The following is a 243,793-nucleotide window of genomic DNA, read 5'->3' as shown; positions in this document are numbered from 1 at the left end:
AAGCCCGTGTGGGCTGTGTCATCCAATTATATCACTCTAAGATCTTTGTGATAGATTAATTTTCACTCCCAGTTGATGAAATTGTTGTCTTTTTTTCCTCTTATGTCTTCACAGGCTTTTTAGCAGAAAGTTGAAAAATGCTGCATTTGGGCCTGCTAGCCAGATTGCTTGCTAAATCAAAACTTCTAGATGTAACTTTCAAAAGTCTGTTTTGTTCTTTTTTTGGTCTATTCAGAGAAGCCCATTTTATGGATTGTAGAACAGGGCTAAGTGGAGGTGATTATTATGGAGAATGAGGAGCTGCATTCAGTCTTTAAAAAGCCCTGATTTGAATGGAAAGCTCAGAAACCCTAAGCTTTTACATTTCCGTACTTACTGGAGTCCTGGTGTCAATTTTTCTTTCCTTCGGATGACAGACATGTAATTTCTAGTTTATTGTGCCTTTACAATGCAATGCCTGATGCTTCGTTAACAAACAAAACAACACATTGCATCTCGTGTCAGTTAATGACATCTTCTCTCCCAGTGTATGGCTTTCTTGAATACTCAGAAATTGTCTTAAAATTTGAGGAGTTTTCTTTTGAAATATTGCTGTCACTCTAACTCCCTATCACCCTTTTAGTCTTCATCTTTGGAAGAAAAATTTGCACTTGTTGCCACATTCTCACCTGCTCCCCGCCCCACAGGCCCCCAGCAATTTCCCCAACCTCTCCCCAGTCACTTCTTTGCTTACTGGATTCTGGGCCACCATCAGTCCACGGCAACTCATCTTGAAGGCCACCACTGAATTGCTAACAGCCAAATTCAGCCTCCAAACTTTTTCTTACCTGATTTCACCTCCTGCTTCATTTTTTTTTTCATTTTTTTAATAGGAAAAATGAATGCGAACAACTTTGAATTTTCTCAATCTGAAATCACCCATTCTTACTCCCTTCCCTGTTGAGTGAGCCTATCTGTTGTTCAAGTTCCGTTCTTGAGACCCTTTCATTTCCTCTAGAATCTTCCTCCATCAATAGCTTCTATAGTATATTCAGATTTCCCCTTTCTAGTGGCCACTTCCAAATTAGCCTATTAATGTGTTTGAGTATGTCTCATCTAACACACACAAACACACACACACACACTTTGTCCCTTGATCCTGCATCCTCCTTCAACTCTTAGATTATCTTTCCTTGAATAGCCAAATTGGTTAGCAAAACAGTTTCCACTTGCTATCTCCAAATTCTCACCTATCATTTTCTCTCAAAAGCTTCAAACAACTTTTTGTGGCATCTAATGGGATGTTTGTATAGTTTTCTTTTCTTATCTGATCAATGAATGTCACGAATTATTTAAACAAAATGTTCATCAATCCTTGGAGTGTTTTTTTTTGTTTGTTTTAATTCAACCTGGTAACATTTTATTTGGCAGTTTGCATGTCACAAAGATTTATCCCTGTTTTTTTCTAAGAGTTTTATAGGTTTAGCTCTTACATTTAGGTTTTTGGTTTTCAATTTATTCTTAAGTTAAACTTAGGAATTTATATTTAGAATCTAGACAGTGGTTCTGAAAGTACTGCTCCCACACCAGCAGCATCAGTACCTCCATAAACTTGTTAGAAACGTAACTTTTCATAGGAATGTTTTCACACTGTTGGTGGGAATGTAAATTAGTTCAACCATTGTTGAAGACAGTGTGATGATTCCTCAAAGACCTAGAACCGGAAATAACATTTGACCCAACAATCCCATTACTGGGTGTATACCCAAAGGAATATAAATCATTCTATTATAAAGATACATGCATACGTATATTCATTGCAGCACTATTCACAATAGCAGACAGGGAATCAACCTAAATGTCCAACAAATATAGAGACTGGATAAAGAAAATGTGGTACATATACTCTATGGAATACTATGCATTCATAAAAAGGAATGAGATCATGTCTTTTGCAGAAACATAGATGGAGCTGGAAACCATTATCTTCAGCAAACTAATGCATGAATAGGAAATCAAACACTGCATTTCCTCTCTTACAAGTGGGAGCTGAACAATGAGAACACATGGACACATGGAGGGAACAACACACACTGGGGCCTTTGGGGTGAGGGAGGTGAGGGAAGGGAGAGCATTGGGATGAAGAGCTAATGCAAGCGGGGCTTAATACCTAGGTGATGGGTTGATAGGTGCAGCAAACCACCATGGCACACGCCTACCTATATAACAAACCTGCATGTCCTGTGCATGTATCCTGGAACTTAAATTAAATTAAATTAAATTTTAAAAAAAGAAATGCAACTTCTCAGGTTGTAACCCCAGAGCATTGAGTCAGAAACTCTGGGAATGGAGAACAGTGATAGTGGCAGGAGGCAGCCAAATGCCTGAAGCCAAACCTGAAACCAAGCTACAAGTCAAATTCACAGACTGAATTGAGAACCTGTCTTCCCATTTGGTGCACTTTCCTCTGAATGCTCCCTACCCTTCACCTATTTTACATACTTAACCTTCCCTAATTGGTTTTTTACACTGTCATGCCCACCTTTGAGTGGTGCCTTTGTTTTAAAATTTTTCACGTACTCACAAACCAATCAGCACACACTCCCCATTCTGAGCCCATAAAAGCCCTGGACCCAGACACACTGAGAGAGAAACCACCTGATTTCAGGTAAGGGACCACCCTCATGTTCACCCTCTGCTGAGAACTGTTTCATTGCTCAGTAAAATTCTTCTCCACCCTCCTCACTCTTCAATTGCCAGCGTGACCTCATTCTTCTTGGATGCAGTACAAGAACTTGGGACCTGGCGAATGCGGGTACACAGAAGGCTGTAACAACTGTAGCCCTCTGCCCTCACCAGTGGAGGGCAACTGCCCCACATGACAGAAAGCAGTGGTGGGGATGAACCAACCCTGGAGCCATGAACCAGAGCAGGTTAAGGGGCTGACAGAGCTGTTAACATGCTGTTGTTCATCATGCTGCAGATGATGGGACTAAAAGAGCTAATTATCATGCTGTAACACCCCCTCTGAGGCTTCAGGGTCAAGGGCACCCCTGCCTGGGTGCCACTGTATTCCCCTTGTCTGGACACCAGAGTCCACTATGGGAGTGGCTTGTGACATGCCTGGTCCAGCCACAAGCACCACACAGAGCCCACTTCTGTGCCAGCACTTGGAAAGGCCAGCTGAACCCTGGACTCTCTTGCTCACACACCACCTCTCACCATGGGCTGAGTGTGCAGTTGCAGCCACTGTGGAATCTGCGCCAGAGTGCAGGTTGGACTCTGCCAAGCATGCTGAGTGGATGGCGCATCTCCTGCAGTGAGCCAGGGCCTGAGTAAGGCCCAGACAGGGGCATTGCCAGCTGGAGGTCTCCAGCTGAGAAAGAGACTGAGAAAAATCCTACATCAACACTAATTTGTGTTTTAACGAAACTTCCAGGAGGTTCTGATACACAGTCAAATTTGAGAAACATTTTACTAGAAATGCATGCTTTTCATCCAAAAACATCCATCACCTCCAAAGGTTTCTTCCTGCCCTCTTTATTTATTTATTATTGTGCTAAGAACACTTAATACAAAATTTAGCATTTTAGCAAAATTTTGCAATATAGTATTGTATACAAAATTATGCAAAAGTATCTATTATCTTTTGTGATAAGAACACAACATAAAATTTACTTTCTTAGCAAAAGTATGCAATACAGTATTGTTAATTGCAGACATTACACTTTTTCAAGTAGATCTCTAGGACCTATTCACCTTATACAAGGGACATCTTGTACCCTTGGACTACTGCCTCCTAATTTACCCCTCACCCCAGCCCCTGGGGACCACCACTTTACTCTCTGCTTCTATGAGTTTGACCATTTTAGATTCATCATATCAGTGATATCATGTAGTATTTGTTCTTCTGTGTCTGGCTAATTTCACTTAGCATAATGTCCTCCAGGTTCACTGTGTTGTCATAAATAACAGGATTTCCTTCTTTTTAAGGCTGAATTATATTCCACTGTCTCAGTCTGTTTGAACTGTTATAACAAAATACTGTGTGGCTTATAAACAATGGGAATTTATTTCATTCAGTTCTGGAGTCAGGAAAGTTCAAGATCAAGGTGCCAGCAAATCTGATGCCTGGTAAGTGTCATTTTTTCACTGTAACCTCAGGAGAAGAAGGGCGATGAATTTCTCTGGGGTCTCTTTTATAGGGGCACTAATCCTACTAATCCAACTTATGAGGAGTCTGCCCTCATGATCTGATGACCTACCAAAGTTCCCACCTTCTAATATTTGATGGTTAGGATTTCAACCTATGAATTTTGAGGCACACAAACATTCAGACCATAGTGCCATAGACCAAAAGCACATATATTTATACACCAAATTTTCTTTATCCATTCATCTGTTGATGGACATTTAGACTGCTTCCATATCTTGGCTATTGTGAATAATGTGGGAATAAACAAGGGAATGCAGATGTCTTTTTAAAATCCTGACTTCAGTTCCTTTGGATGTATACCCAGAAGTGAAATTGCACGATTATATGGTAGTTCTATTTTTAATTTTTTGTAATTTTTTGAGGAACCTCCGTAGTGTTTTCCTTAGTGGCTACAACAATTTCCATTTCTACCAACAGTGTCCAAAGATTCCCTTTCCTCCATATCCTTACCAACACTTACTTTTTTTATATATATACATCTGTGTGTGTGTGTGTGTATGTGTGTGTATCTATAGTATCCATTCTAACAGGTGTAAGGTGAAATCTCATTGTGGAAAAATCATATTCAAATAGATGTTAAATAGACATTCATATGCAGTTTACCCTTGAACCCATCCATATACAATTTACCCAGTTTACACGTTTGAACTGTGCAAGTCCACTTATACAGAGATTTTCTTCCACCCCTGCTACCCTTGAGCAAGACCAACACCTCTTCTTTCTCCTCCTCAGCCTACTCAATGTAAAGATGATGAGAATAAAGATCTTTATGATGATCCATTTCCCCTTAATGAATAGTAAATATATGTTCTTTTCCTTATGATTTTCTTAATAGCATTTTATTTTCTCTAGCTTACTTTATTGCAACAATAAAATATATAGTACATATAACATACAAAATATGTGCTAATTGACTATGTTATTCATAAGGCTTACAGTCAACAGTAGGCTATCAGTAGTTTAGTTTTAGGGGAGTCAAAAGTTTTGTGTGAATTTGAGACTGCATGGGGGTAAGGCATTGCTAATCCCAGCATTGTTCAAGAGGCAGCTGTAATTTAATATTAGTTCTGGACAGAAATTTTTTAGAAATAGGATGATAATTTTGTTTGTTTAATGTGAGAAACATGCACACACTATCATAAAATTCCAGGGGATTCCCATTAAAGAGAAGTAGAGAAGAAGGATAACCACTGTGACAACTATGGTTTAACAGTGTTCTGGCCGGGCGCGGTGGCTCAAGCCTGTAATCCCAGCACTTTGGGAGGCCGAGGCGGGTGGATCACAAGGTCAGGAGATCGAGACCACAGTGAAACCCCGTCTCTACTAAAAATACAAAAAAAATTAGCCGGGCGCGGTGGCGGGCGCCTGTAGTCCTAGCTACTCAGGAGGCTGAGGCAGGAGAATGGCGTGAATCCAGGAGGCGGAGCTTGCAGTGAGCTGAGATCGCACCACTGCACTCCAGCCTGGGCAACAGCGTGAGACTCCGTCTCAAAAAAAAAAAAAAACAAAAAAAAACAAAAAACAGTGTTCTGAAAGTTTTAGGAAAAACAAGCCATGGAAATGAATTAAGTTGGATAACTATTGGAAATGACACAACAAAGGTATGATTTCCTTGTGATCTTTGCCTAGAAAACCAAAGGAAATGAACTAAGAAAAATTTACTAAGATAATGAGTTAAAAATGGCATATACAACATTAAAGATTTTGTATATATTCAACAATGCAGAACATATAATTGTAAAAAGAGCCTACTGACAAAAATAATTGAAATATGCAGGATTAAACTTAATTTGAAATATTCAGAACCAACTGAAATAAAGCTCCAGAAGTAACAAAAATAGACAATTTAATAAAAATAGATACCATGCTTCTGGATACAGAATACTCAATATAATAAAAGTTGTCTACAAATAAACGTGTACATTTGATAGAATTAGTAATGGGAAGGTGTACAATACTGAGATGCTAAAGTTCATGTGGGTAAATAGGCAATAATAGTTTATAAATTTTTTAAAACAAAACTGGAACAGGGATCTATAATACTAGATATTAACGCATATACATTTTCAATAATTAAGAGTGGAGGCTTTGACTTGCAATTCTGATGGGGTAGCTTGCTATAGAACAATGCTCCTGCCAAGAAAACAAGAAAAACCAGATAAAACACAAAAACCATCTGTTTGAAGGCATTGATGAGCTGCCAAGAAAAAAGAAGATAATGGAGTGATATCTTTAAGTGCTGAAAGAAAATAACTAGAATCCTATAGTGTTAAGCAAATAACGCTGTGGAGTGGAAGAACTGAATAAAGCAAATAATGTCCATACAGAGACCATTTCCCCCTTGCAAGCTTCCCTCACTAGAATTATGATCCCAAAGGCCTTTGGATTCAACTTTTATTTAGGTCTCATCCTTAGGGTGGAGTAAAAGGGAGACAGACAGCAGAAGGCTTTAGTGTTGCTTCTGTGCCTTACCCCTAGAAACCAAATTTCCTTTCCCCTGCTCCTAGTTTTTGTTCTTTTTCTTTTTAACCCCAGTTGGGATACAGGGAAGACTACAGTTCCCAGGGTTGTGGCCATGCTCTATGCAGAAACATCTCTAGAGAATCAGGGTAATTCTGCTGTCTTGTAGAGCTACTTCCTTAATTCTTGTCTCTGTTTTTGTATATCCCCCTGGGATAAGTAACATTGGGACTTCAGTAGCTCAGTCTTTGGAATCACCTGCTAAGTATTCTTAAATGGATCAGAGGGTGTGACTTATCTTTACCCAACTTTTGACGTAAGAATTCACTCAGTATTCCACTTTCCATCTTAAATGGGGTTCAGTGATTCTGATTAGCCAAGGCGACAGATTATGCATCAAAAGATGCTATCGCCCTAATTGTACAGTGCCAAGCATACGCTATGCCTCACATGGCTGCTTCTTTCAAAAATGGCCTCTCCATCTCTTCCCAGGCAAACCTCCTCACTCCTCACTAAAGATGAATCAAGAGCAATCTTTTCCCTCCTCTCTTCATTCCACCTGCATGGGAGGCTACTTCTTCTGGACAGTCAGAAGTTTTTTTTTTTATCATTATACTTTTGTTCCCAAAGAGATTAATTTGTCTTGCTATTTCAAAGCTCTCTCTTAATTACTTTCTTTTTAAGAAAACTATATTTAAAGAAGATATTTTTGGCTTGAAACAATAATGCCTCTTTAAGCTGCTTAGACATGTGCATTTACTCTTTGAATCAACAATCTCAATTCTAAGAATCTATCCCAAATAGGCACTTGCAAAAGTATAAAAACATGCATGCACATGGCTATTCTTTAAAGCATTTTTTTAGATAGGAAAAGAATGGAAATGACACAAATGTCTATCAATAGGTGACTGCTTGACTATTGAGAAGGAATTTAATGTAGGGAAATTGCTACAAAGGAATTAGAAGAGATAAAGAGCAAGTGAGTTGGTAGGGAAACCCAGAGATAACAACATCAAGCAGCCCTACCATCTCTAGGGCCAGAATGACAAAAGGAAAAGCTGGTATTAGCAGCTAGGGCTTTCCAGTGAGACTGGAACCTTATAGGAGATGTGGCCAGAGACACAGCCCAAAGCAGAGGAGAGAGAAACCTGCTTCTTTCCTCTGTGCCTCTGTGCCTCTGTCTCCTACACTGTCTAACTCTACCTACCAAGGAAGGCTGGTTTGCAGAGGTCAGATCAAGAAAAGCTGGGGAAGGCAGAGGATGCAAATGAGACACTCAGATTCAGTTTCTACTAACTGCTTTTTTCCCCCCTCACTTGGATATGAGTCCCATTTCTTTGTGTATCCCAAAACGTTGTTTATTGAAAATTAGAGCCGGGCGCTGTGGCTCACGTCTGTAATCTCACCACTTTGGGAGGCCAAGGCCGGCGGATCACCTGAGGTCAGGAGTTCGAGACAAGCCATGACCAACACGGAGAAACCTCATCTCTACTAAAAATACAAAATTACCCAGGCGTGGTGGCACATGCCTATAATCCCAGCTACTCAGGAGGCTGAGGCAGGAGAATCTCATTGCAGCCTGGGCAACAAGAGCAAAACTCTGTCTCAAAAAAAAAAAAAAAAAAGAAAGAAAGAAAGAAAGAAAAAGAAAAAGAAAGAAAGAGAATTTAGACACTTTGATAATACAGCAACTCTGGGTCATGGTTTTCTTTCCTGACATTTGTTTTTGTTGTTTTGTTTGTTGAGTAGCTTGCCTGGGCCAAATCTGTGAAACTGGTTTTCCCAATGGCTGCTTATGTCTCTGTTCCTTTTTTTTTTTTTAAGTTATTGTTGTTTTTATGTTGGACTTATGAGGGGTCTTTCTTCTTTCTGTGTAGCATAGTGGTCAGCCAATGATTGGGCAGATGCTATGCTCAAAACACTTGAGCCAATAAGGTTTCTGTTCTCTGTTGATGGATTTCTATGCAGGAAGAGTACAAACTTCAGGCTGTTTTCAATTTTCCTCCAGATTTTTCTTCCCACCAGGCTCTTTTGCACATCTTCTCTGTGTGTGCAACCTCAGTGTTGGCCAGTAGTTTGTAGAGGGGCTTGGACCATCTTGGTCTCTGTCGTGGATATGTATAGCCTTAGCTGATACTATGCTTGTCCCAACAAAAACCTCAGATTAGAAAAATCACTGGTCGATTCCACTGACTCTTTGCCAAGCCTGTCACTTTTACTGACATTGCTGCATGGGCATGGCCCACCTCTCCAAATCAAGTGTTCCCAGTATGACCATGGTAGCAAACTTCTAGTTGTCACAGCCTGTTCCGCTCTCACAAAACATCCATGTCAGCCAGGCTGGCAGGAGCTTTCGAGTTGTCCCAGTACAAAATGCCCTAAGCTCCCACTAATATTCACAATGCCACAGGTTTTCAAGCATAAAAGCTTCTCCAATTGGCTCTGCCTTTGGCAGATTCCAAGAGCATAGACATAGTTGTTTTTGTCATTTTTGCTTAGCTTGGCAGTTGCTTTTGGGGAGAGGATTTGCTAACCTTCTTACTAAGCCACACCCTGAAGTTCTGCTTCATTCATCTAATAAATATCTATTTCATACATTCTTGTAAAAGGTATTTTTCTGGGCATTGAGATTCCTTAATAAATAATACAGACCTAGTTCCTGTTCTTATGGAGCTTATGCTTTTACAAGGGAGATGACAAGTGACCATATAATCATTATTTAATTACAAACGTAGTGAGTGCTACAATGGCAAAGCGCTTAGACTTCTGTTTTTGTTTCATGTCTTATTGAATCAGCCATAATTTCTAGAAAATCATTACCATAACTTTGTAATAGCAGTGATGCATGTAATTTTCATGTTTCTGATTTTGATAGACAGGCTTCTAATGTGTAACCACTAAGATAAATGTTTTTTGAGATCATGTTGAAGAATTACATATTTATTCCTAGTTTTCTAGTATGTTTTCCCCTCAAAAAAATTATGTTGAGATCCTTTTGTGATTTGTAAACTTGATGATTAGGATTTTATGCTTTAGGCGTGAGATGTGCCTCCCTCATATCTTGTTATGACATTTGTACATTACCCATCTGATTCGAGAAAAATAAAGAAGAAAAAAATTATGTTGAAAGTTATCAGATGCTTTTTCAGCATCTTTTAAGATTTTTATAAAAGTTTTCTTATTAGGCTCGTTTGTTTCACATTTCATGTATTGAGATATTCTAATAACAAAGTACTTTGCAGGATTACAGTAAAATAAACTAGATGGAGATGGTGATCATTTAAATTTACCTGAATTTCATTGGCTTGTACTTTGTTTAGTATTTTATTGAAAGTGAGCTGGGCCACTATTTTGGTCCTATCATTTTCCAGTTTTTAATGATTTTTAATATTTTTCTGTGATCTGCAATTGTTCATGTAAATGTGTGACAATTTAAACAAAAAGAAGGGAAAGAAATTTGGTAATTTATAATATTATATTAGTTATAGGGCAGGAATACTACCTAGGCCCCAGACCCACAAAACCAAAATGTTTTACTAATGTATCTTGAAGAACTTTTTAAAAGATTATCCGGTTTATAATCTTAAGTTCTTTAGCCTTAAAAATATATAAACCTATGTCATAAGAAGTTAATCTGACTGGCTTTTATTTAGTACTTTGAATTTAGTTCTAAATCATAACAATGACAACTCCTCAGGATAAGAAAGATGGAGAAGTCCCACTAGGAAGAGAACTGTGAATTCCATGGCACCAGTAAGTATCTGTTTATTGTATACCTGTCCGATTGAATTAAAATTATTTACTTACATGTAGATAATCCCCACTGGCCAGTAGCATCTTATGGTGATGACTTAATCAGTCATCTGCCCCTACATCCTGGTGCAGCTCCCAGCACATGCAGTTACTTCAAATCTTTATTGTAGGAAGGAATGTATGGGGCTATAGAGGACACCCCAAAATCTAAATGCCAATTCTTATTCTTCCAATGTCCCAATAAAATACCTAAAGAAGAGACATTATACAGGCATAGAAATGATTTAAAGATTAGGTTGAAGGAGGAAAACATGCAAATGTCAGGGACTTTCACTGATGGATGGACAGTTGTTACAATGTACACAGTGCTTCTGCAATGATCTCTTACCAAGAGGAAAGGCAGCCTGCTTTCCTAGAGATGCCATCCGATTCACAGAGACCTGTACAAAATGTGTTTTCCTGAGGGTCCACCTCTAGTTACACGAGCTCAGGAAAGTCACATAATTTTTCTGGATCTCTGTTTTTCCAGCCGTAACATACAGGGGTGATAAGTCTGTTTGAGAGTCTCTTCTGTACCTCATATCTTTTGATTCCAAGATGAATGAAAAATAAGCACTGGTTTTCTGAAAGATTTATTATAAAACATAAAATCACATTCTACCTTTTTATAATAATAAAAGTGAGTTGGAGATTGTCAATCCACCTGCCATCCCCATGAGCAGAAATTTCTCCTAAAGGAAACAGAAACACAATACAGTCCCAAAATATCAAGACTTTATATCTGTCAGAAGGAGAAATGATTATTTGCTCTTGGTAATATGGGACAGTTATTCTAGCCAAATAAGTTAAACAGGTTTGTCTTCCCAATATCTGAGACCTGGAGCTTGCTTTCTTATTTCTGCTCTGAGAGTGTTTGATTTGGTTAATGTTTAGCAGAAGGAAAAAGAAGAGAGAGAGAGCGTGTGTGCATGTTTGAAAATTGCAGTCACTTTTCTTCTAAAGCCACAGGCTATGATGTCAGGAAGTAAATGATAGAAGATGTCAGCTCTCCTATCTATCACCTCAGCTTTGCAGTTTCTCTGGGGGCTTCATGTGCTCTTACAGCTTCTTAAACAGGAAGTAGACCTGGCAAAAAATTGAAGTGCATTTTACACTTGATATACCACAGACTCAGCCAGAACAGTTCTAAACAGAAGACTTCACAGAAATCCTGACACTTTGTTTTTTGCCAAAGAACAGAGTCTTTTTCAGATAATGCTGATTTAAGGATCATGGACATTTTCCTTAATTTCTCCTTGCCAAGTCTGTTGGGAAGGAGGAAATTGGTGCCTTTGAACAGATTATCCCCCCACACAATAGCACTTGGTAAGTGGCAGTAAGCAGCACAGGTGAGTGCTGTTAGAAGGTGGGGTGGGAAAGAGGAAGAAGGCAGAGGAGGAGCCAATTAGAGTTAAATAGAAAGACCAGAGCAACCCAAGAGTGCCTGAGAGGACTGGGTGTTGAGAAGACCTGCAGGAAGGCAATGGTGAGTTAAGAATGTTATAATGAGAACTCCTTTTGTCTACTCCATATCTTTGTTTACTATAGACAGCTGGGGTTTTGTACAAACTGTGTGTTCTCATGAGAATCTAGAGCTGACTGCTCTGAGCATTTCTTGGTACATACTGTGGGATTTTGACTAATGCTGGCAAAGATCTTTAATTTATTCCAAGGACTGGAGTATACAGGAATTTGTTTTTTATTACATAGATCAATCATTAGAAACAGCTTAGATGATATTATTCATGCAGTTAACCTGAAATGAGTATGATAATAGTTGCAGGAAACAACCATTACCCTCATAAACTTGGAGATTAAATTAAATCATTTTTGTTAAACTCATTTATTGAAAAAAAAGTATCGATTCTCCCAGTAATAATGTGATTCTGTGAATTGAATTTTATGTTATTTAGGAACTTCAGAGTAAAATTTTTCCAAGGCTTGTTTCTCTTGGATGAAGGGCTGTAAAATCTCATTTTGGATGTAGAATATTATGACCGCATAAATTACTCAGGGTTTATAATGTGAAGTTTGTAAGAAAAGCAAATAGTTTTTGTTTGTTTGTTGTTTGTTTTTTGCTTTTAAAAATTCCGGGAGTATGTGGCTCCCTGAAGAGATGCTTCTTTTCAACCTCAAATCAACTTTGTTTCTTGGCTCTTTCATAAACTTTCCTTCCTGTGCTACAAGTATTTCCAAGGGAGATTGTGTCATATGTTTTCAGATTCTGCCAAGAAAAAATGTTCCGTTGCTCACAGTTGCATTTATATCATTTGGTTATTGTCTATGATAGAACACAGCTAAGGAAAGAGGTCAATACTGACTTCTTATTAATACTGTATACTTATTAATACTTATTAATACTGTTGACTATGTAGTTGAATTGGCCTTATAAACAGATAAGTTAAGCAACTAAATTTGCAATGAAAATGTCTACATCTGTTCACTAATTTCTGAAATTCTTAAATGGGTAATGTCTCTCATAAGTATAAATTGTTTTAATCTAAGTCGCCTCATATGTCAAATCTAACACAACAACTTGCATATAGATAGTTTATTCCGGAAAACGATCACAAAGAATGAAAGTAAAGAATAGGGAAGAGAGGAAAAATAATCCAAGGGTGTGTTATTAAAAGTTTTTACTGCTGTAGGCAGCTGAAACTCAAGCCACATGGGAACATCTGAGGACCCAATGATAATTCACCTGAGAGTTATTCACTCAAGGGATGCAAGGGGAGAATATTTATCAAGCAAATTTTGTTCCCCATTGGTGAATACTTCATGGGATATTAACTCCATCTTACTTCCAGGTTTGCTCGGAGACCAGAATAGCTGAACAAGTTTTGGCAGGTATTAGGGAGGCAGTGGTGGAGAAGTGCTAAGACACAGAAATCAAGAGATGCATGGTGGAGCTGAACAGAGGTGCTGTCAGGCTACATTCTCAGGCATTGGTAGCCACACCATGGGTTAGAGTGAAAAAAGAGCCTAGAGAATATGAAGCAGAGCCCAAGAAGTCCAGAGATAAAGCTTAAAAGATAAACATTTATATTCCATTTAGTATAAGAAGGTCTCATTAGAGCATATCTGTGGAGGGTTAGTGATACAGAGGATGGTGAGTATCTGAGGGAGGAGACATGCTAAGCCATGCACATAAGGAAGATCATACTGGAGGTTGGTAGAGGGTTTAAAATGACCAGCTTGGCCTAGTTTAGATTTTCAACTAAGGCTAAGACTGCCTGAAATTCACTGAAGAGTCTGTAGAATTATAGTGAATTTAGGGTCATCTACTTAACTTCCCATCTTATACCCTCTGTCAGCAGGCATTGACCTTTGCCTAAAGTTCTCTCATGTCAAAGCACTCACGGTCTTCTGAGTTAATAGCTTGAGACATTCCTAACTACTAGATATTGTGACAAAAACTTATCTTTCTGAGATTCCTGCTTATGAGTTTTGGATCCTTGGGGCCATGCAGAACTATTAAGATCTGAAGAGTTATCATGGCTTCCTGAATCTTTAATCATTAGGCTAAACATCTCTAATTTCTATAGACACTTATTCCTCAGTTAATAGTATTTATAGGTCTTGCTCCTCTGAAATCTTCCATATTGAGGTGTCCCAAATAAAGTGCTAGACAATGCATTGTAAACTGATGAAGACTGGAGGGATATCATTTCCTTCCTCAGGCTAGGTGACACAGTTATAGTAATATAGGCTGAAACTGACAGAGCTTTCTCAGAAGCTGCTACGCACTGCTATGTGTAACTGAATTCACTGCTGACCAAAGCCCCTGACTCTTTTTCATATGAGCTACAGCTAAACCATATTTTAATCTGTCTTTGTACTTTTATTAGTTGGTTTGATTTTTTGGAGGGGTGGAGCAAGGAAAGAATCTTACATAAATCTTTATTGAAATTAATCTTGTTAGATCAGTCAATTGTTTTGACCTGATAAGACCTTTCATAGCCATAATTTGACATTCAACATGTTTGTTATTGTTTTTAGCTTCTTATCACTGGCAAGGTAAAGGAAAAAAAGATTTATTAAGACAGGAGTTGCATTACCGCAAGTAGAAATGTCTGTCTGGTAATGGCCATTCAGCCGGTTATTAAACCTACCAAATGTACTAGCATACAAGCCAGGGAGAACTGGAAACATTGTAGGTCTTTATCTTTGAACAGGAGAAGCCAGTTGATATGGTTAGGCTTTGTGTCCCCACTCAGATCTCTTCTTGAATTATAATCATCATAACCCGCATAATCCCCATGTGTCAAGGAAGAGACCAGGTGGAGTTAATTGGATCATGGGGATGATTTATCCCATGCTGTTCTTGTGACAGTGAGTGAGTTCTCCCGAGGTCTGATGGTTTTATAAGCATTGAGTGTTCCTCCTGCATTCATTCTCCTTCCTGCTGCCTTGTGAAGAAGATGCCTTGCTTCCCCTTTGCCTTCTGCCATGATTGTAAGTTTCCTGCAGACTTCCCAGTCATGCTCAACTGTGAGTCAATTAAACCTTTTTCCTTTATAAATTACCCAGTCTCATGCAGTTCTTTAAAGCAGTGGGAAAACAGACTAATACACCAGTAATCCTCAGAAAATGCATCCCAGCAAGTAAGATAAGACGCTAGCCCAATTCTAGCATTCGTCAGTGTCTAAGGAAGAGTCCAATTGGTGGTGGCAAAGTGAAGACAGCACTTTTGTATTTCTGAGAAGAAGCGTTGTATAGTGGCGGGTATAGTTGAGGTCATTAACTAGAAGTTATTTTGGTGGGAATCATCAGGAAAATCTAACAGAGTTCACTGCTTGGAGAAAAGACTGTTAGGAATAAAGCAAGAAAATTGCCCTCCTTTTCCCTCCCCCACCATAAAGGATGGGATGGAAAGTACAATTTTCAAATTGTCACAGGTTTCTAAGGAATATTTTTGTATGACCCCTGAGTTTTGCCTTTAAAGAGTGGACAACAACAAAATGTTTCCAAATTCCATTTGTCTTTTAGCGTCCTTCTGCCAGGCTACTCCACTTTGCTTACTTTGGGGCAGGGCCAGTGGAGTCAGGACTGAGCAGGAACTAGCACTTAAGTACACACAAAATACATCAATATGGGCATGAATTTTTGTCATTATTCTCACCCAACAAAAACAGCTCCCCAATTCCCTCTTTGAGTTTCCAAAACGTGTAATAAGTACCACTTTTAGTTCTAAATCTACATTCTATTTCCTCACTAGAACCAGAGCTCTGCCATGCACCCCGGTTCATTTTCCTGGGGCCATGATACCTTGCCTGTCTCTTTTTCAATAATCTACCCTTGGGACACAATATAGACAGAAAAATGGCCTCCTAATGATGTTCACATCCTAAGCTCTAGAATCTATTACATTATACAGTAAAGGGGAATTAATATTACAAATGGAATTAAGGTTAGTATTCAGCCGCCTTCAAGATAAAGAGATTATCCTGGATTATCAAGAGAAGCCTTGTGTAATTATAAGCGTCCTTGAAAGTGGAGGAGATAGGCAGAAGAAATCACAGAAAGAGATGTGATGATGAACGGAAAGTCAGAGTAAGGTGTTATGAGAAGGACTCGATAGACCATTGCCGGGCTTTGAAGATGAAGGAAAGGGTTAGGGGCTGCGGAATTCAGGTAGCCTCTAGACACAGGAAAAAACAAGGAAACAGATTCTTCCATAGAGATTACAGAAGATAATGCATTTTTACCTGACACCTTGATTCTAGCCCAGTGAAACCAATGTCAGAGATCTAACTTTCAGATAATAAGAGAATAAGTTTGTGTGGTGTAAGCAGATAAATTTGTGGCAATTTGATTCAGCAACAATAAGGAACTAATACAAAACTATATAATGTTTCTTTCTCTTTCAAATAATTATTGGGATCTTGATTAAACCTGAAACCATGGCTCTTCAAATGATGACCACTCTTAGTTAAAATAAAAAAATTAAATTAACAAAATTATATATATTTATCTTAGCATTATGTTTTAAAATATATACATTGTAGAATAGCTAAGTCATCCTAATTAATATATGCATTACATTGCATAACTTATTTTTTGCCGTGAGAACACAAAATGTATTCTTAGCAATTTTCAAGAATAATATACATTGTCATTAACTATAGTCACCATGTTGGACAATAGATCCTTTGAGCTTATTTCTTTTTTTTTTTTTTTTTTTTTTTTTTGAGACGGAGTCTCGCTCTGTCGCCCAGGCTGGAGTGCAGTGGCCGGATCTCAGCTCACTGCAAGCTCCGCCTCCCGGGTTTACGCCATTCTCCTGCCTCAGCCTCCCAAGTAGCTGGGACTACAGGCGCCCGCCACCTCGCCCGGCTAGTTTTTTTTGTATTTTTTAGTAGAGACAGGGTTTCACTGTGTTAGCCAGGATGGTCTCGATCTCCTGACCTCGTGATCCACCCGTCTCGGCCTCCCAAAGTGCTGGGATTACAGGCTTGAGCCACCGCGCCCGGCCGAGCTTATTTCTATCTAACTGAAATTTTCGATCCTTTCACCAACAACTCCCTAAATCGCTTCCCACTCACTTCTTAGTAACCACCATTCTACTTTCTGTTTCTATGAGTTTAACTTTTTTAGATTCTACATATAAGTAAGATCATACAGTATTTATCTTTCTGTGCCTGGCTTCTTTCACTTAGCATAAGAACCTCTGGGTTCATCTATGTTGTTGCAAATGACAGAATCTCCTTCTTGTTTAAGGCTGAAGAGCATTCCATTATATACATATACAATGTTTTCTTTATCCATTCATCAGTTGATGGACACTTAAGTTGATTGTATATCTTAGACACTGAATAGTGCTGCAATGAACATGAGAGTGCAGATATCTCTTCAATATACTGATTTCATGTACTTTGGATATATACCCAGTAGTAGGATTTAAAGTAATTATTTATAGGTAAGGAATTTACTACTGTCATTTTGCTGCTTTCTGATTGTTTTATAGATCCTTCTTCCTTTCTTCCTGTCTTGCTGTTTTTCTTTTTTATTAGATGATTTTCTCTAGTGTTATGCTTTGATTTCATACTTTTTATCTGTTGTGAATCTACTATAGGTTTTTGCTTTGTGGTTACCATGAGGCTTGTAGTTATAACAGGCTATTTTTAACTGATAACTACTTTTGATTGTATTTTAAAAACTCAACCTTTTAATTTCACTTCCCCCCATCTTATGTTTTCAAAGTCATAATTTATAGTTTTTTATATTGTGCATCCCCTAACAAATTATTGTTGTTATTAATAGTTTTGTTTTTAACCTTTATACTAAAGAAACAAGTGACTTACACACCATAGTTTCAGTATTAGAGTTTTCTAAATTTGATTATGTACTTACTTTTGACAGTGAGTTTTATACTTTCATATGTTTTCATATTATTAATTGGTGCCTCTTTCTTTCAGCTTAGAGGAGTCCCTTTAAGATTTCTTATAAGACTTCTGGTGATGATGACTCTCTCAGTTCTTCTTAGTCATTTCTCCTTCATTCCTGAAGGACAGATTTGTTGGGTACAATATTCTCAGTCTGCAGTGTTTTTCCTTTAGCACTTTGACTATATGAAGCTACTCTTTCCTTGCCTGTCAAATTTCTGCTGTGAAGTCTGCTATCAGCCTTATTAAAGCTCTGCTTATATGTGATATGCTTATATTCTCTTGTTGCTCTCAGGAGCCTATCTTTGTCTTTGAATTTTCAGTTTGGTTATGTGTCTTAGGATTGTCCTGTTTGGATTGAATTTCATTTGAGGCTTTTGACTTTCCTGTTCTTGGATATATATATTTGCCCCAATTTGGAAAGTTTTCTGCTATTATTTCTTTAAGTAAACTTTCTATCTTTTTGTCCCTTTCTTCTCCTTCTTAAACTCCTATATCTCAAACATTTGCCCTTTTGATGCTATCCCACAAATCCCATAAGATTTCTTCATTCCCTTTCATTCTTTTTTTTTCTCTGATTGTATATTTTCAAATAACCTGTCTTTAACTTCACAGATTTTTTTTCTTCTGCTTTATGAATTCTGTTGTTAATGCTTTCTGTTACATTTAAAAATTTTTTATTTATTGTATTTTTCAGCTCCATAATTTGTTTGTTGTTTTTTGAAAATAATTTCAATCTCTCTGTTACATTTATAATTTTGGTCATTTATTGTCTTCCTGATTTAATTAAATTGTTTCTCTCTATTTTCTTGAGGCTCACTGAACCTCCTTAACACAATTATTTTAAATTCCTTATCAGGCATTTTTTGTGTCTCCATTTTTTTGTGGTCAGGTCCTGGAAATTATAGTGTTCTTTTGGTGATGTTATATCTCATTGATTTTTCATGTTTCTTGTTGCCTTACACTGATATCTGCACATTTGAAAAAGTAGAGACTTATTCTAATATTTGCAGACTGGTTTTGTCTGGGAAAGCTCTTCACCAGTCAGCCCATGGAGAGATTTTGGGCAGGGACAGGCTATCTGGGGTGGTCTGTGGGAAGGCTTGCTGCTGGAGTCTTTGGGGGAGTTTGATCAGCAGGTGGATGCCTGGCACCTAAGTTCACAGGGGCTTACCAGGTGCTGCGGTGGGCCTTGAGCCTAAGTCTGCAGTGGCCAGTCTGGTACTAGGATGGGCCTGATAGCTGTGTTCACTGGGACAGGCCTGGAGCCTGAGTCCACTGGGATGGGCCTAGAACCTGAGTCCATGGGCACTAGCCTGGGACTGGGGAAGATCTGGGGCCTGAGCAAATGAAGATGGGTCTGCGTTCTGGGTCTTCAGGTGTGGACCTGGACCCTGGGTCTGCTGGAACATGAGGCAATAAGGGCCAATATGGAGGATGCAGCTGCAGGGACCAACCTCAACAGACCTGTAGTCTGTGTCTATATGTGGCAACCTGATGCCTGAGGCCATAGATGTGCCTCTGTTGCTAGAAAAATAAATAAAAATAAATTTACAACTGAACATAGTGCAGTTAAAGAAAACCCAAAGGTAAAGAGAACACCTCAAAAGTAGTCAGAGAAAAAAGGACAGAGTTTCCCAAAAAAGCAAGGTTTAGACTAACAATTGACTTTTCAACAACAGCAACAGAGGACATAAAACAGTTATGTGATATTTTCAACTTGCTGGAAGAAAAGAACTGCCAATCCAGGCGGTAAAAATATTCTTATGATATTCTTATTCTCAAAAAATTCTTAAAAAATCAAGAAAATTAGGAACATTTCCAGGCAAATAAAAATAGATTTCACTATTAGCAGACCCATGCTAAAGAAAATTCTAAAATATATTCTTAAGACAAGAGGAAAATGATCAGATAGAAAGATTCAGGAGAAAAATAAAAAGCAATAACATTGACTATAAGTTCCATAATGGCAGAGCTGGGCTCCATCCTGTCCACTGCTGACCTTAGCCATTTAAAGGATGAATGAGATAATAAAGTAAGTTTGAAATAAAGATGAGATTTCCAGTCATGAGAGCTGCTTACAGATGGAATAAGCTGTCCCCAAAAATGAGATATAGAAGCAGAAACAAACCAACTGATGCATTCCAGGCCTTGACTTTAATCCAGGAACTTCTGGATATTTAACTTAACTATCATTGACTGAGCTCCAGTGAGCCAAATATTTTTGCATGCATTATCTCGCTAAATGCTAATATCTACACCATGAAGTAGACAAAATTATCTTTATTTTACAAATAATGAACTAAAGCTCAAAGTGGCCACAATCAGGGAAAGAGGTGTACAATTGGAAAAAGAGGTGCAATTAGGGTTCTATAAAGCTCAAACTAAAGCTCAGAGAGGGTATAGTTGGGGAAAGAGGTGAAATTAGGGTTCTATAAAGTTTGTATACAAGGAGTGTTAAGCCTATGGCAAGGTCAATACCTGTCATACCCCTTGTATGTCTCGGCATCAAGTGACAACCCCACAAACTTACGCATACTATGGGTTGTTATAGGCTTTCATCTATGAGTTCTTATAAATTACCATAGCTCTGCTGAACCATCCTATGAATCAAATTCACTGTTCCTGTTGTGAGTGAGACCTGTCACCTACTTCCTAAGATGTCAACCTCATTTATCATGAGAACCCCCTTTGTAAATGTCTTCATAAAACATACATCTGAGTCTTATTAAACTATTAGGAACTTCTTGTTAAATATGTTTACTTCTACTCCCTTCCCAGCTCCTATAAAACTGACAACAAAGGAATGAAAAAGTACAACTCAATGTTTTCAAAAAAAGAAGAAGTCAATCACAGTAGATTGTAAAGATCTATAATATTTAGAAGATGAATTGAGAATAGATGAGTCTTAAATTACTAAAGAGATTAAAGAAAACTGAAACTCAGATGCCCGGTATTGGTGGCAGTGCAAAGGGAAGAAGTATTGGTTTTTAGGGATGACACAGGGAAGCAAAAAAAAAAAAAAAAAAAAAAAAACTCAAGGGGAGTTTATTGAAGAAGACTAAAGTTATCAGTATGAGTCAGCACTGAAAATAGAAAAATTTGCCAAAAGTCTGTAAAACAAACAACCACCCCTCATCCTCACAATACACCCATAAGACCATTCCTCCCACACTGGGATAAAAAAACTAGAGAAGTTATAACTCTTTGCAGAAATGGAAATCTCAGATTTAGCTAAGAGTTGGAGTGCCATGCCAGAAACATAAGAGCTAAATGAAGTCAGAATACTAAGTGACGAGGTCCCTTTCAGCCCCCAGAAGTCTGAAATCCAAGCTTCTACCTCCGCTGCCATCCCCTCTCTCCATGACAGACAAGATATCGGAAGATTCCTCTCTATGAAACTGACTAGTGTAATAAGACCTAAGCATATTAATATTCAGGGTGTCTTCCAAAGAAACAGCCCAATCCCCACCACTCTTTGCTGAATCTCACACATCAACAAGCTTCTCTCACGTACAGTAAACGCCCAATCAGCTTTGTAATACTTTACTCTCAAAATTGAATGGAGAGCCAATGATTGCCAAACTATTGAGAAAATCCTTAACTTATTTTTTCTTTTTCTCTCTTTTTATTAAAAAATGCCATCATGAGAGCAACATTTTTGCTATGAGTCATACCTTATCTTGTAAAAACCCATCTATGCCATTGGAGTAAATTTATTGTTGTTCTGGTGTAAGGTCTTAGTCCTTAGTTCTTTAGAAAGTGTTTCTATTTCTTTCTATGAGACCAGTCTTCCTCTTCCTGCTCTTGTCTAATTTCCTCAATGACAGATTTTTTCACTTTGACATTTATTGAGCCTTAGAACTACTTTATGGGGTATGACAGCCCCAATTCCCATTGTGCGTTGTTTATTTTTAGTTTAGTTATTTCATTGGGTGTTTTATTGGGTTGATATTTTTCTCATTTTATTCTATTATGTCTCTTTAGAACGCTATAGATGTGTATATTGAGAATAACAAATATTTTAAAGCTTAAAAACAATCAAACCTCTCACCTATTTTTATAGTCGGCTGTATTTTGTTGAACTTATTTTATTGGTGCTGTAGTCATCACAATATGTCTTGTCAACTGGCACATTCCATTAAATTTCATGTCATTAGTTTATTTTGGGATGCAGTACAGTAGCTGAGATAGTGTGCTTTGATAAATAAGAAGTTTAATTTTAGAAAGTTCAGTAAGACCTATAAATTTTTTACCTGGTCTATGCTTCATGGGAAAATAAACTTCAGAAACATTCTCATTTACTTTCTATTTCTTTTTTGTTACACATATGTAGAATGTTCATCTACAGAGAGCTCTTTCTTATGTGCATTTAAATGTGGTTATAAATTTTTGTTTATTAATTTAATAAAAGAAAGAAAAATAGCGATGTGCAGAAGGAGACGGAGCATGGCACAGAGCACTACAAATAGGAAAGATTTTTCTGTGCCCAGAGATAAGGAGCAAAGAGCCATCATACACTGAGAGCATGTTTCCCTGAGAATAATGAACCGTATAACTACTCTCATGTGATTTTCAAAACATAAATCTTCAGGATGAAAGGGCAGTTGGTGATGAATTATTGAAACAGAAAATAGTTGAAGGGAAAGGGCAGCAACATCAATGTTGTGCACATTTATGCAAATTCAACTTCTAAAATATGAAAGGGTTTTCTCTGTACTATGACAGTGACTGAAATTAATAGGTGAGAAGCAGGGAGATTTTGTATGTCTGCTTAACTCTGCCTATGGAGTCCTTTTGAAAGGATGCCTACAACACAAAAGACTGAGCCATCTTTCACAGGCTCCACACTATTATGAGTTTAGGCTGACAGCCCAGATAGCAAGAGTCAAAAGGCAGATGTGTTTTGTGAAGACTTGAGTGGAATAAAAGAAAATAATGCCAGGCTCAGAAGAGAAACTTCATATGGATGGAAATGGGTAAAAAATACTCAGAAAATATGATTCTAGTGAGCAGTGGGAAACTTTAGTAACCTTGAAAAAGCTCAGAACTCTCCTGTAGTATGTAGAATGCCTTTAGAACCCTAGGTGAGTCAGAAAAGACCCCAAAAAGCTAGATCATATTAACAGAGAAAATGTACTATGGTAAAGATAAGAGCCTCCACAGAAAGGTCAATGAAAGATTTTAAGTTCATCTCAAAGTATTTCATTTTGGCCTGGATTTACATTGATGTAAAATCTCAGAGACTCATTCCAGCTTTTTGGGGGCCAAGATGATTATCTCCTCCTGCAGATCTCCCAATATAGTCAACTTTTCCATGAGGTGAAGTGTGATATAAGACTTTGTAAGAGCCAGAAGCACACAGTAAGAGATATGGCAATTGACAAGGATATCCTAGAACACTTAAAAAATTTTGAAAATACAAAAGGGAAATCTACATGCAGATAAGCATTCTAGTTTTTATTCTGCCTTCAGATGATGCCAAAATCCTTGGAAATACATGGAAATGGGTGAGTGAAACTAATATTTTTCTGCTTGCTTACAGTTTATTACTTCTCATTTTAGTATTAATCACCTATGATTACACCACATGTTAACAATAACATGTGGAAAACGAAGGCAGATAGCCAAAGAAAAGCTGTTTGAACCCAGAGGGAGATTTTCAGGAAGGAAAAGATAGTTCAGCAGTTAGAGCTTATAAGATGTGTGTGCTCAAGAGAAAGAGCCATGACCCAGATAAGAAAAATAAAGAGTATGCCTTAGACTGGGGAAAAAAAGAGAAAGAGCTTACATCTCAAATGAGAGAGAGAAAAAAAAGAGACAGAGAGAAGGAGGAGATTTATGATGGATGGAAGCTCTTTAGCTGTCTAGTACAGTAAAATTTTGTCATCAAATGTGACAATAGGAAGCTCCTAACAAATTGATATTTGATGGCTTAATGATATTTCTACCCAACCTGAGTGGGTCACATCGCCTCTCTCTGGCTTGAAATTATTTAATCTATCCTGGAATATTTTGCAATTTCTTCTTCCTCCAGCTGCACTGCTTAGTCAGTGATAGGCAATCATTTTGCATAGATCTTAATAATAGAACATCATAATAGAGAGTCACCTACTCATGCATACCATTCTTTCTTAGGCCCTATAAAGCATTTGGTTGTTGCTTTGTAAGAAAATATGGAAATGCAGTTATCCTTACAACAATGAGTATGTGCATTACTAATGTAAAATCCATGCCCTGAGATACTATTTTCTTACTTTTCTATGTACTTAATCACATTTTGTTTCAATCATTAATCAGTGTATTCAATTTGGGTACATTGCACATGTCAATTAAATTTAATGCATAGAGCATCAACAATAAGCATAATTCTTTTGAAGTGGTAACAGCATGAACAGCTATAAGGACGCTCCCACATGCACAGGCAGTAACAACTATATCACAATACTGATAACAATTGCATGATTCCATTGATTATAAGATATAGTCTTACTTTAAAGATGTTAGTATGTGAATAAAAGTTTCAGAACCGTTGCAGTATGGTAATGTGATATATAAGAGAGAGTGACAAACCCCATTTTGTTGTATCTTCATGTGTTCACACAGTCATGAGGAATTTGGGAAATTTACTCCACTGAGTTGAAGGAATTTTTGCCTGGGACCCTGATAGGCATGATTCAGAGAAATGTGTTGCAATTCTCAGGATAAACCAGTAGAGGGAGGAATTCTCCACAGTCAGAAGCACACTCAAGCAAGAAGCAACATAACCTAATTTAGACCAAGGGGTAGATGTTATAGGGTCTAGCTTTGGGAGTGTAAAGTATGTCTATGGAGGCAGAGGTCACAGTGAGCCAAGATCATGCCACTGCACTCCAGTCTGGGCAACAAGAGTGAAACTCTGTCTCAAAAAATAAAAAAAAATTTTTTAAAGATGGGGTCACACTGGAGTAGAGTGGCTCGCTAACTCAATATAACTAGTATCCTTAAAACAAGAATGCCATATGAAGAGAACAGACATGCATACAAAGAGAATACCATGCAAACATGAAGGCAGAGGTTGGGGTGATGCATCTACAACCAAAGTACGCCAAAGATCATCAGCAAATCACCAAAAGCTAGAATAGAGGCACAGAACAGATTCTCCCTCACAACGTTCAGAATGAACCAACCTTACTTACATGTTAAAATCATACTTCTAGCCTCCAGAATGGTAAGACAATACATTTCTGTTGTTTTAAGCCACCCAGTTTGTGGTGGCAGTCCTAGGAAACTAATACACTCAGTAAGATACAAAAAAGCAGGTTCAGAAACAAAAAAAAAAGCAAAATGAAATATAAATGAACAAAGTTTAAAAGATTACAGAAGAAATTTTCCTTTCTCCAATGTCAAAAATCAGTTGGTTCTAAATATGTGGAATTATTTCTGGATTCTCTATTCTGTCTCATTGGTCTATGTGTCTATTTTTGTGCCAGTACAATGCTGCTTTTGTTACTATAGGTTTGTAGATATTTTGAGGACAGGTAGTGTAATTCCTCCAGATTTGTTCTTCCCTCCCACCTCAGGATTGCTTTTGTTATTCGAGATCTTTGGTGGTTTCATACAAATTTTAGAATTGTTCTTTCTATTTTGTGAAGAATGTCACTAATATTTTGATAGAGATTTTATTGCTCAAAGTAGTTAACTTTGAGCACTATGGTAATTTTCACGATATTAATTCTTTCAATCCATAAAAATATGTTGTTCTACTTTTTTGTGTCCACTTTAATTTTTTATTAGATTTGTAATTTTCATTGTACAGATCTTTGACATCCACGTTTATATTTATTCCTAAGTTTATATTTTTGTGTGACTACTGTAAATGATATGAGTTTCTTAATTTATTTTTTCTTATTTTTTTGCTTTTATGATTATTTTTAATTGACACAATAATTTTACATATTTATGGGATATAGTGTGATATTTTGATACATGTATACAAGGTGTAATTATTGAATCAGAGTAATTAGCATACCTATCACCTCAACCATTTATGGATGAGAACATTCAAAATCTGCTGGAGAGGATACGGAAGAAAGGGAACCTGTGTGCTGTTTGTGGAAATGAAATAGTATAGCCATTATGGAAACCAGTATGGAGGTGCCTCAAAAAACTAAAAGTAGTACTACCATAGGATCCAGCAATCCCACGACAGGGTGTATGTTCAAAGCGAAGGAAATCAGTATGTCAAAGGGATAGCTGCATCCCCATGTTTATTTCAACACTTTTCAAAATAGCCAAGGTATGAAATAAACCTAAGTGTTTATCAACAGATTAACAAATGAAGAAAATGTGGCATATATATGCAATGTATTACTATTCAGCCTTAAAAAAGAATGAAATCCTATGGCAATATGGATGAGCCTGGAGGACATGATATTAAATAAGTCTGGCAAAGAAAGATAAATACCACATGTTCCCACTCATTTGTGGAAGTGAAATAAGTTGATCTCATGGAAGTAGAGAATATAATAGTGTTAACTAGAGACTAAGAAGGGTAGTGGGGAGGAAGAGATAGCCAAAGGCTGGTTAACAGATATAAAATTACAGCTAGGTAGGAGGAATTCTTTCTGGTGTTCTTTAGCACTGTAGGGTAGCTATGGTTAATAATAATTTATTCTGTATTTTCAAATAGCTAGAAGAGCAGATTTTGAACGTTCCCAATACAAAGAAATGATAAATTTTAAGGTGATTTATAGACTAATTACCCTGATTTGGTCTCTATCCATTGTATGTATGTATCGAAATATCACACTGCACCTCCATAGCGTGTAAAACTATTATGTGTTAATTTTAAAATGATTACAGAGAGAAGTAGAGGAATTAGGAAAAAATAATAGCAATAGATTGGAAATAAGAATGAAGCTCTTATGAGATTAAACTTATGCATAGTTAGTGTTCTTAAAAAGAGAACAAAACAAATGTAACAAAAAATAATTTGAAAGGTATAATTCAAGAAAGTTTCCCAAAGATACAAGAGAACTTGACAGGGTAAGTCTTAGATTGAGAAGACAAAAAAGTGTATACAGAGATTTTCAGAACAATTAATATTAGGACACGTCCTACAAAGTTTTGGGATCTCATAGATAATGAAAAAAAAAAGCTATTGTACATCCATTCAAACCTATCAACTTAAATGAGAAAAAATAATCTGTGTGGTTTCAGATTTCTCTAAGAACCATTTGATGTTAAAAGACACCACTGTCTATGAAATCTTCACATTTAGGTGAAAAAAAGTGTTGCCCGAGAATTTTGTATCCAGTTGAACTGTAGTTCAAATATAAAGGAAAAAATAGTTCCCATAAAAATTTATTGAAGAAATGACCAAATGAATTTTAGCCAACAGATAGATGAATGAAGAAATCAGCAAACAGATTGACAGTGAGCATAAAGTCAATTTAATTATAAGGCTGAGATTAAAACAACTCTACAAGTTATGGTTGTAAGTGTAAATATGAAATACAATAATTTAGAAATTATAAAACTAACAACCTGGAAGGTTGTATTAGTCCATTTTCAAGCTGTTGATGAACACATATCTGAGACTGCGTAATTTTTTAAAGGAGGTTTAATGGACTCCGAGTTCCACGTGGCTGGGGAAGCCTCAAAATCATAGCGGAAGGTTTTACATGACTACAGGCAAGAGAGAATGAGAGAGCCAAGTAAAAAGGGAAACCTCTTATAAAACCATCCAATCTCCTGAGGCTTATTCACTAACACGAGAACAGTATGGGGGAAACTGCCCCCATTATTCAATATCTCCCATTGGGTTCCTCCTACAACACGTGGGAATTATGGGAGCTACAATTCAAGATGAGATGTGGGTGGGGACACAGCCAGACCATATCAAAGGGTAAGAAGGAAAAAATTTACAAGGTAATGTAAGCATAGACATTAAATTAGCTTTTAAAACCAGATATTTATAAACCAATTAGTAGAGCATTAAATACATTTAGAATTAAAAATAAACACTAGATAAGTTAAGAATAATAATATTACATAATCAAAAAAACCCAAGCAACAGAGGAAAGGAAAGGGTAATAAGGGAGTGCAATATGATAATTTTATCAATAAAATGGATCTTTTTTCAAATGAGAGAGTTAAAATAGATGAAGATATATTTAAAATAATCTCTAAAGTATCAAGAACCAAATATATTAAAAATTTCCAGGAGGAATGCACATAGAAAACACTGGCCACAGAATGGAAGATATAAAATGAAAGATTAGGAGATCAACTTCCAGCATTACAGCGTAAGGAGCATAAGACAGGGTGAAGAAAAGCTGACATTCTGCTCCTTAGGATAATAGCCCTCCCACAGGCAGCTGAAAGAATACTGTGTCCTTGGCTATACCAGTATGAAGTGGAGTTTCCAACTTGCTGATAGGAATTATATTGAATCTGTAGATCACTTTGGGTGGTATGGACATTTTAAGAATACTAATTCTTCTCCATAAACATAGGATATCTTTCCATTTATTTGTATCTTCTTCAATTTATTTCATCAATGCCTTACAGTTTTCAGCATACAGATATTTCTCCTCCTTGGTTAAATTTATTTCTAAGTATTTTACTTTTTTGATACCTATTGTAAATATGATCATTTTCTTTATTTTTTTCAGATAATTCACTTTTAGTATATAGAAACAACACTAATTTCTATTTAATTTTTATTTCAACAGTTTTGGGGGTATAGGTGGTTTTTTAATATATAGATAAATTCTTTAGTGCTGCTTTCTGAAATTTTGGAGCCCTCATCACCTGAGCAGTGTACAGTGTACCCCATATGTAGTCTTTTATTCCTCACCTCCTCCAAATCTCCCCACTGAGTCCCCAAAGTCCATTATATCAATCTTATAACTTTGCATCCCCATAGCTTAGCTATCACTTATAACTTACAAGTGAGAACACAGGATATTTGGTTTTCTATTCCTGAGCTACTTCACCTAGAATAATAGACTCCAGCTTCATCCAAGTTACTGTCAAAGACATTATTTCATTCTTTTTTATGGCTGAGTAGTATTCCATGGCGTTACATATACCACATTTTCTTCATTCACCTGTTGGTTGATGGGCACTGAGGTTGGTTCCATATCTTTGCAATTGCAAATTGTGCTGCTATAAATATACGTGTGCATGTGTCTTTTTCATTTAATTACTTATTTTCCTTTAGGTAGACATCCAGTAGTGGGATTGCTGCATCCAATGGTAGTTCTATTTTTAATTCTTTAAAGAATTTCCATACTTTTTTTTCTATGGTGGTTGTGCTAGTTTACATTCCCACCAGTAGTGTAAAAACATTCCCTTTTCACCACATCCACACCAACATCTATTAATTTTTGACTTTTGAATTCTGGCCATTCTTGCAGGAGTAAGGTGGTGTCTCATTGTGGTTTTAATTTGCATGTCCCGGATAATTAATGATGTTGAGCATTTTTTTCATATGTTTGTCAGCCATTTGTATATCTTCTTTTGAGAATTGTCTGTTTATGTCATTTGCCCACTTTTTGATGGGAGTATTTGTTTTTTCTTGCTGATTTGTTTGAGTTTCTTGTAGATTCTGTATGTAAGTCTTTTGTTGGATGCATAGTTTGCAAATATTTTCTCCCATCTTGTGGGTGGTCTGTTTACTCTGCTGATTATTTCTTTTGCCATGCAGAAGCTTTTTGGTTTAATTAGGTCCCATTAATTTATTTTAGTTTTGTTGTGTATTAGTCTGTTCTCACACTGCTAATAAAGACATACCCAAGAATGGGTAATTTATGGAGAAAAAACAGTTTAATGGACTCACAGTTCCACATGGCTGGGGAGGCCTCACAATCATGGTGAAAGATAAAGAACAACAGGACTTCTTACATGGCAGCAGGTGAGACAGAACTTGTGCAAAGGAACTCCTCTTTATAAATCCATCAGATCTCATGAGACTTATTCAGTATCATTAGAATATCAGGGGAAAGACCCACCCCTATAATCCAATCACCTCCCATCGGGTTCCTCCCACCTGGGAATTTGGGGAGCTACAATTCAAGATGAAATTTGAGTGGGGTCACAGCTAAACCGTATCAGTTGTGTTTGCCTTTGGGTTCTAAGTCATGAATTCTTTACCTAAACCAATGTTTAGAATAACTTTTCTGATGTTATCTTCTAGAATTTTTATGGTTTTAGGTCTTCGATTTAAGTCTTTGATCCATCTTGAGTTGATTTTTGTATAAGGTGAGAAATGAGGATCCAGTTTCTCTTCTACATGTGGCTTGCCACTTTTCCCAGCACCATTATTGAAAAAGGATGTTCTTTCTCTAATTTATGTTTTTGTATGCTTTGTGAAAGATCAGTTGGCTCTGAGTATTTGGCTTTATTTCTGGGTTCTCTGTTCTCTTCCATTGGTCTATGTGCCTATTTGTATACTAGTGCTATGCTTTTTCGGTAACTATTGCCTTGTAGTATAATTTGAAGTTGGGTAATGTGATGCCTCCATATGTGTTTTGTTGTTGTTTTGTTTTTTGGTTTTTGCTTAATGTTGCTTTGGCTATGTGGACTTGTTTTGTTCCATATGAATTTTAGGATTGTTTTTCATAGTTCTGTGAAGAATGATGATGGTATTTTGAATTGCATGGAATCTGTAGCGTTGGGCACTATGGTAATTGTCACAATATTGATTCTGTCCATCCATGAACATGGCATGTGTTTCCATTTGTTTGTGGCATCTATTATTTCTTTCAGCAGTGTTTTGTAGTTTTCCTTGCATAGATCTTTCACCTCCTTAAGTAGACTTCTAAGTATGTTATTATTTTTTACAGTTGCTGTAAAGGAATTGAGTTATTGATTTGATGCTCAGCGTGGCCACTGTTGTTGTATAGTACTGCTACTGGTTTGTGTACCTTGATGTTGTATCCTGAGACTTTACTGAATTCATTTATCAGATCTGGGAGCTTCTTGGATGAGTCTTTAGTGATTTCTAGATATACAATCATATCATCAGCCAAACAGTGACAGTTGGACTCCTTCTTTACCGATTTGGATGCCCTTTATTTCTTTCTCTTGTCTGATTGCTCTGGCCAGGACTTGCAGTACTATGTTGAATAGAAGTGGTGAAAGTGAGCATCCTTGTCTTGTTCCAGTTCTTGGGGGAATGCTTTCAACTTATTGTCGTTCAGTATGGTGGTGGTGGTGGGTTCATCATATATGGCTTTTATTACTTCGAGGTATGTCCCTTATATGCCTATTTGGTAAAGGTTTTTATTATAAAGGGATGCTGGATTTTATCAAATGCTTTTTGTGCATCTGTTGAGATGATCATATGTTTTTTTTAAAAAATTATGTTTATGTGTTGTATAAATTTATTGACTTGTGTATGTTAAAGCATCCCTGGTATAAAATCCACTTGATCATGACATATTCTTTTTGATATGCCATTGGATTCAGTTAGCTAGTATTTTGCTCGAGGTTTTTGCATCTATGTTCATCAGGGATATTTGTCTGTATTTTTCCTTTTTTTGTTATGTTCTTTCCTGGGTTTGGTATCAGGGTGATACTGAATTCATAGGATGATTTAGAGGAGGTGTGATGGTTAATACTGAGTGTCAACTTGATTGGATTGAAGGGTGCAAAGTATTGTTCCTGGGTGTGTCTGTGAGGGTGTTGCCAAAGGAGATTAACATTTGATCAGGTGACTGGGAAAGACAGACTCACCCTTAATCTGGGTGGGCACAATCTAATTAGCTGCCAGTGCAGCCAGAATAGAAAGCAGGCAGAAGAATGTTAAAAGACTAGACTGGCTTAGCCTCCCAGCATATATCTTTCTCCCATGCTGGATGCTTCCTCCTCTTGAACATCAGACTTCAGGTTCTTCAGTTTTGGGACTGTGGACAGCCTATTGTGGGACCTTGTGATCATGTGAGTTAATACTTCTTAATAAGCTCCCATATATATCTGATTAGTTTTGTGCCTCTAGAGAACCCTGACTAATACAGGTTTTGGTACCAGGAGTGGTTCTAGAGGAACAAGATATTAAGGATAGAGTTCTTTCATTGGTTTGGGGGTTTCTGGAGTTGGTTGCTTAATATGATTAGACCTAAAAATGCTAAGGACTCTACTTCTAATAGTACAGAGGACACTGATAGTCCTTGGCATGAAGTGTTTAGAGAGTTATGCAAAATAAATGCATTTGACACTCCTGATTCACAGCTGGTGACAGGCAAGGAGTTTAATGACTCTATACATAATCTTTTGACTATATGTAGAGAAGCAAGGAACATAATGAAGTTGGCTGGTTACTCCTAAGTTCACTAGACAAAATGATGAAAGAAAATTATGAACTCGGGGATTTTAACTCCCAGTTTCAAAAGCAGATACTGAGCCTCAAATCTACTAAGATTTCCCTGAGCGAGAGTCTTATCTCCTGTAAAGAAAGCAGAAATTGTGGAAAATCAGACATAAGTTCTTCTCACATGAGTGGCTGACCTGCAATCAAAGTTGCATGCACAGCCTTGTTCAGTTGTCTACTGTTGAAGTGAGGGTATTGATGGGAAAGGAATAGGACCCTGCAACTGGGAATGGGGATGTGTGGGAGGACCCTGATGAAGCTGAGGGCACTGAACTTGTAAACTCTGATGAACCTTTTTTGCCAGAAGAAACAGCTTCCCCATCCCCAATAGTGGCAACATCTGCTCCCAACCTATGCTGCTATCAGCCTTTCTACCTTTGTCTGAGGAGATAAACCCTGCCCTCCTGAGGTAACAGTGATGCCCTCCCCTGAGGTAGTTGCCAGGCAAGATAATGTTGGTTCTCCTCAGGGGCCATCCCCAACACCCTTGTTTGTTTCTAGACCTGTAACTAGACTAAAGTCCCAGCAGGCCCCTAGAGGTGAGGTTCAGAGTGTGACTCATGAGGAGGTGCGCTACACTCAAAAAGAACTGCTTAAGTGTTTTAATTTGTTTAAGCAGAAATCTAGAGAACAGGCATTGGAATGGATATTATGGGTGTAAGATAATGGTGGAAGGAACATAGAGTTGGATAAGGCTGAATTTTTTGATTTGGGCCCACTAAATATTGATTCTGCATTTAATATTGCAGTCCAAGGAGTTAAAAAATTTTCTAATCATTTATTTGCTTGCTTAGCTGAAATATGGATTAAAAGATGGAACTTCCTGTCGAGACATTCCATTTTTTTTTTTTTTTTTGAGACGGAGTCTCGCTCTGTCGCCCAGGCTGGAGTGGTGCAGTGGTGCGATCTCAGCTCACTGCAAGCTCTGCCTCCCGAGTTCACACCATTCTTCTGCCTCAGCCTCCAGAGTAGCTGGGACTACAGGTGCATGCCACCATACCCCGCTAATTTTTTTTTGTATTTTTAATAGAGACGGGTTTTCACCATGTTAGCTAGGATGGTCTTGATCTCCTGACCTTGTGATCTGCCCGTCTTGGCCTCCCAAAGTGCTGGGATTACAGGCATGAGCCACCACTCCTGGCCTCTTTTTTTGTTTGTTTGTTTGTTTGTTTTTTAAGCACCCTTTTGGGAAGAAGGGAAATTCTTCCTTTGCCATTTTTGAGTTCTTGTCCCACACCTCAGGTCCTCCAGGCATTACTACTTTATGTCCAGAGGGCAAATAAATGTTTCCCTCTTGAATCGAAGGGCTGCTGTTTTCACAAGCATGCGAAGACTTTCTGTGAGTATTGCTTTTACTTTCTCCCACTTCCTCCTGTAGACTCCAATTCTCTTAATCACTTACACACCCTTATCATGCATCACAACCATCAAGGTCATATCCCAAGGGAGTGGAGAGGGAAGTGCAGCCCCCTTTTGGCAGTTATCTTTAAAAAAAAAAACTGCCTTCTCAGCTACTTAAAAGAACATGGGAAATGAAAATCTAAGAAAAGAGATAATCATCTTATTACCAAATGCTGTGAGTGAGAGTCACTATAAGGCCAGGGAGATAAGGCTCTAATCCGGTCCAAGGCTGCACATGCAAGAGACTCACAGGAAAGAAACAAAGGGGTGGTCTCAGGCTAATGGATTACCATTGGAACACAGATGAAAGGTTAGGTGGGGTAACCAGGAAGACCAGTTATTTAGGAACCCCGAGGATGAAGAGGGAACCAAATCTTCCCTCCAGATCTCCTCCATTGTCAAGTAATTATGACGAGATGGGACCAAGGGTACACAGTAAAGCCAGTTCATCCAGAACTCAAGGATGATGGGGGATGCCCCATTCAGGATAATAAAAAAAAGGGGGGGGAGGGATACCTTCTTTTTTCTTTTTCCTTTTTTTCTTCCTCTGTTTTTTCTTCACAGATTGGTAATTTCATCTCCATCCCACAAAACATGCCCCTCAAATCCATCCTCCAAAACTACAGTTTAATTCCCCCAAACCTTAAAACAAAAAACTAGATTTCCTTTGTAATATTGTTCGGCTTAAAAATGAACTGGGAGGAAATTACAAAAGCCAGCCTTGGAACCCAGTGTCTTTGTGCAGGAGGTTCTCAGATTAGCCTCCTCAGTCTTTTATAACTGACAGCAGAATAAGGAGGACAAGGCTAAGCCTGCTGGGTAATTGGGGAGAATGGCATCCTCTCCCTCCAAAAGAAAATATTCACACTTCTTTATTTTGCTTAAGACACCAATTATCATTCTCCCACCAGTCCCTGGTAATGTCTAAATAACCCACACCTCTTTGGGGCAAGACTATATGTTCCAAGATCAGTGCTCACTTAATATTTACCTGACCTCTGAATTCATCTTTCTAATAGCCCTATTTCTACAAGGAAAGCTACCTAAATTCTTAGCCAATAACTCCAATACTACCTGGACAATACTACCTCAGGGGTTTAGAAGTAACCCAAACTTATTTGGGCAAGCCCTAGCAAAAATCTAACTGAGCAATCTCTTGAAGGGGGATAACTTCTACAGTATGTAGATAACCTCCTTATCTGCTCCCCCTTCACAGGACATGCACAGAAACATGCAGTTAAATCCTTAACTTTTTAACAGAAGGAAGATGACTTTCATCTAATTCAAAGCTTATAAAAGTAAAGAGGAATTTTTGGTAAAGAAAGTTATAAAGAAAAGAAATTCCATTTGAAAAGCAGCGCAAGACAAGGATGCCCTCTCTCACCACTCCTATTCAACATAGTACTGGAAGTACCAGCCAGGGAAATCAGGCAAGAGAAAGAAATAAAGGGTATTCAAATAGGAAGAGAGGAAGTCAAGTTGTCTCTATTTGCAGATGACATGATTTTATATTTAGAAAACCCCATTGTCTCAATCCAAAAACTCCTTAAGCTGATAAGCAACTTCAGCAAAGTCTCAGGTTACAAAATTAAAGTTCAAAAATCACAAGTATTCCTATACACCAACAACAAGCAGAGACCCAAATCATGAGTCTCATCAAACTACCATTGACATTCTTCAAAGAATTTTTAAAAACTACTTTAAATTCCATATGGAACCAAAACAGAGCCCATATAGCCAAGAAAATCCTAAGCAAACATAACAAAGCTGGAGGCATCTCTCTTCCTGACATCACACTATGCTACAAGGCTACAATAACAAAAGCAGCATGGTACTGGTACCAAAACAGAAATATAAACCAATGGAATAGAAAAGAGGCCTTAGAAATAACACAACACATCTACAACCATCTGATCTTCAACAAACCTGACAAAAACAAGCAATGGGGAAAGGATTCCACATTTAATAAACGATGTTGGGAAAACTGGGTAGCCATATGCAGAAAACTGAAATTGGATCCTTTCCTTACACCCTATACAAAAATTAACTCAAAATGGATTAAACACTTAAATGTAAAACCTAAAACCATAAAAACCCTAGAAGAATATCTAGGCAATACCATTCAGGACATAGGCACAGGCAGATTTCATAACAAAAACACCAAAAGCAATTGCAACAAAAGCTACAATTGACAAAAGGGATCTAATTAAACTAAAGAGCTTCTGCACAGCAAAAGAAACTATCATCAAAGTGAAGAGGCAACCTACAGAATGGGGCAAAGTTTTGCAATCTATCCATATGACAAAGGTCTGATATCCAGAATCTACAAGGAACTTACATTTACAAAAAACAAAACAAAACAAAACAAACCCTAAAAAGTGACCAAAGGATAAGAATAGACACTTCTCAAAAGAAGACATTTATGCAGCCAACAAACAGATGAAAAAAATCTCGACATCACTGATCATTAGAGAAATACAAATCAAAACCACAATGAGATACCATCTCACACCAGTCAGAACGGTGATTATTAAAAAGTTAAGAAACAGTAGATGCTGGTGAGTCTGTGGAGAAATAGGAATGCTTTTACACTGTTGGTGGGAATGTAAATTAGTTCAACCATTGTGGAAGACAGTGTAGTGATTCCTCAAGGATCTAGAACCAGAAATATCATTTGATCCAGCAATCCTATTATTAGTTATACACCCAAAGGAATATAAATCATTGTACTACAAAGACACATGCACACGTATGTTTATTGCAGCACTATTTACAATAGCAAAGACATGAAACCAACCCAAATGACCATCAATGACAGACTGGATAAAGAAAATGTGGTACATGCAGCCATAAAAAGGAGTGAGATCCTGTCCTTTGCAGGGACATGGATGAAGCTGGAAGCCATCATCTTCAGCAAACTAACACAGGAACAGAAAACCAAACACCGCGTGTTCTCACTCATAAGTGGGAGTTGAACAATGAGAACACATGGACACAGGGAGGAGAATAACATACACCGTGGCCTGTTGGGGGTAGGGTCAAGGGGAGGGAGAGCATTAAGACAAATACCTAAGGCATGTGGGGCTTAAAACCTAGATGATGGGTTGATGGGTTGATAGATGCAGCAAACCATCATGACACATGTATACCTGTGTAACAAAACTGCATGTTCTGTGCATGTATCCCAGAACTTAAAGTAAAATAAAAATTAAAAATTAAAAAAAAGAAAAAATCTTGTATAGTAAATTCTTGTCCTAAAGTAAAATGTCTGGTTGTTTAAAAAGAGGAATCTTTAGGACAAGTCAGAACATTCAAGCATGTCATAGAGGGTCTGTGTAATTTTTGAGAAAAGACTAATGAAGAGAATTTATGAAAAAAAAAAAAAAGTAGTACAATTTAAAAGCTATTAGGTCTACTAAATGCTTTATAAAATGCCACTATGACACTTGACCTTACAAGTTGCCTGATTTACAGCTAGTTAAGGCCTTGGGACATAGAGTTATCCATGTCCCCTAGCTATACTGGAAAGAGTCAGACTTTATGTGCACTTCTGTCTGGTGTCCTGGGCTCCACATCTAGTACATAATTAAAATCATGTACTAACCATGTTTTTCACCAAAAGTCAAAGTTGCTAAGAGTTAACAGTGTAACCTGTATTTAAGACTACTGGAAAGACAGTTTTACATCTTTTTCCTAATGTGTATTATGTTAGCTGTGGGCTTATAATATATGGCCTTTATTGTATGGAAGTACATTCTTTCTATTCCTAATTTGTTGAGAATTTTTATAGTAAAAGGATGTTGAATTTTGTCAAAACCTTTTTCTGTATCAATTGAGCTGATCATATGGCTTTTGTCATTCATTTTGTTAATGTGGTGTATGATATTTATTAACTTGCTATGTTGAACCATCCTTGAATCCTAGGTATAAATCCCATTTGACCATGGTGTATAATCTTAATGTGCTATCGAATTCAGTTTGCTACTATTTGAGCTGTGAGAGTAGGAGATGGAGCAGTCCTGGTTCAAATACCAAAGACTTTCACTGTTATTATTAAATTTTAGTAAATTTTTTGGAATATATATTTCTTCATTTGTTCTATATAACATAGGGCCATTTCCAGAGACTTCAAATGGTTGTTTTAAAACAATCATATTCACCAGTTTTGCTAGTTTTTCAGTTTGCAGAGCTCCTCAGGCTGTGCTGCAGAACACAAAGAAGTTTAAACTTAAGGGGGCTCTCAAAAACAGTGGAGATTGTAGTCAACAAAACTGGAAGAATATTGGGGTAAGAAGTCAGTAGAATATTATCAGATATAGGCTAAATTGCAGGCAAGAAAGTTTATAGGACAGAATCAGAAAAAACAGACAGCTGGGAGTAACTTTTCTGGGCTTAGAACGTATCTCAAATATTGACCTCAGAAACTATCCCTTCAAAGGATCTTGAGTTTGATTGGATTATTCTACAGAGCAATTTATGCCCCAGGGCATTGTTGAAAACAATAGAGCAAGGCTGGGCGCGGTGGCTCAAGCCTTTAATCCCAGCAGTTTGGGAGGCTGAGACGGGTGGATCATGAGGTCAGCAGATCGAGACCGTCCTGGCTAACACGGTGAAACCCGTCTCTACTAAAAAAAAATACAAAAAACTAGCCAGGCGAGGTGGTGGGCGCCTGTAGTCCCAGCTACTCGGGAGGCTGAGGCAGGTGAATGGCCTAAACCTGGGAGGCGGAGCTTGCAGTGAGCTGAGATCCGGCCACTGCACTCCAGCCTGGGTGACAGAGCGAGACTCCGTCTCAAAAAAAAAAAAAAAAAGAAAAGAAAACAATAGAGCAATCAGCCAGCTAGTTGTACAGTTATAGCTGGGTATGGTCAGGAAAAAAGATTGTCAAAGAGAGCCCTGCTAAATCCCATTGTCATCCCGAGATGACTAGGCTACCCAGGACTTTGTCTCCCAGGAGTAAACTCAGCAAATTAACACTGAAGAAGGGAAACAGATCTCACTAAATAATCCAGCCAGTCATCAAACAAATAAGCAAAGAACTTTAACAAGTGCTAGAAAGGAGAAACAAGCACCCAGAGTTGCTACAAGATATTATCTAAAATGTCCAATTTCCAAAAAGAAAATTTTAAAGATGTGAAAAGAAACAGGAGAGTATGATCCACACATTAGGAAAAAATAGGCAACAGAAACTGCCTGGGAGAGAGGCAAATGTTAGATTTAAGAGACAAAAACTTCAAAGTAGCCATCATAAATATGTTCAAAGAACTAAAGAAAACCATAATTAAAGAAGTAAAGAAAGATCTGATGATAATGTCGAATCAAGTGAGAAAATTAATGAAGATATAGAAATTAGTTTTCAAAAACCATCAAATGAAAATTCTGTACTTAAAGCATACAATACCTAAAGTCAAAATTCACTAGTAGAAACTTTGGCAACTCATTGTATAACATCATAATAACTCTAATACCCTGACCAAACCAAGACTTTAAGATAAATCTACAGACCAATACCTGTTATTTACATGGACCCCCCAATCCTCAGCAAAATTCTAGCAAATCTAATGCAGCAAATATAAAAGAATTATTTAACATCATGAGGTAGAATTTATCCAGGTGTGCAAGCTTAGTTTAACATCTGAAAATCAATTAATGTAATGCACCATTAAGTGCCCAATAGAGCACAAACAAAGACTACAATTTCAATAGATGCAGAAAAAACATTTGATAAAATTCAGCATTCTCTCATGGTAAAAAACACTCAAGAATAAGAGGAAACTTCTTCATCTTGATAAAGAGTATCTCCAAAAAATCCACAGGTAAATCGTGTTTAAGGGTGGAAGACTGAATTCTTTCTTCCTTAAAATCAGAAAATCTATAGAGGCAGACAGTAGATTAGTTAGCAGTAGATTTCTTAGGGCTGGGGGGCATGGAAGGATAGGGAAGTGTCCTAAAGGGTACATGTTTTCTTTTTGAGGTAATAACAAATGTTCTAAAATTGACTGTGGCAATGGTTGTACATATCTGGAATATACTAAAAACTATGGAATTGTTTACTTAAAATGGGCAAATTATATCATGTGAGAATTACAGCTCAATAAAACTGTTACCAAAAAAGAAAGACAAGACCAGACCTACCTTTTACGGCAATGCATGTAAAGAGAAATGCTCTATTACAGAAAAAGAGCTCTGAAAGTCACAATGCAAAATCTTGCTCTGTATAGAGAACTGTTTTATATAATGAACCTATCTAAACAAAGCTGAGAGTTAAGGGATATTGAGGGTCTACTAGATAATTGCAAACAAAAAGAGAACATGTTCACAGTATTAATATTAGACAGTCTTAAATTTAGTAGAAAAGCAATAAATGAAACAATGAGAATCACCATATAATAATAAAAGGTAAAATCCATGATAAAGATCCAGTAGCTATGAATACCTATGTAAAAATAGTTATATCAAAATTCATAAATAAAAAAATATTGCGCAACTGGAGCAAGATGGCCGAATAGGAACAGCTCCAGCCTCCAGCTCCCAGCACAAGTGACACAGAAGACAGGTGATTTCTGCATTTTCAACTGAGGTACTGGGTTCATCTCACTGGGGAATGCTGGACAATCAGTGCTGGTCAGCTGGTGCAGCCCGACCAGTGAGAGCTGAAGCAGGGCGAGGCATTGCCTCACCTGGGAAGCACAAGGGGGAAGGAAATCCCTTTTCCTAGCCAAGAGACACTGAGACAAACAACACCTGGAAAATCGCATAACTCCCACCCTAATACTACACTTTACCAAGGGTCTTAGCAAACGGCACACAGGGAGATTATATCCCACACCTGGCCAGGAGGGTCCCACGCCCGTGGAGCCTCCCTCATTGCTAGCACAGCAGTCTGAGATCTAACTGCAAGGCAGCAGCAAGGCTGGGGGAGGGGCGCCCACCATTGCTGAGGTTTAAGTAGGTAAACACAGCCTCCAGGAAGCTCGAACTGGGTGGAGCCCACAGCAGCTCAAGGAGGCCTGCCTGTCTCTGTAGACTCCACCTCTGGGGACAGGGCACAGCTAAACAAAAAGCAGCAGAAACCTCTGCAGATGTTAATGACCCTGTCTGACAGCTTTGAAGAGAGTAGTGGATCTCCCAGCATGGAGGTTGAGATCTGATAACAGACAGACTGCCTGCTCAAGTGGGTCCCTGACCCCTGAGTAGCCTAACTGGGAGACATCCCCTACCAGGTACAGACCGACACCTCACACCTCACATGGCCGGGTACACCCCTGAGACGAAGCTTCCAGAGCAAGAATCAGACAGCAGCACTCGCTGTTCAGCAATATTCTATCTTCTGCAGCCTCTGCTGCTGATACCCAGGCAAACAGGGTCTGGAGCGGACCTCAAGCAACCTCCAACAGACCTGCAGCTGAGGGTCCTGACTGTTAGAAGGAAAACTAACAAACAGAAAGGACACGCACACCAAAACCCCATCAGTACGTCACCATCATCAAAGACCAGAGGCAGATAAAACCAAAGATGGGGAAAAAGAGTGCAGAAAAGCTGGAAATGCAAAAAATCAGAGTGCATCTCCCCCTCCAAAGGAACGCAGCTCATTGCCAGCAACGGATCAAAGCTGGATGGGGAACGACTTTGACGAGTTGAGAGAAGAAGGCTTCAGTTGATCAAATTTCTCAGAGCTAAAGAAGGAACTACGTACCCAGCACAAAGAAACTAAAAATCTTGAAAAAAGAATAGAAGAATGGATAACTAGAATAATCAATGCAGAGAAGGCCATAAATGAACTGACAGAGATAAAAACCATGACACGAGAGATATGTGACAAATGCACAAGCTTCAGTAACTGACTTGATCAACTGGAAGAAAGTATCAATGATTGAAGATCAAATGAATGAAATGAAGTGAGAAGAGAAGTCAAGAGAAAAAAAAGGAAAAAGAAATGAACAAAGCCTCCAAGAAATATGGGATTATGTGAAAAGACCAAATCTACATCTCATTGGTGTGCCTGAAAGTGAGGGGGAAAATGGAACCAAGTTGGAAAACACTCTTCAGGATATCATCCAGGAGAACTGCCCCAACCTAGTAAGGCAGGCCAACATTCAAATTCAGGAAATACAAAGAATGCCACAGAGATACTCCTCGAGAAGAGCAACTCCAAGACACATAATTGTCAGATTCACCAAAGTTGAAATTAAGGAAAAAATGTTAAGGGCAGCCAGAGAGAAAGGTCAGGTTATCCACAAAGGGAAGCCCATCAGACTAAGAGCAGATCTCTCGGCAGAAACTCTCCAAGCCAGAAGAGAGTGGGGGCCAATATTCAACATTCTTAAAGAAAAGAATTTTAAACCCAGAATTTCATATCCAGCCAAACTAAGTTTCATCAGTGAAGGAGAAATAAAATCCTTTACAGATAAGCAAATGCTTAGAGATTTTGTCACCACCAGGCCTGCCCTACAAGAGACCCTGAAGGAAGCACTAAACATGGAAAGGAACAACTGGTACCAGCCATTGCAAAAACATGCCAAAATGTAAAGAACATCTATGCTAGGAAGAAACTGTATCAACTAATGAGCAAAATAACCAGCTAATATCACAATGACAGGATCAAGTTCACACATAACAATATTAACCTTAAATGTAAATGGACTAAATGATCCAATTAAAAGACACAGACTGGCAAATTGGATAAAGAGTCAAGACTCATCAGTTTGCTGTATTCAGGAAACCCATCTCACATGCAGAGACACACATTGGCTCAAAATAAAGGGATGGAGGAAGATCTACCAAGCAAACGGAGAACAAAAAAAGGCAGGGGTTGCAATACTAGTCTCTGATAAAACAGACTTTAAACCATCAAAGATCAAAAGAGACAAAGAAGGCCATTACATAACGGTAAAGGGACCAATTCAACAGGAAGACCTAACTATCCTAAATATATATGCACCCAATACAGGAGCACCCAGATTAATAAAGCAAGTCCTTAGAGACTTACAAAGAGACTTAGACTCCCATACAATAATAATGGGAGACTTTAACACCCCACTGTCAACATTAGACAGATCAATGAGACAGAAAGTTAAGAAGGATATCCAGGAATTAAAATCAACTCTGCACCAAGCAGACCTAATAGACATCTACAGAACTCTGCACCCCAAATCAACAGAATATACATTATTCTCAGCACCACATCACACTTATTCCAAAATTGACCACATAGTTGGACTAAGAAAATCAATCAAAACCGCTCAACTACATGGAAACTGAACAACCTGCTCCTAAATGAATACTGGGTACATAACGAAATGAAGGCAGAAATAGAGATCTTCTTTGAAACCAATGAGAACAAAGATACAACATACCAGAATCTCTGGGACACATTTAAAGCAGTGTGTAGAGGGAAATTTATAGCACTAAATGTCCACAAGAGAAAGCTGGAAAGATCTAAAAATGACACCCTAACATCACAATTAAAAGAATTAGAGAAGCAAGAGCAAACACATTCAAAAGCTAGCAGAAGGCAAGAAATAACTAAGATCAGAGCAGAACTAAAGGAGATAGAGACACAAAAAACCCTCCAAAAAATCAATGAATCCAGGAGCTGTTTTTTTTGAAAAGATCAACAAAATTGATAGACTGCTAGCAAGACTAATAAAGAAGAAAAGAGAGAAGAATCAAATAGATGCAATAAAAAATGATAAAGGGGATATCACTACTACCCCACAGAAATACAAACTACCATCAGAGAATACTATAAACACCTCTACGCAAATAAACTAGAAAACCTAGAAGAAATGGATAATTTCCTGGACACTTACACTCTTCCAAGACTAAACTAGGAGGAAGTTGAATCCCTGAATAGACCAATAGCAGCCTCTGAAATTGAGGCAATAATTAATAGCCTACCAACCAAAAAAAGTCCAGGGCCAGACGGATTCACAGCCGAATTCTACCAGAGGTACAAGGAGGAGCTGGTACCATTCCTTCTGAAACTATTCCAATCAATAGAAAAAGAGGGAATCTTCCCTAACTCATTTTACGAGGCCAACATCATCCTGATACCAAAGCCTGGCAGAGACACAACAAAAAAAGAGAATTTTAGACCAATATCCCTGATGAACATCGATGCAAAAATCCTCAATAAAATACCGGCAAATCAAATCTGGCAGCACATCAAAAAGCTTATCCACCATGATCAGGTGGGCTTCATCCCTGGGATGCAAGGCTGGTTCAACATATGCAAATCAATAAACATAATCCAGCATATAAACAGAACCAAAGACAAAAACCACATGATTATCCCAATAGATGCAGAAAAGGCCTTTGACAAAATTCAACAGCCCTTCATGCTAAAATCTCTTAATAAACTAGGTATTGATGGAAGGTATCTCAAAATAATAAGAGCTATTTATGACAAACCCACAACCAATATCATTCTGAATGGGCAAAAACTGGAAGCATTCCCTTTGAAAACTGGCACAAGACAGGGATGCCCTCTCTCATCACTCCTATTCAACATAGTGTTGGAAGTTCTGGCTAGGGCAATCAGGCAAGAGAAAGAAATAAAGGGTATTCAGTTAGGAAAAGAAGAAATCAAGTTGTCCCTGTTTGCAGATGACATGATTGTATATTTAGAAAACCCCATTGTCTCAGCCCAAAATCTCCTTAAGCTGATAAGTAAGCAACTTCAGCAAAGTCTCAGGATACAAAATTAATGTGCAAAAATCACAAGCATTCTTATACACCAGTAACAGACAGAGAGTGAAATCATGAATGAACTTCCATTCACAATTGCTTCAAAGAGAAAAACATACCTAGGAATCCAACTTACAATGGATGTAAAGGACCTCTTCAAGGAGAACTACAAACCACTGCTCAGTGAAATAGAAGAGGACACAAACAAATGGCAGAACATACCATGCTCATGGATAGGAAGAATCAATATCGTGAGAATGGCCATACTGCCCAAGATAATTTATGGATTCAATGCCATTCCCATCAAGCTACCAATGACTTTCTTCACAGAATTGGAAAAAAACGCTTTAAAGTTCATATGGAACCATAAAAGAGCCCGCATTGCCAAAACAATCCTAAGCCAAAAGAACAAAGCTGGTGGTATCACGCTACCTGACTTCAAACTATACTACAAGGCTTCAGTAACCAAAACAGCATGGCACTGGTACCAAAACAGAGATATAGACCAATGGAACAGAACTGAGCCCTAAAAAATAATACCACACATCTACAGCCATCTGATCTTTGACAAACCTGACAAACACAAGAAATGGGGAAAGGATTCCCTATTTAATAAATGGTGCTGGGAAAATTGGCTAGCCATAAGTAGAAAGCTGAAACTGGATCCTTTCCTTACTCCTTATACAAATTTTAATTCAAGATGGATTAGAAACTTAAATGTTAGACCTAAAACCATAAAAACCCTAGAAGAAAACCTAGGGAATACCATTCAGGACATAGGCATGGGCAAGATCTTCATGTCTAAAACACCAAAAGCAATGGCAACAAAAGCCAAAATTGAAAAACAGGATCTAATTAAACTAAAGAGCTTCTGCACAGCAAAAGAAACTACCGTCAGAGTGAACAGGCAACCTACAGAATGGGAGAACATTTTTGCAATTTACTCATCTGACAAAGGGCTAATATCCAGAACCTACAAAGAACTCAAACACATTTACAAGAAAAAAACAACCCCACCAAAAAGTGGGCAAAGGATATGAACAGACATTTCTCAAAAGAAGACATGCATACAGCCAACAGACACATGAAAAAATGCTCATCATCACTGGCCATCAGAGAAATGCAAATCAAAACCACAATGAGATACCATCTCACACCAGTTAGAATGGCAATCATTGAAAAGTCAGGAAACAACAGGTGCTAGAGAGGATGTGGAGAAATAGGAACACTTTTACACTGTTGGTGGGATTGCAAAGTAGTTCAACCATTATGGAAAACAGTATGGCGATTCCTCAAGGATCTAGAACTAGAAGTACCATATGACCCAGCATCCCATTACTGGGTATATACCCAAAGGATTATAAATCATGCTGCTATAAAGACACGTGCACACGTATGTTCATTGCAGCACCATTCACAATAGCAAAGACTTGGAATCAACCCAAATGTCCATCAGTGACAGACTGGATTAAGAAAATGTTGCACATATATACCATGGAATACTATGCAGCCATAAAAAAGGATGAATTCGTGTCCTTTGTAGAGACATGGATGCAGCTGGAAACCATCATTCTGAGCAAGCTATCGCAAGAACAGAAAACCAAACACCGCATGTTCTCACTCATAGGTGAGAATTGAACATTGAGGTCACTTGGACTCTGGAAGGGGAACATCACACACCGGGGCCTATTATGGGGAGTGGGGAGGGGGGAAAGATGGCATTGGGAGTTATTCCTGATGTAAATGACGAGTTGATGTGTGCTGATGAGCTGATGGGTGCAGCACACCAACATGGCACAAGTATACATATGTAACAAACCTGCACATTGTGCACGTGTGCCCTAGAACTTAAAGTATAATAATAAAAAAAAAAGAAATACGACTCTCAAAAATAAAAATAAAAATAAAAATATTAAATATGCATTAGAGGTAGGAGACTTTAATTTGCCATCTTCGGCCCCCCCAAAAAAAGAAACATACATATGAATATAGATAATCTGATTAAATTTTATGCTTGGACACAGAATATTACTATCTTCAATGTCAATAGAATACCCACAAATGGACCCCAAAACAGACGTCTATAATTTCCAAAGAAGTAAAAATTTATTTCTTTTTGATGCAATATATTTCAATACTAGATAATAATAGCAAAAAAGAAACAGAAGAGAACAACATTATGCTACTTGGAAACTTGAAAAAAGCCTCACAAGGAATCCTTGGGTCAAAGATTAAGTCAAAATTAAAATGGAGAAATAAATATGAATTAACAATAAAATACCACATATCAAAACCTATGGGATATAACTAAAGCTGTTCTCAGTAAATTTCATGACTTAAACATTCATATTACTAGTCAAGAGAGTATAAAAATAAATGGCAAGGCATCCAAATCAAGAAGTTAGAAAAATAAAGCTAAAATAATTAATAACTATAATGCAGAGTTACAGATTTAATAAGTTTGATGAGGAGCAATAAGCAGGTATATTCATAAGAAATAAAATGGGACTAAGAGAAGTAAAGAAAAGAATTTAAAGAAAAGAATTTATTCTTTTCTTGAGATTTTCTTGAGATTATTTAATGTAACATTAATCAGATGAACCTGAAATTCCTATAAAGTAGGTAATTTTTGAAAACAAGTGTAAAAATTGACCCTGAAAAAAATTACAAAATTAAATAGACAAATTAATGCAGAGAACTCAGAGGTGTAATTGGATTCTTTTCTAGTATATTATTAGATAATACAATCAAACCAAAAAAGGGCACAAAAAATACAAATTATTAAAGGATTTTCATGTAAAAATACAAAGGAAAATCTTTGCAAATGGAATCCTGTAGCACATTTAAAGCACAATATGCTGTGGCTCAGTGGGCTTCATGAATAATTCAGGGATAGTTTACTTTGTGGCAATAAAGGAACATATTAAATTAATAGATTACAGGATAAAGGTAAAATAATTAGCTTTATAGATATTTGTCTCAGTTTAGGCTGCTGTAAAATTACTATAAACTGGGTGGCTTTTAAGCAATAGAAATTTACTTTCTCACCGTTCTGGAGGCTAGAAGTCCTAGATAAAAATACTATCATAGTCAGTTTCTGAGCTCTTATCCTGGCTTGTAGATGGCTACCTTCTCACTGTGTCCTCATATGGGGAAAAGGAAGCAAGTGAGTTCTCTGGTGTTTCTTTTTATAAAGCCATAGTCCCATCATGAGGACCCCACCCTCATGTCCTCATCTAAACCTTATTACCACCAAAAGGCCCGTGAATTTCCAAATACTATCCGAATTTCCAAATACCATCACGTTGTAGGTTAGTGCTTCAACAAATGAATTTTAGGGAGAAATAATTCAGTCCATAGCAATGTTCAAAATACATTTCATAAATTTAGTATATACTTTTTATTAAATAGGAATAGATAAATATCTCCTTAAGACAATTAAATGAATTTATCTCAAAACAAAAGTCAGCATCACATTTAATGAGGAAACTAAGATAATTCCAACTGTAGATCAGAATAGAAATAGAATTTTCAATATCAATCACCACTATTCTTTTTTCAAACCAACTAAGAAGAAAGAAAATTTACATACCTTATACGTAGTGCTTATATTTTAAGTTCACAATTTGCTAAAGTTTGACAAATGTGTACACCTGTGTAACCACAATGTCCCCAAAGTTTTGATTACCTCAGAAAGATTCTTTCTGCTTTTTTAATTGATCATAAATTCTACTTAATTTTATGATTCTTCCCTAGTATTTTACATAGTTTTGGAGATTTACCCTAAACAATTAGAAAATAAATAATAAGTATAAAATTTAGAAAGGAAGAGATAAAATAATCATTATTTATAGCTAATATAATTGTAAATCTGGAAATCAACTGAAAACCAATGAAGAATATTAAGATGGTTGGGTAAAAAAAATAATATTCCAAAGTCAGTAATGACGCAGGAATTTTCTTGATCACTTTGTCAGCCGGGACCTCCAGCCGGTGACACACCCTCGCCCCCCACCCCCTTGCTCAGCCCCAGGCCTGCCACTGGAGGCACCCCACCCACTCAGCCCGTCTGAGTTGAGTTTGGCTTTCACACCAGCTCAGCCCGCGGCTGGGCCGGATGCACCGCAGCCCACTGTATTATAGCTTGTAAACACGTTCAGCGGTTCCCAAGCTCTTGAACTGCATCCAAGAAAAGTGAGGATATGCTCACAGTTGAAGGCTGAGGATGGGCGGAGAAGAATTTTATTGAGCAATGGAACAGCTCTCAGTGGGGAAGGATGAAGAGGGGTTATGCGGGGCGAGGGGTGGTCCCCCATCCCCTCATTTGGGTAGTTTTTTCCTTTTTCCGTGTTGCTGGGTCTGGGGCTTTTTATGGACTCAGAATTGGGAGTGCATGCTGATTGGTTTGTGAGTATGCAAAAAAGGTTAAAGAAAAGACACCATTCAAAGGTGGGCATCACAGTGTAGAAAACCAATTAGGAAAGGGTAGGCATATGTCAAATAGGTGAAGCGTGCGGATCAGTCAGAGGGAAGTGCACCAAACAGGAAAACAGGTTCTCAATCTGGTGCAAGGATTTACCTTGTAGCTTGGCTTTCAGGCCAATTTTCCTTGCCACCAATCTCCAGTCTTTTTCCTTTAATATCTCTGAAAAAATCTAGCTTTCAGGCTTTCAGGCTTTAAGCTGTCTTTGGCTTGGAGGTGGAACTTCACCAGGGACCCGCCCCTTTCTGCCTAAGCATTTGACTGCCTTCCGTCACCGTCAATAGCCTTCCTATATTCAAATAACAACTAACTGAGAAACCTTGCAACATATATTTCCTAAACTTTTAGAGGACCTATAAAATGAGTGATTCTTAAGTTTCCCTAGTTCTACTTTGGATTTTAATTTTCTGTTCTGTATTATTTGCTTTCCGGCTTCCAAAATGTTGCATCTTGTCCATTCTGCCTATCTTTGTGGATTTATGCCCTTCTAAAATTGTTTACTCTAATTTCATTTGTGATATAGGAGGAAATGGAAGTAGGTGTTTGTGTTCAATTTATCATCTTTACTTGGAAGTTTCCTAGGAAAGATTTCTAAGGGGATATGACTCTACTTATTTGTTAATTATCTGAAAAAAGTAAACTACCTCCCTAACTTAGGGGCTTGCAACAATAACCATTTATTTAGCTCATGAGTCTGTAGGTCAGCAGTTTAGGCTAGGCTCAGGTGAGTGGTTTTTATGGTTTTGATTGTGCTCCCTTATGTGGTTATCCTAGGATCACCTACATTGATCGGATTCTGGGATTTGGCTGGTTGTTGACTGAGGCATGCTTATACATGTAGCAGTGGCAGAGTTCCAGAAAAGTTCATGGAAGCACATAGACCTTCTAAGGCTTAGACTGGCAATGAACACAACACCACTTGCACTGCATTCTGTTGGCCAAAGCAAGTCATAGGCCCAGTTCGATTCAAAAGGTGGGGAAATAGACTCCACCTCTTAATCAGAGGATCTGCAACATTATAGTCTCATTATAAGGGGTGTGGATTCAGGGAAGGATAAGTAATTAGAAGCAATTTTGCAATTAGTCTATCATAGCGGGCATGCAATATCAGCCTTTCAATTTCCCTCTTTCACCTGGTTAGAATGAGGATGTGCCTGAAAAGGTAGCAATTATATTATGACCATAAAGACAAAGCCCCATGATAAGGATAGAGGAACACTGTGTTAGGCTGGAACTCTCTTTCTTTAGACTTTTTGTCGCATGCGATCAATAAATCCCTATGTATTTAAGGCATTGTAGTAGATTTTACTGTTGTTTGCCATTAATTGCAAGCAACAAATATTTCTTCAGTCCATGGGGCAAAATATATTTCCTATTGTCCTCATGCTTCTCTGACCATTTCTTCCCTGACTTCTATGACTATGTCTACCTTTTAAATGTGTTTTTCACAAGGTTTTGTCCTCAGCCCACAGATATGTATATATTCACAAGGGTTTTGTCCTCAGCCCACACGTGTGTATATATATGTATATAATCACCAGGATCACCTGGAATGGTTGCAATGCACAACCTGCATGGCCACATGTGGCAGCCATACTCCCTACATGCTTCCTTTTGTTATTTAATCTACTATGATGAGTTGAATTACCACCAAATAATTCACTATTCTTACATCAACAGGCAAGTCTAGTTATCTATCCTGCATTCAGGTGCATGTCTTAAGATAACTGTTGGACGTTTACACCTGGATGCACCATATATATGCAGTCTCAACATATTTCAAAAGATCTTATCATCTTTTCTTCTAAATGGTGGCCGCCTCTCTTTCCCTAGTGGACTATTGGTATTAATAATATCAACTGAATTAGAATACATCATTATTACCAATAGCCTACTGAGGAAACAGAATTTCTCTGACTCTCTCGCCTTCAAATACCTAGTCTTGGTAATTTTACCCCTAAAAGTTCTCCTAAATTTGTCTCCTCAGTTCTGTCTAGATGAGCATTACTCTGTTTAGACCTTTACCATTTCCCATGTGAAATACCAAAAGAACTTGCTAATAACACTTGCTGCTTCCATTTATATCTCAGTCAAACCCATTCTCCACACAGCTGCCAGTGTGATCTATTTAAAATGCAAATGAGACCATGTCATCCCCCTGCTGAAAACCATTTAGTGGCATTCCATCATCTATGTGATAAAGTTCAAGCTCCTTAATATAACACATAAGATCCTACATTATCTGTCTCCTGCAGACTCTTCCAGCTTAAGCTTTAGTGATTCTCTACTTTGAAATTCATGTTCTATCCACACCCAAATATTTGCCATTATTCTCTTCTAGCATCCTTTTCTGCCCTATATCTCCTGTTTTCTTTGTAATGCCTTTTTAGACACAGCTCAGGCATTACCTTCTCCAGGACATTTCCCTAAGCCCTTGTTTATCAGGCAGCATTTTAGCTGCAATCAACAAAAATCAAATGTGGCTTATGTAAGAAGAAAATTTATTTAATGAATGTTTGGTTTCTTATGGAGTTTCCAGGATTCTGAGAAAATCAGATTCAGGTCTACACAGTCAGGACCAATAGGTGAAAAGCACAGAACTGGTCCATTAGGACATTGCTGCATAGTAAGGGACCAGAGGTTGGAGATGCCAAACTTTCTCACTACATTTTGTATCACTTACCACTTCCCCCAATGGTATTAACACAGTTACTGGATTTGCCTTCAAGTCTAGGACCTCTAGCAGTGTTTATAACTTCTCTAAGTTTGTAACAATCCCTACCTTAATATTTCATAAGCTATGGATCAGAGTGTTAAGATAACCATTACTAACATACTCATAAAAATGTGAAATTATGAAGCAAAGGAAAAGGAAAAATTCTTTTATTTTTGAGTTTTAAAATCAGCTGATGTGTAACTTACATGTAATCAAATGAACACATTTTAAGATAATACTTTAATGAGGTTTGACTAATAAGTACCTCAATCGGGAAACCATAGAACATATCCATTATCCCAGGAAGTTCCCCAAGACTCCTTTATTTATGGTCAACTCCCATGCCCTCCCTCAGGCAATCATTGATCTGATATTTATCTGATTAATCTTGCCTGTTCTAGAACTTCCCATAAATGGTATCAGTTATTGTATACTCTTTTCGTGCTTGACTTCTTTGAATCAGCAGGTTTTCTAGATTCATTCTTGCTTTTGTCTGTTTCACTAGTTCATACATATTGCTGATTAGCATTCCTTTATATGAATATGCCTAATTTGTTTATCCATCCACTTGCTAATGAGTATTTAGATTTTTTTTTACTATTATGAATAAAACTTCTTTTTAATTACCTAAGAGTGGAACACTAGGTTATATGGTAAATGTATATGCAACTTTATAAGAAATTTTCAGATTATTTTTCAAAGCTGTTGGACTATATGGCACTCCTACCAACAATGTATGAGAGTTCCAGTTGCCCCAAATCCTCATCAACACTTGGTATTGGTAACTTGTTTTTAACTCTAACCATTTTAGTCAGTACACAGTAGTATCTCCTTGTATTTTAAGTTTATATTGCTTAACTAAATATATAGAACATCTTTTCATTCATTTATTGGTCATTTTAAAAATGACTCTTTTTGTAAAACATCTTTTCACATCTTTGACCATTTTAAAAATTTAATTTTATAGAACTTCTAAGAGTAAATACATATTCTTCCTAGCCTCTGCAGTATAGCATTACTCACCCCCTTTTTTTTAACCTTTTTGCCTAATGACATGAAAAACTCAGAACAGTCTGAAGGAATATTGGTTTACCAGGTTAGGTTTCCTTCCTTGGGTAGTAAGACTTCTAGAGCCCAAAGTCATAGGGAGAGAAAAGAGAAAAGCTTTGTAAGCAGCTCATTAGGTATAATAATGACACATGCAGCTTCACTGCATTTCCTCTTCTTAGCTCCTGGAACCACATTTCCTGACTTTAGGAGAACAAATACCATATAGGACAGCATATCATTCTCACTAAGTGTGTTCTTCCAATGACATTCCAAGTCTTCAATAGACTGTTCCATCATTTGCTAAAGCCAACTAATTTTAGGACATGAAATACATGCTATAACAGTGAATACATGGGCATCAGTTTCTTTCTTACTGTAAAATAAATTTTCTCGTTAGAAATCATGTTGTGTTGAGTCTCACAATGGTGAATAAGATGATTAGTAAATTCACACATGGTGTCGCTAGCAGAATGTTGGCAGGCGGAAAAAAGAAAAGCTTTGTAAGTGGCTCAACAATAAATGTTTATTCCAGAGGGGGATATCATTTTCCACCCCATGATTGAAAGAGTCCAATGCAATCAACTTACTGCCGGCTAGCGGACTGATACCCCCAGCCATGGCAGCCTATTAAAGACAAAGCATTGGTCATTGCTGCTGACACAATAAGGACCCAGCTATGGCGATGGCTGCCTGGGTCAGTCTTGGTGAAGTAAAGTGCTTATGCTGAGCCCAGGCTTAACCCTCATGCCTATCACCATGGGTGCTTTGTTATTGAGCATACTGAACAAGGACTTGGGAAAACTGGAGAAGGAGGCTGACTGGCATCTTCAAGTCAGTGATTTCATACACCTGACTATTGACAATTTCCACCAAAGTTGGGACCTTTTGTTGTGTATTCAATGTTTAACCCAATATGGGCCAATTTTGAAAGTTTTATTCCTATAACTCATACCCAAATTTCCTTGCCGCCAATCTCCAATCTTTTTCTTTTAATATCTCTGAAAAATCTAGCCAAGCCATTAGTCACTTCCCGTGAATCACTATAAATGGATACTTCAGGCCATCTTTCTCTTCATGAATTAAATTCTACCTCCTGGGAGGTAGAATCCTGGGAGGACTATCCTGAGTGAATCTATATTACAACAACATATCACTCAGAGCATTTGCAAATGAGGCTTAAAGTTTCTTCTCTCTTAAGGAATCATAAGACATTCTCTGGAAGACTCGATTTGGGTGAAGAAGAGATTGCAGTGTGGTAGCAGCAGGCACACTAGGGATGTAATTCATCTACTTATGGAAACTAATTGGGTCTTCAGGATTTTCTTGATCCCCTTTCTGTCTATAACACTTCAACTTGTTTGTGGGGTATTGTTGGACATGAACAATCTTATAACTTGATGAATCACATAAAATCCTGTACATTATGGGCAGCTCAGATTGTTTGATCACCAAGTGTTTCATAGTTATGCATTCCGTCTCTACCAGGGCTCAGTAGCAATCACGGTGTTTAATTCTGGAAAGGAATATAGTTATATAGAGAGAAGGCATACCCTAATTCAAGAGGAAACTCTGCTTTGATTTTTCAATTCTGGCTTGCCACAGACTTTATTTAACACACGAATCTTCTACAGAATATCTGCTAGGTCTTAAGCACCAAATATCCACCTGGATCAGTTGGAGACCCACTTCTTCCTCTGACCCTGAGTCAAAGTTTTCAAGTTGATTCCCTTGATAAGTAGGTTGGGACAGCACATACAACTATGTTGTTACTGTAAACACCCAGAGACTTGGTCACTTCCAAGATGGCCAAATTGGAACAGCTCTAGTCTGCAGTTCCCAGTGAGATTGATGCAGAAGATGGCGATTTCTGCACTTCCAACTGAGGTACCTGGTTCATCTCATTGGGACTGGTTGGACAGTGGGTGGAGCCCACAGAGGGTGGGCTGAAGCAGGGCAGGGTGTCACCTCACCTGGGAAGCACAAGGGGTTGGGGTATTTCCCTTTCCTAGCCAACAGAAGGTGTGACAGACTGTATCTGGAGAAACAGTACACTCCTGACCAAATACTATGCTATTCCCACAGTCTTAGCATCTGGCAGACCAGGAGGTACCCTCCGTTGCCTGGCTTGGCGAGTCTCATGCCCATGGAGCCTTGCTCACTGCTAGTGCAGCAGTCTGAGATCAACCTGTGATGCTGCAGCTGGATGTGGGGGAGGGGCGTCCACCATTGATGAGGCTCGAGTAGCTCACAGTGTAAATAAAGAGGACTGGAAGCAGAAACTGGGTGGAACCAACCACAGCTCAGCAAAGCCTACTGCTTCTATAGATTCTACCTCTGGGGTCAGGGCATAATATAAAAAAAGGCAGCAGACAACTTCTGCAGACTTAAACGTCCCTGTCTGACAGCTCTGAAGAGAGCAGTGGTTTTCTCAGCACAGTGTTCAAGCTCCAAGAACAGATAGACTGCCTCCTCAAGTGGGTCCCTGACCCCCACGTAGCCCGACTGGGAAAAACTTCCCAGTAGGGGCCCCTTTGGGATGAAGCTTCCAGAGGAAGGATCAGGTAGCAATATTTGCTGTTCTGCACCCTCTGGTGGTGATACCCAGGCAAACAGGGCCTGGAGTTGACCTCCAGCAAATTCCAACAGACATGCAGTTGAGGGATCTGACTGTTTAGAAAGAAAACTAACAAACAGAAAGGAATAGCATCAACATCAACAAAAAGGACATCCACACCAAAACCCCATCTGTAGGTCACCAACATCAAAGACAAAAGGTAGATAAAACCACAAAGATGGGGAGAAACCAAAGTAGAAAAGCTGAAAATTCCAAAACAAAATAGAGTGCCTTTTCTCCTCCAAAGGATTGCAGCTCCTTGCCAGCAAGGGAACAAAACTGGATGGAGAATGAGTTTGACGAGTTGACGAGGCTTCAGAAGGTCAGTAACAACAAACTTCTCCAAGCTAAAGGAATATGTTCTAACCCATTGCAAGGAAGCTAAAAACCTTGAAAGAAAGGTTAGACAAATGGCTAACTAGAAGAAACAGTGCAGAGGAGACCTTAAATGACCTGATGGAGCTGAAAACCATGGCAGAAGAACTTTGTGATGCATGCACAAGCTTCAATAGTCAATTGGATCAAGTGGAAGAAAGGATATCAATGATTGAAGATCAAATTAATGAAATAAAGTGAGAAGACAAGATTAGAGAAAAAAGAGGAAAAAGAAACAAATAAAGCCTCCAAGAAATATGGGACTATGTGAAACGGCCAAATATACGTTTGATTGGTGTACCAGAAAGTGATGGAGAAAATTGAACCAAGTTAGAAAACACTCTTCAGGATATTATCCAGGAGAATTTCCCTAACCTAGAAAGACAGGTCAACATTCAAATTCAGGAAATACAGAGAACACCACAAAGATATTCCTTGAGAAGAGCAACCCCAAGGCACATATTTGTCAGATTCACCAAGGTTGAAATGAAGGAAAAAAATGTTAAAGGAAGCCAGAGAGAAAGGTCGGGTTACCCACAAAGGGAAGTCCATCAGACTAACAGTGGATCTCTCTGCAGAAACCCTACAAGCCAGAATAGAATGCAGGCCAATATTCAACATTCTTAAAGAAAAGAATTTTCAGCCCAGAATTTTATATCCAACCAAATTAAGCTTTGTGAGTGAAGGAGAAATAAAATCCTTTACAAACAAGCAAATGCTGAGAGATTTTGTCACCACCAGGCCTGCCTTACTAGAGGTCCTGAAGGAAGCATTAAACATGAAAAGGAACAACTGGTAGCAGTGACTGCAAAAACATGCCAAATGGTAAAGACCATCAGTGCTATGAAGAAACTGCATCAATTAATGGGCAAAATAACCAGCTCACATCATAATGACAGGATCAGATTCACACATAACAATATTAACATTAAATGTAAATGGACTAAATGCTCCAATTAAAAGATACAGACTGGCAAATTGGATAAAGAGTCAAGACCCATCAGTGTGCTGTATTCAGGAGACCCATCTCATGTACAAAGACACACATAGGCTCAAAATAAAGGGATGGAGGAAGATCTACCAAGCAAATGGAAAGCAAAAAACAAACAAACAAAAAAATCAGATGTTGCAGTCTAGTCTCTGATAAAACAGACTTTAAACTAACAAAGATCAAAAGAGACAAAGAAGGTCACTACATAATGGTAAAGGGATCAATTCGACAAGAAGAGCTAACTATCCTAAATATATATGCACCCAATACAAGAGCACCCAGATTTATAAAGCAAGTCCTTAGAGACCTACAATGAGACTTAGACTCCCACACAATAATAATGGGAGACTTTAACACCCCACTGTCAATATTAGACAGTTCAATGAATCAGTAGGTTAACAAGGATATCCAGGGCTTGAACTCAGTTCTGGACCAAGTGGACCTGATAGTCATCTACAGAACTCTCCACCCCAAATTAACAGAATATACATTCTTCTCAGCACCACATCACACTTATTCTAAAATTGACCACATAATTGGTAGTGAAACACTCCTCAGCAAATCTGAAAGAACAGAAATCACAACAGTCTGTCTCTCAGACCACAGTGCAATCAAATTAGAACTCAGGAATAATACAGTCACTCAAAACTACACAACTACCTGGAAACTGAACAACCTGCTCTTGAATGACTACTGGGTAAATAACGAAATGAAGGCAGAAATAAAGATGTTCCTTGAAACCAATGAGAACAAAGATACAACATACCAGAATCTCTGGAACACATTTAAAGCAGTGTGTAGAGGGAAATTTACAGCACTAAATGCCCACAAGAGAAAGCAGGAAAGATCTAAAATTGACACCTTGACATCACAATTAAAAGAACTAGAGAAGCAAGGGCAAACAAATTCAAAAGCTAGCAGAAGACAGGAAACAACTAAGATCAGAGCAGAACTGAAGGAGATAGAGACACAAAAAAAAAACCCTTCAAAAAATCAATGAATCCAGAAGCTGGTTTTTTGAAAAGATCAACAAAATATATAGACTGCTAGCAAGACTAATAAAGAAGAAAAGATGAAACGATCAAATAGATGCAATAAAAAATGATAAAGGGGATATCACCACCTATTCCACAGAAATACAAACTACCATCAGAGAATACTATAAACACCTCTATGCAAATAAACTAGAAAATCTAGAAGAAATGGATAAATTCTTGGACCCTCGCAAGACTAAACCAGGAAGAAGTTGAATCTCTGAATAGGCCAATAAAGGGCTCTGAAATTGACACAATAATTAACAGTCTACCAACCAGAAAAAGTCCAGGACCAGACGGATTCACAACTGAATTCTACCAGAGGTACAAAGAGCAGCTGATACCATTCCTTCTGAAACTATTTCAATCAATAGAAAAAGGGAATCCTCCCTAACTCATTTTATGAGGCTAGCATCATCCTGATACCAAAGCCTGGTAGAGACACAACAAAAAAAGATAATTTTAGGCCAATATTCCTGATGAACATCAATGCAAAAATCCTCAATATAATACTGGCAAACCAAATCCAGTAGCACATTAAAAAGCTTATCTACCACGATCAAGTTGGTTCATCCTTGTGATGCAAGACTAGTTCAATATACACAAATCAATAAATGTAATCCATCACATAAACAGAACCAATGACAAAAACCACATGATTATCTCAATAGACACAGAAAAGGCCTTCGATAAAATTCAACAGCCCTTCATGCTAAAAACACTCAATGAACTAGGTATTGATAAAACGTATCTCAAAATAATAAGTTATTTATGAAAAACCCACAGCCAATATCATACTGAATGGGCAAAAGCTGAAAGCATTCCCTTTGAAAACCGGCACAAGACAAGGATGCCCTCTCTCACCACTCCTATTCAACATAGTGTTGGAAGTTCTGGCTAGGACAATCAGGCAAGAGAAAGAAAGACAGGGTATTCAATTAGGAAAAGAGGAAGTCAAATTGTCTCTGTTTGCAGATGATATGATTGCATATTTAGAAAACCCCATTGTCTCAGCCCAAAATCTCCTTAAGCTGATAAGCAACTCAGCAAAGTCTCAAGATACAAAATCAACAGGCAAAAAGCACAATCATTCCTACACACCAATAACAGACAAACAGAGAACCAAATCATGAGTGAACTCCCATTTACAATTACTACAAAGAGAATAAAATACCTAGGAATCCAACCTACAAAGGATGTGAAGGACCTCTTCAAGGAGAACTAGAAACCACTTCTTAGTGAAATAAAAGAGGACACAAACAAATGGAAGAACACTCCAAACTCATGGAAAGGAAGAATCAGTATTGTGAAAATGGCATACTGCCCAAAGTAATTTATAGATTCAATGCTATCCCCATCAAGCTACCACTGACTTTCTTCACAGAATTGGAAAAAACTAAAGTTCATGTGGAACCAAAAGAGAGTCTGCATAGCCAAGACAATCCTAAGCAAAAAGCAATAAGAAAAAGCTGGAGGCATCATGCTACCTGACTTCAAACTATACTACAAGACTACAGTAACCAAAACAGCATGGTACTGGTACCAAAACAGAAATATAGACCATGGAACAGAACAAAGGCCTCAGAAATAACACCACACATCTACAACCACTTGATCTTTGACAAACCTGACAAAAACATGCAATGGGGAAAGGATTCCCTTTTTAATAAATGGTGTTGGGAAAATTGGCTAGCCATAAGTAGAAAGCTGAAACTGGATTCCTTTTTTACACCTTATACAAAAGTCAGTCAAGATGGATTAAAGACTTAACACCATAAAAACCCTGGAAGAAAACCTAGGCAATACCATTCAGGACATAGGCATGGGCAAAGACTTCATGACTAAAACACCAAAAGCAATGGCAACAAAAGCTAAAATAGACAAGTGTGATCTAATTAAACTAAAGAGCTTCTGGACAGCAAAATAAATTATCATCAGAGTAAACAGGCAACCTACAGAATAGGAGAAAATTTTTGCAATCTATCCATCTGACAAAGGGCTAATATCCAGAATCTACAAAAAAACTCAAACAAATTTACAAGAAAAAAACAACCCCATCAAAACGTGGGCAAAGGTTATAACAGACACTTCTCAAAAGAAGACATTTATGCAGCCAACTGACATAGGCAAAAATGCTCATCATCACTGGTCATCAGAGAAATGCAAATCAAAACTTCAATGAGATAACATCTCACACCAGTTAGAATGGCAATCATTAAAAAGTCAGGAAACAACAGATGCTGGAGAGGATGTGGAGAAATACGAACGCTTTTACACTGTTGGTGAGAGTGTAAATTAGTTCAACCATTGTGGAAGACAGTGTGGTGATTCCTCAAGGATCTAGAACTAGAAATACCATTTGACCCAGCGATCCCATTACTGGGCTTATATCCAAAGGAATATAAATCATTCTACAATAAAGACACATGCACACATATGTTTATTGTGGCACTATTCACAATAGCAAAGACTTGGAACCAACCCAAATGTTCATCAATGATAGACTGGATTAAGAAAACATGGCACATATACACCATGGAATACTATGCAGCCATAAAAAGAATGAGTTCATGTGCTTTGCAGGGACATGGATGAAGCTGGAAACCATCATTCTAAGCAAACTATCACAAGGACAGAAAACCAAAACCGCATGTTCTCATTCATAGTTGGGAGTTGAACAATGAGAACACATGGACACAGGGCAGGGCACATCACACACCTGGGCTGGTTGGGAGGTGGGGAACTGGGGGAGGGAGAGCGTTAGGAGAAATGCTTAATGTAAATGATAAGTTGATGGGTGCAGCAAACCAACATGGCACATGTATGCCTATGTAACAAACCTTCACGTTGTGCACATGTACCCTAGTACTTAAAGTATAATAATAATAATAATAATAATAAACCCAGAGACTTACCAACAACATGCCTTTAAATCTGGGATTTGATGGGGACAGGGAGAAAAGGCATAGGAAGCTGTATTTCAATTTGGAGACAATGTTTCACAATGTCCTAGACCACTGAGTCCTGCAAACTTCCCTCTGGTGACTCAAGTCTGTATTTTTATGGAAAATACCTTCTATCTTCGAATACAAATTTATCCCATATGCTTACCTAGAGCACTATTATATCTTGCTGTACTTCCTACAAATATGATATAATTATGGTAGGATCCAGCTGACTTTCTGTGGTAATGTTGAGATGAAGAAGATGTACCATACAAAATAAACATCACCAAGGCATATAATTATCAGGTTGTCCAAGGTCAATGCTAAAGAAAAAAAACCATAAAGGCAGCTAGAGAAAAAGGTCAGATCAGGTACAAAGGGAACCCTATCAGACTAACAGCAGGCTTCTCAGCAGAAATCTTATAAACCAAGCGAGATTAGGGCCCTATTTTCAGGATTTTTTGTTTGTTTGTTCGTTTGTTTTTCCCCTTATCGCAGTTTATTCTAAACGTGATGGTAGGACTATCATAGGTGAAAATTACAATATTTTCCATTGAACTTTGGTATTTGATGCATTAAATAAATACAGCTTTTTAAATTTTGCTATCTTTTGAGAATTTAAAGGAATTACTTATTGAGGTCTACGAAAGAAGAGGAAAAATAGTTGGATATGATCTTTTTTTAGTTTGTAGGAATGCTGAATTCTAAAAATCTTCCTTGTCTTCAATGTTCACTAAATAACACCCTTAGTCCAATTAAGAAATTTCATCTGTAGAAATTTCTTACTTTGTCTACTCTGATATTCCCTGTCTGTCAACTTGTTGGGTGGAATTTTGAAGCTGTCTGTCCTATGAGGAGATATTTGTTATTACAGTCTAACACTGTTTAAGGTTTTGCAACAGGTCCACATACCTCCAAGGCCTCAGATAGCTAAGCTTAGTTTATACCTCATAGTACTCTGACACTCATAATACCCTGGCTGAAAACTCCTCTCCATCTCTACGTCCAACACACCTGGCTAGCTGGAGAGATGGTTAACAGGCAAAATTTTCACCTGTAGTCCTGGCAAAAGAGACTTCTAAGCCTTCAGTGTTATTGTCTTCTTAGAGCAGAGAGGAGAAAAAAAATCCATGTTCCCTCTCATAAATCCAGGGAGGAGAGTAACATCATTCAGAAAATAGAATTTGCCTGAGGGTTGCCTTTGTTTGCACAGCTGATGAAATCAACCACCCAGCCTCTTTAACTGATCTGAGCTCACACTGGTACTACTTCTGCCCAGGAATTAATTGCTGGTTTTTCATTATTATTGAAATGTTCTGAAGTCATTGTGCTGCTAGGTCCTGCAAACTGTAAGCACCAATAATGCCCTGTAATGGCAGAAGGTTTGTTCAGAGCCATGACCTCCTTCCTCTCTAAGCAGTCATCCTAGAGTGTCAGATCCTGGTGTTCCAGTATAGGACATACCCCCCATTTTCAGCATTCTTAAAGAAAAGAAATTCCAAACAAGAATTTCATATACCACCAAACTAAGCTTCAGAAATGAGGGAGAAACAAAATCTTTTCCAGATAAGTTTACCACTAGACCAACATTACTAGCTATCCTTAAGGGAGTTCTAAATATAGAAATGAAAGAACAACACCTGCCACCAAAAAAACACACTTAAGTGCACAGGCCACAGATCCTATAAAGCAACCATGCAATAGAAACCATAAAGCTAACAACAAAGAGCTTCATGACAGAATCAAAACCTCATATATCAATAGTAACCTGAAATGTGAATTATCTAAATGTTCCACATGAAAGGCACAGAGTGGCAAAGTGGCTTAAAAAAACAGGTCCATTCATCTACTATCTTCAAGAGACTCATCTCATATGTAACACCCATAGGCTGAAAGTAAACGGTTAGAAAAAGACCTATCATACAAATGTAACAAACAAAAAAGCAGGGATCACTATTCTTATATCAGATAACATAGACCTTAAACCAATAACAGTAACAAACAACAAAGAAGGGCATTACATAATGATAAAGGGTTCAATTCAACAACAGCACTTAACTATCTTAAATATATACACACTCCACACTGGAGCCCAGATTCATAAACAAGTACTTCTGGATCTATGAAAAGACTTAGCCACACAATAATAGCAGAGGACTTCAATACCTCAGTGACAGCATTAGGCAGATCATCAAGGCAGAAAACAAATAAATTTTGGGCTTAAATGTGATATTTGACTAATTGGACCTAATAGACATCTCTACAGAATATTCCACCCATCAATTACAGGGTGTACATTCTTCTCATCTGCACATGGAACATATGCCACGATTGACCACATGCTTAGTCATAAAGCAAGCCTCAATAAATTTTAAACAAATCAAATTTACACCAAGTGGAATAAATATAGAAATCAATACCAAAAGCATCTCTGAAAACATTGAAATTAAATAGTTGATCCTGAATGACATTTTGGTAAGCAGTAAAATTAAGGCAGAAAAAAAATCTTTGAAATAAATGAAAACAGAGACACAACATACCAAAATTTCTGGGATGCAGCAGAAGTGGTATTAAGAGGATACTTTATAGTACTGAACTATCTCAAAAAGTTAGAAAGAGTTCAAATTAATGATGTAACATTACACTTACGGAATCTAGAAAAAGAAGAACAAACCAACCCTAAAGCTAATAGAAGTAAAGCAATAACTAAAATCAGAGCAGAACTCAATGAAATAGAGACCCAAAAGGATAAACAAGATTGATAAACCACTAGCTAGATTAAAAAAGGAAAAAAGAGAGAAGAACTAAATAAACACAATCAGAAATTATGAAGGTGACATTACAACCAATCTCACAGAAATACAAAAGTTTCTAAGACAATATTATGAATACCTCTATGCACAAAAATTAGAAAATGTAGAGAAAATAGATAAATTCCTGGAAACACACTATCTCCAAATATTGAATTAGGAAGAAATTGAAACTCTGAACAGATCAAAATAAAGGTGTGAAATTGAATCAGTTATGAAAAACAAAACAAACAAACAAACAAAAAACAACTACCCACCAAAAATAAAACCTTGGACCAGATGGATTTCACAGCTGGATTTTACCAGATATACAAAGAAGAGTTGATACCACTCCTACTAGAACTATGTCAAAAAAATCAGGGAGAAAGGGCTTCCCCAATATTCATTCTATGAAGCCAGCAATACTCCAATACAAAAACCTGGTGAAAATACCGTAAGAAAAGAAAACTACAGTCCAATATCTCTGATGAGCATAAATGTAAAAATCCTCAACAAAATACTGGCAAACTGAACCTAGCAGCACATCAAAAAGTTAATAAATCATAATCAAGTAAGCTTCATTCCTGGGATGAAAGCTTGGTTCAACAAATGAAAATTGATAAGCTCATCACATAAACAGAATTAAAAACAAAAGCCATATCATCATCTCAATAGATGTGGAAAAAACTTTTAACAAATCCAACATCACTTCATGACAAAAACCCTCAAGAAACTAGGCATCGAAGGAAAATACTTCAAAATAATCAGAGGCATCTATGACATACCCATAGCCAATGTCATACTGAAGGGCAAAAAACTGGAAGCATTCCTCTTGAGAGCTGGAACAAAACAAGGATGCCCACTCTCACCACTCCTTCAACATAGTACTGGAAGTCCTAGGTGGAGCAATCAGGCAAAAGAAATAAGAGGCATTCAAACAGAAAAAGAAGAAGTCAAACTGTATCTCTTTGTGGATGGCATGATTTTATACCTACAAAACCCTAAAAACGCCACCAAAGCCTCCTGCAACTCATAAACAACTTCAGTACAATTTCAGGATACAAAATCAATGTACAAAATCAGTAGCATTTCTATGCACCAATGATGTTCAAACTGAGAGCTAAATCAAGAATGCAATCCCATTCACAATAACTGCAAAAAAAAATCTAGGAATGCATCTCACCAAGGAGGTGAAACATTTCTAAAAGAAAAACTATAAAACACTGCTGAAAGAAATTATAGATGATGCAAACCAATGGAAAAACATTCTATCTTCATGGATTGGATGAACCAATATCTTTGAAATGGCCATAATGCTTAAAGCAATCTTCAGATTTAATGCTACTCCTATCCAGTTACCAACATCATGCTTTCACAGAATTAGAAAAAATTATTTTAAAATTCATATAGAACTGAAAAAGAGCCCAAATATCTCAAGTGATTCTAAGCAAAATGAATAAAGCTAGAGTCTTTACATAACCCAATTTCAAGCTACACTATAAGGCTACAGTAACCAAAACAGCATGGTACTAGTACAAAAACAGACACATAGACCAATGGAACAGAATAGATAGGACAGGAGGAAAGGGCTCCACATTCAATAAATGGTGCTGAGATAGCTGGCTAACCATATGTAGAAGAATGAAACTGAATCCCTACCTTTCACCACAGACAAAAATTAACTCGAAATTAACTTAAAGATTTAAGTGTAAGACCTCAAACTAAAAGAATCCTAGAAGAAAACCTAAGAAACACCATTCTGGATATCAGCCTTGGGAAAGAATTTACGACTAAGTTCTCAAAAGCAACTGCGACAAAACAAAAATTGACAATTGGGACCTGATTCATCTAAAGAGCTTCTGTACGGCAAAAGAAACTATCAACAGAGTAAACAGACAACCTAAGGAATGGGAGGAAGTATTCATAAAGTGTACATCTGACAAAGGTCTAACATCCAGAATCTATAAGAAACTTAAACAATTAAACAAGCAAGAAACAAATAACGGCATCAAAAATGGGCGACAGGCACTTCTTAAAAGAAAACCTGCAAGCGACCAACAAACAAAAAATGATCAGCATCACTAATCATAGGAGAAATGCAAATAAAAACCACAATGAGATACCATCTCACATTGTTTGAATGACCATGTTTTAAAAGTAAAAATATAACAGAGCCTGGTGATGCTGCAGTGAAAAGGAAATGCCTATACACTGTTTGTATGAATGTAAATTAGTTCAGCCACTGCGGAAAGTAGATTGGAGATTTCGCAAAGAAATTAAAACAGAATTACCATTTGACCCAGAAATTTCATTATTGAGTATATTTCCAAAAAAAAATTGTTCTAACAAAAACACATGCACTTATATGATTATTGCAGAACTATTCACAATAGCAAGGATATGGAATCAACCTATGTGCCCCTCAACAGTGGATTGGGAAAAGAAAATGTGGTACATATACACCGTGGAATACTACACAACCATAAAAAGAACAAAATCATGTCCTTCGCAGCAACATGGAGGCAGCTAGAGGCCTTATCCTAAGCAAATTAACACAGGAACAGAAAACCAAATACCACATGTTCTTACTTAAAAGTGGGAGCTAAACGGTGGGTACTCATGGACATAAAAATGGCAACAATAGACACTGGGGACTACTAGAAGGTGGAGAGAAGGGGCCAAGGGTTGAAAAACTATTGGGTACTATGCTCAGTACCTGGGTGATAGAATCCATTGTACCCCAGAAACATCAGCATCACACAGTATATCCAGGTAACAAACCTTCACACGTACCCCTTGAATCTGAAATAAAATTTCAAATTATAATAACCAGACAAACAAAAAACAAACAAATAAATAAAGCATACCCAAAATGACAAAAAAAGGTATCTGTGGACTAAATAGAGGTATAGATCTGAAGAATTAATGTAGCTCTCAAACTAGGTAGAGAATATATTCCTGTCCCTTCCAGATTAAAGCAATGTGCTTCCGGGTGTGCTCTCCTTTTTGAGAAACAGCAATAAGTGCTCTATATCTGTGATTCTTAAATTTTAAACATACGTTAGACTCATCCAGAGAGCTCATTAAAGCACAGGCTACTAGACAACAGCCCCAGAGTGTCTGACTCAGTATGTTCGGGTTAAATGGAGATGTGATGGGAATCACTACCCTTAAATATTTCAGACCATTGACAGTAGCATTAATTCCTTTGTTCCCCCAGGGATGTAGTATTACTTTCTGTTTATAATTTTGCCGTGGATCAAGGAGCTGATATGGTACTTTTGCCAATTACTGAGTAAACTTCTTCCTGAGTAAATACTCAAGAACTGGACAAATAGATTCACACTATAATATAAATCCTGGACAAACCTTAAACATTTATCACTTATATAACTATTGAAGCAGAGTGGCATCTGGGTTCCCAGGAATCAAGCAATTAGTTCAAAATCAGAGTTCAGAAAGTCTTAAAATGCCTATGTATTTTTTTCCAACATACAGATACCCCGGTACACTGCACAGGGTATTTTTTTTCTAATGTACATATACCCTGGTACCTTTAGGAAAGGACAGAGAAGAAATGATGCAAACTTGGGCCATAGGTCCCTTAAGGGAAGGAGAGAGGCAGTGTCATAAAACTTGTGTTATTAGCTCAAGTATACTAGACTTCCATTTGGACAAAGAACTCTGGATGTCTGAATTAACAGAGGTCTGAGATTTTAATGAATGTATTTCATTTTTACCTTGGCTTAAGTCAGACTTCTGTCGGTCAGCTCTAGAGGGGTTTTTTTGTAAAAAAAAAAAAAAATATATATATATATATATATAATTATTATTATGCAGGTACCTTAGACTGATCATCTAGTTTAGTCCTAATGGCTTTGTAATTAATTAAGCACTACCCGAGATCTGTGTTGATTGGATTATTTGGTTAGCAACCCCAGCCCTGGGGTCTATTATAATAACCATTTCAGTCTTGTCTTGATTGGGTAAGTGCTACTACTTGGCCTCTTACTACTCAGGATCCCACCATCTCCATTGAAATTATACAGCCTGTTTCAATGTTGGCATCCTACCCACATCGTTATCAACAGGAAACAGCTATTAAAGTTCTTTTTGAAAATGCTGGTGCTCCCTTCACCAACGCATTTCTTTAGGCAACTGTGAAGTGAGCATTTTCTGAGACTCTTGTTTGGAAGATTGAGGGGGTGGTTCTAGTTAAGGGATAAATCTCACTTATCCTACATGCCTGTCTTTATAAGTTATTGGATTTCTTTCTTTACATTTCAACCTTATCAGCTCATTAGTGTCAGGTGGGGAGTTAAAAATCCTATTGTACAAGGTGTACCTCTATCCAAGACTAGAAGTGGGATCCAAGCATAAGTGTTTTTCAAAATTCCCCAGATAATTCCACATTGCAATTACAAAACTGATGTATAGAATCTCAACTTCATTTTATGTAGGATGTAGGTCATATTGAGTCTGGATTTCAGCATTCAAATGAGCAAACAATTTATACCTATTCCAACTGCTCAAGCAAGTACATTAAATTCAGACTATATGGTAAGTGTACCCTTACTGATAAAATCCACCTAATCTGAAATTAAATGTCATTCTTTCTGTTCTAATACCCTTATAATTATTGTCACCTATGCATATTTCCCAGGTTCTTTTCATTGAAGTATAATAGACATAGAGAGTAAAATGCAAAATTTTAAGGGTACAGCACCATGAATTTTGCAAAGTGAACACATTATTATAAGCATTATATTAACCAGAACATTAATACCACATAGAAACTTCTCTGTGGCCCCTCATAATTGTTACACCTTCTACAAAATTAACCACTGTTTTTTAACTGTCATTGCTATAGTATAGGTTTTCCTGCTTTTGAACTTTAAATGATAGAAATCATACAGTATACATTCTTTCATATCTGGCTTCTTTCGATTAACAGCATGTCTGTGAGATTTTTCCACATTGTTGCATAAAGTAGTAATTGGTTTTTTCATGCTGAATAGTACTTCATTTTTTAAAAATTCACATTTTCTTTACTAATTTTATTTGTATGCCATTTGAGTTGTTTCCAGTTTTTGAATATTAGAATGTTGCTATTGTGAATATTCAACAGAAATGCATACATATAATGGCATTACATTTAATGGCAAAAACCACAATTATTTTTGCACCAACCTAATATGTATCTTTTGGTACACACATATGTATGTGCACTATACATATGCATTTCTGTTGTATTATCAGCCTTTAATTTTACTCATTCTGGTGGATGCATTACAACATCTCATTGTGGCTTTACTTTTTATTTATCTGATGATAATTGTACTTTTCATTTGTTTAAATAATATTTAGATGTTCACTTTTATAAAGTTTCCGTTTAAGTATTTTGCTTGATTCTCTATGGAATTGCCTGGTTTTTTTCTTATTTATGATTATGAGTTTGTATTTTTTGAAATATATTTTGTCAAATATGTGTACAGGAAATACCTTTTCCCACTCTATTACTTGCTTTATTCACTCTTTTAATTGTGTCTTTCACTGAATAGAGATTCTTAATGTTAGCAAAGTTCAAAATATCAATTTTTTAAGTTAATATCGTTTTATTTTTCTTCTTTAAGAAATTTTTGTCAATCCCAATTTTATAAAGATCTCTGCCAATGTTATCTTTTAGCAGTTTTATTTTTTGGCTTCCTCATTTAGGCATGAAATTTATTTTTGTGCAGAGCAACATTTAAATTATTTTTACATAAATAGGCAATTGACCCAGCAGAATTTATTGAAAGGACTATTATTTTCCCACTCTGCTACAGTGGCTTTTTTGTCACAGAGTGAGTAAATATGTATATGTGGATCTCTTTCTGTTCTCTCTGTTCCATTCTGTTAGTCTCTTTTTTTTTATTTTTGCACCAATATTACATGGTCTCAATTACTACATGTTTATACAGTAGTAAGTTTTGATATCAGGTAATATGTCATCCAACTTTGTTGTTGGATATTCTTAGCTGTTCGTGATAGTCTGATTCCCATTTAAATTTTCAAAACAGTTTATCAATTTCAGCAACAACAGAAGACCTGCTGGGACTTTCATTGGAATTTCATTAACTGCTTGGATCAATATAGAAACAATAGTTATTTTTAAAATATTGAGTGTTACTATCCAAGTATATGCTGTATATTTTTACTTACTGAAGTCACTTAAAATTTGAGAATGTTTTCTATTTTTCTGTGGAGAAGCTATGCATATTTCTATTAAAAATTTTCTTAGACAGTTATATTTATACAAAATTTTTTATTTTCTAACTTTTTGTTACAAGTGTTTAGAAATGCAATTGATTTTATACATTGACCTTTTTCTCAATGATGTCGCTAAATTTACTTATTAATAGTTTATAAATTATTTTATATGTTATGTGTACATAATCTTGTTATATATAAAACCTATCACTCTTTATTTCTTTATTTTTAAACTCCTTGACTTTTATTTCTTGCCTTATTGCACCATGCAATGCAATAAATTATCAAATAGGAGTAATAATAGTACACATCTTTGCCTCATTTATGATCTAGGGAAGAATGCTTTTAATATTTTGTCTTTAACTTAAGTATGAAGCATAAAACTATAAAAACCCTGGAAAACAACCTAGGCAATACCATTTAGGACACAGGCACAGGCAAAGATTTTATAACAAAGATGCCAAAGGTAATTGCAACAGAAGCAAAAATTGACAGATCTAATTAAACTAAAGAGCTTCTTCACAGCAAAAGAAACGATCAAGGGAGGAAATAGACAACCTACAGAATGGGAGAAAAATTTTGCAAACTATGCATCCAACAAAGGTCTAATATCCAGCATCTGTAAACAAATTTACAAGAAAAAAACAAGTAACCTCATAAAAAAATGAGCAAAGGACATGAACAGGCACTTTTCAAGAGAAGACATACATGAGGCCAACAATCATATGAAAAAAAGCTCAACATTATTGATCATTAGAGAAATGCAAATAAAAATGACAATGAGATATCATCTAACACCAGTCAGAATGACTATTATTAATAAGTTAAAAAATAACAGAGGCCAGGCATGATGGCTCATGCCTGTAATCCCTGCACTTTGGGAGGCCAAGGTGGGTGGATTGCAAGTTCAAGAGATTGAGACCATCCTGGCCAACATGGTGAAACTCTGTCACTACTAAAAATACAAAAATTAGCTCGGTGTGGTGGCACGCACCTGTAGTCCCACCTATTCAGGAGGCTAAGGCAGGAGAATTGCTTGAACCCAGGAGGTGGAGGTTGCAGTGAGCTGAGATTGCACCACTGCACTCCAGCCTGGTGACAGAGGGAGACTCTCTCAAATAAAATGAAATAAAATAACAGATGATGGCAACGCTGTGGAGAAAAAGGAATGCTTATACACTGTTGGTAGGAATGTAAATTAGTTCAGCCATTGTGGAAGACAGTGTGGTGATTCCTCAAAGACCTAAAGACAGAAATACCATTAGACCCAGCAATCCCATTACTGGGTATATACCGAAAAGAATGTAAATTATTCTATTGTAAAGACACATGCATGTATATGTGCATTCAGCACTATTCACAATAGCAAAGACATAGGATCAACCTAAATGCCCTTCAATAATAGACTGGATAAAGAAAATGTGGTACATATACACCAGGGAATACTATGCAGTCATATAAAAATGAATGAGATTGGCCAGGCGCGGTGGCTCAAGCCTGTAATCCCAGCACTTTGGGAGGCTGAGGCGGGTGGATCACGAGGTCAGGAGATCGAGACCATCCTGGCTAACATGGTGAAACCCCGTCTCTACTAAAAATACAAAAAACTAGCCGGGCGTGGTGGCGGGCGCCTGTAGTGCCAGCTTCTCGGAGGCTGAGGCGGGAGAATGGCGTGAACCCGGGAGGTGGAGCTTGCAGTGAGCCGAGATCGGGCCACTGCACTCCAGCCTGGACCACACAGCGAGACTCCATCTCAAAAAATAAATAAATAAATAAAAATAAATAAAAAAAATAAAAATAAAAATGAATGAGATCATGTCTTTATAGGAACATGGATGGAGCTGGTGGCCATTATCTTTGGTAAACTAATACAGGAATAGAAAACCAAATATCTCATGTTCTCACTTACAAGTGGGAGCCAAATGATGAGAACACAGAGACACAGAAGGGAACACACACTGGGGCCTTTTTGGAGGGCGGAGGGTGGAAAGAGGGAGAGTATCAAGAAAATCAACTAATGAGTATGAGGCTTCATACCTGGGTGATGAAATAATCTATACAACAAACCTCCATGACACAGTTTACCTATGTAACAAACCTACACATGCACCCTTGAACTGAAAATAAAAGTGAAAAAAAATGTATTTCATCTTTAGGTATTATTTTGAGTTAAATTGCGTCCACCCAAAAGATATATTGAAGTCCTAAACTCCAGTAACTGAATATCACCTTCTTTGGAAATAGAGTCTTTGTAGATATAATCAAGTTAAGATCAGGTCATGCTAGACTAGGAAAAGCCCTAATCTAGTGACTGGTATTCTTATAAGAAAAGGGAAATTTGGGCACAAAGACACAGATATACTCAGGAAGAATGTCATGTGACAACTAAGGCACAGATTGTCGTTATGTATTTTCAGCTTGTTTTATCAGTTACTGAGATAGATGTGTTAAAAAGTATTGACATGTTTGTGAATTTGCCTATTTCTCATTCCATTTCTATCAAATTTGCTTTATGTTTTTTGAAGCTATGATATTAGGTACATACACATTTTATATTGCTACATGTTCTTCTTACTTTTGGAATTGCTTTTTGCCTTAAAGGTTATCTGATTTTAGTACAGCTACATTACTTTTTGTTCTGGTTTATGTTTTCATGTTATATCCTTATTTCACCATTTTACTTCACCCTCTTTGTGACCTTTTATTGTTTCTTGTAAGCAGTACAAAGTTGGATAGAAGATGCACAGCAAATCCTGGAACCTCTTGCCATGCCAGATAGCAAGGTAGCTGTAAAGAAAACTCTTGAAACAATGCCAAAAATAAAAATGTTGGGAGCCAACTTGAAGGGGATCCCATTAGCCACAGCTGGTACACCTTATGCATCAATAAGGATAATAACTCCAATGGATTGACAAATATCAAATAGGTTTAAATGCATGAATTCATAATAATACTAACAACCACAAGCCCTTACTGACCTATGTTAGAGAAAACAAAGAAGCCAATCAATTACTTGAAAACAAAAAAAAAAAAAAATGAAGGAGAATAAGGTCAAACATTTATTCTGACTTTTCTCTATAAATCATACCTTAGGTAACTAAAGCATTAATAAGGAGATAATATTTCTTTGTAGAAGTCTTTCAAATAATAAATGAAGATAGAATGATACAACTAGATGATATCAACCTTTCTCAACCTTTAATGAATTAATAGGTCTAGAAAAATATTATCATTGGTCACTAACACTAGTACTATTAACATTGACTACTAAAAGATAAACCAAATATTAAGTTTCTTCTGATGGAGGCATACAATGCCACTTACTAAGCATTCTTGAGGGAAAATATCAGTCCGAATCTGATCAAATCTCCATTGTTAACTACCAATTTATAGGAAATACAGAGGAAAAGGAACATATTAAACAATACCTAGGTCTTCTGTGAGGGGTAGCACAAGAAGTTGCAATTATTGATATAAATTTGGTTAAAACAGGAAGAATCACTTTGAACTGGGTTTCAATTGTGAATGGATAGTCTATCCCAAAAAGAAAAAGAGCTAGAAAGTCAACCAGTTATTTAAAAAAAAAAAAAAAAAGTGGCCAGTTATTAAAAAAAAACAACAACAAAAAGGAAACAAACAAAAAAATCCAAAACCCTGCAGTAGAGAATAGACAAATGCTGGCTCATCATCAAGAATGTCCATTATTCAACTGTGATGGTTAATTTTAGGTGTCACATTGACTAAATTAAGGAATACCTAGAGAAATGGTAAAGCTTTACTTCTGGGTGAGTCTGTGAGGGTGTTTCCAGAGGAGACTGGCATGTGAGTCAATGGATTGAGTAGGGAAGATCCACCCTCTATGTGGGCAAGGACCATCTAATCAGCTAGGAGCCCAGATTAAACGAAAAAGGAGAGAAAGGATTTCTCTCTTTCTTTCTTTCTCTCTCTCTCTCTCTCTCTCTCTCTCTCTCTCTCTCTCTCTCTCTCCTGGAGCTGGCAAGCTCTCCTCCTCCTGCCCTCGGACATCAGAACTTCAGGTTCTCCAGTTTTGTTACTCCAGGACTTACCCCAGTGGACTCCTGGGTTCTAAGGCCTTTGGCCTCAGATTGACAATTATACCATCAATTTACGTGGTTCTCAGACTTTCTAACTTGAACTGAACCACACTATGGCCATCCCAGGATCTCCAGCTTATAAATGGCATATCATGGGACTGACCATTCATAATCATATGAGCCAATTTCCTTAATAAATTCCATATCTATCTATCTATCTATTATCTATCTATTCATCATCCTATTGGTTTTGTCTCTCTGGAGAACCCTGACTAATGAATCAACTAATATTTATTGAATCAGCTCAATAAATATTTGTCTTATTGGATTAGAATCCCACAGCTAAAAACAAGACTGGGGCTCCAGGTGGGAGTTACTAATAGACAGTGAAGGAATTTGAAGAGTTTCCGGCCTCTTCACGATGAATATCTCTTTGAAGCCTTGATGTCATTGATTGGGGCATAGAGGTAAGGAGACATGAGTTAAGTGCAGGGACACAGTATTGACACCAGCAAGAGGAGTGTGCACAGAAGCTGAACAAGTTGGTTTCTCCCCCACCAGGAGTCCTAGTTAACTAAGAGATGAGCCTTAGAAGCTGCTTGGTCAGGCTTGGAAAAATTCCTGGCAATAGTGATTTAAATGCTTCATTATCCCTGGATAAAGACACCTGTGGCTCCTTAACAGCAGTACTATCAAGGGTGACTATGGTTTATTGAGAATTTAGTGTGTCAGGCTCAGCATCCATCCTTCATTTACTTTATTGGTTTTATATTCTCATAAAAACTTTGAGGTAGATACAGTAGGTGTATCTCCAATATTTTATGGATGAATAAAAAGAAGCCCACAGAGGTGGAGGAACTTATCTCTGTTCTATAGTTAGTAAGTGTGGAGCAGGACTAAACACAGACATGTCCAAATTGAAACCTCAGGTTCCCCACCATCATGCTAAATTGCCTTCCTAAACTCAGAGACAAATGTGATTCAGGACAAGAAAGTTTGTGTGGGGGAGAGAGTTGAGGAGAAAATCATGGAATCAGAGACTCATGGGCATTCTATGAGAACAAATATTAGAACATTATACACTTGTACGTTTTGCAAAGTACCACCCAAACAATGAAATGGGCCCATGAGAGAAAACAGCACCACAAGCATAAACTTTACCTGTCAAGCTGTAGTTAGGTTTGCCTCCATCTCATGTAAAAATTCCAGTATGTAAAATCCTGCCTCATTACCATCCTGCCTGATCCTTGTTTTAACAGAAGTCAGTCTGATTCCCTTTGTTCTGCTTGTCTTTGCTGTAACTGTTACATTAGAAGGATCCCCCGTGGCCTTCCCTATGGTGTTCATTTAATCAGCCCCAGCCAGTTCTGTCTTCTACCTCAGTGGAACTGCATCTCATTCTGTGCACATTCAATCCATGAGCCTGGACAACTCCAGGGGAGGCTTTGGTAGTTGGTTTTGAGATAGGATACTTTTAATTTGTCTTAATTAGATATCAGAGAAAAATCTACGAAATTATCAAAATGCTTCTTAAAACAATACCTTGTGGGCTTTGGGGTTGTAAGTTTTTTTTTTCTTACAGGTATTTCAATAGTATCTTTATAGTCACAACTGTGAGAAATGTTGACTCCAGGATTCATTCTGGAAAGATCTGTAAGATGAAAAGCCTACATCTGTCTGCTCTACTTTTGATATGATGCATTTAAAATAAAATATCACTCTCTAGAACAATGTATGATCATGAAAATGAGCTAGTACTAAGGGACTTGTATTATAAATCTTTTCTTGAGAAGGAATTATGTCAAGCTGCTCCATTTTTCACATAAAGGAAGAAAACCGTAATAATTTGGCATCCTTACAGCAAGGTATGTTTGTGCCTGAGTTGGATTAATTAGGAACAAGGGATAAAGGGCAATATGCCTTATAGGAAGAACAACTCAGAGATGTAGCCCATGGTCCAGAATATTTCCAAGCACTGTCTAGCTGCTCTAGGACTGCCCTCAATGTGGCAGGAGGATCCCAGCCCATAAATTTAAAAACACACACACACACACACAAACACTGTTCTGCAACTAGCTGTGGTATGCTCCATATTGTCTCCTCTTTTAATTTTCTAGTCTAATTATCGAGTTTTCCAGTTTGAAGATCTTATTCATTGGCCATCTAGTTGTTGAACCTGGCTCATATAGTGAAACATGGGTTGGTCCCACATGCAGCAATGGTACCACTTATCAAAGTTCAGCCTACAATCAAGCAACTACAAGAATATTTATTGGCTTCCATAAGGATGAAATCCTGTGCACTTCTGAGTCAGTGTGTGGCTAAATTCTTTATTTTTATTTTTATTTTTATTTTTGAGATGGAGTCTCGCTCCATTGCCCAGGCCAGAGTGCAGTGGTGCGATCTCAGCTCACTGCAAGCTCCATCTCCTGCCTCCCGGGTTCATGCCATTCTCCTGCCTCAGACTCCTGAGTAGCTGGGACTACAGGCGCCTGCCACCATGCCTAGCTAATTTTTTGTATTTTTAGTAGAGACAGGGTTTCACCGTGTTAACCAGGATGTTCTTGATCTCCTGACCTCGTGATCCACCCGTCTCGGCCTCCCAAAGTGCTGGGATTACAGGCGTGAGCCACTGCACCTGGCCAGTGTGTGGCCAAATTCCACCTCCTTGCCCAAGATTCATCCTAATTTAATACTTCCCTCTGCATGAAGTTTGATGGGGACTGGCAGGTCTTATCTAGAAAGTCCAACTCTCCAGCTGAGTGCACGCCATGATGTATACATTGAGACACTGAGCAAACTTGTCAACTGAGCATGGTACAACTGTCGACATGCCACAAACTCACCTGATCCAAAGAGACATCACTGATAGCAACTCATGTCTGGGCCATTTTGCACAAGCTCATGCATGCTTTCTCTTGTTTGAGTAGCTTCTCCACATAGAGTCCTTCTGAAAAACTGAGTTTTGTGGATACAAATTCAGAGTAGTGAACTGCTCTAATTATTCCATTGGTAGACTTATTCAAGAAGGAATAACATTTTAATGAGACTTTAGTAATGGACAAAGCTTTCAGAAAGCTGAAGCAGCTTTTTACATCTGTAATGATATTGACCTGTCATAATGTTTAAAGGCTGTTTATGGTAGAGAAAAATATCTCTAGCGTTGTATGGAGATTTTTTTTCCCCCCTGAATTGTTGGGCCTTCCTACCCTGCATCTTTTTCTACCATGTTGGGATTGGGCGCTCCTACCTTGAATCTTTTTCTAGCATAAACTAATTCAGAGGCTTCAAACCTAAATGTTGTTATACTTGATTTGATTCAGGTTCTGAATCAAAGCCTCTGGGATGCTGTCAGGTTCTGAATTCAGGTTCTGAATTAAGGTTAATTCAGGTTCTGAATTAAGCCTCTGGGATGCTGTCAGTGGTAGATACAGGAGCAGTTTTGTTTAAATAATGGGTCTCCAAGAGTGCCTCCCATGGGAAGACAGGGCTATTACACTATGTCCTGTCAAGAAAGTTGGAGTTCCATGGGGTCCTGGAGCCTACTCCACTTACGAAGTCTTCAACCTTAAGAGGAGTCTGTGTTTGTGAGAGTTGATTTACTTGTCCCGGAGCCCACCCACCTTTCTTCACTCACCTCAGGCATTCTTAACTGGGAAGCTTAAAAAAATTACCAGTGCCCCTCGAGATTCTGATTTAATTGGTCTACCATAGGCCCTGGCACAGCTCTTTATAAAAATCTCCCAGGTGATTGTTTTCTATCAATATATAATTTATGTACAACAAAATTTAAACTTTTTAGTGTACAATTTTGTGACTTTTAATGAAGATATATTCATGTAACTATCACCAAAATCAAGATGAAAATTACTTGCATCACTTCAAAAAATTCCCCCATGCTATTTTGTAGTCAGTGCTTCCCACCATTCTCAGCTTCTATTAACCAGTAAACTGTTGTCTGTCCCTCGAGTTTTACCTTTTCTGGAATGTCTTATAAATGAACTATGTGACCTTTGGCTTTTTTTTTTTTCACTAGCATAACGCATTTGAGATTCATTTGTGTTACTGTATATATCAGTAGTTTGTTCCCGATATAAGTTTGAATGTTTGTCTTCTCCAAATCCATGTTGAAACGTGATCCCCAATATTGGAGGCAGAGCCTACTAGGAGGTGTTTGGGTCATAGAAACAGATCCCTCATGAATGTCTTGGTGCCCTCCCTACAATAATGAGTGAGTTCTTGCTCTACTAATTACCACAACATCTGATTGTTAAAAAGTCTGACACCTCCCTCTCTCCTCTCTCTCTTGTTCCCTCTCTCACCAGGTGACATGCCTCTTTCTATTATGAGTACACGTTTCCTGAGGCCTCACTAGAAGCCAAGCAGATGTTGGTGCCATACATCTTGTAGAGTTTGCAGAATTGTGAGCCAAATAAACCTCTTTTCTCCATAAGTTACCCAGTCTCAGGTATTCCATTATAGCAATGCAAAGCAGACTAACACAATTTCTTTTTATTGTTGAGTTTTATTGTCTATTGTATGGATGTACCACGGTTTGTTTATTTGTTCCACAACTGAGGGATATTTTTTTTCTCCCAGTTTCCAGCAATTACAGATAAAGCCTCTATAAACATTCATATATAGATTTTCGTGTGAACATTCCCAGATATTTTTATGTTCACCAAGACTGAGAATGAATACTCTTATCAAATGCTCACTTCAGCTTTGAAATCTTCTTTAATTACAGTCCTTCCAAGTTTCACATCCCAGATGATCAACTTTTTTCTTTGCTTCTCTTTTCTCTATGTCCTCCTTCTTTCTATTTAGATGCTTATTTTGATGGTACTTAAGTAAAACAACCAATCAGTTTGATTCCAGTATCACTAGTAAGCAGTCTAGTTAGTTTGAATTTGGAATTCTATTCCATTGTAGAAGGAAGGAGTCCCTTTCTCTTTCTCCACTTACCTTACAGTTCTTCAGAAAATAGAATTATGAATCTAATTGTGTGAGTTTCTAAGATGCTATCTGGGTTGCACCTCTCTCTTCTCCTTTATCAAACCGTATGTTAGAAGTAATGTCAAAATGACTTAGGAATCTAGGGCTCATCAGATCAAACTATGCAATGTCAGATCCCAGTCATGTTTTCTTGGCAAGGGAGCTCCTGGAAAGCTCATGGTAATTTCAGAGTATCCCAGATAAATCTCCCAAGACTGGGAATGATCTTAAAGTTCAGGTTATTGCTGGACTCTGAGATGTCTAGGGATGGGATTCTCAGATGACAGATGGAAGACAGAAATAGAGAGAGAGAGATAATTCATATGAATGGGAATGTATATATATTTGCAGGCTTCTCCCTGGCTCTCTTTCCTCCCAAACTGACTACTAAACACATCCCACAAACATACAAAGGTTGATTATCTCTGTAAATCTGAATCTTTTTCCAACTGATCTTACCTATCCTTCCATGTGACTAATCACTATCCAATCAGCATCTGGTAGACCATCATTAAACAGACATCTGGTTGACCTTGCTCATTATAGTGACTGTGTCTAAAATCCTGAATTCAGAGGTAGTTATTATACCAACTGGCCTGCTAGGCCTGGGAAAGACCATTCTTCAAGACTGCCCACCATTAGAAGGGCAATGACATGAAATAATAGTCCTACATCCAATGTGCCACTCATCTCATTATAATTATCATCATTATTATTATTTAATGAATGAAAGCAAAAGAACAATAACATAAATGACTTTAATCCTTGTTGGAAAACAAACAAAAGGATAGAAAGTGAGAAATTTAATGAGCCAGCCACTTACCCATGTTATAGAAAACAGTGTAAACCACCAGTTTGATAGGAAATCTGGTGTGCTAAGTCCTGCGTGCTACCATCCTGCTCACTGATTTTAACTTAAATATTGTTGGCCAACCTCATGAGCCAGAAACTGAACCTGGGACTTTTGTCTGGCTTGCTAGCCAACCTATATTGGAGTAACCAAGTCAGTGCACACGATATGAAGTCAAACGCCTTGGATTTGAATCCCAGATCCAACTTAGTAGGCATATACTCCTCTCCATATTAGTTAACTTTTCAACCTCAGTTTATAAAATAAGTGAAAAAGTCACTTGTCATTATACAGTTGAGAAATATATCTCAACTCTTTGAATATATATCCCAACTGTGGAGTGGATAAGTACTTATTTTATTGTGGGAAATACTTGAAAAAGAGAAGCGGGGAACAAGTGTTATGGTTGCAGCAAACCAGTGGACAGAGTCTTTGGCGTTGGTCCCATTATGGAACAGAAAACTCATGATCAGACTTAGGTGGTGTGCAGCTCAGTTCAGATGGAGAAAGTAGAGGTAACAAAAGCACCACAGACAGATTCTGTGACTTCAAGCGGCAACATCACTTATAGCTATGTATCAAACTTGTATATGGCACCACTTTAAGAGCTCTTGATTTTGATGGTCTTAAGGTTACTGCTGATTTGATTTGAGCCAGTGCCTCGTGCCAACAAATATAGGTCCCTGTTGACCCCAGACCTAGGAATCATTGCATCAGTGTGTTCCAAGTACTCATGAATTTCCATTAACAAAAGCAGCATCCTCTTTCAAAACCCAAGAGTCAAGACATGGAGCCTATCAATATTCCCAGTGGAAATAATCTTTCCATTTATCAACCTAAACTCCAGGATCGGGAATGTAGCTTTGACAGTTCTTTCAACAAAGCAGAAAGGAAGGATAAAAGATGACTGAGAACAGGATTAGAAAGATACAATGTAGTTGGTGCCCTCATAACATGCTTCTGAATATTGAAGCTGACAAGTAGATTTTGAGTCTTTTATTAAAGACATTAGTGAGGAAACATTCCCCATCTTACAATCTGTTCTGTTTTCAAGTTCCAGAAAAAAATAGCACAATATTTTCTCTAGTGTTTCTAGCTCCCTATATATCTAAAGATAAATTCAAACTATTTTTGAGTAGGATGAAAGGTTCTGTTGGAGAGCATCTCCAAACATACATATTTCTCTCTCTCTCTTTTTTTTTTTTTTTTGTTTAAATGTCACTTCCTCCATCTGACTCTTAGTTTGGAAGAAATGCCCCTCCTATATTCTACCATAATTTACTCCATTAAACTATTTTAGGCATTTACACTTATCGCACTGTATTAGGGTTGCCTATTTACTTGTCAGGCAGGCCATGACTCTTGCAGTGATTCACTTGGTGCCTGCTCAAGGCTTCACACATAGTAGGTATTCAAAAAATATATGTTGAATAAAAGATTACTAATATTTTAAATTATTCATGCAAAAACTTTTCAGGTTAGGAACTGAAGCTGTGTTTGTTTTGCCGATGAGCTGAGAAAACAGTTCTTGGCAGAAAACCATGAAATGGCCTTATACCCGAGCTAGTGCCACACGCAAGACAGGAAGGTCTGGTATGAGATTGCTACAGCAATGGGGTGAGAGATGATGAGGTCTGTGAACCACAAGTCAGTGAGGGTAGAAAAGAAGAAATAGATTGAGATATTTAAAAGGTAGAATTGAAAGGATGTGGTGATGCTGTAGTATCATTACCGGATTTAGTTTACTGCTCATTCTGGAACCAGCATTCATTGAATGCAGTGTTCTATTCACATTCATTTTCCCTGGGCCAACTAAACACAGCGTCTTGACACATAATAAAACTCAATGAATGTTGAAATGAATAAATTAATGAATAAAGAAACATTCTATTAAGTTCACCAATCCAATTTTTATCCCGCAGATAGGTCTTAAATCTGTCTCTTCTCACACCATCTCCCGTTCAGTAATTCAGTTGAGACCCTCATCATCTTCCTCTTGGAATTTGACAATGGTCTCCCAAGTGGTGGAAGCTTTATGGTGCTTTTAAGACATCTCCCTTCACCTCTGGAAACAGCATGATACCGTGGTAAGAGACAGACTTGGATTTAAATCCTGCATCAAAAATTCACTGACCGTGTGACCTCAAATGGTTTAATCTCTCTGGACCTCAGTGTCCTCCTGGGTAAAATGGACATATCAGTAATTGCCTCCACAGAGTTGTTCTAAGGATTTAATGAGATTATGCATATAAATAATTGGCATATTGCCTGTGAAATAGATATTCAGTAGGTGTGGATATGCCCTTCTCCTCCAGGATGAAAACCATCACATGTATAGATGGGTCAATAAAACTTTTCTGTGTCCTTTGAAGAACAGACGTGTGCCTGATTCACCATCCTCCTGCATTTGTGTGAGACGTGTCTCTACCTGCTGCAGGCCCCTGGCCTGGCTTTCACCTGAATAAATGAATGTAAAGTTTAGGCTCTGAATCTTAGACTACTTGGGCTGCTATAACAAAACACCTAGTACCAAAAAGTAGGTAGTTTACAAACAACAGAAATTTATTTCTAAGTGTTCCAGAGGCTAGGAAGTCCAAGATCAATAAACTAACAGATTTGGTGTCTGCTGAGGGCCCATTCTCTGGTTCATAGATGGTGCCTTCTCACTGTGTCTGCATGGCAGAAGGGCAAACAACTCTCTTGGCTCATTTTATAAGTACACTAATACCATTCATGAAGCTCAGTTCTCATGACCTAATGACCTCCCTAATGATCCCACTTTCTAATACTATCACCTTGGCAGATAGGATTTTAACATATGCATTTTATGGGGACATAAACATTCAAACCACAGCATCAGAGCTTTCAGTCTAGTGCAAGACACACAGAAGTAAGTAGAAATTTGCAATATCATGTACTAATGCTATTATGGGGGAAATATAGGAAACTATGGAAGCAGGCAAAAGGGCAAGACCAAAGGGAGCATCCCTGAGCATTGTGATCAGATGGGAGGGGTAAGATGTCACCATTTGAAGAAGCAGGCGGGAGGAAGAGAGGAGAAAAGGGAACTCCATGTGCCAAAGTGCAGAGCTGAGAGAAATGATGTGTGCAAGGAGATGGAAGGACTTCATAGTAGGTGGAGACTACAGAGCACTCCTTCAATGGAACATTGAAAGAAACAGATTCTTGTCAGTTGCTTTAAGCATGGAGCTGAAAGCCCATCTATGAAGATCTTTATGCTATGCCTATACTCTCCTGTGACGATGGGTAAAGTTTTGTGTGGAGTTATGGGCAGACTGCAGAGATCACCGGCTCATCCTTCTTGGCTGCCTCATGTCTGTGAAAGAAAAAAAGACCATTCAAAAACTTAGAAATCTTACATATACAATTCATTCTAAACTGTGTTGGCAAGACTCTGCATCAACAGTGAACATGGCTTGGCCTTGTGAACAGGTCAGAGGGTCAGAGGGTCAGAGGGTGCCAAGCTCTCATTGGTGATCTATCCGCTAGAAGGCCTGCCCCTCTGTGTGCTCAGTGCATGGTCACGTTCCTGCCTATAGCGGCTTAGGTTAGTACAATAGACCTCCATTTTAAAAAAAATTAAACTGAGACACAACACTTGCATATTAGCCACATTTTTGTTTTTCTTATTTTACTTATTACCTGTTATCTGTAACTAAACCAAAACAGCATAACCACTCCACATATAACATGTATCAGTTGATATAAATTAAGGTTGTATTATTCATTTAATTACAGCTGTCTTAATGGTAAGTAAATGGTGGAAAGTGTAAGTGTATTTGTGGTTTCCCTCTAAGTAATGTATATCACCTCATTAGTTCAACATGAATTCATCTACCATAAATTGAGTGCTTACTCTGTATAAAATGCTCTGCCAAACACAGGAGTGAATGTTCCATGGCATTTGACCTCAAAGAATATACAGTCTGGAGGGAGAGATGAACACATGCATAACTAGCCAATTTCCAAGTCATTCTGTGGTCACACCAACCTGCTTGTGGTTGGATTCCCAAATTACACCTCTGGGCCTTTCTGTCTCTCTTCTGTCACCTCAGAACCATCTCTGTGCCCTGCTTCCAGGCCTGCCCTAACATTTCTGCAGCCCAAGGCAAGAGCATAAATGGAAGCACACCTATCAAACATGCATACATTTAAAAGTTATAAATCAAGCCAACAAACTGTAATGTAAAATGCATTCTATCTTCCTGTGTGACAAATATATCTTCATAATGACCTGAAGGCCAAGCTCAGATTTAGAATTTTCAGGCTCCTTGGGTTTTTCCATGCTGGAACTTACTGGTGTAGAATATGCCAGTCCACCCCACTTCTCTCTGCTCCCTGGCTTTCTCCAATTCAACAAAGGCTTTTGGGTATAGATATATGGACCACTTAATCTAAGCCCCACCCACACCTCCCAACATCACCCCCAGCTTGGGCCTAGAGGACACACACTATCAGCACATTCTGGCCTTTAAGAGCATGGACTTGTGGAAAAGGCCAGTGCAGGCCTGGAAGGGAGTCTGGAGATGTTTGGGTAGGGAACTCTGGGGCACTGGGTGGTTGGAACCGGGTCTAGAAAGTGGAAACATAAGGTGGTGCAGAGCTAGAGAAAGGCCACAGCAGGATCCTGAAAGCATGGCGTACTCTTCTTGGTCCATCTAAGGACAGTACTGCCAACCCCATTCTTTACTTGTGTGGTGAACTTGGGCTTATTCCTCAAGATCTAATGCAAATATTTCCTCCTGGCTAAATTCCTATTTTTGTAACATCACAGTCACTATACCTTACACATCCCTTTTGACTGAGGGTTCTGGAAAGCAGGGACTATTTCTTTTTTTTTCATCACATTTTTGCCTCCAGCACCTACACAGGGGTTAACATTGGGAGAGCTCAATAAACTTCTCTTGAATGAATGCATGAATGTAATCCCAAATAGTGATGTGGAATTGTAATGAAAGATGTCAAATGACCAGGAGGCTCCAGGAGGTCTTCCAAAAGGAGGTGTTATTGGAGCTGAGCTTAGAATGAATGAATAAGATTCTGGGAAAAAAATTCAAGGAAGGAAGTTAAAAACAGAAGGAAAGACATTTTCCATATACACATATACAACTCAAAATAAAGTGTGTAGACCAAGCATTTAATTCAGATATCTACCTAATATACATGGAGGATATAATCATTTATAGCTTGGCTTAAGGTTTTTATTCTGTTTTGCTTAAGTATGTTTTCAAAATCTATGCATTGCAAAAGTAGTTCTGGCTCTTTTAAGATCAAGGATGTTCTGCCAGACTGATGAGGCGGGGAAAACTGCTGGAAGCCTGCTAAATTGTTAGAAAGGAGATTAATGTTATGTAAATGTAAGTAATTAATCAGCAAGCACCTAGAAGCCAAATACCTGATGTGAAGAGACATTCTTTGAGAGGGGAAAATTGCTCTCCTCTGATTAAAAATGGACTATCAGACAGCATTCAGATTCATCTTTTGCTTCTAACTTTTCCCAAGCTGTCTGAAGTTGAATGTAATCTTCCCCCGCTCCTCAACATAAAGAAACAAAAGAGGAGCTGCAAGACTTGAGCAGAGAACTAGTTGAAGCGATGGCTAAAGAAAGAGGATAGAGAACAGCAATACCAACTGAGCTCTCCAGGGAGCTCAGGGTTTTGAACTGATGTCAGGCAATCATGTTACAACTGAAAGTACAGGACATTCAAAATTACAAAAACAATGATTTTGCAAACATCTCTTACCTGTTGCCTGCCTCAGTATTCAGCCTCTGGTCTTCTGAAACAAACCTTCCTATGTGATGGGCACCAGTCCAGGTGGCGGAGGAGAGCTGCCCCCATCTTCACCCTCATTAAAGAGGTGTGAACATGCCCAGGCCTGGAATCTTAGAGCAGCTCATCCTCCCCGCCTCAGGAATTGAGTCAGAAATGGGCTGAATTGAGTCTTCCTAGTGGCTTTACTTGGGAAATATACTATTTCTTGGAATTGTTAGCTGGTTAAGTCCCATATGCTTGTAGCTACTATTGACATCTTTCCCGACATGAGCAGAGGGCCTTAAGAACTCTAACACAGAAGAAAGCAGATTCAAAAGATGGAGCAAGAACAATAGATCCTGAAAACATTGTTTGTGATCCTATTGTGTTTGCCTGGGACCTGTCAACCCACATATTCCACCCTAAGTCCCCTCTATTTACTCAAACAAATTTGCATTTCTGTTGCCTGCAATAGCAATTGTTCCAATTAATAGAACACAGAGATTTCCAGTGGTTACTCAGATTCCTAAAGTAGATGATTATTTCTTGTCCTGAAAACGATATTTTCTATAGACTGCCTTTACGTGTTTAATAAAATTTATCCAAACCTATTATGTTCCTGTAACCATACAGGTCTTAGATAATAAAAAGATGAATAAAACTTAATTTATGTCTTAATAGAGAACACAATTAGTCAAAAAAAAAATCAGTCTAGGAGGATAAAGACTCTTAAAAATAAAATTTAGGTTGGATATATTCCATTAATAAATATCTAGGCCTTAATTTTAATCACATAAATTTTAAAGTATTTCAAGTGACTGTGGTTATTATTCAAAGCCAGAAGACACACAGGCTTTGTATGAAAAGTTTTTTGCTAGCTTAAATGTATCTGTTTCTTTTGTGACACATAAAATGACTGAATATATTTTAAGCTTACAATAAAAATACAAACTATTTATAAAATAAAAACATAGAACATTACATATAAAAATATATGAAAATGCAGCCAGAGCAGTTACCAAAGATAAATTTTTTTGCTGTAAATACTGTCATTATTAAAGAAAACAATTACTATGGATTAATTAAGAAATTAGAAAATAAGTATAAAGACACAAGAAAAATGTAAATAATAAGATCAGAAGCTAATATACCTAAAAATAGAGGGAAAGGCCGGGCACGGTGGCTCACGCCTGTAATCCCAGCACTTTGGGAGGCCGAGGCGGGTGGATCACGAGGTCAGGAGATCGAGACCATCCTGGCTAACACAGTGAAACATCAGCTCTACTAAAAATACAAAAAATTAGCTGGGCATGGTGGCAGGCGCCTGTGGTCGCAGCTACTCGGGAGGCTGAGGCAGGAGAATGGCGTGAACCCGGGAGGCGGAGCTTGCAGTGAGCCAAAATCACGCCACTGCACTCCAGCCTGGGTGACAGCGAGATTCTGTCTCAAAAAAAAAAAAAAAAAAAATAGAGGGAAATAGCAGAACTGAGATATTCAGGACAAATTCTCTGCATATAAGCAATAGAATATACAAATATGACAGGTCTAATCAAAAAGAAAAGTGAAAACACGAAAATCAAAATTAGAAGAGATTCAAAAATTATAAAAGAAGATTATGCATAACTTCACTCAATTTGAATATCTCAATGAAACTCATGAATCTCTGGGACAAAATAATTACTTCAAACTGAATCAAGGATAAGTAGAAACTGAAACATACCTAATATGGTTTCTGGCAGAGGGCAGGCATTCAACAACTGGAATGCATGAACAGAGAGGAATTGGAACAGGTGTCAAAGTACAACTTGTAAATGATTTTTCACGAGAAGTCAATTCAGACTTTCAAGGGCTTAACATCTACCACACTATTCGAATTGTTTCAGAGTTCAGAAAATGACAGTAAGGTGTACAATCTATTTTATGAAACCAGCATTATCTAGAACAAAACCATAGACAGCAAAAAAAGAAAATTACAAACAAATCTTACCTATGAATATATATTAAAGCATATGAATATATTTTCATCTGTTTGTGATGATCTCTCACAGAAGTGGATAATTGGATTTCCACAAATCTAGAGGCTCTGTTTGAATTGTCTGATTTTAAACTAAGACTTTTGGGTATAAAGAGCATTTGTTCTGGGTGTTCCAAGAATGCATCTCAAAGACATGAGCAGTGATTTTCTACATAAGCCAAGATGGGTGGGGGTGCATATGTGAATGTCAGGAGAAAAATCCTGTGGAGAGTACAATGACAGGCAGAGAGGAGCAAGATGCACACACACAGGAAAACAGACAACATAATGGTGATGTCAAGAAATACTCCAAGTCAGAACTCATGGGGGAATCTTTCCAAACTGCAGACCCTAATTATGTTCAAACTGCTTCTCACATGGTCATTTCTATGTGAAATTATTTATTCATATAGAAGAATTTATTTACCATGGTTAACATTTCTCCTTAGCAATGATGGCAGTATAAAAAAGTAGACTGATTACTAAGAGAACAATTCAAATATAAAAATTATAATACTTAGAAATAAGCATAGTTAGAATTGTGTAGAACCTTTGTGAGTAAAATTTAAAACAAAAACAAAGAAACAAAAAGACTTTGAATTAAAAGTCCAACATTTAACTGAATGAAAAAGATTTAATTTTTTAAAATTTACAATTTTCACCAAATTATATCTATTATACTTTTTAGTCAAAATTCTAAAGGGAGATTTTAGGAATTTGACATATATACTCAGACTTTCCTGAATGAATAAAAGGGCAAGAATGTCCAATAATATTTTGGAAAAGAAGACTAATAAAATTATTTGTCTTACAAGATAATAAAAATTATTTTGAAAATAATTATTTTTATTTTATGTATTTAAAAAACATTTAATTTACCAATAATCTGTGTGCACTCACTATAGAGAAGATCACTCAAACTTATTTTGGTTGAAAAGAATAACAAATTATGCATTTTTATATTTATATCAATATGATTGCTCTAAGTGGTGTATGTTCCTTGATTTATTAAAAAAAAGAAAAAAAAAAAGGCCAATCAATAAGTCTTGAAAATGTGTCTAAATTTTCACATCTTATATTGTATAACAGCTACACAGTCATTGTTTGTTTATTTATTTATTTATTTATTTTTATTTTTATTGTTTCTGAGACGGAGTCTCGCTCTGTCGCCCAGGCTGGAGTGCAGTGGCGCAATCTCGGCTTACTGCAAGCTCCGCCTTCTGGGTTCACGCCATTCTCCTGCCTCAGCTTCCTAAGTACCTGGGACTACAGGCGCCCGCCACCTTGCCCGGCTAATTTTTTTTTATTTCTTTAGTGGAGACGGGGTTTCACCGTGTTAGCCAGGATGGTCTGGATCTCCTGACCTCGTGATCCACCCGCCTCGGCCTCCCAAAGTGCTGGGATTACAGGCGTAAGCCCCCGCGTCTGGCTCACAGTCATTGTTCTAAGATATTTTTTAAACCATAGAACAACAAACACCATGTATAAAAAATGTGGTTTTTTTCCCAGAAACAAAGTGCAAACCGAAACCATAGCCATGATTTTATTTTCTTTCTTAGTCACCAAATTACCCAATTTGCCCCAGTAATTTAAGGAAGTATTGGCAGCTCCCTCATGGCTGGTAAGAACTTGAAGAGGGGACAGATTTATCAGATAAATGTAAATTGTCAGATACTCTTTCCACATGACCTCAAAATTAGTTTTGCCTGCTGGTAAGGGTTGCGCTTTTTGTTCAACTGCATTGAAGAGTCCATTTAGAAAACTTCAAAACTCTTTATTTCTGCCCGAGGATGCTGCCCTACTGACTGCCCCTCTGGAGATGATGCAAAAAATCTCCACTTCTTTTTAAGTATGGGGAATGATTTACCCAAGCAAAGCAATAAAGCGTGTTCAGAAGTAACTAAACTCAGCATGCCCTGTAGTTACTGCTTGGTTCTGCTATTTCAAACCTATAATTAGATACGTTGTTAGGTTTTGCTAAGCTTTAATGACCTCCATTCTGTTTATGACAAATGCTGGAGAGCCACCCCCTGGGGGAATCCTATGGGGCAAATGCTGATGACTTGATGAGGGCTCACTTTATTTATTTAGTCTTGAGACACAATTTTCTCATTTTCAGATTGTTAAACATTCCAGCATGTCAGCATAACGTATGTGCATCATGCATGGTATGTGTGTGGTGGATAGTGTGGGTGGAGTATGTATTGGCAGCATGGGGAGTCATCAAAATTAATCACTAAATGTGTAAGGACTGGATTGGAAGTCATAGCCCTCTGGGTAATGCTCTCCGTGGCTGTACTTTTGATTCTCAAGAGGTGGTTAATGAAAAGTTGGGCAAAGTTGTATTTAGTTATGGTTATTCAGTAAGTAGATAAGCATTTATCATGTAAGTAATACAAAATGACCGTTCAAAACCTATTTGGGAAGATAACACGACATAAACAAAACAGATAAGGATGAAGCAGGCAATGGAGAGCTCTTCAGGAAAGACTCCCCTGATCTTTCCAGGCAGAATCAAGCCCTTATCCAAGCCCCATTACTATACTCAGTGCATTGCAATAATTATTTGTTTACCCATTTGCCTCATTCACATATAAGGTAAGTTCTCTGGGGACAGAAACTATTCTTATTGTTATTCCATTCTTAGTGCCTTACACAGTCCTGACATGAGACAGGGGCTCAGAAAATGGGACTGACCATGTGAATTAATGAACATAGTACAAGGTCACCTCTATACTGGAGGAAAGATCCCAATGGTTGTTGGTAGAGAGAGTCAGTAAAGGAGGCCTTCAAGGGTGGCCTGAGATGCATAAGGAAGACTTTATACCCACTCTAGATGCAACCACACTGACTAAAGGATTGGTATAAACACAGGACACTTTCAGTTGCATGGGGTTATTAGAGGGTATCAGAAAAGGTCTCCTTGTCTTCCCCAAAAGAGGATTTCATTAATTGGCCTTAAACTCTTCTGGAGTAAGATAACTCTGTTGAAACTGAAACACCTTTGAGAGACTAAAGGCATCAACATCTTATAAATCATCACTATATCAGATGATATAGTTTCTGGAACATTTTTTCTGCTTAAATGGAGGACGGAGGACTAGGAATGACACATGGTATTCTGTATGAGGAAGTAGGTCTGGGCAGGATCCTCAGCACAACCAGAAGTGGCCTAAGAACATCACCTGGAAGTAGATTTCTAGAAGTAGCAGAAGGCAGCAAGTGAGCAGAACCCCCAGCACAAGCTCAATACTTTGCCATTTTGTTTTGAGCTAATCCTTTTTACTGAATATACGGATGCAGGAAAGTAGATTGCCTTTTGCATTATCCCTACTTTCTGTGTTTCCCTGTGTGAATGGAAAAGTGAACTGGAAGTTACAGCAGAGGAGGGCAGAACCTGGAATTTTTTTATCTAACTTGAATAAGAAGTGTTCGGAGAATAAAGGATGATTTGCAGCTCCTGATAGCTACAGGGAATAATAGGTCTTAACTGTATAACAAAGAGAAAGAATCAAAGCACAAATTTGGAATTTTATTGTCAAATTTCTGAAAAACATTTATTTAAATATGAAATTTTATTACCATTAATGGTTCTACTTAAGGCAGAAAAATTAGTCTATGGACAAGGTTGCAAGCCTCCATAGGTTATGAGTGTAAGTGGCTGCTAGAGGAGAGGAGAACTCAGGGGAAATCATGACACAAAAGTAGAAGGCACAGAGAATGGGGTCCAAAGCTTTCAAGCCCAGTAGAATCTGGATGGAAGAGGGTGAATAAAAGAAGGGAAGAATCATGAGAAAAGTTAACACAGACTGCAGTGAGACTTTTCACGAGGTGCCACAGGAGGGCTAATAATTTGGCACCCTTCAAACTGATATGTTTTCATTAGCTTTCCCTGATGTAAAATAACCCACTCTGACTGAACTGAGTAGCCATTGATAATATATTAGCAAATTATATTTAAGTTTATATATACATATGTCTAATTTCATTGTGCAGTCAAATAACCATTTTTTCTCAGTTATGACTGTTAAGGAAACCAATGACAGTGCTTGTCAAAACATCATAGAGTGGAGAGCAAATTACAAGTTTCAGCACCTTTCTTCAAAAGTCTGTCTTTGTGATGTGATAACCATTGAAGAAGCGAAGCAGATAGGAAACTCTTCTTTTGGATAAGAAAAGCATATTTCTGTGAGATTTTGAAATGCAAAATACACATGATAGAATATTCTCCAGCTTCCCTCAAGGCTTGCTTTCCCAACCCGTCTTTTCTTGTTTGCTTCTCCTGTGTTGATTACAGCTCCTTGTTGATTATTCATTTCTGGTTCTCCTTCTGATTAAGCGCTCCACGTTTGGTGATTCTTCTCATTCCAATTGTTCCTTAGCGTCTTCAGCCCATCTCAATTTTTTTTATTCTGATGAATTTGGTCTCCCCTTTACAGCTTATTACCATTCTTCTCTTACAGTTTCTAAAGGTTCTTACACACCGTCTTTCCATTTTCAGGGCCATTAAATGTTAAGCCTTTATTTGGTAAATCAATGCTCATACTCATAAACGATTCTAAAGATTGCCTTATTGTATTCTTCATCGGCTCATCATTTTCAGTGCTTAATAATGAACAGGCATGGGTTTGCCCGTGAGTGCTGAGGCCTTGAATGATTATTGGCTGGAGTGATCACATGAAACCACACTCAAAATTTGTGGAAGCATACCAAAGCACTTTTTACATATAAACATTTATTCAGTTCTTAGTGAAGAAGAAAACAACCTAATTTACTACTAATAAAAGTGTTATACTCCATGTTTTATGTTACAATTAAGGAATGTATTACATGTCGTTTTTCAGACCAGACAGTTTCTGAGTAAAGCATATTAAACCAGTTAAAATTATGGCTAATTCAGCTTATTGCCTTTTTCAGGCAATCAGCTTTTTGTTATGCATCACTTAGTTTCAGAATTGTAGCTCGCCTGACCTCTGGCTTCACTGGTCTTGGAGGTAGCGTTTGTCCTTGGGATGCACCATGAAACTTACACAACTGCATTACAGAAATGGCCAACAAATAGAGATGGTGCTGGTGAGGAGCATGCTCCCAAAAATTTCCATGAGGGTTGGTGGAAAGAGGTTCCAATTTATATTTCACTACTGAGAAGACTGAATTAATTGACACCATTATTCAGATCTGCATCAGTAATATTTTTTAAAAAGATATTACCTGCCAAAGTATTGCTTAAGTGAATCAACCCATTCACCTAAAATATAAATTTTAATCAAGTACCCCACTAAAAACATTAATCTCAAGCCACCTACCTCTACCTTTCCAAGCCCACTTTTGCTTGACTCTGATTCTGAAAAGACTAAAAATTTCAGTAATTCCAACATCTTTTGTAAAAAGATTTTATTAAAGTATTTTAAAATTTATCTACTTTTCCTTTCTGACTCCCAGATCAGCAACTCTTCGATCCTGACCCAAATGTGAGTCAGTTGATTCCAAATAAGGCTGAAAACTCTTGGAAAAGTAAAAATGCAAACATTTTTTTTTCTTTAGCCCAGACAGGAATTAGAAACTGCTGCCTGCATCCATTTTAAACTAAATTTAAGAAATAAACAACTTAGCCACCCCAGTGATTGTTGACAATGGACCAGTTACATCCTACTCCCACATTTTCCCTGCTTAGGCTGCCTAACCACTAGGTTTTGTGAATTAAAGAGGAAAAGAAATAAGAGAGATTGAGTTCATCATTGAAAAGGAAGCTATGGGCAGATCTGTTTGGTATCTTTACTTTCTAAAGATAGCAAAGTTAAGTTCCACTACGGAAATGATGAACTGCGGATGGAGATGAAGGTTGGGTAGAGTTAATGTGGTCCTGCTCCTGATGCGTGCTTGGTTGGAGAGCATTGTGGTACCCTTAGCATGAACTGGATCCTGTGCTAACACCTCATTTGCAGGCAGTGCTATAATGCCAAGGTTGCAAACCTGGCGGTTTGAGGCCTGTGTCTAGCCCATCAGACTTATTTGTTTGACCTTCACAGTCTTAAATAAAAATTAAGCCAACATTTAAAGATGAGACACTTACATTTTAAATCTCCTATTTCTGCCTTTTTTTAAAAAAAAAGCAAAAAAAGAAAAAGAAAAGGCAACAAACTCCAATTTCCCAGAGCTGAGTAGCTGCTGTCCAGCCTCCAGTTGGGCCCAGTCTCACCATTTACAGCTCTTCCTTTGATATTGAGTTTCCTTTGCCATTTAGCATCATGTTTTTTTGCTGCTGCTTTTCTCCGTAATCATTAAAAAATTATACCTCAAAAGTCAGAAAATGAAAGGCAGATTGAGAACTTTTTCCCCCAAGATAAATGAGAGAACATGTTTTCTTGTGGAAGTGAAAAATATATCCATTTGCTTAATAAACAAACAAGTTAGGTCTGTGTCAAAAGAAGACAGCTTAAGGTTCCCAGCTATGCTACCCATTTATGTTACCCTCATGGCTCATGTGGGTGTTGGAGTTTGTAACCCCTGAATTATTACATTCTCTACATCAGTGATTCTCAACTAACGGGTACAGAGGAATATCACAGTCAACCAGGTGGCTTCTTCAAACTACACGTCCTTCCACATGGATGATTCTGGGATGCCTGCCCCTCTGGAGGCCCTATCTGATTACAATTGTTGTCTAGGAAATTCTGATGTAATTATCTAGTAGAGAACTCCTCATTCATATTCAACTCCTTATTCATATTCTGGTCTTTAGATGAGATTTATTGAAAAGCATCTTGATGTCTTTATTTCAATTCTTCTCCCCTGTTTCCTCCTAAAGTAAGATCGCTGACAACCCTGGCATTCAGGTATCATACTGACCACCCACAGGGTATGTGTATAAATGGTGGGAAGCTGGCAAGAAGCCCCCTCTGATTGTGAAGTTCTCGTTTCAAATGGTGTGTGGTAATCAGAGTTGGAGTAAAAACTGCCTGACACCTTTGAAACTGCAGTAGGATGGTTAGCAAAAACTCAGGATATCTATAAACGGGTGGCCAGCCAATTTGAAAACCTGGAGAGTTTATTAAAATATTGGTGTCCAGGCCTCATTACATTGTTTTTAATTAATAATTCTGGAATAGATGTTGAGAGACTGAATATACAAATGGAAAATGGCCAGAGCTACATAAAAATAGAATTCTGACCCGCAACCTCTATAGCAACCAATCCAGGAAAACAAACCATAACCTCTGTAGCAATCAGCCCAAAATGGCCAGGATTTAGTTAGCTTCCCTAATGTATGTCTTCCTTCCAACTTAGGACCAACTGGAGAAAGCCAAATATGTACCCCTAACCAATCGCATGGGATGCTCTGCTTTTAGTCAGATCATCTATGGCATGCCCCTGCCAACACCCTCCAATCAGGGCACACTGGAACCCTTCCCTTTTTCTCACTATAAAGCTTTTACACTTCCCCACCTGACTTTGTGTTACTGCCAAATGCAAGTGATAGTGGCTGGCTTCTTTGCTGTAATGAGCTCTGAATAAATAGCTTTCGCTTGTTCCTATTTGGGTAGTCTTCACTTATTTTCAAAGGTTCCAGGAATCAGTACATTTAGCAGCCTCCCCAGACAATGCCATTGCACAACAACATTGAAGAGTCACTGCTATAGACCACTCCTGTGTTTCCCAGATTTTTCAAGAATCACTGTATGCGTGCATATGTGTGTGGGGAGTAAGTACAGATTCTCGTGTCTCACCCCAAGCTCCAATTGAAATAGAATTTCTGGGAAGTGGCCTAGGGGTTTTTTCCTTCAACTTTTTAAGTTCAGGGGTACATGTGCAGGATGTGCAGGTTTGTTACATAGGTAAATGTGTGCCACCGTGGTTTGCTGCACAGATCAACCCGTCACCTAGATATTAAGCCCAGCATAGGATATTTAAAAAATAATAATAATAAGCCTCTTCCTCCAGGTTGTTCTCATTATTAAGGATATTTGGGAGACTCTGGTCCATGGTGCTCTCCATAGGCTTGTGTCAGGTCACAATATAAAGCACCTAGAATGTTTGTTTTAAATAGAGACTTCTAAGTTCTACCCTAATGTTGTAAGTCCAGGCTCTCCTAGTGATTCCAGTAGGTCGCATGTTCTGGGAGGCCATACTCTACTTACATGATTCGCAAATGGTAACGTTCATGCATATCCCCTGGGAATCTTTTAAGAAGGCAGATTTTGATTCAGAAAGTCTAGGTAGGGCTGAGATTCTGCATTTCTAACAAGCTCCCACATGCCACTTCTGCTGCTGGTCTGCTAACTAGGCTTGGAATAGTTAGCATTGGCTGCGTAGTAGAACCACATGAGGAAACAGCCTCAGGTGTGAGACCCAGTGGTCCCCCTCAGCCAAGATTTGGAAGCCTAGTTCATCTACACACTGCTCAGCCACGTGACTGGAACAGTGTTTTCACAGGAATGGCAGCACAAGCGATCTGAACAGAGCTCTGGTGAAATCAGCACTGACCTGTGTCTGACATCATATACTCTTCAGCATGGCTTTGTGGTTCTTACAGTTTCCTGTGGGCGTGAAAATGCTCGGAAGTCCACTAAATGAGCTTTGCAGTGGTTGTTCCATAGGATTCCTGTTGAACTGCTTTGCCTTCAGCCGTGGGGAGATTTTGCTGAGGGGTAGGTGTAATGGTGGCCCTGAATATTCCAGCTGCCCAGCAGCTGGGAAATAGTTAGCTGAGCAAGATTCATCTTCAATGACAAAGGGGATTTCCACAAGGTAAATTTTTCTAACCTCAGACATGAGTGTGATTGGATGCTCCCAACTTAAAAAAGAAAAAAAAAAAAAAAAGGTGCACAAAAAAAAACCTGGCGGTCAGATTGGTTTATGTTTAATCTTTTGTCCCTAGGCTTTCACGACCAATTACAGGAGTAAGGTACACGACAGTGATGTTGCTGATGAGAAGGCAAATCTGGATGGGTTATAATCACAATCCACCCTTCACCAGATGGCTTCCTCTGTTGCCAGGCATTTGATGAGCCATTTCATGAAGGCTGTTGTGGGGTTAATGCCTGAAAGCCTGTGGATTTGAATGGACCAGTGTGAAAGTGCTTAATAGATCCTTGGATGCTTGGCTCATTTTTACTTAGATGATAAATAAGCTGGTACATAATACAATCTAAGAGAGCTTTTCCAGAATAAAACTACCTCACACCTGAGGATAATGTAGCTTTCAAATGACCATGCATGACACCAGAAAGGAGCAAATTTGTGATAATAGGCCTGGAACCATTTTACCATGAGTCCAGGGACACATGTTTTTAAAAATTATCTTTCCAAAATGTGTTACATCATAATAGATCAACTGCAAGGTCTCATAGCTGATAAACACCACAGTCTGCCTGTGCTCTGTAATTATCTAGAGCAAAACATTCTGTTTAGTGAATGGCCTTTGTTTTCTTTTCTATTTTCTTTTTATTTTCTTTTATGTTTTCGGAGACAGAGCCTTACTCTGTCATCCAGGCTGGAGCACAGGAGCACAATCTCAGCTCACTACAATCTCCCTCTCCCGGGTTCAAGAGCTTCTCATACCTCAACCTCCCAAGTAGCTGACACACTCCACAATGCCCGGCTAATATTTTTTTTTCTTTTATGCATTTTAGTAGAAACGGAGTTTCGCCATGTTGCCTAGGCTGGTCTCAAATTCCTGAGCTCAGGTAATCTGCCTGCCTGAGCCTCACAAAGTGTTAGGATTATAGGCGCGAGGCACCGTGCCTGGTGGCCTTTGTCTTCAACCACATTGAAATAAGGTATAAATAAAAGGTATCTCTAAGAACTCTTCAGATATCTGAAGCCTGGATCATGTTAGAAGAGGCCAGGATGAGCTGGAGGCTGTCTGTAATTATCATGATGTGCTACCTAATTCTCAGGCAGAGGTTGGGAGGTTGGCAGGGAGAAGGTGGCGGAATGTACACGTGGAAAAAAAAATCTTTATCATCCACAAACCAGTGCGTGTTTGGTTTCTGAGAAACAAATATTGATATCCAGAGGCTGGTCTAGTGGTCATGAATCATTGGACATATATTTGTAAAAAATATACCAGGTACCTTTAACAACAAACTTGATGTGTGTTCAGTGCTTTTCTGAACAGAGAGTTCCCAAAATAAACTAAGTAGCAGATTACCTTATATCGATGTTTAGCAGATGGTGAGTGATACAGAAACTGCAGACCAACCAAAAGAAAACAAATTTATAATAAAGTATTGCACCAGAAGATGGTAGTAGACTAATATTGCTTTCTTTATCTCATCTAACCACTGTATTTTAATACCCAAGACTATATAGAACAAGAAAGAAAAACTAGCAAAAGTACTGAATTCAGAGATACAAGAAACCTGCACGACACAGTCTGGAGAATTTTTAATGACTGCCTCGTCATTAGATTGAGAAACACATTGAACTGCAGATAGCCTGCCTTACCTCATCCCCACCACCTGCTCCAGCAGACACACCCCGAGAGTGTGTCACTTGCCACACAAAGGGGACTTTCTTCTGAGCAGTCAGGGACCTGTCACTCCCCTCACCTACCACACAGCAGCATCTCTATTTCCATTCAGGCACAACTTTAAAAAAAAAGACCCAGATGAGAGATCTGGCTGTGGTACACTGCGTTCTGGAATATGTTCCATGAAGGTTCATGTGCCACATCCATACAACAAGTAGCTGATACACCTCCATCATCAGAGAACTTGTGAGGCAGAAAGCGGGGAAGGCCCATCTGAGTCCAGCAGAGCTCCTCTGGGGGACATCAGGTCAGGCCCCAGTATCTGGGCCAGGTGCATACTCATCAAAATTGCCTCTCAGTCCAGGTTGGAAGAGGGAAGCCACAGCACCCCGTGTGGCTAGAAACAGGGGAACGATATCACCTACAATTCTCGAGATGATAAATCTCAGGATAGCTCTTCCATAAAGCATTAGTTAACTAAAAAAATATATAAAATAAGCAAACATGGGTTCTAAGAAAAAAAATTCAGGTAAGAAAATGATTTGAAGGCTCAGAAAGAGCACATCTTTGAAAGTTACTTGCTATATAGGAAATAGAATTTTAAAATAAAATGCATCTGGTTGACTCTTCATTGACAAAGCGGAAGCTCCCAGGGATGAGAGGTCGAACACTAAATTACACCTCTTTATACCACGTCAACTTGAACACTGTGGGAACCCAGAGGCCCCTGCTGGGTCCCTGTGAGTCAGATCTGTCTACCTGGGAGGCTGATGCAGTGACATGAAGATCTGGCAACTGGAGTGGACAGAGCCTTCAGGGAAATCAGCACTGACAGCAGTGGGAAGCCAGGGTGAGGAAAAGCAAAATAAAAGAGGTGGGGGTGGTCACACTGGAAGCAATTTCTCTTTTTTGCTTTCTTTCTTTTTTCTGTTTTTGAGACAGAATCTTGCTCTGCAGCCCAGGCCAGGCTGGAGTGCAGTGGCGCGATCTCGGCTCACTGCAAGCTCTGCCTCCCAGCTTCATGCCATTCTCCTGCCTCAGTCTCCTGAATAGTTAGGACTACAAGCGCCCGCCACCACGCCCAGCTAATGTTTTGTATTTTTAGTAGAGACGGGGTTTCACCGTGTTAACCAGGATGGTCTTGATCTCCTGATCTCGTGATCCACCCACCTCGGCCTCCCAAAGTGCTGGGATTATAGGCGTGAGCCACTACGCCCGGCTACAATTTCCTTGCTTGTCACCTCATGCTTGTCATGCTTTTGACACATTTTTATTGACCTTGGACTGCATAGAACATTAAACTTCCTAAATTTATTTGTGTATGGTTTCCTATGCATGGATTCTTTATGCTACTACTTTGGAATATAGTGTGGCATTTCCTCAGACCTTCTCGTGTTTTGCTCAAGCATGGGTTTAAGAGCAAATAAACACATACACTCATTTCTGCTGTTGTGGGTGAGACAATAGTGTCACCACGTATTTATTATGCTTTAAGCATTGTCCTAGGCTTTTTAAATTAAGATACACATGTAATTCTTATAACAACCCACAAGATGGGTGTGATAATCCTTCCTTTGTGGACTGGGCAGCTGGGTCCCAGGAGGGTAATGTAACTTGCTCAAGGCCACACGGGGAAGGCAGGATTTGAACTCAGGTCCACTTGCCCTGTCTGCCATAGCCATACTCTCAAAACAGCATACTCACAGAAGTCACTACTTGTGACTTCCAAGTCACAAGTGGGGAAAGGTAAGGGTAGTTCAGAGACTGGAAAGAGGCTTAAGTCTGTAGCTCTTTTAATATTTATAAAGTATTGGGCCTACAGGTGTACTGGTTAAATATCACTTCTGGCCTGCTGGAAGACCTTGCAAGAAAGAAACAAGCCCTCGTCCAACTTCCTTATCTTATGGTTAAATTAGTCTCGTAGGTAGAATGGCAGTCTTTAGTTATTTCCCTTAATAGCTCCCTTCCCTTATTCCCTTGGGTCAGTTTGCAGCATCTAGTTGACTCTGGACTCTGAAAGTCACTCTTTTGGTCACACATTCCATTGGCTGAAGATTGTCAGTCAATTACTAACCAATTGTCATCATTAACCTGTTAGTGAAAAGAGGAAGAACCTGTTTTCAACCAGGCAAAGGGAGGAAGAACCTTAGATAATATTAAAGAAAACATTTCACCCCTACTTTTCAGTCTCTGCTACAAAAAAAGACTTTACAAAAATTATTACCCAAACCACTGATAAGTCACCTCAGCCACAAAATGTGCTTTCAAATGATTTTCTAAGCAAATCAAATCCACCTTCAAAGGGCAAAAATCTGGCATAATTTAAATATTCAATAGAATGCAATGTAGGTTTTGGGAAGCAATTCAAAGTCAGACAGTCCAAAACCAAGTCTGAGCAATGATGGTGAGGTTGGAATAAATGCAAAATCATTCAAAGTGACCACTTTCAAATACAACATTCTTTTGAATACAAAAATTCTGGTATGTTTGTTAAAAACTTAGTGTAATTTTCTTATTGTTCCATTGCCTGAAAACTATCAGTATGTTTCCAATAAATATTGTCTTATGCCTAAATTAGACAGAAGTTGGCTTATGTTACTAAAAGTCAGAGACTACTAATTAATTTAAAAAATTGGAGACTGAAGTGTTCAAATAACAGATTTTAAAAGATGACCTTAAATACAAAACTTGGCTGGCTCAAGATATGGAGGCGTAGACTGTGGTCTATTCTGGCTCAGATACATTTATGCACTACAGGAAAGAAAAAAAAAAACCCCAGCTAAACTGTTGCCTGTTTATTGGCATTCAGATGATATGCCTACATGGAACTGCAGGGGATTTGGCAGAAAATTTCTGATTCTTAATGGATATTGACTACTTGTGGCTTTCAGCAGGAGTGATATTCAAAATACCTTCAACAACTCATACAGCTCTCAATCCACCAATCAGAATGGATGTGGGATGAGCAGCTGGGCCCTGAGGCCCTGACTGGCTCACACCAGCCCCTTAATTGCTAATTGTGATGTCCTCAGGAGGTCCTGGGGAAGGGCCAGGGCAGTGGGGAAGGGTAGAGGGTAGTTTAGATACTGGAAAGAAGCTTAAGGCTATAGGTTTTTTAATATTTATAAACAGTTTTGGGCCTACAGGCGTACTAGTTACATATCACTTCTGGCCTGCAGGAAAACCTTGCAAGAAAGAAACAAGCCCTTGTCCAACTTAACCCATGTAATAGAAGCAGAAAGAAAGCAGAATGCAGCTGATCTTTCTCCTGTGACCAGCAATCCAGGACCTGTGAGGGTAGGAGTTAAATTCTGCTTGTGAGTAAAAGCAAGGCGATAGTGGGAACAGAGCATCTGTAAGACAGGGGGATGGGAGTGTCCTCAGAAGTGGGCGAAGCCTGACCAGTCCCCTGTCCCCCTTCCCACACATGAGGCTGTTGCTGTGTCTTTATTTTCTGATACTTTCTGTAAGAGTGGGAGCTTGGTTCTGCCTCCCACCAGGGCTCACTGCTTCATCCTGCACCATGGCAGTGCCAGGCTGAGGTCTGGTCCAGTGGACAGAGCCCCCAGACCTGTTGCTAAGAGATGAAAACTGCAAAGGAATGAGTAAGATCTGGAGTTAAGGATCATGATTTTAAAAATTTATTGCTTTGGTTACTAGCTGTAAGTTTTCCCAGGAATTGAATAGACTGGCAGTTTAGTAGGTTTTAAGGAAGTTAAAGTGACAAAGAAAACCCAGCTTAGAAAGAAGCAGCCTATAATACTCCACTCCTGAAACAATTCCCAGGCTCCAAAATCATGTCAACAGGAAGGGCATTGCTAAAGCAGCTCCCTGATGAGGAAATATCCTTACATGTTTCTCAGTCATGGTCTTGGAGGTCAACAAGTAGGGAAAGTTCTCCCAGCAGGAGAATCAGGGCAGCCAGACCAGCCAACCAAGCGCAGATGCAGAGGATCTGCAATAGACCGGGACAGAACATCTCATATGTTTTCATGTTCCCCCTTTACAGATGAGAGTTCCTGTTGTGGTTTTCCTGTTTTCCCTTCACTATTGGTTATTCACTGTGCTGGGGATGGTTAGATTGACCAATTAGCCATAAATTGACAGACTATAAGAAGCTATATCTGTACATGCTCATCAGCCAGCATCCGGGTCTCAGGCTAGATGAGGCTACCCCTTTTAGGGGTGGTGGGGCATGCATATATGATTTCACATGGGGTATCTGTGTTACACTAGGAATTCTAGAATTGTGGGTATGGAAATAAAGACAGTGAGTGTAAGCCCCGGCAGCCATGAAGTGGAATGTAAGAGATTATGGTAGCTGCACTTATCTGCCTAAGAAACATTCCTTCCGCCTTCTAGTAAGAGCTTCACCTCTCACCAGGCCTGGCCAATCATGAGCCTCCATTGCCCAGGGAAGTGATTTCTTCTGGCATGGGCATGTGACTCATGCAGACTCTGGGAGAAATACACTTTCCCAGCTGATTGTGGCTTGGTGACCACACTAGTGACCATGGTTTCCACCCTGTGGAGAAGAGACGAGAACTGGACAAGGACAATACTAGTGGTACCGAATCCCCAATTTCAAATCCCAAGGTCCGAATTCCTAGTTTCCGCAATTTTTTCAACATTTTTGTAAGCTACCTCTGCATCGTTCTTTACACACACACACACGCACACACACTCTATATATACTTACATAGAATTCTATGTGTAATTCTATGTATAGTTCATATATATGAATATGTAAGTACAGTTGACCTTTGAACAATACAGGGGTTGGGGCACCAACTTTCTGCACAGTCAAGAATTTATATATAACTTTTGACTCCCCCAAAAGTTAATAGCCTACTGTTGATTAAAATCTTTATCAATAACATAAACAGTCAATTAACACATATATTTTATATTTTATGTATTACATACTGTATTCTTACAGTAAAGTAAGCTAGAAAAAAATAAAATGTTAATAATAAAAACCATAAGGAAGGGAAAATTTATTTCCTATTTATTAACTGAAAGTGGTTCATCAGCATAAAGGTCTTCATCCTTGCTGTCTTTACTTGAGTAGGCTGAGGAAGAGGAGGGAGAAGGTTTGGTCCTGCTGTCTGAGGGTTGGCAGAGGTAGAAGAACATTCATGAATAAGTGGACCTGCACAGTTCAAACCCATGTTGTTCAAGGGTCACTAGACACATATATTATACATATAATTCTGTGTGTGTGTGTGTAAAATACAGTGGTTCTTCCTTATTTGTGGTTTTGCTTTTCATGGTTTTAGTTACTCATGGTCAGATAAAGTTTGAAAATATTAAATGGAAAATTCCAGAAATAAACAATTCATGAGGTTTAAATTGTGTACCATTCTGAATAGCACCATAAAACCTCTCGCCACGGTGCTTTGTCTGGCCCCAGACATTAATCACCCCTGTGTCCACTGTATCTACCCTGTATACACCACCTGCCTATTAGTCACCTGATATCTATTTTGATTATCACATGGAAAAAACAGTGTATGTAGAGTTTGGTACTAAACATGATTTCAGGCAATCAATAGGAGTCCTAGGTGTTTCCCCACAGATAAGGGGGGACCACTATATAGGAAATTAGTTTCCTTCACTTGAAACCAAAAACGTACTATGTAATATAGCCTAGAAGCTATAACTAGTTATAGAATGATCAAAATGATTCATAAAAACGTACAGTTCCCCTATAACGAGTTATTTAAATCAATATAGCACTGCATTTAAAAAAGTTTACATAGGATGTCATGAGAGACTAAAAGTTGTTATAATGCATGTAACATTATCATATGTAAAAAGTAGGCAATTTTTTTTTTGAGACAGAGTCTCACTCCATCACCCAGGCTGGAGTGCAATGGCATGATCTTGGCTCACTGTAACCTTCAACTCCTGGGCTCAAGTGATTCTCTTGCCTCAGGCTCCCAAGTACCTGAGATTACAGGTGCGCAGCACCACACCCAACTAACTTTTGTATTTTTTGTAGAGATGGGGTTTCGTCATGTTGGCCAGGTTGGTCTCGAACTCCTGACCTCAAGGCATCTACCCGCCTTAGCCTCCCAAAGTGCTGGGATTACAGACATGAGCCACCACATCTGGCCAAAAGTAGGCAAATATTTTAAAACTTATTTATCAATATATTCAATGTACTTTCACATCTCATTTAGTTTTCACCAAAAAAAGGAATATAACACAAATCAGCTGGTGATGGTAATAGCAATGATGTTAAGCACCATGCATACATTGTCGCTGAAAGATGACTCGGCATTGTAATGACTTGTTTCCCAGTTTACAAATAAGGGAACAGAGGTTCAGAGAGGTTCAATGACTTTACCAAGTCTTCAGTTACTGAATGGCAGGGCCAGGCCTGAAGACTGCATTTGATGTTTCCTAAATGTGTGTGCATTACCCTCGACCACACTATTTCCTCTTTAAACACTGGTATCCCTTTTTACAAATAAGAAGCAAAGGCAATTAGCTGATGATGTATTTTGCCCAGAATTTTAGAGAAACAGGGAGATGTGGAAAGAGGTGAAAAGGGGCTAAGATGGAATGCAGAGCAGTAGGAAAGATTACATGTTGTCTAGGATAACATCAGCTGTATAGTGGTCCAGCTTTTCAGTTTACCACGTCCTTCTGTGTTGTCTCAACACCAAGGCATCTGAGAAAAGACGGCAAACAGCAAAGAGGATTCACTCTAGAGTTAAGGGAAAGTAAACCTAAAGAATAAACACAGCAAGCACTATATTATACTATCTTTGAAGTAGTTTCTCGGGACCCAAATGGCAGGACAAGGTGGCACAACCATTGTGACCTAGGTCAATCAAGGGCAGCTGTCTCTTGTCATTAGTGGGAACACTGCATTGATTAGTGCCACTAAATGCTCAAGGGACTGGAGGACCCCCTGTGTGGCCTGCGGGCTGCTATTGATTATATGCTGGTGATGTTCTGGGCTGCAGAGCAAGGAAAGGCTGCAGGGAAGCTGAGGGAGGAGGGCAACGTCCCCTTTCATTGACAGCAGGCACAGTAGCCTGATAACCAGAGATGCAGGCTGCAAGCTGCAAATTTTTCTTTGCTGTTTTCTTTACTCACACTGGCTCTGCTCCCTGTTGCTGCTCAAAGCGAATCTGGGAAGTAATATATTCATGTATTTACCACCTGATCCCACCCCAAGGCCTGCAAAGTCAGAGTCCTCAACATAAGGAGACCTCCCCCTTTCTTCTGGATTACATCCAGAGTGTTATTAAGGCTTTTGGCATGTCTCCTAAATCTTGCTTTTCCAAACAAGAACAAGACGCACTTGGGCTAATTATTTTTACCTAATGAAAAGTGTCTGCTTGAACTAGGCTGACTTCCCCCAGGGGTTCAGGTCTTTCTAGGAAATAAAGGAAAATCTTGACATTTTTCTCTTTTCAGCGGCTGGAGCCATATTTATTTTGTGGTTGACACAAAGGGATTCTTGCTTGAGGACACATTTCTAGCTCCAACCTTGTTATTAGCCATACCCTTTGGAGAATGTGTAGCACATAACTGGGAAGGGAGTGGAAATACTAATTCAATAAGCTGAGCTCATAAAACATGGCCAAGTCAGAAATAAGAAGGAACATGAAGTGTCAGGCTCCTGACAGGGTTAGGAAGAGCAACTAGCAAGCCAGAGGGAAATCGCATTTCAGGCTGGACTGTCCACCTCATGTCTCTTGGCATCCTCTGGGTATCAAGGCTGCATCCTAAAAAAGTAGTGGCTTTAATAAGAACGGGTGAACCGATTTGGTTAAAAAAAAATTCAGTGGCCTCAACTTCCAGCTCAAAATGGCATTTGGGCAGCAGTTCCTCTATGGCTCCTTCAAACTTTGCCATAAATAATGCAATAAGGAACTGTAAAGAAATACACAACACCGGCTGGTCGTGATGGCTCACGCCTGTAATCCCAGCACTTTGGGAGTCTGAGGCAGGTGGATCACGAGGTCAGCAGATCGAGACCATCCTGGCTAACACGATGAAACCCCATTTCTACTAAAAGTACCAAAAATTATCTGGGCATGGTGGCAGGCGCCTGTAGTCCCTGCTACTCGGGAGGCTGAGGCAGGAGAATGGCGTGAACCCAGGAGGCAGAGCTTGCAGTGACCCGAGATTGCAGCACTGCTCTCCAGCCTGGGTGACAGAGCGAGATTCTGTCAAAAAAAAAAAAAAAAAGAAAAAAAAAGAAATACACACCACCAAAGTAACAGGCAGACTAATGCCAGAATGTTAGTGGAAGTTTTGCAGATTATAAGGGAAATGCCACTGAATTAATGTTTAAAACAAAGCAAAAACAGTAAAGACTTCACTTAGTTATACAGACACACCCTGAAAATAGAAAAGCAGACTCTTTGTCCTATGTTCACTCTCTGTCCCCAGTCCCTGTAACCCATAGGTGTGGATTTTGAGGTAGCCTGAGCACTTTTGCCCTCTTGTCCCTCCCACCCTTTATTCTTCCACCATCATGATAAACTTTCATAGTCTGCAATTTCCAGAACATAAACAGAAATAGGAGGTGGGGCTGGGCTGGCTCAGATAATTCTGAGACGTACGGCCCATTTTTCAAGAACCTGTGACCCTCTGGCTCATCTGTGTTCTTGATGTAGCCCCATAGGTCTAGGGCCAGCAACCCAAGGAGTATGACTTGAAGAAGACGCCACTTTGGTCCAGAAAGGACTGCTATAATGATATCAGATCACTCTTTTATTGAAATTTTTAAATGTGTTAATGTAGGGGATGTGGCTTGTGTATTTTCTTTTGTGCGTGTGTTATAGTTTTCAGGTTTCAGTAGCAGAAATTATCCTATCTTAATATAATGAAGTAAGTAGATTTTATCTTAGTATATTTTCAGGACATTTTATATATGGTATGGGAATTGCCTGTTCCTTAAAGGATTGAATGGATTTTAAAAATTACAATTATTTGGCTCAGAGCATTTTTTGGGCATAATTCTCAAACTTAAAAAATTTTTTCTGTCATTACTACTCACTACAATTCAAGTTCTACTATTTCTTAGCCAGTTATCATTTATATTTTAAATAACCCGACTCATCAAGATTTTAAAGTTTATGATTATAGAATTGATACACAATATGTCCTGCCTGCCTGAATTGTTTGGGAACGGCTCTTGGATTAACATGTTCCTCAGCAGTGGACACACACCTCCAATAAATATCCACTTGGTCTAAGTTGACGTATAGAATCCTCTGGATCAAGACTTTATCCTTAAAAATATCTGATGTCTTGAAATCCATTGGGCATAAATCCAGAAGCAAGTTCCTGTCACTTTCAGTTCAGCAGGCAGGCAGAAAATTCTTTTCTTTTTATTGAAAGTTAATTTTCTATGGTTTCCATTTCCTCATCATTCCTGGGTATTGGTTTTTCTGACGCTGCTTTGCCTGGACATTAACATGTAAAGTGACCTCTCATTTTACAATTCAAAGCCCCTGCAAACATCGAGTATAAGGTATGAGGGAACCAGTAAGGAAGTGGTGGAGGCCGTGCCCTCTGATGATGCAAACTCTTACCTGGTTATCTGCCTGCTTGCGTCCTCTTCCTGCTGTATAACAGGGTCCTCTGTTTTGTGGGAGATAAGAACTCAATATGGAATGTTATTGGCCATTGGAGGTAGCAAAAACTGCTGCACCTCTTGTTAAGGAGTTAGTCAACCTATAAAGGCTGTGGGTCTGCACAGGGATTACAAATGAGAAACAGCTAAAACTAAGGTGTCCAACCTAGATAGGCAGATAAAGGAGTAGGCTGGGCAAAACAGGAGTTGTTTCTATGGAGACCGCTCTGAACAGTGCACTCGCTGTGGTGGGAGCGTGCTTTGAAAATATGTCAGGCTGAAGTCAGAATAGAAATCACTCAGCACCAGCTCCACTCCAGTTCCCAATCAGCACTTTGAGGAATGATGAGTCCCCTAAGAAAATGATAGGAAATCCTTCAATGCAAAGAATTCCAACAGCTTCCTTCAGCCCCCAGCTGGTGATGGGAAGTTGTCACGTAAATGGAGGAACTGTCTCCATTTATAGAAAAACTCTCTCCATTTATGTGGCACCACTCCTCAACTCCAGCCACTCCTCAATTCCTTTGTTGCTTCTTCCCCATCTCCCGGCTTCCAAATATCCCAGTATCCCTAGCCTGCTTCTTCCCCATCTCCCCGGCTTCCAAATATCCCAGTATCCCTAGCCTCGTGTCTCATATCTCTTTTTTCTATATATTCTCACTCATTAGGTGATCTCATCCAGGCCCAGAGCTTCAAAGACATTTATACATCAATGATTCCCCAATTTTTCTCTCTCTCCTCATCCTCCCCTCTGAACTCAGCTCTTTTATACCCAACTACTTACTTGAAATCTTTACTTTGATATCTAATATCTATCTCAAAATTAATATGTGCAAAATTGAATATGTGCAAAAATAATTCTTCATTTCCTTGCCCAAAGTGTGTTCTTTCTCCAATCTTCCCTATGTCAGGAAATGACAACTCTTTTAAGAATTGCTTAACACAAAAAGCTGTCTTAGTTCACTTGGTGATTCTTTTGTCTGGTATTATTTGCATATTTTTCAATTGCCTCTTACACGACAACTTTTAGAATATATATTTTTAATAGATAGGAAAGATAATAAGTCTTTCCTCTGTCTCAGTTGATAAACCATATGTCTTCACACAGAGATACACTCTCTGTTGGTAGTATCAGTACAGATATTGTTTCTCCTTCTCTACCCGTGTATTTCCAGTACTTCTGAGCACCATGGTACATATTTATATTACCATATGACCTTTGACTCTTCGTCCTCCTCTTATTACTCTAAACAATTTAGCATAGTTTAAAGGAGTAGTATTATTCCTGGAGGCTCTTCCTACACAGGGTTGGTGATACAAGAAGCATCTGCAAGCTACATAAATGTATCGCAACATATTCAACTGGGATGCATCCTCAACACAGGTTTTTTTAATACAGATCCCAAGCACTTTATGCCACTCCAGTGCCATCCGACATGAAGGGAAGATGGATGGAGGGGCAGGTGGAGAAGAAAGAAACAGTTGTCTTCACTGATTGCACCTGAGATTTGCTCTTTGTGAGCACACAGCTGGGCCCATCCCCGGGCTTTGTGAGATGCCCTGAACATAAGCCTCATTAGCTTCTCAGTCAATTCCCTCTGCTGAGCAGTGCTGATTGTGTGAAGCTGCTCCCAAGCACATCTACCCCAGCGTCCAATGACATTGCCACTCTACCATTCAGGAGCAATGTTGGGTGAGGCTTGCATCTCCTGGGTTACGCTCTGAAAAATGGACCACAAAGACACATCCTCTGTTCTCATGATGGTTCTAAAAACATGTCTTAGGTTCCCATCACATATGCAGCCCCTGAAACTTGATGCAGGAGCACTGAGAACTTTCTTGGGGATCTAGGAGGTATCCAGGTTCTCATTAATTCCCCATTAGCTTTCCCTTCCTGCTGACAGTTTTTGGACTCTTACTTCATTTAAATAAGAAAAACTTTATGACATCATACTTTTTTTTCAAACTCTTTATTTTATGGTATAAACTCTATACCATTGGTTCTCCAGTCTTTATCCTTGTTCCTTCTGAGCCAAGCCATTTTTTTAGAATTCAAAATCAAAATTATTTATCTCCCATGCACCCAGCTCTTGTAAATCAGTAGTATACTGGCCTTTAAGACTGTTCTCTCAAACAAAGATTTGCAAGTCTGTTTAACAACCCCAAAGTCAAGAAAATGACCATTAGTTGTCTTTGTGTTGGCTTCCTCTGGGTATCATTTGAAAATAATGTTATCCTTGATGCTTGAAAAGGGAGGTAAGGTGGAGTACAGAGCAGAGAAAAACAAACTATTAATATTTCAACATATATTTCTGGTTTAGGAAGTATTGATTTTTGCTTCCAGGCACCAGAAAGATTAACCGGAATACCTGGTCAAATGAGAGGGCTCTGGTAGCAGTCAGGGTCCCCTTGACTATAAATAGAAAGGAATTTAGTATAGGAAATTATGCACTTCCAAGTTTCTGGAAGAGTTAGAGAAGCAGGGTCTAGGGTGGTCTCCAGAAATGACTTTTTGAAGAAAACTGACTAAAAGCATAGGGACTTTTTCCATAATTAGAATGTTGGCAGATGAGGAAGCTAGTGTACCCCTGTTGGCTCCAGGATCACACATCACTCCATGTCTAACTGGGGGTCAAGAAGGCACCACCGGGGGAGCTGGTTCCAGAGCCATCACATGCTGACTAGAACCACATCCACAAAAAAGATGCCTCGCATTTTGCCACTTCCCTCCTTGCAGAACTTGATTCTACATTCAGGTCTCACATGAGTGCCTCTGGTGATCTTGGTGCAAGGAAGTCTGGGATATATAGTTTTCAGCTTTCCATACTCTGTAATAGAGAAAGGCACACCAGGAGGAGGTTGTAAGAGATGTTCATTCCTTGATCTACCATTTAGCTGCCGGAACTGTGGACATTAGTCAACCTTCTGGGAGCAAAGTTTCTACTCAATCCAGCTCCTGTTCCAGCAAGATACCCCAGGCCACATGTAAGAGGAACAGCCACCATGGGCTTAGTGTCTGTGAATTTATATCCTGAGCTGCCTACCTTAACCACCAAATCCCACTGCTTCTGCCATCCACACCCTTGCCTCATCCCTTCTGTCTGGCATGTAGTTCATCCAACCCTGGCCCTTCTCCCAGGTGAGCATATGTCTTCTGTGGCTTGATGGAATTTCTGCAGATGGCCTACACAGCCCTAGGACTGTCCCTTCCCATGAGGGGTCCTGAAAGTATGTGTCTTCTTCCACTTCCATCCAATTTTTCTCACTTTCTAGGGTGTGACTTATTTACAGTCAAACCCCAATGCTGGGAACAATTTAGTTTTTCCATTCTTCAACGGCAAGCTTGAAAAAAGTCTGATTTTGGTGCACCTTCACAAAATGCTGCTATCCTACAAGGATCCTAATATCAATATGTATCGTGAAGATACAACAGGACAGATGTGGGTCACATTGGTGGTTCACACTGCAAGAATCATTTTTCTCAACAAAAAGTGCATCTTGGCTACAAAATATTGTGTGGGGTCATGACCCCGTTAATTTCTTTAAATGAAATTTCAATTCAGGTAATTATATTATGCTAAATGATGTCAGACCAGTATTAAATAAGCCTGTGGAAATAATCATCCTTCAATCACGGAGAAATTGAAAGCTGCATTTTATTCACGACTGAGCACAAATAACATGTCTAGACTTCATTGTTTAGTAAAAAATGATGCATAAATTAACTCTTCCCCTTAGTTCTATTCAGACATGCCATTTTAATTCCTCTTAATATACTCATTCATAGATTTAGTACCAACCTGTATAAAAGACACTAGTCTTCATCTAGTAATAATTTTAGCAAAGATCCCTTTGAATCTACATGTATAGGTCATATTTTCCTTCCTTTCGATGCAACACTAAATTAAACTCAGTATGTTGCTCAGACATGTGTTGGGAGAAATAGACAAAGGTTATACTGATACATGTGATTGCCTGGTCTTTTCTAGGGCATGATCCTGTATTATCACCCTCCACCACCTGGCCTCAGCAATCAGTGAGAGGGCTGTGTTCCTATGAGCAGTTTCACATCCTCTTCCTGCCTTTCACACTGGCCATACAGGGAACCCCTGTGCCTGTCCCCAGATACTGCAGGCTGCTGCCTCCTGCACACCTACTATTGGCCAGATCGCTCTGCCCCCTGGTCCCTGATGCCTGACTGTGTCCTTGGGTGAGATGCACCCGAGAAACTGTAGCAGTGCCGCTTGGAACGAGGACATCCCAGTTAGCTATGGATCAGGACTCTTGCTCATTTTCACCACCTTTGGCCAGAGCACAGTCAAATGTCCAGTTCTCTACTGTGTTTCTCTCCCTTGGCTGGAACAAGGACATAAGCCTCTGCAGGCCCTGGGATGCCCCACTTTGCCTCACTGAAAATGGGAACCTCTCTTGGGGATGTGCAGAGCTCTGAGAGGTCGCTATCCCAATTCAACCAGAATTTCATGAATTGTGCTTTCCAATTTCATTTAGAGAAACAGTTGCTATGATTAAAATACAGGTATACTTCCTCAGAGATACTGTAGATTTAGTTCCAGACCACTGATGTAATGGTCACAGTAAAGTGAGTCACATAAATGTTTTTGTTTTCTGGTACATACAAAAGTTATGCTTACACTAAACTCTAGTCTCTTAAATGTGCAATAGCATTATATCTAAGAAAAATGTATGCAGCATAAATTTTTTATTGCTAAAGATAGAGCAAAGAGGATACTAAAAGAATCTGTCTTCCACCTCAGGGGTGAAGGGGGCAACTAGACATTCATCTGCTTATTTATTTTGGAGCCTCTAAGCCCCCTCTGAATTCCCTCTGGCCCACCCCCCCACCACACACAACAGCAACAACAACAACAACACACACAGCCTGTGGAATGGCAGAGAACACACAGAAGGACACACACACCCCCAAGCTTATGGGAACAGATAATTTTGAGACTTCATGTACCACCAACCTGAGAGCAGAGTTCTTGGGCAGTGGGAGCTGCTGCCTCTGCAACCTGAGGACAGAAAACTTCTATCCTGCTATTTGAAAGCAGTCCATTCCCTGCTTCCAGCAACCTCTGCTGATGTTTACAGATGGCTTCACCATTGCTCATCTCCCTCTTGGGACACTAGTTTCATTTTTTTGTGAAAAATTGAGTTTAGTTTCCCTTTGTGAAGAAATCGCTCCACCCTTCTTAAATCTGTCTGGAGTCTTATGTCCAGACAGCTTATCTCTTCAGCCCAGAAGAGTAACACATGTCTTCTAAAAACTGTATTATGGAATCTTCTAGACACTCGAGGAGGTACCTACCATCTATCTGACTTAATATGTATAATGCTATGCATGCATTTGAAGACCCATGTGTTCCTCCTGATTATTTATTCTTCCAGAGGGAAACCACTATTCTGATTTTGTTGACACATATTTCTTAATTTTTCTTATTCACCTTCTTCTACTTACTTTCAAATAATCTCAATTAAATTTTGGATGTTTTTCCTGGTCCTCCTTTACCCCAGTGGTATCTTGGTCCCTCCATTACATAATGCCAGATAATGGAGGAATGTGTATGGTCTTGATTTACAACTGAATACCTGGCTTCTAAGCCTCTCATCTGATCCTGAGACCTGGCCAGCCTTCATGATGGAGGACTTTCAGATGTCTAGCCAGCCCACACCAATTCACTGCACGTCTACTGCTGGTTATGAGCCTCTGTGGGCCTCGGGGCTCCTCACCTTGTTTCACTGAAAATGGGAACCTCTCTTGGGAATGTACGAAGCTCTAGGAGTTTACTATTCCAATTCATCCAGAATTTCATAAATCGTGCTTTCTAGTTTCATCTGGAGAAACAGTTGCTTTGATTAAAAATACAGATATACTTCCTCAGAAATACTGTAGATTTGGTTCCAGACCACTGCCATAATGCAAGTATCACAGTAACTTGAGTAGCATACATGTTTTTGTTTCCTGGTACATGTAAAAGTTACGTTTACACTAAATTCTAGCCTCTTAAATGTGCAATAGCATTATATCTAAGAAAAATGTATGTATCATAATTAAATTAAATTTTTTATTGCTAAAAAATGCTAACAATCATCTGAATCTTCAGTGAGTCATACTCTTTTTGCTAATGGAGGGTCTTGCTTGATATTGATGGCTGCTGACTAATCAGGGTGGTGGTTTCTGAAGTTTGGGGTGGCTGTAGCCATTTTCTAAAAGAAGACAACAATGAAATTTGTTGTATCAATGGACTCTTCCTTTTGCAAAAGATTTATCTGTAACATGTGATGCTGTTTGATAGCATTTTGCCCACACTAGAACTCCTTTCAAAATTGGAGTAAATTCTCTTAGACTGTGCCAATGCTTTATCAACTTAGGGTTTATGTACTATTCTAAATCCTTTGTTGTCATTTCACCAATGTGCACAGCATCTTCCCCAGTAATAGATTCCATCTCAAGAAACCACTTTCTTTGGTCATCCATAAGGAGCAACTCCTTTCCATTCAAGTTTTATCATGAGATTGCAGCAATTCAGTTGCATCTTCAGTCCCCACTTCTAATTCTAGTTCTCTATTTATTCCATATCTGCGGTGACTTCCTCCACTGAAGTCTTGAACTTCTCCAAGTCATCCATGAGGGTTGAAATTAACTTCTTCCAAACTCCTATTAATGTTAACATTTTGACCTCCTCTTATGAACAGATATTTTAAATGGCATCAAGAATTATAAATTCCCAGCTGAGTGCATGGCTCACGCCTGTAATCCCAGCACTTTTGGAGGCTGAGGAGGATGGATCACTTGAGGTCAGGAGTTCAAGACCAGCCTGGACAACATGTGAAACCCCATCTCTACTAAAAATACAAAAATTTGCTGGGTGAGGTTGTTCATGCCTGTAGTCCCAGCTACTCGGGAGACTGAGGCAGGAGAATCGCTTGAACCCAGGAGAGGGAGGTTGCAGTGAACCACTGCACTCCAGCCTGGGTGACAGAGCAAGAGACTCTGTCTCAAAAAAAAAAAAATTATAATTTTTTTCCAGAAGGGTTTCCATTTCCTTTGCCTAGATCCATCGGAGGGATCATTATCTATGGCATCTACAGCCTTACAAAATGTATTTCTTAAATAATAGATTTGAAAGTCTAAATCATTCCTTGATCCATGGGCCGTGAAATGGATATTGTGTTAGGCATGAAAACATTAATTCCCTTGTATATCTCAGGGTTCTTAAGTTACCAGATGCACTGTCAGTGAGCAGTAATATTCCAAAAGGATTTTTTTTCTGAGCAATAGATCTCAATAGTGGGCTCAATATATTTAGTAACCCATGCCATAAACAAACATGCTGTCATACAGGCTTTGTTTCTTCATTTATAGCAGACAGGAGTAGTAGCTTTGGCATAATTCTTAAACACCCCAGAATTTTCCAAATGGCAAATGAGGATTGGCTTCAACTTAAAGTCTCCAACTGCATTAGCCCCTAACAAAAGAGTCAGCCTGTTCTTTGAAGCTTTGAAACTAGGCATTGACTTTTCCTCCCTAGCTATGAAAGCCTTAGATGGCATCTTCTAATAGAAGGTTGTTTTGTCTACATTGAAAATCTGTTGTTAATGTGACCATCTTCATCAATGTCTCAGCTAGGTCTTCTGGATAACTTGCTGCAGCTTTTCTACATCAGCACTTGCTGCTTCACTGTGCACTTTTATGTTCTGGAGGTAGCTTCTTTCGCTAAACCTCAGAAACCAACCTCAGCTAGCCACCAACTTTTCTTTTGCAGCTTTGTCACCTCTCTCAGTCTTCACTGAGAGAGAGTTAGAACCTTCACTGGAGAGAGTTAGAACCTTGCTCTGTATTAGGTTTTGGATGAAGAGAATTTTGTTGCTGGTTTGACCTTCTATTCAGACCACTAAAACCTTCTTCATATCAGCAACAAGGCTGTTTTGCATTCTTATCACTTGTGTATTCATTGGAAAAGCTCTTTTAATTTCCTTCAAGAACTTTTCCTTTGCATTTATAACTTGGCTGACTGGTCCAAGAGGCCTAGCTATTGGCCTATCTTTACTCTTGACCAGCCTTTCTTGTTGGGCTTAGTCATTTCCAGCTTTTGATTTAAAGTGGGAGATGTGTAACTCTTGCTTTCATTTGAACACTTAGAGGCCATTGTAGAATTATTAATTGGCCTTTATTGTCTTATATGGGTGCAGTCCATGGCACTCCAAAACAAATGCAATGGTTATATCAAAGATCACTGGTCTCATCATCACAGATATAATAATAATGAAAACATTTGAAATATTATGGGAATTACTAAAATGTTACACATGTGAGCACATGCTATTGGAAAAATGGTGCTGATAGACTTGCTCAACACAGGGTTGCCACAAACCTTCAATTTGTAGAAAATGCAATACCTACGAAGCTCAAAAAAATTAAAGCACAATAAAATGAGGTATGCCTGTATGCCAAAGGCACTGATTTATTTGAGGAGTCCCCCATTTTGGGACTTGTATATGTTTCAGCTGCCACCTTTGTGCATACATCTTTCTCCATAGTAAAAATTCTCAGGTATAAAATTTCAAGATTAAAGATACTCACATTTCAAAGATTTTGGATACATACTACCAAATTTCCCTCTGGAAAAACTGCGCCTATTTACACTATCAATGTTTGAGGACACACATAGATCATCTGTTTTAGGTTATATGCTTTGCCATGTATCTAGTAACTCCAACCTATTGGTCACATTATTAAAGTTCTCTAACATTAAGTTTTATCTACTTAGTTTACCAGATTGATTGATGGTATGTCAAAATATCTTACTATTGTCTTTCTGCTTGCACGTATATTACTAACAGCATAGGCTATTTGCACAGAAAGTATAATGACTGTTATATCTTCAGGTTATCAATATTAAATTACCCTATATATTCTATGTAATGTATTTTGGCTTGAATTTTTTATATACAGGTGTTCAGTAAATGTTGCCGAAGTAATGAATGTCACTGCCTAGCGGAGTTCTTGACATGAGGTACATTTGAAATAAATCTTGCCTTCCTTTCAGAATCCCTTGTGGTTATGAGACTGGGCTGTCTCCTTTCATAATTGGCTCTTTGAAAACTGCCCTCATTTCAAACGTGATTTTCTAATTCTCATATGAGTGATTCCTCTTCCCTTGTATTCTTTTATCCTATTTATTATTAGTCTCTTTTATCTGACCAAAAGGTGAGACAAGACTAACCTCCATCCTGCTTTGCCAGCCTGGAATCTGAGGCTTTGGTGGCTGCTTAGAAATCAGAAATAAAGGCCCTGTAGCGGCGGGTCTTCTAATGCATTGTGCATGAGAACGATGTGGGGAGCTTGTTAAAGTTGAGTCCTGGGCCTTCCGATTACATAATGTGATTCAATAGGTTGAGAGTTAGGCCCTTGAATCTGTATTTTTATTTTTATTTATTTATTTATTTTTTTGAGACAGCGTTTCGCACTTGTTGCCCAGGCTGGAGTGCAATGGCATGATCTCGGCTCACCGCAACCTCTGCCTGCCGGATTCAAGTAGTTCTCCTGCCTCAGCCTCCCGAGTAGCTGGGATTACAGTCATGCGCCACCTTGCCCAGCTAATTTTTGTATGTTTAGTAGAGACGGGGTTTCTCCATGTTGGTCAGGTTGGTCTTGAACTCCCAACCTCAGGTGATCCTCCCGCCTCGGCCTCCCAAAGTACCGGGACTACAGGCATGAGCCACCGTGCCCAGCCTTGAAGCTGTATTTTTTAAATACCTCCTGAAATGCTTCATTTGATGCAAGTGAGCTTCAGATGAGACTTTCAGAAGCACTGTCCTTGGGACCTTCCTAACTTCTCACACTATTTGGGCATTTCGGTGCTGCTAGAACTCAGTAGTTCAGTGCTGGGTGGATTCCCCCTTCATTGATATGCCAGAAGGCTTATATGTGTTAATTTACAAAAGCTACTTTAATCTACAAAACAAAAATTAATTTCTGAGTCACTAATCAGGAGTCGTAGAATGTGCCCTTAGACACCAACAGCTCTAGAGACTCGCTCTTCCCCATCAGTAAGCCCGAGCCAAGGATGTTCCCCTTCGTTGTGTCTAGATAGAGTATTGGTTTTAAAGGCCAAATAGGAACCCAGGGAATTTGATTCTGCAGCAGGAATTTCTAAACTGCAAGATACTAATAATGAACCCATAAGTTTGAACTTTTCTAGTTGCTCTAATGCCATGTGCCACCTTAGAGAGAAATGGCCAGTTCAATATTCAAAATTGGTTGGGTGAGGGAGAGATGAAGAAGAAGCAAAGAAACAAATCAAAGAAGATCTCTCCCATTTACTATGCCCAGTACTTGGATGGGGGGAGTTGGGGGGAGGTGGAGTGACTTGCACACCTGGAGAGAAAAGGAGAGAGAGAACCAGAATGCAAAGCAGCTGACGCCAAATGGCAAGTCTTGTGGATATTCTCTGATCCTCACTCCAGGTCTCTTCTATACCACATGGTGAACCCTTAATTAGTGTAACTGAGACACACATCTTACTTTTGCAGAGAGCATGCATCACAGTTACTCACAGACGTGAGTTGAGAAACACTGCACAGTGCTTACACGTTTTCGAATTGGTCTTCCACGTTGAAAAGTTGCAATATCACATACAAATTCAGGTTGCTGGCTTCCCCTAAAAAATGGGAAGATCTACCAAACTAGATCCTGTTTCCAACTTGAGATCTCAGTAGGAGCTGAGGATCACCTGCCCTCAGAGAGGCTTCTTAGGTTGCTATGATCTCTACCACTCCATCTGTCCATTTGAGTTCCCAACCAGTACTTCAGGCCCCTGAAGCTTTTGGTCTTGCATGTAATATTTAAAAGCTGCCCCCTGTGTCAGCTGACCTTTCCTTCACTTCTCATTTAAGGAAAGGTAATTTCTCACTCTCATGGAGAGGGCTCTGTCTTCCACCCACTGTCCCTCTGGAAAAAGTTAAGGGGACAGAGAGTGTTCACAGGTAGGCCTTGGTCACCTAGCAGAGACACCCATTGATCCCCTCCTCTACAGCCCCAGTGGATGACAGTTACATCTTATCCAATAATAATCCACAGCTAGGGTGACCTCCAGCTAGGGTGACCAACTCATCCTAGTTTGCCCAAGATGGATTTGGGCACTGAAAATCTCATATCCTGGAAACTCTCTTTCCACCCAGGCCCAAGCAAGAGCGAAATGGGACCGTTGGTCAGCCTGTCTTCATCCGGATAAAGGGGCTCTGGCATTGGACACTGTGGGCATCTGGCTCTGGAGCAGACTTTTGGGCTCAGAAAGTTCAAAGGGTCATGAAGAGAAGTTATAGGCAGCCTGCAGTAGGAACTCATATATGCTGGCAGACAGGGGAGCAATTTAAGATGTAACTTGTCTTTCTGTTGGGCTGGGAAAATTAAACAAATTAGACCACTTCTTGCCCTGCTCTGTATATCTAATACAGCTGAACAAGGATTTAATGATTGAGAGTGGCCAACCATCTAACCCGGCCTAGGACTATTGGCTCCTGCCTCCTATCTGACCGGGCACTCATGAAAGCTGTCATCTGTCTACCTGGCCTCCTGGGTCCAAAGGAGGTTGTCTTTTCCTATAATCGTAAGGGTGATAAATAGAGATTTTTAATTAGTTTAAATTATCTAGGCTGAAGATCCCTTTCATAACACTTATGTCCAAACTTTGACACAAACATTTGCCTTTCAAATGATTTCAGGGGCTATTTATGAAAGTGAGGATTGGCCTGTACCAGCTTCTGTAATGCAGAGGCATAGTTAGGCATATTATGGATCAATAACTTTACCCATCTATGAGTTTCATTTTATACTTTTTGTTACATTTGTTGTCAGTCTTAAAATTAATCTGTGCTTTTTATGTGAAGTACTTCTAAAATCCAGACAAGTATAAAGAGTAAAACAATATATTATTTCCCACATAAACCCATTTTTATTGACTTTATAGACGTAATTTGTATCTTCTTTTTTCATTTAATGTAATTTCATAAGCAAGGATAATATTAAGAAATATTTAACAACTAGGAGGACATAAGCACAGACCCAATGGGGATGAGGTCCATGCCAGGCTGGCTGTGGAGTAGAGGGAGTCCTGGAGTCCCAGGCTCTAAGACACCTGCACCCTTTAGATTGTGGGGTTGTAGGTAGGTTTGAGAGGCAGGGGAGGTTCCAGACAGCGAGAAGAGCAGAGGTGCACTCAGGTCCACAGGCTATTAACCATGACCAAGACTTTTAAAAATCTTTGTCAGCATGAAATATACATAGATATAGATACATTATAGGTATAGATATGTATGTGTGTGTAATATATACACATAGTTTTAAATTAAAAATCAAATGCTGCTAAGTTGCTACTAGAAGCTATTACTCTCAATTTTTTTCTTCCAATATTTTCCTCCATATTATTCACATACACACACATATACATATATATACACACATATCACCTGCAATAACAGGAAGTTCATAAATACATAAATACACATATGAACACATATGTACATATATATGCACACATATGTGTGTGTTTAGGTGTTATTTATTGACTTTTATTGCAGGCAGAGTTTTTTGTTAGTTTTTTCCACTCCCTCATCCTCCTGATATGATTACATGACAGTTTTGGTTCAATCTGTACTCAGTGGTTTTATCATTTTGACTATGCAAATATTGCTCACTGCCAAATGAAATTGAAAGCTGTGATTACATTTGCTTTCTTAGAGAGGCAGTTCAGAGCCTAACAGGCTGCTTGAATCCCATTCTGGCACCTCAGGCCAGTCTTTCTATTTTTTCCCTCCTGAATAATGGGGATATCAATAGTACCAACTTGCTAAGGTGATATTTACAATTAAATGAGATAATATGTGTAAAAGGGCTTAGAACATTAAGTCATACGATGGAAGTAGTCAATAAAATATAAAAAAATAGCAACGGTTATTACTACCTTTTTCTTTATCTTGGAGTTAATGTTGCCTCATTGAAATTTTTTCTTCATTTCTTTTAATCTCTTAGTCTTCTGACACTCTTCAACAATTACATAAAACACCTCTTACCACAATGTTCTTCACGTTCAAATCTATTAGGTAGCCGATCACAGTTGGGAAATTTATAAGGAGTAGTGGTGATTATGATAAATGGGAAGAGATATCCATCAAGAGTTTCTCTGTCTGCCCAATGTTATTAAGACAGGCTTCCCTTTTGCCTACTGCACAGCTGACCTGTGGCAGCTACCTTGCCATCATTCTTGGATTTTGCTTGCCTCCCTCCTGTTAGAGACCTTTGCTTCCTGAACTCTATGCTTTTCTCTTACTATAAATCCTAGCTTTAGTACAAAACAGCCTCTCATAGTTTCTTGAGAGGATTTCAATGAAGATAAATGTAGGTATATTTTTTGAAATTTTGCTGGCCAAAAAATGCCATTACTCTACTCTTCTGTATGATTGATAGTTTGGCTGGATACAGAACTCTAGATCGAAGATTCTTTTCTCTCAGATTTTCCAAGGCATTTTTGTCTTCTAGAATCTAGTGTTGTTGTTGTTGAGAAAAATCTGCTGCCTTCTTGTTCCAGGCAAAGGGGCTCTCTGGAAATATTTACGATCTTTATCTCCAGAGTGTTCTGAAATGTCATGATTATGTTGGTGTGGGTCTCTTCCCCACATACCCCTCCCATTCATTATGATGGCCATGAGGGCCCAGAAATCTGGAAACAAATATCTTTTAGTTCTGGAAAATGCCCTTGCATTTTTCACTCCTTGGTGATTTCCTTTCCCACTAATTTACTTATTCTTCCTTTTGGAAATCTATTAATTGAATGTTAGCCTTCCCAAACAGATTCCAGGATTTCCATATATTTCTCTCCTTTTTCTTCTACTTTGAAGGGATATCCACAGTTTTATCTTTCAATATTTTACTGAATGTTTTCTCAGCTGTCCTATTTTGATTTCCAAAATGATAGTCTCACTCATTAGCAGCATGAAATTTCACTTTATAAACAGATTTACTTCATATTTCACTTTATAAACATAATTTACTTAAATCATCTCTTTATATTACACATGTAGATTGCTTACAGATCATGAGGCAATAAACATGCCTATGTCATGTCTCTGATTCAATACAATTTTCCAAAACTACACTTACTGAAACAAAAATGAGAATATTTTGAAGTTCTTAATATATAGCATATTACCAAAATGCTTTCCCAAAATTTGCATACATCTGTATCACCATGCAGACAGTAGTATTATCATTTATTTTAATATTTGATAATATGATAGATGAAATTTCATCATTGATGTTTTTTTTGATTTATTTCATTGCTATAGAGATTAAACTGTTTCTTGGATTCATTATGTGTTTTTGTTCTTTCAGGACCTATTTATTGCATTTTGGTATTTTAATAGATTTGTTTGAAGTGTTAAATATTAGGCATGTTAATATTTTGTTGGAAACATTTGATTCAAATGTCTCAAAGGTTTATGCATTTTGTTTTGATATTATTTTATAATATTCACTAAATCTTATTTTTTCATCATCAAATTTATCAATATTTTTCTCTTCTATGTAAACATAATAATCAAAACCAAAGAAGGAAAACAAGGAAGAAAAATTGCCACAAAGACATAATAAAGATTTAAAAAGTAATATTCTTACTGTATAGAGAGTATATTCAAATCAATGGGAAAATTCTACACCCCCATTGGAAAACTTGTGCATAAGAAAACTTACAGAAAAGACAAGTAGTTAATAAGCATCTGAAGTACATGTTCAACCTCATTAGTCATCTAAGGAGAGTAAATTAAAATGTAACACTAATTTTTGCCCATGAAATTAGAAAAGATTAAAAAAAATAATGTTGGCTAAGAGTGAGGTGAGGTTGGAATTCTCAAGCTAATAGGTGTGTAAATGGGTTTAATATTTCTGAAATTAATTTTATAACTTACATCTAAAATCTTAAAAAATCCCATAGCTTTTTGCATAGTAATTACACTTTCCTAACTCTGTTCCAAGTAAATAATAAGATGAGAGCACAGTGAGCACAAAGATACCACAGAATCATTTAGGACCAAATAAATTAAAACATCATAAATTTCCAGTGCCAGAGGAATGGTTTAAAAATCCATGGCACATATGATATAATATTGTTCCATCATTAATATGATATTCACAGAGAACTTTAAGTGTTATGGAAATACTTATAATGTTTAGTAAAAAGGAACATAAAGCTATGTCAGAGGAAGATCTCAACCATCTAATATGTAAATAGAGTTATAGGATTAGTCGTGTGTGTGTGTGTGTGTGTGTAAGGAGACACATATTTAGAGAAAGGGGGAGAAATAATGACTACTACAAAGTTATTGAATTAAGGGTGATTTTTATTTCTTTTTGTACTTCTACTTTTCTAAAATGTGCATATAAAATGCCTTTAGAAAAGATTAAATGTATGGCTTCCTATTTTTCCTAACAAGTCTAGTAAAAGAGAACTTACTATGTCAAAATAATTCATTTTTCTTAGAAAGCTGTTAAGGATTTTGTTAGTTTTTAAATATTAAAATTAGATTTTCCCAAAGCTCCTAATCATTATAACATCTTCTCCTTTGATCCATCCAGAATACATCTTATATCTCTTCTACATAGCAGTTATTAGCTATTACTCCTTTCTAGAATCTCATCCTTTTATGAGCAATTTTTTCCTACTGTAGCTCCTGGGCCTATAAAGACACCTGACACAAACTAATCATACAGCAAATATTTGTTGAATGAATTAAACCTAACCTAGGTCTTCCATATCTTAGATGTGTTTTTCAGTCTCTCTCTCTTGGTTAAACTTTATTTCCATTTGTCGATGTTCTTAAGTTGTGACTTCAAAGAGATTAAATGTGGTCTGACTGGTATATATATATATATCTCTCTCTCCTGGATAATATATCATGCATACCACCTGGGATTGCATTAATTTATTTGGCAGCCATATCACACTGCAGGCTAATATTGGCCTCTCTGAATGCTAAAACTGCTATGTCTTTTATGGCTGTGTCTGTCCACTCATGACTCTCCACACTTGCATTTGTTCAGTTGTTTGTGGGGCTTTTTTGGACCATGTACAAGACCTTACATAAATCCTCATTAAATTAAACTTTTTAGATATAAATGCAAATGGTTTGGGGTCATGATTTTGTCTTTTATGTATTCATGTCTCTTTGCAGCTTCATATCATACACAAATTTAATGAGCAAGCCCTCTATGTCCTCATCTAAGCTACGGGCAGGTTTCTATAGTTGTAAGAAAGGTATTTCTAAGCTGCAGTTGAGTTATTTGTCATTTGGAGCAAATTTTCTCAATAAATTACAAATCTCTATATTGTCTATGCTATACTTTTCCATTTTATCCACTACAATATCACAGGAAATCATGGCATAACTCTTGCTGTGGCTGACATGTACAATTACTGCATAGCTATGAAGAGTGCAACCCAGTTTATCCCTATAGTCAGTCTCTCCCTCTTCAGGAATTAAATATACTTGGAAAATCACATTCTAATTCCATTTTAAGGAAGATAACTATTTTCCTAGTTTCTCCACAATCTGCCCAGTAGCCCCAGTCTTCAGTCCTGATCTTCAGTGGAGGGGGCACTCTGCATTATTATCTCCTTTGGGCATCTCATGCCAAATCAGCTCTCAAAATAGGTTCTCTAGGGCTTTTTCTACAAGCTTGAGTTTTTTCTTTTTCTTCACACCCCAATTTTAATTTAGTAGTAAGCCCCTTCAGATCACCCTCAAAATACATTACAAATATGACCATTGAATACCACTACACTGTTATGACTTTGGTGTAAACCATCTCTTCCCCCCATCTGAAGAAACACAGTAGCCTCATAGACAGTCTCCTAGATGCTCTTTTACCACTCCACCCCAAGTTCATCAGCCACACTGTGGCAATGAGATAAAATTTTATTTTCTGCATAAAATAAAAACCTAAAGTCCTTACCATGTCCTGCAAAGCCCCACATGATTTTTCCCTATTAATAAAAAATTACCTTCCTACCCTCCTCCCTCTTGTCCCATGTCCAGTTAGAGAGATCTTCTCTCTGCTCTTCAACTCTACTAAGCATCTTCTCCTTCTCAGGACCTTTGCACTTGTGTTTCTTTCTGCTTAGAGCACTCCGACTATGGAGGCAGGCATTGCTGGATGGTTTGTAGTTAGGCCTTCACTTTATTTGTTCCATTTTAGTAATTGTCTCTTTCAAACTGTACTTACTACAATGTTATCTGATATGTACTCTCAGTACCAAACATAGTATCTGGAAGATTGTCTTATCCAGCACATGCTGATTCCTGATGTTACAGAATAATTGTGTTCCTCTCAAATGTATAGGTTGAAGCCTAACTCCCAAAGTAGCTGTGTTTGGAGAAAGGGCCCTTGAGATAATTCGTGTTAAATGAGATCATGTAGGTGGGGCTTTAATCCAATGGGAATGGTGTCCCTTTAAAAAAAAAAAAAAAAAAAAAGGGAAGAGAGGTCAAAGAAAAGACCATATGAGGACATAGCAAGAAAGCAGCTATTTGCAAGCCAAGGGGAGAGACCTCAGGAGAAACCAAAACTGACACCTTGATCTTGAACTTCCAGCCTCTAGAACTGTGAGAAATAAATTTCTCTCATTTAAGTTACCCAGTCTGTGCTATTTTGTTATGAAAGCCCTAGAAGACTAATACACCTGGCTAATATTTTTATTTTTATTTTAGGGTTCTTAGGGTCTAAATGTTTGCATACACTCAGAATAAACAAATATTATAAAAATTATTCATCGTTAAAAGGCACGTTTATAAATATTAAGAATATATGTACCCACAGGAAAAAAAACACCGAAACAGTCCTTATTCCTGCATTTCTCTGTGATTTTTTCACTTTTCTAAAGCTTTCAGCAGGTTGTAGATAGAAGGTTCCATCCACTAATTTGTCAGCTGTTGAAGAGTACCTTCTGTCTTAGTCCATTTTCTGTTGCTATAATAGAATACCACAGATGGGATAGCTTATAAAGAAAAGAAATGTATTTAGTGTAGAGCTATGGAGGCTGGGGAGTCCAAAAGCATAGCACTGGCATCTGATGAGGGCCTTCTTGCTGTGTCATAACATGGCACAGGGCATCATATGACAAGAGGGCAAGAACAAGAAAGTCAGAGCCCACTTTTGAAACAAAGCTACTTTCTCAACAAGGAACTCACTTCTGTGATAGTGACATTAATTTATTCACGAGGGAAGAGCCCTCATTAATTTGTTAAACTATTCATAAGGTAGAGGGCTTATGTTTCCAACACAAGAACTTTTAGGAGACACATTCAAGCCACAGCACTTTTCTACAAGTCAGACACCTAGGGATGCTTCTCCTGCTTCTCTGCACCAACTTGCTGCAAACCTGTGGTCATCTCTCCACCAGCTGCCTCCCTCTGTTTTTCTTGCTTGCTTTATCCTTCCTTTTCACTTTTTCTCTATCCCTAAGCTGGCTGAGTGTGGTAGGCTGAATAATGGTCTCCCAAAGATGTCTATACTCAAATCCCCAAAATCTATGAAATGTTTTCTTACCTTTAAAAGAAAAGAAGGCCAGATGCAGTGGCTTATGCCTGTAATCCCAGCACTTTGGGAGGCTGAGGTGGATGGATCACCTGAGGTCAGGAGTTCCAGACCAGCCTGGCCAGCAGGGGGAAACCCTGTCACTACTAAAAATACAAAAATTAGCCAGGTGTGGTGGTGCACACCTGTAGTCCCAGCTATTCGGGAGGCTGAGGCATGAGAATCGCTTGAACCTGGGAGATGGAGGCTGTAGTGAGTGGAGATCACACCACTGCACTCCAGCCTTGGGGATAGAGAGAGACTCTGTCTCAAGAAAAAAAAAAAAAAAAGGAAAAAGAAAAGAAAAGAGCTTTGTAGGTGTGATTAAATCAAATATCTTGAGATGAAGAGATTATTCTGGATTATCTGAGTGGGTTCAATGTAACAACCAGGGTCCTCATAAAAGGGAGGAAGGAAGATAAAAGACAGAAGGCAATGTGATAAACAGAAACAGAGACAGAAGATGCTATGCTGCTGCTTTGATGATGGAGGAAGAGGCCAACAGCCAAGAAATGTATGTGGTTTCTAGAAAAACCAAGTAAACAGATTCTCCTCTAGACCCACCAGAAGGATCCCAGTCCTGCCAACCCACTTTAAACTCTGACCTTCTGTACCATAAGATAATAAATTTGTGTTGTTTCAAGCCACTGTATTTGTGACAGTTTGTTACAGCAGCAGTAAGAAGCTAATGCACTAGCTCTCTGGGAAGCAGAAGAGAGTGTCTTAATTTGTTCTGTACCCTGCAGTTTGTGAAACAACATGCATACAAATAAGCTTTCTATTTTAATAGGAGTTTTACTGCTAGTAATTAGAGAGAAATCAACCACATATAAAATGTTTAATAACCCAGCAGGTATAGAAATTGACTCTATTGGCATTTCTGTTGACAATGCTTAGCATGAAGAAATAATGCTAGAGTGACAATTACTAGAAATTACAGAAGGCCAAAAGAGCACTGACACTAGTGCTATGTGTTCAGGTGACATAGGTGATAATCTATTAACTCTCTGCTCAATTCATTTCTAGAGTCTCTGATGAGAAGAAAGAAAGAAAGACTTTTGAAAAACTGCCAAATGTCAGACCTAAGATCTATGCCAAAGGCAAACTCTAAAATATGTTAATTCTTATGTAGTAAAAAGACTTCCTGAAATAAAAAAGTATACTTATTAATTTAATAACACAACATCTGAAATTTGCTTCAAAACTCTCCATAGGAAAGGAGAGGACTAGAGGAGTATGGGTAAGTCATTCAAAACTTATTCTACTATTTTTTACCCTTTTGTGTATGTTTGAAATATTCTTTCCTGTTTTAGCACTACAGGGCAAAGAGCCAGAAAATGCCCATCAAGTAAACAAGCACACACAGTGTTTGCCACAAATTGCTTCTGGGATTGGCTATTAATCCAACTATCAAAATGCAATATTTTCTTCTGTTCTGTGTGCTTTTACATGTCATCTTATTTAGTAGCACTTGATTACCATGTAGATGAAGAAATTGATGTTCTAAGTGAGTTATTGTGTCTAAGATCACAAAGGAAGTAACCAATGAGGCTGGGACATAGACCTGAGACTTGTAACACCAGGTCCTCACCCGTTTTCATTACAGAGCCACTGTTCTAACAAGCTACCATTAGGTGAAGGAATCCCCAAATCTGATTCTTCTGGGATCTAAATAATGTATATTTCACACCCAGAATGTGACTTGTTTGTGATGATCTCTTCAAAAATTATATGTGGAGCCCTGGGCTTCATATCATCATACTGAAAAGATCCTGTGGATAGAAGGCCAGTGGAGAAGCTGTCCTAATATTTCAAAGGCCGAGGGCAAGAGTACAAATGGAGGAACATATATTTTGTTTAAATATGTAAAAGTTATAAACCAATCATTGAATAAAATGTTACTTCTAATCTTGACAAATGTATCTTCATAAAGATAAAATCAAAAAATATGTATAAAGTTATGATTTTAATTTAAATGAATCAAATATCAAAAGTGATTACATTTAGTTATTGCTGCATCTGGGTGCCTGTGAATAGTCTGGCAATGTTTGGATAAACAACAATATTAAGACATACCATAATTTAAAATTTACTATGTATGTATTTCATTACATTCATTTTTTTTGTCTCCATTCTGGAAAAATCCTGTTCTATTAATAGCAATGATTTGAGAATGTAAAGCTGAGACATATATTTGAACTCTAAAAATCTGTGTAAATTTTAGTTAAAAATCTTAATTAAAGTAAATGTAAAAAATTAATTAAAACTATATTATGTGCTCTCAGATTAAATTTTCTCCTAAAATATAAGAAATACAACTACAACTGATGAATATCAACTTTTATTTTACTTTTTGAAATTAATTTTATCAAACTTTTTTACATGAAAGAATTCACAATTATCATATACCATATCCATCTAATTGTCAAAGTAAAAATTTGTGTTATGCACTACAAAAGTTATGTATAGACCTACATATATAAAAATTTAAGTGATGTGAATTATTTGATATTATAAAATATTCCTCAGCTGCCATTTGCATTTGTTGGGATTTCATACTAATATATGAGAAACTCTGAAAACATGAAATCAAACAGAAGCAAAAATGTAGACACTCAGCATTATAGAGAAATGATAGTTCGTTGCACAAGAAATCATTGTATGCATGCTATCTGAGAGCAGAGATTTGATAAGTCAATTAATTTATCTTTTCTCTTAACTAGCCACTTTCACTGCTCCAGTTCTCTTGACTTCAAAGCCATTTGTGTCCAATATCAACAGCAGCATAACCCATAAACCTTACAGTATTATTGAAACAGTTACTTTGTACTTTGAGCACATAGAACAAGAAATGTACTGAAGCATTTCCTTGGGGCCTGAGTGGTGTTACCACAAGAGCAAATGTTGAGTTATGGGTAACAATGAACAAGCACTGACTAGTTGCCAAAAGTATTACATGTTATTTACCACATTCATTGGTGTTTGTGATATGTACAGCCTCAGTTTGAGCAGGAGTCCCTATTTTTCAGGAGTTAAGGTAGCACTGAACAGGCAGCCTGACTTATATACCAAGGCAAAGTCCAGATTCTAGCACATTCTTGTGATAAAGTCAATTTGCATCTTTCTGTAAACACTTTGATCTATTTAAATGTTATTTCAATGTTTTGATATAAAAGATAAGCAATTAAGACTTTATAATTACTCCTTTAGTGAAACAATTTGAAAACATTGTACATTATCACAGAGTTCATAAAGTCAGATTTCATGCTTACAAATAACATGTTGATTAGGCAGAAAGAAGATCCTGGAAAAAGAGAAAAGGAGACAATAGTTTGAGTGAGAAGTGGCAGAGTTCATACTACTGTTCTCAGGTCCAGTCCTAGTCTCAGCCTCTGCATCCCCACTTCTCCTTATAGCTACTGGATATTGATTCCTGCCTTGCTGGCTCTGTTCATATCAGTTCCCAAAATCTATCCTGACCTCAAAGAGAGGAAATAAACTGCTCCAACCTCTTGTTTGGATGCATGAACTAGGCTTTGTGCCCAAAGCACGTTCTTGCCTCAGGGTCTTTTCACTGGCTGTTATCTCTGCCTGCAAAACTCTTTCCCAAGATATTCACAATGTTTCCTTATCATTAAACTCTTTGCTCAAATGTCACCTTCTAAGTGAAGCCTACCCTGACTATCCCATTTAAAATTTCCATACTCCTTCCACACTTACAATTGTTTGTTTTTTCCATACTAATTATTACTTGCTAATATAACATAATTTATTTATTTATCATAATTTTTCTCTTTCTTTCCACTGGAATATGAGAAACATAAGAGCAATAAGATTTGTCTTATTTTTTATTGATGTATCTCCAGCACCTAAAATTGCCTAACAGAATAGGTGCATGATAAACATTTGTTTAATGAATAATTGAATCCCCAAGTTGTTGGTCTATTGTAAAGAATCAATTATTAGAGCAACTACTCTTGTTAAGGTGATTTGTAGGCCTAATCTTAGAGGCTACAACCCTATTCTTGCCATCTCCATCATAAAAATCAGATCCTGAAGCCAATGTGCCTGCTCAAGCCCTACTATAGGTTTGAGATGGCAGTGGGCCTACTGTAAACAGCTGGTACTGCATTTTTTGTCTTTTGACTTCCACAATTCTGAGGCCTCTTTTTCCCAGCTTGACATTGTTTCTTTGAAGGCTTGGTCCCAGTGTCTTTTAGTTAGGATCCCAAGAAGCCTATACATTGCCTCTTCTACTTCTCCTAATATCTTAACCTAGTCAAAGCTTGTCTACATTGATCATTGTGATCTCCTTTCCATAAGCAAGCATCTGATTACTGGAGAGGAAGGTCTTAATAGACATTTACATTAACTAGACCTATCTTGACCAGCCCAGTCTTTTATGTTGTAGGCCACTGTATTATATTCTGATTTTACCTGGCTGTTTTAATGGTTTATCCAGTCACCTACAGGTTGACCCATTGTTCTCCTGAAAGCAAAAAAAGTCACCTGTTAAGCATATTTGAAATTCTTGTTCATGTATTGGTGAGTGGCACAGACAGACTTTTGCCTATGCCTAAGAGCAGAAGTTCCAAGTACTCCCACTATACATGAATATGTCTCTAGTAAGGCCGGGCCTTGCTTGGTTACTTTTACTTGGGGCTTTTAGGAACCTCTTTGTTCCACTTCACTCAAGGGCACTTGTGCCCAGCAAAGAAGCTCTGCTCAACCTATGTACCTGCTTTATTCCTTCTAGCTCTGCCCCCAAGGTAGACCATGACTCATCCTCTCCTAACTGGTTTTAAGGTAGATTTCCAGGATGACCTTACTTTGGTACAGAGGAGTGGATTGATGTATTATTCTGTCCTCACATTGCTAGAATGAACTACCTGAGACAGGGTAATTTATAAAGAAAATAGATTTAATTGGCTCACAATTCTACAGGCTGTACAGAAAGCATAACTGGGGAGGCCTCAGGAAATTTGCAATCATGGCAGAAGATGAAGAAGAAGCAGGCACATCTTACATGGCTGGAACAGGAGGAAGAGAGAGAGAAGGGGAAAGTTATGTACAATTTTAAACAACCAGATCTCATGAGAACCACTCACTATCATGAGAACAGCAGGGGGAATGTCCACTTCCATGATTCAATCACCTCCTACCAGGCCATTCCTCCAACACTGAGAATTACAATTTGGCATGAGATTTAGGTGGGAACACAGAGCCCAAACATATCATTCCACCCATGGCCCCTCTCAATTCTCAAGTTCTTCTCACATTCCAAAACACAATTGTGTCTTCCCAACCATCCCTCAAAGTCTTAACTCATTCCAGCACTAACTCAAAAGTTCAAGTCCAAAGGCTCATCTGAGACAAGGCAAGTCCCTTCCACCTATGAGCCTGTAAAAAACAAGTTGATCACTTCCAAGATACAATCAAGGTACAGGCGTTGAGTAAATGCTCCCATTCCAAAAGGGAGAAATTGGCCAAAGCAAAGGGTCCACAGGCTTCATGCAAGTCCAAAATCCAGCAGGTCAATCATTAAATCTCAGAGTTCCAAAACAATCTCCTTTGACTTCATGTCTCACATCCAGGCAACACTGATGCAAGGGGTGGACTCGCAAGGCCTTGGGTAGCTCTGCCCCTGTGACTGCAGTGTACAGCCCCCACAGCTGCTTTCATAGACTCGTGTTGAGTGTCTGTAGCTTTTCCAGGTGCACAGTGCAAGCTGTCAGTAGCTCTACCACCTGTATTCTGGAGAACAGTGGTCCTCTCCTCACTCACAGTTCCACTGGGCAGTGTTCCAGTGGGGACTCTGTGTGGAGACTTCAAACCCACATCTCTCCTCTGTACTGCCCTAGTAGAGGTTCTCCACGAGGGCTCCACCCCTGCAGCAGACTTCTGCCTGGACATCCATGTGTTTTTGTACATCCTCTGAAATCTAGGCAGAGGCTACTAAGCCTCATCTCTTGCCCTCTGTGTACCCACAGGCTTAAAATCATATGGAAACCACCAAGGCTCACAGCTTGCACCCTCTGGAGCAGTGACCTGAAACACATCTGGGACCCTTTTAGCCATGGCTGCAGCTAGAGTGGCTGGAACAAAAGGAGTGGTGTCCTGAGGTTGTACAGGACAGCGGGACCCTGGGCCCAGCCCAGGGAGCTATTTTTCCCTCCTAGGTCTCCAGGCTTGTGATGGGAGGGGCTGGCTAGAAGGTCTCTAAAATGCCTTTGAGACATTTTCCCCATTGTCTTGGCTGTTAACATTCAGCTCCTCTTTACTTATGTAAATTTCTGTAGCTGGCTTGAATTTGGGGTTTTCTTTTCTACCACATAGTCAGGCTGCAAGTTTTCCAAACTTTTATACTTTACTTCTCTATTAAATAGAAGTTCCATTTTAAAATCATCTCTTTGTTCATGCATAGCATATGAACATATGCTGTTAGAAGTAGCCAGGCCACTTCTTGAACACTTTGCTGCTTAACAATTTCTTTCACCAGATACCCTAAATCATCTCTCTCAACTTCAAAGTTCCATGGATTCCTAAAGCAGGGACACAATACTGCCAGTCTCTTTGCTAAAGCATAGCAACAGTGACCTTTACTTCAGTTCTCCATAAGTTCCTCATCTCCATCTGAGACCACATCAGCCTGGACTTCACTGTCGCTATCATTATCAGCATTTTGGTCACAATCAGTCAACAAGTCTGCAGGAAGTTCCAAACTTTCTCTCATCTTCCTACCTTCTTCTGAGCTCTCCAAAGAGTTTCAACGTCTGCCCATTACCAAATTCTGAAGCTGCTTCCACATTTTCAGGTATTTTTATAGCAATGTCCCACTACAGGTACCAATTTTCTGTTCTAGCATTGCTATAAAGAATACCTGAGGCTGGGTAAGTTATAAAGAAAAGAAGTTTAATTGGCTCACAGTTCCATAGGCTGTACAGGAAGCAAGGCTGGGGAGGCCTCAGGAAACTTACAATCATGGTAGAAGGTGAAGGGGAAGCAGGCATGTCTTACATGGCTGAAGTAGGGGGGAGGGAGAGAGAGAAGGAGGAAGTGCTACACACTTTCAAACAACCAGATCTTGTGAGAGCTCATTCACTATCATGAGAATAGCAAGGAGGGAGTCTACCCTCATGGTCAACCACCTCCCACCAGGCCCCTCCACCAATATCATGAATTACAATTTGACATGAAATTTGAGTGGAGACATAGAGCCAAACAATATGAATTGAGCATTGACTCTGGAGTTATATGGACCTGGGTTTGACTCCCATCTCTGCTGCTTGTAGGCTTATACTTCTCTGAGACTGTTTTCTCATTTTTGAAGATGGAATAATAGTAAAGCATTATTATGAAACTTAAATGAGACAATATATGAAGGGTCTAGAATAAATCTCTGCTTATGGTGAAATTTTTTTTTTTTTTTTTTTTTTGAGACAGAGTCTCACTCTGTCACCCAGACTGGAGTGCAGTGGCACAATCTCGGCTCACTACCTACAAGTTCTGCCTCCCAGGTTCACACCATTCTCCTGCCTCAGCCTCCCGAGTAGCTGGGACTACAGGTGCCCGCCATCATGCCAGGCTAATTTTTTATATTTTTAGTAGAGACGGGGTTTCACTGTGTTAGCCAGGATGGTCTCAATCTCCTGACATCGTGATTCACCCACCTTGACCTCCCAAACTGCTGAGATTACAGGCGTGAGCCACCATGCCTGGCCAGTGAAATCTTAATAGTTGTTTTCTTTAGCATAAATATTAAAAGCGTTATTTTAAAAGTTGGCTGCAATTTGAGCTAGTTGGCAGCGGTTCTCAAATATGAATATACCTAAGATCCCCAACAGGACACAATACAACTTATATTGTATGACTACCAAGAATGTATAGCCTGAATCTCATTCTAAGAAAACAATCAGACAAACCCAAATGGAGGGACATTCTACAAAACGAATGGCCAATGCTCTTCAAAAAAATCAAGTTATTAAAAAGGAAAAGTACTGTTTCAAATTAAAGGAGACTAAGGAGACATAACAACTAAATGCAATGCATAATTCTGATTGTATCTTGAATTTTTTAAAAATGTGTACAAAGGCCTTATTGGAACAGCAGGCAAAATATAAATATAAGCTCTATATTAAATAATACTGTTATATCAATATTATATTTCCTGAGTTTAACAGTTGTATTGTGGTTAAGAGATAGCCTTATTTTATATATGCTGAAATGCCTAGGATGAAATGTCCTGATGTCTGCAATTTACTCCCACATGATTCCAAAAGTGTGTCTCTCTGTGTGTGTGTGTGTGTGTGTGTGTGTGTGTGTGAGAGAGAGAGAGAGAGAGAGAGAATAAAAGAGACAAAGCTAATGTGACAAGATGTTAACGATTGGTAAATTGGTAAATCTGGAAGAGTTGTGGATGTTTGTTGTTTGTTCTTGCACCTTTTGTATAAGCTTTGATTACTTTCAGTTTTATCAGTTTGTGTAAAATTTATTCTCTATTATCTTGAGTAAAGCTGTTTCTTACAATAGCCTTGAGTTAGTGGCACTTAGGTATATGAATAAAAAAGGGATTGGTTCCACCCTTGAAGTTATGAGAGAAGGAGAGAGGATAGCGGCTGTTGCAGGTGAGATAGTGAATAAATGCCAATGATTCAGTAAGAGCAGCAGGAATTTGGAAGAAAAGCTGACCATGAGTTCACAAACACTCTTGGAATGGGATTTAAGTTGTTTTATTTGAATATTAAAAGGAGGATGAGTGCAGAAGGCTAGATAACTTGGGCACATCTGGGTTACACAGTGTCTTCATTATCTGCCTGTCTTTTATTCCATCAGTGCACTACATTTCTATGTTTATTCCCATTTAGTCCTCTGGATTACATCTCTCTTTAGATTTACCTATCTAGAAATGGACTGGAACTACTATGTCCCTTTCCAAGCCTAGAATTTTATTGTCCACCCTTAAGAGATTGCTCATTTGTTCTAATATTTCCATAATGAGTAAGAAACCTGGCCCTAGTCTCTATAATGACACTTTGTGTGGGTGATTAGAGCAGATTTCTATCTATTAGCTATAGCTTATAATATGACTGAGATATGAGTCATAGCATAGGTTTTGCCAGGAAAGTAGCGATTGTTTTCAATTCTTTATTGTTTCTGATAAGAAGCCAACCAAGATCTGCATCCATTTTCCACTGTGTGTAATACATCATTGTTTCTCTGGTTGCTTTCAAAATTTCTTTTTTATCTTTCCATTTTATCCGTATGACTGTGATATGTCTTCATGTGATTTTCTTTGCATTTATATTTATTGGGGTTTGTGGGAGTATTTTGGATCTTTAATTGATTTCCTTCATAAGTTTCATTCAGTATTTCTTCAAGTATTTTTTCTGCTCAATTTTTTATCTCTTCTGTTTCCAGGACTCCAATTGCATATACATTAAGCTGCTTGATAAATGGTTTGACAGTTCTCTGAGAGACTGTTCATTTTAATTCCATCATTTTTTCTCTATTCTTCAGATTAGATCATTTCTATTGATCTATTTTCAAATTCACTGATTCTTTTGCTATTTTCAATCTATAGTTGTCAATAAATTTTTATTTCAATAATTTTATTTTTTCAGTTCTAGAATTCAAATTTGTTCTTTAATATACTTTTTTTTGCTATGGATATTCTCCATTTGCTTATTAATTTTACATATATTTTCCTTTAAGTCCTTGACCATATTTATAACAGCTGCATTAAAGTCCTTGTCTGCTAATTACAGCATTTAGACAATGTTGGGTCTGGTTTGTATTTTTCTCCTCATCCTTGTCTTCCTTCTTCTTGAGTATCACCATCATTTTCATGTTTCTACATGTCTCATTTTTTAATTGAAAACTGTACATTATGAATATATAGAGTAGATGTTAAGAGCTATGAGGTGTCAAGGTGATCAATTAAGAAAACAGCCAAACCAAAAGCAACAATCAAGCCTTTATTCACTTACTGTGTTAATCTAAGCAAGAGGCCAAAAAGAGAAGAGTAGTGCCAGTTCTCTCAATGCTCCATTTTTCCTCATGGAGTGGCACCAAGTAAGGGTCAGATGGATCACTGCAGCTGGGAAACAAAAGGTTCCTGCCATTTTCTGGACTCAGGGAATGGAATGAGAGAAACAGGAAAAAGATAAGCATGAAAAAGACTGAGTCAGAGTGGTGAAAATTGCCCTCAAGGGTAAGGAGATCTTGGCAGAGGTGCCTGCATGGTATCTAAGATGAACTCTACCCAACCCTACCCATAAGGAGGCTGCTGAACAGAGGTGGCTTGGCTGGAAATGTAGATATGCACGAGAGCATGGCTAACTCGGGTTGGCGGAGAGGGTGCTAGAGTCCTCTACTTCAGAGTCTTCAGTCTCTGAAGGAGTCTCAACTTCCTTCAGAGACTGCAATGTACTAACTGTGCACCAAGTCTGGCATGGGGCAGGGGAAGGCAACTTTTCCCCCTTGCCAGGCTGCCAGGTAAAGCTTTGTAATTGCTTATGGTTATACAATTTTTACCTGAAGCCACCTCCTCCATAGAGACTTTAGATTCTGTTATTTCTTTGGAGCATGATTTTTTTTTTTTTCTAGCAGAGAGTTAACTTAAGTAGAATCAAACTCCAAATGGGCTCTCTTTCCATTGGCAGCAGCTGGAATCTCCACTCGGTTTTTTTTCAGTTTTCAGCTGCTGCTTTTTGATCAGGCTGTCTTAGGTCCCACCCTTATAGTATAGTTTGACAACTAGCCAAAGCTTTGTGCATATTTTAAATGCATATCTTGGGGCTCAATCCCTCTGAAGAACCCTTCCTCCCAGGATTTCCACTATGCAGTAGCTTTAATGGTAGCCCCCTGCACCCACCAAGATATGTTTCTGCATCTTAATCCCTGCAACCTATGAATGTTACCTTCAAAATGAATAAATGAAATGAATGGGGCAAAAATGTGATTAAGAATCTTGAGAGCAGGAATGTATCCTGGATTATCTGGGTGTGCCCTAAATGCAATCACATGTATTCCAATAAGAGAGAGACAAAGGGAGTGTTGGGACAGAGAAACAGAAAAGAAGACATACAGAAGAGTAGGAGGCGATGTGATTTTGGAAGCAGGGAGTGTAGTGATATACATTTGCAAGCCAAAGAATGCCTAGAGTCACCAGAAACTTAAAAAGGCAAGGAATGGATTTTCCCTAGAGCCTCCAGAGGGAGCATGACTCTGCTGACTCCCTGATTTCAGGCTGCTGGCAGCCAGAACTGTGAGAGAATAAATTTCTGCTGTTGCAATCCACCTAGTTTATGGCCACTTGTTACAGCAGCCATAGGAAACCAACACACTTTCAAACATTCTGGTTGCTCTGATACTGTGACCTTTGCCCTCTGACACCTCAGGACAGGAAATTTGTGGATTTCTGTGCTCAGAGTAGTGGGTGAATTGGGGAAAGTACTCAGGCAAAAAGCCTCAAACTATAAATCCGAGTCCTCTGTAATTATGCCCTTAGATTCAGGTTGTTTCAACACAGCTCCTGGGTGAAGGGCTAGGATTGCAAATTGTAAATACATTTGCTAATCTCACTTTTTACCAGAGTCTGGAAATAACATTTCAGTTTACTGGCCATGAGGCAGTGCTCCTAGCATAACGCATGGTAATGCCTATGGTACCTGAATGAACTTTAAGAAGTATGCTGCAATGCAAAATGATCAGTTCATACTGCCTAATACTTTGCTTTTCCTGTTATAAAATTAGGAAAGCAAATTAGTGCTGCTCCATCATGAACCATGGCTCACTCTTTCTTCCTAGGAGCCCATATGGAGGAGCCCATCAAGGTTATCTGTGAATTTCTCCACATGTGGCGGCAAGGGGGATCACTGTGCTGGAATCTGATTTAATCTGATTATCAGCTACCTCAAACAAATATAATACAAATATAATACGTTAAATGCTTAACGTTCTTTTTAAAAAAAAAACTTTTCACACCTTCAGAACAAATTCCAAACTGTATGGCATACAACATTTTTCGCTGGTAGTTTCCAACCTAAGATTTCATGTTTTTACTATGCCTCAAACATGCCAGGCTCTTTTATGCCTTTCTTCTTAGCCACATGCCTCAGGATAGTTATTAAGGCTATTCACAAATATTCTGCTTCCTACCCTCTGGGAACATGAAAGAATGACTCTCCCATCCACTTGAAGTTAGGCATGGCCATGTGCCTTGTGTTCCCCAGCAGAAGTTGAGTAGAGGTGTTATGTGTCACTTTTGGGGCCAGTATGTTTTGATATATTTAATTTTGTCTCTGGCATGGTAACAAGCAACTTTGAAGCTTGGTTCCTGAATCACAATAATACACAGTGTGCCTGCAAACCCAGAAAGGACACACAGTATAAAGAAATAAACCTTTACCATTTTAAGCTGTTAATGTTTGTTGGCTGTTTATTACAGAAACAACTGTAATGTCTTGTTATTCTTAGTGTTACAAGAAAGAGAAATATGTTACAGGAAAGGGGTCCCTATCCAGACCCCTAGAGAGGGTTCTTGGATCTCGCACAAGAAAGAATTCAGGGCGAGTCCACAGTGCAAAGTGAAAGCAAGTTCATTAAGAAAGCAAAGGAATGAAAGAATGGCTACTCCATAAACAGCATACCCGAGGGCTGCTGGTTGCCTATTTTTATGGTTATTTCTTGATAATATGCTAAATAGGGGGTGGATTATTCATGCCTCCCTTTTTTAGACCATATAGGGTAACTTCCTGACATCACCATGGCATTTGTAAACTGTCATGGCACTGGTGGAAGTGTAGCAGTGACGATGACCAGAGGTCACTCTCCTGGCCATCTTGGTTTTGGTAGGATTTAGTCAGCTTCTTTACAGCAACGTGTTTTATCAGCAACATCTTTATGACCTGTATCTTGTGCCGACCTCCTATCTCATCCTGTGACTTAGAATGCCTTAACTGTCTGGGAATGCAGCCCAGTAGGTTTCAGCCTCATTTTGCCCAGCTCCTATTCAAGATGGAGTTGTTCTGGTTCACATGCCTCTGATACTTGTATGTCTATAAAAGTTCTACTTTTCCAGCATTCAATGACTGGGTAAAATGGCCCCTCTGGGAAACCTTCTCTAACTCCACTATGCAAGCAGGCACTTCCTTTTCTGTACACCTTGGTTGTTTTTTCTTTTCAAGACCAATATACCTCTACAGTTGATGGTTTTAGGCCAAACCAAGTGTGCCAAAGGAAAGTGAAAATAACTGTTGCTTTTTTTCTGCTTACTCCAGGATGAAAAAATGGTCTCCGCATTTATTTCCACTTCACAGAACAGAGTCCCAATTCTGGTAGTCATAACTTTGTGGGCAATTTATCCTTCCCTATAGGAAACCCAGGTTTTAGTAAGATGCTAAGGGGTGAGTGAAATCTTGATTTGAACTTAGAAAACTGTAGTAGTTTAGCTGTTTTCTATCACAATGCTAAGTTGACTAAAAGTTGACATAAAATAAGTCTTCACAACGGTAAGGAGTAACAGTGATAGAAGATCTTGCTCATCATATAATGAGGCCAATTCAGTGTGCACCAGGGTCTGTGCTCCAGGAATTTAGTCACCATGTGTGGAACTACAACAAGTACTATGAAAAAGAGAGCAATTCTGCCTTTGCCCACTGCATTCGATGATCTCCTTGCCAGTTATGGATTGGCAAATGGAAAGCAAGTATCATCAGGAAGGGAGAAATAGAGACACAAAAAGATGAAGTTTCACGGCCAACGTCCCACGGGAAGTTAATGATCAAACAATGGCATCATTATTTATTTATAGATATGATGTGATTTTTAGGGCCAGTCAGAGGCTTTCTCTGTCCACAGTTGCCTTTGTGGTGCCTAAAATCCTACCACCAAGGAGTAATTTTCTTTGGATTGTAAAGTCTGTCTGACTTCTAGGGTTCTCCATGGTCATGTAACTATCATGGGAGGAGGTAACAACTTCCTCCATGAGATAACATGACAATTGTGAAAACAAGGCTCTGTCAAAAAGGAACAAGGCTAGGCATCTGTTGAGAGGGTAGGGATATGAATCATGTCCACTGATTTCTACTTCAATGTTTAACTTCTAGAATATTTAGCTTTGAGAGCCAGATCTAGGAAGAGAAAGGGCAAGAGGTGGCCTACAGAGGGAAGGAGAAGCAGCTAGATATGTAAAATAGCTGATCTGAAATTATCCACTAATTTAAATTAAGGTACATAAATTTCTCCAGAGGCTGCTGGGATGCTTTTTCTTGGTGGAATGAGCTAAATGAAACTGTTCTGTAATTCATCACTGAAGTTACTGCCTATTACTTTCATTTCTCACAGGTGCCCAGCCATAAGCAGATTATGCTGCTTGCTATCCACAGGGATGGAGTGTGCTTGTTTCATTCCTATTTAAATGCAGAGTTGAATCCAAGCCTATTGGTGACATGATTGCCAAGATCCCCACTGGAAGATTTAATTCTTCCATACATTGGAAGATGTCCAAGTTGTCCTGGCTGTGCTGAGCATAGATGGATGGAAATGGCATGACCAATTAAGGACACCATCAATCAGTCAATTAATAAGCAGTAATTGAACAAATATAGGACACTTGGTTAAGCATTATGGAGGACATAAACATGCTAAGAATTAGTCCCTACCCTGAAATTATTTAGGGAACACTGAAATGCCACTTTCTTTTCTTTCTTTCTTTCTTTCTTTCTTTCTTTCTTTCTTTCTTTCTTTCTTTCTTTCTTTTTTCTTTCTTTCTCTCTTTCGCTCTTTCATTCTTTCTTTCGACAGAGTCTTGCACCGTCGCCTGGGCTGGAGTGCAGTGGCACAATCTTGGCTCACTGCAACCTCCGCCTCCCAGGTTCGAGTGATTCTCCTGCCTCAGCCTCCCGAGTAGCTGGAATTACAGGTGCCCATCATGACTCCTGGCTAATTTTTTGTATTTTTAGTAGAGATAGGGTTTCACTATGTTGGCCAGACTGGTCTCAAATGCCTGACCTCGTGATCCACCCACCTCGGCCTCCCAAAGTGGTGGGATTACAGACATGAGCCACATGCCTGCTGAAAGGCCACTTTCAACCCTGTTGACTTCCTTCACTCAGCCAAGAGTAGCCAGCACCTGTAGGTTCATTCTGAGTCCATCACAGGCATGTAGGTGATCCTTCCCCTTAGATGGCTCTAGGAATCATCTTCTGTGGCCAAGCTCATAAAGCTGTCTCTCATGACAGCTGCATGACACTACTGCTGCTGGTAATCTGTACATCCAACTGGCCCTCTGCCCTAGTTTTTAGGCCTTTGTTTTGTCTTTTGTCCTTGTTCCTATTATTACTGGCCCTCAGCCCTGAACCCCAGCCCAGTCAGTGAAAATCCTGATGCCCTCAGTCCCTTTGCCCTCCCACTAAAGAAGGGTTTCTCAAACTTGGCACACCTGATGTTTGGGACCAGATAATTCTTTGTTGTGGGGTTGTCCTGTGCTGTTACAGGAAGTCAGGGACCCCGAATGGAGGGACCAGCTGAAGCCATGGCAGAAGAACATAAATTGTGAAGATTTCACAGACATTTATTACTTCCCCAAATTAATACTTTCATAATTTCTTATGCCTGTCTTTACTGCAATCTCTGAACATAAATTGTGAAGATTTCATGGACATTTATCACTTCCCCAATCAATACTCTTGTGATTTCCTATGCCTGTCTTTACCTTAATCTCTTATTCCCATCACCTTCATAAGATGAGGATGTATGTCACCTCAGAACCCTGTGACGATTGTGTTAACTGCATGAGTTGTTTGTAAATCATGTGTGTTTAAACAATATGAAATCTGGGCACCTTGAAAAAAGAGCAGGATAACAGTGATGTTCAGGGAACAATGGTGATAACCATTAGGTCTGAGTGCCTGACAGCTGGGTGGAACAGAGCCATATTTCTCTTGTTACAAAAGCAAATATGAGAAATATTGCTGAATTCTTTTCCTCAGCAAGGAACAGCCCTGAGAAAGAGAATGCATTCCCAGGGGTAGGTCTGTAAAATGGTCACTGTAGGAATGTCTGTCTTATACAGTTGCAGATAAGGGATGAAATAAGCCCTGGTCTCCCGTAGTGCTCCCAGGCCTATTAGGATGAGGGTATTTCTGCCTAGTAAATTTTAGTCAGACCAGTTGTCTGCTCTCAAACTCTGTCTCCTGATAAGATGTTATCAATGACAATGCGTGCTCAGTGGGACATGAAACTTCATTAGCAATTTTAATTTCACCCTGGTCCTAGAATCTCACTCTGCCCCCATTTGCCTTGTGATATTTTATTGCCTTATGAAGCATGTGATCTCTGTGACCCACACCCTATTCATATACTCCCTCCCCTCTAAAAATCACTAATAAAAACTTGCTGGTTTTGCAGCTCAGGGGGCATCACGGAACCTGTCAACATGTGATGTCTCCCCCAGACACCCAGCTTTAAAATTTCTCTCTTTTATACTCTTTCCCTTTATTTCTCAGACCAACTGACACTGAGGGAAATAGAAAAGAACCTACATTGAAATATCAGGGGCTGGTTTCCCCCAATATCTGGCTCACCAATGTGTTTTTTTCTTTTTCCCAAGTGCATGTGGAAACCTAATTCCCTTGGTAGGTGTGGAGAAACGTCATTGGTTTGGTCCACAGAAACACTTGTTCAACTCCCTGATGAGTGGTGAGTAGTCTATGTATGGTCCGGGCCAACTATGGGTCATGTGGAGTCTAAACATCATGCTTATCTCTGCTATATTAAACTCCTGTTAAAACAGGGCAGTGTCTGAGTAACCATGGAAAATATGGTCACTCTATTCAGGGCGGTGGAAAAACACTGTCCTTGGTTTCTTGAAAAAGGAATCTTAGATGTAGAACTATGGGATCATGTTGGTGCAACATTCGGGAACTGGTCTCCACAGGGAATTATGTTTCCATCACTGTTTGGGGTGATTGGGCCTTGGTACATGCCATCCTAATGCCATGCCAATCCCGTGACCCTCTACGGTTCCCACAGTTTTCTGAATCTGATGACCCTCCACCTCTTCCTCAACCTTCCTGTCCCACACGGCCTTCATTATCTGATCAGCCTCTCCCTTCAGCTACTCCTCCCTAACCTGATGATGTTGATAATTCAATGTCTAACTCTGGTGACTTTGGATTATGGTCACCCCCAATGATCTTTTCTTTTCATGAAGAGTCAGTACTTGTAGCTCCCACGGCCCTGACTCAGACAGCCTGGGACCATATATATGCTAATTCTTCTGTCTTCAAACTTCCAGAGTCATCTAATGGCCCTGGGACCAAACTACAATTTACCTATAATTCTTCAGGCCCTCCCCCATCCACTTCAGCCCCTCACCCTCCTGTCATTTCAGTTCCTCAACCTGTCACTTTGCCATCCACTCAGCCTGCTTCTCTGTACCCTTCTTCACACATGGAAGCTAGTAATCACCAGTATACTTCTGCTCCTTCTGCTACCCCAATCCCCTTTTCTCACACTCTCATTCTGGTCCAACCACCTCAACCTCAGTTTCCCTTATCTACGCATGCTTTTCCTGTCACTTCTGTGCCGACTCCATCTCAGGTGCCTACTCTTGAAACTTCAATGCAACGCTTATTACACCAAAACAAAGAAACAAGTGGATTAGATGCATGGGCTTATCTGGTTGCACTAGAACCTCCTAATGCTCAAGGTGTACAAATGCATCGCTATGCACCACTCAATTTTACTTTTTAAAATAATTCAAGGATGCTTGTACTCAGTATGGTCCTACTTCTCCTTATGTTAAAATGGTATTACAAACTTTTTGTAGTGAGGTCATTTTGCTTCCTTTAGACTGGAACATTTTGGCAAAAGCTGTTCTAACCCCATCTCAGAATTTACAATTCCATACCTGGTGGTCAGAAGAGGCCTGTTTGCAGGCTCAGCTAAATCAGACTAATGGCATTCTAATTACTCAGGCTCAGCTCACGGGCTCCAGTAGTTTCTATGATGCTTATGCCCAATTAAACTTTGATGCTCTTACCACAGAGCAAGTAACAAAGGTGTGTATGAGAACTTGGAATAAATTACGCACCCCAGGTCAAGCTCCTGTTTCTTTTACCATGGTTAAACAAGGTCACAATGAATTATACCCAGATTTTTTAGCTAAATTAGAAGATGCTGTTCAAAAATCTGTCTCTGATGAGCGCGCTCAAGGTATTCTCCTTCGTATGTTAGCTTTTGAAAATGCGAACCATGAGTGTAAAATGGCTGTGCATTCTATCCAGCGACAAAATTTACCTGATCACAAGGAGTTGCCAGGATATATTAAAGCCTGTAAAGGCATTGGATCAGACACCTACAGAGCTATTCTGTGGGCACGGGCCATGAAGGACACCAACCAAACTGGTCCCACTAATTCTTTTCTTGGAGCCTGCTATAATTGTGGTCAACTTGGTCATACTCGAAAAAACTGCACTGTTAAAACCTTAAAAGCGGCCAAGCCAACTCAACAAACATGGCCAAATGCTGCTCCTACTGTTTGCCCACATTGTTGCAAAGGTAAACATTAGGCAACTAATTGCTGCTCTAAGTATGATATAGATGGAAACGCCCTGCCACAAAACCAGGGAAACGCAGAGCGGGGCCAGTCCCAGGCCCCGATATCAAATGGGACCCTTCAGACTCAGACTAATATTGTGTTTCCACTTCAGGCAGTCCCGACACAGCCCCCAGCACAAACAAATTTACCTACAGCCAACACAAATGGGTACCAGCCTCTCCTTCCTTCTGTCTCAGTACAATGCTTGTCCACCTCCACGGTAGGGGGCGGAGCAGTCAATCTCTATAGAACTATTCCTCTAAACTTACTACCTAACTCTTTGCCTTTAATTGTCCCCACGTAGGTCACTGGCCCTTTACCTCAAGGTTCGGTGGGCTTGGTGTTAGGTAGGGGATCCACCTCTGCTAAAGGTATCATCATTCATACTGATCTCATTAATTCTGATTCCATTGATGAAGTTAAATTAATCATGTCTGCCAAGGTTCCTGTCTCCATTCTGGCCAGTGAGTCAATTGCTCAATTGCTTTTACTACCTAATATCGTTTTAAACAAAGGAGACAAGACACGTGGCCCTGGGATGGGCTCAGGCAGTGAAAAGGTCGCTTATTGGATTAATGTAATTTCTAAACAACGGCCCACCTGCACCATACACATTCAAGGAAAAAAGTTTGAGGGCCTAGTAGATACTGGGGCTGATGTTTCTATTATTTCCTCTAGTTTATGGCCTTCCTCCTGGCTTAAACATCCCACTAACATGGGACTAGTAGGTGTTGGAAAAGCCGAGGAAGTTTATGAGAGCACATTCATCTTGCCTTGCACCGGCCCTGATGGTCAAAACGGTACAATTCAGCCCTATATCATGCCAATTCCCATTAATCTTTGGGATGGAGATTTACTGGCACAATAGGGGGCTGAAATTAATATTCCACATAACTCTTATAGTGCTCCCAGTCAGCATATGATGGAAAACATGGGGTTTGTTCCTGGACTCAGTCTCCATCCAAAACATGAAGGGATTACTAAACCCCTCCCAATTACTGTAAAAGAAGACAGGGCTGGTTTAAGTTATCCTTTTTAATGGCAGCCACTGCCACGCCTCCTGTTCCTATCCCTTTATAATGGAAATCTGACATACTCATTTGGATTCAGCAGTGGCGGCTTTCTAAAGAAAAACTGGAGGCTTTAACCCACTTGGTTTCTGAACAGTTACAACTTGGAAATGTGGAACCTTCTCTTTCCCCCGGGAATTCTCCTGTGTTTCTAGTAAAAAAGAAATCAGGCAAGTGGTGGATGGTAACCAATATAAGGGCTGTTAACGCTGTAATTAAACCTATGGGGGCCGTCCAATCTGGCAGGCCTGCCCCTGCTTTAATACCTAAAAACTGGCCTCTCACAGTTATTGATCTTAAAGATTATTTTTTCATATTGCTTTACATAAATCAGATTGTGAAAAATTTGCTTTTACTGTACCATCTATCAATAATCAGGAGCCTGCAGCTCATTATCAATGGAAAGTACTTCCTCAGGGAATGCTAAATAGCCCTACAATCTGCCAGCTTTATGTTGGGCTAGTGTTTTCACCAGTTAGAGCCCAATTTCCCCAGGCCTATGTTCTTCATTATATTGATGATATTTTAATCACTGCCCCCACTGATAAAGAATTAATTGACTGTTATCAAATGTTGAGCCACGGTGTTACAGAGGCTGGATCACACATCGCTCAGAATAAAATTCAAGAGACCACTCCTGTTCAATATTTAGGAATGGTGGTCAATAAACAATGTATTCAACCTCAAAAAGTTCAAATTAGGAAAGATTCTTTGAAAACTTTAAATGACTTCCAAAAACTTTTGGGTAACATTAATTATTTAAGACCTACTTTAGGTATTCCAGACCTATGCACTGTCTAACTTGTTTTCCATGCTGCAGGGAGACTCCAATCTCCGCAGTCCCAGTCCCAGGACTTTGACACCTGAGGCTTCACTAGAACTGGAATTCATAGAGAAAAGAATCCAGACCACCCAGTTATCTAGAGTACAGCCATTTCAGCCTTTTCAGCTTCTGGTTTTCACTTCATTTCACTCCCCTACTGGCCTAGTGGTTCAACATAATGGAGTGGTGTTTTCTTCCTCATTCTGTGTCAAAAACTTTGTTTATCTAGATCAAATGGCCACTCTAATTGGACAGGCGTGGTGTAGAATACTTAAAATTTCCGTATTTGATCCAAATTTAATTTCAGTTCCTTTAAATTGGCTCAAACTTCAAGCTGCCTTTCAACATTCCATACTATGGCAAATTCACTTGGCTGATTTCGTTGGCGTTATTAAAAATCATTATCCAAAGAACAAATTGTTTGATTTTATAAAAGTGACGTCTTGGGTGGTCCCTCAATTAACCAAAGATCAGCCCATTCCTGAGGCCATTACAGTGTTCACTGATGGCTCCAGTAATGGCAATGCTGGTTATGTAGGTCCTACAGACAAGCTTATTTCTACCCCTTATACCTCTGCTGAAAAGGCAGAGTTAATTGCTGTTAATACTGCCTTACAGGATTTCCCCAAACTTTTAAATATTGTCTCTGATTCTGCTTATGTTGCACATGCCACTAAAAATATAGAAACCACTATTATCAAACATATTGACAACTCTGAATTGGCTTCTTTATTTTCAAGGTTACAACAAGTGGTTCGCCAATGTAGACACCCTTTCTATATTGCGCATATTAGATCTCATACCACTCTACCAGGACCCATGTCTACTGGTAACCATAAAGTCGACTGTTTGGTCTCTTTTGCAGCCCAAGAAACTCAGGAGTTCCATGATCCCACTCATGTCAATGCTGCTGGATTAAAAGATAAATTTGCTCTTACCTGGAAACAGGCTAAGCTTATTGTTCACAGCTACCCTTAGTGTCAGGTCTTTGTATTTCCAAATCAGGAACCTGGTGTTAATCCCAGAAGCCTAACTCCTAATGCTTTGTGGCAAATGGATGTGACTCATGTTAGCTCCTTTGGCAGACTTTCATATGTGCATGTCTCTGTAGATACCTTCTCAGGTTTTATCTGGGCTACTTGCCAAACAGGGGAAGGCACAGCCCATGTTAAAAAAAATCTGTATTCCTGCTTTGCAGTTATGGGGCTTCCATATCAAATAAAGACAGACAATGCCCCTGGATATGTTAGTAAAATTTTTGATTTATTTATGCAACAGTGGGGAATTTCCCATATTACTGGAATCCCTTACAATCCTTGGGGACAGGCTATGGTGGAACAGGCCAATCGCACTTTAAAAACCCGATTGTCCAAAGAGTCTGAACAACAAAAACATAATTTAACTACCCCCACTCCCAATTACATTTGGCACTGTTTAAATGTTTTAAATGTTCCTAAAGATAATAATCTAACTGCAGCCGAACACCATCATACAGGCAAAAAATTCTCCCTAAACGAAGGCAAGCCAGTGTTATGGAAAAACTCCCAAACCAATACCTGGGAACCTGGCACAATTATAACATTGGGAAGAGGATATGCTTGTGTTTCACCAGGAGATCATCAATCCCCTGTCTGGGTACCCACCAGGAGACTCAAGCTTTGGGTGAACAATGACAATGAAAACCACAGGGAAAAGCCGTCCGTGTCAGAGACCATCCTCAGATGTGGTGAGATCTGTGCCAACTCCTTAGAAGCTGGCACACCAAATCACAATGGGTCTGATTCAGTTCTCCCTGATGGCAATGGAGACCCATCTAACTAATTCCACTTCTGATTACCTTTCTTTTTCTCCTTACAAACCTAAAAATCTCACCATTTCTATTAGCCTGAAGATAACATCCCTCTGTTCTTCTCTTCCTCCTTCAGCACTGAATCTTGCTTACACTAGGTTTTATTTAATGATTCTCCTCCTTATACTTTCTGTCTCACCAGTTTCCTCTCACACTGATTTACCTGCTACACAAAATTATTCTTATTGGGCTTATATGCCTTTTCCTCCACTTACTCGACCTCTCACCTGGATGGATACTTCTGTGGAAATCTACACTAACGATAGTGTGTGGATGCCTGGAGCTACAGATGACCATTGCCCTGCTCAACCAGGAGAAAAAGGCACTGCATTTAATGTTACCATGAGTTATGAATACCCTCCTCTGTGCCTTGGACATGCACCTGGTTATATCCATCTAGAAACTCAAGTCTGGGCTGCTTATCTTCTGGAGAGATCAGCTACAAAGGAACTGGGACATTTGGTCTCCGGCCTCTCCTTTTCTCCTTTAAAACAAATGAAAGGGGGAGTAATAGGAGATACCCCATATTTTCAATATAAACCTGCAGGAAAACCATGCCCTAAAAATTTTGAGGGCACATCTAAAACTTTAATTTGGGAAGATTGTGTTAACTCACATGCAGTAATACTAAAAAATGACTCATATGGTTTAGTAATAGACTGGGCACCAAAGGGCTATTTAAAAAACAATTGCTCCTGTAGTGGAAGGGAATGCCTGGAGGCTACTTATATTATTTCTTATTGGGAGAATGAGAATCATCATTCTACTTTGCATAGGAGGTTCAGCTCATTCTTTCCCTTAAAATGGGAAGATAAAGGCATTACCCCCCCAAGACCTTGTATGATACTCCCCATTCTGAGCCCAGAACACCCAGAACTTTGGAAATTGGCTATTGCCATGTCTGTACTGTGAGTATGGGAAGTGGAAACTATTCTGTCTGTTGTCCCCGATACCGTCCCTCTCCCTCGGTATCAACATAAATCCAGATATTCTGCTTTGCTTACCTCCAACCTGATTATTCCCATGCAGAGTTGTGTTAAGCCTCCTTACATGCTGTTAGTGGGAAATATCAAAATTTGGATGAACAATCAAACCGTCCAATGCATTAATTGTCATTTATACACTTGTATTAACTCCCATTTTGACTCCAGGAAAAGTGTAATGTTGGTTCTAGCTCAAGAAGGAATCTGGATTCTGGTAACTTTGCCCAGATCTTTGGAATCCTCCCCCTCAATACATTTAATTAAAGAAGTGTTACAGCGAATTCTAAAAAGATCTAAGAGATTTGTTTTCACTTTAATCACTGTGATCATGGGTCTAATTACAGTCACTGCAATGGTCACCACTGCCGGAATGGCGTTACATCAATCTATTCAAATGGTTCATTTTGTTAATGATTGGCAAGCCAATTCTACCCAAATGTGGAATTCTCAACAAGGCATTGATCAAAAATTGGCTAATCTAAATTAATAATTTAAGACAGTCTGATATTTGGCTTGGAGATCAGGTAGTAAGTCTTGAACATCACATGCAAATGCAGTGCGGTTGGAATACTTCGGATTTCTGTATCACCCCGTATTCCTATAATGAGACTGATCATTCGGGAAGTGGTCAAAGGACACCTTCTGGGTAAGGAAGATAATTTATCATTGGACATAACTAAATTAAAGAAACAAATTTTTGAAGTCTCTCAAGCTCATTTATCCATTGTGCCTGGAGCTGAGGCATTAGATCAGGTGGCAGAAAATCTTTCTGTACTAAACCCCACAACTTGGATTATGTCTATTGTGGGCTCCACTGTAGTAAATTTTGGAATTATGTTTCTCTGTTTAATTGGCTTGTCTTTAGTGTGCCGGACCAGTAAGAGAATCCTGTGTCAAAATCGAGAGAACAAACAAGCCTTCATCACCATGGCACATTTATATAAAAAGAAAAGGAGAGATGTTGCAGGAAGTCAGGGACCCTGAATGGAGGGACTGGCTGAAGCAGTGGCAGAAGGACATAAATTGTGAAGATTTCATGGACATTTATTAGTTCCCCAAATTAATACTTTCATAATTTCTTACACCTGTCTTTACTGCAATCTCTGAACATAAATTGTGATGATTTCATGGACATTTATCACTTCCCCAATCAATACTCTTGTGATTCCCTATGCCTGTCTTTACTTTAATCTCTTAATCCTGTCATCTTCATAAGCTGAGAAGGATGTATGTTGCCTCAGGACCCTGTGATGATTGCATTAAGTGCACAAATTGTTCATAAAGCATGTGTGTTTAAACAATATGAAATATGGGCACCTTGAAAAAAGAACAGGATAACAGCAATGTTCAGGGAACAATGGAGATAACCATTAGGTCTGAGTGCCTGAGAGCTGGGCAGAACAGAGCCATATTTCTCTTCTTACAAGAGTGAATAGGAGAAATATCATTGAATTCTTTTTCTTAGCAAGGAACAGCCCTGAGAAAGAGAATGCATTCCCAGGGATAGGTCTCTAAAATGGCTGCTGTGGGAGTGTCTGTCTTATACAGTTGCAGATAAGGGTTGAAATAAGCCCCGGTCTCCCTTAGCGCTCCCAGGCCTATAAAGATGAGGAAATTCCTGCCTAATAAATTTTAGTCAGACCGGTTGTCTGCTCTCAAACTCTGTCTCCTGATAAGATGTTATCAATGAAAATGCATGCCGAGTGGGACATGAAACTTCATTAGCAATTTTAATTTCACCCTGGTCCTATGATCTCACTCTGCCCCCATTTGCCTTGTGATATTTTATTGCCTTGTGAAGCATATGATCTCTGTGACCCACACCCTATTTGTACACCCCCTCCTCTTTAAAAATCACTAATAAAAACTTGCTGGTTTTGTGGCTCAAGGGGCATCACAGAACCTGCCAACATGTGATGTCTGCCCCAGATGCCCAGCTTTAAAATTTCTCTCTTTTGTACTCTTTCCCTTTATTTCTCAGACCAGCCGACACTTAGGGAAATAGAAAAGAACCCACATTGAAATACCGAGGGCTGGTTTTCCCTGATACTGTGCATTTGGGATGTTTGGCAGCATCCCTAGCCTCTACTCACTAGACACCATTAGCAGTCCCCAGTCCCACACTTATGACAATTAAAAGTGTCTTTAGACATTACCAAATGTCCTTTAGAGGTCAGAATTACCCCCAGTTGAGAAATCTTGCTCTAAATGTTCTTCTACATCTCTCCATTGACTCAGAAAGATGTCCTTGGGCTGTGAGTCTATGACTGCAATCATGAACTTCTGATTTCTTACTTTTCTTTCTCCTTCCACTGGTGTCATAAGCCCTCTGAAGGCATGGTGCTTGTCTTCCCTATCTCAGTTCTAGGTCAACACTTGACAGAGGAAAGACACTTGAGGTTTATTTTTAAATGCCTGACAGCCCGATTACCTCCATCCTGGAATCAAGGGAGAGATTGGGAGATTTAATTCTTCAGTACACTGAAACATGTTCAAGTTGCGCTGACTGCATTGAGCGTAGATGGGTGTGATTGGCATGACCATTTAGCCCTGGGGATAGATGCTGGCTAGAATCAGGCTCAGGTTGGCAGCACACTTCACTGTTGACAATTTGGAGAGTTAGCTGTCAGGCCACACCTATTACACAAGTTGATCTGTCCATTCCACCCCATTCCATCACCACCCCACAGAACAGGTTTGCCCACCCTCATCAGTTCTTACTAAGAACCCTTGAGATAGAGCCATGCTTTTCATAGCAAACGTGAAATCACAGGAAGGCTCATAACATTATCAAGCAGCACACAATAAATTCAGACTGAAAAGATGCCTGCTACTGACTAGGATAATGGTGGAGCATTTGAAACATGAATTAGGCTTTAAAGAAAGGGGTAATTTGAAGAAGTGGAAGTGGGAGGGTAAGGGAATGGTTAATTCCAAATGTTTAACGTAGGGAAAATAATATAAGCACTGCAGAGTTGAGGAAAAAACACGGTACACTTTAGAGGGCAAATGTTATAAGGAAACAACCCAGGGAGGAAGGAACTAATGAAGAGACTAAGGTAGGAAAATACATGGGGCATTTTTCCCTACTAGTGTGACAATCTGCCTATCTGGATTGACTACTATGTAAAAAAATAACTGTCCCTTAGAAGAAGAATCTCCTCTGGCAGAGAGAACCTGGAAAGAGAATATACTTGATCAGGTAATTACTCATTCAGCCAAATACATTGACAAACTAATCCTAAGGTAATAGGGAGAAATAGACAAGGGTATCTATGAAGTTCTTGACAAAAGATTAATAAGGGGGCATAGCAGGTTGGGCACAGTCCAATGTCAAGAGTGTAGGTTAAGGGTCTGACAGCCACATAATGGCTTTGTGATCTTAAGTTCCTTAAGCCTCAGCTTTAAAATGGGGAAAATAGTAACCTTGCACGTGTGGGGTGAGGGTTGTATGAGATTATGTATGATCCTGTATACAGTACACCCTTACCAAATGGAAACTATTTTTTTAATCTGCCAAATATTAAAGCATCATTGAAAGTTACAATGGACATCACAATATACTTCTGGCATATAGATGAAGAGACAGATAATAGGACATAGATGAAAACCTATGAATAAGAAATAGTACTAATATATGTAACTGACCTGAACTAAGTGTGTAAACAGAATGCCACTGTATTTTTCACCATCCTCTGGTAAAATGACTCTTTTTAATCTTCCTTCTGTGGCACTGGATGGAACCTCAGGCAAATTCCAGAACTTTTCCATTAGTTCAAAATTCTAAAACTTCAATACCATATACCCAAACTTCAGTCTTTTACCCAATCCAAAACTTCCCCCCTTCCTAAGCTCTGCTGTGAATCATGTTTTGAGACCAGCAATAGGGAAAGGGACTGTGATAATTCCTTCATTATTTCTCCCTTCCTTGATCTTCTACCCATCTTCCCCACTGACTCTGCCTTTGGCTTCTCCAGGGTTGCAGATTCCCAACTGCAGAACTCCAACTGCAGCTCCCTGTTATGGACAGTATGTCCTCATTGGCCACCAATGACTCCTCTGTCAAGCCCTGGCTTCCAGTGGCTCTTGCTCCAGGATAACCCAGAGTCCTCACCTGTCTGTCCCACAGGAAACACACACTCTTATCCACTAGAAGTCAGGCTCAGTCTCTATGCTGTCAGAACAGACCTCTTTGGACTCTTTGAAAAGCTCTCATCTCCCCTGTGGTTGGGGAATGTCCCAGCACTCTGACTCCCTCTGGACCTCTTGGGAAATCCTTAGCTTGTTCTTACATAGCCTGGAGGCAATAGGAGGTATAAAGACAGATTAGTTTCGGGTCATTCTCTGTGCAAGTCCTGCAGAGATAGTCAAGTAACTTGCTTTTGAATGAGGGGATACTCAATACCTATTTTCCCCGGGTTTGAGATCTTAATTAAAAGTCCACAAAAGAAAACATCCTTTTTACATCTTTTAACATCCTTTAACATGTGTACTTAATACATGTGTTTTTTACATCCTTTAACATGTGTACTTAGTAATGAATGTTTAGGCACAAATAATATGATGTAGTAACATATTGATAGATTTTCTGTTGTTAGTCACTGTACAAAGAGCAACACAGCATATATATATATATGCATATATATGCAATATTACATATGCACTATACGAAGAGCAACACAGCATATATATATATGCATATATATATGCAATATTATTCAGCCACAAAAAGAAATGAAGTTCTGATACTTACTAAAATATAGTTGAAACTTGAAGACATCAGGCTGAGTGAAAAAAGCCAGTCACAAAAAGACAAATACTGTATAATTCTACTTCTATGAAGTCCCTAAAGCAGTCAAATCTAAAGAGACAAAAAGTGAAATTGTGGTTGCCAGGGTGGGGCCAAAGGATAATGGGGAGTTATTGTTCAATGGGTATAGAGTTTCCGTTGCAGATAGTGAAAAGATCTGGAGATGGATAGTGGTAATTGTTGCACAACAATGTGAATGTACTTAATGTCACTGAAATGTGCTCTTTAAAATCGTTAAAATGATCAATTTTCTGTTATGTATATTTTATGACAATTTTAAAAACCAAAGAGAAAAAGTAGATGGAAGGATGACCAGAAAATGGACAACTTTGTGTGAGTGCCTGAGGACAAAAATAGCCTAAAGCAGCAGGCTGCTTGTCTCGCCAAACTCTAGAAAGACTCGGGCCCAATTACTGGGGTGAAGCTTGGGACTGAGAGCAGAAGAAATCAACTAAAATCAAGATCTTTGTGCCCACCCCACTGACAGGGTTTCCCATATTCTGGGTTTTCCTGATGACTTTTCCAGATGGAGTGACAACCCCACAGGTTTGCCTAGGATTAGGGGCTTTCTGAGACATAGGACTTTCAGGGCTAAACTGGAAGTAATGTTCATGCTAAGTTTAACATGCACCTCTGTCCTCTGTATTTCTTTTAAGTTGAGAGTGGGAAATGAAGGCTGATCAGATTCAGATTTTTTTTTTGTGGCAAAGCTACTTCTTAGATGGTGTCGGATTCTCTCATCAGAAGGTACATGGTGTTTCATTGAGTCTTTTTTGAATGGTGTTAGCAGCCACTGATGCTCAATACCTAGATTCATTTATTTTGCAAAACTGCTATATTGTAACTCTATTATTTTGTCTTTATTTATTAGGTAAACTACTTTTACAGGTAAACATCCCCATAAATTATTTGATTCCTTTTTATTTACTGCTTTTAAAAATAATGAATTGGTTCCCCAGTGTTCTCTCATGTTGATCAATTAGATTTCTTTGATATGCTTATGAGCTCATGATTTAAAAAATATCTAATGTGTCTCAATTCATTGCATTTATTTTCCTTTTTATGCTCAATTGTCCCATCTTTGGCTATAAGGGCCTTTTAAAGTGGGCTCCTGAGTCCTTTTGACATGATGCCATTAGTCATTTATAGTTTTTCTTGCTGTCTGTAGGACAATTTGTTCTGGGCCGGGAATCAGTCATTTCTCTAAATAACTCTGGCTGCTTTTAATGGGAAATGGTATTATAAGACTATCGTTTGGCTGCTAGGGATACTTACTGCTACTAGATCGGTCATCATTTCTCTACTTTTTCAGTAGACAAGGCTAAGATTTATTTTTTTAAAAGAGATAAAATACATGACAAATTTAAAATGATGCTTCAATTTAAATTCAGACTACAACTTTTATTTAATCTCTTCTATTGTGCCCTTTCTCCCATGATGAAAATTCTGATTTCAACAACACTGAGGATGACAGAATTTGAATTTCATGTAATTATTGATTTGTTTTATGTAGTAATACATACTCTACAACTTAGAATAACAATATCAATTTCTACAAACAATATGATTACTGAAAACTATTTAAATATATTTAGGAATAGCTTTTGTCTTTGGAGTATACCCCACTACAGTTGTATAGTCAAAGTATTGCATTTTAAAATTACTTGGAATAGTTTCCTAGTTTTTTAACACTTTATTCTTAAATATGAATGGACAGCTTAGGATCACTAGTTATTGCTCTAAAGCCTTCAAAATAAAATTTAAAAATCCACCAAAAAAACTGACATCAAAAAGGATAGCCATATTTTTTAAAAGCAATAGAAGAGTTTGAAGATACAATTGAGAAAATATTTCAGAAAGTGAGCAAAAACAAAAACAAAAACATGAGGAGAGATAGGTTAGGGGATCAATCCAGAAGACTCAATTAGTAGGAACTCCAGAGTGATCAGAGAGAATAAAGAAGAAAAATTATCAGACAACCTTCCAGAACTGAAGAATATATTTCTAGGTTGAAAGAGCTTGTCAAAATGCCCAGAAGAATCAATGAATGAATGATTGAAAAAAACTAATTAAGATACAAGATAGTAAAATGTTATTGCTTCAGAGATAAGGAGAAGATGCTAAAAAACTCAGAGGAGGCTGGACATGGTGGCTTAAGCCTGTAATCCCGGCACTTTGGGAGGCCAAGGCAGGCAGATCACCTAAGGTTGGGAGTTCGAGACCAGCCTGACCAACATGGAGAAATCCCATCTCTACTAAAAACACAAAATTAGCTGGGGGTAATTAGATGGCGCATGCCTGTAATTCTCCACTTTGGAGGCTGAGGCAGGAGAATCGCTTGAACCTGGGAGGTGGAGGTTACGGTGAGCCAAGATTATGCCATTGCACTCCAGCCCGGGCAACAAGAGCAAAACTCTGCCTAAAAAAAAAAAAAAAAAAAAAAAAAAAAAAAAAAAAAAAAAACACCTTAGAGGAAAAATAGGTGCATAATTACAATTTGCAATCAGAATCATATCAGACTATTCAAGAGTCACACTGGAAGCTACACGACTATGGAATGATGCCTTCCAAATCCAGAGGAAAACTTATTTCCAGCTATCATTCTACACTATTCAAATTACAAACAGGTATAAGAGTAGAATAAAGAATAGCATTAGCCCTGACTCAACTGTTCATCCATCATATACTCTTTCTTAGAATGATATGGAAGATATATTTTAGCAAAATAAAGGATAAATGAAGAGTAAGACAGGAATCCAGAAAACAGCAAATCCAACACAGGGAAGAGGAAAAGGAAGGTTCCAAATCAATCAACCAAATTAGGGCAATAGAAGCAAGGGCTCAAGGAAGGAGGTACCAGGGGAAAACATATTTAACTGTAGATTTTCAGATGTATTTAAGCACTTGGATAATAATATTGACAGATATTTGTCATATCTGTTAAACAGATTTACTTGAGGATTTGGAATGTAGTTTCATAAGCAAATTTAAAATAAGGCAAGTATTAACTCTAGAAAAAAATTAAATGTTGTACTACAAAGGAGCCATAACTATGGCATACTTTTTGGCTCAGCAGCAAATATATGTGTATCATAGTGTAAATACTGACTTTCCTTTGAATAACCTTTTAACTTAGGAATAATTTTAGATTTATAGAACAGTTGTCAATATAGTACAGAGAGTTCCTATATACCCTTCACCCAGATTCCCTGCATTTTAATATCTTCCATAACAATGTGACATTTGTCAATACAGTAGTACTATGTGACACTAGAGACCATTTTAGTTTTACCAGTTTTTCTATTCCAGGATCCGATGCATGAGTCCACATTGCATTTAGAAACACTGACTTGTAGTTTAACCAAAAATTGCACTTTAACCACATTAGGGGGATTAAGAAGAAAATGAGGGGGCTGTCTAAAAGAGGCAAAATCTTTGTCTTCATAATAGGATACCATGGCAGATCTCATCTAAAACTCAAAAGTCAGAAAATGGTCAGGTATTACTTCCATTTTTAATTTACTTCCATTTAATTTTACTTCCATTTAATTTACTTCCATTTAATTACTTCCATTTTCAATTTAAAAATGGAAGTAATATAGAAGAAACAGCTAAAAAATTGAAAGTAGTTGCTTCTGACACCTGAGAATAGGTCCTGAGGAGGGCTTGAGAGAAAGAGACTGCTATTATTTTATCACAAATCTTTTAGCACCCTGTCACTTTTAACTATATGGAGGTATTATTTTTATAAAAGTAAAAGTAAATTCAAATATATAATAAGCAAAATAAAACTAATATTCTTGCTGATTAGATTCTAATAGATCAAAAGGCAAAGGTTATGAACAAACCATTTTCATGAGAAAATAACGTAGTTAATAAAATATTTGAAAACAAATTCAATCTCTCTAATAGTCAAACAAAGGTAAACTTTAAAATAGCAGGTTAACATTTTGCCAATGAAGTTACAAAAGTATAACAAAATAATATTCAATATTGACTTTTTCGTGATAAGGCAAGCACTCACATAGAGATATTGACATTGGAGATGTGTACTATGGTAGTACTTTTTGTAAAATACTGGATAAAAATATGTGCCAAGAATCTAAAAACTTTTTATGCTCTTTGACCTAGTTAAAATTACTTTTTAATTCTTACCTTTGTGAATATGTGTTAAGGAAATAACCCAAAATATACAGGAATCTTTATTTGTAAAAACTTTATCATTAAAAAAGTGATATGTAAGAAGTTCGTCTACTGACATTACAATGTGCTAATATTATGATATTAAGATTTAGAAAAATAATACAAGTTTGTGTATATAGAGTGATATCAACTATGTGAAAGAAATACTGTAGATAAAACATTCAAGGAAATTCATCAATATTGAAGTTAATGGTTATTATCACAAAGTGGTGAGATTGTAGGTGATTTTGATTTTATCCTTGTTTACACATACTGAACTGTCTATATTGTTTTATATTAAGACTGTATTGCACTTACTACCCAGAAAAACTTTAAGTGTTATTTAAAGAATGTGAGGTATGTGCAATAGACACAAGGCATGAACTGCCATTTTGAAAATGTGTCTTTGACTCCACCTTTGCTCTGGTGTCCCTGTCCCCATCCTGTTCCCTTTGTAGCACTCTGTCTCTAGCCTCTGGTGCATTGATTTCAAATGTTTCTTTAATTTTTTAAATTCACCAGTTATTCAATACCTACTTGGTCTAATCCTTACAAGGTGTCATGTACTAGGCAACTTGATGAAAAGCAGAAGCAAACATGATCTCCTCAATCAAGCAGCTTTGAGTCTCATGGGAGACACAGACACAGACACAAAATAATTATAGCACAAGGTAATAAATACTATTAAGCTGAACCACATGAAATTGCCACTTTTTTACGTCAAAAAGAGTCAACCACTGGCAATTTCTTATAGTTATAAATGCTGTGAATGGAGAGAGGTCGGTCAAGTGGCTTTGTACCTTCCAGTGGTATTATCTTTGTAGTAGGGAGTTTCTTGTAGTAGAATATCAAGCACTGAGATAGTTGCTAGGTGACATGGAATGATAAGATGCTAGTGAGAAAATCCTTTGATTTTCCTGAGCTGTTATTTGTGAGGGACAAACGACTGAATTAGGTTGCTGAAAATTATAGTGAGCTTTCTTAGAGCCAGTTGAGAGTTGTCTGCAGGGAGATAATGGAAACCAGGAGAGTGGGTGTGCTTGGAAAGGGAAATGCCAAGAAAAAGAAGTGAATGCATTATGTAGTGGGTGAAGAGAACCAGACAGAGGAAGCTAGAAAGAGAAACAAAAGAGTACAGGTTCTGCAGAATCAAAGGAGAAAAGAGCTCCAAGGATGCAGCATGCCGGAGTATTACAGAATGGATAGAGATGTGGACAATTAACAAAGGCTATTGGATCTGTCCATAGGAGAGCATCGGTGACCTGAGAAGGGCATGTTTTTTAGGGTGGTCAGAGCAGAAACCGGACTGTGAAGGGTAGGAATAAGGCAGTGTGCACAGTGGTTTTAACAGCCCTGGGCCCTGGGGTCAGATGGCCCAGGTTTACTTTCTGGTTCCACAGCTAAGAAGCTACGTGACTTTAGGCATGTTACCATCTCCATGCTTCCCTATCCTCAGGTACAATATTAGTAAAATAAAAATAGCCCCTTCTGTGATAGATTGCTCTAATGGATGCCGTTCTTCACGATTTCTCATATCCACATCCTTTGTAATGTAACCTTGCAGTACTCTCCCACTCTGACTCTGGGCTCAGCCTGTTGACTTTTTTTGACCAATAGAATGAGGTAGAAGTGACACCAAGCCAGTTTTGACCACGAGAGACCTTCTATGCTTCTTTTTGCTTGCTTTCCCCTCTGCCATCACCTGCAGAATATACTCAGACGAGCCTGCTGAAAGAAGAGAGGCAAGTTAGGGTAAAGCTGAGTCTTTCTAATAGTCCCACCTGGGGCCTGCCTTGATCAGCTGACACCCAATATATGAGTGAGCCAGTCACAATCAGCAGAGCCACCCAGCTAACTCCAGATACATGAGCAATAAATGTCTATTATTGAATGCACTGAGACTTTGCTGTTGCTTATCAGGCAGCAATACTGTGAAAACAGACAACCAAAATACAGGTTGGTTGCAGGATTAAGTGAGATAGCATATGCAGACTACTTTGAACAGTGCCTAACACATAGTAACTGCTTAAACACGTGTAACTCATTATATCATTTTCAGAGATATGATTGTTTTCCTGGGGCCACCCAGGGACAGCTGAAATACAAAGGTAGCCTATGTAGGCTAATCATTTGATGTTTCTCCAAATTGATATTTTTTCTTTCTCATTGTTTATTTAGTGAGGGAGGAAGAAAACTGGATTCCTTTGAATAATTTTTGGAGCCAAAACTGATTTACTTAGTAAGCCATTTTTACGAGCTGAAAAAGCGCTGATGTTCTAGAAAATAGAATAGCAAATTATCTGCCACATTTCTGAATTATACTTCTTCTTTAGTGTTCTTTTGGGGTTTCCAAACAAGAAAACTTCTGGGGCAGGACATTAAAGAACCTCTCGTTTCCAGTAAATGACACTATTCTATGCATTATTCAGTTTTGGAATTTCAGCTGAATGAGACTTCTGACTCTTAGCTGACTGACTACATGTTGAATCATAAAAATACTTGACAGAAGTAGGTTGCACTCACCAGGAAGTTTTCCTTCTTCTTCTCTTTATTATTATTCCCACATGAAATCAAGGTCTGGCTCTGTAGAACCAACTTTTTTTTTTGTTTCAGTTCATTGCACTGGAGGTTTAGTGTTCCTTAGATAAAGCAAAGCTCGTGGACACCTTTACAACTAGCCCACTGCTTGCTTGGCTTTTGGGCTGTGAAGAAGCTGCATAATCAGATGAGCCTTTTTTAAATGCATTTGCAGATGCTGGCATAAAGAATCAGGTGAGACAATTTGGCATCTGATGTAAGCATCTTGCTTTATAGTTGTAAAAGATTACCAGGTCTAGAATAGAAAGTAAAAAATATGCTCTGTCAAACCAAAAGTTTAGAACTCTCTAAATCCAGCCCCAGGTTTTTGTCCCTGCCTTTCCTTCCATTATTTACTGAAGCAAACCACAACAGGCTATTAACTATTCCCTGAAAAATAAACGTTAACCACAAGCAGCACACCACAGTTCAGGAGTTTATGCCCCAAACAGGTTCATCTGATTATCCGACAGGCTTCCCTCCCTCAACTGTCCTCAAAATGCTGAGAGCCCTATTGCCAAGGAGACTTCTGAATCTTAGCTATCAACTGCATGCTGAGTCATAAAAATACTTGACAGAAATAGAATGCACTCACCAGGAGGTTTTCCTCCTCCTCCTGCTCCTCTTCCTTCTACCTCTCCTCTTCTTCCTCCTACTCCACCTTCTCGCATGAAATCAAGGTCTGGCTCTGCAAAATGAACGTATATTTTTTCAGTTTACTGAAACGGAGGTTTAGTATTCCTTAGGTTAAGTAAGAGTCCTGGATATTTTTACAATTAACCCACTTCTTGTTTGGCTTTTGGGCCAAGCAAATCATTTGTACTTGTCCAAGCGTAATGAGTAGCATCTCATCAGTAAGTCTCTCATCCTATTTCACTGGGTTCAAATTCCAGCTCTACCATGTACTAGCTGTGTGACCTTGGGAAAATTGCTTAACCTGTCTGTGTGTCTGTTTTCTCATCAATAAAATGAAGATGATATTGCATAGTACTTTATTGTTTTGAGAAAATTCAAATCAGTAATTCATGTAATGTAGTGGTCCAGTTTCTGCTAATAGTGCCATTTTTTATTCAACAAATAATTATTGAACATATTATGTACCAGACACTGTTGTAGAAATTTAACAAAACAAATGAAGAATGACATAGGTCTTACATTCTAGCAAGGGATACAGACAAGCAACCATAAATCAGCTGAATGGGTAAATTTCAGAGTATGTTCCACAATGATAAGTGATATGAAACAAAAGGAAAATGCAGGGTGAGAGGGATGGCGAAGTGAATGAAGTGTGGGGGAAATTGCGGTATTGAATAGAAAAGAAAAATCTTATTAAGGTGGAATTGGAGCAAAAACTCAAAGGAGGTGAGGGAGTGAGTTGAGCAGGTAACCAGTGGAAGAGCATTTCGAGCTTGAGCCAAGCCCAAGTGTGAGAGACCAGAGGATTAGAAGGAGCCAGGAAAGAGTGGCAGAAGATGAAGTCAAGGTGATAATAGGTTTCAATCACTTGGGGCCCTGAAAACCACTGTAAGAGCTTTAGTTTTCACTCTGAATGACATGTAGAAAGACTGCAGGACTTTGGGCAAAGGAGTGGCATGATCTAACTTACATTTTAAGGGACTCCGTCTGGCTCTCTGTTGAAAATAGTTCGTAGGGAAGAAAAGCAAAATCAAGGAGACCTGTTGCTACTGTTGCACCTTAGGTGGTGGATGATAGAGGCTCAGGTTGGAGTTTGGGGGTGGGAGTAGGGAGAATAAAAGGAGGATAGCCTTGGAGATGGTGAGAAGGGTTCAAATTTGAGATGTGCTTTAAGGCAAACCTAATTAAATGCTCTGAGAAATTGGATATGGAATGCAAAAGAAAGAGTCAAGGCATTAAGCCTGAGCAACTGAAAATATAGAGTTGTCATCTACTAGAACAAGGAAGGTTGTGGACAGGAAAAAGCAACAGTTCAGTCTTGTTACTTAAGAAACCTTAGCTACTTTTCTTATTATCACGTTCGGCCTCATACTGTTATAAATGCATGTACCTGTCTTATCTCTATCCCCAGATGGCAAACTACTTGAGACGAGAAACCATAACATGTTCTTTTAAATGGACCATAGTTCTATCACAGTTTAGTTGATACGGCTGTACTCCATATTTGCCACACATACTAGTTACTTTCCTGGTACTTGCCAAGTAAACAAAACAACTATTGTTCATCCTTCAAAATCTTATCTGAAGAAAAAAAAAAGGAAAAAGGACAAATAGGAAAATCAATGGAAGGAAAAATTCAGGGTGACATCAGCAAGATGGCCAAACAGAAAATTCCCCCATATCACTCCCCCGACAAAAATACAACTGGAAACTGTTCAAAGACAAACATACCACACTGAATTTATCCAAACTCAGGGGAGAAGTGGAGGAACCCCCTGGGCCCACAGAACTGACAGAAACTGCAACAAATAGGAGAAATGGTCATTTCAGACTGCGCCACCCCTACCCCAAGCCAGCATAATGCCACCCACAGAGAATTTCCTTGGACCCAGTTTCTGAGGTGAGAGTAGGGAGTTGTAGATAGACATTCAATCTCCTCACTAATCTGGAATCTTCACAGGAAGCCTACTCCATTCTGATACCTCAGAAACCACTGGGAGAGCTAAGAGAGAACCAAAATACTTGGGACAAATTGAGGACAAAGAGTGGGGTGCTGACTGCAGCAACTGGCATGCAGATCTTGGTAATTACTCTGCACATCCATCAGTGGGGACACCACACTGAAGAGGCTGGCGATCACCTAGTGCTGCAGGAGGCACAATCCATGGGAAGGCCCAGCTGCCTGGTCAGATTTTCTACAAAGCTCAGGTGTTTGCAAGAAGCCTTCCTTTGACCTGAAAAAACTAAAAGGTGGGGATTAAGTTCCAGTGTGTGCTTAAGTCTTCCCCAGAGTGGGAAACAATGGCAGGGCAGTGATTTAGTTCTGGGGCAGCCTTTAAGTTTTGGTGCCCTCTGTAAGTTTTCCCCAGATTGGGAAACAACAGGGCAATGAGTTAGTTTCAATGTAGCATTTTAGTGCTGGGGCTCACTATACATTATCCCCAGAATCAGAAGCAACAACAGACCAACATTGAAATTCTGATGCTAAGTAGTAAAGCTCTAGCATCACCAAAGAACATCTACAAAAACTAGAAGAGGTGGCTGCTTCCTCAAATATGCAGGCATCAATGTAAAGATACAAGAATTGTAAAAGCTTGGGGAAATATGACAACACACACACACACACACACACACACACACACAAACCCACAAAACACTAGCAATGGACCCAAAAGAATTACAGATCTATGAAATGTCTGATGGGGAATTCAGGATAATTCTCTTAAAGATGTTCTGGAAAACACAAAAAATATGGATGGAAAACCAAATGAAACACTGAACTGAAAAACTCATTAGAAAGTTTCAACAGCAGACTTGATCAGAGGAAAGATTTTGAAAACCACCTGGTCAGAATATATGAAATTACCCAATCAGAGGAGCAAAAAGAAAAAAAAATTAAAAAGTGAAGAAGGCTTATGAGAATTATCTCCACATAACAGGAATTCCTGAAGGAGATGAGAGAGAAAATGTCATATTAGAAAGCATATTTAAAGAAATAATGGCTGAGAATTTCCTAAACCTGGAGAAAGACAACAGCATCCAGGTATAGGAAGCTTAGATATCACCAATCAAATTCAATTCAATGAAGTAGTTCCTGAAGGCATATCATAATCAAATTAGCAAAAATCAAAGACAAAGAAATAATACTTAAAGCTGCAAGAAAAAGAAACATATCACATTCAACAGAGCCTGAATACAACTTTCAGTAATAGTAGGTGACTTCAACACCCCACTTTCAACAACAAACAAATCATCCAGAAAGAAAATCAACAAACATTGAAGTTCAACTCTACACTCTAGACCCAAATGGACCTAACAGAAATTTACATACACTACATCCAACATATACAAAATACACATTTTTCTCAACAGCACATGGAACATTCTCCAGGATACATCATACGGCAAGTCACAAAACAATCTTAGCAAATTTTTAAAAATTGAAATGATATCAAGTATCTTTTCTGACCATAATGAAATAAAATCAGAAATCAAAAACAGAAAGGATGTTGGGAACTGTACAAATTCATGAAAACTAAACAACATGCTTCTGAACAGCGAATGTATCAATGAAGAAATTTAAAAGAAAATATGAAATTCCTGAGACAAATAAAAATGGACACGTAACATACCAAAACCTGTGGGATACAGGAAACGCAGTTCTAAATGGAATCCATATGGCAATAAATGCATGCCTCAGAAAAGTAGAAAGACTTTAAGTAAACACCCTAATGATATTCTTACTTTTCTAGAAAAGTAAGAACAAACCAAACCTCAAATTAGTATAGGAAAAGAAATAATAAAGATCAGAGCATAAATAAATAAAATTCAGACTAAAGAAAAACAATGTAAAAGATCAACAAAACAAAAATTTGGGTTTTTTAAAAATAAAGTTGATAAATTTTTATTTAGACTGAGATAAAAAGAAGACAGAAATAAAAGCAGAGACAAAAAAGAAGACATTATAACTGACACCACAGACACACAAAGCATAATTAGAGACTATTATAAACAACTATACACCAACAAATTGAAAAATATAACAGAAATGGATAAATGACTGGACACACACAACTTACCAAGACTGAACCATGAAGAAATAGAATAGCTTAACAGACCACATAGCAAGTAATAAGACTGAAGCAGTAATAAAAAGTTTCCCATCAGAGAAAAGCTTAAGATCTTATGGTTTCACTGCTGAATTTTATCGAATGTTTAAACAACTAATACCAATTTTACTGAAAGTCTTTTAACATTTGAAGAGGAGAGAATCATTTCATATTCATTCTATAAGGCCAGCATTACCCTGATATCAAAACCAGAGAATGACATAAGAAAAAAGAAAACTACAGGTCAATATGACTGATGAACATAGATGTAAAATCATCAACAAAACATTACCAAACCTAATTCAGCAACACACTGAAACAATTATTAATCATGATCAGATGGGATTAGTCCCAGGGATGAAAGGATAGTTCAACACATGCAAATCAATAAATATGATACATCACACTAACAGAATCAAGAACAAAAACCACATGATCATTTCAATAGATGCTGAAAAAGCCTTTGATAAAATCCAATATCCCTTCATGATAAAAAGCTCTCAACAAACTGGGTATAGAAGGAGCTTACTGCCAACAAAAAAATATATGACCAAACCCACAGCTAACATTATACTCAATGGGGTAAAAATGAAAGTGTTTTCTCTAAGATCTGGAACAGAACAACAATGTCCACTTTTACCACTTTCATTCAACATAGTACTGAAAGTCCTAGCCAGCGCAGTTAGGCTAAGTAAGGAATAAAGGGCATCCAAATGGGAAAGAAGTCAAATTATCCTTGTTGGAAGACAGCATGATCCTATATTTAGAAAAGTCTAAGGAGGCCTGGCACAGTGGCTCACGCCTGTAATCCCAGCACTTTGGGAGGCCGAGGCAGGCGGATCAGTTGAGGCTAGAAGTTTGAGACCAGCCTGGCTAACATGGCAAAATTCTATCTCTACTAAAAATTAAAAAAAAAAAAAGCCGGGCATGGTGGCACATGCCTGTAGTTGCAGCTACTGGGGAGGCTGTGGCAGGAGAATTGCTTGAACCCAGGAGGCGGAGGTTGCAGTGAGCTGAGATTGCACCACTGCTCTCCAGCCTGGGTGACAGAGTGAGATTCTGGTTCAAAACTAAAAAATAAAATAAGAGTCTAAGGACCCCACCAGAAAAAAATTATTAGAATCAATAAATGAATTCAGTAATGTTTCAGGTAACAAAATCACCATACAAAACTCAGTAGCATTTCCATAAACCAACAGCAAACAACCAGTATAAGAATAAAGAAAACAACCCCATTTACAATAGCTACAAGAAAAAACCTAGGAATAAATTTAACCAAAGAAATTAAAGAATCCTACGATGAAACCTATATAACACTGATGACAATTGAAAAAGACACAAACAAATTAAAAGATATCCCATGCTCAAGGATAGGAGGAATTAATTTAGTCAGATGTCCATACTACCCAATGCATTACCTATCAAAACACTAATGACATTCTTCACAGAAATAGAAAAGCAATTCTAAATTCATATGAATCACAAAAGATCCCAAATAGCCAAAACAATCTTCAGCAAAAAGAACAAAGATGTAGGCATCACAATACCTGGCTTCAAAACATACTGCTAAGCTATATTAACCAGAGCATCAAGGTATTGGTATAAAAACAGACACAAAGACCAATGGAATAGGATAGAAAACACATAAATAAATCCACACATTTACAGCCAATTTATTTTCAACAAAGGCATCAAGAACATATACTGGGGAAAGTTCAGTCTCTTCAATAAATGATGCTTGGAAAACTGGATATCCATATGCAGAAGAATGAAATTAGACCCCTATCTCTCACCATATACAAAAATTAAATCAAAATGGATTAAAGACTGAAATTTAAGACTCAAAACTATGAAACTACTAGAAAAAAAATTTGGAACAATACTTCGGGACATGGTCTGGGCAAATATTTCAGGCGTAAGACCTCAAAAACATAGGTAACCAAAGCGAAGATAGACAAATGAGATTACAGCAAGCTAACAAGCTTATGCAAAGCAAAGGAAACAATAAACAGAGTAAAGAAACAACATAAAAGATGTGAGAAAATATTTGAAAACTATCCATGTGACAAGGGATTAACAACCAGAATACACAAGAAACTCAAATAACTCAATGCCAAAGCCAAAATAATCTCATTAAAAATGAGCTAAAGATCTGAATAGACATTTCTCAAAAGAAGACATACAAATGGCCAACAAGTGTATGTAAAAATGCTTACCATCACTATTTATCAGGGATATGCAAAAGAAAATCACAATAAGATATTAACTCATCCCAGTTAAAATGGCTATTATCAAAAAGACAAAAAATAACAGAAGGTGGTGAGGATGTAGAGAAAGGGGAATGCTAGTACACTGTTTCTGGAAATGTAAATTAGTACAGCCACTATGAAAAGCAGCCTGGAGGCTGTGATGGTTAACACTGAGTGTCAACTTGATTGGACTGAAGGATGCAAAGTATTGTTCCTGGCTGTGCCTTTGAGGGTTTACCAAAGGAGATTAATATTTAAGTCAGTGGACTGAGAAATACAGATCCACATCTGGGTGGGCATGATGTAATCAGCTATCAGCGTCCAAACAAAAGCAGGCAGAAGCATGTGGAAAGACTAGACTGACTTAGTCTTCCACCCTACATCTTTCTCCCATGCTGGATGCTTCCTGCCCTCAAACATTGGACTCCAAGTTCTTCAGTTCTGGGACTCTTGGACATTTGACCACAGACTGAACGCTGCACAGTTGGCTTCCCTACTTTTGAGGTTTTGGGACTTGGACAGGCTTCCTTGCTCCTCAGCTTGCAGGTGGCCTACTGTGGGGCCATACGTGTGATCACGTGAGTCAATACTCCTTAATAAACTCCCCTTTTATATATACATCTATCCTATTAGTTCTGTTCCTCTAGAGAACCCTGACTAATACAGAGGCTCTTGAACAAACTAAAAATAGATCTGTCACATGATCCAATAATCCCTCTATTGGGAATATATCCAAAAGAAAGAAAATCAGTACATTGAAGAGACATTTGTATTTCCAAGTCTTTTGCAGTACTATTCATAATAGCAAAGATATGGAATGAATCTAAGTGACTACCAATAGATGAATGGATAAAGAAAAGTGATACACACACACACACACACACACACACACACACACACACACACACACAAAATGGAATATTATTCAGCCATGAAAAATAATGAAATTCTGTCATTTGCAGCAACATGAATGAAATTAGAGGACACTATGTTAAGTGAAATAAGCCAGGCTCAGAAAGGCAAATATTGCATGATTTATGTTCTGACTCATACGGGGGAGCTAAAAAGTAGATCTCATGGATGTAGAGTAGAACCAGAGCCTGGGAAGAGTAGAGGGAAGCGAGGAATGATGAGAATTTGATTAATGGGTACAAAATGGAATAAGTTCTAGTGTTTGAAAGCACTATAGTTAATGATAATTTACTGCATATTTTACAATACTTAGAAAAGAAGATGTAAAATGTTTCCAGTGCAAAGAAATGATAAATGCTTTAGGTGATTACCATTAATTATTCTGATTTAATCATATTATATGCAGGTATTAATTATCACATGTACCCCATAAATATGTACAATTATTAAGTATCATTTAAGAAAAGGATGGATGGCCTGAATGGTATAGAGGACATTCCTTCACAGATACATAAACTTTATCCCTATGTTAAAAAGGGCATCTATACATGCTAGATCCCTGATTTGTAGCACATATTTCTAAAATACTTCTATTAACAGTGTTTTGAAATGATGTCTTTGGCCAATATGGGGAAATTTTATAAGAAACAGACCTTTAAAAATCAGTGCTGTGTTTCCTATATGGATGTAGCTGAAGGTCTAGTTCAGTACATGGTAGTCTTTTTTTAGTTAGACACATTTTCCTCCTGACACTATTTTCCCTCCCTAATACAGCTCAATATCTGTTTTTTAAAAAAATGTAACTCAAGACTGTTGTCTGTATCATGAGTTGGCAAACCTTTTCTGTAAAGAATCAGAGAGTATTTTAGGCTCTGCAGGACAGTGCATTCTGTCACATCTAATCAGCCCTGCCATTGTAATGAAAAAGTAACCACAGAAAGTACACAAGCAAATAGGCCTGACTGTGTGCCAATAAAACTTTATTTGTGGGAGCAGAGCAAGATGGCCAAGTAGTAGGCTTTACCGAATTTCCTCCCTGAAGCAGCATGGAATTTAATAACTATTTACATAATCCAAGCGTGGTGGCTCACATCTGCAATCCCAGCACTTAGGGAGGCCAAGGCAGGAGAACTGCTTGAGCCCAGAAGCTTGACATGAGCCTGGGCAATGTGGCGAGATACCATCTCTACAAAAAATCAAAAAATTAGCTAGGTGAGTGATGTGCACCTGTAGTCCCAGCTCCCAGCTACTCAGGAGGCCAAGGTAGGAGAATCTATTGAACCTGAGAGGTTGAGCCTGCACTGAGCTATAATTGAACAATAGCACTCCAGACTGAGCAACAGAGCAAGACCCTGTCTAAAAAACAAACAAACAAAAAACTATCTACACAAAACAAGCACCTTCATAAGAACTCAAAATTAGGTGAGCACTCACAGTACCTGGTTTTAATTTCATATCACTGAAAGAAGCATTGAAGATGGTAGGAAAGAGAGTCTTGAATCACTGATGCCACCCCTCCCTCAACCCCCAGCAGTGGCCACATGGAGTGGAGAGAAAATCTGTGTGCTTGGGAAAAGGAGGGTGAGACATTGTACTGAACTCAGTGCTGTCCTGTCACAGCAGAAAGCAAAACCAGGATGAACTTAATTGATGCCCACCTACCGATAAAATATTTAAACCAGCCCTAGCGAGAGGGGGGAACCCATCCAAGTGGTCAGAACCTGAGATCTGGCGAGCCTCACCACTGTGTGATAAAGAGCTCTGGGGTTCTAAATAAACGTAAAAGGCAGTCAAAGACACAAGAACTGCAGCTCCTAGGCAAGTCCTACTGCTGAATTATGCTCAGAGTCAGTGAACTTGGGGGGCACACAACCTACTAAGACACTAGCTGGGCATCTAAGGAAGTGCTTGTACCACCACTCCCCAAACCCCAGGCTGCACAGCTCATGCCTCCAAAAAAGACTCCTTCCAACTGCTTGAGGAAAGGAGAGAAAACAGAAAAGAGGACTTTGTCTTGCAGCTTGGATATCAGCTCAGCCACAAAATAGGGCACCAGTCAGAGTCATGAGATCTCCTTCCCTGCCCTAGCTCCTGGGATGACATTTCTAGACATTTCCCATCCTAGGCCAGAAGGAAATCCACTGCCTTAAAGGGAAGGAATCAATTCTGGCAGGACTCATCAGCTGCTGACTAAAAAGCCTTGGACCCTGAATAACTAGTAGTGATAACCAGGTAGTATGCCATGGGCATTTGGTGAGACTCTGAGACTTGCTGGCTTCAGGTGAGACTCAGCACATCCCTAGCTATGGGGAGAGACTCCTACTGCTTGAGAAAAGCAGAGGGAAAAGTAAAGCAGACTTAGTCTTGCACCTTAGGTACAGGCTCAGCCACAGGGGGATAGAGCCCCAAGTGGGCCCTTGGGGTCCCCAATTCCAGGACTTGTCTCTTGGATGGCATTTCTGGACCTGCCCTGAACCAGAGGGGAGCCTACTGTCCTAGCAGATGAGTCCCAGGCAAGGCAGCATTCACCACAAGCTGCCTGAAGAGCCCTTGGGCCTTAAGTAAACATCAGCAGTAGACTGGCAGTATTTCTCATGGGCCTGTGGTGGTGATGGCCACCAGATTTGACTCCTCTTCCTATAGAAAGGGGAGGAAGAGTGGGAAAGACTGCCTCACACGTGGTTTCAGTTCCAGCTCAGCTGCAGTACAACAGAACACCACACAGACTTAAAGTGTTTGACTCCAGACTCTGTCCCCTGGATGGCATCTCAGGACCTATCTACAGTCTGGGGGAACTTGTCATCCTGAAGGGAAGGACACAAGCCTGGCTGGCTTTGCCACCTGCCAATTATAGAGCCCCAGGGCTTGAGCAAACATAGGTGGTAGCCAGGTAGTGGTAACAGCAGGCATTAGATGAGACCCAGTGCTGTCCTGGTTTCTGACCAGTGCAGTCATAGTGGTGGTGGCCACAAGGGTGCTTGTGTCACAACACTCCCAGCTCCAGGTGGCTCACAACAGAGAGAGAGAGAGAGAGAGAGAGTTTATTTGTTTGGGAGAAAGTAAAAGAAGAGAACAAGAGTCTCTGCCTGGTAATCCAGATAATTTTTCTGGATCTTACCTAAGACCATCAAGGTGGTACCTCTATGAGTCTGCCAGAAACAGAGTGTCACTGGCTTAGAGTGCCCCCTAATATAGATACAGCTTAGATCACAACACCCAAGTCCTTTGGAATACCTGGAAAGCCTTCCTAAGAAGGACAGGTACAAATAAGCCCAGATTGTGAAGACTATAATAAATACATAACTTTTCAATGGCCAGACACACACAAACATCCACAAGCATCAACACCATCCAAGAAAACATGACCTCACCAAATAAACTAAGTAAAACACCAGGACAAATCCTGGAGAAACAGAGGTATATGACCTTTCAGACAGAGAATTCAAAATGGCTGTTTTGAGGAAACTCAGAGAAATTCAAGATAACACGGAGAAGGAATTTAGATACATTTAACAAAGAAATTGAAAAAATTATAAAGGAGCAAGCAGAAATTCTGGAGTTGAAAAACACAATTGGCATACTGAAGAATGCATCAGAGCCTTTTAATAGCAGAATTGATCAAGCAGAAGAAAGAATTGGTGAGCTTGAATACTGGCTATTTGAAAATACACAGTCAGAGGAGACAAAAAAAAAAAAAAGAATGAAAAACAATGAAGCATACCTACAGAATTTAAAGAATAGCCTCAATAGGGCAAATCTAAGGGTTATTGGCGTTAAAGAGGAGGTAGAGAAAGAGATAGGGTAGAAAGTTTATTCAAAGGGATAATAACAGAGAACGCCCCAATCTAGAGAAAAACATAAATATCCAACTACAAGAAGGTTATAAAACACCAAGAAGATTTAACCCAAAGAAGACTATCTCAAGGTATTTAAATATCGAACTCCAAAAAGGTCAAGGATATAGGAAGCTTCCTAAAAGCAGCAAAAGAAAAGAAACAAATAACATTCAACGGCGCTCCAATACGTCAGGTAGAAGACTTTTCAGTGGAAAACTTGTAGGCCAGTAGGAAGTAGCATGACATACTTAAAGTACTGAAAACAATACTAAAATGTATATGGAACCAGAAAGAAACCAAAAAAGCCAAAGCTATTCTAAGTAAAAAGAACAAAACTGAAGGAATTATATTACCTGACTTTAAATTATACTATAGAATTATAGTAACCCAAACAACAGGGTGCAGGAATAAAAACAGACATATAAAAAGTGGGACAGAATTAATATCCCAGAGATAAATCTACACATCTACAATAAAAGTATTTTTGTCAAAGGTGACAAGAACTGACATTGGGGAAAGGGCTGTCTCTTCAATAAATGGTGCTGGGAAAACTGGGTGTCCATATGCAAAAGAATGAAACTAGACTATAGCTGCATTCAATCTTGCCATATGCAGAAATCAAATCAAAATGGATTGAAGACTTAATCAAAGACCTCAAACTGTGAAACCACTAAAAGAAAGCAATGGGAAAACTCCCAAGGACATTAATCTGGGAAAATATTTTTTGAGCACAGGAAACCAAAGCAAAAAATGGACAAATGGGATCATATCAAGTTAAAAAACTTCTGCACAGCAAACGAACCAATCAACAATGTGAAGAGACAACCCACAGAATGGGAGAAAATATTTGCAAAAGAGATTAATAACCAGAATATATAAGTAGCTCAAACAACTCTATTGGAAAAAAATCTAATAATCTGATCAAAAGATGGGCAAAAGTTCTAAATAGACCTTTCTCAAGAAAAACATACAAATGGCAGACAGGCATATGAAAAGGTGCTCATCATCACTGATCATCAGAGATATGCAAATCAGAACTACAATGAGATATTATCACACACTAGTTAAAATGGCTTTTATCCAAAAGTAAGACAGGTGATGGTGAGGATGTGGAGAAAGGAGAATCCTTGTATACTGTTGGTGGGAATGTAAATTAGTACAACTACTATGGAGAACAGTTTGAGGTTCCTCAAAAAACTAAAAATTGAGCTACCATGTGATCCAGAAATCCCACTCCGAGGTATATACCCAAAAGGAAAAAAAAAATCAGTTTACCAAAAAGATATCTGCACTTCCATGTTTATTCCAGTACTATTCACAATAGCCAAGGTTTGAAAGTAATCTAAGTGTCCATCAGCAGATAAATTAATAAAGGAAGTGGGATCACATGATCCCATAAAGAAAATTTTGAAATATAGTAATATATACAATGGATTACTATTCAGCTATGAAAAAAACTAAATGAGATCCTGTCATTTGCAACAACATGAATAAAACTAGAGGTCATATGTTAAGTGAAATAAGCCAGGCACAAAAAGGCAAACTTTGTATGTTCTCACTTATTTGTGGGAGCTAAAAATTAAAGCAATTGAACTCATGAAGATAGAAAGTAGAAGGATGGTTACCAGAGGCTGGGAAGGGTAGTAGAGCATGAGGGAGAAGTGGAGGTGGTTAAGGGGTACAAAAAAAATGAATAAGACAGTTTTTGCTAGCACAACAGGGTGATCATAGTCAAAAATAATTGTATCTTTCAAAATAACTAAAAGAGTATAATTTGATTGTTTGTAACACAAAGGATAAATGCTTGAGGTGATGAATACCCTATTTGCCCTGATGTAATTATTATGCATTGCATGTCTGTATCAAAATATCTCATGTAACCCACAAATGTGTATACCTACTATGTACCCCCCCCAAAAAAGTTAAAAGTATTTTTAAAAAATTTATTTGCAAAAACAGGTGGCAGGCCAGATTTGGCACACAGACAATAGTTTGCTGAGCCTTGGTCAATATCATTATCTCCAGTTCATCCTGAATTCTCTCAAACTTGTGGACCTCTCAACTGCCTCTTACGGAAATTACCAATGACCTCTGTGTTGCTAATTCCAGTGGTCAATTCTCAGCCCCTATTTTAACTTGACCAACAGTAGCATTTGACACAGTTGATCACTCTCTCCTCCTTGAAATTCTTCCTTCTCTTGGCCTACAGAACACCATGCTTAGCTTGATGTCCTTCGACATCACGGACTCCTCTTTATCTTTTTTCTTGGTTCCTCATCTTCTCCTTGATTCTTAACATTGTAGAGCCCCAGGGCTCAGGCCACTTCTCTTTTATATTTATACTCCTTCCTTGGTGATCTCATTGAGTTTCATGATATTAAATACAATTTATAAACTGGTGAATCTCAAATTTTTGTTTCCAGCCCAAACCTCTCTTCCATCTCCAGAATCTTATTTCTAATGGCTTCTAGAACACCTCCAGTTGGAGTCTAACAAACAAACTCAAACTCAAATTGTTCAGAACTAAATTTCTGCTCTTTGTCCACAAACCTGATTCCCCTTCAGTCTTCTTCATCTCAATTAACCTTGAAGTCTTCCTTGTCTCCTCTCTTTCACTCACACCCTACATCCAATCCACTAACAAATTCTACTGACTTCACCTCCAAACCTATATTGACAAACTATGTTCCCATTTTCCCCACTGCTACTTTCCTGTCTGTGCCCTGTCATCTCTCACCTACGTGATTGATGTAGCCTCCTACCTAATTTCCCTGATTCCTTGCTCCTTCCCACAGTCAATTTTCAACACAGCAACTGGAGTGATCATTTTGAAATTCAAGCCAAGTCATAGCACTCCTCTGTCAAAACCCTATTTCACTCAAAGTAGATGTCACAGTCTGTACAATTCCCAACACTATCTCCTGTGCTGTATTTCAAGGCCCTCTGCCCTCTCTGATCATCCCTTTTACTGTTTTTCTCTGGACTTTCTCTGTTCAGTGTGCCCTAGACACACCAATCCTCCCTGACCCCCACCAATGTAGGGCCTGTGTCCCTGCTATTTCTTCCACCTAAAACATTCTTGCCCCCCGATACTCATAAGGTTCTCTCACCCTTCAAGTCTTTGCTCAAGTGTCATTTTCTTATTGATATCTGTCCTCACCATTCTATTTAGAATTGTAGCCTCCTCACTCCCCAGAAGCTCTCATTCTCCTTACCCTACTTTATTCTGTCTACAACACCTATCTCCCTCTAATGTATCTCTCCCTGGCATGTCAGGTCCACATGGGCAGAGGTTCCATATGTTTTCTCCACTGTTGTATCTTTAGCACCTACTACAGTGCCTGTCCAAAGTAAGCACTCACTAAATATTTGAATGCTCATAGAATTAGGAATAATCATGCTCCTAAGTAAATAGTTTATTTTAGGGACAATGTGAGTTTTGTAGCTGACCATATTTTCCTCTTCACTTCAGCTACTAGGAATCTTAGAATCAAATGTATGGAACATATATAGAAACTCACCTGCACTTTATGGCTGTTGTAAAGAACTTCAGTTCTGGAGCTGGCAGTCCATTGAGTCCCAGTTACACCAATTTACTAGATGTGTGATTCGAGTCAGGTTGCTTAACCTTTTTGTGCTTCAGTATTTTTTTCTTGTAAAATGACTGTAGTAGTAATAACATACTTGAAAAGGTTATTGTGAGAACAAGTGAAGACAGTAGATGTCAAGTGCTTAGAACAGGGCTCAGCATATTAAAAGAGCCCCATAATGGCTTACTGGTAACATTAGAATTACCAACCATCTCGGTGTGCCTGGGACTAAGGCGTTTCCCCAGAAATAAAACTTTCAGAGCTAAAACCAGACAAGTCCCAGGTACATCATTTTATTTTTCTACAGTGACATTTCCCTTTGCCTCTTTTTATCTCTTATTTTTATTTATTTTATCTTGCTCTACAAATTTTTGAAAGGTGCTTTATATTTTTTGAAACAAAGTACAGACTGAATAAATCACACATGTGCCCACACACAATGTGCACATTATTTACCTTAATAAAAATTAATAATTCATATGCTTCATAAAGGGAAAACAGATGACTGAATGAAGGCATAGTCATTTCTTCCCTAACAGAGTTTAGATTCACTTTTTCAATACTGTATGCAAAGCAAAGGTAGAAAAAGATGAGACAGAGATGACAAAGCCTTTAGCACTCCACCTTAAGTAAGTTTAGTATTATACCAAACCACAAGATTATGTAAATAAAAAGACTAACATTGTTAAGTGCCACACAAATGTTAGTTGATGTTATTATAACAATCTGGTCTTATGATACCCTGAGGCTTCTTGAATAACAGAGAGGTGCTAATGGAATCAGGCTGTATATTTTCAGAAATACAATATAAACTCTGTGACTGCAATTCTCCACAAGTTCTTCTTCTTATTAGCTACTTCTATGATTGCCAATGTTGGCATTTTCCCCCTTCTATAACCTTTGTGAATATCTGAAATATAAAACATTTCAAGACTTTTTAAACAACAAGTTATTAAAACCAGAATTGCAGTGTAAGGAGCTCTACAGACTCTCTCCCCTGCAAATCATAACTGGTGAAAATGATTCTTAAATTGTTTAAGTCTCTGGAAATTGTCCTAAGAGAATATGACAAATGGAGAAACATTTTTTTAAAAAATGAATATCTTAGTAAGAAGAGTGAGAGTCTGTGGCATTTGAGCCATGACCTGCTCCCTTCTCTGTCCTCCAGCTCAGCATAATGAAAGCTCTACTATGGGTGGATGAACCTAACATCACAGGACTATCTTTTCCACAACTCCTAGTGTAGGGCTACAGTATTATTCCAAGAGGACCAGGCCATCAGCATTTCTCATCCCCACCCCTATCCTCAAACCCACTCCCAGAGTCCCTGTTGCAGAAGCTGAATTCCAGGCCAGGGTAGCTGAGAGATATGGGGCTCCCTTCTTTAGCATCGAACCCATTCATACGGTAGAAGCTCTACCATGCAGCAGGATGAGCGTACTGAATCCAATTGCTCACACTGCAACTTGCTCATAGGGTGAAAATTTTATGCTAGGAGAGGCAAACCAAGAACAGAGGCTAATGCAACCACCTAGTGTCCCACTTATAAAGCAGGGGTGTTACTCCAAAAGAAATGAGTCACTGTCCCCACCCCCAGCTCTGGAATAATGGTGCAGATGTTTTGTCCAAGGATAGGGCCAGGTCCCAAGCTTCAAGCTCCCCTCAAGGGAACTGAATTTATTTGGAACAGAGTGTGGAATTTCAAGCCCACAGTTGCTGTTAAAAGCAATGACAGCAACATACTCAACAGTAGGGCAGCTATACATTTAATACAGAGAACCAAGGAAAGCAATAGCTAGAGTTGAAACAAGCCTCACAGATTTGTCTTCAATAACTACTGTTCCAAAGAGGCCTAAATTTAGATGGGAATGTTGTGACATTTGTACTCCATAGCATTACTGAAAACAATAGAGGAATCAGCCAGCAGTTAGTGGAGGCTATCAGCACGTGTGATAGCAATAGACAGGCAGCTTAACCAAGAAATCAGGAAAAGAAACTGTCGAAGAGAACCATGTTAAACCAATTGTTACTCCAGGGAGCCTGTGTGCTTATCCAACCCTGAACTTTCTGAGAAATGACATCAAAGGCTACATACAAAGAAAAGAAATAGACTGAAATAGCTCAGCTAGATCACTGAACAAAGAAACCAGCAAACAACACCACCAAGCCACTGTGTGTGTTGAAGAGGGAGAGGCAGGGGTAAATCAGTATTCAGAATTGCTACAATGCATTATCTAAATTTTCATTTTTAACAAAAAATTATGAAAAATGCAAAGAAACAAGGAAGTCTGACACCTACACAGGAGAAAATAGGCAGAAGAAACTGCCTATAAGAAGGCCCAGATGTTGGAATTATAAGACAGGCTTCCAAGGAGATATTATAAATATATTAAATGCACTAAAGGAAATCATACTTAAAGAAGTAAAAGAAGGAAGATGAAGATATCTCATCAAATAGAGAATATCAACAAGTAGATATAAATTATTTTAAAAGATAGAAATTTTTTAATTAAAATGTACAATAACCAAAGCAAAAAATTCATGAGAGGGCTCAACAGAGGATTTGAGTTGGCAGAAGAAAGAATGAGCAAATTTTAAGATACATTAGTGGAGATAATTCAATTAGAAGAACAAAAAGAATGAAAGAACATTGAATGGAGTCTCAGAGAAATGTGGGACATTATTAAGCACCTGAACACAGGCATAAGAAATCAAGACAATGTGGTACTGGCATAAGGACAAATAGATTAATGGAATAGAATTGAGAGTCCAGAAATAAAGCCACATATATGTATATGGGCAATTGATCTTCAACAAGTGTACAAAAAATTGTGATGGGGAAAGTATATTCTTTAAAATAAATGTGCTGTGACAACTGGATATCCACATACAAAAGAATGAATTTGGACCCCTACCTCACACCATATAGAAATGTTAATTCAAAATGGATCAAAGACCAAAATGCAATAACTAGATCTAGAAAACTCTTAGGACAAAACTTAGGTGTAAACCTTTATGAAGTTTGATCAGTCAATTGTTTCTCAGCTATCATACCTAAAGCACAAGAAGCCAAATATAAAATTAGACTCTATCAAAATTAAAAACTGTTGTACTCTCTTAAGCACTTTTTAGGATGCTCTCAAGAAAGAGAAAATATAACACACAGAATGGGAGAAAATATTTGCAAATCATGTATCTAACAAGAGTCTATCCAGAATATATATAAAATCTATTCAAAATATATAATGAACTCTTACAACTCAATCAAAAGACAAGTAAAACCAAAAAAGGCTAAAGGGAATGGTTTATATAAACTTTTCTTCAAAGACACACAAAAAGCCAATAAAAACATACGTTCAAAATTACTAGTCATTAGGGAAATCAAAATCACAGTGAGTTGCCACTTCACACCCACTGTGATGGCAATAATAAAAAAGACAGAAAATAACAAATATTTGTGAAGATGTGGAGAAATTGGAACACCCATACATCACTGGCAGAAATGTAAAATGGTGCAACTGCTTTGGAAAAAAGTTTGGTAGTTTCTCAAAAAGTTAAACACAGAGTTGCCACATGACCTGGCACTTCCACTGCTAGATATATACCCAAGAGAAACGAAAACATATGCCCACACAAAAGCCTGTACACAAATGTTCATAGCATCATTATTCACAAGAGTAAAAAAAATAGAAACAACCCAAATGTCCGTCAGCTAATAAATGCATAAACAAAATGTGGTATACCTATACAATGAGCTGTTACTCAGCTATAAAAGAATGAAGAATTTACAAGCTACAACATGGATGAACCTTGAAAACATTATGGCATGTTTAAAAAGCCAGTCACGAAATGCAACATATTATATGATTATATTCCTAAGAAATTATAAGACTAAGCAAATTAATAGAAAGAAGGCAAATTAATGGTGCCTAGGGGCTGGAGAAAAGGGGAAATGAGAGTGACTTCTAAAGGGTAAAATATTTCTTTTGGGGGTATTGAAAATATTTTGAAATTGATTGTAGTGATGGTTACCCAAATGAGTAAATGTTATGGTATGTGAGTTACATATCAATAAGGCTGTTTAAAAAGTTAATGGGGCTGGGCACGGTGGATCACACCTGTAATTCCAGCACTTTGGAAGGCCGAGGCAGGCAGATCACCTGAGGTCAGGAGTTCGAGACCAGCCTGACCAACATGGTGAAACCCCATCTCTACTAAAAATACAAAAATTATCTGGGCATGGTGGTGCATGCCTGTAATTCCAGCTACTTGGAAGGCTGAGGCAGGAGAATTGCTTGAACCCAGGAGGTGGAGGTTGCAGTGAGCCAAGATCACGTCATTGCGCTCTAGCCTGGGCAACAAGAGTGAAACTCCATCTCAAAAAAAAAAAAAGTTATTGAAAAATTATTTCAAATAAGAATGTATAACAAAGTTTCACATATTCACTAAGTATTTATTAAGCATCTGTTACATGCCTGACACTGTTCAAGGCACAGTGAATATAGTAGTAAACCCAATAGACTTAGATCACTGCCCAAAGGGAGCTGGCCTTCTAGCCAAAAAGACAGACACTACACATACAAAGAGGATACATTTTTAAAATATTTTTGAAGATTTAGCAATGAATAAAGTCTCTGCTCTCATGGAGTTTGACATCCTGTGTTTTCATCTTTAAATCTCTGGTCCCTAGACATTGTTATGTAAATGGGCTGAATGAAAATACACATATAATTTACACATACTGAAAATTCCCATGCTACCCAAATCATCCAAATTTGAGACTACTTATTCAAAGTACTCCTCTCACATATATAGTAACTGTCTCCAGCTATTCCTGCTGCTATAACAAAATATTTTAGACTAAGTAATTTATAGATGATAGAAATTTATTTCTCACAGTTCTGGAGACTGTGAAGTCCAAGATCAAGGTGCTGGCAGATTTGGCATATGGTGAGGGGTGCTCTCTGCTTCCAAGATGGCACCTCTTGCTGCATCCTCACATAACGGAAGGGACAAATGCCATGTCCTCACATGGCAGAAGGAGCAGAAGGGCAAAAGGGATATAATCATCTCCTCAAGCCCTTTTAGAAGGACACTAATCCTGTACATGAGGGTGGACCCTTATAGTATAACGCCCTCCCAAAACCTCCTCTTCTTAATATCATTATATTAGGGTTTGACTTCCAATATATGAATTTTGGAGGGGCACATACATTGAATCCACAGTAGTGAATAAAGACAACAGAGAGATTTTCTCATCTAGTAGTAGGCTTTTCTGTATCTCTCACATATTCTGGGATCTCAGAACTCAGAGTCACTCAGTACCTTGGACTTCCTGGAAATTTGCTACACATCCATCTCTCTAGATGAAAGTGAAAGTATGCCAGTCCTTTCTCTCTGGATTGTCATAATTTAATCTGAAGCCTAGACATAATTCTCTGGCTTCAGGTGTTTCATTAATGGATGTTTCATAATTGTATATAACCAATTTCCTATTGTGGAACATTTAATTCTCCCCAGATTTTGGGCTAATTTAAATATTGTGAGGAGACTTCTTAGCATAATATCTTCATTTACCTTTGCATATCAAGGATAGGACCTTTCAGGTGGATTTCCCAGAACTGATGATTTGCCCAAAGGTCAGTTTCAGTCAACAACAGTGTAAATTAGAGAATTATTAGAAGTTTTGAAACTACATTTTTTCTGAGTTATACTATTCCTATGTCATACAGGGTCCTAAAAGAAAACAGAGGGCAAGCTCAAACTAGGTAAACTGAGAAGTGTTAAAAGTTGGGGGTGGTTTATTTACTAAAAGTAAGCAGAGTGTAAGGAAAACTGTCAGAAGAGGAAGATAGTAACCTAAGGCTAATAAAAATGAGAAGCTAGTATTGACCCCCTCCCTAAGGGGGCAAAGGGAGGAGGCAATCATTAGATTTTTTTTCATTCAATAAATACTGATTAAATATATGCTATGTGTCATGGGGAGTGCAGATACCAAAAGTGAGATGTTTAGGTAACAGGTATTTCACTGCTGTTACCACCATTTGTGATCAGAGCAGTGCTAAAGACACATATATTATCTCCTTTAATATTAAACTGCCTTTGAGGAAGGTAATAATAACATTTTACAGATAAAGAAATTGAGGTTCAGAGTGGTTAAGTAACTTGCCTGAGTTTATAGAGCTTATATTAGGCAGAGCTAAAATGTAAGCCCAGGTGTGCCTGACTCTAAAGCTTTTAGCCTCTGTGTGTTTCTTCGATATAAACCACTGCTAAGAAAGCAAGAATGTATGTAGAGATCTCTACCTTTGCAAAATAAACCTGGCCTTTGAAAAGGAAGACCTTTTTGAAATCTTTGTAGTGAAAACAGATTAGTTGTACCTATTTATCGGTGTGAAATTGGTTTTTGATCCTCTGCTGTAAGCACAAACACACTCAGAGCTGCAGCTGAGTTTTTCTGATTTCTCAACTTTTTATTTATTTAAAGAAAATTGAGCTGACACAAGCAAATACAGCCATCTCTGCACTTGTCTTTTGTTTTGGAAATGCACAGAAGAAGGCCCCCTGTGACAATTAATTTTATGTGTCAACTTGAATGGGTCACAGGATGCCCAGATATCTGGTTAAATATTATTTCTGGTTGTGTCTGTGAGGGGTCTAGAAGAGATTATCATTTGAATTGGTGGACTGAGTAAAGCCAATGGCTCTCCCCAGTGTGACTGTGCAGCATCCCATCCATGGAAGGCCTGAAGAGAAAATAGAAAAGACAGAAGGTTGGATTTACTCTCCCTAGAATATCTTGTTGTGTATATACATATACTTGCTCTTCCTAGCATATATCTTCATATAATTTTTTATATATAATTGGTTGTTTTTCAGCCCTACTGATTTCCTGTGTGATTCAGCTACCCATCAAATTCTAGCAAGTTCCTTGGCTACTAAGGATCCCATAAAAATCACACAAGTCCATAATAGTAAAATACCACTGTGGAAAAGAAAGGAGACTTGGCCCATTTCATCTTCAGTTTTCACCTTAATTCAAATATCAAATAAAACAGTGTCTCTGGACAATGATTCTCCTCAGATATCAGCAAATTTTAAAGAACTGTTACTGCAAACATTTGCATAATTTCTTTCAGAAGACAGATAGGAAGATTGATGTGGCAAGATGGTATCTGAGTAAACAGAAACATTTCAATAGTGTGCTTTCTTTAGAGAGAAGGCTTTATGGTTTAAAAAAATGGTGTGAAATCTAATTTGCAACTTATAGCATTCCTTTATGACAGGTTTGACTCTATTCAGCAAAGAAAAAAAGTGGAAACAGAAGATAAACAAATTACCCAAAATTATACAGTTTGATATTGCAAGAACTGACATAGAGCCCACTGCTTCTGATTCCCTAGAAAAATCATCTTTCTATTACACTGCAAACCCCAAAAGCAGACAGGGACCCATCTTGTCTCTTACTTGGAACAGATAAATCTGTTAATAGAAAAGCCTTATGCCACATGAACTTATCAGGTGCTGCTACTCTCCCTTTATCATAGATAACAGATTTAATTACAGATAGATGACCAAGAAGACTGAGCAATGGGTTGAAGAATTTGCCAATAGAAAATTTAAAAGTTTGAAGAATTAGAATGTAAAATCTATGTTGTTAGAAATTGCCCTTTTTGAATGATGTTTTTGTAGACAAAGTTTTAAAAAATGTTCTAATATCTCCCCAATGTCTTATATGCCTATTATTAACATGGAGATTTCCCTCAAAGAACCTTGAAGCATCTATTCTTCTGAACCAATCCAGACTCTAGGTCTTTCTAGGTCTGCTATCCATCTGAACTTCTGAAATGTTCTTTCACTGTGTCTCTCTGTTAAAGTTCTTTGCTTCCTGGATACCATGTCTTCCTTTCTTCATTTACTCCCTTCTTTTGCTTAAGTACTCCTCTATTAGCTTTTAAGACAGGACACTTGGGAATATATTTTTCAATCTTTCAAATATCTGAAATTGGTTTAATTTTTCACACTAGATTGATAATATGGTAGGTATAGAATCCTACCCTGAAAGTAATTTTAACTGAGAATTGGAAAAGCATTTAATTTATTCTGGTAATATTCAAAATTGTTGTTAACATTTTTCACTGGGGACCTTTGAAATTGCAATGGTGTCTTTTCTGGAGAGCCTGTTTTTTTTTTTTTTTTTTTTTTTTTTTTACTAGAAAATTATTTCTTATCTTCTGATTGTGGGTGGGAGTTGGTATACCCCTGGCTTCTGTCATTCTGGAAGCAGTGCTAGGGAAGGGGGCCAAGGTCTGTTAGTAAAGGAAGCACGTGCCTATTATCACCCAACTCTGTTTTCACCACCGTGTCTCATTTAAGCTCTCTAATGTGCCCAGAGTCCTTGAGGTACTACTGTTCACTTTCCCCAGAAAATAAACTTCCAAAACCACAATGACCTATCACCTTACATACATTAGAATGGCTATTATTTAAAAAATCAGAAAGGAACAAGTGTTAGCAAGGATGTGGAAGAATTAGCTCTTGTGCACTGTTGGTGTGAATGTGGAACAGTGCAGCTCTCATGGAAAAGAATATGGAGGTTTCCCAAAAATTAAATATAGAACTACCATATGATCTAGTCATGAAATTTCAGAGTATTTATTCAAAAAATACGGAAACATGATCTTAAGGAGATTTTTGCAAACATGTTTATTGCAGCATTATTTACGATAGCCAAGAGGAAGAAGCAACCTAATGGTTAATGAGCAGATGAATGGATAAAGAAAATGTGGCATATGCATACAATAAAATATTATTCAGCCTTAGAAAAGAAGAAAATTCTGCCACATGTTATGACATGGATGAACCTTGAAGACATTATTATAAATAAAATAACACAGTCACAAGAAGACAAATATACAATTCCACTTTTATGAGATGTCGAAAGTTGTCAGACTGTTAGAATGTGTAATGGTGGTTGGGAGGGGCTGGAGGATGGGAGAAAAGAAGGGTTGTTCAGTAAATACAGAGTTTCAGTTTTGTGAGATGAAAACGTTTTAGATGTCTGTTGCACAACAATGTGCATACAGTTGACACTTCTTTGCTATACACTTAAAAAAGGTTAAGATGGTAAATTGTATCTTATGTGTTTTGAACACAATAAAAAGAGATACTTTAAATAAATAAATATATGTATTTGTATACACACATACAAGTTAACATAAAGCAATAATGAAAACATGAAACCCTTAGTGGAAAATGGATAAATAACATTAAGTTAAAAAGTAACTCCTAAATTATTTTACTTATGGGTAAATAAAATCAAATTAAAACCATTTTTTTAGAAAACAAAACCCTAGAGAAACCTTAGGTTTCTCTTTTCACCAGTCTCCACATGTGCAATCATTGTAGGTGAGTATATATACATATATATATGTATATATATACACACACATATAGATCATTTTACTGTGCTTCACTTTATTATACTCTACAGATAATGCAAATTTTTACAAATCGAAGGTTTGTGGTAACCCTACATCAAGCTACTCTATCAGCACCATTTTCTTTTTCTTTTTTTTTTTTCTTTTTTTTTTTTTTTTTTTTTGAGATGGAGTTTCGCTCTGTTGCCCAGGGTGGAGTGCAGTGGTATGATCTCGTCTCACTGCAACCTCCGCCTCCCAAGTTCAAGAGATTCTCCTGCTTCAGCCTCCTGAGTAGCTGGAACATAGGTGCAGGCTACCCCGCCTGGCTAACTTTTATATTTTTAGTACAGACGGGGTTTCACCATGTTATTCAGGCTGGTCTCAAACTCTTGACCTTACAGCACCATTTTTTAAACAGCATGTGTTCACTTTTTATCTCTGTGTCATATTTTGGAAATTTGTACAATATTTCAAACTTTTCTTATTACTACATATATTATGATGATATGTGCTCAGTGATTTCTGTTATTACTATTGTAATTGTTCTGGGGAACCATGAACCATGCTAATGTAAGACAGCAAACAATAAATGTTGTGTGTGTTCTGGCTGCTCTACTGACTGTTTTCCTCATTTCCCTCCCTCTTTTTGGGCCTTCCTATTCCCAAAGACACAACAATTTGAAATTAGGCCAATTAATAACCCTACAGTGATCTCTAAGTGTTAAGTGAAAAGGAGAGCCACATATCTCTCAAATTAAATGAAAAGCTAGAACTCATTAAGCTTAGTCAGGAAGGCATGTGGAAAGCTGAGATAAGCCAAAAGCTAGGCTTCTTCTACTAAACAACTAAGTTGTGGAAGCAAAGGAAAAGTTCCTGAAGGAAATTAAAAGCACTACTCCAGTGAACACATGAAAGATAAGAAAGTGTAACAGCTTTATTGCTGATATGGAAAAGTTGTATTGGTCTGGACAGAACCCCACTGGTCACATTCCCTTAAGCCAAAGCCTAATTCAGAACAAGATCCTCTCTCTTCAATTCTGTGAAGGCTGAGAGAGGTGAGGAAGCTGCAGAAGAAAAGTTGGTAGCTAGTAGAGGTTGTTTACAAGGTTTAAGAAAAGAAGCCATCTCCATAATATAAAGGTGCAAGGTGAAGCAGCAAGTGCTGATGTAGAACCTGCACCATGTTATCCAGAAAGAGCTCTAGCTTAGATAATTGGTGAAGGTGGCTAAACAACAGATTTTCAATGTACATGAAGTAGCCTTCTATTGGAAGAAGATGGCATCTAGGACTTCCATAGCTAGAGAGAAGTCAACACCAGCTTCAAAGCTTCAAAGTGAAGACTTACTCTCTTATTTGGTACAAATGCAGCTGGTGACTTTAAGTCAAAGCCAATGCTCATTTACCATTTGGAAAATTCTAGGGCCCTTAAAAATTATGCTAAGTCTATTCTGCCTAGCTCTATTAATAAAACAACAAAGCCTGGATGACAGCACATTCATTACAGCACAGTTTACTGAATACTTTGAGCCCACTGTTGAGATCTACTGCTAAAAAAAAAAAGAGTATTTTAAAAATATTACTGCTCATTGACAATGTGTCTGGTCATTCAAGGGCTCAGACAGAGATGTACAAGGGGATTAACATTGTTTTCATGCCTGCTAACATAACATCCATTCTGCAGCCCATGGAGCAAGAAGTTGTTTTGACTTTTAAGTCCTGTTATTTAAGAAATACATTTTGTAGGCTATAGCTGCTATTGATAGTGATTCCTCTGATGGATCTGATCAAAGCAAATTGAAAATCTTTTGGAAATGATTCACCATTCAAGATGCCATTGAGAACATTCATGATTTATAGGAGGTCAAAATTACAATATTAACAGGAATTTGGAAGAAACTGATTCTAATTCTCATGGATGATGATGGGGAGGTTCAAGACTTCAGTGGAAGAAGTAACTGCGGATGTGATGGAAATAGCAAGAGAACTACAATTAGAAGATGTGACTGAATTGCTGCAATCTTATGATCAAAGTTTAACAGATAAAAAGTTGCTTCTTATGAATGAGCACAGACAGTGGTTTCTTGAGATGAAATTTACTCCTGGTAAGATGCTTTAAACATCGTTGAAGTGACAACGAAATATTTAGAATATTATATAACTTAGTTGACAAAGCACAGGTAGGATTTAGAGGATCGACTCCAATTGTGAAAGAAGTTCTAGTGTGGGTACAATGCTATCAAACAACATTGCATAGTACAGAAAAATCTTTCATGAAGTCAGTTTATGTGGAAACCTTCATTTTTTGCCCTCGTTGTTGTTTTACTTTAAGAAATTGCCACAGCCACCCTAACTTTCAGTGACCACCACCCTGATCGGTCAGCAAAGCAACTGTCAACATCCAGGCAAGACCTTTCACCAGCAAAAAATTATGATTCACAGGCCAGGCACGGTGGCTCATGCCTATAATCTCAGCACTTTGGGAGGCCAAGCTGGGCGAATCACCTGAGATCAGGAGTTCGAGACCAGCTTGGCCAACATGGTGAAACCTCTTTTCTACTAAAAGTACAAAAATTAGCCAGGCATCGTGGCATGAGCCTGTAATCCCAGGTACACAGGAGGCTGAGGCAGGAGAATCACTTGAACCCAGGAGATAGAGGCTGCAGTGAGCCAAGATTATGCCATCGCACTCCAGGCTGGGCGACAGTGAGACTCTGTCTCAAAAGAAAATAAATAAAAAATAGATTATGACTCACTAAAGACTCAGATGATTGTTGGCATTTTTAGCAATATTTTTAATTAAGATATGTATATTATTTCTTTAGACATAATGCTATTGGACACTTAATAGACAACAATGCTTTTATAAGTATTACATACTTTTTACATGCATACATAATTATTTAATACAATAATTACTTTTTACAAGTATGTAAAAAGTATGTAATACTTTACATGTGCTGGGAAAGCAAAAAATTCATATGACTTGCTTTATTATGATATTCTCTTTATTGAGGTGGTCAGAACTGAACCTGCAACAACTGTGAGGTATGCAAATATATAATTTCACCATATATGTATATATGTGTGTATATTACATGCATAATCAAAATATCTCCTTCCAGAATTTCTCACATACATTTCATTTTCTTTATTAGTTATATTATATATAATATCCATTTCTTCTTTTAATTTTCCAAATAGACAATCTGTATATTTGTACAATAACAGCAAAGAAAGTAAAGCTGAGTGCTAAGTAATAGTGTTGACGCCCGTATTTTCATGGTCATTTATGTAAAGCAGTCTAACTGTACTGCATTATGTTTTGTGTGTGTGTGAGTGTGTGTGTGTGTCAGATATTTACATAAGCCTTTTCCACCCCGGGTTTATACATATATACTATATATACATATAATGTGTACATATATAATATATAGTTTTAATTATGATATATGCACAAGTAGCAATAGGACTCTTACATTGCATAGATCATAAAAATTGTAAAATGCACGAAAGTGTTAAATATTTAGTAAATACTTCTTTCTTAATATAAAATAAATAAAATTGCCTGAGTATCAACAAAAACAATGATTAGAAAATCAACTCAATCTTTCCAACATAAAATGGATCAATTTCAGACAACTTTATTGCTTGTAAGTGTGGTGTTAATTTCCCACTTGTCTTAGGTAAACAAAATAACGGTAAATTTAAAAAATAAGTTCCCTCTGAATATGTCATAAAAGGCTTTCATCTTAGTGATAACTGGATTTCTCACAGTAATTTTTATTTTAATCTCATTAAAAAGAAACTCTTTCTCTACTAACACTTTTTGAAAACAGTGGTTTGGTAAGATGACATGTTTCTGCTAAGCTATGGCAAAAGATCAGCAACACTCTCACTCAGGACTAAGCATCTAGGATTCAAAACCTAGTGGGAAGATACTGGACTGAGAATCACCAAACTCAGTTTCAGTGCTCCCTCCACTAATAATCTGTTTCTTTTCGTTCCATTGGCTGCTCAGGCCTCAGATTTTTTCACAATAGCAAAGGTCACATGCCACATTTCCAGCAATAAAAAAGCAAAGGTTCTAAGAATCACTGGGTCAAGAAACATCACTTTCACTTTAGTTTATTTTGGTGATAAAGAAATGATTTGTCTTAGTCATTTACCACGGAGCTTTAGTTATCCAGGAAATAAATTCAGAAGTCAACTGTACCCCTACCTTTGTCCCTTATCCCTCCCAACCACAACCACAACATCTTATAAACAAATTTCAGAATGTTCATGCTTATGCACTGTAGGAAATGTTTTATCAGTGATAAACAGTCTTCTCGCTTTTGTTCTGCTTAGTAGTTTAGGATTACAGGGCTTTAGCCTGAAATCATTTGAGAATAAAAATCTGGATTTTTTGAAACATTTAGCCTCATGAGTCTTATCACTAGTTGTAAATATTAAAATATCATGTCCTCAGTGGACATGGCCAGGGCAGAAGATGCTTCTATGGGGAAAATGACATTGCTAATTCAAAAATATTATCAGGGAGAAATTACAGTGGGAAAGTTGAGAGATTTAAACATTAATCATCAGTTCATGATCATGCATTTGTGTCTAAGTCAGCTCCCCATTGTGCTCTCTCTTACTACCCCCGAGTCTTCTTTCAGAGCAGCTATAATGATTCATAATTACGAATTTATTAATGGGATCATTTGTTTAATGTCTGCCTTTCTAACTAGCTTCCTTGAAGCAGGTATCATGCCTGTTTGACTCACCATTTGTTTCTATTGCCTAGAAGAATGCCAGGAACATAGTAGGTACTCAGTAAATATTTGTCGAATAAATAAATGAAGATTCTGCAAACAGGGAGAACTGAAAATAATTTATTTTCTTCCTAAGTTCCAATTCTAAGCTATTTTCTTGTCTTGAGCCAAAGGGCTGCTCAAATCAACAAGTACTGAGTATAAGAATTTAGACACTTTTGGGAATCTCAGCAAAGAGAACTGTGTGTGTCTTTCTCCTCAAGAGCATCACAGCCTGGAGATGAGAATCAGAAAGCAGAAGATCTTGGAACAACACTTGGTACTCAGAGACCTGGAATAGGGAGAGAGATTTGACCTTGTCCTCACATGAGCATACTGGTCACACAACTCATAAAAGACTAAGAAGGATCTGCATGAACTGAGTCTTCTTGCCTCAGAGGCCTCAAGAATACATAGAGACCAGGGAGCAGGGAAGCTTCCTCGGCAGAGAACTGACAGTCATTCTGCTTCTACAGAGCACACCTTCCAGAAGCTACAGAGTTCTTGTGGCATAGGGTATTCTAGTGGTTATCCCTGAGTCCTGGGGAGCCAACCCACCTAATGGGGCAGAGGAGCCAAAGAGAGGAAAAACGGGGGAGGAAAAAAAAAAGATATATCCGGTGTAGTTTTCACACTCAACCATGACAATACAACCACACCATAAAGCAGGGGTGGCAAACTTTTTCCATGAAGGATCTAATAATCGTATTTTAGCTTTTGAGGGCCATACAGTCTCTATGGCAGCTACTCAATTCTGCCGTTTTAGTGTGAAAGCAGCGATATAAAATATGAAAAATGGGCTTGCTCTAATACATTTTACAAAAAATGCAGTGGGTCATATTTTGCCAGTAGATCATGGTTTGCTGACCCTTGTCCTAGTGTAAGACCAATTCTAGTCCTGCCCTAGTGACTTCTAAAATCAAGCTTTGACAAGATCCACATAAAAAGTAGGTTTTGAAGACTGAGTCTCAGCCAGTAATATAAGCTTGGAAAACACCTTAGAAATTTCAGAGATTTGCCCTTAAAAAGCATAAAACCAAACCATACAAATTCAAAATGATCAATCAATCAAACTGACAGCTAGAACAAAAATAACATTCTTCATAGGAACAGCACTCAGAGACTCTACAATGTATTATTTATAATATCTAGTATTATAAATTATAAACAAAAAATTACAAGACATGTTAAGAAATAAGAAAAATGTCATCCAGAGTCAAGAGGATAAAAGCCAGTAGAAAGAGTCTCAAAAGCGAGCCTGAGGTTGGACTTAGCAAAGACGTTAAAATGTCTACTTAAAATATCTTGAAGGGCTTAGAGAAAAATACAGTCTTGATGAGTGAACAGACAAGGGAGCTCAGAAGAGAAATAGAACTTATTTTTCAGAAAACAACCAAATCAAAATTATAGAACTGAGAAGTACAATAAATAACATTTAAAACTCACTCACTGGGCCTAACAGCAGATTAGAAAAATTGTAAGAAAGGGTCAGTGAACTTGAAGACCAATATAAATGATCAAATCAGAGCAAAAAAGAAGACTAAAGACAAATGACCAGAGTCTCAGGGACCTCTAAGACAATATCAGACTAACGTAACGAATATTGGACTCCCAGAAACACATACAGTGAGCATGAGGAAATGAAAAATAATTGACAAAATATTTTTCAAACTTGATGAAAAACATTGACTTCAATACAGTAAGCTTAGTAAACTCCAGCCAGTATAGATGCAAAGAAAGCAACATCAAAATATATCATAGTCAAATCACTTACAAAAAAAATAAAAGATGAGGAGTAAACTGAAAGGAACCAGAGATCACCTACTAGGAATTAAAAATAAAAATTACTACAGGCTTATCATAAAAAACAAGGGAGGCCAAAAGACAAAAGAATGCTACATTTAAAATTCTTAAATAGGCTACCCAGAACTCCATATCTAGTAAACATATTCTTCAAAGGCAAGTGTAAAAATAAAGATAATTTTCAAAGAGATAAAAATGAAGAGAATTTGTCATCAGCAAGTCTACACTATGCAAAGTGCTAAAGAATGTTTCTCAGGCTGAAGGGAAATAATACAGACAGAAACTCAGATTTAAAGGAAGAAATGTGGAATACCAGAAGCAGGAAGTGAGTAAATGTAAATATAATCTAATTTTTCTCTTTTCATAATTTTCTTATAGGACAACTGGTGTTTAAAGCAAAACAAGACAAAACAAAAAGAACAACATTGTAAGGTAGGTGAGGTTTAAAATAAGTGAAGAAAAAATATGATAATGGCACAAACAATGTAATGAATATGAATGAATAATAATAGACCATTGTAATGTTGTTACATTTTTGAAAGGGGAAGCAGAAAGTAAGAAGTGTCCATGAAGTGTGAAGTCAGGTCCTACAATATTAACTCTAAGTAAACTTTGATAAATTAGGATACATGTTGTTAGTCCTAAAGCAACCCCTAAAAATAATAAAAAGAGTTGTAGCAAGAAGCAAATAGAAGAAATTAAGTGGTGTATTAAATGTTTTTCAATTAACCTGAAAGAAGGCAGAAAGGGGGAACCAAGGATCAAAGAAGATATGTAAGTAAAAGAAGAATAACAGGAAGACACGAGTAAAACCTGATTAAAAAATAATAGCATACTTAAGGAAGTTGAAATGAAACACAAAAAAGAATGTTTGAAGGTAGAAAACATAATTTCAAATTACATAATTTTGTGGATGAATTAAAAGGGAATCTCCTCTGTTGAGACATGAGTCAGTGGCCTGCAAGAACAAATGCAAGGAAGAGCTCCAAACAAAGTATAAAATATAAACAACAACAATATAAAGAGATGGCAACCATGAGAAAAAAATAATAGACAATAGGTCCAGGAGCTTTGACATGCCAATAATATTAATAGTTTCCAAAAATGAAAACAGAAACATTGGAAAAGAGGCAATAATTAAAGAGATATCAGTAGAAAATTTCCCCGTAATTACGAACGCCTGAGTCTGCAGTCTGAAAGGGCCCACTAAGGCTCAGGAAGGATTGAGAGGAAAAAGGGCCATGCCTAGGCATATACTGGTAAAATTCTCCAACATTAAGTATCGGGAGAAAATCTTACAGGCTTCCAGGAGATAAAAACAAACAACAAAAAATGTTAAAAATCCTATTGACATTGAACTTCTCATCTACAGCACTAGAAACTAGAAGACAGTGGACTAATATTCAGAGTAAACAAGTTTGATCTGAGAATCTTCAACCACCCAAGGTATCATGGATCTTTTGGAAGACATCTAAGACTGGTCACGGGAAATGAAGATTTGCAAGAATTTAAAGAATATGTCAAAATACTCATGTTCTTCATCTATGGAAAATACTTGAGAAAAATATCCAATAAAATAGAAAATGAAAAAGATGCGAAAATAGAGTAAGAGAAACAGGAGAAGAAACAATGATAGACCATAAATTACTCTCCATCCCTCTCCTTCCCTAAGTCCATCTCACTATAACGTATTTTAGACCATTAATGAATGTGCTTCTAGAACAAACATAATTTTCTTATTAAAAAACAAAACACCTAAATTGACTAATAAATATGGAATCTCTATATATTCTTAAGCTGTCATAAAATTATCTTGAAAAAAGCTGCTAGACCAAGATGCTTTTCTTTCTTTTTTTTTTTTTTTTTTTTTTTTTTTTTTTTTTTTTTTTTTTTTAAACGGAGTCTCGCTCTGTAGCCCAGGTTGGAGTGCAGTGGCGCCATCTCAGCTCACTGCAAGCTCCACCTCCCGGCTTCATGCCATTCTCCTGCCTGAGCCTCCTGAGTAGCTGGGACTACAAGCGCCCGCCACCATGTCCGGCTAATTTTTGGTATTTTTAGTACAGACGAGGTTTCACCATGTTAGCCAGGATGGTCTCGATTTTCTGACCTTTTAATGCACCTGCCTTGGCCTCCCAAAGTGCTGGGATTACAGTCGTGATCCACCGTGCCCGGCCCAAGATGTTTTTTAAAAAGGTAGTTCAAAAGTCCAAGCATCACAAAATCGGTTTGCTACAAAAATGATTCCAGAGCATAGAAAAATAATAGTTTCCAACTGTTTTTATACAATTTTGACACAAAAGTGTGACTAAAATAGAACTTTAAAAAGTAATCCCAAGTATAGATTACCAAATACAAAATTAATTGTAAAGTCAAATGCAGCAAAATTTTTAAGAGTATTTATTCAAGTAATGCAAAGATGACTTCAAATTTTAAAATACATTAACATAATATTGTCATTTCAATAAGCCAAAGAAATATAATATTCCGCACAATATGGATAAAACAAGTCTAGTAAACTAGCATATTTTTAAAAATTCGTAAAACTTCCATTACGATGGAAGAAAAACATACCAGAGTTTTTTTCCATCGAACACAGGAATAAATTCTAAAGTTATTTAACAGAATTGTGGAAGTCATGATGAATACACTAAGGCATGACAGACTAAGTACAATAACTTAGGAAGGAGACAAAATATGTCCTTATTAGATACCATGTAAACAATACCCAGAAAACCCAAGAGCATCAACTGTGATGATCCCTTTGAATTGATGAGCAGAGGTCAAAAAGCATGGTCCATAAAGGGTCCGATAAAAAACATTTCAGGCTTGCCAGCCAGACCATCTCTGCCACAACTTCTCAGTTTTGCTTTTGTAGTGCCAAATCAGCTACAGACAATATGTAAACAAATGGGTAGTTCTGTGTTCCAATAAAACTTTATTTAAGAAAGCTTTATTTATTCAAGAAAAAAGTGTTATATTTGTCCCCAGGCTGTAGTTTTCTGACTTCTGATCTACAATTTATAATATTATTTTTTGTTCAAAAGATTTCCTGAATATCTATGGCCAGTTTAAAACTACGAGAATGATCCCAATTACAATAAATATGCATGTAAAATTCCCAATAACTTTGAGAAGCAGTATGTGAGACCTACAAAAAGAAAATTACAAAAAAAGACTGAGATTATATGAAGAATAACTTGATCAGAGAGAAACAGGGTAATTATATTCTTTTTAAAAATGCTTTCAACTTTTATTTTAGATTCAGGGGGTACATGTGTAGGTTTGGTACATGGGTATATTGTATGATGCTGAGGTTTGGAGTACAGATCCGGTCACCCAGGTGCTGAGCACAGTACTCAGTAGTTAGTTTTTCAATTCATGCCCTTCTCCTAACCTTCCCCCTATGCAGTGTCTACTGTTACTGTTTTTTGTTTGTTTGTTTGTTTTTGAGATGGGGTGTCACTCTGTCACCCAGGCTGGAGTGCAGCGGCATGATCACAGCTCGCTGCAGTCTCCACCTCCTGGGCTCAAGCAATCCCCCCAGCTCAGCCTCCCAAATACCTGGGACCACAGGCCTGCCCCATCCTGCCTGGCTAATTTTTCACTTTTTGTAGAAACGGGATCTCCTTATGTTGCCTAGGTTGGTCTCAAACTCCAGGGCTGGCCTCAAATCCTCTTGCCTCAGCTTCCCAAAGTACTGGGATTACAGGCATGAGCCACAGTGCTGGCCTATTTTTTCCATCTTTACTTCCATGTGTACTCAATGTTTAGCTCCCACTTACAAGTATTGGCATACAATATTTGGTTTTCTGTTCCTGCATTAATTCACTTAGGATTATGGCCTCCAGCTGAATCCGTGTTGCTACAAAGGACATGATTTCACCATTTTTATTGCTGGATAGTATCACATGATATATATGTACCACATTTTCTTTATTTAATCCACTGTCAGTGGGCACGTAAATTGATTCCACATCTTTGTTACTCTGAATAGTGCTGTGATGAACATGCAACTGCATGTGTCTTTTTGGTAGAATAACTTATTTTGCTTTGGGTATACGACCAGTAATGGGATTGCTGGGTCAGACGATAGCTCTGCTTTAAGTTATTTGAGAAATCTCCAGACAGCTTTCCATAGTAGCTGAACTAATTTACATTCCCATCAACAGTGCGTAAGTGTTCCATTGTCTCTGCAGCCTCGCAAACATCTATTATTATTTGAGTTTTTAATAATAGCCATTCTGACTGGTGTAAAGATGGTATCTCATTGTGGTTTTGATTTTCATTTCTCCCATGATCAGTGATGCTGTTTTCTCATATGTCTGTTGGCCACTCGTGTGTCTTCTTTTGAGAAGTGTCTGTTCATGTTCTTTGCCTATTTCTTTTTAATTTCAACTTTTATTTTGGATACAAAGGGTAGATGTGCAGATTTTTTTTAATGGAAATATTGCATGATGCTGAGGTTTAGAGTACTGATCCTGTCATCCTGTTAGTGAGCAAAGTACTCAATAGGTACTTTTTCAACCTACCCCTTTACCCTCCAGCAGTGCACAATGTCTTTTGTTCCCATATTTATGTCCATGTGTGCCCAATGCTTAGCTCCCACTTATAAGTGAGAACATGTGGTATTTGGCTTTTTGTTCCTGAGTTAATTTGCTTAGGATTATGGCCTCCAGCTAATCTATGTTGCTGCAAATGATATAATTTCACTATTTTTATGGCTGCACAGTACTCCATGATGTATTCCATGTCTTTTTGGTAGAATGATTTATTTTATTTTGGGTATGTATCTAGTAATGGCTTTACTGGGTCAAAAGGCAACTCTGTTTTAAGTTATTTGAGAAATCACTAGACGGCTTTCCACAGTGGTTGAACTAATTTATATTCGCACCAACAGTTCCTAAGTATTCCCTTTTCTCCACAATCTCATCAGCATCTATTGTTTTTTGATGTTTTAAGAATAGTCATTCTGATTGGTGTGAGAGGTTATCTCATTGTGGTATTGATTTGCAATTGTCTGATGATTTGTGATATGGTTTGGATCTCTGTCTACACCCAAATTTCATGTTGAAATTTAATCCCTAATTCCCCAGGAGGTGGAGCCTGGTGGGAGGCGATTGGATCATGGAGGTGTGGTCTCTTGGTTTAACATGATCCTACCTTTGTGCTGTCATCATGATAGGGAGTTCTCATTAGATTTGGTTGTTTAAAAGTGTGTGGCACCTCCCCACTCTCTCTCTTTCTCCTGCTTCAGCCATATGACTTGCTGACTCTGCTTTTGCCTTCTGTGATGACTATAAGTTTCCTGAGGCTTCCCAAGAAGCCAAGCAGATGCCAGCATCACGCTTCCTGCACAGCCTGCAGAAACGTGAACCAATTAAGTCTCTTTTCTTTATAAATTCCCAGTGTCAGGTAGTTCTTTATAGCAGTTCAAGAATAGACTAATACAGAAAACTGGTACCAAGAAGTGGGCTATTTCTATAAAGATAACTAAAAATGTGGAAGTGGCTTTGGAACTGGGTAATGGGCAGAGGTTGGAACAGTTTGGAGGGCTTAGAAGAAGACAGGGAGATGAAGGAAAGTTTGGAACTTTCTAGAGACTTGTTGAATTGTTGTGACCAAAATTCTAATAGTGATATGGACTGTGAAGTCCAGGCTGAGGAGGTCTCAGATGGAAATGAGGAACTTATTGGCAACTAAAGTAAAGGTCACTTTTGCTATGCTTTAGCAAAAAGTCTGGCTGCATTGTGCCCCTGCTCTAGAGATCTGTGGAAATTTGAACCTGAGAGTGACAATTTAGGATATCTTGCAGAAGAAATTTCTAAGCAGCAAAGCATTCAGTAAGTGACCTGGAGGCTTCTTACAGCCTATGCTCATATGCATTAACAAATAAATGATCTAAAACTGAAACTTATATTTAAAAGGAATGCAAAGTATAAGTTTGGGAAATTGGCAGCCTGGCTATATGGTAGAAAATAAAAGCCCAGTTTCAGGAGAGGAATTCTCAGGAGAAGGCTACAGAAACTTGCATAAGAGGAGCCAAGTGCTGACAGCCAAAATAATGGGGAAAAGGCCTTGAAGGCATTTCGGAGACCTTTGCAGAAACCCTCCCACCACAGGCCTGGAGGTCTAAGAGGAGAGAATGGTTTACTGAGTCAGGTCCAGGGCCCCACTGCTCTGAACTGCCTCAACACACTTCTCCTTGCTTCCCTGCCACTCCAGCCCCAACTGTGGCTCAAAGGGATCCAGGTACAACTCAGGCATTGATTCAGAGGGTGCAAGTCATAAGCCTTGGTGGCTTTTATGTGGTGTTAAGCTTGTAGGTCCACAGAGTGAAACAACTGAGGCTTGGGAGTCTCTACTTAGATTCCAGAGGAAGTATGGAAAAGCCTAGATGTCCAGGCAGAAGGCTGCTGCAGAGGTGGAACCCTCACAGATAACTTTTGCTAGGGCAGTGCAGAGGGAAAATGTGAAATTGGATCCCCCACACAGAGTCCCCACTGGGACACTACCTAGTGGAGTTATGAGAGGAGGACCAATGTCCTCCAAACCCCATAATAGTAGACTCACTGACAAATTGCACCCTGTACCTGGAAAAGCCACAGGCACTCAATGCCAGCCATTGAGAGCAACAGTGGAGTCTGAACCCTGCAAAGCCACAGGGGTAGAGCTGTACAAGGCCTTGGGAGCCCAACCCTTCCACCAGTGTGCCCTGGATACGGAGTGAAAGGAGATCATTTTGGAGGTTTAAAATTTAGTGACTGCCCTGCTAGGTTTTGGACTTGCATGGAGACTGTAACCCCTTTATTTTGGCCAATTTCTTCATTTTGGAATGGGAGTATTTACCTACACCCCCACTGTGTCTTGGAAGTAACGAACTTGTTTTCTTTTTACTCTTTTTTCTTTTCTTCTTTTTTTAAACAAGCTTATAGGTCAAAGAGACTATCCTTGTCTCAGATGAGGCTTTGGAATGTGGACTTCTGAGTTAGTGCTGGAATGAGTTAAGACTGGGGGACTGTTGGGAAAACATGATTGTATTTTGCAATCTGAGAAGAATATGAGGTTTGAGAGGAACCAGAGGTAGAACAATATGATTTGGATCTGTATCCTAACCCAAATCTCATGTTGAAATGTAATGCCCAATCCCCCTGGAGGTGGGGCCTGGTGGGAGGTGATCAAATTATGGGGGTAGTTTCTTACGGTTCAACACTGTCTCCTATTTTTGCTATCATCACAATAGTGAGTTCTCATGAGATCTGGTTGTTTAAAAGTGTGTGGCACCTCCCCCTGCTTCCTCCTGTTCCAGCCATGTGAAGTGCCAGCTCCCCCTTTGCCCTCTGCCATGACCGTAAGTTTCCTGAGGCCTCCCCTGAAGTCAAGCAGATTCCAGCATCATGCTACCTGTACAGCCTGTGGAATTATGAATGAATTAAACATCTTTTCTTTATAAATTACCCAGTCTCAGATATTTCTTTATAGCAATATAAGAACTAAATAATACAATTAGTGATGCTGAGCATCTTTTCATGTTTCTTGACCACCTGTTTCTTCTTTTGAGAGGTGTTACGTGATGCTGAGCATCTTTTCATGTTTCTTGTCCACCATGTTTCTTCTTTTGAAAAGTGTCTGTATGTGTACTTTGCCCATTTTTAATGATGTTGTTTTTTGCTTGTTTGTGTAAGTTCCCTATATTCTCAATATTAGGACTTTGTTGGAAACATAGTTTGTAAATATCTTCTCCCATTCTGTAAGTTGTCTGTTTGCTCTTTTGATAGTTTCTTTTGCTGTGCAAAACCTCTTCAGTTTAATTAGGTCCCACTTGCCTATTTTTGTTTTTGTAATAATTGTTTTTGGAGACTTAGTCAAAAATTTCTTGCTAAGGCCAATGTTGAGAAGAGTGTTTCCCAGGTTGTCTTCCAGGATTTTTATAATGTGAGGTCTTACATTTAAATCTTTAATCCATTTGAGTTAATTTTTTAATACATCGAAATGTAGCAGTCCAGCTTCAGTTTTCTGAATATGGCTAGCCATTACCCAAGCACCATTTATTGAACGAGCACTTTCTCCATTGCTTGCTTATTTTTGTCAACTTTGTCAAAGATCAGATTGTGGACACGTGGCTTTATCTCTGAGTTCTCTATACTGTTCCATTGGTCTATGTGTCTGTTTTGGTACCAATACCAGGCTGTTTTTGTTACTGTAGCCTTATAGTATAGTTGAAATCAGGTAGTGTGATGCCTTCAGCTTTATTCTTTTTGCTTATAATTGCTTTGGCTATTTGGGCTCCTTTTTGGTTTCATGTGAATTTTTAAATAGTTTTTTTCTAATTCTGTGAAAAATAATGTTGGTAGTTTGATAGGAATGGCACTGAATCTGTAAATTGCTTTGGGGAGTATGGCCATTTTAACAATATTGATTCTTCCATTTCATGAGCAAGGAATATTTTCCCATTTATTTCTGGTTTTTTTTTTCCAGCCATGCTTTGTAGTTCTCTTTGTAGAGATCTTTCACCTCGTTGGTTAGATATATTTCTAGGTATTTCTTTTTTTATGGCCATTGTACATGGGATTGCATTCTTGATTTGGCTCTCAGCTTGAATGACATTAATTATAGAAATGCTACTGATTTTTCTATATTGATTTTGTATTCTGAAACTATACTGATGTCATTTATCAGTTCCAGGAGTCTTTGGCAGAGTCTTTTGGGTTTTCTAGGTATAGAATCCTAATGTCAGCAAAGACAGATAGTTTGATTTCTTCTTTTCCTGACTTATGCCTTTTATTTTTTTCTCTTACCTGATTTCTCTGGTTGAGACTTTCAGTACTATGCTGAACAGAAGTAGTGAGATTGGGCATACTTGTCTTGTTCTGGTTCTCAAGAGAAATATTCCAGCTTTTTGCCCATTCGGTATGATGTTAGTTGTGGGTTCCTCAAAGATGACTTTTATTATTTTGAGATATGTTCCTTTGGTGCTTAGTCTGTTGAGGGTTTTTATCATAAAGGGATGATTATTTTATTAAAAGCTGCATCTATTGAGATGCATTTTTCTGCATTTATTGAGATGACCACTTTTTTGCTTTTAATTATGTTTATGGGATGAATCACAATAATTGATTTGCATATGTTGAACCAGCCTTGCATCCCAGGAATAAAACCTACTTGATTGCTATCTGTTAACTTTTAACGTGCTGCTGCATTCAGTTTGCTAATATTTTCTTGAAAATGTTTGCATCTATATTCACCAAGGATATTGGTCTGGAATTTTCTTTTGTTGTTTTTGTGTTTCTGCCAGATTTTGGTATCAAATTGGTCCTAGATTTATATAATGAGTTAAGAAGGAACCCCTCCACCTCAACTTTTTGGAATAGTTTCAGTAAAATTAGTACCAATTTCTCTTTGTACATCTGATATAATTTGGCTGTGAATCCATCTGGTCAGAGCTTCTTGGGAGTTAGAAAGTTTTCTATTACTGGTTCAGTTTTGGAACTTGTTGGTCTGTTCAAGTTTTTACTTTCTTCCTGGTTCAGTCTTGGGAAGTTATGTATTTCCATGAATTTATCCATTTCCTCTAGATTTTCTAATTTGTGTCCATAGAGTTGTTCTTAATAGTACATCTATTGTACAAAATCTTTTGTATTTCTGTAGGATCAGTTGTAATGCCATCTTTGTCATTTCTGATTGTACTAATTTGGATCTTTTCTCTTTTTTCCCTTGTTAATATAGCTAGTAGTCTATCAACTTTGTTTACTCTTTTGAAAAACTAACTCTTGGTTTTATTGATCTTTTGTATGAATTTTTGCATCTCAATTTTGTTCAGCTATGTTCTAATTTAGTTATTTATTTTCCTCTGCTAGCTTTGGGGTTGGTTTGTTCCTTTTATTCTATTTCCTCTATATGCAAAGTTAGATTCTTAATTTGAGATCTTTCTAATGTATTGATGAAGGCATCTAGCACAATGAACTTTCCTCTTGTTTTATTATACTTTAAGTTTTGGGATACGTGTGCAGAACATGCAGATTTGTTATATAGGCATACACATGCCATGGTGGTTTGCTGGACCCATCAACCCATCATCTACATCAGGTATTTCTCCTAATGCTAATTCTCCCCTAGGCCCCCACCCCCTGACAGGCCCCACTGTGTGATGTTCCCCTCCCTGTGTCCATGTGTTCTCATTGTTCAACTCCCACTTATGAGCAAGAACATGCAGTGTTTCATTTCCTGTTCCTGTGTCAGTTTGCTGAGAATGATGGTTTCCAGCTTAATCCATGTCATTGCAAAGGACATGAACTCACCCTTTTTTCTGACTGCATAGTATTCCATGGTGTACATGTGCCACATTTTCTTTATCCAGTCTATCATTGATGGGCATTTTGGTTGGTTTCAAGTCTTTGCTATTGTGAATAGTGCTGCAATAAACATACATGTGCATGTGTCTGTATAGCAGAATGGTTTATAATCCTTTGGGTGTATACCCAGTAATGAGATTGCTGGGTCAAATGGTATTTCTGGTTCTAGAACCTTGAGGAAGCACCACACTGTCTTCCACAATGATTGAACTAATTTACAATCCCACCAACACTGTAAAAGTGTTTCTATTTCTCCACATCTTCTCCAGCATCTGTTGTTTCCTGACGTTTTAATGATCACCATTCTAACTGGCATGAGATGGTATCTCATTGTGCTTTTGATTTGCATTTCTCTAATGACCAGTGATGACAAGCTTTTTTTCATATGTTTGTTGGCCACATAAATGTCTTCTTTTAAGAAGTGTCTGTTCATATCCTTTGCCCAAGTTTTGATGGGGTTGTTTGTTTTTTCTTGTAAATATGATTAAGTTCCTTGTAGATTCTGGATAGTAGCCCTTTGTCAGATAGAGAGATTGCAAAAATTTTCTCCCATTCTGTAGGTTGCTTCTTCACTCTGATGATAGTTTATTTTGCTGTGCAGAAGCTCTTTAGTTTAATGAGATCCCATTTGTCAATTTTGGCTTTTGTTGCCATTGCTTTTGGTGTTTTAGTCATGAAGTCTTTGCCCAAGCCTATGTTCTGAATGGTATTGCCTAGGTTTTCTTCTATGGTTTTTATGGTTTTAGGTCTTAGGTTTAAGTCTTTAATCCATCTTAAGTTAATTTTTTTATAAGGTGTAAAGTTAATTTTTTTTATAAGGTGTAAGGAAGAGGTTCAGTTTCAGTTTTCTGCTATAGCTAGCCAGTCTTCCCAATACCATGGCTTGTTTTTGTCAGGTTTATCAAAGATCAAATGGTTGTAGATGTGTGGTGTTATTACTGAGGCCTCTGTTCTGTTTCATTGGTCTATGGGTCTGTTTTGCTACTAATGTCATGCTGTTTTGGTTACTGTAGCCTTGTAGTATACTTTCAAGTCAGGTAGCGTGATGCCTCCGGCTTTATTCTTTTTGCTTAGGGTCGTCTTAGCTATATGAGCTCTTTTTTGGTTCCATATGAAATTATTTTTTTTTCTAATTCTGTGAAGAAAATCAATGGTATCTTGGTGGGGATAACATTGAAACTATAAATTACTTTGGGCAGTATGGTCATTTTCATGATATTAATTCTTCCTATCCATGAGCATGGATTGTTTTTACATTTGTTTGTGTCCTCTTTTATTTCCTTGAGAAGTGGTTGTAGTTCTCCTTGAAGAAGTCCTTCACATCCCTGGTAAGTTTTATTCCTAGGTATTTTATTCTCTTTGTAGCAGTTGTGAATGAGAGTTCACCCATGAATTGGCCCTCTGTTTGTCTATTATTGCTGTATAAGAATGCTTGTGACTTTTGTGCATTGATTTTTGTATCCTGAGGTTTTGCTGAAGTTGCTTATCAGCTTAAGGAGACATGGGGCTGAGACGATGGGGTTTTCTGAATATACAATCATGTCATTTGCAAACAGAGACAATTTGGCTTCCTCTCTTCCTATTTGAATACCCTTTATTTCTTTCTCTTGCCTGATTTCCCTGGCCAGAGCTTCCAATACTATGTTGAACAGGAGTGGTGAGAGAGGGTATCTTTGTCTTGTGCCAGTTTTCAAAGGGAATGCTTCCAGCTTTGGCCATTCAGCATGATATTGGCTGTGGGTTTTTCATAAGTAGGTCTTATTATTTTGAGGTACATTCCACCAATACCTAGTTTATTGAGAGTTTTTAGCATGAAGAGTGTTGAATTTTATCAAAGGCCTTTTGGACATCTATTGAGATAATCATGTGGTTTTTGTCATTGGTTCTGTTTATGTGATGGATTACCTTTACTGATTTGCTAATGTTGAACCAGCCTTGCATCCCAGGGATGAAGCCCACTTGATCATGGTCGATAAGCTTTTTGATGTGCTGCTGGTTTGCCAGTATTTTATTGAGGATTTTGCATTGAAATTCATTGGGGATATTGGCCCCAAATTTTCTTTTTTCTTGTGTCTCTGCCAGGTTTTGGTATCAGGATAATGCTGACTTTATAAAATGAGTTAGGGAGGAGTCCCTCTTTTTTTTCTTGTTTGGAATAGTCACCAGCTTCTCTTTATACCTTTGGTAGAATTTGGCTGTGAATCCAACTGGTCATGGGCTTTTTTGGGTTATTAGGCTATTAATTACTGCCTCAATTTCATAACTTGTTATTGGTCTATTCAGGGATTCATCTTCTTTCTGGTTTAGTCTTGGGAAGGTATACCTGTCCAGGAATTTATCCTTTTCTTCTAGATTTTCTAACTTATTTGCATGGAAGTGTTTATAGTATTCTCTGACGATAATGTATTTCTGTGGGGTCTGTGGTGATATCCTCTTTATTAATTTTTATTGTGTCCATTTGATTCTTCTATCTTTTCTTCTTTATTATTCTGGCTAGTGGTCTATCTGTTTTCTTAATCTTTTCAAAAAATCAGCTCCTGGATTCATTTATTTTTTGAAGAGCTTTTTGTGTCTCTATCTCCTTCAGTTGTGTTCTGATCTTAGTTATTTCTTGTCCTCTGCTAGCTTTTAAATTCGTTTGCTCTTGCTTCTCTAGCTCTTTTAATTGTGATGTTGGGATGTCGATTTTAGATCTTTCCCCTTTCTCTTGTGGGCATTTAGTGCTGTAAATGTTCCTCTACACACTGCATTAGCTGTGTCCCAGAGATTCTGGTAAGTTGTGTCTTTGTTATCATTGGTTTCAAAGAACTTATTTATTTGTGCCTCAATTTTGTAATTTAGCCAGTTGTCATTCAGGAGCAGGTTGGTCACTTTCCATGTCGTTGTGCGGTTTTGAGTGAGTTTCTTAATCCTGACTTCTAATTTGATTGCACTGTGGTCTGAGAGACTGTTACGATTTTTGTTCTTTTGCATTATCTGAGGAGTGCTTTACTTCAGTTATGTGGTCAATTTTAGAATAAGTGCAATGTGGTGCTAAGAAGAATGTATATTCTGTTGACTTGGGGTGGAGAGTTCTGTAGATGTCTTTTAGGTCTGCTTGGTCCAGAGCTGGGTTCAAGTCCTGAATATCTTTGTTGATTTTCTGTCTCATTGATCTAATATTGATAGTGGGGTGTTAAAGTTTCCCACTATTACTGTGTGGGAGTCTAAGTCTCTTAGTAGGTCTCTAAGAACTTGCTTTATGAATCTGGGTGCTTCTGTTTTGGGTGCATATATATTTAGGATAGTTAGCTCTTCTTGTTGCATTGTTCCCTTTACCATTATGTAATGCCCTTCTTTGTCTTTTTTGATCTTTGTTGATTTAAAGTCTGTTTTACCAGAGACTAGGACTGAAACCCCTGCTTTGTTTTGCTCTCCATTTGCTTGGTAAATATTCCTCCATCCCTTTATTTTGAGCCTATATGTGTCTTTGCATCTGAGATGGGTCCCCCGAATACGGCACACTGATGGGTCTTCACTCTTGATCCAATTTGACAGTCTGTGTCTTTTAATGGGGTATTCAGCACATTTACGTTTAAGATTAATGTTGTTATTTGTGGATTTAATCCTGTCATTATGATGCTAGCTGGTTATTTTGCCCTTTAGTTGATGCAGTTTCTTCATAGTGTCAATGGTCTTTACAATTTGGTATGTTTTTGCAGTGGCTGGTACTGGTTTTTCCTTTCCATATTTAGTGCTTCCTTCAGGAGCTCTTACAAGGCAGGCCTGGTGGTGACAAAATCCCTCAGCATTTGTGTGTTTGTAAAGGATTTCATTTCTCCTTTGCTTATGAAGTTTAGTTTGGCTGGATATAAAATTCTGGGTTGAAAATTCTTTTTTTTAAGAATGTTGAATATTGCCCCTCACTCTCTTCTGGCTTACAGGGTTTCTGCAGAGAGATCCACTGTTAGTTTGATGGGCTGCCCTTTGTGGGTAACCTGACCTTTCTCTCTGGCTGCCCTTAACATTTTTTCCTTCATTTCAATCTTGGTGAATCTGACGATTATGTGTCTTGGGGTTGCTCTTTTCAAGGAGTATCTTTGTGGTGGTCTCAGTATTTCCTGAATTTGAATGTTGGCCTATCTTGCTGGGTTAGAGAAATTCTCCTGGATAATATTTTGAAGGGTGTTTTCCAACTTGTTTCCATTCTCCCTGTTATTTTCAGGCACACCAATGAAATGTAGACTTGGTCTTTTTACATAGTCCCATATTTCTTGGAGGCTTTGTTCATTCCTTTTCATTCCTTTTACTCTAATCTTGTCTTCACACTTTTAATTTGATCTTCAATCTCTGATATCCTTTCTTCCACTCGATCGATTTGGTTATTGATACTTGTGTATGCTTCACCAAGTTCTCATGCTGTGTTTTTCAGCTCCATCAGGTTATTTATATTCTTCTCTAAACTGGTTACTCTAGTTAGCAATTCCTCTAACCTTTTTTCAAGGTTCTTAGCTTCCTTGCATTGTGTTAGAACATGATCCTTCAGCTAAGAGGAGTTTGTTATTACTCACCTTCTGAAGCCTACTTCTATGAATTCTTCAAACTCATTCTTCATTCAGTTTTGTTTCCTTGCTGGCGAGGAGTTGTGATCCTTTGAACAAGAAGAGGAGTTTTGGTTTTTGGAATTTTCAGGCTTTGTGCACTGATCTATCCTCATCTTCGTGCATTTATCTACCTTTGGTCTTTTATGTTGGTGACCTTCAGATGGGGTTTTTGTGTGGATGTCCTTTTTGTTGATGTTGATGTTATTCCTTTCTGTTTGTTAGTTTCCTTCTAATAGTCAAGCCTCTCTGCTGTGGGTCTACTGGAGTTTGCTGGAGGTCTACTCTAGACCCTGTTGCCCTGGGTATCACCAGTGGAGTCTGCAGACTAGCAAAGATTGCTGCCTGTTCCTTCCTCTGGAAGCTTCATCCCAGAGGGGCACCCACCAGATGTCAGCCATAGCTCTCCTGTATGAGGTGTCTGTCAACCCGTGCTGGGAGGTGTCTCCCAGTCAGGAGGCATGGGCATAAGGGACCCACTTGAGGAGGCAGTCTGTCCCTTAGCAGAGCTCAAGTGCTATGCTGGGATATCTGCTGCTCTCTTCAGAGCTGGCAGCCAGGAACATTTAAGTCTGCTGAAGCTGTGCCCACAGCCACTCCTTCCCCCAAGTTCTCCATCACAGGGATATGGGAGTTTTATCTACAAGTCCCTGATTGTGGCTGCTGCCTTTCTTTCAGAGATGCTCTGCCCAGAGAGGAGAAATCTAGAGAGGCAACCTGGCTACTGCAGCTTTGCCAAGCTGCAGTGGGCTCTGCTCAGTTTGAACTTCCCTGAGGCTTTGTTTATACCGTGAGAGCAAAACCGCCTACTCAAGCCTCAATAATGGCAGACACCCCTCCCCCCACCAAGCTCAAGCATCCCAAGTTGACTTCAGACTGCTGTGCTGGCAGTGAGAATATTAAGCCGATGGGTCTTACCATGCTGGCCTCCATGGGGGTGAGATCCACTTAGCTAGACCACTTGGTTCCCTGGCTTCAGCCCCCTTTCCAGGAGAGTGAACAATTCTGTCTCACTGGTGTTCCAGGCACCACTGGGGTATGAAAATAAACTCCTGCAGCTAGCTCAGTGTCTGCTCAAGTGGCCACCCAGTTTTGTGCTTGAAACTCAGGGCCCTGGTGGTGAAGGCACCCAAGGAAATCTCCTGGTCTGCAGGTTGTGAAGACCATGGGAAAAGCATAGTATCTGAGCCAGAATGCACTATTTCTCACAGCACAGTCCCTCATGGGTTCCCTTGGCTAGGGGAGGGAGTTTCCTGACCCCTTGCACTTCCCAGGTGAGGTAACACCCCACCCTGCTTTGGCTCACCCTCCATGGGCTGCACCCACTGTTTAACCAGTCACAATGAGATGAGCTGAGTACCTCAGTTGGAAATGCAGAAATCACCTGCCTTCTGCAATGATCTTGCTGGGAGCTGCAGACTGGAGCTGTTCCTGTTCAGCCATCTTGCCTAAGAACCCCCTATTTTAATTAATTTCAATTTTTTTTTATTTCTTCCTTAATTTTGTTGTTCATCCAGGAATTATTCAGGAGAAAGTTGTTTAAAGTTCATGTATTTGTGTCGTTTTGAGAGATCTTCTTGATACCAATTTCTGTTTTAATTCCACTATGCTCTGAGAAGATACTTGGTATGGTATTAATATTTTGAATTTACTAATTTACTTGCTTTATGGCTGAGCATGCAATCCATCTTAGAGTATGTTCCATGTGCAGATAAGAAGACTGTATAGTCTGTGGTTGTTTGGTTGAGTATTCTGTAGATATCTTTTAGGCCCAGTTGGTTGAGTGTCAAACTGAAGTCCAGAATTTATTTATTAGTGTTCTGCCTCAATGTCTAATGCTATCAGTCTGGCATTGAAGTAGCACATTATTTTTTTGGCTGTCTAAGTCTCTTTGCAGGTCAATAAGAACTTCTTTTATGAATCTGGGTGCTCCAATGTTGAATGCATATATAGTTATAATAGTTAAGTCTTCTTGTTAAATTGAACCTCTTATCATTATGTAATGCCCTTCTTTATGCTTCTTAATTATTGCTGGCTTAAAGTCTGTTTTATCTGATATAAGAATAGTAACTGCTGCTCTTTTTTGTTTTACATTTGCATGATAGATCTTTCTGTATCCCTTTACTTTGAGCCTGTGGGTATCATTACATTGAGATGGGTATTTTAAAGATAGCAAACTTGCCACTTAAAGATAGCAGCTTGCCACTCTGTCCATTAAGAGGGTCATTGAGACTATTTTTATTCACGGTTCATATTGATATGTGAGATTTTGATCCTGCCATCTGTTGTTAACTTGTTATTTTGCAAATGTCGTTGTTTCGTTGCTTTAACTGTGTTTTGTGGTAGCAGTTGTCTTTCTTTTGTTTTCATATTTAGCTCTTCCTTAAGTACTTTTTTTTTCAGACAGACTCTCGCTTTGTCACTCAGGCTGGAGTGCAGTGGGGCAATCTCAGTTCACTACAACCTCCGCCTCCTGGGTTCAAGGGATCCTCCTGCCTCAGCCTCTCGAGTAACTGGGACTACAGGTGCGTGCCACCAAACCCAGCTAATTTTTTGTATTTTCTTTTTTTAGTAGAGATGGGGTTTCATCATGTTAGCCAGGATGGTCTCGATCTCCTAACCTTGTGGTCTGCCTGCCTCACCCTCTCAAAATGCTGGATTTACTGGCATGAGCCACCATATCTGGCCGTAAGTAAAGCTGGTCTAGTTGTAATGAGTTTCCTCAGTGCTTGCTTGTCTGAGAAGGATTTTATTTTTTGTTTGCTTATGAAACTTAGTATGGCAAGGTATTGAATTCTTGGTTGGAATTTATTTTTCTTTAAGGGTGCTGAAAATAGGCTCTCAACCTCTCCTGACTTATAAGGTTTTTGCTGATATGTCTGCTGCTGGCCTGATACATAAACTGACTCTTCTCTCCAGCTGCCTTTTAGATTATTTCATGTTCACCTCAGTGAATCTGACAAATGTGCGTTGATGATGGTGTTTTGAATGATACCTAGCAGGAGATCTCTGTATTGAATTTAGGAAAATTTTCAAGGACTATGTCTTTAAATATATTTTCCAAGTTGCTTACTCTCTCTCCTTCTCTCAGGAATTCCAATGAGTGGTAAGTTTGATCTCTTTACATAATCCCATATTTTTCAGAAGTTTTATTCATTTTTAAATCCTTTTTTTCTTACTTTTGTCTGACTGACTTGATTTAAAGAACTTTTCTTCAAGCTCTGAGACTCCTCAGCTTGATCCCATGCTGTTTCTCAGCTGCATGACACTGGTGTTGTGTCTGCATTTCCTTTTTTAGGTATTCTGCTGGTAATACTTCCAATTGTGTTATGGAATTCTTATAATGAATTTTTTTGCTCCAGAAGTTCAGTTTTGTTCTTTCTTAAAATTGCTATTTTATCTTTCAGCTTTTTGACTATTTTGTCGGATTCTTGGATTAGGTTTCAACTTTCTTCCAAATCTTGATGAGTTTCCTTGACATCCAGATTCTGAATTCTATGTCTGTCATTTCAGTCATTTTAGTCTGGTTAAGAATCATTGCTTGGGAGCTAGTGGGTTTGTTTGGAGTTAAGGGGACATTCCAGCTTTTTGAATTGTCAGAATCCTTGTGCTGATTCTTTTCATCTGAGAGGGCATATGTTCTTTTAACTGTTGTGTAAATTGAATACAGTCAATTGGCTTCATTTCTGGATGCTTTCAGAGGTCCAAGGATCTGTATAGTTTCTTTATTTGTGACTGGATTCTTGACCTTGGTTTCACAATGACAGAATATTTTTGGAGCTGTAGTTTGGGTTGTGTTTCAGTAGATGGCACTAAAGAATTATGGCCAGAAGATAAGTGCTTATCTGCAGGGCTTTATTGTATTTCTTCACGCTTGCAGTTGTCCTCTGTGGTGGAGGAGGGGGAGGTGACTCCCTCACCAGGTCCATTTCTAGGCCTTGGGGGAGACCCCTCTGATCACTGGTGTTCTGTCTGCATTTCCTTTATTAGGTGTTCTCCATGAGACTCCCTCAGGCAGAGGCTATGGCAGGGCGATAAGCAGTTCTTTGCAAACTGGCCCTGTGGAGGGAGGCACACCCTGCTCCCACTCCAACCCATGAACCCATATGTCTCACCCCTTTCAGTGCTCTGAGTATGGGGACTCCTCCCCAGCTCCAGTACCAGCCACAGATCTCAGCTCAACACTCTCGAGCTCTGTGCCACAGCCCCAGGGTGCAGGGACCAGTCAGCAGTTTCATCCCCTGGACCCTTGAGTTAGGTTCCAGCTGTACTGGGGCATCTGATGTGCTCCCAAGCCACTGGGAAACTACTCGGGTGGAGCAAAGGATCCAGGCTAAGCAGCAGAGGCTGTGCCATGTGCATACTCCTGCAGGATGGCCAGGCAGGGGTCCTGGGAAGGGCTGGTAGGCAGGTGGGCCTGCAGAAAAGATGCACCCCAGTCTCATGGGGAAGCACCAGCCCTGTTCTTTTCTGGTCTAGTGGTCAACTGGGGTTAGAGTTACTTGGAAGAATATAGGGAGCCCTATGGGTTCCTATGGCTATACTCCACTGCAGCTGCCCCAGGCACAAAAGCCCCTAGGCTCTGCTCCACTTGAAGCCCTGTCTCTGCCTACTCTCTGGGAAGATCCCACTGCCAATTCAAACATCCAGGGAGCATGTGGGGTCCACCGTAGCTAAGATCACAGAAGGCCATGGTGAAAGTAAGCTGTCCCTCCATCTCTTTACTCACTCCTTCCCCATGATCCATTCAGGGCCATGAAATAGCCCCACCATTCATGTATCCTGCAAAGGGTTCCTAGCTTTCTCCCTCTTCACTCTCAGGGTCTGTATCGTCTTTCCAATAACTTTTGGTGTTTTCTCTCTGAAGGTCTGCTCAAAGTATGTGCAATACTTTGGTCTCTCTCAGTGGAAGCAGTGCTTCCTGGATGCATCTAGTGAGCCATCTTGTCCCCTCTGAAGACAACTGCCAATCTCTGCAGCATGAACTGCTTCGTGCCTAGGGGCTCGAAGGTGCCACTGACCACAAGGGCTACAGCCATGCGGAGCATGAACGTGCAGGCCTGGGTGTCGAGGGTGGGGAATGGGGCTCTGGCTTCTTCAAACAGTGGGCACAAGCATGCTATCCCCACCGTCAGCTCAGGCACTGGCAGGAGGAAGGTGCCACTCAGGAGTCTGTGAGAGAAGGATCAACAATTTTTTTTTTTGAAACAGGGTCTCGCTCTGTTGCCCAGGCTGGAGTACAGTGGCACTATCTCAGCTCACTGCAACCTCCGCCTCCTGGGTTCAAGCAATTCTTCTGTCTCAGCCTCCCAAGTAACTGTGACTACAAGCACCCACCACCACGCCTGGCTCATTTTTGTATTTTTAGTAGACACAAGGTTTCACCATATTGGTCAGGCTGGTCTCGAGTTCCTGACCTTAGGTGATCTCTCTCCTCGGCCTCCCAAAGTGCTGGGATTACAGGCGTTAGTCACCACACCCGGCCAACAATTATATTCTTGAAGGGAGAAGGAGGTAGTATTATAAACATGATAATTTTTCCAAATGAGTATTGTATTTAACATAATTTTAATCAAACCTCTATGGGAGGTGGAATTTGAAAAAATTAGTCTGAAATTTACCTAAAGAGAGAGAATAGTAAAGAATTTTTAACAGTAAGAATAATAAGGGTGGAAGAGCATGCTCTGACACATAATAAAACTGATTTTTAAAACTATGATACTCAAGACAGTATACTTTTGGCAACACTAAAATAAAATAAAATACAGATGTTTGAATTAAACAGAATAGAAACTTTGAAAATGACCATGCAAGCCAATACCATGCAAAACAATTTTAATAATCAATAGGAAAATTATAATCCTTCATAAATGTCTTAAAAATTATCCTGTGGTTAGTTACAATTGCATAGAAAAATGGAAAAAAATGGAAAAACTAATGTTTATTTAGCATGTCGGAATTTTAGAAACGCTGATAATTAAAGTGCTATATTTATCTGTAAAAAACTCACCAAGAGTCGTTTTAACATTGCTCACCTTCTTCTTATGGTATATCTTATGATAGGAAGCAAGCTTCTTTTCTGTATCTTGGCAATTTGTCATATTCCTACTTAAGTTTGGATTCGTTTACATTATTTTACCCTTTGCACTTTTGATACTATAAAATGTCTCCGAGAATTTTTTTAATGCTGAGTTTATTCCTGGCAGCACTTCCTCAAGGACATCTTCATTCTTTTTGTCAGAACCACTTTCCTTATTTACACTATTAAGTAGACTTTTACTAAGTTCCTTCTGGCTACTTATCTAGAATCTCTCCAACGACAGCAGTGTCAACATTTTTATGGTCATTTTTGCTGGCAGATTTCCTCTTTTTATTATTCATCTTTTGTAAAACATCACATGTTTATCATTGTGAGACAAGGAGGCACTTTAACTTTACACTTTTCTGTGTGTGCATAGACTGAATAACAGATGCACAGTGACTAGTCATAGACAGACTTTAAAAGAATGTGGCTGGTCATGGATGATGATGCACATCTTTTTTTTATGTAGTAATTTGTGGGCTTAAACTTATACCTCACACAATCACTCACAATATACCATGATAACTGAAATTTAATTCTGTTGTTAGGAGACTGGTGTCATTTAATCAAACCATAGTAACTAAAATCCATGCATATCAGAACCATGTCAAGTGAGGAGTTCGTGTGTGTGTGTGTGTGTGTGTGTGTGTGTGTGTGTGTGTGTGCAAGAGACTACTATAATTCAGGGTCAAAAGAAAGGGAAGAATAATTCAGGGTCAAAAGAAAGGGAAGAATATTGTATAGGAGATGCTGAGATAGTTGATGTTATTTGAAATATGACAATGTTTATATCTGTCACACTATAGAATAAAGTCAAGGTTTCTCATGTTAAAAATAAAATCATCAAGCAGTAAGAAAATTATGTGAGACTTAAAAACAGTTTGCTGATAATATAAACTGGGGTCTATAAAGCTCAGAACAGTGTGTGGTGGTTGAGCTCCTAAAGTTTAATAAAGTAAACTTTATTAAAAAGTACTTTTAAATATATTATATCATTCTATCCTTTCGATAATCTTGAAAAATACCTAATAATGATAGTACATGTGTAAGAATGGCTTTGTTCTTATGAGATACAGGTTGAAGTATTTAGATATGAACTGTTTTGATGTCTGCACTCAACTTTCCAACAATTTGGCCAAAAATACGTATATCTGTAGATAGATGACATAGGTAAATAAGTAATGGTGACAAAATATTAACAACCAATAAGTGTAAGTTAAAAATATGTAGGCATTCATTACACTATTCTTTCACTGTTTCTGTAGTTTTAAAAGTTTTTAAAATGCAAAATTTAGAAAAATAAAGCATCTTCAGTGTATTTTTAAAGGATGCTTAAACAAAACTTTCTTCATAAATTCTGGAATTATTATTTTCTTTAATCAGAGTCAGGAGAAAAATTTATTAATTTGAATATTTGTCCATTTTGTGCTTTTAGTATTAAATATTTACTACAGTTCAGCTGTCTTTTAGAGACACAGATAATTTTAAGGATTCATGTTGACAGCTTTTTCTTAGTTAAAAGCTAATCAAAATAGATTTGGTCCTGAGAATGAGCGTATGTAATGAGGCACTTCTGGTAGGGCTGAGTGAAAGATAAAGCATTGTTTCAAGTTTATGCTTTTATAAACCAAAAAGTCTAATTGTGTCCCTATTGTCTCGCATAACTTTTTTCAACTAGCTTATAATTGACCATCATTGGCAATTGATCTTCTTGACTATCCAGGACACAAGATATGGATGTGACAGTTGACTCTACAGGCCTCTCCAAAAGTAGGAAGTGCGAGGGCACATGTGGAGCTGCCTAAAGATTGCAAAGAGATGTTGCTCCAGAAACGGAAACCACACAGAATTCCGCAGGCATCTAAGCCTGGAGCAGCCTCAGCTGGGTGCCATTCTGAGCCCAGAAACCAGGGATTTACAGATACGGCTGCAGCCACTGCACTGCTCCAAGGAGGGAGAAAGGAGAATGGGTGCACTCATGCACGCTCAGGCAGGGACTTGCTTCCCTGCTACAATCATCTGTTGAGACTGAGACTCAAGTGGACCACACTTCCCACAGCTTCTTGCTCATGCTGCCAGCCTGGGTGGTCCCTGGCTCTCTCTGGTCCCAAGCCCAAGGCTCCATTTTGAGAGTTTAACTCTGGACTGTCCCCCATCTTCAGCCTGAGCTCAGGTTGATGCAGCTGCAACCACTGCCTGGCTAAGGAGGGACAGGGAGACCAGGTCATCCTACTCATATCTAGGACAATACTCACTGCTCTGCAACAGGCTGCTGTGAAACTGACTGAGATGTGAGTGAACCACACTCCCCACAGCTTCTTGCCCACACTGCTTGCTGGAGCATTGCCTCACTCTCCCTGGATGTAAGCCCAAGGCATCCTTTTGAGAGTTTAATTCTGAGCTGCACCTCACCATTGCCGTGAGAAAACTATGCATCGGACCAAGGACTAATATCTGGAATCTATAAAGAATGTAAAGAAATCATGAAGAAACTCCCATTGAAAAGTGGGCAAAGTTCATGAACAGACACTTCTCAAAAGAAGACTTACAATCAGCTAAAAAACATGAAAAAATGCTCAACATCACTCAACATTACTGCTTCACACAAGTCAGAATGGCTACTAAAAAGTCAAAAACTAATAGATGTTGGTGGGGCTTTGGAGAAAGGAAATGCTTATGACTGTTAGTGAAAATGCAGATTAGTTTAGCCCTGTGGGAAAAAGTTTGGTAATTTATCAAAAAAACTAAAAATATAATTACCATTCGACTCAGCAATCCCATACTTGGTATATATACCCAACAGAAGTGAATAATTCTACCAGAAAAATACATGCACTTGTATGTTTATTGCAGCGCCCTTCACAATAGCAATGACATGGAATCAACCCAGGTGTCCATCGACAGTGGATTGGATGAATAAAATATGGTACATATAACCATGGAATACTACACAGCCATAAAAAAGAACGAAATCATGTCCTTCACAGCAACATGAATGCACCTGGGGGCTATTATCCTAAGCAAATTAATACAGTAACAATGAACCAAACACTGCTTATTCTCACTTAAAAGTGGGAGGTAAACATTGGGTACACATGAACGCAAAGATAGGAACAATAGACACTGGGAACTTCTAAAAAGGGGAGGGGTGGGTATGAGTTTAAAAACTACCTATTGTGTACTATGTTCACTACTTGGGCGATAGGATCATTAGAAACCCATGGTATATTGCATCATGCAATATACCATGTAACACACTTGCACATGTACACCCTGAATCTAAAAGAAAAAGCAAAATAAAAATAGCATATAAATAAATAACATGAATAAATAAATGGTGCCACCATTGGTCAAGGTTTCCAATTTAAAGTCCTGGAGGTAAGTCATCTTTGGCTTCGCTTTCTACCTCTCCCTTTATCTTAGGGGTTCGGTTGATTTTGCAAGGATGACTAATCACTCCAGTTTGCCAGGGACTGAAAGGTTCCCAGGATTTTGGACTTTCAGTGCTAAAGAAAAGGAAGATCCAAGACAAACTGGGACAAACTGCTTACCCTAATTCCACCCTTAAGTATTTCTCAAAACCCTCCACTTCCCACCATCCCCACTGCTTTAACTCAGACAACCACAGTCTCAAGTTAGAATTCCTCCAGTGGCTCTTGCTCTAGTCTCCCCACTCCTAATCTTACCCTTTCCCATACATTCTCCATATTATTGATAAGATGCTCTTTCAGAGATGTAAATCTGATTAGCCTCAAATTAAGTCATCCATTGGCTCCTACTGTCTCAAGGATAACTTCTAACTGTTTAACACAATCCACTGCAAATCCTCCCAAATGTGGCTCTTGCCTGCCAGTTCCATTCCTTAATTCCCTTCCCTTTTTCACAGACATGCATGCTCCAGTCATATGGAATGACTCGTAATTCCTCAAATATGCCATGGGATTAGATGCTTCTGGGTCTTCCCAACAAAATCTACCTAAATTGCTCTCCTCAGTTTCTTTACCTGGTAACCACCTACTTTTTACTGAAAATTCAGGTTCAGAGTCACCTCCTCAGGAAACTTGTGTCTGATTCCCCTTCTCTACTCCAGCTTGAATTAAGTGTCACCTTTGCATGCATCAAGGTGCTCCCTGTCCTGGGAGCTATCATGGCACTTATTGTGTTGTGTTAACTGATGTATCAATCTCTCCATTAGACTATGGAATTATTGAAGGGAGGTGATGTGATTTCTTCTTGTTAATTCTGCTGCTTTGGATATGCCCAGAATAAGAAAAAGCAAGGAACTGGGAGTTTGAAGGTTTGAGAAACAGTCCTGGCTCTCCCCTTAAAAAGTCACTTATTTTTCCTGGGCTGTAGCTTCCTGTCTTCCCTTTGCTTGGCTGCCACTTCTTATTCTTCAGGTCTTAGCTCATATATCACTGGCTCTGAGAAACCTTCCCTGAACCCCCAAGACAAGGTTTGGTGAAATCCTATAGCACGCTATGTTGCCCCCACCTGTTGTCTATACATCTCATTAGTGGAGGAATTATTTCTATCTTGTTTATCTCTGTCCCCAACATCTAGCATATTACCTGGCACATGGTAGAAAGTCAATAAATAATGGTTGGATTAATAAACTTTAAACTACAGGGCATCAAACAGAAGAAGATGATCTCTAAGATTCCTTTAGACTTTAACCTTCCAAGCAGAGATAAAGCCCTATATTTCCACAGTGATCAAGAAGCATTAAATTATGATCACCACCTTTGGAAACTGCTCTAAATGCCATTGCGTCATCCATTGTTCAGGCAAACACACATTCAGTCAAGTTTCTGCCAAAAGTAGGGGCATCATGAGATAGAAATTTGAGTAAAAAGAAAGGGTTATCTAAAAGCAATGCTAGAGAAAGAAGGAGCATGAAAGGCAAACTATTTGCTCCTCATGAGTGCGGGAAATGATGCATCCTCACGAGAGGACCTGACGCCAACCCACAGCAGGCCACATAGAACCTTCTAGCATCTCAGTTTGGAAAGGCCATGGATGCTCTGGTACCTTGTCCATTCTACCTACTCCCACCACAAGAGACAGGGAGAACCCTTAGGTCAGCCCTGGGACAGAGAAAGCCTTCAGGCCTTGCTCTTGCTGTTGCTAACCTGAAGAACCATAACTGTCTGACTACACAGGCACACCCAGCCTGAACCAAGCCTCCCTAGCTGTCTAAACTGCAATTTCTTCACCTCCCACTATCCGGAAATCCCTGTAGCTCATGCCTGTCCAGCCTACTTTCCTTCTGACAACATTCTCTATTTTGGCAAATGAAGGGAACTCAATTATAATCACTGGCAGTGACGTCTTGTTGTTGCTATTCCTACATAATTATATTCTTCCTCAGAGAGTCACTTTCTATGTCTGCTGATTACCACCATGGCTTCCCGCCCGTTATCTCCATAGTACAGCTCTGTGTTAACTTTATATCTAAAGAGAACATGGATCATTCATTAAGCCTTTTTCCAGTCAATTTCTTAAATTATCTGCCAAACATTCTCCTCAAGCCAGAACTGAAAACTTTCAAATGGCCAGACAAGATTAACATATTGCTGTTAGGAGGATTACTTGGATCCTAGAGATTTCTCTACTTCTTCCTATTATTGTCATAGTCTTTCAATTTCCTCTCCTCGTGAAGAAACGGCTTAACGTAGAAAAAGCTTTAAAGTAAAATACGAGTCTCATGTCCAAAGGGCTGATTCTAGAACTTATGGGAGTTGGTGAATGATGAGAAAGAATAAGGCTATGAGAAAGAATAGAAATTAACTTCTGTGGCGACTCCTGTGTGAGTCCTGAGGAGAAAGTGGCTGCAGACGGAAATGGAAGGCACTATTTTACTGAAAGACTCAGTCACTGGGAGGCGAAGAGGGTCACACAAGAGGAAGATGGATAATGCCCCCAATTTCTTCTTACTCTTATGGTCAGAGAGTCTTGAGGGTGGCAGCTCATTGGTGGGCAGCTGGGACAGCGAACTTCATAGGCCTCATTAAAAAAGACTAGAGAAGGGTAAAGGAAATAGCAAGTGCTATGTGGTGGCTGGAAGGATTTGTTAATAAGCACTGATGAGAGAGTCTCTGGAAATAACTGGGAGTTTTCAGGGTCTAGAGGTCCTTTTAAAAGAGGATGGGGGCCGGGCGCAGTGGCTCAGCCTGTAATCCCAGCACTTTGGGAGGCCGAGGCAGGCGGATCACAGGGTCAGGAGATCAAGACCATGGTGAAACCCCGTCTCTACTAAAAATACAAAAAATTAGCCGGACGCAGTAGCTGGCGCCTGTAGTCCCAGCTACTCAGGAGGCTGAGGCAGGAGAATGGGGAGAACCCGGGAGGCGGAGCTTGCAGTGAGCCGAGATCACGCCACTGCACTCCAGCCTGGGCGAAAGAGGGATCTCCGTCTCAAAAAAAAAAAAAAAAAAAAAAAAAAAAGAGGATGGGGCCAGGAACCAGTGTATTCAGATTATTGTAGTTAATATGACCCTAAAATAAAGTGTGATCTCTGTGAACAGAGGTTATACATTGGATGTTCTAACCCAAGGTTTTTGATGAATTCTGACATAGTGCCTATTTGCATAATAAAACACTATTCATAGAATAAAACCAGGAGGGCATCTGCATCATGGCTGCCCGACCACTGGCAGAGTCATGTCTTGAAATATGTGCCAATGTTCAAAGATTAGGCTGGTCCCACTTCCTTTTATCCCCAAGGTAGGAAAAAAAAAATGAAGCTAGTCAACTTCCTGGGGGAAAACACTGATTGGGCTTGATATGGCAGACACAGAGTTGGACCTTCACAAATTCGTGAATAGCTTTAAGTGGGAAAATTGTTAAATGAAGAGAAGTACTAGAAGCCAGTATCAAAAGAAACCAAATTTATGAAATTATTTTTAATGAGGTCTTTCCTGGAGCTGGAAGAAAAGTCTTATGATAGAAAGTAAGTTTGGATCAATTCAAACGCCCTTTGAATCCCCTGAGATGAGCTTCTGCAACAGGCAAGAGGGAAAGCAGTCAGGCCTGGAGAAGAAGCAAATGATACACCAGATGGACATGTTTGGAGACTTGGTGACTCCCAGTTCATGCAGAAGAAGATTTTGAAATTGGGTTAGAATGCACTGCTGAGGTGGTGCCTGCCATGGTCTGAATGTTTGTGTATGCCCAGAATTCATATGATGAAACCTAATTACCAATGTGTTGATATTAGAAGGTGGGGCCTTTGGGAGGTGATTAGGTCATGAGGGCAGAACTCTCATGAATGGCATTTAGTGCTTTTATAAAAGAGGTCCCAGAAAGCTGCCTTATTTCTTCCACTATGCAAGGACACAGCAAGAGGTTGCCATCTATGAACCAGGAAGCAGGCCCTCGCCAGATATCGAGTCAGCTGTTGCCTTGATTTGGACTTCTCAGCCTCCAGAACTTGGAGAGACAAGCTTCTGTTTGTGGGCTGCTCAGATTATGGTATTCTTCAGTGGCATCCCAAACAGACTAAGACAGTGCCATAATGGCAGGTCCCTGAGGCAAGGAAGAGAACAAAAATCACAAAGTCAGTGTTTCTTCCATTAGAGGTCATTGGAGCCTTGAAGTGACTGACTGCTAAAAAGCAGGTGGAGATTTAACACTGCCTCACAGTCCAGGCAAACTACCCCCAGCTGGACCTATATCAAAAGTAATCATTACAAAAAATAGTGAAGAAGGGCCAGTAGATTTGAAGACTGGCTAATGCAGGCCTATTCGGAACCTGTGACAACAGATGCTATAAACAGTGACATGCTACTGTGGATACTCAAACTGCTTTAAAGTCTCCAGGCCTCTTTAGATTTTCACTGTCACAGTTAATCAGGAAAAGCAAATGAACAGAAGAAAAAGCACAAGACACAGAAACCCTGCTTCAGGCTTTAGTGGTAGAAGTCAAAGTAAATATGGCCCAGCAATTTGAGATCACGTTAAGGTCATTAATGCTTTCAGCGGGTAGACAAGACAAGGTCTTATCTCTATTAGCAGAGAACCACCCCCAACACACACACACACACACACACACACACACACACACACACATATTATTCTGCAGGGAAGAGGATGGGAATAATTTATCAGCTCCAATGGTTGGGATAAACCATCCTCTGACTGAAAAAAAATTAGAGGGAATATCAGAAAAGTATATTTCTTTTTTACATTATGAAAAAAACACCTAAAGTACCTTAAATATAAATGAACAATATATTGGATAAGTATAAGTGAAGACTCACATAACCACTACACAGGACAAGAAATAGAACATTGCAGCACCTAGAAATCTCCTATATGTTCCTTTTCAAAATACTACCTAGAATTTTTTATTAGTTGCTTACTTTTTTCTTTAAATTATTACTACTTAAATATGCATCCTTAAAATTATAATTTACTTTTTCATGTTATTTAATTTATATAGAGAAAATTTATTGTGTATGGTCTTCTATAGCTTGCTTTCTTTCCATTCAGCATTATGTTCATAAGATTCATTCATGTTTTTGTGTGTTACTCTAGTTCATGCATTCTCATTGCTGTATATTATTCATTGTATGGCCATAGTACAATGTGTCTATATATATTACTGCTGATGGACATTTGTGAAGTTATTGGGACAACTATGAACAATGTTGCTGTTAACATTTTTGTCTGTGCATCTGATATTCAACTTCTCCACTTTCTCCATGGTACATACCCAAAGGTGGAATTACTAGGTTGTATAGTTAGCATATGTATTAGACCAAGTTATTCAGAAAAATAGAACTGATAGGATGTGTGTCTATATAGTAAGAAAAATACTTGTTTTAAGACACTGGCTTTTGTAATTATGGAGGCTGGCAAGTTCAAAATCTACAGGATGTGCCAGCAAGCTGGATACTCAGGAAAGAGCCAAGCGTACAGTTCAGGTCCAAAGACCATCAGCTGCAATTTCCACCTATTTAAATGTTAATCTCATCCAAAACACCCTCACAGAAATATCCAGAATAATGCTTGACCACGTATTTGAACAGTAAGGTCCAGCCAAGCTGAGACACAAAATTAATTATCATAGTATATGTTCAACTTTTGTAAATGAGACTATTTTCCAAAGTGACTATACTAACATAGAGTCATTATGGATGGGGATGTTCAACTTCTCATTAGGATATGGTTGACATTGATAAGCACCCTATTTTACTTCTATAGAATGAGTAGCCTCCTAAAACTCCCAGAGAAGTGGGGATTTTGAAAGAAGGCCTTGACTCCTGATGCTCAGTGGCTAATGTAATTGTCAAGTCTTTCTGTCATCAACAACAGGCCAGCTTTCTACTATAAAAACTAACAGGATGGGGTGCCTGGGTCTTAGTGCTTTCACTCGTGCCTGTGTTTTCCATCAGTGAATGATGTCACAGTCCACCGAATAGTGCAATCAGAAACTCGGGTCTTGTCTCTGACTCTACCACCTGTTTATAGCTAATAACTCATCAGTTTCTATTGGCTCTGCCTCCTGACTCTGTCAGACTCATCCATGTCACTCTATCCTCTCTAAAACTACTGAAGTTCAGGTTGCAAGAATCTCTCAACTGGATCCCTGCCTCCTGTCTTGCCCACTCCAATCCATTCTGGACTCTAAGAAGCCAGAGCAATTTTTCTAATACATATTTGTGAAGTTATCACTCTCCTGCTTAAAATGCCCACTTTTACATTGAATGAATTCCTTTCTCCTTAAAATGAATTAACAAAACTCAGCACAATGAGCGCCCCATCTGGCTTTTCTATACTGTCTTCTCTTAATTCCTTCTCCCAATATCGCCCTCACAGCATTTCAGCCACAGAACACTTCTGTCAATTCCTTCAATGATCCACATTCTTTTTAGTCTCCAGGCTTTCACATACGTAATCCTCTCTGTCTGGAATACTCTTTCTCCCTTTCCATTCCTTTTATCTCATTAACTCCTTACAACTCTTTAGGTTTTTGGCTAAAAGGAGACAATATTTTATGTTTATAAAATGCAGTTTAACATTTCCCTTTCTTGGGCACATGGAAAAGTACACTTCTCCGCCCTTGTGATATTAGGGGAAGCTATTTCACTAGCTTTTACCAATGAAATGTGATCAGAAGTGATGTGTGTCATTTCCAGCCTGCGGCAATGAAAGCTTCTGCCCAATTCTCATGTCTTGCTTCACCTGCTATTGCAAACTCAGAGGTCTCAAGTTGAGAAGGCAGAGCCTTAAGCCTGAAGCGGCAGCATCTCTTGAGTGACTACAGAAAAAAGAGTCAGAGTCACCCAAGCCGACAGCAGGCTTTGTGTGAGCAAAAAACAAGAGGTTTTGTTCTTGTTGTTGTTGTTGTTAACCCACTAAGCTTTGGAAATGTTCCTGACCATAGCATGGCCTAGTATTTTCTGACTGATACAGAAAATGGTGTCAGGAGTTGGATACTACCACAGCAAAAACTAATATATGTGGCATTGGCTTAGCAGATGGGTAGCAAAGGTAAGAAAATAGATATTCAAGGCTGGGAAAACATTAATCCATGTTATAAAGTTGTAAAATATTTAGTAAAATTGTTGTCTGTGAATACTTGGAAATGACTTCCCTAGTGAAGTTGTTCAGCTCTAATGGAAGACACTGGAAAGAAGAAATTTGATAATCTGTGTTATTTGTTATTTGGCTGCATTTGGCGGGGAATTACAAAAAGAGTTGGAATGAGGAAATGAATTAAGCAGAAATGAAGAACAGACAGCTCAGAAATTCATAACTTTGAAGGACTGGAAAAGCCAATTTCTTTTATTCCTCAAACAGGAAGAGATAACAATGTTAAAAAAAAAAGAAAAAAGAAAAAATAGTCTTTGAGTGGTGGCAAAAGCCTGCTAAAATTCAGTCTTGGGTCAGAGATGAGGCTAAATGTGAAGCCTTTCAATAAACACTCCAGACCTTCTCCATTAAGACCGCTTGGGGGATGATAAAGCAAAAAAAGAGAACACGTATGAGAAGCATGTTGTGATGGTTAATATTAAGAGTCAATTTGATTGGATTGAAGGATGCAAAGTATTGTTCCTGGATGTGTCTGTGAGGGTGTTGCCAAAGGAGATTAACATTTGAGTCAGTGAACTGTGAGATGTAGACCTACCCTCAATCTACAAAGCAGGCAGAAGCAGGTGGGAGAGACCTACTTGCTGAGTCTTCCAGCCTTCATCTTTCTCCCATGATGGATGCTTCCTGCCTTCAAATATCAGACTCCAGGTTCTTCAGTTTTTGGACTCTTGGACTTACACCAGTGGTTTGTCAGTGGCTTTCAGGCCTTCAGTGACAGACTGAAGGCCGCACTGTCAGCTTCCCTACTTTTGAGGTTTTGGGACTCAGACTAGCTTCCTACTCCAGCTTGCAAATGCCCTGTTTTGGGACTTCACTTTGTGATTGTGTGAGTCAATACTCCTTAATAAACTCCCCTTCATATATACATCTATCCAACTAGTTCTGTCCCTCTAGGGAACCCTGACTAATACACATGTCTTATAAAGAACTTTGGTTATGAGTACAGACACAAGACACTGAGAAGAATCAAACAGACATGTTTTTGAAACAGTTAAGCTGTCAAAGAAACCAAGAATCAGGAAAAAAAAAAGAAAATTGTGACTGTTCAAGACTTTTAAATGACACTTGGGTCCCTCATTTTACAGAGGTAACATCTGTGTTGCACTCAAGGAGAAATATTCCTCAATACTCCATTTAGATGTGACCATGAAGAAAAATGGGGGGAAAAGGACAAGACTCCAAAAAGTAAGAACTAAGACCCAAAGCCATAGTGGATGAAGACGCAAGATCAGGGTCTACTCAAGGAATCCTTCTTATCCCAAGCTCAGAGTTCTCAGCCTTGGCATTATTGAGCTTTTGGACTCAGTAATTTTTTTGTTAAGGGATGGGGGCTGTCCTATGCATTGCAGGATGTTTAGCAGCATCCCTTACTTCTACCCACTAGATGCCAGTAGATTCTTTTCCCCACCTGTGACAAAAAGAAATGTCTGGAGACATTGCCAAATGTCCCCTAGGGGACAGAATTGTCCCTGGCTGGGAACAACTGTTTCAGGTGAAAGGTATCCCGTAAAGACTGCCCAGGAGAAGTTCAGAATTGTCATGGCCTAGTGACTGCTATGTGTTTCCTATCCTTCTCCCTTCTAAATGGGAATGTTTATTGTGATTTCACCCATCTTATTTTACAATCGCATATTTGGTGTAGGGTAGAAGCACAGATACTTGTCTATTTTTAGTTCATATGAGAATCTGTCATACATTCATACCTACAAACATTTAAATATGCATGCTGTACCATACTCTTAATCATCTAATTTATCCAGAAATCCTGGAGTTTGAATTTGATACTGTAACTGGCTGAGATACTGAATTGACTGTATTCTATGTGTGGAAGAGAGAATAAAATGGGTATCTGGTAGCCAGAAAGATGGATTGTGGCAGAGACAATGTCATTCAAAATTCTGTTTCACAGTCCTCCTTTCTGAGCTCATGACAATCACCCTTCCTGAGCTCCGGGGGAGCTCAGGGGGACCATGTGACTAGTTCTGACCAAGGAACTGTAATTAGAATGTTTCCTACAGAAGCAAGAAATAAACCTCCATTAGTTAAGCCACTGGGATGTGGGGGCTGTTTGTTACCACAGCATGGCATAGGCAGCTCAGATGCCACCCCATTGTGAAGCCTACCCTGACTCTCCAGCTTAGGGCCAGGTTCCCTTTATGTGCTCCATGTTTCCCCTAATATTACATTTATCATGCTATATTGTACTTGCCTTTTTACATATTTCTCTTGTCTGGAACAGGAATCATACTTATTTACTGTATGTGTAGCACAGAATCTGGCACTTGAATATTTGTTGAATGAATAGATAATGATTACTAATCTTACATTGTTGAGGTTGAAATTCACTGAACAGATTATAGAAAGGTAGAGACAGCTGTTGTGACTGTTGATATCCCATGGAAATAGTAGGAGGGAAAAACCCTTGATGGGGCAAACACTACCCCATTAAAGGTTGTGGCTGATAACAAATATTTAATTATGTTCTCCATTAATTGTGCCAGACTTCCAACCAGAACGTGGAGAAAAGTAGAAAACAAAATAACTCACAAACCATATTCGTCCCCAGCACTGTTCTAGAAAATTCCGTAAGCTGAGTTCAGACAGATTTAACTTTGATGACTTTTCAGTTTCTGAGACATGAAGGAGAGATTGAAAGAAAGTGCAGCGGGAGCAACACAGTTTTCTCCATGGAATATGATATGGGGTGTGTCAAAGCAACCTGAGCATCCTGAAGCTAAATGACTCAAGAGCATTCAAGGAAAGATCTATTGACAATTAATGACATGAAGAATCATATTAAAGAACTGACGTTTAACTGGACCATTACCAAGATCCATAGTCCATATGCTTTTCCCATTGTGGTTATGAGAAAAATGTCTGGAAACATTTGAATATGTGTTATGTATCATACTCTTAATTATCTGATTAATATTGATGATTACACAGCACCCCAAGTAAAAGACATGTTGGATTACTTGATAGGAAGTCGAAGGTTCACTGCTTTACCATTTCAGAGTAGATATACCATATGCCAATGGCTCCTGAAGAGATAAAGAAAAACAGCCTTTATCTGCCTGGAAAGCTTTTATCCATTTTGAAAGGTGCCTCAAAAGGTTTCCAGAGCCCTTCCTAATTTTAATGCTTAAATAGAGAAGGTTGCAGATGAAAAAACTACTTGAAGATGCTCACATACATAAAAAGGCATTAGAGAGGCAAAAGTCCTAAATCACCTGGTTGAATCTTCTTTGAAATTATCCCTGGCCAATGCCAGCCTTATTGAAACTTTACAAAATAAATTAGGTGTATAGTATTGTAGGTGAGAATGAGCAGTGGCTCAGAAAAGATTTCTGCTATTACCTTCTTGATCATGTCACAACATCTATTGAGATTTAAAGAACTATGCAAAGTTCTGTGGAAGAATTAAAGAACTTCGTAGAATTTTAACTCTAAGAAAATTTGTAAAACAACATTTTAACATCATACATTTTTTTAAAATCTGACACCAGAGTATCAAGTCTGAGCTGGGGCAATGGTTAAAAAATAAAGTCAGGGATATTTTCTCTTTGGAGGTTGGTAGGAAGATGAATATGAGAAGGCTTTCAAAGCTTCGCTGGTCTGCTTGGTTCAGACTCTAGTGAAGGCATTAGCTGACCCTCACAAGCTTTCTCTTGTTGTTTTGAGGTTTTGTTTTGTTCTGTTTTTTTTTTTAACTATAGCCGGTAAAACTCTATTAGGAAGATGAAAGGAGTAAAAAGCTCATGATTTTGCCAGAAAACACCTGTCAAATAACATGATCGGACACTTTGTCTATAAGGATAGAATTTTGGCTCTGAAATGGGTAATCAATTTCCTTCCTAGATATTTGCTGACAAAATATCCTGTACCTTTGTGCTTACTAATGCCAGCTTGTCACCTCAGAGAGCCAGGTAGAAGCCAAGGTGATCAGAATGGGAGAAGATCAAGACCACAAACATTAAGCTTCTCTGGGCTCATCTTCCACTAGAAGTGGACACTGGCATTAAATCAGAGCATTATTCAGCTGGTGCACATTGTAATAGGGGAATCTGGGGGCAGTGGAGGAGGTATGGAGGAACTTCTATATTTTCTGCTCACTTTTCCTATAAACCTAAAACTGCTCTAAAAAATAGTCTATTCATTAAAAATATATTGAAACAATTCCATACTTGTTAATAAATAGGTGCAGCCCACATCCCTTAGCTGTGTCTCACCCCGGCCAATCACTGGCCCCTCTCCCCTTCAGGCTTTGCCTTTTCTTAAGGGCTTAGTAAAAGACTAAGAAACTGAGTAGACATTTCAATAGTCTCATTGGGCTGAAAATACCCAAAAAATGGAGTTTGGTGATCATGAGGAAGAAAGGATCCTTATCAATGTCCAGGTTTGTCACCTGGGGCTCCCAAAGAACATTACCCTAGGAGTAATGGTGAGCTGAAGATAGACCAGGCCTCGTAAGTACTAACTTTTTTCCATACCTTGATTGGATTAAAGTCATCCTAACCATATGCCAGGAGCAAAAATAACTCCTCTCTGAGGAAATAAAACATCATCCTGTGCCTCAAATTATCCTATAATTTTTCAGACACCTTTTCTGTCATAAGATGAAAATAAATTAAGCATGCACAAAGACAATGATGGACAAAAACCAGGAGAAAAATAGATAATAGAAACAAACCCATAAGATACTCAGATATTGGGCTGGGCACAGTGGCTCAGGCCTGTAATCCCAGCACTTTGGGAGGCCAAAGCAGGTAGATCACCTGAGGTCAGGAGTTCAAAACCAGCCTGACCAACATGGTGAAACTCCATCTCTACGAAAAACACAAAAATTAGCCGATTATTGTGGTTGGCGCCTGTAATCCCAGCTACCCAGGAGGCTGAGGCAGGAGAATCGCTTGAAGCTGGGAGGCGAAAGTTGCAGTGAGCTGAGATAGCGCCACTGCACTCCAGCCTGGGCAACAAGAGTGAAACTCCATCTTAAAAAAAAAAAAAAAAAACTCAGATACTGGAATTATCAAGCATGGACATTAACGAAAATATAGTTAATGTGGTTAAGAAAATAAGTAACAAGATAAAAAAATTTCCGCACAGAACTGGAAACTTTGTAAGAAATAAATGAAGATTCTAGAACTAAAACATAAAATATGCACTGCAAATACTAACCAAAAAAAGGTAGAGTAGCAATAGCAACATCAGAAAAAGTAGTTTTGAAAGCAGGAGATACAACTGGAGATGAAGAGGTACATTTTATAATGATAAAAGGATTAATTCAACTGATATATACATAAAATCTGTATAAACATAACCATGTCCAAATTTACAAAGCAAAACCTAACAGAATTAAAATTAAAATGTCTTTATTCCCTCCAACAATTATATACATGGAAATTCCAGAAGGAACCTAAAACTAAGTCATGAAAATTAAAAAGTGAATTTACCGAAGTCTCAAATATAGGGTCAAACTACAAAGATCAATTATATATCCATATGTAACAACACTTAGAAAGTAAAATTTGAAAAATTGCCACTTACAACAAAATTATAAAACATCTAGTAATGTATGTAATGAAAGATGTTCAAGACCTCCAAACTGAAAACTACAAAACTTAATTGAGAAACATCAAGAAAACCTAAATACGTAGAGATATGCAAACTATAGATTCAAACCAATCCCAATTTAATTTGCAGCAGAGTTTTGTTGGTTTTGGTTTGGTTTGGTCCTTTTTAAAATAACAATTGATGAGTTAATTGTAAAGTGTGTGTGGAAATGCAGAAGGATAAGAAAAGCCAAGGCAATCTTGAAAAAAAAATAAGGATTTATATTGCTAGATTATAAAACAGGTTATTATAGAGCTAAAGTAGTATTGAGGCAAGAATATACAAGTAGGTCAATGGAACAGAACAGATAATCCAAAAGTAGACCTTCTCATACAGAGATACCTGATTTATGCAAGAGGTTGCACTGAAGACACTAGAAAAAGACATTTTTCTAAGTAAATTGTCCTAGGACAATTAAATACCTATGAGGATGAAGATGACTCTTAACCCCCAACTTCATACTATTCATATTTATCAATTTCAAGTAGATTATATATCTGGAAGTAAAGTTAAAATAATCAAGTTAATGGAAGATAACATGAGAACATCTTTATATCCTTGGGGCAGCAAAGATTTCTCAAACAAAATACAACCAAAAAAAAAATTGGGATTTATTAAAATAAGAAATTTCAGACCGTTGAGAGACGTAGGCAAACCAGAGTACAGAAAGATTTGCAATACACATAACTGACAAAGAATCCATTTTATTATATATAACAAACTCTTACAAATCAATAAAAGAGACCAACCAATTTTAAAAATTGGACAAATAACTGGAACTAATATAATATGAAAAGATGCTCAACTGCATGTTCTCGTTCATCAGAGAAATGCAAATTAAAGGCACAGTAGGATCTATTATAGTTATCTCAACTACCAGAGCGGCATGAATTTAAAAGACTGACAATACCACTCATTGATAAGGAAGTGAACAGTCATAAAATGCATGTGCTGCTGTGGGAGTGTAATTGGCACAAGCAATTACATGTTGGTAAGTATCTACTAAAACTGAGCATATGCAAATCCTGTGACCTGGCAATTGTTCCCCCAGGCATATATCCAACAAAAACACATAAACTTGTTAAAAAGACAGAGTAACATTATTCTGATTGCCAAAAAAAAAAAAAAAAAAAAATCAAGTGTCCATCAATAAATGAATAAAGGAGTATTTTCAAAAAATGGAATGCTACATGGCAACGAAAGCAAACACACTCTTGTTACAACAACATAAATGAATCTCACATTTGTACTGTAGGGTGAAAGAGGCCAGAGAGGTATGATTCCATTAATTTAAGGTTCAAGCTGAATCTATAGTTTTAGAAGCTAAGACACGGTTAACATTACACCTCAGCAACAATGAACATGTCTAGCACCCTGATTTTGGCTCTTCAGTACAATTTTCTACTAAAAAGAATGATAATTTCCTTCAGAGATAATCTTCATTAATCCACTCATTAAATTGACTTTCCTTCTTTCCCTGTTTTCCTCTTGCCAGACTCTGCTTTTTGGAATCACTTCCCATCATAAATTATCTGCAAGCAAGGTCCTCTCTCTAGGCTTTGGAGGAAATCTAGGCTAAAACAACCGCATTTTACAACTACCACAGTAAGAGTTGATTCAGGCAAAGATCATCAGTGGATGCTAAATGGTTCAGGTGTAAGATTGTTGGAAAACAAGATATTCACATGTTCTCAAAATGTCAACAACAGGTTACTTATTAATTACCAAGAAAATCTTTTCACAATGGAGAGATTCTGAGGACATTGCCTTAACATGATTAACCAAAATTGAAAGCAACTGATATTAAGCACCTGCTGATGCAATGCAATGGAATATATGCAGAATCCCCTTCATAATGTTCTGGATAAAACATTTCTTAATGCAATCATGATGTAACACTAAGACACTTCCGGATTGTAAGACATTCTACAAAAGTATTGGTATGGACTTTTCTTTTCTTATTTCTTTTGGTTTTTTTTGTTTTGTTTTGTTTGTTTGTTTGTTGTGTTTGTTTGTTTGTTTGTTTGTTTGTTTTTGAGACAGAGTCTCACTCTGCTGCTCAGGCTGGTGTGCAGTGATGCTATTTCAGCTCACTGCAACCTCTACCTCCCGGGTTTAAACAATTCTCATGCCTCAGCTGAGATTACAGGCATGCCCCCACACCCAGCTAATTTTCATATTTTTAGTAGAGGTAGGGTTTTGCCATGTTGGCCAGGCTGGTCTCGAACTCCCGGCCTCAAGCAATCCACCCACCTCAGCCTCCCAAAGAGCTGGGATTACGTGAGCTGCCACGCCTGGCAACTTTTCAAAAAAAATGTTTGAAAATACAAGTTAGACTTTTCAAAAAATGCCAAGTTAGTATTTGTATTTTAATTAGTATTTTCAAAAAATAATAACTTGGTTTTTTGAAAACACCAATTTCAAAAAATACTAACTTGGTATTTTTTGAAAAGTCCATGCCAGTAGTCTTATAGAATGTCTTACAGTCTGGAAGTGTCTGATTATTACACCATGATTGCATTAAGAAACATTTTATCAAGTGTGGCTCACACCTATAATCGCACTTTGGGGGACTAAGGCAGGAGAATCCCTTGAGCCCAGGAGTTTGAAACCAGCCTGGGAAACATAGTGAGACCTTGTCTCTATAAAAAAAATTTTTTAAATAGCTGAATGTGGTGAAATGCACCAGTAGTCCCAGCTACTTGGGAGGCTGAGGTGGGAGTATCTCTTAAGCCTGGGAAGTCAAGGCTACAGTGAGCTGTGATTGCCCCACTGCTCTCCAGCCTCGGCGACAGAGCAAGACCTGTCTCAAAGAAACAAACAAAAAAATACCAAATTCACTGAAAGATTTTTTTCAAATAATAATACATAGAGAAGTATTCAAGATTAGAGAAAATAAAGTAACATGACAATCAAATGAATACAGCATATGGTCCATGATTTGATCTGCATCAGAAAAAAAAAGCCAAAAAAGACATTTTAGGATGATTGGAAAATTAAAAATATACCATCAATTAGATAAAAGATAATAGATTATTGTATTAGTGTTAAATACATGACAATATGACAATGTTATTTTCATTGTATAAGAGAATGTCTTTGACTTTAGGATGATGGGTCTCAAACATTTTTTGTTTTTTAGAGCCAGAGTCTCACTTCATTCCCCAGACTGGAGTGCAGTGTTGCAATCATAGCTCACTGCAGCCTCGACCTCCTGGGTACAAGTGATCCTCCCACCTCAGCCTTCTGAGTAGCTGGAGCTACAGGTATTTGCCACCACACCCCAAACTGGATCTTAAACTTAAGAATATGTCACAATCATCTGAAGGGTTTATTAAAACACAAATTGTGTCCCTCCCCTATACTAACACCTTCTCCTTCAACTCTGTTTCTGATTCAGTAGGTCTGGTCTGGGGCTCCAGAATTTGCATGAGCTGGATCAGGTGTCCTCCCATTCGGCTAGAGGAGTGTGTGGAGTGATTCAAACAGGAATCCCTCAGCCAGCAACTGGCTGGAGGTCCATCCAAAGGCAGTGCTGTTGGCAGGGTGATTATTTTTCCTTTTATTGCCCTTTTCCATATGCAATTTAAAAAATTATTACGAATTACTTTGATAATAAATGAAATGGATACAATTTTCAGATTAAAATTTTTCCAGTTCATGTTATAGAGCAGCATCTCAACCAGGCAGACTTAATTACCATCCTTCCAAGTCAAAACCTGGTGCCCAGCATGAATAGATGTATAGCAGAGCCTCTTCACAGTTGTTCTGGAGTGGGAACCGCTGCTATCTGACAGGTTTCCATGTCTTCCCAGATCCTAGTATGGTGCCTCCAGTGCTGAGGGATGAATGAGTTTAACAGCAATGCCCTATAAATAGCTGCATTTGCACAACTTGAGAAGATGGCAAAGCCCCAAAACGTGTAGCCATCCTAAAGAGTCTATAACATCCAGGATCTGAGACATCACTCCGACTGGATATGGCTCAGAAGATAGCTTCATGAGACGAGGTTAACCACTTCCCCAAGCCACTGGTTGCCTGAAACTCAATTTGCCCAGAGACCTCAAAAGGCATGATGCTCAGGCCTGCCACATGTCACATCCAGGAGCCAAAACAAAGGAACAAGCAAACAATTATCAAGAGCAAAAGCAGTTTCGTACAGAGGGATTTTGCAACAGGATAATTTTGCCATTTTCCAGAAGATAGTTTCATGAGTTAAGGGAATCACTTCAGTCACATTGATTATTATAGTACAGGTCACCAGAATGTATCCCTGATTTTCTTTAATAATTTTAGAGAATGTCACTTTAAAAATTTTACTTTTTTAATATTAAAAATACTAATCATAAAAGATTTGGGAAATACTGAAAAGTAGAGAAAAGAACATTTTAATTGTCTCTATGGTACCCCGCTAATTTTTAGTGGGTCTCTTTTCAGTCTTTTCTCTCATAAGTAATATATGTACTTATTTTTACAGAATATGATCAAATTACAGACACCATTTGGTATCCTGCCACTCTCAAACATCTTTGCCACATCATTAAGTTTGAAAATATGATTTTTAATGGATGGATAACATTTCATTATAAGGATATGCCATGAATTAACGAACCCCAAGCTTCTATTATTGAACATTTAATTTATTTGTATTATTTGCTGTTACACATAAAGCTGCAGTCAGCCTTCCTAAACAAAAATCCCTGGTTTTTATGGATAATAAAAACCTAGAAATAAAGTCACTGGATCAAAGGGATAAGTATTGTTTTAAGGCTTGTAATACCTAATGTCATACTGTCCTCCAGAGAGTTTATGTCAATTTATACCTTTGCCAGCCAACGATTTGATGCCAAAGCCCTAGTAATAATGTCCATCTGCCTAGGGTCCCATATATACATCTGGCATTCAGTAACATGGGATCCAATAGGTGATTGGTTCAGGATTTGAGGATATTGGTTTCCAGCCATTAATTTCTTTGTACCAAGTGTTTAAAATTTATCAGCGTAAGCTGTTGTACTTGGTATTATGCAGTTTTCTCTTACTTTTTAAATCTCTCTTACTGTTTATATACATAGTTTTTTGTTTATTTGAATTTTGCATTTCTTAAATTTTTTAATCTGAAGTTTTATTTCAAAAATTTTAATTCTTTATATAATAAATTATATTGGCCGGGCGCGGTGGCTGGTAATCCCAGCACTTTGGGAGGCCGAGGCGGGCGGATCACAAGGTCAGGAGATCGAGACCACGGTGAAACCCTGTCTCTACTAAAAATACAAAAAACTAGCCGGGCGAGGTGGCGGGCGCCTGTAGTCCCAGCTACTCCGGAGGCTGAGGCGGGAGAATGGCGTAAACCCGGGAGGCGGAGCTTGCAGTGAGCCAAGATTGCGCCACTGCACTCCAGCCTGGGCGACAGAGCGAGACTCCATCTCAAAAATAAATAAATAAATAAATAAATAAATTATATTTTTAAACAGAATCATCCTTAGAGTAAATTTAAATTTTTTATGGTTTTGGAAGAGAAGAATAATTATTGAGTTAATTTTGTTTCTAAAAGAACTCTAATTGAGCCAATTTATTTATTTAACACTGTATTTTAGAAGGGATGACAGCATATGAAAATATTGGTTGATACTGAGTTCTCTCTGTCAAATGTAATATATGTGAAACAGAGACACATTTAAATATGTACGTTCATAGCTCTAATCTAAGGACAACATCACAGTAGCTATAAATCCTGGGAAATAGAAGTGAAAACAAAACTATAATTAATATATTTATTAATGTTTCATCTACCGTGTATTCATTAGCTAGAATCTTAGTCTTTAAGAGGCATGTCTTTGTTTTAAATTTTATTCCTCCTTTTTCTTCCACTTTGCAAAGAAACATTCAGACTCTTATGCTCACTCTGCATCTTCCTCAACTTTTTGTATATACTCTTCTTTGTCAGATAGAGACACTAAAATGCTATTATCCTCCACTCATGCTGATATCAGTTTCCAGCCCAGAAACTCACAGTACCCACAACCCAATACAGATGTCAGTGGACCTAGAGCATCTGCTCACTCTTGTGCTCCACCTGAAAGGACACAAAGATAGATGTGTACCCGCCCCCCACCCGCTACACCCTTGTTCTGCTCTCTAATCTTTGCACATACCAGAGATTTCGTAAGTTCTGTGAGTACCTGGTTTTCTGCACGTACCAGAGATTTTGTTTTGCACATACCAGAGATTTTGTAAGTTCTGAGGCAAGGTCACAAGACGTGTTTAAGTAAGATAAACTCTTGCTGCCATAAACCTGCTCTCCCGCCTCAAAGTTTGAACCAAAATATCAGAAATGGCAGGAACCAATCATAGTTAGCCAAATCGCCTTGTTCAAACACTAGCCAATCATATATCTGATTTGTATAATAACTCTATGCCCACTTTTCTTAGACTATATAACATTGTTCGGAGCTGAGTGGGGGAGCTCTCCTGCCCGTCTCGTTTCACGAGCGAGGGAGAGTTCCAGGTTCGAACCTGTAATAAAGATCCTTGCTGCTTAGCTTTGACTCTGGACTCTGGTGGTCTTCTTCGGGGAATAAACGGTCTGGGCATAACACACCCCCGCCCCCATCCTAATAACAGCTTCTTTTCTTCCAATTGTCACTTAAATGGCAACTCTCAATCAGTTCAGCTAAAATAAAATAATTTGTTTAAGGCTGTTGGTGGCAACTTTCTTCTCTAAAACTAACGCACACATCCCTAGGTCATTTACTCCCTAAAGGCATGCTGATGCCACTCTAGCCCTCTAATAAACAAAGCCTTTGTGAAGGAGCTCTTCAGACAGATCATAGCCTCTGTCCCTACTCTGGCTGAGCAGACCACACTGCCGTCCACATCACCTCCAGTAGAGAGGGGTCTCACCACTCAGTACATAAACATCTGTGTGGAAAATGGCTGGAGTGAGATCAACGTTGCTTAGTGAGAGGAATAACATTCGCATACAGTTATAATCTCAGTCAGTACTCATGTTATAAGTTAGAAGTGCTGACGAAAGTTCAAACAAGGTGCCTGCACATAAAGCAGGCAGAGCAGTTCTGGCATACATAGACACTTTGTAAGTGCCAGCTGCCCTTCTCTTCTTCCCCTGGCTTCTTGTTATTACTATTAATTTTTATTACTGTTTTGTGTTGGGATGATTTACAGTTTGATGATTTCTTTTCTGTTGCTGCCATCCCACCTCATACTACCTTCCTAAAACCAACTATTTTTATGCAAGTCAATCCAGTTTAATATGTAAGTATTGCTCATCCACTTGAGTAAAGCACTGTATGGAAAGAGGTGCTAGAAAATGAATAGTAGAATAACATGGTTCCTGTTCTCAGGCAGCTACAATCTAATTTGAAAGAGACATAATGCACACCAGACAGTTTACCTCATGAAAGAATGGCTAAGGAAGGGAGCCAGTGACTAACAGTAACTCATCGACTGCAGACGAAAGAAGGGAATGCCTCCATATCCAGCTTATGAAGACCTGAACATAGTTGCCATCACTCTCCCTGCCAATATTGTCTTTCATCAGCCAAGTGGCTTCAGAACTTCAGGGCAGCTGGACGTAAGTGGGCCTTGAGAGCTCTGTTGGAGGGTTGGGCTGAGAGAATGACAGAACTGGGCAGGGCTTCCTCTGGCAGGCTGGGCATTGATGGGAGATCAGGAAAGAGACCCAGAGGGAGGACCAAGACAGAGGAGCCTGGGTAGGATGTGGCACTCAAAATGTCTCATGTACCCCATACATATATACACCTACTATGTACCCACAAACATTTAAAAAATAACAAATAAATAAAATAACATTGAGGGAAAATTTTAAAAACATCTGAGAATCGGAGTGGCCATCTGCCCCATGTTGGACCAGGGTGATTCCTTACTATCCAAAAGGCCTAGAGGGAGAAGGAAGAATGAGCTAGGTCTCTCTGGCCCTGAGACAACAAAATGAAAGACAAGGAGGCTTTCTGGAGGTATCCCAGCAGAACTCTGATAACCTGCCAGCTTCTTGATTAAGTAAGTGAAAGGAGGAGAAGGAACTAACCCTAACACTAATCCCCCTACTTTTTTAATGACGTGGGGGATCCCTTAATGCCCACTGTTTAGGGTACACCAACCACCAGACGTGAACCCTGGTGACCCAATAAGGAAAATAGCTACCATATCTTAATTATGCATAATGCTGCAATAAACATGGAAATACAGCTATCTCTTCAACATACTGAATTCATTTTTTTGGATAAATATCCAGAGATGGAATTGCTGGATCATATGCTAGCTCTATTTTTAATTTTGTGAGAAACCTTCATACTGTTTTTCATAAACACTGTACTATTTATATTCTCACCAACGGTGAACAAGGATTCCCTCTTATTCACAGTTGTCAAGATATGGAATCAACCTAATTGTCCATCACTGAATGAATGAAGAAAGAAAATTATAGATATATAATTTTATATAATTATATAATTATATATAATTTGTATAAAATTATATATAATTTTATATAATATAATCTTATAATTGTATAATATAATATAATTATGTACATAATCCCATTCCATTCTGTGCGTACATGTGTATGTATGTATGTGTGTACATACACAAAATGGAATGGAATATTTTTCCGCTTTTAAAAAGAAAGAAATCCTGTCACTTGCAGTGACATGGATGTTGGAGGACATTGTGTTAAGTGAAATAAGCCAAGCACAGAAAGAAAACTATCACATTGTATTAGTCCGTTTTCATGCTGCTGATAAAGACATACCTGAGACTGGGCAATTTGCGAAACAAAGAGATTTAATCGGACTTACAGTTCTACGTGGCTGGGGAAGCCTCACAATCATGACAGAAAGCAATGAGGAGCAAGTCCCATTTTACATGGATGGCAGCAGGCAAAGGAAGAATGAGGAAGACACAAAAGTGGAAACCCCTGTTAAACCATCAAATCTTGTGGGACTTATTCCCTACCATGAGAACAGTATGGGGGAAACTGCTCCCATGATTCAATTATCTCCCACTGGGCCCCTCCCACAACACGTGGGAATTATGGGAATACAATTCAAGATGAGATATGGGTGAGGACACAGAGCCAAACCATATCACACATGATCTCACTTATATGTAGAATCTAAAAAAATTGAATTCACAGAAATAGAGAGTAGAATGGTGGTTACCAGGGGCTGGAGGGAATAGAGCATGGAGAGATGTTGGTCAAAGGCTACAAAGTTTCAGTTAGATAAGAGTCATAAGTTCTGAAGATCTATTGCACAACATGGTAACTATAGTTAATAATAATGTACTATACACTTGAAAATTGCTAAGACAGGAGACCTTAAATGTTCTCACCATGAAAAAAAAATGATAAATATGTGAGGCAATTAATATGTTAATTAGTTCAGTTTAATTACTGCACAATGTATGCATGTATCAAAACATCATCGCATTGTACCCCATAAATATATACAATAAAAAATAAAATAAAATAAAAAGGAAAGAAAATAGCAACCTAAGCAAGGGTACCTCCTAAGAGAGAGCTCCTGAAAGAGCTCAAAGAACACCTGAGTAAAACATAGCAATAATGATGTGTCCTTAAGGAGATTCAAGTGCAGTAAAAGTAAAACATTATTTTCAGAAGCTAAACAATAACTTTTGGCTAAAATATTCAGTAGCTGTATTGAAAGACCCAAAGGAATGACTTAGAAGATCAAATGCGATAAATATCTTTGAGCACAAAGCAGAAACATAAAAAAAGATAGAAACCACGAGAAAATTTTTGACACTTACAGAATTGCTTTCAATATTTTTTATGGCAACCTATGTTTCAAAAAATAGAGTTTACATTGAAACCCTGTACACAGAGGGAAGTAATGAAAATCAAAGATTCACAAAACAGTAATTACCCTTACTGTATCTATTATGCATTCTGATATTTTCTAGTCTGTGCTATTTTATTTTTTTAAGTGCTAATCACCACCAAGAGGTCAGGAATAGTTTTTAAAACATTCAGAGAATGAATGCAGGAGACATAGCATGCCAGCAATAAAATTCCCAAAAGAGAAAAAAAGGACCGATGAAGAAGAGGTAATAATTTCGAAAAATACTAAAGGAATATTTCTTTGAGATGAAGAAAGGACTCACCTAGTTTCATGCTGGGTTTAAAATAAAAGACTTACATATTTTCAAAACTTGCTTGAAGATAAGACTTATTCAGAGGACTTGTTAAAAACAGATTGCTGAACTCCAGCCCAGACCTACAGAATCAGAATTTTCAAGGGAACATAATAATGTTTACTTAATAATCACCTCAAGAGCTTCATATCATCTGATAATTTGGAAAACATTGAACCTATTTTAAGTTCCTCAAACCTTAATGTGCATATAAATCAATAAAATGCAGATTCTGGTTGAGTAGTCCTGGATCTGTTCAAGAATTTGCAACTAATTCCTGGTAATGCCAGTGCTGCTAATTCAGGGACTAGGACTGAAATTATTTCTGGCTATAGTTAAAGATGAGATTCTTCTAACTTCATTTTTTTTATTAAAAAAACACTAATTCTAAAATCTGATCAAGAAAGAAAACTAAAGAAAAAAATCTATACACCAATCTCACACAGAGAAATATATGCAAAAATTCAAAATAAAGCATTAGCAAGTTGAATCTAGCAATATATGAAAGGAAGGACACAGCCTCTGACCAAGCAGAACTTATGCCAGGAATGCAAAGGCGAGTCAGTATGAGGGTCAGCATTGGGAAGTATATCCACTTAATCCATTATGTCAACAAGTTAGTGAAAAAACTTATACAATCATCAACAGATTCTGAAAAAAGCATTTAAAAATAAAAGAAATAACAAGCCATTTCTATTAACACTTCAAAGTAAAAAATAAAGTAGAAAGAAAGTATATAAACATAAAGATTATTAACAAGAAATTTAACAAGATTTTTTAAATTTAACAAGAAATATTATTCTAAATGGTGAAAAAAAGAAACTAAAGCAACATTAATTTAAATTTGGAACCTCTACAGAAATACCTGATATCTTTTTTTTTTTTTTTTTTTTTTTTTTGAGACGGAGTTTCACTCTTGTTTTATGTTTGTAGAGACAGGGTTTCACCATTTTGGCCAGGCTGGTCTTGAACCCCTTACCTCAGGTGATCTGCCTGCCTCGGCCTCCCAAAGTGCTGAGACTACAGGCATGAGACACCATGCGCAGCCCTTGGTATCATTTGGAATTTAACATTGTCTTGGTAGGTAAAGGAAATTCAGTGAGACAAGAAAATGATAACTATGTGCTTGAAAACTAAGGAAACTCAAAAAAACACTAGAATATATTTAAAAATAAAATGGATAGGATATACAGCATACATATGCATACATAAACACACACACAGAAGTCAATAGGTTTGATCTAACAAAGAAAGGGAAAAATGTATATCATTTACAATAGAAACAACCCACAAAATACGTGGAAATGAAGTTAATCAAAAGACTAGAATTATTTTAGACAACATTATAAAATCATTTTTGAAAGATATAAAATAAGACCTAAAGAAATAGAAAGGCATATCATGTTCCTGGATGAAAAATTTTAATATCAAAAATATAAATATTGTCAAAATTAACAAGTAAATTTCAGACAGTTTCAATTAGAATACTAATACTAATGCAGTTTAGTCTCCTAAAGTCTTCCAGAAATGAAACCAGTCAACTGGCTTGGGGTTTTTAATTGAATAAAAAATATTCAAGTTTAAATGTGGTTCCCAGAAATAGATAAGAAAAGCATGTGATGAGCACTTAGGTGAACTTGCCTTACCAAATATCAGAATCTTTATTGCTGTAATAGTCAGGATGAGTTATTGCATGGCAAGGAACAAATTAATCCAAAGCTCTGGTGCCTTAACACAACAAAAATTTATTTCTTGGTCATGCTACATGTCCATAATGATTTGACAGGGGTCTGTGCTACACAGTCACTTGGCAATTCAAGGTAATAGAGACCTTCCACCTTGTAGCTGGATTATCTGGAACAAGGGGACTTGGTAGTGGAAAGAGAATACATGAAGTAGTCTGTCTTTCTTTCTTTGTCTCTCTCACACACACACACACACACACACACACACACACACACACACTTTTATGCTTCAGACTAGAAGTGACATATGCCATTTCCAGTCACAACATACTGGACTGAATTAGTCACATGGTCTGCCTGATTGCAAGAGATAGAAAAAGTAGGAAATTATGTGGTATATATAGCAATGCCATAGGAATAAACAAATGGATCAGTAAGATGATTGGAGAATATAAATACTAAATCACATGTTTGAAAACTTACTCTTTGACAATAATAATGGTTTGATTCACTAAAAAAATGAATGCAGCTGTCAAAACCAGCTAACCACATGAAAGAAAATAAAAGTAAATGTTTTTACTTCCTTTAATCATATACAATAACAAAACTCCAGGTGAATTAGAGACCTATATGCAAAAATAAAAAAACAAGAAACCACCAAGAAAATCTAGGACACTATGTTAAAAAAGCCGTACTGGAAAAGCTAAATACTATTAAAGCAAATACGACTGCACAAAAATTGTGTAAGTTTTTGTGACAAACACATCAATTCAAGAGAGAAATAATAGCATTAGAAATAAATATTTGAAATATTTATGAAAGGAAAAGTGTTTATATCTGTAAATATACAAAGAACACTTAGAAAAAAAAAATGTCTAGAAAGCAATTCAACAGAAAAGAGGCAAGAGATGTGAATAAACAATCTATAGATAGGAAAATCCAAATAATCGAAAACAGAACAAAACAAAAAAAAACGTAAAGAAGTCCAAATTCTGTAGTAGTCAGGAAAATGTACACTCTATCATAACAATGTCATAATGTTTTATAGCCAACAGACTGATAAAACTAACAAGCTCAGTAACTGGAGTAGATGTGGGGAAAAGATAATCCAATTGCTAGTAAAATATACAGATTGCTTTTTTGTAAGGTAATCTGGCAACATTTAAATACAAATAGAGTCCTGCCACACTGCCACTGCCACTGGCATGAGTCCACACAGGAACACCACAACCCCACTCACCCTGGTATCCCACCCCAGCCTATACACATGCACCCTGCTACACTGCCGTGGCTGCAGACACATGCAAGTAAGCGTGGATCCCACTGCGATCTCCCCCGTGAAGCACTTTAGCCAGCACCACTCATCAGAGTGTTGTGGCCAACGGACTGAGAACACCTCTGCCTCTCCAGTGCAGAAGGTTCTTAACCTTAAGTGACCAGAGAACAAAGCCAGAAGACCGCTACCAGCCATGCAGAACTAGAGAATGCAGCCCGGGAGTGCTGAGCTGAGCCTTAGTTTCCTAAAATTGTCCAGAAACGAATCCAGTAGACTGCACCCATGTTACACCAAAGTCAAACCTCCAAGGGCATTAGAGAAGAGAAAAGCAAAATAACTCATCCAAAGGATAGCAGCTTCAAAGACTGAAGAAACATCAGCTCACACAGATGAGAAAGAACCAGCACAAGAACTCTGACAAATCAAAAAGTCAGACCGTCTTCTTACTTCCAAACAATGGTGGCACTAGTTTCCCAGAAATTGTTCTTAACCAGACTGAAATGACAGAAATATAATTCAGAATATGGATAGGAACCTAGATCATGGAGATTCAGGAGAAAATTGAAACCCAATCCAATGATTCTAAGGAATACAATAAGACAACGTGAAAGATTAAATGGCCATTTTAACAAAGAACCAAACTGATCTGATAGAACTGAAAAGCTCACTGCAAGAATTTCACAGAACAATCACAAGTATTAACAGCAGAATTGACCATGCCGAGGAAAAAACTTCAGAGCGTGAAGACTGATTCTCCAAAATAACTCAGTCAGACAAAAATAAAGAAAAAAGAATATGAAAGAATTGACAAAACCCCCAAGAAATACGGTATTATGTAAAGAGACCAAATCTACAATTTATTGGCATCCTCAGAAGAGAGAGAGAAAGTAAGCAACTTGGAAAACATATTTGAGGATATTGTTCATAAAAATTTCCTCAACCTTGCCAGAGAGGCCAGCATTCAAATTCAGAGAATGCAGAGAACCCCTGTGAGATACTATACAAGGTTACCGTCACTAAGATACATAGTCATCAGATTCTACAGGGTTGAGGAAACTGGCAGATAGGTGGCAGGACGAACATGCAACTCCCTCTTGGATGGACACAGCAGTGGAGACTCACACAATTAACTTTTGCTCCAAGAACTGCTGCAGGAACATACCAGGAAAGCCAAGAGAATCCACAGACCTCTTTGAAAGAGGCAGCTTAACCACTGCAGTCCCCTTG

The 243,793-nt window shown here is 38.5% G+C and overlaps 2 long non-coding RNA genes and 1 other non-coding gene across 3 annotated transcripts; 2 read left to right on the top strand and 1 right to left on the bottom strand.

Annotated features, from left to right (window-relative positions):
* The first annotated feature begins 8,274 nt into the window (after positions 1 to 8,274).
* Positions 8,275 to 192,598, top strand: LOC139357904 (uncharacterized). Its single transcript, XR_011611924.1, has 3 exons — positions 8,275 to 11,773; positions 142,555 to 142,643; positions 192,570 to 192,598. It is a non-coding gene; the product is annotated as an uncharacterized lncRNA (long non-coding RNA).
* Positions 9,645 to 9,749, top strand: LOC112423743 (small nucleolar RNA U13). Its single transcript, XR_003014303.2, has one exon. It is a non-coding gene; the product is annotated as a small nucleolar RNA U13 (small nucleolar RNA).
* LOC139357903 (uncharacterized) lies at positions 129,127 to 152,998 on the bottom strand. The gene is made up of 4 exons (XR_011611923.1): positions 152,920 to 152,998; positions 149,293 to 149,341; positions 130,380 to 130,431; positions 129,127 to 129,246 (listed from the first exon to the last, which is right to left on the bottom strand). It is a non-coding gene; the product is annotated as an uncharacterized lncRNA (long non-coding RNA).
* Positions 192,599 to 243,793: the final 51,195 nt, after the last annotated feature.

Source organism: Macaca nemestrina, chromosome 13 (genome assembly GCF_043159975.1).
Source record: "Macaca nemestrina isolate mMacNem1 chromosome 13, mMacNem.hap1, whole genome shotgun sequence".
NCBI lineage: Eukaryota > Metazoa > Chordata > Mammalia > Primates > Cercopithecidae > Macaca > Macaca nemestrina.
The sequence above is the reverse complement of the archived record's forward strand: the minus strand, read 5'-3'. Positions and strand labels throughout refer to the sequence as shown.